This window comes from Epinephelus fuscoguttatus, linkage group LG11 (assembly GCF_011397635.1).
Source record: "Epinephelus fuscoguttatus linkage group LG11, E.fuscoguttatus.final_Chr_v1".
NCBI lineage: Eukaryota > Metazoa > Chordata > Actinopteri > Perciformes > Serranidae > Epinephelus > Epinephelus fuscoguttatus.
Window position 1 is genome coordinate 21,889,238 of NC_064762.1, and position 254,226 is coordinate 22,143,463.

The 254,226-nt window shown below is 41.1% G+C and overlaps 10 protein-coding genes across 21 annotated transcripts; 5 read left to right on the forward strand and 5 right to left on the reverse strand.

Annotated features, from left to right (window-relative positions):
- Positions 1-68,684: 68,684 nt before the first annotated feature.
- On the reverse strand, positions 68,685-82,561 carry dusp10 (dual specificity phosphatase 10). The gene is made up of 4 exons (XM_049589930.1): positions 82,357-82,561; positions 80,449-81,278; positions 74,619-74,987; positions 68,685-73,157 (listed from the first exon to the last, which is right to left on the reverse strand). Exons 2-4 carry the CDS (start codon positions 81,230-81,232, stop codon positions 72,892-72,894), a joined length of 1,419 nt encoding a protein of 472 aa, XP_049445887.1. The 5' UTR covers positions 81,233-81,278; positions 82,357-82,561; the 3' UTR covers positions 68,685-72,891.
- A 34,756-nt stretch (positions 82,562-117,317) lies between these two features.
- Positions 117,318-140,992, reverse strand: taf1a (TATA box binding protein (TBP)-associated factor, RNA polymerase I, A). 3 transcript variants are annotated; one of them, XR_007450367.1, is made up of 11 exons: positions 126,050-126,254; positions 125,101-125,295; positions 124,534-124,697; positions 123,840-123,953; positions 123,551-123,749; positions 123,166-123,287; positions 122,252-122,410; positions 122,006-122,072; positions 121,621-121,757; positions 121,365-121,519; positions 117,318-119,533 (listed from the first exon to the last, which is right to left on the reverse strand). XR_007450367.1 is itself a non-coding variant. In XM_049589935.1 (11 exons), the coding sequence occupies exons 2-11, from the start codon at positions 125,225-125,227 to the stop codon at positions 119,487-119,489; spliced, it is 1,278 nt and encodes a 425-aa protein (XP_049445892.1). In that variant the 5' UTR covers positions 125,228-125,295; positions 139,860-140,992; the 3' UTR covers positions 117,318-119,486. The 3 variants fall into 3 exon arrangements, 2 of the variants coding, with proteins under 2 accessions (XP_049445892.1, XP_049445891.1); XM_049589935.1 differs by lacking the exon at positions 126,050-126,254 and adding an exon at positions 139,860-140,992 and having other exon boundaries at positions 121,634-121,757; XM_049589934.1 differs by having other exon boundaries at positions 121,634-121,757.
- Positions 129,194-149,715, forward strand: mia3 (MIA SH3 domain ER export factor 3). 4 transcript variants are annotated; one of them, XM_049589916.1, is made up of 28 exons: positions 129,194-129,405; positions 131,509-131,642; positions 131,739-131,825; positions 131,985-134,133; positions 135,501-135,827; positions 136,252-136,379; positions 141,012-141,143; positions 141,769-141,790; positions 141,887-141,975; positions 142,074-142,151; positions 142,341-142,451; positions 142,534-142,605; positions 142,698-142,802; positions 142,898-143,020; positions 143,128-143,215; positions 144,509-144,573; positions 144,692-144,782; positions 144,876-145,014; positions 145,211-145,373; positions 145,468-145,503; positions 145,634-145,701; positions 146,097-146,182; positions 146,442-146,555; positions 147,244-147,306; positions 147,393-147,439; positions 147,552-147,620; positions 148,294-148,678; positions 148,926-149,715. In XM_049589916.1, the coding sequence occupies exons 1-28, from the start codon at positions 129,285-129,287 to the stop codon at positions 149,171-149,173; spliced, it is 5,340 nt and encodes a 1,779-aa protein (XP_049445873.1). In that variant the 5' UTR covers positions 129,194-129,284; the 3' UTR covers positions 149,174-149,715. The 4 variants fall into 4 exon arrangements, with proteins under 4 accessions (XP_049445873.1, XP_049445876.1, XP_049445877.1 ...); XM_049589919.1 differs by lacking the exon at positions 146,442-146,555; XM_049589918.1 differs by lacking the exon at positions 147,552-147,620 and having other exon boundaries at positions 129,195-129,405.
- Positions 149,716-149,844: 129 nt separating this feature from the next.
- Positions 149,845-162,014, reverse strand: aida (axin interactor, dorsalization associated). The gene is made up of 10 exons (XM_049589941.1): positions 161,657-162,014; positions 160,860-160,926; positions 160,705-160,758; positions 158,560-158,614; positions 158,404-158,467; positions 158,193-158,296; positions 156,046-156,168; positions 155,810-155,932; positions 153,632-153,749; positions 149,845-153,532 (listed from the first exon to the last, which is right to left on the reverse strand). Exons 1-10 carry the CDS (start codon positions 161,761-161,763, stop codon positions 153,433-153,435), a joined length of 915 nt encoding a protein of 304 aa, XP_049445898.1. The 5' UTR covers positions 161,764-162,014; the 3' UTR covers positions 149,845-153,432.
- Positions 162,015-163,174: 1,160 nt separating this feature from the next.
- On the forward strand, positions 163,175-173,481 carry rnf8 (ring finger protein 8, E3 ubiquitin protein ligase). 5 transcript variants are annotated; one of them, XM_049589923.1, is made up of 10 exons: positions 163,175-163,409; positions 163,633-163,761; positions 165,412-165,860; positions 166,042-166,249; positions 167,472-167,534; positions 167,638-167,727; positions 167,816-167,923; positions 168,048-168,252; positions 168,475-168,510; positions 173,058-173,481. In XM_049589923.1, the coding sequence occupies exons 1-10, from the start codon at positions 163,284-163,286 to the stop codon at positions 173,267-173,269; spliced, it is 1,626 nt and encodes a 541-aa protein (XP_049445880.1). In that variant the 5' UTR covers positions 163,175-163,283; the 3' UTR covers positions 173,270-173,481. The 5 variants fall into 5 exon arrangements, with proteins under 5 accessions (XP_049445880.1, XP_049445881.1, XP_049445885.1 ...); XM_049589924.1 differs by having other exon boundaries at positions 173,061-173,481; XM_049589928.1 differs by having other exon boundaries at positions 168,048-168,259; positions 173,061-173,198.
- Positions 173,482-180,421: 6,940 nt separating this feature from the next.
- Positions 180,422-186,851, forward strand: tcte1 (t-complex-associated-testis-expressed 1). 2 transcript variants are annotated; one of them, XM_049589933.1, is made up of 5 exons: positions 180,422-180,464; positions 180,843-181,027; positions 181,115-181,683; positions 183,517-183,966; positions 186,681-186,851. In XM_049589933.1, exons 2-5 carry the CDS (start codon positions 180,871-180,873, stop codon positions 186,849-186,851), a joined length of 1,347 nt encoding a protein of 448 aa, XP_049445890.1. In that variant the 5' UTR covers positions 180,422-180,464; positions 180,843-180,870. The 2 variants fall into 2 exon arrangements, with proteins under 2 accessions (XP_049445890.1, XP_049445889.1); XM_049589932.1 differs by lacking the exon at positions 180,422-180,464 and having other exon boundaries at positions 180,626-181,027.
- A 9,545-nt stretch (positions 186,852-196,396) lies between these two features.
- tmem151ba (transmembrane protein 151Ba) lies at positions 196,397-203,793 on the reverse strand. Its single transcript, XM_049589929.1, has 2 exons — positions 203,010-203,793; positions 196,397-197,859 (listed from the first exon to the last, which is right to left on the reverse strand). The coding sequence occupies exons 1-2, from the start codon at positions 203,091-203,093 to the stop codon at positions 196,417-196,419; spliced, it is 1,527 nt and encodes a 508-aa protein (XP_049445886.1). The 5' UTR covers positions 203,094-203,793; the 3' UTR covers positions 196,397-196,416.
- A 6,158-nt stretch (positions 203,794-209,951) lies between these two features.
- On the forward strand, positions 209,952-223,343 carry nfkbie (nuclear factor of kappa light polypeptide gene enhancer in B-cells inhibitor, epsilon). Its single transcript, XM_049590242.1, has 6 exons — positions 209,952-210,731; positions 215,713-215,815; positions 218,369-218,579; positions 219,144-219,232; positions 219,965-220,213; positions 222,393-223,343. Exons 1-6 carry the CDS (start codon positions 210,412-210,414, stop codon positions 222,459-222,461), a joined length of 1,041 nt encoding a protein of 346 aa, XP_049446199.1. The 5' UTR covers positions 209,952-210,411; the 3' UTR covers positions 222,462-223,343.
- Positions 223,344-228,439: 5,096 nt separating this feature from the next.
- On the forward strand, positions 228,440-235,623 carry slc35b2 (solute carrier family 35 member B2). The gene is made up of 4 exons (XM_049590569.1): positions 228,440-228,686; positions 231,434-231,621; positions 231,767-231,927; positions 233,585-235,623. Exons 1-4 carry the CDS (start codon positions 228,667-228,669, stop codon positions 234,515-234,517), a joined length of 1,302 nt encoding a protein of 433 aa, XP_049446526.1. The 5' UTR covers positions 228,440-228,666; the 3' UTR covers positions 234,518-235,623.
- An 11,420-nt stretch (positions 235,624-247,043) lies between these two features.
- On the reverse strand, positions 247,044-253,436 carry hsp90ab1 (heat shock protein 90, alpha (cytosolic), class B member 1). 2 transcript variants are annotated; one of them, XM_049590777.1, is made up of 12 exons: positions 253,281-253,436; positions 252,001-252,144; positions 251,614-251,820; positions 251,090-251,249; positions 250,656-250,789; positions 250,258-250,569; positions 249,989-250,154; positions 249,695-249,885; positions 249,018-249,165; positions 248,615-248,883; positions 247,692-248,025; positions 247,044-247,606 (listed from the first exon to the last, which is right to left on the reverse strand). In XM_049590777.1, exons 2-12 carry the CDS (start codon positions 252,142-252,144, stop codon positions 247,488-247,490), a joined length of 2,184 nt encoding a protein of 727 aa, XP_049446734.1. In that variant the 5' UTR covers positions 253,281-253,436; the 3' UTR covers positions 247,044-247,487. The 2 variants fall into 2 exon arrangements, with proteins under 2 accessions (XP_049446734.1, XP_049446735.1); XM_049590778.1 differs by lacking the exon at positions 247,044-247,606 and adding an exon at positions 248,482-248,511 and having other exon boundaries at positions 247,879-248,025.
- Positions 253,437-254,226: the final 790 nt, after the last annotated feature.

The window sequence follows — 254,226 nt, forward strand, 5'->3', positions numbered from 1 at the left end:
TTAACATGAGTGAATACAGTGTCTGCTGTCACAGCAGATTCTGCAACGTAAGATTATAGGATGGTATGTATTCATATCCTACACGTTTGTGAATTCAGGTACATTTTATGAACCCAGAAATATGAGGTTATTGTCTACTGGTGCTCCTCCAGGCTGCCCCTAGGATTTGAAAACAGGTTTGTTGTTCACATGATAGCATTATTGGGCAAAATATTAGGGTAGGTCCCCGGGATGCATACATAGTTAGTTTGCTGCATCCTTTCAGATTTTAATGTGTCAGGGACACAGGACACATACCTACCAACATCACTGTCAACAGTCTTAATAAAGACTAGTGCTGCTATGTTAGAAAGTAGTAACCTGCACAAATATAACTGAAACTGTCTGCATGGCTAGTTGTTAAAGGTATAGTAATAAATTATAATTTACAGGTATGAGTTCTACTAAACAGTTTAAATTAATTATTTATAGATAATAGACCATTTTGTGTATCTGCATTAAATCTAGATTTGAGTGACAGGATTAAAGTTATGTCAGTTGTTATAACACATATGAAGTATCAGACAGTAAAGGGGTCATCTAACAGCCAGTCTGAGGAGACAGTGTGTACATAAGTGTGAGACATGTCAGATAGTCTCTGCAGATGATTTTTTTTTTTTTGGCCCGGCCTCCATTTTACCATCTTCTCCTCCTGCCTTGTAAACCTGCCATGCTGTCATTCCCCCTGTCTGTACAGGCTGTAACTCGCCACCAGCTGCATTCAGAACAATTAAACCTCAATGACTGCGGCGAGGAGACGTCGCCCACCTCAGAGTTCAATACCCACTGAAGACTCCCAGGCCTCCTCTGCTTCCTCCCATTCAAACAGACACGTGCGTCAGCTCTTCCAACCAAATGGGACATCTTATAGAGCAGCTGAACTCTTGTATAAGCCGTCACTTGTAAAGAAATACTCGAGGTTCACTGGATCATAAGCCAGACACTTTTTTTCTCCAGTTCCTCCTGTTGTGGGAGATTTATTGAATGAAATAACACCGGCTTCACTTTACCCCCACTTTTATGAATATATATATTGTTTTAACAGCACTTTAAAATTCCTCCTACACTCCCGTTAGGGTCACGGCTAGGCCTTCATCTCTTTGAGGACTCAACATGATAAAAGATTTCAAACATTATCATAAACTATTTGTCCTGGACAGGCTGCTACATGTTATGCTGAGGTATGGAAATGATATGGGCAGAGAAACACTGATAAGTATGTAAAGTGTAAATTTTAAAGGCTTTTGCTGAGACTGTGAGTTTTGTAAGGAATAGGACTGAAGTCAGATCAGCCTTTTCTTGGTTTAGAATTTTGAACTTCAGTGATATCAAAATCAACTGTATGTACAAGAGGTATACATCTTTGAAAATTCGATTGAACTAAAAGAAGCAGGGCAGGTGATTGATTAATCTTTCGGACATTCATCAGAAAATTAATCCGCGGCTCTTTCAAAATTATAAGCATTTGCTGACTCCTTGTGATTTGTGTGGATTTGCTGCTTTTTTTCCTGTTTATCAGTGTATTATATTATCAGTGTATTAGGGGTGGGCGATTCCACAAAATTTGGTTTCGATACCACAGGGCCAGAATTGGCAATATCGATAGTGATACTGTTTATTATTAAAAGCTGCTTATGACCTTTCAGGGGAGAGCGGTGTGTCATGATTCATGAGGTAAATAATCAGTTTGCTAAAGTAGCAGCTAATGATGACACGTTACAGTTTGAAAATGTAGATCTGATTGTACCAAAAAATAATTTTACAATGTTACTATATACCTAGATATTCCTTGTCTGAGCGTCTTCACCATGGTGGGCTGCATGTGCGAGACAATATGTTGTTAAACTGCCCACAACAGTGGAGACACAGAGGTGCACTACATGTGTTCAAGACAACAGAATGTTGTTTGCACACAGTTTTTCTCAAAGTACAAATGCGTACAACGTGGAAGAAAGAAACTGGTCCCTTTTATGGTATCAATCCTGTTGACGCTAGAATCGATCTCCAAAAAGAAAATGTAGTGTCTGTAGCATTGGTATTTTGGTGTCAATCTGACCACCCCTACAATGTATGCCTTTTAATGTCTTATGTAGCAGTTGCCTTGTAAAGTGAATATCTCTGGAATTTGGATTGTCATCAGAAAAAAAGACATTTAAAGATGTCACTATGTCTCTTTGGGAAATTATGATTGGTATTTTTCCACTATGTTTCTGACATTAAATAGACCAAACTTCCAGTTGACTAATTGAGAAAACTTTAATCAACACTGACAGTTGCAGTCCTAAAATGCAACCATATCAAACGAATACTAGGGTTTGACCCTTAAAAGATTCAAATCGTCAATTGCAGACCCCTCAGTCGACTTAGTTTGCTTCAAGTCCAGCATTTTGTTTTGGTAGTCAGTGGTCAGTGTGCTGTGTTGTGCACTTCTGGGGACATTTTTGACCCCCAGTTTTGCTGTGGAGACAGCAATATTGACTTTCACGCCACTCTTTGGTACAGAAAGCAGCAGACATGATGCAGCGGCACAGAGGAGGAGAAACTTAGCAACATAAGGCCCTGAGATGACATTATCTGCGTTCTTCTGCTTGGAAGTGGTGAATTTACAGCTCATAGATACTTAATTTGACCCAGTCTCTGGCTTTTTTCTCTTTATATATACATATATATATATATATATATATATATATATATATATATATATGTATATGTGTGTGTGTATGTATATATTTATAGTTTTGGCAAAAAATGTTGCACATTTCCAAGCCATCATTATCTTGCAGATCCTTACATTTTTATTAAATCAATCATTAAAACAGAATAATAACACATAACTTTTTTTTTAAAAAAAAAAAGTTTCCCCCTTTGTAATTTCACAGTAATTTGCAGATGTACTTCAAACCTCCTGAGCTGACGTTGAAATTTAGAGCATTTTATAATTTAGTTATGATCGTAGGGAGACTCAGGAAGTGATTTATCATTTACATTCACCTTGTAAAGATTTCAGAAAAGCAGGATCCTAACACCTCAACAGTAGTAAGTGAAAAAATTAAAATGACCCAGAGGAAAAGATCTGACAAAAGCAGTTCTTCAAATGAATAGTAATTAATAGAATCACAGTGAGTGGGGAATAAATTTGCAAGAAGATTTAGGAATTTCCAGCAGCGTACGTACACCACAAGCAGTGATATGGCTTTCACATCTTTCAAGTGAAATATTAGATGGCAGTAGCCAAGCCAAAGAAAAGGTCCTCCTCCAGGGTCCAAATAATTATAACAGTGCCATAACAGATCAAACATTATTTCTTTGACCTTGTCTCCAGCTTGAGGAACAGCTCAGACTTTTTGGCTGAAAGCTCAGGCAGCAAAAATCTCTCTGTCTGCAGGAGCTCTTGCTACACGGACCTGACGTTTACACAGGATTAGAGATTCATTCACCATTAAGTAAATGACCCTCCGCCGGCCAGGAGCAACACTTCTCTGGTTGTTTGGATTCTGTGGTGCAGAATTCACACAGGGATTAGTTTAAAGCATAAATCAGCTGTTTTGGCAAAGTCAGAATAGTGCAAGCCAAAAGAATTCCTGCAAATATGCGTAAGTGTCAACTACCTGAGAAAATGACTTTTTCCACTTAGACGTTCTTTGAAGTGTCAGCTACGTCAGTTCAGTGGACTTGCTTTTCATCCACATTTAGGATGTAGGATATTGCATATTTTAGAAACAATGTGTTTTTCAGCTGCGCAGATGCACCACATCTGAGAAAAACTGATTGTTGTCTCACGTCCATTTTAATTGAATCTAAGGAAGTTAAAGGGAGTTGATGAAAGCCTACATCATGACTTGAGGTTGTATTTTCAGTGCATGACGCAACACTTTGCTTTATAGGAGTAACAATGTCACTTTGAAGTTTAAAATGTTAAACAAAAATGAAATGAAATGAAACAAATGAGCAGGGGTCGCTGGGAGCATAGCCACAGGTCTTTGGTTTTTGTTGAGTCAGTCGCCTCGGGCTTTCCTGTCAGGTGTGACCTCATCGGCTCTAATGCATGTAATGACTTAATTTCAGGAAATGCAGTCTGTTAAGAATGCAAAACACCTAATTGATCCTTCCCTTCTTAGAGAGTTCGCAGTGTGGGAATTGAAAATGAACCCCATAATTCACACTGGTGTACCCCACTTACTCGGTTAACAAGCTGCTGAATTTTCCCATTTGGCCTGCAGGCAATCACACCTTCTGCCGCTTAACTAAAGGCTCTGTTAGACCACAGAGAGAGGCATAAAACTTAACCTGGTCAACTGCTTGCAGCTGGATGAAACACTCCAGATCACTGGGATACGTAGATCCGCCTGTATTTAACCCTTGTGTCTGTTTGAGGATGCACAGCTACAACACCGCGCTAATTCTACCAGCAAATGATGGTCTTATACAATCGAACAGCTGGAGGCAATTTTAAAAGCAATGAGGCAGGACGTGCTGTACATTTAGAAAGAGAAACAGACACAATAAAAGGGTGACATTCTCATTATTTTTAGTGGAGTGTGTTTCCTTCTTTTTTTCAAAAATATGCACAAAAGTTATGTTTACATTCAGTTTTCTCGGTCGACCCATAGTCGTCTTTTAGGGCCATTAGTCAACTCATCGCCAACATGTTTACACCAATAATTTAATTTTGAAGTGATATATTTTGGGCGGGGCAACACAATGGTTTGAGTTGAAGGTGTGAGAAAGAATAGTATCAGTAACATTGTTAACACTGTGCTGCATTACAGAGAAATACAAACCGTACTAATGACCCTTCATTAATATAGGCCTATATTTTATCTACAAGTGCACGTCACACACTGAGCGAGCCGCCTGTTAATGATGCTGTCATGTGGCTAATGGGCATGTAGCTACTGACATGTTTCAGATGATACGTCATGTTTGTAGTCGACCAGTGAAGATGAGTTTACATATCACCTTGGGTTCGTCCTTCACCTTCTCAAAATGATCCCACACTTTGGATTTCCTGCCCGACATGTTATTAACTAGCCTGTGGAATAACCGCAGGTACCAGCCCTGGAAATTAACCTGACTCCTGTCTGACTGCTGAGCGTGGCCACTTCCTGTGTCTGTCCTTTCAAATGAAATTCCCACATGGTCCAGTCATAAAGGTTTTGATTTATTTTGGCATAGTAGATATAATAGAGTTTCAGTTTTTTTTTTAAATTTCCTGCGACTAAGCGACCAAGAAAATTTTGCCGACTAATGACTTTTGTGGTCAACTAAGGTTTGATAGACCATTAGGGGGCAGCCCTACTGATTTTTTTCACCCCTGTTTACTTGCCTTTGTTGGCACATTACCACCACCAGCTGTCAGCAGAATAGTGACAGCAAGATGTATATTGGGCTGCTCACATGCTTTATAAAGATATTGCTCTGTAGTGCTACTAGTGGTCAAAAAACATTATTTGTGCATTGAAAGACTCGATCAATTGACTAATTGTTGCAGTGCTACACCACTGATTTTCACAAACTACAGTATGTTTACCTATAGGCCTGTCACGATCACTACTGTACTATTGTTGGGATGATATATTGTCCCAGAAATAATTGCAGTAAACAGTACAATGTCATTTAAAGACCATTTTATGCTATTGAGTTAACAATATTGACAGCAAAACATGTCTCAGCATGGTGTTTTTTCTCTCGATGTTCATCATGTTGACTAAAATTTTGGTGATATTCTTATTTAGACATACACGTATGCAAACACAACGATAATATTGTAGGGTATATCAACATGACCTCGATAAGTCGATAACGTACCTATTGACCTATGACAGGCCTGTCTAACATACACAAACACCACCACACTTTGAGCAGCATTACACTCAAGGATAATGTTAGCTTGGGAACCAGATGAATCTGCGAGCTCATGTTTGATTTGCTCTGGCAGATATCTCTGGTCTGCCTTCCATTTAGACGGATTTTCAGCTGATCTGGCCCTTGTCATTTAAAAACCAAGATGGCTGCAGCTGCTGTGCAGCACTCATTCACAGACATGTTGATGCTGCACCATCACAACTCATTTCTGCACGCTGTAGTCTGGTTACGTTTGTCTGTCTCTCAGCGCTACATCATGTGTCATTGCTCTGATTGGCTGTAGGTCTATCCAATCGCGACAGGAAGCATTTTGATCTACAGACATTGATTACCAATCTTTGAAATCAAAATTTAGCCAGGAGGTTTCAGACTTACTCACATTTTTGGTTTTGGTCTGGCGATGTCTGGCTAGCATAATGCCATTGTGCTAAAATGAAAAATAAAGAAGACACATTCCCTATATCACGTGCTAGGGTTTCAACGATTAGTCAACTAATCGATGACTAATCAACTATTAAAATAATCGGTGACTATTTTAGTAGTCGACTAATCGGTTTGAGTCATTTTTCATAGAAAAGTACTATAAAAGTACCCCAAAATACTCTTATTGCAGCTTGTTACGTTCAAATATTGGCAACTTTACACACTCTCCCATGACAGTGAACTAAAACCCTTTGGCGTGAGTACGAAACAAGACATTAGATGACATCATTTTGGGGTTTGGGAGAGACAGACCGACATTTTACAACATTTTAACACATTTTTCGATAAAAATGATTAGTCGACTAATGGAAGAAATAATCGACAGATTAGTTGACAATGAAAATAATCGTTAGTGGCAGCCCTATCACGTACTTTTCAAACCTTTAAAAAGTACATTTTTATTAACTGGAAAGACAGAAACAGTTAGCTGTTTGGAATGAAGGAAAAAATGCATTAAGAAACTCAAAACTCTGCAGTACATTTTGTTTTGGCATGCCTGCAGCTCTGTAATGTATATTTGAGTTTATAGATATACTTATAAATATATACTACTATGTTTTTGATTTATAGTAAAAGATCTTAAACATGCAAAAATCCCTCTTGAATCCATAACCATTAGTGCCTTTGACATTAATATAAACTCAAACCATGCGCCATTATAAAGCTGTTCAGTGTACAGTGTCACAATGTTCTGTTTTGCATATGGCTCCCACAACTCCATCATCACTTCAGCCATCTGTCAGCTGAGCACCATCAGCATCTGAACTTGGCTCACAAATAACCCCCCTCACTCACTGGGGATGTGACAGATGCATGCTTTAATGTTGATGCTGATACATAGTTGTCCCATGCAGCCTCGCGCGCCCAGTCAGTGTTCAATACTAACAGCACGAACTCTGGAGCAAAGTCAAGAGAAGCCAGTGGTGTTATGCTGAGTGATTTAGGACGGAGCTCAGGCCTTGCTCTATTTCTTCCCTTTTTTGAAATGAGAGCTTTTTCTTTTGTGCCACCCTTTAGAGTTGGGGTTTAATTGTCAGGAAGGGGATAGATTTATTTCCCCATAAATTACACAAGTTTTCTGTGGTAGGACCCAGAGCATAATGTAATCTACACATGTGCACACATGAGCATTGTGAGGGTGTGGATGATGTTGCTGCTCTATTTCTACGCACTCGATCCAGCATAACTAAGATTTTTGTTTTTAAGTCTCAGTATTACTTTAATTTTACATCACAGTAAGCACAGTAACAAAAAGTTTAAATGTATCTTTATTTAGATACATTTTCTATTTAGTATTAATAATAACAAAAAAGCTAAAAAAAAAAATTATACACGTTTTTCAGTGTTAATTTCTTCACAAATAAGCATGAATTCAGCGCAGTGATCATAGTAAACAAAGCTTTATTTTTCTGAATGTGTACAAGGGATTTACCTCATTGAATGACTCACTCTCTCCTGTTATGAAAGCAGCGTTTATCCTTCAGTGTTTTCAGTGCTCGATTCAGAATCTGCACAAAATTTATAACATTTCCCAGTAATTACAGCAAAGAGAGCAAGAGGCTTGATTGATGCTCCATATGAAACTGAGTTGCGTACGTTTTGCCAGGTTTTTCGGAATATCCTCTCTCTCTTTTTTTTCCCCTGCAAATTGGTTTTCCTCCCTGACCTTACAGAGTCGCCACTCGGCATCATGAGGAAGCTTCTGCAGGGAGCCATAACCGCCGCCAAAGGCCTTTAAATCCTCGATTTGATGGCTTGAGGATTCGGCAGGAGGATTCAAGAAGGATGAAGAGAAAATTGCACATCCTTATGAAAACAAAGAGCATTTGCATCCCTGTGTCAGGATGAAAAAGGGAGAAGAAAAAAAATGGAAATGCATACAAATTCATCATTGGATTTTACGGCTCCTCGATGGTCCATAACTCACTCCGACCATGATTCCCTTTTCCCCTTCATGCTGTCGGATTCACAATCCACTACGCCATGTTTTAATGACCTTATTATAGGCAATTCTACACTGTCCAATAAAAGGTTTACACTTTGAACTGTGATCCATAGTATGACTAACATATTTTATAATATCTCATGAATTACAGAGTAATGGAATAATGGAGAAAAGAGGCATTGAAACGGAGAGAATGAGGAAATCACACACAGCCTGAGTGATGAAATGACTCGACTTGGTGCTCAAATCCCAAAATGATGACTCTGGTCTTCTCAATTGTTCTGTTCCTGTATTAACCCAATGCATGGAGGTTTTACCAGTTTTAATAACGATTCAATGTAGCTGACAGACATGACATATGAGTTAATGCTGTAACCTGTCTCGAGGCAACATTTAAGCACCAATGCCATATGGCAACTCGATTTTGGAAGCGCTGCTTCAGTGGATTCCTGAAAGCTGTCTGGTACTGTCATTGCTCATCCTACAGACAGCAGAGTGTATCTTCCCCGACCTCTTTTTCCTTGTGGACAGTATGGAATTGACTGATTAGAGGGGCAGACCTGCAGATAGATACATAAATGCATACATACATTATATTCATACTCTACCAACAGGCTTCAGTATTTATTTTCAAAAACCTCAGCAAAAGGTTGAATCATAAATCAAAATCTGAAACAATGGTAGCATTTACAACCACTTTCGTAGAGATGAACTTCACTGGCAGTATCCTTTGGAAACTGGAGCCATAAATTTTATTACTATTAAATGTTTCTAAAGGGAGTTGACAAATAGTTGAATGGAGTTGATTTTCCCCTCCTGCTCTTGGCACGGCTGCGGGGAGGAAAATTCCCTGTCTAGCAAAGAAAAAAATGCACTCACATTAGCGCTGCCAATCCATTCATCTTGATGCTGTTTGAGTGTAATTTAAGCCTTTTTAAAACGCCTGCTGAAAATACAATGTGCTTAAGGGCAGTTGCGAGCATTTTATGAGCACAATAAAATTGTCACTGCATATGGATTAGATGGATGTTGATATACGGGCATGACGTTTTTCATGTGCATGGGTGTTTACAGCTGAGTGTTAATATGTCTGCTGCTGAAGGAGTAACTGTGGGCTGAAATTACTCAGATTCAGCCCTCATTGGCATCAATCATAATCTCTGATTTCAAAAACAGCAATAACTATAACATAAATTTGGAGTTAAATATTTCTGTTTAAATCCCAGATGCAGATCTAGAAAGTAAATTGTGAGGGTTAAGATAGTAGCCTAATTGTCTGTCCACTAAACTCCGTCCCAAACATAGATTTACTAATCCTCGTTTAGCCATAACCATTTTTATTACATTCCAAAACCCAAAAAAAACAATAGCTTCAGTGTAATTTCTGCTCTAATTTAAGATGCAAACAGAAGCATGCAGCTAACTAGCATTCTACTTGCAGTGAATTAGTAACCTACCTATTAGTAATAAATATGTTATTATGGCTTTACAGGTTGGATTCCGAAAAATATTACGTATTTCCTGCTTAGATCAGAGTAGAATCAGAGGCTCTGTCCTGCCCTTTATTGGATTTAGTTTAGTTTGCCTGAGACATGAAACGTTAGCTTTAAATTCGATCTTTTACATTTTCTCTTGTAGCTATCGTGTGCACATTTAAGAGCCTCTGACATTGCCCTTGTTTTTTGGTGCTGGCCCTGTAGGTTAAGAAGCCGTTGAGGCACTGGCGGTATCTTCTGAAGCCATTGGCTTAAGTGTATGTGGTCTGATGGCAGCCATCTACCTGGGATCTTCATTTTTAGGTAGAGCAGGTGGAGAAAAATCCTCCTCATAACTTATGAGTTATACTATCCTTGCTAATGATGTCGAGCTTGACACATATGCTAGAACAGCAAAATGGCTGTCATGTGAATGTTGGATTGATGGATTACGTTCTACTATTAACCTTCCCCATTCTCTTAAGAAAAAACATTAACCAATAAACATAAAGTAACACTGGCTGGAGTGAGGCATAAAGGCTAAAACACACCGGCGCTGTACAACGCGTGTCAAAACAGATGCCCCCATTATTCTCTGTTTACAAACCCACACCGGCGGTGAGTCATTGGCGTCGATGTGAGGCGCCACAACACTTCTCGCTATTGTCCAATTTTCTAGCTTCGCTGCCCTTGAAAAAGGGCTTCTTTTTCAGGGAAAAGCCTATTTTGAACTTCCTAGCTCCCGTAGTAGCAGCTCTGTTGAAAAGCAGAGAAGAAGAACTTTGGCGCCATCTGTCATTTGTTTTACTGTTGTTTGGTCTGGTGCGGTTGTTGTGGTCATCCTGCTTTGTGTGTTGTCTTTCTCTTCCTGCGTCCTCTTCCTCGTCTTTTGTTCTAATTGGCAGTTGGCAACCAGCTAGTCACATTACTGCCACCCAGCAGAGTGTAGTGTGCAATAGAATTCCGGTTGATGCCCCGCAGCGAAATGCGTCATTGACTCGCGTCAATGATGCCGCCAGTGTGTTTTGAACTTAATAATAACGATTTTTACATGGATGTATTTATTAGATCTAGATACTGAACCCCAAGATGGCGCCTATGGCCTTCAATGAAAATTGCTTGCCTGGCACGTACAACAATAAAGTTTCTCGTTTAGAGGTTTACTTCCAGTGTGTGCAGCCTGCTAAATATGCACATCAGTGCTTCCCCATAGACTTAACGTTTTGATGACATCACCAATTTTTATTTGCTTTTCTCAGCTCGAGAAAAGTTTTACAAATATAAAATCTCTCATGGATCATATATTCATAATAAAAAGAGTCATAATTGACCTTGTTTGCAGTTGTAGATGTCCTGTCTACAGTTTTACAGACATCTCTTTTATAATGGTGGCCTATGGGGAAAATGCTTTTTGGGCCACAGGGGTTTTTTATATCTACAACACAGCAAGGGGCCAGTGGAAAAAATTTGAGGCAGGGCTGAGTGATGGGGGTCCGGATTTTTCCAGTAGGCAACAACAATGCATCTTAAGGCTGATGCTGGTCAACATGAGAACATTTATGCATATCTTTTCATAGCACAGTCCATCTGTCTTGTCAAACTAATTTCAGTTGCCATTTTCACTAAAAAGCAGTAAAGCTCATTCTGCTCTCTGCAAACATTTGGCAGGCCCTGCTGCCGTGGGTGGAAAAGTTATGACAGTTGTAGCTACTGATGCCAAAAGTGATGTACTGTATTTAAATTCAGATATGCATAGAGGAATGTATCTCCCTGGACGTCCTGTGATAAATCATTCAATCTGTGTCTTCTGTAAATTAAGAAAAATGAGATGTAACATTGTTTTGCCTTGTGAGCACCAATATAATGACACATTTCTAACTCTTCTCTGACAAAATGTGATCTAGAATTACATCCAGTAGTCACTCTCCAAGTCATAAAGAAATCCAGGTGTCTAACAGGTGAATTTGGGTGGAGATGAACAGCTGATATAGCCTCAGCTGGCAGGAAAAAGTGGTCACGCCTACTGTACTTCTGTATAAACTAATGGTTTGCTTGTTTAAAAGATGCATAATTACTTACAAGGTCACTGAAAGGACACGCTCTCATAATTCATACAGACCAAAACATCAGGAATCTGGGAATAGCCTTAACATGGTCCTGCCGTCAGCCCTGTACTCATCCAACCACAAGATGATTTTGTGGAGAGAGACTTTTCCTACCATTGCTTTGGGTCAGTGTGATTTACGCACATGTTTACTGATGTCTTTCAGATGGTCCCTCTCGCTGGTTATTGTCTTCCACTATTAGTTCCCAGATGAATCACCAGTGGACAAATTGGGGGATGTCTCTGTGGATCTGCGATATTTATTGAGGTTACGCATCACTGTGGACCTCTCCATTGGCTTCCCAATGTAACAAGGGAAAAACAGATGGCTTGCGGTCATGGCATGTTTGGACATTGAAACACTTGGGTTTCATGGTGCTTTTTATGCTTTTCTGCACATTTGGTTTATATCTTGTTCAGAGATTATGGCAGGCCTCCTTTTGTCTTTCAGCATGTTAAATATATATTGTCATAGCGTTGTTTTGAACTGTTGTAAGATTTCAGGATCCCCTCTGTTCTCCGAGACCTCTGAATCATGATCTATTGACCCCTGCAAAATCGCTGATATATAACATCTCCCTGAAGATATACGATTTCTTAATACATCACTCTCTGGCCGTGTACTGGAGTTGCTTGCTGTCAGTTGTATTTGGGCTGAAATTCCTCATACCAAAGCAATTCAGAGTTTCTGAGTTTGTACGGCAGTTGTTTTTAATTCCCTGTTCTATTAGCCAGCTGGTAATACTCCAGCATGTTTATTTTAATAGGGTAAAAATAAATGAACCGCAGTGATTAAAGCAGATATGTAAATATTGTGTCATGTAATTCATGGAGCAGGGAGCCCCACTGATTACCTTTAAGTAAAGAATAATGAACTCAGCTCAATGTTAAGATGACAATGAAACTACTCTATTAATGCATCTGTGCACAGGTCCACTTTGCAGCAATCGCTTTATGACTTACAGACTATGCTGTAAGTTTAACTTTGTTTGTTTACATGCCTCTGCAGCAGAGGTTGGACAAAGTCATTGTTTAGCAAGTCATAATTAAGTCTTTGCACTGAAGTCCCAAATTGATTCTCGCAAAACAAAACAAAACAAAACAAAACAAATCAGTCGAAATGTGCTCTTCATCGAATATAATGCCATTTAAATAGCAGAATAATAATGTATTCATTTAGAAAATATTAATGCTTTTTTTTTTTTTTTTAAAAAAATGTAATTCATGTTTGTTCAAAGTTGTTTTGCCTACATCTATAATTTTCGACCTGCATGTTTTGCATACTGTAGTGTGTATTTTGTTGACCATTGAGTAGTTTTTGTATACAAAGAAAATGATCTACTATCATTTTTCCAACTGCTGCTCAGTAACGTAACGTAATGTAAGTTCTTCATGGTTCTCTCCTGCAACTTGATTGGATACTGTCAGATTGGTTGAAACCAACAAATTCTCATACAACAGTTTGCATGATATTCTGTGAAAAATGCATGCACAACTGTTCATATGATGCCCTATGAATTTGCGCCCCCGTATAACGTCATGTCTAAGTAATTAACATAAAGCTACAGAGATTAGGCTTAGGAAAAGAAACATGGTGAGGACATACCTTAAAATAACTCAAAGTTCACACGGATCCGGACACGCAACTCCCGGGGAAAGTCCCGGGCAGAAGTCCAATTTTTTGTTACGTAATTAACATAAGAAAGTTGTGGCGGTTAGGTTTAGGCGAGTAAAGTTACTGAGGTTAGGTTTAGGAAAAGACACATGATGAGGACGTACCTTCAAATGACTCCAAGTTCATACGGATCCGACCATATGACTCGAGGGGAAATTTCTGGGTGAAAGTCTGATTTTTTTTTTTGTAACGTACCTTAGATTGACTCAAAGTTCACATGGATCCAAACACACGACTTTGGGGAAAGTCCCGGGTGAAAGTCAGATTTTTGTTACATAATTAAGATAAAGTTACGGATTATAGGTTTAGGCAAGTGAAGTTACTATGGTTAGGATTAGGAAAAGAAGCATGGTGAGGACATACCTTAAAATAACTCAAAGTTCACATGGATCCGAACTCGCAACTCCAGGGCAAAGTCCCGGGCGAGAGTCTGATTTTTTTTTTTGTGACATACCTTAAACTGCCTCAGAGTTCATGCAGATCCGACCACGTGACTCCAGAGGAACACCCCGGGTGAAAGTCTGATTTTTTTGTGTCCCATCCACCACCCCAACCTGTCTCCTTACAAGCGCTTGGGACTGCTTCCTTATTTACTGCTGTTGGCGCATTGGTGACATTATCTCAGCCTTTCAAAATGCTTGGGATGTGTACAAATTTGGGTGCATTACTTTTCATGGGAAAATATCCAAAAAAAAATGCGAGAACAGCCACTACAAACAAAGTGAATTTAGGGAATTAAGTGATGACCTGCTGAGACTGAATTTGTTACGTTCATGTTAGTTGATTCAGGAAATGAATTGATAAATGTCACAATTATTAAATCCCATAATTTTAAATCTTTCGACACGGGGGCAGTATCAAGTATCAATTCAAAAGGTTCAAGTCTAAGTGGAGTAAAGTCATAAGTCATTGGTGTTAAAGTCCAAGTGAAGTTGCAAGTCTTTTTTGGATTTTGTCAAGTCGAGGCTGAAGTCATCAAATTTGTGACTCTAGTCTGACTCAAGTTGATGTCATGTGACTCGATTCCAGGCCGCTGCTCTGTAGTAAGAAAAGTTTACAAGAGTAAATAAGTTCCCTCCATGTTCAGTCTTCATCACATTAAGTGAGCCTTGTTGGAAATTCCCTGTTAGATCAATAGAGCTTTTCTGAGGCATTTTATTTCCCCAACCTTTATCTATTTATTACTCTGTCAGTTGGATTCTAAGTAGATGACTCCATAAACCACTCACTGATGTTTTGGATACCATCTCCACACAACTACACTAGTATTCATCTTACCGTGACAAGCACTTGGAGCAGAGCAGATGGTGGATGTTTTATCCCCTGAACGGACACGCCCTGATAGTGATTACTAACCTACAGCATGGCTGTCTTAGAAACACAATAACATAGAGATGTGGAAAGAAAGCCCTCAAGATCTGTTAAAAAGCATGGCATATAATTTTTACATGCATGGTTGTCAGTGAGAACATTTATTTCCACATAATTTTTAATTCCATGCTTTTTTTCCAAATGCATGTTTCTCTGCAGCATGCTAAATGGAGGCAGCTTAAAGTGAAAACAAATGTAGGAGAAAAAAAAAGATAAAGCACACCAACTCGCCCGTGTTTTAAATGACGATACCGGAGTTTGGTTCAAATCTTGAAACCATATGGAAACCCCTTTTGAAGCGCACTGGGAGCAGCTGAGGCGGCTGCAGAACTTCTCATTGTTTACCTTTCGACCCCCAACCTCCTTCCTCCAAATAAAAAGGTAAAATGTTAAACCTTACAGGGGTGCACATCGGCTCAGTTCATTATGCCCGGCTAAGTGAAGACTTCCTAATTCACCTACCACCCCCACAACCCCCCAGAGTATCCTCTGTGTGTTTTTACATGTTCCCAGTTACTTTCTCCCAATTAAATGCTCCAAATTGGCCCGAAAACCCAGATATCCCATCACATTGCAAGGTTATCTAAAAAACAGCCAGCAGTCTATAACATGTAATGCAAGTTTTTAATCAAAATGAATTATGTTTTCAAAAGTGAGTAAGTATTATTTCATCGTTATAGCTTCCTCTCTGGCTAAATTTAAACCAAACGCCGGTACCATTATATTGTGCGGCTCGGAGATGACCCTCTGGAGAGAAACACTACGGGCGAGGGGCCTGGATGTATTTATCTTTCAGTTTTTCACCTGTCTTCAGACACCGTTTCCTTTTTAAGTCGAGCAGTAGGGATTTACTGGGCTGCTTCCTTCCGGGACCCAGTGGAATACAACATTAAACTGCAGGGAGGAGAGAAAACCTGTAGCGCACTAAAATAAAGTTATGTCAAAACCATTCTGCTCTTCCTGTAGTCTTTCCTCAACCTTGCAAGTATCCTCCAAGGGCCTGAGAACATTACAAGCCATTCAGTTTATATGAATGGGCACTAACAGACTTTTTCGCCATTTTGATATGTCTAAATTTTGCAGGCATATCCTGTGGTCCATCAGGCACAGCCTTAGTTTCAATTTAGTGTCTCCCGGTGGACCCCTGTCTTCCTATTTCATGTGGAAATTGTATAGAGTTTTTATCCCTGTGCAGTTTCAGCTGCTTCAAAGCTGGGGGATCATTTTTTTTCACCAGGGAGATGTACAAGCTAGCATTTAAATGTTTGGCAAATCATTCACAAACAGCAAGGAAAGGACGCGGAGTGGATGTCCTGACATTGTCTGTCACCTCAGCCAGATCAGTCAAAGAATAAATAAATGATATATCACCGTTAAGCTGTAATTGAACAGAAGTCTGCAAAAGTCTTTGAAAGAGAAAGGACAGCACCTGTATTTTTATTAGGCTTGCCTTATACTACTCTATAAAATTTGGACACTGCCAGGGGAATCATTTCTGATGATCTTTAGAACAGCAGTGCGCCCTACTTCACACAAATTTGGCCCGAAAGGATTGTATCTGGAAGAAATGTTTGAAAATGATGTCGACGAGAAGAATTCAATTGATAGGCCAATTAGGGACAGTTATTTTATTTCATAGAAATTCTCTGCACTGGCCCCATTAATGAAAATAACCCTCAATTTACTTTGAAACGTGTTAACCATAACAAATGTTTTAGCCACTTAGCTGTATCATGTATCAGTGAACATGAACAGATTTCTAAATGCAGGAACTTGTTCCCCTATAATGTGTGGTGTTTTAGCTGATCTAGGCAAACTCTACATATGTTATATATATTCGTCTATAAATGTCATAAAATAGTGAAAAAAGCTAAGGAAATTCCCTGTTTTATCCAAAAAACTGTCCAAAGCCAAAAAACATTAAATTTACCATCACGTAATAAAAATAAAATCAACAAATCATCAAATGTAAGAAGCAGAAACCAGAGAATGTTGGGATTTTCTGCAAGAAAAATCACTGTAATCAATAATTGCTTATCAAAATATTTAGATTAGATCAACTAGTTGATTAATCAGCAAATAGTTTCAGCTTTTCTATAATGCACTTCAGCCTTTTCAGTTGCCTCTTGCTAGTATTTGCACCCTTTTAAATAAAGACAAGACTGTGGAATAACTTTAGCAACGTTATCGAGTGCTGTAGTTAAACAATGTAGTAAAAGAGCCTGGAAACACTGTGATCAGTGTTTTCCATCCATAAATAGTCAGTCATATTGCACATTAACATGTCACCACAGTGACTGTCAATACTGTACTGTAACTACAATGAGGTAGCATTTGAGTCGGTTGATTTCATCAGGCGATATTGAGCAATGACGAATACTTCGGTATCAGTATGGGCAACTTATCCGATATATGCTAACAGGAAGAGGGTTGCATTTTCAAACCTGGGCTGGGGGGCCTTCGGTGTGGAGTTTGCATGTTTTCTCCATGTCAGCATGGGTTTTCTTTGGGTTCTCTGGCATCCTCCCACAGTCCAAAAACATGCAAGTTAGATTAATTGTTGACCCTAAATTGTCCATAGGTGTGAATGTGAGTGTAAATGGTTGTCTCGTTCTACAGCCCCTTTTCCACTGCACAAAAAAACAAACGCTAAAACATGCTAACATCTAGCTTTTTAATGTAATTGGAAAGGTTATGATCGGCATTCACACCCAGGTCAAATGACTCTGCAGTATTTACAGGTATTTATCGGCTCCAGCTCCAATCAGCATTGGTGGAAACACAACACCAGGATGAACATGCCAATTTTAGCCCCATAACCAGCACGATGCAATGACGCTCCACCACAAAATGTCGTCCATCTCCACCTAAGCAGCGTTAAGTCTGCACTGAGTTTGACAGAGAGACTGAATAAGTAAGACATATCTCAAAATGCTGCTTTCTACTGTTTACTAACCTGTTTTCCAGCCGGCAGGCTGATCTTGCCCAATGTCAGCTGGGATCGGCTCTTGCTCCCCACCACTACCCTGTAAAGGGTAAATGTTTACAGATAATGGATGGATAGATATGAAGAATACTGGCCAATATATTGATATCAGAGTTTTTTACTCCCTAGTATTGGTATTGGCATTTGCACAAAAAAATCTGGCACGAGTGGGCCCTGAAAAAAGACGCTAGGTGAAGCACTAGGCTGTCACTTACATTCTCCCCTCAGTGGGAACATTAAAAAAGGACGCTGCCACTGAGAAAAAAAAAATATGTGGACATAGGCGCTGAGATATAAGACAAAAGTTTTCTCATTAGATTTTCAACATGATTCTTTCTGTTAAACAATTTGACTTCACCTAAACCAGGCTGTAAACGCAGTGATGAGTCGGTGGTTCAGAGCCTCAGGCTGGCCTCCAGTTTCTGCCCAGTTGTAGTAATCATATCTGCCACAGCTGCCACTTTATCAGAGATCTCGAGGACAAATAGATTCCTGGAGGTAAAAGGCCGCTGTGCAGCTTTTGTTGAGTGACAATTCTGTCACCCGTGGCACAAAGGAAATCTAGTCAAACGTTGTTTCATTTGAGAAGGATCATATAAAGTAATAAGACAGAATGCATTTAAAGGCCAAAAAAGAGAAACATTAGTCATTTACATGATTAAAATAAGCCTTTAGTTCAGGGTAAACTGAACTGTAGGGTCGCTTTTGGTTAAATTGTGATTTAAGTGAAGTTTTATGTCCTTGTATTGCCTGTGATGTCTTTATAAAACAGATCTACAAGCCACCAAAGACACACAGAATTAGTCCAACAGCTTTTAGAGATGACCTCACATCATCTTATTACATACCGTCGGTGTTTCCCTGCACATCCATGTCAGATCCTTTTCAGCAATTAGCCTTGAACTCCGAAAGACGATCAGCTCCGGTTTCCCATTGCTGCGTCCCTCGTCATCTTGGAGTACTTTGAATCTTTCCCCCTGCGTCCTAATTAAGACCTTAATGCTACCTCCCACGGGGATCTGGATGCCCCGCTCCCACCCACCACATTCCCTCTGTAGCCATCAAAACTGTTATGATAATAGTCAGCTTTGCACAGGTGCAAATTGCTTACATTTAGTCTACATTTGCTCTCAATCACCGGCGATCATCAAAGCTCGGCACTCCCTGACTTAAGCATTTGCTCGCAAGTTGCAAATTTGCTTGGGTGTTATTTGATAGTTCAACTTGTTTACAGTAGAGAAGTTATTTTCATGCATCAAACTGTTAAAAACTGCACGAGAACTTTACCGCCGCCGTGTTCAAGACCACCATCTTTATTCAAACAAACCTATATTTTCTTTCAAAATGGAGCACAGTTGTCATCATGAACCTCAACACTTTCACATGATGGTAATTTACTCAGACCAGGTACAGCAATAAATCCCATTAAACCTCTGCTTGACCTTCTAACTATTGACTTGGACTGGTGCCACATAATGTGTATAAGCTACCCAGGGCAATTACAAAGACCTGGGATTGAAAGAGAGCTGTCATTAGGATGTGCTTTCACATACCAGCCTGCAGAGTTTGGCTGCAGGCCAGGCTGGCAAATGGGACAGGCTCAGCGCAGAGTTGGGGGCCAGGCCAAGGGCCGTGGGGGATAATTAGACAGTTTTATCCCAGCTTGTTGATATAAATGTGGCCGGCTTAGCCCCCTACGCCTCACTGCGTGGTAATGATCATGTCTAACAGGTGGCAGGCAAACAGACGGGGGCATGAAATGGATACCTCGCTTCCTGGCCGCGTCTCCTTTTTTGTTTTGTTTTGTTTTTCCGGTCCAATTGGGGCCGTGTTCCCCTCCATTGCGGTTGCATTCGGGATTGTTGATGCGGGGGAGTGTTGGGGATTTGTCACCATCTCATCTCATTCTAGCTAATCTCAACCTCCCCTGGGAAATTCGCATTGAGGGCCAGCCTCGCAGAGGGTGAAACAAAACACATCAGTGTGTTTAACTCAAGTGGGTTTTAGAGTCTGATGCAAAAGAAAGTTGACACTCCTCTTAGATAGAGACATAGTGTTGTTGAAAATGTTTACATTTTTTCCTCCTCGTGTAGTCTTTGGAACAGCCTGGTCTCGTATTCTACTTTATGACTGACATGTGCATGAGAATACTTTAGTCCAATAGAGAAAACATGTTTATGGAGGCATGGAAAAAAAATCCTTCTACTGCTTTCCTCCCATTTCGCCTCCATTCAGGATCTCCAAGATGTGTTTTGGAGTTACAAGCCTCTGGATTGAGTCATATCTGACATCAGGGGCTGAGCACAGCTTTGCACATCCAAATCTCTTGTATCCTGTGCAGGGGGGGGTTGTGCTGTGGAGGTATGCATATGATGAGGCATCGGAGACCACTCAACTCCAGGCTCCTGATTCACTGTCATATAATGGATCATTTGGGGCAAAAAGAACCAGAAAAAAAACGATGCATGTATTGAAATTTACTACCTTCCCAGAAATGTGTGGAATAGATCCGGGCCAGCAGACGATGCCCCCTTTTTCTCCGACAAATGCCTTTTTAATTTGGACGGCCTGTTGAGCAGAAATGTGTGATTATCTGGATGTCTGTGTGGACAACTGTTCCGCTGATGGTCAGTCCTTTGACCATGAAGAGCATACAGTAAAACATCCACAAGACTCTCAGCGCTCTGGTTTGCGGAGGGTTTTGTCCAGCTGATTGTGGGGGCGAGGCTCTAGATTTAGGAGCTTGATCCTTTCTGGCCAGGCTGCAACCCTGGATTTTGTTATAATTTTCACCTTGCAAGTTGTTTTTAAAGCTTACCCTAACCTTAACTCTAATCTTACTCTCATCGGAGGCTTAAAGCCTAACCCTGGCTTTAAATAGAGTTGAAAAAGCACATTTTATGATTGCAATTTTTCAGAGATATAGCTTTTTTTCCCTTCTTAGTGGTTTGGCGCTGCAAAGTGAAAACCATTTTAGGGTGTTTTGTGGGGGAGTTAGGCTTTTGCTGGGTTGCCTGACGTGATGTCCTCGGACCTTTGGGTCACTCCGCCTGTTGGTGGTGAGGATTTGGTATTTTTGTAAGAATTACCATGTGCTCAAATCTAAGGATTGAATGATATATGCACATAGGGACCTGGTGAAAAACAGCCAGAGGAGGGTGAGGACAGGACAGTACAGTGGAGACATCAACTGGCGGAGGCATCAACTCCTGCTGGCAACACTCGCAGGTCTTAATCCAGCACTCTATATTTGTTTGATTGCCCGCCACAGCTGACAGCAGGTCATCTGCCTCTTTTGAGACAACAAGAGTTGTGACAGAGGCTCTCATTAATAGCCTGCAATTCTGTCCAGTATTTTTAGTGTCGTGCTGTAGTCGTTTACAGAACATTTCTCTCACCTCATTGGGTCTCCAAAACATTTTTCCTTCTCGCTCATGTGTTCTACTTTCTGAAAGGATCTTGGCTCATTTTGTCAGTGGCGGAGCTGGTTCATCGGCTTCAGGTCACGGCGGCGGGAACAGAGCCGCTGTGAAGCTCCATTGCACTGCACATTGGGCGTCCTATCTAACATTTGTGTTTTGAAGCATTGAGCTTAAGTGATGCAAACAGACCCTGGGAGGGTTTTTTGTATGAGATGTAATGAAGCAAATAACTAGTAGTTTTGTGTAATATTTTTTACAAAGCCTTTTACTGCTTTTGTCTGGATTTATTGGTTGTGGGCTACATGAAAGATGTGAGTTCATTCAGGACCAGTTTAATATTTCATAGGATCTCCTCAGTTGCCTCTCCTTGCTCTAACTTTTAGTATTGAAGCAGTTTTTGATCTTGTCTTGTCCAACCAATAGTTTATAACCTCACAGGTGTCTCTATGTTGTTAGACTATCGAGACCAAAGATCAAAAAATCAAAATTTATTGGATTTATGCCCTGTCAACTATCATTTACACGCTCATGTTCTTCTTTTAAAAGATAGAATACATGCTATCAAGTGTGATACAACCAATTTTTTTTAGTACGGCCATATGGTCAAATTTTTTTAAAAAAATGTATAGAATGTGTAATAACAGTAACTAATTTCACGAGTCAAGTCGAGATTCCTCACCTGCAAAAAGCTATCAAGTTTTACTTTCACTTCACTACCATAGCTTGCAGACTGTAGTTTTTGTGTCATTGGAGCGTTTGATGTTTACATAACTCGTTCATTCATTTTCATTCATTCATTTTCCATAACCAACTATCCTGTCAGGGGTCACAAGGGGGCTGTAGCCTATCCTAGCTGTCATTGGGTGAGAGGCAGGGTACTCCCTGAACAGGTCACCTGACTATCAGAGGGCTGACACATAGAGACAGACAACCATTCACACTCACATTCACACCTACGGACAATTTAGAGTCACCAATTAACTTGCATGTCTTTGGACTGTGGGAGGAAGCTGGAGTACCTGGAGAAAACCCATGAGGAACATACAAACATACAAACTCCACACAAAAGGACTTCGCCACCCCAACGTTCGAACTCCCTACCCTGAGTTCGAACCAGGAACTCTGACAGTGCTAACCACTGCACCACCATGTTGCCACACTGCTGATTTCAAGCTAGCAGGATGATTTTAAGGTGCTGTTGTTTCTCCATCATCTCTGAATCTGGCAGCGCCCCTAATGTTTCAAAAAGTGCAGCTGCAGGCTACTGGTAGGCTTTGCTGTGTCGTCATTTAACTGTTGTTTTTTTTGTTTTTCCTTAGGATGTGCACAAGTAGGTGGAGGTAGAGAGAAAAAAAGTCCTGGAAAAGTCCCAGATTAAGAATTGAAATCGTGCCATCCCTAAAACTCCAAATATTCACTTTACTATCATGTATAATAACGAAAATAATCTGATTCTCACATTGGAGAAGCCACAACCAGCAAATTACTTTTTTTCAAGTCTATTCCAAGTTTGGTAAAGTCTGACTCACAAGTTTTCACCATTGATCAACAGCAAGCTGTCTTGGAAATGTTGCCGTTTGAGGCAAGAGAAAGTCCAAACTGGGGGAAGCTATCAAAACTTACTAGTAGAGTTTTATCATATACTTTTATTTAACCTCCTCTAACAGGGCGTAAAACTTATGTCTCAATTTTTTAACACATGAGACATGAGTCGATGATACAAATGTATTTAAAAGACCTGTGATAAAGTCCTTTGTTGAATCAAATGATAGACAGTCCCAAAAACAAAGTGCCGGGGGTGTGTAAATGTCCCAGTACAGAGAAAATAGAAAGAATCGCAGCGACTGTAACTAACGAGCATTCGCATATTCTTGGTTGTCTAGCTTGTTTTATCTATTGTACTTTGTTTGTAAGTGGTAATTTATATAGAACTGTAATTAATATTGATATTCCATAAATGTGTAGCCCAAACACAACTAAACAGACAAAACAGATACAGGCTGAGAACTTTACACAAAAAAAATCTGCTGAGAGCAATAAAATGCGTAAAACTTAAATGTGAAGTGTAAATGTGTTTCCACGTTTTGTTTGACAAAAACGTTAAGCCATTCATACTTCATCATGTAAATATTAACTCGCAGTACATCCAGCTGTTGATGATGTGTCAACCTCAGCCCTCCACATAGAGCTGACCTCCCAAAAATGCATTTTTTCCCACAAGCCCACTGGTGCCTGAACCTGACTTGCGTGCATGCTTTTTTTTTTTTTTTTTTTTTTTAAGTAGCTGAGACAAGCACTCTGTTTCTTCATATGTTTGTGTCTTTTTCCAGCGCTCGTCCGTGTTGACTGAAATATCTCTGACCTGAAGGTGACGAGTATCATTTCCACTCAGGCGACCGAGCATAGGTCTAAATTTGTCTCTTTGTCTTTGTGTCTGAATCCTGTCCAGAAGCTCTGACGTCTTCAGCCTCTAAAGAATATTGCCCTGTCATTGTCTGAAGCTACTGGCAAGATGTTTATTTTTAGCAGACCTCTCCACCTACGCACACACACAAACACGAACATGAACACGGACATTGGTGCCTCTGTCTTTATGAGGGCCATCATGTCACTACATTCATCAACTATCCACTAACACTAAACCATAGTTTTAACCTTGCCTCGCTTGTTTTTTCGTCCCAAAGTCGTCATGAACCTACAGCAGTTTTAATAGTAATTCAATAGTTTCTCAAATTGTGAGGATCTGTCTTATATCATTTGCGTTTTGGACTTTTGGTGATGATTAAGCACTCATGAAAATTATTTTTTGCTGTAGCCATTTGGAAGAAATTCTGCAATGACTCCATCATGACAAGCCTATATTTAAAACATGTCATTTTGATAAATGTTACAAGTCTTGTAGGACCCCTCCAGCCTATTAAGTGACACCATGTGGGGACCTGTGTGGAGTAAATGTTCTCCAAATATAAAAACACAAAGAAATGTGGGATTGCAAAGCACCTATTTAAACTATTGTCATTACAAAATAAGACATGGTGCTAAAATGTGAAATGCAAAGAAAAGTGACTGTTCTGCATGTCATTTGCTTTGCGTTTAAATTTTTTGGGTTTCCATTTCTCATGTTTTTCTTGATGTTTGTATCCCTAAATTCATGTTTGAGAAATTCAATGACTTCAATCTAAACTATACTGTAGAACAACCTTAACTTTACTCTAACCAGAATGACCTCAGTTTGCAAAATGTCCTCAATCTAAAATTATATTCTAAAGCTCAAGACAGGTTCTTCAGTCAAGTCATTCAGCCCTGAGTGATGATAAAGTCTCAAGGCCCCATCAATGCAGCTGCTTAAGAGCCGTCCTCAGCAACACGTCGCCTCATGTATTAATTTAAATCTGTGTTGTGCAGTTGACTCACGTGTGCTTAAAATACAGCACCGCTCCCATTAGCGTGTCTGCGGTGGGAAAGGTCCTTGTGCAGAGGCTCTATTATTACCGCCATTATTATACTTCATCAAAATCCAAAGGCCAAACTGGAGATGTTGTTTCATCCACTCACAGAGAGAATCACCGTGCCTTCAGCCAAAAGGAGGTTAACAAAGACAGGAAGATTAAATAATACATTTATCACGTTCTGAGAGGCCGGGGGCCAAGTTCATGTCAAATCCATAACAAGCAAAGTATCCTCGGCCCAGCTCATTTCCCCACACGCACGTCACACACTGCTGGAAATCTACGTAGAGGATGTATTGATCTTACTGGTACTTCCTTTCTCACAAGCGCACAAACAGAGCCGCCGTATCACAGGCAGCGCCACAAAACAACCCCCCCCCACCCCAGCCTCCCAGCCCCATAAAACAAAATAATAAACTCGCTGCTTGCCAAAATAATCCAAGTACCTTTGTGTGTGCGGACGCTTTTGTATGCGTGCAGCCTGTGCTAATGCACTGTTATTTGTTTCCTTCACTTCAATAGAGGAAAATAGCCTGGGTGTGTGTATGTGCAGTACGTGTGCTGGAGGTGAGACAAGTCCAAAAATGATGTCAGGTGACATTTCACCATCTTTTCTTAGTCGGTAACAGCCAGGTGATCTTCCTCTTTCGATTGATGGGGTTTTTTGTTTGTTGTCAAATGGAAAAGACCCATAAAGGTTATAATTATTCCTTTTTTATTCCTGAATTATTGTTCTTTTATTTCTAGATGTGCAGGACGTTTTGTGATTTTTTTTTTTTACACAACTTACAACCAATACAAAAGTAAATAGCAATAATCTTCATTGTTACACGATCTTATTTTAAAAAAATCTACAAATAAAGTTGTGTTTAAGTGAACACAATTTAAGACTAATAGTTATTTTTACTTGCCTTTTTCAAGGTAACTGTTTCCTAGATTTTAGTATAGTAGAGTAGAGTATTAGCATCTTGCCAGATTTTACAATGTGATTATAATCTCAAATAATCTGTAAAAGTTATGGTCTGAAAAATGTCAGAAAAAGAAACCTAGCATGACGAAGAAAAACAGCAGATTCGTAGGTGATAAATTATCAAATATACTAGTGATTGATATTCTGTCGCTGTTTTAATGAAGTAGCATCAAATTTAGAAGCTGAAGTATTTCCCAAATGTGCCTGAATTTAGCCCTTTGTTGAAATTCTTGTTAATTTCCTGTATTTTCATCTCCCATGTCTTCTGCAGAATCCTTTGTCTTACTGAAGTTTTAAACTCAGTCAGATAAGGAAACTCTGTATAAATGATGTATCATGGTACAACCATCCAGCTGATTCATTTACACCTTATCTGATATTGTTGCACAACATCACTGTCACAATAAGTGACACAGCGAGGGATCTTTTATGAGCCGCAGCACACCCATTGTTGAGCAAATATGTGCCCGCTGTGTAAATTCTCTGTAGTTTCGGTCCATTGTTACGGATTCTGTTTCCTTTGAAGCAGTCTCACTGCCTCCAATGATTATGATTGTCCCCAAACAGGAAAACAGCATGTTGTTTACCGCCCTTGATTATTACCTTGTTTATCCAACCTCCAGCCTGATTAGCCCGACGTCGAGATAATTAACTGAGTGATAACGAACATGCTGTGGGCTCATCAACGACAGGACGGAGGAAGTCAGAGCAATAGGTCATGTTATCAACAGTTGATTCATCAGACAGTAAATGAAGATTTGGCCTAACCTTGTTTAGTGGAAACTTTTACTGTGCAAGAGAAACTGTACACATTTTCCTCTTTCTAATCATCATCATCATCATCATTATTATCTCAATGGTATTGTAGACGCTATCAAAGAGTCCCCAGGACATCAGTATAACAACTGTTAACAGTATAAACTGTATATATATATAGTGTTCTCAAATGTGTATTAATACATTTGATAAGAAAAACTGACTCCTAGTGGATCCAGAAAGTCACTGCATTTGTGAATGAGCCTGTCTTCACAGTGTGTGGGACTGGAAAGAACAAGTTACAAGTGTCCCGCAGATGTACTGTAGCATTTAGAGGAGGCATTAGTATCATGTATCGACAGAAGTACTGCACTTGAGCACAATTTAAGGTACTTTACTTGAGTTTTTACCACTTTGTATTCCACAAAAGTGTCGTTAGTATCACCGAAAGTGAGACCAAGTCATGACCAAGACCGGAGTGTATCAGGACCGAGGCAAGACCAAGACTTTGAGAGGTTGAGACCAAATCAAGACCAGATCAGTGTGACTCCCACACTCTATTACACACTGATGATAAAATGAAGAACATGCAAACCACAAAGATCCACATTCCCATAAAAACACAGAGAAAACAAATGAAGATTTCTTTTCATTCACCCGTTTTTATTGCCACGTGGTAGATGTGCATGTATGACTGTACCATGAGAAATGTCTTCACGAAATTATCAGAGGTGAATTTTATGTGTGGGAATTTTCCTTCGTTGTCTATGAGCAATACATTCAACAGTCACTAAGGAGCTGAAATCAACGTCACCATCTTTATTCGACACTCCCCATTTGCACGGGCAGTTTAATGATATCCCCACAGTTGTGTACTTTGCCGATCATGAAATAAAATCCAGAGTCTACATTTCTGAGACGAGACGCTCCACCACGTGTATTTCACAGCTATAGCTGCTTTTAAAATCATACTTGTTTCTAAAACAGTTGTTGTTCTAGCGATGAATTAGCTCCACCTTGACCAGCTGCAACATTAAAATAATACAAGTTAATGCATCAGTGATAATAAACCATTAATATAGATAATAATTCAACATTATAAAAGGGGGAATTCCGCACAATGAGTACTTTTAGTTCATTGATATTTTATATGCAGGACAGAGTATTTCTTCTTTTTAGTATCACCACTTTTATTTAAGTAAAGGATCTTAATACTATTTTCACCACTATGAGTATATTATTACATATAGAAATTGCAGGTCTGTTACTCCTCTTTATATCCTCATGTATGAAATTAAAAACCTTGCGTAACTAACTGTGGCCTTTATAAAATTCCACACATGACATAGTTGCCGTGTTTGAGGATGTGACAGATCACAGAGAGCTGAGGTCACGTTTCTCGTACGGACGCTTTATGTACAAAATGTCAGGGCCTCCGTGCTGGCATTTTTTTTGAAAAACGCCAGAAATGTAAAAACCCTCTTGATTACAATCGCAGAGAGCTCCTGAAACATGACTCCGGGAGCAACGGAGGGGAAAAGAGAGAGATTTAAAGGGTGAGTAAAAGTGTATGCTGACTGCGTGACTTTTTGCTCTCTCTCTCTTTCTGTGCAGTGCCTCGAGACACCTGACTGCAGCGCTGGCTGGTGCCTTTTAAACTTCACTGCATCAAAAACACTTTGCGTCTCAGGTGTTGGGTGAATTTCACATCCCCCGTGTGCCTCAGCGTGGTGTTTAAAAATATGAGAAATACACCAGGAGTCATTGAGGAATTAAAAAATTCCCTTTTTTTTGCATTCCTGAGAATACAAAAGCATATTTCTGCAGATGCAAATGCTTTTGTGTTTCAACAACATCATTTTGACAGTTTAACAGCAGCCAGCTTCGGCTCTGACTCAACCTTTCCACCTCTTTTCTCCAAGCTCGTCCAAATGTGCTAGTAGCCATCGCCAAGCCGGAGCCCCTCGGCCCTGCAGAAGGTCGAGGCAGCTGTGTGTGGCCCCTCTATCCTTGCTGGGTCTACCAACTGGTTAATTATCCTGCCACATGGGGCGGGAGGCGGGCAGGCAGGGGATCATGGGAAGAGAGGGTTGGGTTAGATGTTGTAAATCAACACAGCTAGTTTTGATGCTGAACTCTGATTGGCTGGGTCATGCTCACAGCCAAAATAAGTGAAAATATAAATCCGGCAACTATGTCTGAGACCCTCCCTTAAATCTTTTTGGCTTCGTCGCTGTCTCGAGGGAATGTCTCTGTCCCTTTGAGAGAGTAGCCTATTTTACAGTGTTTGTTGATTCAGTGCAGCATTTACCTGAGCTACCTGAGTGAAAGCTATTTCATTCACTATTTATTTTCAGCATCTGTACATCTTTTGTGCAGGTTAGGCTACATTAATATAAAACTCTTAAGTGCTTTTTGCTCCTGGGGCTGTCATTTGCACTTTGATGAGTGTGGTTGTCGACGGTTCTGAACAGCTGTCTGTCTCTCCTTCGCCCGCAGATAAACACCATGAACCATAAATGCACGAGAGTTTCACACTAAGCTGAAATGAAACAAGCCCTCATAATTTTGGTAAAAAGAACATACTGCGTTTTGCTGTTGTTATGGCATGTTGTGTTTCTCCCAGGCCGGGCCTCAGCCCTTGCTCTTATATGTACAGGAGCTCAGCTAAGTGGAGAAGAAAAGGGAAGCGGAGAGTTAGAGGCAGCTGCACTGTGTGTGTCTCTGCATGAAAGCTTTGCAGGTAAACACCTGTGTGACAGCTGATGTTAAACAAAGGATCGGATCCTCTTTCTAGCTCAATATACCCGAACCCAGTCAGTTAAAAAATGCCTTGATTGGCCCCAATCCTGATCTTTCTGATTGCATCAGGACATCCTTAATCGCTCACTGTCTTCTTTAGTTTTCTTTATTAAAACAACATAATGCAATGAATCCTTTAGGTCCACAGTTTGTCTGATTGTGACATAAACAGACATGAGTGTATTCCTCTGTTGTACACTGCCTGGCCAAAAAAAAGTCGCCACCTGGATTTAACTAAGCAAATAGGTACGAGCCTCCTATTGGATAATTACTGCATGGGCGATTATCTTTCAGCTGGCAACAAGTTATTTAACCCCAACTGGTGCAATAAGTTGCTTCTCATTTCCTAAACAACCATGTCGAAAGACACGTCCCGTGGTCGTGGAAAAGATGTTAGTGTGTTTGAGAAGGGTCAAATCATTGGCATGCATCAAGCAGAGAAAACATCTAAGAAGACTGTAGAAACTACTAAAATTGGGTTAAGAACTATCCAACGCATTATTAAAAACTGGAAGGATAGTGGGGACCCATCGTCTTCGAGGAAGAAATGTGGCCAGAAAAAAATCCTCAATGATCGTGATCGGCGATCACTTAAACGTTTGGTGAGATCAAATCGAAGAAAAACAACAGTAGAACTCAGGGCTATGTTTAATAGTGAAAGTAAGAGCATTTCAACACGCACAATGCGAAGGGAACTCAAGGGATTGGGACTGAACAGCTGTGTAGCCTTAAGAAAACCACTAATCAGTGAGGCTAACCGGAAAAAAGGCTTCAATTTGCTAGGGAGCATAAAGATTGGACTCTGGAGCAATGGAAGAAGGTCATGTGGTCTGATGAGTCCAGATTTACCCTGTTCCAGAGTGATGGGTGCATCAGGGTAAGAAGAGAGGCAGATGAAGTGATGCACCCATCATGTCTAGTGCCTACTGTACAAGCCTGTGGGGGCAGTGTTATGATCTGGGGTTGCTGCAGTTGGTCAGGTCTAGGTTCAGCAACAGTATGTGCTCAAAGAATGAGGTCAGCTGACTACCTGAATATACTGAATGACCAGGTTATTCCATCAATGGATTTTTTTCTTCCCTGATGGCACGGGCATATTCCAAGATGACAATGCCAGGATTCATCGGGCTCAAATTGTGAAAGACTGGTTCAGGGAGCATGAGACATCATTTTCACACATGGATTGGCCACCACAGAGTCCGGACCTTAACCCCATTGAGAATCTTTGGGATGTGCTGGAGAAGGCTTTGCGCAGCGGTCAGACTCTACCATCATCAATGCAAGATCTTGGTGAAAAATTAATGCAACACTGGATGGAAATAAATCTTGTGACATTGCAGAAGCTTATCGAAACAATGCCACAGCGAATGCGTGCCGTAATCAAAGCTAAAGGCGATCCAATGAAATACTAGAGTGTATGACCTTTTTTTTTTTTGGTGGTGACTTTTTTTTTGGCCAGGCAGTGTATTTTTAGTAGCTGTATGTTTTCTTTCCTTAGTGATGGATAAACTAGGCATTTTGTACAGAATTCTGAGATTTGTATGATCAGCGGTAAACTCAGGTGTCACTAAATCAGTACGGCCCATTCTAATTCCCAGGGTGTCAAATAGTGACACTTTCTCATATGAGTGAGTGTTTTCAGCCAAGAGCTCATTTATGCTTAACATTAGATACGGAGATGGAGTCGGACGGAGCCCTCTGTCCTTACCCTGCATTAATTTTGTCCATATTTATGCACGTTTTCTGAAAGCTTACTGGATGAAATGAAGCAGTACTACCGGAGATTGTGGGGGCAGTGAAGCAAAGTTCAAGGAAGATAAAATCGTGGGAGACAATGAAGAAATTTAAATAATGGTGCAATGGAACAAATTGGATTCGATACAACCTCCTCCACTGTTGCTTGTTTTTTGTAAAAACTTTTGACTCTGCCCTCTAGTGCCATTTATTGGCTTTATCTGTGCTATCATAAAGGATGCATGGAAGTATGAGGGCAGTGACTTTTACAACATTTGAAATGATCACATCTGTTTTCTTACGTAAAGGGAGTATAAATGAGCCTTAACACCAGTGTAAACCCATCGGCAGCAATAGTTGACACTTAGATCAACTAACAAATAAAAAGCGAGAAAGTCTGAATTGGGTGGGTCACAGAAAACAGGACTTTGACCCATGAGACCGCTATTTGTGTCCGGTTTGAAACCAAAAGCCAACATTGTTTTAACATAATGTAATTTCCGTACATTTGTCGTGCAGTGACATCACTCACATGACAGATTGACATTACGGTACATTAAGTAATAAATGTACTTATTTAAACCCAAAACATGATCTTTTTTTTCTAAATCTAAGCCAATATTTTTTTGCCTGAACTGGTTATCGACCATTACACAACATTAATCACGTGTTATAATGTGTTTCAGCTGTGCATCAGATGCTAAAGAGTGTCTGGTGTGCCTGTGTGGAATGCTGAGAGGTGCAACAAACTGTCTGTGTTTGACGACCTGGTACTGAAAAGTGGCTGGTAAGTACTACCAAATGTATGAAAATAAAGTTGTATAAAGCCTTTTGTGACTTCAGAGGGAGCTGCGTGAAGTCTGGCAGTGATGTCACTGGAGTTGATTGGGGCTGAAAACTACAAGTTTGAAAATGAGAAAAATCTGGAGGTGTGGAGTTAGAAAGAAGTGATCTTACCAGACCTCTGTAGCCCATTACTCATCTGTGCTTGAGGCTAGCAGCTCAAGGCTACGTTTGCTGTTAGCATAACACACCTGAATCTCCAACTGATCTGTTGGCAGTTTGAGTTGCATTGTGGGTAATGTAGGCATCCGACTTTGACAAGAAAGACGAAGGTGTGGAATAAGAATTACAGTATCTGGTTCAGCTGTATCGGTTGTGATACTTTGTTCACTGTGAGTGCGACAGTGTTAATAGAAGTCCAGTGGTAAATCACTGGAGTACTCTTTAAAGGATTATAACTTAACAATAATTTTAGCAAGGCCTTTCTCAGGGTTGCTTCGTGCCTAACAACGCCTCATAGCTATTCTAAATCACCGCAAGCCGCAGCCTCGAGTGACTTGTTGCTTAAACGAAAGCGGAGTAGAGAGTTATTTGCTGTCCTAATGAGCTCTAATAAAAAAAACAGGACCCATATAGCACGGATGACCAACACCTCCACCACCCCTCCCTCTCTTATTCTCCACACACACACACATACACACACACACACACACACACATCCTCTGTACTTCACTGCATCTGCTGCAGTAGAATCCCATCGGCTATCCAGTTACGGCCCGCCTGGCCAGGGGCTTGCATTAGTGGCGTAGGAGAGCTGTGAACAGGGAGTATCAGATGCTGTAATATGGAAATTCCTCTGTAATGCAGAGGCTGCGGGATTGTGCGATTACTTAATTCATTTAGCTGAGTAAATGTCACTGATCTGCCAAAGCATGGAGGGGATGGGGGGGGTTAGCGTGTGTGTGGGAGTAGATCTGTCTTATGGAGAGATGGTAGTACTGTTAGCTCGTGTGTGTGAGCATGTAATGGCATGCAAGTGTGGTTATGGGTGCAAGTGCGTGTGTGTTACGGCTAGATGGGAGTACAAATGGGGCCTCAGCAACAACAGGTCGGGTTTAAGGCTCCAGTTTCATGCGTCCAGGGAGCAAACCATTAAGAAAGAGCAGCGAGCCCACCAAGCCCACACCTCCAGTACCCACATGACCTATCCCAGACGCTGATTTGTGGCTCCTGACACTTTAATTCATTGGAAAACACTAGTCAGGACCCAGGAGTTAAGTAAGTCCATTAACACTATGCAGGAGTAATGCTTTCCAGTGCAGTGCCAGCCCTGCCACCCAGCGTGATCAAGCATGGAGACCCAGTTATTTCACAGTGGGTGAATATTTCCTGGAAGTTTTACACTGAGCTCGCTGACAACATAATATAGAGCTATAGTATTTATAGGTGAATTTATTAACAGTAAATAAAAGTATTGTCATGGTGCCTTTTATTCCTATTTGCTGTCATGAGGGACTATTTAAGTAGACTGTGTTACACATAACAGCAGGAAGCTCAGTTACAGTCCGGTGATGCATTTTGAGCAAGAAATTTTCAGATATGTAGATAAATGGTTCCCAGAAATGATACTATAGATATTTCTATCCCTTTTTACCTTTTTGGGCCCCCTTGAAAACGCAATGGTCCATCTCATCTCTAAACTTTGTTGACAGGTTGACACAGAGATCGTGCTTTAGGGCCGCTACAAAGTCCCTTCTTTATGTTGCCTTTGCATTTTTACTAGGGCTGACCCAAAAAATTCGAAGCTTCGAAGCTTCATTCGATGGCACGGGATTCGATTGTGGAAAAAAAATCGAATATTCAGCCTTTTTTTTTCTCCTGTTTTTTGGGGGGACATTGAACGCAACACTGACCCCATTAGGCCGAGTAAAGAAGTCATCTGATCTGATTGTTGCATGAATTGCCTAAAAAAGTTTCACAGTAAATCAGAGAACAGGGATATTATTATTGCCATGGGTTATTTGAAATGGACAAAGGTATTCGTTACTGGTGAGTTAAGGGAGAATAGCATTCATGTAATTAAAAAAGAAAACATCTCTGACAAGGAAATAGAAAGCCCAACATGCAATGAATGGAGACCTATTATCCTGCTTGAACACAGATGACTAAATTCTTTCAACAATGTGACTCAAAATAATGATGAAATAAATTTTATTGATGTAAAATAATATGCTGATGGTGACATTTTCCACCGGTCCACTGCGCTCTGAGTCTGGTGTCAGTGACACATGCTGCTCTGAGTCGCGCATCTGTCTGCTTGCGCTGCAGTGTGCGCCGAGGATTTTAATTTTTTTAGTGTTAAATCAAAAGTTAAACACTACTTATCAGCAACCAGAAGTGTTTTTTTCATTTGTGAATATTTTATCTTAATTCTAGGGTTGCAAGAAACTACCTTTTCGCCATAATTTTTAAGTTATTAACTTTTTTGGACTTTTTTTCCCGCTCAGTTGTTTGTTTGTTTTTCCGGGAGTTACTGCACTGCTATAAACTGAACTGCTGCTACGTCATCTCCTTCTTCTTCTGGGTGAAAGCCCGCAAAAGAAAAATTGGTGCACGCCCAGAACAAAGCCAATAATATGATTTTCTCAAGCTGCATGTCAAAGTACTGACTAACTGCTGGTAGGTTAAATCAGCCAGCGGTGGATCTTACACATAACATGACGTTAAAAAGTCACACCTGTCCCGTCCATGGTCCTGTCCTGCCTGTTGTCCCTTTTACACAGATGTCAATTTAGCTCTGTTGCTACCACCGCTGCCGGCTTAAAAGCGAGACAACTCTGTCTCATTGTTCTACTTTTTATAAAGAACGGCGAGTCGTAAAAACAGCATGACATTCCCACTTTGAACAGGCAGTGTAAAAGGAGCTACTGTGGGACTGGTTAACACTGAAAAGGCCCAGATGTTTGATAATTAGGGCTGAGTATCGGTACTCGATACCTTTAAGATATCCACTGAAATAACCCAGTACCAAGTAGTATCGACACTTCTCCAGTCAAATGATACCTCCTTTCAATCCTTTTTGTACCCAGCTGTAGAAACAAGCAAATATGTATGGTTTTGCTTGCAGCTGACCACTGCAAGGATTTTTTGATTTATGATTTGTGTGTTATTCCCCTATGATCACAGCAGCTACAACCCATACAGTCTGAGGTGTTGTGAAGTTGAGCGCAGCATATTTGAAGCAGTTTGTACAGTTATTTGATAAATATTTTAATCATTTGAACAGTTTCAAAAAGAATTTGTGAGAAAAATCATTTGGAATCATCATTTGGAAAAATCATTTTTTGCTACTGAACGCCCTTGTTCTTATGATGGGTATTAAATGAAGTACTCTCTTAGTACCAGTATCACTTTAAGGGTACTGGTGTTGGTATCATATTTTTGGCCATATTAATTATGTAAACAGAACAAAGAAGTAACATAAAAGATTCTTATTCTATCTGACGTATTTGTGATATTGTGTTTGGAAGTTTTGTATTGTATTGTAGTGTAACAAACACCCAAATGTTAATTTTATTGGTACATACACAGTATATTGCAGATTTATGGAAACGCACAAGAAAACAGGTTATTGTCCAGGAGTTACACCACAATTCAAATTTTGACTGTTATGATAAATTCAAAGTATAAAATGCAGCATTAGAGCCATGCGTCGTTAACAAGAGGATAAAATATAGTGTGCAGGAATTCAGCACTTTCTTTCACTGTGATTATCCTCAACTGAGTAATGAAGACATGATCCTCCACTCCACTCAATCTCTGTCCAGTTTTTCAACACAATATAAAGTCAAAGATGCATTTTATCAGCTGTTGTATCCACTGAATCCATCATTTCCCCACAGGCATCCCTAAAAAAATGATTTCATTGTCCTCTAATCCATTATATGGAGCGGCGATGTCAGCTGAGCTGTAAATGACTCAAAACACAGCTGCTGGGGAATGGAAAACGGGGAGCCAAATTCAACTCAAGCAAAATGGAAAAAGGTGGAGTCGAAAAGCTGTTAAAACTATCTGACAGATTCGATACGCTCTGCAATGTGGAACAGAATTATTAATTTGGGAACTGGGCCTGTTAAATCTATCATTCCATTATTCTAACAGGAATCCAAAGGACATTCGCAGCCTCCAGTTCAGCGGCCAGTGTGCCCGATCTGTTGTTTTAACAGTAAAAAGTCGGTTTATCTTCCATTTTAAGACGAGGAAGTGTTACCGTACTGTACTGTGCAGCTTGTGTGCAGCTGGAAACTTTGCACTGCCACCCCATGGACACTCTGTAAATTCTTTGTGTTAGATTTACATATCATATTTTTATAAAAGCTTTTCAGAGACACAGAATCACAGTTTTAAAGCTTTACAACAGCTCCCAAATACTTTGATCTGAGACGGCATTCTGGGCCCCTTTTCTTTTATTTAACACCTCAGCTTCAGGGTGAGATCACTATTGGCATTTCTCTTTTTCCTGCCACTTCTTCTCCTCTTTTTCCTCTTTATTATCCTCATTTTTAGCAAGCAGTCCCGTCACATTAGCTGTTTTTTCTCCTTATAAATAAAGCAGTTGGAAGGCTGAGTAGAGGACCCAGAGGAGGACCAAGGCTCAATTTATTCACCCATAAAATCACGGACGTTACAGTGCTCCCACCCTAATCGAAGAGAGGAGGGCTCTTATAGGAGTGCAGATATTCTTACTGTATAGTCCTTCATGGCGCTGTGTGTAAGTATATGATAAATTACTAACAACTGGAGTCAAATTGCGCATATACTGAGCCAATAAAGATGTTTCTTATATGTCTTTCTTATTCTTAGAAGCCTTAGTATAAACCCTTTCAGTCCCTGACCAAAAAAAATATATGTTGGCCTTTTTTTCCATTTATCAGCCTCTCACAGTCTCTCGTTAGTGCCAAACATAGACATATTGCACTTTTCTTTATTTTTTTTTCGAATGGCCTGAGCTGTTTAAAAATCAAGATTTTCTTTAAATGTGCATAGAAGACTCGAACACTTGTGATGGATGAAATGTAGAATTAAGATGTCAGATATGAGAGCTTATTACAGAACAGTAACCTCACTAATCATTGTAGTCTGTACATTTTTTGCAAAACTGACTGCATCTATAGATTTACAGATCATTACTGATAATAAAAAAGATGGCAACTTGGTGTTACGCAAGACAAACCATGTCACTAACCTGTCTGTTTTTGGTGTCAGTAGTTTTTGAAAGCATCATTACCTGACACGCAGGGCTGCCACGATGTCAGGTTGCCACTACACAATTATCGTGACCAAAACAGTTTACCATAACTGTATTATTGTGATATTTGTAGAAAATTTGGGGGGAAATACTAATAATAATGATAATGCTGCCAGTCTTTATTTTGCATTTTGTCTTTAGGGCCAATGAACTACACTTAAAATTATAAAAATCAGAGGCACCCATTATCTCATCTAGCAGAAAGGGTTTGTCCTTGCTGCAGCAGCAGTGGGTTCATTTCCAACCTACAGCCCTTTGCTGCATGTCGCTCCCCTCTCTTTTTCCTCCTTTCAACTAACCTTTTCAATTAAATGCAAAAATTTCCTAAAAAATATGAAGAACGTGCAAAAAGAGAAACTACACTAAATGGATAGTGAAAAGGCAACCCAGTGGTACTGGGGGAGGAGACAAAGCGACAGAGTTAAGGAACGGAAATCATTTGAAAGGTACTGGATTATTTACACAATATTATTATATGTGTATAATCAACATGATGTCAATATTTCATTTTTAAATATCACAGTTATTGTCAGTACCGGTATATCACGACCTCCCTATCACCAATAAGTAACAAATGTGATTCTTTAACTTTTGACTGCCTTTTTCCCCATTAAGAAAAATGGGAAACACCACACACGAGAAGGGGTTAAAACTAAGTATGAACAAGCTCATATTGCTCATCAGAGCAATCGGTATGTTGACTGATCAGTTTATACACTCACTTAAATATTAGGCTAAAAGCTAGCATGCCTCTGAGATTGTTGTAGCGTATCATTCTATTCTCAATTCTCTTATAGTATTTTGTCTTTTAAAACTATAATCCTTAAAATGATCATGAAACCATACCCCAAATATTTATCATGGGCATTTTACAGTAATCGTCAATATATTTATATTCTCTAACTACCTCTCTTTACAGTTATTTTATTCTAGTAATAGTGGTGGAGTCCGCCAGAACTGTGGGACCTGTAGTTTTGAACTGGGCTGTTGGAACCAGTAATCAACCAGGACTGAAATCTAAATTTTAGTGTGAAGTTTACCTCTGTCTTCCCTCCATGATCACACTGTAGTCCTCCAGGTCTTGTTCTTGCCATTTTACTGTTATTGGATCTGTTTTAATACCTCATATTAATTACAGTTCCCATTAGTTATTTCCACAGTAGCAACTATTCCTACTGGAGTCCACACGAAAGACAAAACAAGACATTTAAACATCACAGTACGTCGCTCCACCACATCAACAAAACCGAATGAAATATAAATAAGACAAAGTAAGTAATGTCACCACACACCGGTAAATGATTAAAGCAAATAATAGTTAGTAAACTCAGTATATGTAAGTATATACCTGCACAATACACCTACAGTGAAGCATTACCTAGAATCATTGTTAAAGATAACAAAGGTCTTTCTTGTGAGATCTGTTGGGATAAGGAAATAGTTCTCAACAGCATCTTATAAACTCTGGACAATAAAAGAAATTTAAAATACTGTGTGGTTAGTTAAACTTTACAATAGTTGGTCTGTAAAACTCTTTAAAAACTGATGTCAAAGACGGCACTGCCAGCCTAAGCTCCTGAAACTGCCCCTCTAAAGCCGGAGTCCTCCAAGGAGCATGGGCCCGGTGGTATTAGCCTTTAGTCTAGACTTTAAAAAGTCCGGAGTGTCTCCCCTGTGTTGTGGCTCAGGCTGAGAGGTTGTGGGGTCTCACGGCAATGCCAGCGGGAATCACAGAGGGGCACGGGAGCCTTGGAGGTCCTGGTTTTACAGCGCAGCAGTTCACAATGTACACACCGGCCCCTGCTCTGCCACGACTGGAGTTTGTCACTTGCAGATTTATATTCCTCTCTATTAAAGCTCCTTTACAAGCCCACTGAGATTCCTGGAGATGTAGAGAGGCAGAGAGAGTGAGTGGGAAACACATAAGGAGAGGCATGAAATGAAAGAATAAAGCACGTGAGACATGAGGAACAAAGCAGAGTTTAATGGCTGTGAGAGAGTCGGGGAAAGTGTATGTCAATGCCAGTTCACCATAATGTTGAGTCTGAGCCTTACAGATCCGTTTAGTGGCAGTCCAATCACTGTGGGACTAAATCATTGATGTTTAAGGGAGTGTAGCTCTGAATTTACATGTTATTCTTCCCATGAAACTGAAGAACACGCCATGGATTTAGGAGGATCAGCATCTATAAAGTGTCTATTAAGACCTTTTAATGTAACTAAATAACCGTTATAAATGCAACTATAATGCGAGGACAGTATATGTCACCTTTAAACAGGCCAAAGGCTGATCATCACGACTTTTATGTTACTTTTTTCAATTAAAAACTGTCTAAATGGCTTTTTTCACAATAAGGAAAGCATGCACATGAATATTATGAATATTCATAAATAATAACTGCAATCCAAAAACAACTGACCGTACTTTTAACCCATCCACTCAAAAACAGCTCCTTTTATACAGAAAGTCATATATAAGTCGAATGGATCACTGTCCTCAGCCCCTGTCCTTCTGGACGAAACCCAGAATGGGAAATGTTACAAGCGACATTCACTCCCATGACAAATGACTCTGCAGTAGTCACGGGTATTTATCGGCTCTGGCTCCGATCATCTCCGATTTGCAGAAATGGAAATATGACCCCTAGGTAATAGGGGTGGGCAATATGGCCCTAAAATAATCTCATTTTTTGAGTGCTCATTTATTTTTGCGATAACAATATTCCTGACAATATGACAAATTAGTACGTTTTTTAAAATTAATTTAATAAAAAGAGATCATCTGATCTCAAGCAGTTTGCCTGATTAAATAAAGGTTTAAAAAATAAAATAAAATAAAATGGCTACAAACAAAATAAGTGATATAGTTTTACACGTTAACCAGTTTGCCTTCAAATATTCAGTAAAAACTGAACAAAAATTATCTCTCATTTCTTTAGTTTGTAAACAACAACAGTAACTCAGAGTGAGATTCAGATTCTGTATACAATATTAATAGTTCAACAAAATAAAATCTACCACAAATGACACATTTAAACAGCTCCCAAGTACAAAAAAATGTACCCTGGGATCTATATGTATAAATCAACAGGTGATTTCCTTCTTTTAGCAAAATCCTAAATTCTTTTTTTTTCCACCTGGACATTTATGCTCTGCCATTTCTCCTCTAATCATCACGCTGTAGCCTGTGACAGGCTGTTATGATACCACAACTGTTGCACATTCACATATATGTAGGTTTTTGTCAAGCCGGAGGAGTCACGTAGGTTTACATTACCAAAGGTTTATGACAAAATCACTTGACGACACCTGCATTCAGGTTGTTCAGGGGTTATCATCTGTATGGATTTGATAATTTTGTCAGAATTTTGTCCCAGCAAATGAGGGTTCATTTTAAATGGCCAAGGGCCAGTTGCAAAAATCTCGGTGTAGATTCCTGACTAAAATCATATGCACGCACAAAACAGAAACATGTGTTTGCATTCTTTTCATCAGCTTTATAAAGCTGTGCATAACTCAATTTTCTGTTTTATAAATGTCAGTCATTGTGGAGCTAGGTGCACGAGGCTCATTTCCACTCCCACGTTAGCCTTGTGTGGATGTAGGATTGCCCTTAAACATCTGTTTGCATATCAAGTGCAGTTTCACTGACTGTGTGAGGTGCCAGAGCAGCTGTCATTACACATGGCTGTGATTTTTTTGAAGCAACCATATCATTAATTCATCATGTTTCTACAAACTGTCATAGCACTCTTGTGGAAACTAACTTTACAAAATAGGCTACTCTATAATTCAGGATAAGATTAAACAATCACTAACAGGGCATAAATGTAAATGATACAAAAAACACCACTAATAAATCATTTGTTACTAAGTTTATGAATATACCTTTGATTAACATTATACAGAAAACCGTGTAGCTTGCAAAATAATAACATAATTAGGAAGATGGCAAACAGCCTAAAAACAATGTTACTGGTCTCTCAACTTTTATCCAGTCTCCTCCTCATCATATTACCCACAGCTATCTCAGCTAAAACTGTGTGTATGCCTAGTCTGAAGAATGCATGGATGCGGTTAAATACCTTTCATAATCTTTACAATCAGTAGATGTAAATATTACCCAACCCACAGATTTCCCTTATCATCCATTAAAGCTCTAAAAGCTTTCCATGTTTTGTTCTGGATCCAGTAAGACAGCAATTATGAGGAACATATTTTCAGATACAGCTCAGTCTCATCCCCAACAGCCCTGCTGCAGTAAAATAAGTCGTCTTCATGGGAGTCCGACTTTCTGGACGTGTTGAATGTTCAGAGTTCTGATATCCAAATGAAATTTAATTTATGTCGTCTTCTGTGGTAGCCTGAACCCTGAAGTATCCACATCCTCATAAAATCACCCTGGGAGCTTTCACAATCCTGTTTTCCATCCTGTCCAATCATTTCTCAGTGGTCCTATACGTCTCTGTCATGACAGACTGAAGGGAAGGAAAACCTTGTTTCTTCCACAACACAACTGAACTGAATGCTCTCGTTTGGATCACTACATTGACTGTTTCGCTTCATTTAGACTTAAACTTGTAAACCCATGTGGAATGGGCCAAATATTTGGCTCGTTGCTCACAGTCTAACTTGAATAAATAGCTAGCATTTATAAGGAGTAGTGTGACTATAATATAGTACACAGATACAAGGAGTTTTTGTCCTCAAAACTATTTTTATTGGCATTTCCTCTCTTGAGAATAATAGTTTCTAGTAGTTTAGTTTTAAACGTAAGTGCAAAATAGATTGCATATAACATTTTATGAGGACATTTTTAGTTTGTTGATATGCAATATTTGTCAACAATTACAACTTTTTATTATAATGACTGTGTTTTCATTATTAGTATACACACCAGCCCTCACTTATAGGTTACATCCGGAGGAGTTTAAGTCATTGACAAATACATTATTAAACACCTACAGTATGTATGTTTATAACTGCAATATATTTATAAACTATGTATTAAATGTTTATGTATTGCTCATGAATGCTAAATAGGGGGACTTAAAGTAAAGTGGTGCCAATTTTTTTTTTTTTTTTTTAAAAATTACATTCAAGGTAAAACTAAAACGATAATCTTACACGTCCAAGTTTCCCACAGGCCATAAATCGACTTCTATTTACATTCAGAAGGGTGGTGGTAACCTTATTTATTATAAGTGCACACGGTAATTCATATTCCTGTCACATCAGAACCTAAAGGAACAAGATTACAAGGTACTGTTGTGTAGCGTCTGTACTGTAGCATCTGTGCTGTAGTGTCTGTACTGTAGTGTCTGTGCTAAAGTGTTTGTGCTGTAGTGTCTGTACTGTAGCATCTGTGCTGCAGTGTCTGCGCTGTAGTGTCTGTACTGTAGCGTCTGTGCTGTAGTGTCTGTACTGTAGCATCTGTGCTAAAGTGTTTGTGCTGTAGTGTCCGTACTGTAGCGTCTGTGCTGTAGTGTCTGTACTGTAGCGTCTGTACTGCAGTGTCTGCGCTATAGTGTCTGTGCTGTAGTGTCTGTGTTGTAGTGTCTGTGCTGTAGCGTCTGCGCTGTAGTGTCTGTGTTTTAGTGTCTGCCCTGTGGTGTCTACGCTGTAGTGTCTGTGCTGTAGTGTCTGTGCTGTAGTGTCTGCGCTGTAGTGTCTTTGCTGTAGTGTCTGCGTTGTAGTGTCTGTGCTGTAGTGTCTGCGCTGTAGTGTCTGCACTGTAGTGTCTGTGCTGTAGCGTCTGTGCTGCAGTGTCTGCACTGTAGTGTCTGTACTGTAGTGTCTGTGCTAAAGTGTTTGTGCTGTAGTATCTGTACTGTAGCATCTGTGCTGTAATGTCTGTACTGCAGCGTCTGTGCTGCAGTGTCTGTACTGTAGCATCTGTGCTGTAGTGTCTGTACTGTAGCATCTGTGCTGCAGTGTCTGTACTGTAGCGTCTGTACTGTAGTGTCTGTGCTAAAGTGTTTGTGCTGTAGTGTCTGTACTGTAGCGTCTGTGCTGCAGTGTCTGCGCTGTAGTGTCTGCACTGTAGTGTCTGTGCTAAAGTGTTTGTGCTGTATTGTCTGTACTGTAGCATCTGTGCTGCAGTGTCTGCACTGTAGCGTCTGTGCTGTAGTGTCTGTACTGTAGCGTCTGTGCTGTAGTGTCTGTACTGTAGCGTCTGTGCTGCAGTGTCTGCACTGTAGCGTCTGTGCTGTAGTGTCTGTACTGTAGCGTCTGTGCTGCAGTGTCTGTACTGTAGCGTCTGTGCTGTAGTGTCTGCACTGTAGTGTCTGTGCTAAAGTGTTTGTGCTGTAGTGTCTGTACTGTAGCATCTGTGCTGCAGTGTCTGCGCTGTAGTGTCTGTGCTGTAGTGTCTGTGCTGTAGCGTCTGTGTTGTAGCGTCTGTGCTGTAGCGTCTGCGCTGTAGTGTCTGTGTTGTAGTGTCTGCGCTGTAGTGTCTGTGTTGTAGTGTCTGCGCTGTAGTGTCTGTGCTGTAGTGTCTGCGTTGTAGTGTCTGTGTTGTAGTGTCTGCGCTGTAGTGTCTGTGTTGTAGTGTCTGCGTTGTAGTGTCTGTGTTGTAGTGTCTGCGCTATAGTGTCTGTGCTGTAGTGTCTGTGCTGTAGTGTCTGCGCTGTAGTGTCTGTGCTGTAGTGTCTGTGCTGTAGTGTCTGTGCTGTAGTGTCTGCGCTGTAGTGTCTGTACTGTAGTGTCTGTGCTCTATTGTCTGTACTGTAGTGTCTGTGCTCTGGTGTCTGCACTAAAGTGTTTGTGCTGTAGTGTCCGTACTGTAGTGTCTGCGCTGTAATGTCTGCGCTGTAATGTCTGTGCTGTAGTGTCTGTGCTGTAGTGTCTGTGCTGTAGTGTCTGTACTGTAGTGTCTGCGCTGTAGTGTCTGTACTGTAGTGTCTGCGCTGTAGTGCCTGTACTGTAGTGTCTGTGCTCTAGTGTCTGCGCTGTAGTGTCCGTGCTCTAGTGTCTGTGCTCTAGTGTCTGTACTGTAGTGTCTGTGCTGTAGTGTCTGCGCTGTAGTGTCCGTGCTCTAGTGTCTGTGCTCTAGTGTCTGTACTGTAGTGTCTGCGCTGTAGTGTCTGTACTGTAGTGTCTGTGCTCTAGTGTCTGTACTGTAGTGTCTGTGCTGTAGTGTCTGCACTAAAGTGTTTGTGCTGTAGTGTCCGTACTGTAGTGTCTGCGCTGTAGTGTCTGTACTGTAGCGTCTGTGCTGTAGTGTCTGTACTGCAGCGTCAGTGCTGCAGTGTCTGTACTGTAGCATCTGTGCTGTAGTGTCTGTACTGTAGCATCTGTGCTGCAGTGTCTGTACTGTAGCGTCTGTACTGTAGTGTCTGTGCTAAAGTGTTTGTGCTGTAGTGTCTGTACTGTAGCGTCTGTGCTGTAGCGTCTGTGCTGCAGTGTCTGCGCTGTAGTGTCTGTGCTAAAGTGTTTGTGCTGTAGTGTCTGTACTGTAGCATCTGTGCTGCAGTGTCTGCGCTGTAGTGTCTGTACTGTAGCGTCTGTGCTGCAGTGTCTGTACTGTAGCGTCTGTGCTGTAGTGTCTGCACTGTAGTGTCTGTGCTAAAGTGTTTGTGCTGTAATGTCTGTACTGTAGCGTCTGTGCTGTAGTGTCTGTACTGTAGCATCTGTGCTGCAGTGTCTGTGCTGTAGCGTCTGTGCTGTAGCGTCTGTGCTGTAGTGTCTGTGTTGTAGTGTCTGCGCTGTAGTGTCTGTGCTGCAGTGTCTGTGCTGTAGTGTCTGCGCTGTAGTGTCTGTGTTGTAGTGTCTGCGCTGTAGTGTCTGTGCTGCAGTGTCTGCGCTGTAGTGTCTGTGCTGTAGTGTCTGTGCTGTAGTGTCTGCGCTGTAGTGTCTGTGCTCTAGTGTCTGTGCTGTAGTGTCTGTGCTGTAGTGTCTGCGCTGTAGTGTCTGTACTGTAGTGTCTGTGCTCTATTGTCTGTACTGTAGTGTCTGTGCTCTGGTGTCTGCACTAAAGTGTTTGTGCTGTAGTGTCCGTACTGTAGTGTCTGCGCTGTAATGTCTGTGCTGTAGTGTCTGTACTGTAGTGTCTGTGCTGTAGTGTCTGCGCTGTAGTGTCTGTGCTGTAGTGTCTGTACTGTAGTGTCTGTACTGTAGTGTCTGTGCTGTAGTGCCTGTACTGTAGTGTCTGTGCTCTAGTGTCTGTGCTGTAGTGCCTGCACTGTAGTGTCTGTGCTCTAGTGCCTGTACTGTAGTGTCTGTGCTGCAGTGTCTGCGCTGTAGTGTCCGTGCTCTAGTGTCTGTGCTCTAGTGTCTGTACTGTAGTGTCTGTGCTCTAGTGCCTGTACTGTAGTATCTGTGCTGTAGTGTCTGCGCTGTAGTGTCTGTGCTCTAGTGTCTGTGCTCTAGTGTCTGTACTGTAGTGCCTGTACTGTAGTGTCTGTGCTGTAGTGCCTGTACTGTAGTGTCTGTGCTCTAGTGTCTGCACTAAAGTGTTTGTGCTGTAGTGTCTGTCCTGTAGTGTTTGTGCTGTAATGCTTCCTTTGTACACCAGAGGGCGTTGTGTCTCTTCCTACCCTGATCATCAGAGCACAGTTTTCAGCCTCGGGCCCTCTGGCTCTCTCTGAGCAGGAGATTAATGAAAGGTGTATAAATTCACAATGCATCAGTGCCGCCTGTGTGAGGAGAGAAAGAGGTGAACATTAGCTGCATGCATATGGACGGGAGGCAAAGTGAGCATATGGAGGGGAGGTGTCTCAGGGCCTCTTCTTCCTCTACTCCTTTCACTCTCTTGTTCCCTTTGTCCTTCCTTCCTCTTCAAGCCAGCCACCTGCATTATGACAAAAATCTGCATCTGAGCTCAAAGGGCAGACGGGTGCAACTTCAGGAGGGTGGACTTTGGTCTGTTATTAAAAACAAACAAAAAAAGGCAAGTTGTGTGGGAGCAGCCCAAACTGTCACCTGAGTCACATCAGACACCTTTCCCCACATTCATGCAGGCTCTCACTCTAGGTGCTGTCTTGATCTGAGACAGCATGCTGAATCATTGCGTCTAAAGATAGATACTCATTTGCAGCAGCAGCGTGGGTCAAGCAGTGCGAGATAAAAAGGTGAATCAAAAGTCAAGCAGAGGAGGTATAAAGTTCAACAGTCTGTTTTGCAACGCAAAAGAGGCAGGCATATGGCTGTCTTGTCCTCCCACCTCAGCCCTCCTGAGAAATGGTGTTTGTCAGAGTAATAAAGCTGTCCCATAACCCCATAACCTCTGTAATATTCATGATCCAAAGTTTGTGCCTTGCAAGACAGCTTGATAAGTGTTAGGCCCGAATCTGTTCCCAGGCTCAACCATAACAAGTACATTGTCTGCCGGGGTTACCATGGGACGAGCTAGTCCAGACTCCCAACAATCCACTCCGGCTTGTTAAAACACACTGCTCATTGGTGCAGCCCAGGCGCTCGCTGAGAGCTGTCCCGCTCTGTTTACGGGTGTCACAGGCTGGACGGAGCCCATAATAGGCAATGGCTCATCTCAACATTACGAGCTGTTTATGAAGGAGGTGAAAAATGACACTTTTATTGCCCGTCGCTGCGTCCCTCTGTCCTGCTGTGCCCCGGCCTGTCCTACCTTATCCTGTCATATCAATGGAGCACTTCTGGGAGGAAATAAGTCAACAAGGAGACCGAAGAGAGACACACACACACGCAGCAGAGAAACAGAGGGGGGGAGGCTATCTGGACAATGACAACTTTAATGTAGTATCTCATAAACATGCATTAATCAGAGCAGAGGGCTGGTGTTCCTGTTGTGGCATACAAATAAAGACAAAGAGAGGAAGAGACACAGAGACTGGTGGATGGATGACTCACTCTGTGTGCTCTGGTCAACTTGTGTCTTCTCCAAAGTCATCCACTGTGGCCTTGACAACCACATACACAGCCACCGCGGCAACATCATCAGCATCAGTCCATCCACTCTTGAGGAAGGTTACACATTTTTTAATTCAGACTCAGATTATTTTATTGTCCATTAGCTTTGCGTAAAATGCAAATTTGTCTTTGGCAGTGGCAGATAAGACAACACAAACCATACACAACAACACACAACAGCTGTGTATCTTCAAGTGACTAAGTGGCAGTAATAAAAATGTTGGGTGGATTGTTCTTCCACTGGCAGTGAGGTGGATAAAAACATCACAGCAATTTTGAAAATTTATTTTATACTCTTTATTTAAAGCCAACACTGCATTATTACAATTTCATTTCAAATACGTGTACGATATACATAAAAATGTAGTCCAAACTGACACTAAGTGATAACCGTTGGGTGAATGTAACGTTCTTGTGATGGCCTTGTTTGAAACCCTGTGACCATCCCAGACTGAGGTTCCAGTAACCTTTGTCGCATGTCATCATTCCCGCTCTCTCTTTGCATTTTCCTTTTTTTGTCACAAGGCCAAAAATGCCACACAAAAATCTGTTTCCAAAAAGCAAACAAACTGCCACCCTAAATACACGTATATATGTATTACTATATTATTATATTTTTCGTGGTTTTAACAAGAAAGACTCATGTTGTAATGACGACGCACCTTTCATTAGAGCCTCACAGGGTTCCTGATTTGAACCCAGGGTGGGGGAGCCCTTCTGTGCAGAGTTTGCATGTTCTCCCTGTGTCAGCGTGGGTTTTCTCCAGGTACTCCGGCTTCCTCCCACAGTCCAAAGACATGCAGGTTAATTGGTGACTCTAAATTGTCTGTAGGTGTGAATGTGAGTGTGAATGGTTGTCTGTCTCTGTGTGTCAGCCCTGTGATAGTCTGGTGACCTGTCCAGGGTGTACCCTGCCTCTCACTCAGTGTCAGCTGGGAAAGGCTCCAGCTCCATAGGCAAAATATTGTACTTTTTATTCCACTAAAAGCAAAATGAAATACAGACACGTGTCACAGTTAATGTCTGATCCCAGACTGTTTAAACATGAGCAGTAGAATTACTCTGTACCTCAAGGAGACACATGACATACATAAACACATGAAAATAAACTGTTGAAAGTGTGTGTGTGTTTAAGCAGCAGCTGCGATAGTATCAAACTAACTACTAACAAAATCATCAAAATTATCAGTCATATGAGCCCCTCTGTGTGTTTCTGTGGAGTTACATTTGTACTGACAGAGCTGAGACGCTGTCAGTAATCATGTGGAGGACGCTGATGTTAACAACAGTTATGAAACAGTTACACTAACACTAAGATTAAAAATCTGTGGGAATGAAATTCCCTTAAACTCAAATTTCTACCAACATTTATTTTGCAAAAAATACCACAGTGACAGATTCCCTCTCTGTCCACCAGAGTGCAGCATTGAGCTTCCTTTATTTCTGAGCAGTTGGAGTGTGGCTGCAGGGAGCTACAGCAGCCCCACAGAGAAGCTCTGTTATGTTATCACAGTCTGTGCTATTTATAAAAGTCCTGATTCAGCTTCACTGATGTTTCCATTCTGAAAAAAAGAACCTAAAGGAACAAAGCACGCTCAAAGTCACTGGATACTAGATTAGATTAGTTTCTTACACACTTGGAACCACGCACATGGATGATGATCATCATGATGAGGAAATGTTATATTGTTTTATTGAATCCCTGTAGGTGTCACTCAGCTCTGCGCTGTGTGAGCGTTTGCTGTGCTCCTGTTGTGAGGGAGACACAGGGAGGTGAAGAGGGCTCTGACCATGCAGGGCCATGATAGTCTGGAGCGAAACACCTTCTGTTGTTCAGTCTGTTATGATGCCAGTGCCCCCGTCTCTCCCTGCTTGAACCTATTTCAGCTTTATTTAGCGGCTACTACGCATGTTTCTTTTAATGCACATTTTTCTCATAAGTTTTGATGATAATAATTCATAAGGTTTGATTAATGAGCCTCACCATTTTTTCCTTTCTTCTTTGTCAACAGTCTGCCCATCTTGTGCTGAACATTTCATGTTTCCATTAGCTGAATACTGATAGCCCTGGTAGCATCAGAGAACCCCAACATAAATAAGATTCATTTAACTGAAGGCCTTCTCCATATTTGTCACCCCTTTGTCTAAAAACTCTTAAAAACCCATTATTGAGCCACACTGACATGAACTGATGTCTACCTTCATTAGGATGAACTGGCACAGTAGTTTAATTTGATACGCTGCAGCTCCTGCTGCAGTAGATACTCATTAGTGCACCAAATCCACACCAAAGATACTGGTCCCCAACAAGCACACTATATAACAACAGTTGAGTTACATTTGGGAACACTACAGTGCCCAGCTGTTTAAGCCCTTTCTTAATTAATGTATTTTATTTCTGACCCATTTTTAAGATTTAGGTCTCAAGGGCCGTTTTACACCAGTCTGATGGTTGTCAGTTAATGTCAGGCCGTCAGTGAGTGTCTATTGCCCTAATTTTTGTTGTGTGTCCTGCAACATTGGCACTAGTCAGCTTTTGTCGGCTGATTCAGCGTGTTGAATCAGAGTTTGACCCAACAAAACCTGTCAGTGAGAGAAATCACACTGATTGGCAGTTCAGTCACAAGACAAGAAACTGAAGTGAGGAAAGTAAACAATTGGCATAATTCAAGAGGGTGTGAGATTGAAATGAGATTGTTACATTGGGTTAGATTATTTCTTTTAGCCACTGAGCTCTCTAGCAGATACAGTTAGTAACTGTATGTGTCATTGTTCGCTAGCACACAATAAATATACTTTCGTTCTTTTAACATCAGGTTTTGTTGTTAATGTGCTAACTGATTAACTAGCGTCTTAAAATTTGTCCTGTCGGTCTTCCAGCTCCTCTTTTTGAATGACGAATGTAGATGACCACCACCTGCTGGTGTGGAGAGTTATTTTCTCTAATGCAGTTGCAGATTTTGTGTTTTATATTGCTGTTTTTTAGAGCTGTATATTTTTTATTTTTTTATTTTTTTTTCTGTGTTGTCTATCTATAACTTATGTTGCCATCTGTCTTGGCCAGGACACTCTTGAAAAAGAGATCTTTGAGCTCATGAAGTTTTTTTTCTAATAAATAAAGGGTAAATAAAAACAGAAAGAATGAATGAATGAATATACATGCTAGTTGGCCATTGGCTCTTGTCTTTGCAGTAGGGCTGTCAAAATTGCTCAGAAATGACGTTCGAATATTCCTTTTAAAAATAACTCATAGGTTCAAACCATTCAAATTTTTTTTTTCGCATTATGTCCACAAGAGGGCAAACTAATACAAGGAAGAATACTTGTATATGTATTAATACAAGGAAACATAAATACTTGTAGGTATTTTTATTTCAACATAAACGTCTTTGAAAACATTTACATACCTACACATTAAAACACAATTATCTATAACATTACGTTATAAACGACCGCGGACCTCTCGCTCGCCCCCCCTCTTTGACCCGTCATGCAGTGCATTCAGTGCAGCGGCGCAGGCCACTCGCAAAGAGGACAGCTGTGGTGGCAGCAGAGCAAAATGCTTTTACAACACACAGATAACTCACATAACTCGCGGAGGAGCGAAGTGGCGAACAATTTGATTCAATAGCACTCGTATTCACTAACACTCGTATTCACTGATGAGTGACCTATTTAAGTGCAATACAATGAAAACAACCTGCCAGTGCGCCTCCCTACTTTGCAGTGTGTATAAGTGCAATTTTTGGCTGTAACACAGAAGACATGAGGCAATGCAACAGTTGGCCTTCGTGGCCACTAGTTCTTTGGTGTCGGTTTGGTGTGTCTGGGCCCTTCAGTAGGAATGAATGAGCTTGGGGTTGATTCAGGCAGTTGAAAATATTGAGAGATGGACAAACACATTGTTGGATTTGGTCTTTTCATGGTCTTGTTAACTAGCCTCCTCTCCTAGAAATTCCATTCATAGAAAACTAATTTGAAACAGCAAATCAGTTTGACACACATAAATGTACATAAATATAGTTTTTCATTACCTCAAAGAAACATCTTGACCATAATCCAGGCAGGGTTGTGTTTGGAATCCTGTTCTTTTAGTCTCTTGATTGGACATCCACATTTCCCTCCTCTCTCCCAAAAAAATCTTCCTGCTGCATTAGGCATTTTAATCTTTAAAATGTCAGTATGCTACAACCAGAGAAAACCCCCTTGAAAACCTTCTCCCCCACGATTTTCCACTCAGAATTAGGGGAGCCATACCTGACAGTTTTTCTAATGCTCTAAAACTGACATTCTGACATTTACGCCCCCATTTTACACACATTTTATACTCGGCAAGTAGTTTACACAAGAAAGGTTTAAACATCTCTCTCAAGCTCAGTTTCTTCAACAGCTGATGGTCTGAAAGCGTCAGCTGCTATCTCCATATATGAGTGATTATCATGTCTCACCCTTCTATGACGGACAGCTATAAACACTTTTGCCTTCCAATACAGTCAGACAACATTTAATAAAAATGAAGTTTAGAGCATAATGACACCTTTGCATAACATCTATTTTTCTTTACAAGATTCTTTGCCAATTTTCAACCAGCTTTGGATCATAACAATTTGGGTAGTGTGTGTAAATTAACTGTTATGAATTTCCCTCCATCTTAGCAACACCCAGATCTCACTGCTCATTGTACTTCCGCAATTTTTGTGTGCCTGCTGCTATGGATACAGAGTATGGAAACGGATCAAGAGAGTGATCTGCTCCTCTCTCTTTTAAACTCCGATCAAACAGTAAAACTAAGCTGTGTTGATTAAATATAGACCAAGATTCTGTTTCTGTATTACCTATTTTTTCCCTAAAATGTCTTCAGAAACATATTTTGGTGCACTGTTTGGCTGTAATATGAGAATTTGTGAACAAGAAACGGACACTATACTGTTTCTATTTTGTAAATATGGAGGTGGAAAAACTGAGATCAAACCGTAAAACTAAGCAGAGGCCTGTACTACGAAGCAGGGTTTGGAGTTAGCGAGATAATTTCAGGGTTAATTCACAGTTTTCAGTACTACGAAGCTGGTTCTCTTTTTACCGCGATAAATCACCATGGTAACTTATGCTGAACAGTTACTCTGCTCCAGTAGAAGGTTAATTTTAGAGTATCAGATCACAGCCTGTCAACAGCCGACCTCTGACCAATCAGATCACTGAAGAAAAAAGTATCCTGACATGGACAAAAGTCCAGAGTGACAGGTAAAAAAGAGTGGCCTAAATATTGTTATAGGTCAGTAGTAATGGGAGGTCATTTCATTGCTCAGGGCTCTAACAGAGAGATCGTTTACACACTAAACACATCTTTAGCTGTACTTTAACATACGCAAAGTTTATTTTAGTCCGTACTGACAGTGTTGCTAGCTTACATTCTGATTGCATCACTGCAGCTCAGAATAACATGAGACACCTGTGTCATGAGATCGTCATCAGCCAATTAAATAGAAAATAATACTCATGTAGCCTAATTTAAGACTCAGCCAACGGTGTACTTTTGGACAGTATTTTCAATATTACTACATTTCTGTTACAGATTACATAGTATAATTTACATCCCACACTGTTTTATATTGTGTGTCCCTCTTGCGTTGCCGTAGGGCAGAGGCAGAGGCAAGCTTTGGGGTGACATTTTGTTGTTTTAGGGGGCTCATGCATGTGTGAGAGTTTTGGCTGTTACACCGTCTTCCTCCTGATTACTGTTTAATTAATTATTCAATTAGGTGAACACAGGACGCTCGGCTACAATATCATATGAAGCAACTTACTTAATTCATGGTTATGATGATGTCGTTTGTCATTAACTACTCCTCCTATTTCACATGAATGCGCTTGTTGCTGGGTAGGAAAACCCAGAGTTGACTGAACTAGTTGATAACCAGCTTTGTAGTACCGGTTATCCAGATGGCCAGTGTTAGGGTTAGTCAAGGCAGATAACGAAAATATATTGTGGGAACTGGCTTCGTAGTTCAGGCCTCAATGCTGATAAAATCTAAACAAAGATTCTGTTACTCATTTCATACCTCAGACGTTTTCAGACACATATTTTAGCTTACTGTTTAACTGTAATTCAAGATTATTTGTTACCAGTTAGCCACCATATTGGTTCCTGTGTCTAAACAGCCAAGCTTGCATAGCATCACCTGCTAGTGGGAGCATTTATTGGTCTGGTGTGGTGCAGTGCATTCTGGTAGTTGTAGGTTTTCTACCTCAGCCCCTTTCTTCTGTTTTCTCTGGTCAAGCAGCACCATGTTTCCAGCAGTGAAATTCTCCTTTAAGGGTATAATGAAACATTCCCTCTGATGACTTTATAGATCTGATCTGTTTTATTGTTCATTCTCAGATTCACTCAAACACTGTGGGACCAAATCTGAATTTTTCCACTTGTCCCAGTGACACTTCAACTCAGTTCACACTGGTGCCAGTCATTCTTGTGCAAATGAGTTTGGTGGTGGAATAAGTATGAATCTAATCTGCTACATTACTGTCTAACTTTAGTTTTGGAAACACCCTCTGTTTCCTGTCCCTGTCATATTATACTTTCCTTATCGCCCTCCTCATGCCTTCACCACACACTGGAACATATACAGTCACACTTTCACTTGAAATTATTTTCCATTTTCATTTTTCTTTTTTCTCTTTGTGTTGTTTATCTGCTTGCTTTTTCTGTTTGTGATTCCACAGTTAGTGCTCTTTAGGGAGAGCCCTTATAATGCCCTCTCCTACAGTACGCAGCTGTTTTCCTTTTTAATCTTTATATTTATACTTATTTTCCACGCAGATAAATAAAGTAAATAAAGACCTGAGCAGGCACATGTGTGTTGAACCAGTGACTCAAATTCAGTCTAAAAGAAGAGAGTCACTCTTATATCTATTCAAGGACAGAGTTTTGAATGAGGTTCCAGTTACCATGGAAAAAATTCACCTCTGTCCCACAACCAAAAATGAAGCCTGCAGCAACTTAATACAGCGACAGCATGCCTCGATGCCAGGCAACACACCGCATTACAGCTTGTTGTTTCAAAAAACAGGGAAAGCCTCTGATGAAATAATAATGAAACGTTTGACCACGCCGATAAATTCTCCACCTGTACACGTGTCCTTGTATCAGACAGATAGATCGAGGAAGCCATGACAACAAGAAGAGCCCTACTTTCATCATCCCGCTGGTTTTCAGGCTTCATGATATTTTAGCCCCTGTGATTGAGTTGCACGGCTAGTTTATTAAACTCTGCAGCTGTTGTTTGTGAAGGCACCTAGGAAACAGAGGTAATTGATGGACCTATTCGGTTACACTCGCTGCATATGAAACCTCCATGGCTGAGAAAGTCAAGGATACTAATACGAGCTCAACTTTGCACCTCAGCTCACTGTCTACACACAGAACAGTTAGTGACAGGCTGAGTTACTACGAGTTGTTATGAGTTATTGCGTCTATGTGTGTACGCCCTCATGTGCATGTTCCGTACATACATGTACAAACGGACACTCGTGCATGCCTGACTGAAAGGTCAGACTCTATTAATACTCGGATTGTTGAACTTACTGTCTTCAGTTGCTCTCTGAACACTGGATCATTCACAAACTTGAGATTTCCTCACAGCAGCTAGCATGAAAGAGCATAAAGGATTTGACTCCCACCTGGGAAAATTGTGCTGTGCTGTTATGTATAATTTAACACCAAAAGGCTGTGTTTAAAATAACACCACACGGGAGTTAAATACCACTCAGAGTTCATGTATATGTAACTGGTGGAAGCTTCTGATTTAAAGCTCTTTCATTATGATTTCTGCCCTGTTTGTTAATTAAAGAGATGTCAGAGAATCATGTGGTAACACTTTCATGTACCCAAGAACCCATCTACTCCGTTTACTGTTCAATAATAAAAATGACAGTTTGCGGTTTGAGAGTGGGTCACGCCTTGTAACCACACAGTTTTGGTTTGTGTCCATATTTCTGTATAGTATACAGACCACGCTCCCAGTGTTCAACGCAAGGAAATACATCTCATTACTGATGGATAGAAACTTAGATAGAAAAAATCATTTTGATTGTTTTACATCATCCAATCTAGTAAAATATGAGCATGGAGCAGTACAGATACAAAAACAGGACCAATATAAAAAAATGTATTGTGACAAATAAGCGGGGAGCTTGGCCTGTCAGACGAGTAGCCAATTTTGAAAGATTTTGGTGAAAGACGTATGATCCACTATGCATGCACTCTATGTGTTACAAAGCTACAATGCTACCAGTGTTAGCTAGCTAAACATGCCGCAAACTTGTTTGGCAAAATGCATAAATAAAGCTGTATTGCGTTACGTTTTGCACGTAGAAACAAAGATGCCTCATTGGCCGCTGGATCATATGTCAACAGCGTCGCCATATTGGAGAGTCCAAGACTTGACTGTAAACAAATAAGAGTAAACAGAGGAGCTAGGATAATGTTTATTTCTAAAACGATTGCAGTGAGCCGTTTTTAGGTCCATGGGTTTATGATTTACGTGCAGAAGAAAAAAGTTATGTCTCCAGTTTATTATGATCTCAATATGTAGGCTTCAATCTCTGTTGGCCGCTTGATAGAAGAGTGTGTGTCAGGCTTACATGAACTGAATTATGTAACATGGTTTAAGATAATTCCTTGTAAGATAATTTATTGTCATGAGGAATTGTAAAAGACTCATGTCTGTCAAGCATGGATTTGGCTTATTTTCCATAGTTAAATACTTGTGTAGACGTCACTATACAATGTGATTTAATATGGAAGTAGACAACTTATCAGACCTATTGAAACCTTGACACATTTAGCTTGGCTTTTAATTAATGGTGCCTCATCATTTATTGCCTCTGTTTTTAAGCTCGTCTTTGGCATTTTTTGTTTTATTTATATTTTTGTCTTTTAAATGTTATTTATTTTGAATATTTTATCGTTTATTGTTGTGATTTGGTGGGTGGTGAGTAGTGGTTAGAGCACTCGTCTTCCATGCCGAAGGTCTAGGGTTCAAATCCTGCCGGGGTCGCTGTCAGCAAAGGCATGTGGTCGCAAGACATTCCCACTGCCGAATCAAACGGGAGGCTTCAGGATAAGAAGTAACTCCGGCATCTGAGCCAACTCCTCAACAAGAACGTTCCAGACGTAAAAGCGGCTTCATTTGTTGTAGTTTGTAGGTATTCACTTTTTCTGTGTGCTGTTTTACTCCTGCTCTGTGAAGCACTTTCAACTGCAGGATTGTATGAAAGGTGCCCTATAAATAAAGTTTAATTTGAATTGATTTGGCCAAATTGCTAGCGCGCTAGCTAGCTGACGCTGTCTGCTTATTAACTCCTTGGTCATAACAAAATGTCGTAACTTTCACCACTGCTCATTTTACAAAGGCCACCACAAGAAAACGTGTTCTTTATGTATGTTATGAAACATGCATCTAGATTGGCTCCCCCTGTACTCAGGTATGGGAAAATAAAAGACTTGCTAACATTAGCGTGCTAGCTATGTTAGTTAAGGCTGATTGCTGACAGCCTGAAACAAACATGTATGGTCCATTGTCTGTTTGATTATCTAAACAAAACACATATTCTTAAGGTGTCTTTTCTAAAATAAGCAGTGGTGAAAGTTACAATATTCTGTTATAACTCAGGAGTTAATAAGCAGACAGCGTTAGCTAGCTGATAAGTTGTCTTCTTCCACATTAAATCATATTGTATGGTGACGTCTCCACAGGTGTTTAACCAAGGAAAATAAGCCAAATCCATGCTTGACAGAAATTAGGTTTTGCAATTCCTCATGACAAGAAGTTATTTTACACCACAAGTAATTCAGTTCGTGTAAGCCGAACGTACACTCCTCTACTGTGCATCCAGCAGTGATTATAGCCTAAATATCAAGATTATAATTAACTCGAGATATGTATATCATAAACCATGAAATATAAAAATGACTTGTTGCAATTGGTTGAGAAATATAAACATCACAGTGCTTTTTATCCAGAAAAACTGCAGCTCCCCTGTTTGCTTGCATTTGTTTACAGGCAAGTCATGCTCTCTCCAATACGGTGCTGACCTATCGCTGCGATGGGCTGACACAGTCAATGCAGCATTTACGACGTATATGTCTATGGTTTTGTAAACACATAATAGATCATGGAGGTTCTCATAGGAATGAATGGACTTCTGGTCAACTCTCATACCCAGAGTTAAGTGGAAATGGGCCGTTACGTGGTCGTTTAACAGTTTCTTGATGATCAACCTCTGTGCAGCATCTCCATCAGCCTGAACAGTGCACCATTCACAAGCTTAGTGCTCAAAGTTTCCTACTGCAGTGAGCATAAAAGAGCATAAAGGATTTGACTCTGACTTTGGAAAATGTGATGCACTGCTATGTATCTTTTAACACTGAAAGATCGTGTTAAAAATAATTGCGCGCAGGGGTAGAATAATATTCAGACTTCACATGCATGTAAAACACTTCTGGTGAACTTCAACTCTCAACTTCTTCATTTTCCTGACAACTGTTTAAGCATCTCTGTGTAAAAATTAAACAACAATAATGTTGAATTTTGATGGATGAGTGAGTCTCACATTCAGTGTGTGGCTTTGACTACTTGTGTGAGCACTTAGCAGTTAAGTGCTCCAGTAAAATGGGGTCTAAATTATTGTTTGGGTTTGCCCGGCCCCCCCACAGCGCAATATAATCGGTGGGTTGAATGTGTCATGACGACTGTGGTGGGGGGTTTCCCAGGCTAAAAAGAAGATGGAAAGACGAGGAGGAAGCAGGAAGGGGGGGCTGCTTTCTCTCTCTGGTGGTAAGGAGAGAGGAGGGCGGCTGAGCAGGACCAGACAGCGTTCATGATACCTACAGATGGAGGAGGTTCACACATCCTCTGGGTTATTTCAGATGAGCAGTTGCAAAGCAGGAAGTTGCCTGGGGGGCATCTAAAGGGGAGAGAAACTTCAGTATACTGACATTAAAGAGGACCTTTCATGCTCATTTTGAGGTTCATACTTGTGTTTTGGGCTTCTACTAAAACATGTTTACATGCTTTAATGTTAAAAAAAAAAAACAAAACATTTTACTCTGCTGGAACATCTGTATTCAGCCTCTGTCTGAAACTCTCTGTTTTAGCGCTTGTTGCTTTGAACCTTCCTCCTGAAAAAGCCCAGACTGCTTTAATTGGTCAGCGTCTCTGGGTCTTCCACATCTCGCTGTCTCTGCTTCGTCATTGCAGCGAGGGACTGACTGTAACACAGTATAGCAGCACTTTCTACTGTGAAATATCACCTATAAAAGCTTCTATACCAAAATCTTCACAATCAGACATGTTACAGCAGAAATATGATCTGGAATCAGGGAGAAATGAACAACATCGGCAACAAAGATTACTTGTCCTGATGTTAGCTTGTAGCTACATGTAGCAGTGCAAGCTATAATGTAAACACTTGCACGAGTGTGCTTGGAGCAAATCCGTCACAACCTGACGTCACTTGGTCTCAAATGATATAACACTGGAAACAGAGTATTCAGTCTGAAGCCTTTCGCTCCCAGGGATTGCTTTTACATATGTTAAACTCATTATTTAAAATCCATCCATCCATCCATTTTTATATGCTTATCCGGGGCCGGGTTCCGGGGGCAACAGGCCAAGCAAAGCACCCCAGACGTCCCTCTCCCCAGTGACACTTCATTTGGCGTTCCCAGGCCAAATGAAATATGTAAGTGTGTTATGGGTCTGCCCTGGGGCCCCCTACCAGTGGGACGTACCCGGGACATGTTAGGCGCCAAGGAGGCATCTTAATCAGATGTCCGAACCACATCAACTAACCCCTTTCGACGCAAAGGAGCAGCGGCTCTACTCTGAGCTCCCTCCAGATGTCCAAGCTCCTTACCCTGTCTCTAAGGCTGAGTCCAGCCACCCCACAGGGGAAACTCATCTTGGCCGCTTGTATCCGCAATCTCATTCTTTCAGTCACTACCCAGAGCTCATGATCATAGGTGAGGGTTGGGAGGAAGATGGACCAATAAATTGAAAGCTTTGCCTTCCGGCTCAGCTCCCTCTTCACCAGGGCAGTCAGGGGCAGTGCCCACATCACTGCAGACGTCGCACCAAACCGCCCAATCCATCTCACACTCCATTCTACCATCACTCGTGAACAAGACCTGAGATACTTGAACTCCCTCGCTTGAGAATATGTACAGTATGTATGTGTGTAGGGTTGGGTCGGTTCTCGGTAATACCAATTCGGCTCAGTACTCCGTCTTGGACCGGGGTGGGGTTTTTTTTTGAGACTGACCAGACTGCATATGTCATTTTACAGCCTGTACTCGGGTGGAATGTACGCGGAGCGGACTCCGCGGAGGTCCGCCTGGACCAAAAGTGGACGTCCGCAAGTCCTGTGTGCGCAAAGCTCAGATGTTATGGCTGCGCGCACCAGTGTACACAAAAGACTACTCTGCATGTATTTTTCACATCACGAGGATTTTTCACAGGTATTTTTATAGGACACTACAACGCAGAAGTGCGCTCGACTATGGAAGCCCGAAGGACTGTGGACGTTCCTCGTGGAGTCCACTCCGCTTATAGTACGCCCGAGTCTGTGAGCACCTGTGTCTGCCTGTTTGCACTGATTGAGTAAGCTAAACCTGCAAATTTATTTGTAAGGAATAAAAGAAACATGTTACTGTCGCTCTGTTGTATGGTCATTTTGTATTTTAAATGAGTCAATTGCGCCCCCAAATGGCGAAAATCTGGTATTACCGACTTGATGTGGTTTTTTTTGTTGTTGTTGTTTTTTTTTCCACAAAAACCGGACCGCTATTTTTTTTTTTCTCATACCGACCCAACCCTATATGTGTGTATGTATTTATATTGGCCATGTTTAATTTGAACAGCGGACACTGTAAAATTATATACACATAAATAACTGAAAAGCATTAGTGGTCCCCTTGAAAATTGTGAGTTTACTATAAACAGAAAGAATAAACAGCTTGGCTTTCTGGGTTTAAATTGTACTGAAATTACTGAAATTGTAATCGAGGAAGCTGCTTCATGGTATTTCCCCCATGAGGTATAACTATAGATCAGGAAGTCCATGGTTGTGTCACAGTTTTCTGAAAATATTGTCTGGTTTGTATGTAAAGTTCATGTCCTATTTTGTAATCTGGTGAAATGACACAACTCAGAAACCTTCAGTGATTCCCCCTCAGGCTGGTGGTGTGACCAGCCTGAGCCACTATTCTTCGTGTGTGTGTGTGATTTGTGGGGATATAGCAAAAACGAGGCCAGCAATTAAAAGAACTTATCTGGAGCAGAAGAAAGAGAAGAGTAGCAGCGTGGAAATAAGAGACAGCTCAGCTGCACACATCACCCAAATTCACTGGTGTGTCTTCAAATTTGGGGACATGCTCTGCTTTATGCAGCATCAACCGTGACATTGTCGATGCTTGATGTGCGGTATCAATATTTCAAAAACCAACAGAACTTCCACTCTTAGGTTGTATTGTAAAAAAAGAAGAAGAAAACTGGTCTGTAGAGAACACTACAGTCATGTTCTTTGTACAGCTGTAAAATGACATTTAGTGGACATGTCATGGGCTGATTACGGTATATTTTTAGAGTCAGTATATATAAATTTGACTACTTTTAAAGGTTACTTTGGTATTTTTCAACCTGGACCCTATTTTCTAGGTGACTAATGGGAGTAAAAAAAAATTTGACATTAATCCAGTATTGAGCAAGAGGTTCATGATGTTCTCACTGTGAATATATGTCCACTAAAGGTGCCTGTTTTTGTCACTGTCAGGCTCGGATTATTATTTTATGTGCCTAAAATTGGTATGAAAAGGATCCCTACAGACGTAGGCCTTTTTGCTAAAGAGTAAGATCCTTTTTGTTTAGTCAGAAACAGCCTTTAAATCGCTGCCACCAAAGCCACCAGACTCTGTATAATCGTAAAATACACTTTATTCAGTGTCAACAGAAACAAAATAAAACTCACAAAAGCCATCCTGGTTCGTCTTTCCACTGTTCCAACAATCACCATCTCTGGTTTGGCTAAAACCAACCCGTAATTCACCCAGTTAGAAGTGAAAATATGTTGACTCTATACATGCTAAAAATTTCTGTTTATTTAAAAGGAGTCTGGTGGGATTGGTGTTGGCGATTTCAGGACTGTTTCTGGTTAAACAAAAAAGGTTCTTACTCTTTAACAAAAAGGTCTATCTCTGTAGGAATCCTTTCCATAGTGTTGTCAGACACTTATAGTAATGTCCTGAGCCTGTCAGTGACAAAAACTAGCACTTTAGAGGATACAAGTTGACAATGTGCACGTGTCACATTCCATACCAAAGAAAATTCTACATACTTCTTAAGCATTCAATTGGTCGATGGGGGACTCTGCACACAGGGCGTTTTTTCTGGTTGTCGGGAATTGAAAAATATTCAACAGGGGGTAAAACGCTGCACTCCTCACTGTCACTTTTTACCCAGCCGTCCAGTTATGGCAGAGGAGGGATAAATACCACAAAGTCCAACCATCACGTCTTACATGTACAGGCACTGAACATCAACAACAATGGAGGAGACATTAATACTGAGCCCACATAGACTTGCGGGTCCATCCTCTCTCCCTATGTGCTTCAGCCTTCCCTTCTTCCAGAGCAAGGCCCTGGGTAAATACTATGTGCCGACATTTTTATTTCTGCGGATAATCTGTCTCATAGCAACCAGACACAACCAAAGCACCTCAGCTGGGTGTTTTCAGAAGCTGGGAAAATAAAAAAACGCTTTTTTGGACACAAAATCTTATTAAAATAACACGAGCAATTGTTCAACCAATGAGAATTTGGTCGGTCAAAAACATATCAACCAACCAACCGACCAGAAGGTGTCAGCCCTTGAGTCAGGATTGTTTTGTTCAGCTCACATTGACATTTTGACATGTCATAAAAAGACTAGCACAGGTGCATTTAACAACATTAATGATGTCTGCATTCTACGAAGAGGAGCTGAGTCATTTTTAATGCTGCTATTTCCATTTGTGCTTTTCTATACATGCACAAGACTGAAAAAGAATGGCATGACAGAAGTCCATTAGGTCATTACGCTGACATAAATACTGCTCATCTTGAACTCAGGTCGCATGACGCTTACATCTCTTAGTCATATGTGAATGTATTTGATGTGTAATTGGATTTAAGCATATCTTACTTTATGATACAGCTATGCACTATGGGTAAGCTGCTATTTAAATCAGAGCTGAGGTTTCCCATTTAGGTCCATGAATACATTATACCATCATTGTATATGAATCATAAGGCAAATTAGAGCTGTTACAGCACTGTGAATGAGTACAACAATGAACATGTTCTGATAAGGTGAATCTCTCATGGGGGAGGAAGAGCTTTTCTGCAGCTCCACGTAAGTCTTGAGTCACCACACTGAGCCCCGGCCAGTCTCTTGCGCTGTGGTCAGTGTGTGGCTAATGTGTAAGGAGACATGACACTTCAAAAGTCCAACACGTGCCACGAGCGATAACAAACCACCCCTACGCTCACTCTGGGAGCTTGCGGACTCAGCAGCTCCGGATGTTTTTTATCTCGTCCCTGCGCAGAGCCGGCATTTGATATCATTTTGATCTCGCAGAATAAAATGTTTCGTCATTTGTGTCCTCGCTCTCTGAGCTCCTTGTCCTTCCCTGTCCTCGGCTGCTCCGTAGGTGGCATATTTGCATCTGCTTATTTGCAGAGACATCACCATGGCGCCCGTGTCATGCCTAGAGACCTCCTGTAATCTCCTTGGTGTGCTGTGTGAAATGGGCCGTGACCTCTTCTGCTCTCTCTTTCTATCTATCTCGCTCCATCCCTCACCGCTCTGCTTGTTTCTCTCCCTCTCTCTGTGATGCAGGAGGATAATTCATACTCACCAACTAAGAGCTGACTGCACAGAATCTCAGGCTAGAGCTCATTTACTGCAAGAATACATCACAGTGAGTGGGACAGTAGATACTAATCTACATCACAGAAATATATGATGTGTGGCCAAATGTATGTAGACACACAAATGCAACACCCAAATGTGACTGTTGAACATCTCATTCCAAAACTACAGGCGTAAATACACTGTTATAACAGCCTCTGCTTTTCTTTGAAGACTGTCCACAAGATTTTAAAATCTGGCTGCAAGAATTTGCTCCCATTCAGATCGAAGAGCAGTAGTGAGGTCGGGGATCTATTATCTCACCTATGCAAGCTAATGTTGGCCTACTCCATGGTGGAAGAATGCTAATCTAAAAAGCTATATGCATTTAAATATCCTCATAAAAATAAAGCTGTAGTAGACAAGTGTAAACGATGCCATACCTGTGCTGTAGGTTCTGCTGTGGTATGTCCCAAACAAGCATGTTTTCCTATACCTGGAAATGATTTGTAGGCTGGGGCATCTTGGTAGCACCACAAAAATGAATGTATTTGTGATTTGGATATTGCACTCTGGCATATTGTGATTTCGATAATATTTCGATTAATTGTATTGCCTCGTCCAAGCAGCACCATAAAATAGTTCCAAATTAGTCAGCACCAAGTCTAAAAGAGAGACAAAATAAGTAACCGGTATAAAGGAGAAGTTACCACAGTAACATTTTCACTGGCCTCCATGCTGCTTTCTGCTGTTTACTAACCCTCTGACATGTATATGACATTAAACGTGACACACCAGGAAAAAAAACAACAACTCATCAACTGGCAATGGGAAATGAGTCTGTCAACTATTTTCAGTGGGATTTGTTTGAAAGGTGAAAAAAAAAAGCTGAATATAAATATACTCATCCTCTGCATTCTTTCATACTTTAGTTTTCCCATCTTCCTCTCATTGACCTAAATCTGTGTCGTCCTTTGACATATTTTGTTGTGAAGTAAATATGAGAAGCTGTATTTTATGCATGAGTTGTAAGTGCAAAGTGCTGCTGCAGTTTGGCTTAGTGAGGCCTTGGTAGGATGACGTGCGAATACGTCTTCCTGTGACAAAGGCAGCAGCTTTGATGGTAACCAGTGCAGCAGTCCTCGGGCTCAGAGATCCTCTCTGTTTTATTTCACCGCCTCCTCTGACTGGGAGTATGCACACACTTCATTATGTGTGTGTGTGTGTGTGTGTGCGCGCACCTGTTTGTGTGTGTGTATATGTGTGTGTCTGTGTGTGTGGAAAAGGTAGGTGCTCCTCTCAGGCCCGCTTTGCCTAATACGTCCATGCAGGGCTCGCTGGAGAGCGGCGTGCAGCAGCACAAAGATCAGGGCTATTCTGGTTCTGCCAGCCTGCCCAGTGCTGATAGGAAAGGATTAATGAGGCGGGGCACTCATCACTTGTAATTAGAAACAACGCTAAAAACTATTTTTGTGCCTGTTCCTATGGAGAGATCTTGACCCTCAGGCCATCGCCCCCCACACCTCTTCTCCGCTAGCCATGAGGCGGTAGACGCCTGCGAAGTCGGAGTAAATATAGGCCTATAACTCCTGCAGCTATGTGACACATGGTTCAATGGAGGGGAGCACAGATAATTCACAACTCTGGCTGTGTACTCCACTGGATGCTCAAATGTCAAGAGGCTGATAGAGGCTGTCTCTTAAAATACACACTGTAAGGCTTGTTTGTTGTTATTGATCCCAATAATCAGGGAGTCTTTGAGCTTCTGTTGTTTCTTGGCTTCTGTTGTATTGTGGCGCTTTGGTCACATGAAATCTTTATCCCTCCATCTGTTGTGTCTCTTTTAATATCAGGATGTTTTCACACAAATCTTTCCAATGTCTCTTGTATAGCTGAAGCAGTCATTTGATTGGTTGATTAGTCCATTGACTTAATATATTAAGTTATTTTTAAGGCAAAAGTGACAAACATTTGCTGATTCCAGCCTCTCAGATGTGCTGATTTTGTTTTATTTACCTTGCACGGAAGCTGGATTCTCACAGTGTCATGAGATCAAGCGAGCATCACAGGATCATGAGATCACAGGAAAATCCATCTTGCCAGGCTTCAAGTAAAGCCAGGCTTAGGCAACAGGAGCGTTGGGCAGATTCATCCCAGATTCATCCCTTCAGACAACTGGAGGAGAAATCTGATCTGAGACCTTGGTTTGTACTGATGTTCGGCCATGATTATCTGGTAATGGGAGAGGTTTATAGATCCAGTCTTAAGCTTCCTCAACGTCTCACAGGCTCTTCGGGGCAGCCCTGATAATTCAGACATGTTTGATATTTAGTATTCGAGTCTGGATGATTACGGTTATGATTACATCAGTAAGGAGCAGCTGGCAGTGCCAAGCAACGGTAAACATTCTAGCCCAGTTTAGACCAAAGATTCATGACGAGACAAAACCGTTTTAGAACATTGCAGAGAAAAGTTGCAGCGGTGTGAACTGGCTGTCTGAGCTAGACTCAAGCCGGCTGATGGTGTCAACTGTGACTCACCTGTTTTAACAGCCAATCAGCTTGTAGTGAAGTCAGTTGGTAAAGTTACAACGTTGCATAACGATGCATTGCAAGTAGTTGCGCGTCTCAAGTCGTCTCATCGCCTTGGACCGATATTAAAACTGAAGTTAAAATCTCACCTACAGATCTCACTGAGGAATAGATAACCTGTGCTGACCGCGTCTCTCCAACCATTTTGTTATTCAGACTCATTTAGCCTTCTGCTTTTTTTCACTGCAAAGCATTGTTAATGTTACATCAAGTTGTCACACCACGTCAGTCTCCGTTTTGTATGCATCTGCTTCCTCAACACAAAGGCTCCCTTTGGCACAATCATTTTAATAATATCCTGTAATTTGTGATGCGCCACCAAATCTTGTAGCGTGTGCATGTTTGACATTAGAGAGAAGTACATCCATTAAGTTTCTCCTTATGTGCGTGATACAACCCAATTTTAATATTCCTATAGTCTGCACCCGGCTTAATGCATTTGTGTCCTACTAGTGTTTCAGACAAATCAGCATCCTGTCAGGAGCTACTGGTGGCTATGTATGTGATTTAGATGTGGTGACGACACAGAAAGGACGCAGTGTGTTTAAAACAACAATGGCAGCTCCCAAAGAGGTTAGCGTAGATGCTGTACTAGCATCAGTTATGTATTTCCTCATCGAAAGAAGAGCAGTTAACAGCACTGAAGGCTTTTCTTTCTTTCTGGAAAAGATGTTTTCGCTCCTTCCTGACGAGCCTGTGACAGACAGTGATGGACAGATGGTTGATCCAATGACCTGCCAAGTATCTGTTGAAAGTGCCTGCCCTTTTCCAAAAAGTTTCCAGTGATGGCGTCTCAGATGGGTTTTGTTTAACAAACCATCTGGAGTGCAAGGTTACAGCTTCATATCATTATAGGCTGAATATGTTTGGATTTTGGACCACTGGTTGATGTCACCTTTAGCTGTGGAGAATTGAAATTCATTCATCTAACCGCTTCATCCTCTTGAGGGTCGCGGGGGGGGGAGGGGGGGGGGCTGGAGCCTATCCCAGCTGACATCGGGTGAGAGGCAGGGTACACCCTGGACAGGTCGCCAGACTATCACAGGGCTGACACATAGAGACAAACAACCATTCACATTCACACCTATAGACAATTTAGAGTTACCAATTAACCTAGTCCCCAATCTGCATGTCTTTGGACTGTGGGAGGAGAGAACCCGGAGAGAACCCACGCTGACACGGGGGAGAACATGCAAACTCCGCACAGAAGGGTTCCCACGCCCGGGATCGAACCGGCAACCCTCTTGCTGTGAGGCGAGAGTGCTAACCACCACACCACCGTGCCGCCCCAGAATTGAAATGAAAACTTAAAAATATTTTCTCACAAAGTAATTAATTAATTTGAAAAGCCATATTAAAATTGGAAATTACTCAAAAATGACAATGACAACAGGCTGAAAGAGCCTGTGAACACAACACTGACAAAACGTTGCCTATTTGCCATCAGAGACCAACATTATTGTTCATTTAGAGTCTGTTTATACCTCGTATTAGCATGCTTCTTTGGTGATAAGATCACAAGTGGACAGTGCTACGTATCAGTGAAAACAACCATCAAGATACATTACGATCCGATCACTCAAAGTACTTGCCGAGGTGGTCTGGGACGCATTTGACCACATATCTTGTAGTGTAAACACTAATGCGTCCTGACAAGTCCCCAACAAGGACTATGTCCTCAATGCAGGACATGGTGGTTTTGGTGACAGCATACTAACTTGCCCATTTTACGACGAGTTGGACCAAGTGCTGCGTCTCCATCCATCATTTTGCATTATGGAAGAAAACGTGTAGAATTCTGCTGACAGTGAGTTCTTCAGCTGTACCGTCACTGTATGTCACTCGTGAGCCTGCTAGCCAAAGTGTGGAAGTAACAATGCAAGGGGTCCTTTGACATTCTAGCCTAACTGATGTAGGCAGTAACAAAATCTGAACACAAGTGGTGAGAGATGTGTCTCCGCTGTCCACTTATGCATGGTAAAAACAAGTGTTAATGGGCTCTCAGAGTCATGTTTTTTGGGTCCAGTATTCACTCTCCTTATAGCTCTGTTTTTGGTCTCCACCAACTCCTGAGAAAAATATCTGTTTCTTTAGCTGCTAAATGCTCTACTATGTTTATCAGCTAACTTAATCTGCCGTTATAGGCCGTTTCACTGGAAATACATTGCTAGGCAACAGCTTCGGTCCATGTTAGCTTCCCGTCAGCTGATATCATTCATGTACACTGTAAAGCATTCCAAAAAAATACTAATAAAGGACCCATTTAGAACGTTTATGTCTCAAACGGTCTATATAGTATGGTTGTGACATCACAAATTCCCAGAAATCCTGATGGCTCGTTTAAGGCCCAGTTTCTGAATACAGACTGTGCATTTCTTTGTGAACTGAACATTTTTGATACTTTTGCAGTATTTATAACGCACCTGTACCTGCTTTATTTTTAAAAACGCATGCATGGATATCTGACTTTTCACAATATGGGACCTTAATCATTTAGGTACATCATGTGACATCTGACACGTGTTACATTTTTGCTGAGTAAAACATCTTCAGAACATTATTCTCTCAGTGGCCAAAGAAATTAGATCCCTCACAGTGTTGTAGTACTCCAGATTGGTCTTGGTCTTGTCTCGGACCATACTTTTACTCGTCTCACTCTTGTAGAAAGAGGACTTGGATTTTAGTTGTCATGACCACAACTGCCAGTGCATAAAGGAGTGTCGAATGAAGATGTCTATGTTGATTTCAGCTCCTTAGTGTTTATATTTGTTTGCTCATAGAAAATTCACACACATGAAATTCACCTCTACAGTGTCTTTTGATTATTTTATCATGACATTTTTGTGTATCAGAGGTGAATAAAGAGGAATCTTCATTTGTTTTCTGTGGGCGTTTGTGTATGTGGATCGTTCAGATCAATTTTAGGAGTCTTTATGGTTTTCATGATCCACATTTGATCATAAGTGGGTGTCATTCAGTGTGGGACTCGCGCTGGTCTTGGTCATGGCTTTGGCTCTGTTAAACTGGTCTTGACTACAACACTGCCTCCGCGTAGGAAGAAACGGTTAGAAAATAAACCTCCAGGACGCCAAACCAAACTTGAAGCCTCCCTGTTTATTTCAAAGCTCACAAGTAGGGATTACAAAATTACAGTGCTTCAATTGCAACAGTTCAAGGAGTAGTAGGAGAAGAGTAGGAGAGATGACAGACCAGTTGAGGAATCTTGAGCAAGTCATGCAAAAAGGTGTGGGAGAAGGCCTCCGTTATAATAGCACCCTTTGTGGAAAAAAATAAATCCATCTGTCCGTAGGTCAGTGCAAAAATAGTAATGAATATATGCATACAAAGAAAATAGATATATATATATATTTATATATTGTATATACTTGACCGTTGACTACAGACACAAAGAAAGATACAGAGACTTGTAGAGCGAAGCCCGTTTCCACTGGAGCCTCTGAGCCCAAAGCAGAGACTCTTAAACAAGTCTAGTCATAAAGAGTGCACATCAAATATGACAGCTTGATATTGTTCTAATACAGAACCGTGTTTCCAAAGAAAAGGGAACAGACCCAGATGCCTCTTGGAGCTGTCAATCAGGCTATGACCTCTACAGAAAGAGCAGTGTGGGAAAGACAGACAGCACCATAATGTCTGCAAGTGTCCCTCACAGACCAGGAGCACACAGCATGCTTCGTTTTCCAACCAGAGAGTAATGTACAGTACGACGGTTACATTGTTCAGTCAAACAGATCATTACATACAAAAGCCATGTGCCGCTGCGGTTGTAGGAACCGGCAGGTGGGACGAAAAGGTTCATTATTCTTATATAACATTGGCTCAGATGGTAAGCACTCTTTTTTGCAAATGGTAATCACTGAATATAAATGCACAAGCTACAAACGTGTGGTAAATGGATATACCTTTTTTCTTTTATCATATTCAAATATATTGTGGAGCACCAGTAGACACCAATGACAACAGCAACAGAAATACAAAGTGAGGACACGTCGCAACACAAACTTTTTTTTAAACTTCTTCACACGTAGAAAAAAACTCACTTCAATCTGAGGCTACGAACTCTTATTCATGCTCGAAATGTCCGCAGAGACCTCACACAACAGTTCCATGATCGTCGCGTAACCAAACAACCTGTTACAACTTCGTTTGCATAGCATGAATTTTCACATGAGGGATTTTTGAAGCTTATTGTTGTGAATGTTTGGTGCCGTAAAGCCTTACTGAGTGCACTGTGTGTTTGTAATCTATGAAAACGTCTTGCATTCTCCTTCATCAGACACGTGATCACTCTACAGCTGTTTGGGTTCAGATGTACTTTTGAAGATACAATGGTTCACAGAGGGTGTATTGCAAAATATATATATATATATTTTTGGGTGGGGGTGCTTTGACAGTGATATTGTTAGCCCTGTGCTTCTTTGTTTTCATGCAAACAATGGAGAGCTGAACAGAAACAAGAACAGAAACCATCGTTTGTGAGGAAGCTGCTTCACGTCAGCTTGGAAAATATGGGACCAAGCTCGTAGCTGCTTGTTTTTTTTTGGTCTGAATCTGAATCTTTAAACTTCAGTTGAAGTACTACATGCTCTTTTATGTGTGAAACTCTGACAGCCCTTGGGGTTCATGAAATCAAAACTAGTTAGATCACAGATTTGTGGTTTTTAGACTTAAACAAGGCTATATTTTCTGATTCTTCATAATTTAGATCAATATTTTTGCTGTGTTTAAAGGTCCAGTGTGTAGGATTTACGGTAATAAATTGGCAGACAGGGAATAAAATGTAATAAGTATCCTTTCTTTAGTGTAAAATCACCTGAAAATAAGAATCACTGTGTTTTCGTTACCTTAGAATGAGCCGTTTATATCTACATAGGAAGCTGGTCGTCTTCCACGGAGTCCGCCATGTTTCTACAGTAGCCCTGAACTGACAAACTAAACACTGGCTCTAGATAGAGCCATTCGCATTTTTGCATCAGCCACCATAGTTAGCAGCTCCTTCATAATAAGCCAAACAGATTTTTAACGTGAAACTGCTTTATGAAGTGTTTTTAGCAGTTAAAATCACCTGGTCCATTTGTTTTGGCGAGGAAGAGACCTCTGCGGATAACTCTGCTCCCAGTAAAAACCTCTTGAACAATCAACACCGAAGGAATTCTAACCAGGAGAAGTTTCAACTGGTTGCAATCTCTAATCCTCACCACTAGATGCCACTAAATCCTACACACTGTACCTTTAAATGCTCACTTTTTAAATGGTCATGTGCACAGTCATCTCAACAAACCAAGGTATTTATCTTTGTACTGGTGGTTGAAAACACATGCATCCACCTGGGTGCTATAAGAGGACAATCAAATTTGTAAAAACTGTTGTAAAATTTTGATTCTATTCAGCAGCAATACTAAAATCTGCAGTTTGGATCAGAATGAAGGCAAAGCAGCACTACTAAGTTAAGTACTTTATTTTTTAGCTGTTCTCAGTATGTCTATCTACATGTAGTTGTTGTTGTATGAGTCAAAGGTGAATATATTCAGGTGCAACAGGATGAGGGTAAACTTGTGTGCGTGCATATACTTTTTTTTAACCACACTACTGTTTAGTGCAGAGTTGATTTACAATTCACGGTGGTGTTCAGACTCACCTTCAAGTGCCACCACGAGATCAGGGTTACATAATGAGCATTTTCACCTCAAGGCTTTCAATGTCATTTTCTCCAATTCTGCATATTAATCAGGAATATCAGAAATAAATCTGTAGGGTACACAGAGATCAAGAAGGAGCAGGTTGCTTTAGTCTGGGTGTCAAAAAATTCGACCTCGGTGTGTTCTGCATCCGTCTGCACGTGATGGTGTTACCGTGCGCAGGCTCAGTGGTGACACATGAATTAAGGCATTGATAGAGGCACTAGAACAGCACGTGAAAGCAGCGCTCGCCTATGCAAGGCAGAAGAGCTCACTTAACTGTAGCTTAGTGTCAGCGACAGGGGAGTTGCAAAAGATCAGACAAAGGGTCACACTGCTCTACTGTACCACCGCCGTCACACTGCACTGTGACCGCGCGGGAGGAAGTGAATGTTTGAAGTCTGTACCTCAACTCTGCTACCTTACAATGGACACGCTCAAAATGCAGGGCGTTGACACAAACAAATGAAGCTACGTAGGGGACTTAGTGGAGTCGGTTTCAACATGGATGAACGGGAGCAAAGAGAACAGAGGAGACAACAGAAGCAGGCAGTGAAATTCCTCCGTTCTGTTACATTAAACATCACCAGTAGCCCTGTTTTACAATATTTTCTGATTATTTCAAAGTGTTCTTTCCTCTGCCAGCAGCCATGCATAAAAAAAGCTCTTATGGCTGTCTGGTAATATATATATATATTTATATATATTGCTAAAAATATATGCATATGTGGATGCAGGAATGGCAAAAACGAAGAAGCAAACACACGAACTATGAATTTGTGGTTCTGATGACGGACATAAACCCACAAGCTGCGCTCAAAAATAAACCCCCTTCTTTTTTTTCTTCTCTTGTCTGCGCCAAATATTACAGCATAACTGTACGCACCATAAACATAAAGAACTGAACGACAGTAATTACATAAACATCAAAATGGTATTTCAGCAAAGAGCTGGAAATGTAATCATTACCGATATATACACATAAGATCAAGGTCTCAGTTGCATTCCACTCTGAAATTATTGCACAGTAAGCCGCTGTGGGCTCGTCATGGTCACCCCCATAAACCCCTGTATAAAAATAGAACAACAACATTAACACACCAAACAAGTCTTCATCTTTTTTTTTTTACTTTTTTTTTATCTTTTTTTTTTTTTTTTTTGACAGGCACTGCCATGGCCAACCCCGCCTGAGTCTGCAAACAGAAACTGTGTGCCACAGTGTGAGCTTTAAGAGTTTCTCTTGTCAGTAATTGCCCCTAAGCACATAGAATATCTTTTCCAAACCGATTTCCTTTTCCTTCATGTTTGCTCCTCTGGGGTCACAAATGGAAAGCTTCCCACTGACCGCTTCCCCTCTCTATCTCTATCTCTAGCTCGTCTTCTCCTCCGGGACTGCAGCCACGTCCAAACAGTAGGGATTTTTGGCATTTCTCATCACCACTGACCCAGAGCTTTGGCACTCCAGAGAGTCCAAGATGAGCGTGAGGAGATTCAAGAAGAATACAGCCGCCCCCCCACACTCCAAACCGGCTCACAGAGCAGCCGGTCTCTCTTTAAAAAACAGTGAGAGTGAGTCTAAGTGTGAGTCAAGCGGGTCTGTTTTTAGACGACGGTTTCCACACCAATCAGCTTTGGCGTCAGGATTCGTGGCGTTATTCCATTGTTAAGGTCCTCCTCAAACTCCAACAGCTGGCCCATGAAGTTGAGGTTTGGGGAGATGATGGGCCTCCTGGTTTTGACAAACTTGTAGGCGTCTGTCATGGTCATCCAGGTGTGCTTCATCAGGTAGGCGATCACGATGGTGGCTGAACGAGACACGCCTGCCTGGCAGTGGATCAGAAGGCCCATACCTGCTTGATGTGCTTCCTCTGCAGAGAGGAACATGGAAACAATCAGAACACATTATAATAAATGCCTTGTTCCCACGGGGGGGGGGGAGTTCAGTCATCAGTCATGACGAGATATTGAAACTTCCTTTGTGACCAGGCATCTATCTATGTCTGGCTGTTGAACCTCAGTGGGTTTTATTTGGTAACAACTTGAATGAAACACCACTTTACTGTAATGCAGCTTTTTAAAACCAGTAAAAAGACCACGATTACAATAAGATGATATCCATTTGTGCACTGTCAGACTACGTCCACTTTAAGTGTTTTGTTTTTTTTTGCCACTGACAGGCTCAGATTGTTATTTTAAGTGTGTGACAACATTATGGAAAGGATCCCTACAGAGACAGACCTTTATGTTAAAGAGTAAGATCCTTTTTGTTTAACCAGAAACAGTCTCAAAACTGACATCGCCAAACCCACCAGACTTCATTTTAAAAAAAAACAGTAATTTAAGCATGTATTAAATCAGCATAGTTTCACATCTAACTGGGTGAATTAAGAGTTTATTTTACCAAACCAGAGTTGGTGATTGTTAGAACAGCTGAGAGATATACCAAGACGGCTTTGGTGAGTTTTAATTTGTGTCTGTCAACTTCAAATTAAGTGTGTTTTACTGTAATAAAATTACTGTTTATTTAAATGGAGTCTGGTGGGTTTGGTGATAGCAATTTTAGGGCTGTTTCTGGTTAAACAAAAAGGATATTACTCTTAAAAAAGGGCTATCTCTGTAGGGATCCTTTCCATAATTTTGTCAGACACTTAAAATTCTGATTTACGTCTGTCAGAAGCAAAAACAAGCACTTTCAGTGGATGTACATGAACAGTTCACAATTGCCCATTAATGTTGTGTTGCAGCCTGTTACGCCGCTTCTGGTTGCAGCCTTCTCGCTCAGTACTGGACCACTTTAAAAAATTGTTGTTCCCATTAGTCACTTGGACACAAAAACATGGGACAATTCCATCCAAAAATATGCAAAGATACCCTTTAAATCAAAATATATAAAAATATCTCTACCTTATCCAAGTATTTCAGATGATACTGAGCCCTAAAACATCAATTTTCTATCCACTTCTTATTTCTATTCAGCATGTAGTGGCAAAAGCACCCTGAAACCACTGTTTTACAATTCACAGTCAGAGAAACATACACAACAACAACTAAAACTGTACACTACTTTTAGGCGATTTGAAACAAGCAAGCAGCCAACTTAGTTTCAGCACCACAGTGATCTCTGGCCTCGTGTTACCTTGTGAAACAAAAGTTTCCAGCCTCAGGCTACAAAACTTGTTGACATTAAACTCTCAGTGTTTCCGTGGCTGAATCGCTTACAGCTCTAATGTAAACATTACGTCGTCTCAGTGGGTCACAAGACAAAAAAAGTTGAGGAACTACCGCCTTAGCTCACACTTCTGCAATGAAAACAGGTAAAGTTTGTATACCGATGAATTCAAACGCCTCCTCGAAGTACTGCCGCAGGTTCTGCTTGTTGCTGTCTGTGGCGGGCAGGCGCTTGTAGATGAAGAGCCCCGTGTCATAGTGGTAGAGCGGCAGGTGGGTGGTCACGTTCAAGATGTAGCCGATGTTGAAGCGCTGCAGCAGGTGGATGTCCTGAGCGTCGTGCTCGTTCCCCAGGTAGAGGAAGGGCAGGATTGGTGTCAGCTCTGCGTTCTCTATGTCCGGGGTGGAGGGCAGGGAGTGAGGTAGCGGCCCCGTCAGGCCAGCAGCAGCACCAGTGTCCAAGCCCTCGTGAAGGTGCAGCGAGTGCTCGCACAGGTCCTCGTGGCCCTGCCTGAAGCAGCTAAGGCCTCCTGTGAATACAGACAGAGAGATTGTGGGTGAACAGGAAGTCAGATTATTTGAACCTACTTAATTTTCATTTTTTCCCTTCCCACTGTAAATTGGACCTTGTTGGCATAGGCGTAGATTTTGGTGGTAGGGACACTACGGACACACTACCTTCAGTATTTAGAACATGTGGATTTGTCCCCCACCCCAATTAAAACTTGAAAGTAGCCGAGGACTTTTATTTTGACAAACTGTAAGAGCGCAACTCATGCTAGTTGCTTCAGGTAAAGTGGGTTGCAATGTAGAAAGTAGAAGAATCAACTAGCAGGAAGTATCATGACATTTCCACCATAAATTGATGCCTAAAAAAATCACTAGAATACAGAAAATGAAGTGTTTGACACTCAGAGTTTCCTTGGGGAAGACCTTCATACTCCCAGCTTAATATATGTCCACCAAATGTTTAAACCAAACCTATGCCCTTGCTTGTTGGTCTCCTTGGAAAGAGCATGAAGTGAACACTGCCAGGGTTAAGGGTTCAATTCCCACTGGAGCCGTCCATGCTAAAAATACACACACTCATGCTTCTGTGCACCACATGGCGCACGTTACGACTGAGTAGGACAAGTAAGCTTTGCATACACATCTGATAAGAGCAACAACAACTGGCTTTAACAACCTCTGAAGCACTAAAACATGACAGACATTTACAATATTCACACTACGCTGTGACATTTGGTTGTAATTTGAATGTCTTCGTTTGGATATTAAATCAATATGAGGGATCCGAGGAAGTTTGGAAGAAGTTGAACTTCATGAGAAATCCCCGGTCGTTAATCTGCAGGTCAATAGATGTACTAAATGTTTGATGTACTTCTCACTGGACATCTGCACTTCTCCAAATAACTGGTTTGCACCTGTTGCCAGTGATGCCATCAGCCAAAGTTTCCCTTCAGTACTAGAGTTGTGGGGAGGGGTGGAAAGTGTCAGACACACACACACACACACACACACACACACACACACACACACACACACACAGAGTATCAGTTCATGTATTGTTCGCTTTGCAGGAGTTGACATCATGCCATGTGAGGTCATCGCGCAACTTCCCCCCCGGTGACTGGGCAGGTGGATTCAACATAAAACAGCCTGATTGTTAACCAGCACAAAGACATTAACCTGATGTTGTGCTGATAGTGTAACAGGCCTCGCTGTGAGTGCGACGTCATGGTAATAATTACACTACAGTAAATAAAAGAAAGGGAAGTCAGTACAGGCCCTCCGACAACACAGTCAACAGACGTTGAAGGGGATTTCCACTCGTGTTGATATTTTTATTATGTTTCTAAAGAAAGTTCATAAGACAGACAGAGCTATATGAACAAACATTTAAAACCCTCGTCTGTGTTAAACGTAGAATTTTACATATAACACAACATCTTCTGTTAAAAAAAAAAACACTTAAATTAAAGCAGCTATAATTGTTTTTTTGGTACTTACAGGCAGTAAACATTTACACATTAACACCTTGTAAATGTGTTGTTGTGTTGGTAGACATTTGTAGAAGACACAGAGTAACATTTACTCTCCTTTTAGCTCTGTTTTGGTCTCAACCAACTCCTGAAGGAAATACCTGTCTCTTTAGCTGCTAAAAGCTCCAATACGTTCACCTGAAAGTCACTGCCTTTGTTTGTCTTTTGGTGTGCAGTCATTTATCAGAGCTTTTTCACGGAAAATAAGGTTCATGAGAACGATGAGACTCAACCAAAACAATAAACAATTTAAGGACTGTATGAATAAAACAATGAGCTACAGCAGGGCTGATCGATATTACAATTTTTTTTTTTTTTAAAGATATTTTTTGGCCATTTTGCCTTTAATGGACAGGACAGGTAAGTGTGAAAGGGGGAGAGAGAGGGGGGATGACATGCAGCAAAGGGCCACAGGCTGGATTCGAACCCAGGCCGCTGCGGCAACAACCTTGTGCATGGGGCGCCTGCTCTACCACTAAGCCACCGACGCCCCAATATTACAATATTTTATTGATATTGTGATAACTCTACAATATCGGCACAATCTCAAAATTGAGGTATTTTGTCAAAATATTGTGGTATTTGATTTTCTCCATATTGCCAAGCCTTATGCTAACCCAACACCCAATGATGGCAAAACCTGAGGGCCTGACCTGGGTGCTGTATACTGACTCAGTGGTGACGGAGGCAAGGCAGAGACTGTTTGACCTTAGACACTTGAGAAAATTCCAGGTATCCCCTCAAATAGAATTTCTACTCCTGCACCATTAAGAGTGTCCTGATGGGGAACATCACAACCTGGTACGGAAACAGAAAGTACCCTGCAAAGAGTGGTTCGTTTGGCTGAACATATAACTGGTGCTCATCTACCCTGCCTAAAGGATGTTTACACCAGGCGCTGCAAGAATAAGGGCAGGAGAATAATTAAAGATCCGAATCACCCAGATAACAGCCTTTTTTTTCAGCCCTGTTGATGTCGGGAAGACGGTACCGGATACAACAGCACTGAGAGGCTTAGGAAGAGCTTCTACCCTCAGGCCACAAGGACCCTAAATGAGGTCACTGCCTAAGACTGCCTCTTCCTCTCCCATGAAGAGACGGGAACATTCTAATGCTGTGTGAGCAATGTGAGTTTAGAGCGCCAACTGGTTGGTAAACGCCAGTAAATAGTCAGCACCATGATATTCGCAAGCCTGCAAAACACTCACACCGGAGCTGCGTCAACTGTTAGCCGAGTTTTGAGCTGTAACTCGGCAGTAAATAAGCAACCATCTGATTTTTGGAGTTTTTAGTTGCCACAGTGGCCGTTAGCAGCTACCCCTGCTTGTTAGCTGCTGAACTGCAACAGAGCAAGCAGCCGCCGGACTTAATGTCTGTTGATATCCGCAGGACTGTTCTCATAACCAGACTGTCTCTGGAAGGTTTTTTGTTTTGTTTGCGGTTTGACAGACAGGTAGTATAATCAGGTTATGTTAGGGTGCTTTCACACCGGTCCTGTTTGGCTCAGTTCAATCGAATCCAAGTTAATTTGCCCCGAGTGTGGTTCATTTGAGCAGGTGTGAACACAGCAATCGCACCAAAACAACCGGACCGAGACCTTCTCGAAGAGGTGGTCTTGGTCCAGTTACAAAGGAACTCTGGTGCAGTTTGTTTGATCGATCCGAACCAACTGCAGTCACATGACACATTGTTTGGGTTAAATAAACATGAGTTTGTACAGTCCTGGAGGATTGTAAATGTGTGCCTCCTGCTGTACTGCCTTTATATGTGCATTTGGCACATCCAATGCATCAAAACGTTGTTTTCTAGTTTTCTGACCAATCAGGAGCAGCTTTCTCATGCAAGACATTTGATCTGGTCCGCTTGTAAATGCTGCTGTGAGAACATAACCAACTCTAGGCAATTATGCAATGCTGTAACAAAATTAGTCCCTGATTTGGGCCAAAGCAAGACAACTCTAGGTCTGAAAGCACCCTTAGTATTATTCCCTGATAGCATGTGTTGATAGCAAAGTTCTCTTGCAACAGATGGTCCTTGAAAATAAAAATAAGAGCTTGAAAAAGTACTTAAAAGTCCTTGAATTTGACTTGCCTCTCCCTGTATGTAACCGGATTATTCCACTCTTTTAATGTACAAATTAAAGGAACTGATGGGATTAGATTTAACTCAATCTCTACTTCATATGTTTTCATGTGACAAAACATTGACAGGTTGATTTATTTATTTTGGCTAGCATTAACAGTCAGATAGCTCAGCCAGAGACACAGTGAACTTCCTCTTTTTCCAACCGAACCAAAGTCTTTATTTTTAGGTCAAGCTCAGCAGATAAATAACACTTTTCATGGTAAACTGAGAATAACAGAATCTCCAGAAGCAGCACATTGCTGTGAGATGAAATCTGTTGAGTGTGACCGTCTGTCATTAACGTCTGACTAAACTCACAGAGGAAAACATGAAAACTGTCTATCACTTTCAGAAGCCACAGGCTCAATTCCTGCTCAGAAATTACCACGCCTGCTTCGCAGAGGCCTCTCACACCACAGATCTGCTGTTTCCAACGCTTACCCTAAACCTTCCGACACCACTGACATGTTGTTTATGGCAATTCTGATGGATTAAATGTAACCTGTTACTGCTCTTAGCTGCAGCAGGGCAGGGACAGAAGGTTTTGTATTTTCAGAGTAACACGTAACAACAGTGTTACGATAAATCATGACTAAGATGTGCTGGTAACTGAGCAAATAATGGAGTAATTATTCAGCTGCATTCATACAAGCAGGTTCCAAATATGTCACTATTACTAGTGCTTGTAATAAAATCAACCCTGTGTACTTCCCCTAGTTGGAAAGTTCTCATATATTTTAAGGAAATGAAGGATCACCACAAGATTTAAATAAAAGGCACATTAGAGTTGTTATTTATAATGGCATGAAGACTCTTTCAGGGGTGGTTATGTTCAAGTTTGGCTTAAATATCAACCATTAAATCATCTATCCAAAGTATTTGATAATATAGGCTACATTCAGACGTAAATGGGGACACATGGGAGATAGCGGCCATTCCCGCTACGAAAAGGACTTGTAACGTAGATAAAAGTCAGAGTCTGAGCCATTTGATTCCCTTGGCAGAGAGGATGTCTTGCATTTTGCAAGAATCAAACCAGAGGAAGAAAGAGGCAAGACAGTCTGCCTGTTCCTCCCACCGAGACGAGCTTCACACAGACACCGATGCGGGATGAGAGACTGGAGAGGAGCCTCGTCCATCAAAGCGCGCAGGAGGACCAGAGGACGAAGCGAAGAGAAGAAGAAGAAGAGGAGATCAAGGTGCTGTGATCTTACGGCTAGACGTTGACTCGGAGGCATTCAGGAAACACTCACAGCCCAGCCCCCAACACGACACACTGCTCTAGCTTCAAACACACACACACACCAAAGATAGAAAACATGGCAGCGACCCAAGGACTGCTATCTCAATAGGCTGCCTTATTTACTAACAGCTGCTTCTCACTTCCTGCAAAATGCTTAATGAGTGTCATATGGAAAGCCGGTGAAGAGCGTGTGCATATGTTTATGTATGAGGGGGATTTAGACTGAGCCTGCACGGGCTTGATTATACATGAAAGGAGCTGCTGCATGTGGCACAGAGCTCACATGATGATAAAACTACAACCGGTGTTTAAGTCAGCTGACCAGAACAATAAAGGTCAAAGATTAGCAGGCTTAAAACACACACACTGCACATTATTTCGCTACAATAGTTTCATATCAGTTTATATTCCCTCTAAGCTCCTACCACTTCTAAATCGGACATTGCTTTCAGATGTCTAAACCGATTAACTCCCTCCAGAGTCAAACTAAAGCCCGCACTATTCTGCTTTAGATCCCTTTTTATGCGAGACAGCCTTGTTTCGTTCCCCCCCAAAGTCTTGACAAACCCACTTAGGTGTTACCTTTAAGGATGATGGGGTCCTTGCCCTCCCTCCTCAGTGACTCCAGGACCACATGCAGTGGCTGGGAGAACGTCAGCCGGTTGGGGTCCATGGTGCTTTCATCGTAAACCACAATCTCTTTGGAGAAGATGCCCTTATAAGAGTCCTTGCCCTCGCGGCAGGAGATGAGGTCCAGCACAGTGATCTTGCCCTGCTGCAGCCGCCGCCGGCTGATCTTGTCGGAGCAGTTGATGTGCACAGCTCCCCGGATGTGGCTCTTGTTGTACTCCATGAAGGGCCGGCAGTCGATGATGACCGGCACGGGCCCTACGGGGTGTCCCATGGGGCAGCAGGTCATCCGTTTGGCCAGCTCATTGGGATGGATGAGCCTCACGGTGGACAGGGCCTTCGGGGTGCCCGGGGTGAGGCTGGGGGCGCTCAATGCTTCGTGGTTGCTGACCATTGGGGTCGGGGGCCTGGCATAGCTGAGGTCGGGGCTGCTGGCGCTCACCTGGCTGTGGTTGAGGCTCTGGCTGTCCTTCTCATAGGTAGTCACTGAGCAGCAGCTGGCACTGCTGCATCCACACGACAACGAGCGCGTGGAGCCCTTGGATGAGGGCATATACGTTACAAGATTGGCCGTCGCCCGGATCTTCACCACGGTGGTGCTGATGACTGTCTTGTTGCTGCTGCTGGTGGCAATGGAGTCCAGGTAGCTGGTGTCCAGGCGCAATTGGAGTTCCTGAGGTCGGATCGGCCTTGGCAGCGCCACCACAATTCTGTCGTCGAGAGGAGATGGAGGCATGGGGAGGCCGAGGGCTGGACGTTTACGGAGAAGTCAACAAGCCGCTCTGTGGGGACAGAGACAGGACAAAACATGAGGCGAGGAAGAAAACCAGTTTGGTTCGATGGATGCTGTGTCCACTGATCGAGATCAAAGCTGCGAGGGAACGAGCAGGGTGCACAGAGGCCGAACTCCTGTCTGTTTGATCAACATGCAAACTAGAGAGCGGCCGCTGAAGCCAAATATTAGTAGTGTCAACACCTGCAGGGCAACACCCAACTTGGTGGGAAAATTTAGGCGTGACAGACTGGCCACTAATAATAAACAGTGAAATCACCACAGAGTCTCGTGTAACTGAATCACTTTGAGTGTAATTAATATGAATCATCCTCCTGATACTGTACTTGTGAGAGTGTGTGTGTCTCTGTCTCTGTCTGTGTGTGCGTGTGTGTGATGCATTTTTCATCCCAACTATGGTCTGTCTGATCCACAGCTTTTATAACAAGAGAGGGAAAAAAAGAGAAAAAGATAAAATACTGCATCAACGCTACGCCGCAGTTTGGTCTCTCCCCCAACTGGAAAAGTCAGGGTACAAAAAAAAAAATAAGAGGGGTGGCAATTTCTTTTGATCACCAGCCTGAGCATTTTAAAAGCATGTCATATTATGTAAAGACACCCGCCGAGCACTGCCTGTCCCGGCCATCGCCGTCCTTTAAGCACGGTGCAGCTTCAGCAGGAGCAGGAATCATTCATGGCCAAATTCATTGAAGAAACCGGCATGAGAACGTGCCGAGAATGTGATATGGCTCTGAGGACGAGACGAACTGATCAGATGAGCTGAACACTGGAGGAAATTCAATTTCACACGGCCGTATTAAATAAAAAAATAAACCATAAAAATGCGATGGTTGCATTTTGAAGGGAAGGGATTGTAACTTTGTCGCAATGGTGCCATATAGAAAGATAACAGCTGTTATTCTACACTCAGATAATAATAATACACCAATAATCAGCTCAAGATGGTTGCAGCAATTTGATATTCCTCTTCATTAATTATAGAATGAAATCTCTATGACTGTGCATTTCGACACAACAACTTGTGCGTTGGACAGTAATTCCCAAACTTGCCTTGTCTTTGTGCTTACCGGTGTGTGTCGCGGTGCGCTGTAGACGGATTGATGATCTCCGCTCGCTGACAGCGTTGCCTCCATTCAGTCCGTCCCGGTGTTGTGGATCGGCAACATTTTTTAGTACTTTTACCCTGCTCCCCCAGAAATAATATTGAAGGAAGTCTGCCAGCCTACAGAAGTTGCGCAGCGGGATTGACGCGAGCGCGAGCCAATGCGCGGCTTCATTAATATTAAATTTGATCCTTTTTGTACAGTGAGGTCCGGCCCTGTGGTGGGAGGGGCTTGGCTGACATGTCTGCCTCTGTGGCTGGGTGGGGGGGGGGGGGCAGTGGGAGGGTGGAGGGGATGCCGCTTGAACTGCCTTCAGTCCCACGAACGAGCAGCGATGATGTCACTGGCAGCCAATCAAAAGTCTCTCCAGGAGGCTCGGGGAAGAAGACACGGTGCCTTCACGTGCTGCTCGTAAACTCTCAACGTACAGTAAAATGGAGCTCTGATATCAGAATATGACGCTGTGTGCAGAGGGAAGTAAAATCAAATTAGACATGTACATAACGTCATCATCATTAACTATTGTTTATTTAGGGAAAATTAACTGAGCATTCAGCTGTTTTACCAATATATAATTGCAATAAAGTGATGAAAAAATAGTCCATAAAAACAAATACGTTGCAGCAATGTCTATCAAGAATTATAACACCAAAAAAAAAAGTTAGATAATTAAGAATGGATTCTGCCATAAAGGACACATAACAACAACAACAGCAACAATAAAAACTGTATATAGAAGATTATGTCTGTCAGGTAACCAAAGAAGCAACACTGTAAAATATCATCTAGCATACACTTGAAATAATTTACCGATACATACCTGTCCAGTTCAAATACCTCTTGCAACTTGTTCCATTTATGTGGGGCCAAAAAAACTAAAAGCTAATTCACTGATCTGAGGGGTTTTAAGGGATAAAAATTCTTGTGAGTGTGTGTGATGAGAGATTGATTTGATTTTTAAAAGAGAAGTGAGCAAAGCCTCACAAACAAAATGTTTTCCCCTTCTATCAGTGAGAGACAACCACATCACATTCTGATACAGCTCACAGTGATGAGATCTAAAACCATCCCCTGTAATAAAACAGAGAGAACTGTGGTAGACTGCATCAAGGGATTTTAGGTTGGACTGAGCTGCATGCATATACAAAATATCGCCATAATCTAAGATTGACATTATAGTTGATTGAATAATTGTCCTTCTGTTGTCTAAAGAGAAGCATGACCTCAGTCTGTACAATGTACCCAGTTTTATTCTCACTTTCTTTGTGAGCTAAACCACATGTGTTTTAAATGATCTTTAAATGTGCTTAAAGATCAGGCAGTTATTCATAATGTTGACACCAATAATGTTGAGGTCATTGTTTAATCATAGTTTGTTTTCACTTTCGCAAACAATACAAAGTAGTACATGAGCAAGAGAAATTGATTGATTGATTTTTATTTGTGTCATGCACACTCATGTGCGCAACCCTCATGGATTTACAAGACACCATTACAATGATGTTTCAGCAAAAATGGAGCTCTTTTATAAGAATATGATACCGTGTGCAGAGGAAATGAAAGTAAAATCACATTAGACATGTAAATGATGTGTTTAAAGATCAGACTGTTATTTGTAATGCCGACACCAACAATGTAAAGATCATAGTTTAATTTTAGTTCACTTGTTTTCACACACAGAAAATACAAAGTATTACATGAGCAAGAGAAATAAGATAACCCTCAGAGGGTTTTAATCAAGGCACTCTCTAGTGAATACCCTAATCCATTAGTTAAGTAAATTTATTACAAAGATGGATCAATGAGTTTTAAACCATAAACAGACAATGAGCTGTTTTAGGCCATGTTTACATGAAAACAATCCGCTGAAAACTGAATTGTTTCTTGCAATTGAGATGTTCGACAGATAGGAGCCTGAGTTTAGAATTATTTCGCGTACAATAATTGTGAAAGTGATTCGAGTGATGCTGTACGTAAAATGGTCATGACAACATGAGGGAAGGGTAATATCCCAGTATGAGGTTCGAGGCAGCAATGCAGGGTCAGCACTCCTACTTTTTGCTGTCACCTCATATGGATCAACGTTGTTATTAGAAAACAATTTAAGGCCCAGCCACACCAAACGAACTATAGAGAACTAGCGGCAAGGAAAACCTGCTGTTGCGTCAACTCATGTCGCCGTGTCTCGGCTGAAAAGTTGCACATGAGCACATCGCAAAGACTACAGACAGCAGTCAATAATCTTTTACAAGGCCATGACTCATCCATCCGGCCGGACTATATAGGGAATCGCCTTGTTGTTAACAAATACTTCCGGGTATATATATATATATATATATTTTTTTTTTTTTTTATTTTTTTTTTTTCACGTCACTATATCACCGTTTAGACCAATCTGATGTTTGTAAAGTCTATAAACACAATGATTGAACAAAGATTACTATTTCAATAACATGGTTATCGTAGATTAGCTGGGCTAACCATTAGCTGTTAGCCCTGTTAGCCGTTAACAATGTCTGTAATAGGTAATAACTCATTAAACGGTCCGTGAAAAAAATATTTTTTCCAGCAGATGTCTTAGTTACAACATGATTGAGCTAACTGGAGTAGTTTCATGTCGTATCCCACAATGGGAGGCTTTTAACAGATGACGTCCTGATGTTAGCTTTGCTACTAGTGTTAGCTGTCCCTGTCAGCTGCAGCCACTGATGCTTTCTAGACATCGTGATTTCCCAAAACTGAATAAATGCCACACATAGCAACACAAAACTGCTTTGCTAGCTCAATCATGTTGTAACTAAGATATCCGCTGGAAAAAATATTTTTTTCACGGACCGTTTAATGAGTTATTACCTATTACAGACATTGTTAACGGTGAGGATGAGCACACGTTTGATAAAACGGAGTTAAATCTCTCTGCATCCATTTTCAAGCTCTCTGTGTGTTTGTTTCCTCGCGGATGAGAAAAGGGGGAGCGCACATGTCCGGGAGGGCTTGTCCTTTTAAAAAATGCAAGAGGCGTTGCTTTGTTGCCGGTTGTTTTCACTGGTGTGTTAAACACACTTTAGAAAGGAGTGTCCCCAGACTATCAGAAGGCGGAGATCTCTGATTGTCTGGTGGCGAGAGTAGCAGTCAACTAGCTCGTACATTCTGTGCCTGTGTGAGGGGAAATAGCTCTCCACACCAGCAGTAGCCCATATTCGCCATCCAACAAGGGTAACTGGAAGACTGTCTTGATGCTAATTAGCCAGTTAGCACATTAACAACACAATCAAATGTTGAAAGAATAAAGCATAATTACCATGCACCAGTGAACAGTTACACAAACCATCACAAAACGTTCCTGCTGAAGAGCTCAATGGCTGAGAAAAATAATTTTACCTCATGTAACAAGTGTTTTTGGCCTCACGCCCTCTTGACTTTAGGTCTTTGTTTACTTTCCTCACTTCCGTTTCTCTTCTCGTGCACTGAGCTGAACTAGCAAGCATCACTGTCACGGATGCTGATTTAACATGCTAAATTGGCAAAAAAAAAGCCAACGGGGGCTGACCAGGGTTGACAGTGCAGGACACACCGCATCAACGGCCCAACAGCCGACCGTCAGCTTGGTGCGTCAGGGCCTTAAGCCAAATAAAGGCCCCTGGCATCCTTGTTGAGTTTGTCTCAGTGTGGTATCCCCTCTGTTTGCTTGTGTTTCTCCAGTCTGATAGTTTAATAGGTTGGATAACTTATTTACTCGTGTTGTTTACTGTGGCTATACCTTGAAAATGGTGCCTCGGTGACATCACAGACAGTCCACACATGTGACTGACAAAGACTGATTGTGCGTGCTTGCTCACTGTCATGGCTTGGGACACTTGAAAAGAGCAGAGCCATTGTTAGTGGTATTAGTAACACCTGTGCTTTTCCTGCTATGACAAGTCAGATGAAATGACTTCCTTGTTCTTTGGTCAGTGAGTGATAGATAGATATGCTACCCACTAATAGATACAGAAACAGACATTTACACCAACCTCCTTGTAAGAAGAAATATAAATTAAATTAAATCAAATTTCCAGCATATCTGTCCACAATAGGCCTACAAAGATACGTCTCTTTTATTCTGAGATATTTCCATGCCCTTTATCTTTTCGTTACCCGTGTTTTATATTTCCTCACTCATCTTTCTGGTCAGCTTTTTCCAAATGAATCATCTGAAGGCCTGCTGAGCTCGCTCAACGACATCTGCACCTTTATGAACAAACAAACCGCTTCTGCATTTTAATATTCCTTCAGCTGCACTTCTCCTCATATTGCTGCTTGGGGTTCTTTGTCTTTCTAGTTTTCCTCAGGTTACAGTTTCCACTTCAGTCACCTGTGAAGAGTGTACATATATGAACTGAGTGTAGATAATATACATCCTATTTTGGAAGGTTTTACTTTGTTGCTAATGTGTTGGTTTACTCAGTTTTCTAGCAATATGTTGGTATGTTTTACATTGAAAATACCTTAAATGTTAGCAAACCCAGTGCCATACCCAGGGCATTTGGGGCCCTAGGCCAGCCTTCCATGGTGTCCACCCCACCCCCCTGAAATATTATCCTTCATATATATTGCATTTATCACAAAAAAGAGCAATTAGAAATCAACACAAATAAACAACTTAGACAACAAACTAATACTTTTTGGCGCCCCACAAGCAGCTGCCTATGTAACCTGTAGAAAACCCTTCCTCCGCTCAAACCTGTATAACAGCACGATGAAACACACCCAACAATGCCAGTAATCTTTCCCAATAAAATCAGTTAAACCAACAGAGGCAAACTGTATTCAAGGTTAACATAGCACATGCTACAGGACATTACAGCTGACACTTAAGGCAGCTGTGAGTCACTCATGTCTGACAGACTGCAGAAGTCTGTTGCTTCATTTCCTCACTTACTCACTTATAAATTTAAAGACATCAATAGCCCTGACTCTTTCTGCTCTGAGAGGTACACAGTGGCTCTTTGACAGAGTTAAGTGACTGACCTGCTGTAACTGTAACTGTATTACAACATAATGAAAGAACAAAAGCATCAAAATGAAGTTTCTGCTTGTGTAAGGCAACAAAAAGTGACCTGTATGTGAGACTGGGAGGTAACATCATTGGTGGTAATAAGTAGGTGTCTTTGGCAGGAGAGCTGTCAAGCAAGTGCCAAGTTGGCTGACTGCACAGTCCCATATGACAGGGCCCATGTTGCGGTGAAAGGGTCCCGCTGGCTTCAAACTCCAAATATAATCTGAGCTCTCTATTTATCCTCATTGGCAACCTGAAACAATGCAGGGCATGTATTATTACTTCTATTATTAAACTCCTGAACAGTTATTTATACATGGACACAGCTGATCAAAGCCTATTCAGATTGGATTCCCAGCTACTCCTGTTTCACTTGTGATAAAGGGTAAATGAACAAGCACCCCCTGCCTCCAGAGGAGACTCAAAGGTTTGGTGGGATTTGGAGTGTTTCCAATATAACGGGGCTGGGCATAATATTGGTAATATATCAGTATTTTTATATGAGAGATATTGTCTTAGATTTTGGATATTGTGATATCATAAGTCTTGTGTTTGCCTTGTTTTAAAGGCTATGTTACAGTAAAGTGATGTAAGTTTCTGAACTTACCAGACTGTTCTATTACTTATCTTTACCCACTTAGTCATTTTATCCACATTACTGATGATTATTGGTCAAAAATCTAATTGTGTAACCATTTTGTGGTGACAGAGACATGCTTGTTTTTCTTAAGAGGCCACTATGTTTGAATAGTTGTTGTTTTATTGTGGATTTTTGTATTATATGTTGTATTTGTTGCACTTTAAATGTGATTTGATTGGTTGCTACCTTGGCCAGGTCTCTCTTGTAAAGGGATTTTCAGTCTCAGTGGGACTTACAATTTTGTGGAAGCACCAATAGTCAACCCTACAATGTTGTCACAGTATAGATATAGAGGTAATGGGCCAAAAAAATCGCAATATTGGATTGACTCCATATTGCCCAGCCCTAATACTGGACCTTTTTTTTTTTTGATTTGTGATTTTCAGTCTAGTGGCCAAACTACGGATGTAAGCTTCAGTTAATTTTGCATTCAATAGCCTGACAGCTATTAACCCGTAACAAACCAGTTTATTTTTAACAGAAAAAAAACGCAAAGTGACTGAAATACAAGAGGCTTTTCCTTTCAGTCCAACACTCCTTTGACTCAGTGCGTTTTAGCGCCACTTTTCAAAGTGCTGTCCTTTTAGAGGTGGTGAAATTTTAATGTTCTGTGATGTGAACATCTTGCATTTTATTGTATTTATTGGTGGCTTTGCTGAGAGCAGCCTGCTAGCTATGTTAACATGGGGAAGCATAGTGCCCACTGCCTTTGGTCTCTAGTGGTTAGCTAACGCTAGCCTTGGCCGCTTCACACTGTGCACCACCTGGGTCAGGTGGGAGCTAGCTAGCAGCACAGCTCATTTACGAGTACTGCTGGTACCATGGAAAGATGGTGGCCACCCTCTAGTCTCTTTCCAGGTAGCATTGGTACATAGGGGGCTTCATTTTGAGTCTCAAAAACCCCTTTCACATTGTTAACTATCTTAGCACCTCTAGCAGTGCAGACACTGCTAACAGAGCTAACAGTATTTTTACATGGACGAGTAACCTGTTTATGATTGTGTTTTTGGAGTATCTGTTTATGTGTCTGAGCTTGTAAACACCATATTCTGTTTATGAGAAGCCCGAGTATGCCAGCTGGAGTTCTTCAAAGAAACTTGGATGAATATGAGGAATATAAATAACCTGGTTTCTCTGTGCTCAAGTAAACACCATAGCCCAAATGTGATCATAACCAGGAAAGGGTTATTCATGTCCATGTAATCACACTCCATGATAACAATGCTAAAGGAGTTTTTAAGCTCAAAATCGAGTCACTTAATCACCGGGGTGATCTGAGGGGAGACCGGAGGGTGGGCATACTGTTTACTGTTGGGTCATGACGATGCTACTAGCAGTAATCGCAGAATTAATGACGCCGCTAGCTAGTTCCCACTAGACCGGGGTGGTACGCAGTGTAATAAACTGAAGAAGTAAAATTAATCTATAGAACGATGTGTAACTGGCCAAAAATGATCTGGACAGCGAACTGATTACTGGTTAACTGTTGACATCTCGAGGCCATACTGCTTAAAATGTCAGTGTTTATTAATGTAAAAATCCAAAACACATGTAAAAGTGATTCTTTTTAAGAATAAAAAAGGAAACCATAAGAGACAGATCTGTTGAATTGGCCTGTATACAATAAAGACTTGTTGAACAGCACTTCATTGCCTCTCCAAATTTGGCGATTTTAATTTTTTCAGATAAACTGAGGGATAAAGTGTTTCTTTATACAGTGGTGGAAAGTAACTCACCTACTGTACTTCACTTATTTTCACTTTTTGCTGCTTTACTCTATTGCTGTTGAATGTTTTACTCAAAATTTATATGACAGTTGTAGTTATTTTTCAGCTGAAGATATTACACACAAAACATTTGATCAGTTTATAAAACAAACTACATGGTTAAAGACTAAGCCCGAAGAGTAATGGAGTATTTGTAGATTGCTGTATTGGTGCTTTTGAGTTGTGATCTGAGCACTTCTTCTACCACTGACTTTAAAGGTCTGAAAACATTCTCCTATTCTCTCACAAGTCAAAGTATATTTGTGAGAAAAACCCAATAATAACCTTGGTAATAGCTCAGATATTGTTATGCAGTGGTAATGATAGACGTGAGGTGATGAAGAGTGTTTTAAAACGAGAAGCAGATGCTTGGAACAACTTTTAAGAGGTCTGTTGGGAATTCAAACACTGGATGCAGCAGGACCTGAGCTGTTATGTAAATGCAACCAGTTCTTCCTGTGTGGCTGGTTTCATTTGGCCAAATGTTTGTCAAGCTGACATCATAATATTCTCTCTAACCTGCGTCAAAGATTTCAGATCTAATAAGGGGCTTTTTCTTGGGTTTGAGTACAGACTGAATTAATGGCTTTATCAAAGAAGGCAAGAGGTATTACTAAGAACCAAGTCTGCACCATCAGAAGTGAAAATGATTTAAAAAGAGATAGTTGTTTTGATCAGGAACTGCGGTAATCATGATGACATGTTAGTGATGATGATCAGGAACAGTTCAGATGCTAACAGTTTACCTGGAAGTCACGCTGTTTCCTGGAAGCACTCAGTGCGTATTCAACAGTGGATGAAAGATTTCTCAACCAAAACAGCCTTATGTTAACCCCATCTTCTAGAAATTACAGTCTCATACTTCTTATTTGCTTTTCTTAGGATGTGTTAACAGAAACACAGCCTGACTTATGCTCATTGAAAACATTGTGGAATAGAGAGGAAGTGCCATATTTGTGTGTAGCTGGCAAGTGTGTGGACAAGGTTCGGTGGAGATGGTGGGCATACAATGTGTGTCCTTAGCTTCAGGCGACAAAAGCACTTTGGTTAAGATAAGGGACGGATCAGGCTTTTGATTTAATGTTGGTAAAGTAAACTGTTTTGTGCTTCAGGTCATTCAAAATTTATCAAGGACAATGTTTATCTCTGACCTTTGAGTACCTTAGCATACAGCATAAAAGTTTAATCATGCTGTAATTGCTACAAGTGTAGTACTTGTTTGCCTGTTGAGAATTATTAGTATAAAACAGCCCAGTTGACAGAAGATTCGACAGAAGTTTCTAATGTGCTGGGATGTGCTTTGTCACTGGGACGTGGAGGGGATGGTGGATGTTGTGTCACCCAGAGCCCTGTTTCCACCGAGCAGTGTGATACAGTTACATTCACAGGGCTTGACGCTAATTTTTTTCCCAAGGAGCACATGTGCTCCGAAGTTGAAAAAGGAGCACACAAAGAACTTTAGGGGCACAATGTAAATTGATCAAATGTTGTGTTTTCCGTAATAAACGTGATGCAAATAGACATTTACAAGCAAAATTATGTAATGAATTTGTATACGAAATGTACAGAATGGTAAAATCATCAAGTTAATTTTGTCTTTAATGTTATTATCTTATATATATTATCTTTGCAATATGATTATCTTATATAATGTTATTACTATCCTAAAACATTCTCCAGGTCCTCTGAAACTCTGCAGGACTTATTTCCACCCTGCCCAGTAGCGGTACCATGGCAAACGGTCCCTAACTGCAGGGAGAACGGAGCAGGCTTCCCCGGAGGTCCGCCGCTTAACCTGGCCCGTCTCCTCCACACTTTGACTTATTTCCATGCTGCTGACAGTGGGACTTATATTCATTGTGCCGACAGCGGCTTGGAAAACCGCACATAACCGTGTCATACGGGGAAGAGGGAAGAGGAAAGGTGGCTGGAGTTCCTCCAACATTTGCGGTTAGATTATCATATTTTTTTATTGACAAAAATACAGGCTGCTTCGGCTGTTTTTTTTATGCGCACATGTGCCCCTAAATATTTTTTACAGTTTGCACACATCTATTTTTAGTCACAAATGCAAGTGAAACGCTCGCACTGTCGAGCGCTGGTTCAGTATGCTTTTTTTCTGTTTCCACTGTGAAAAGTTGTGGATGGTACCAATAAACCGTTCTGCACCGTCCCCATTTTTGGTCACCCCTCTGTTGAGGTACCTAGCACACAGATCTGGTACTAAAAGGTGGAGCTGTGAACACTGCAGTCTGATTGGTCAGTAGAGAACAGTCACTCTGCTCAGGGTTGAGCTGTGGCTGGTTTTGATGCTCAGGTAACCACTGTTGATAACGTGGAGAGTTTTACATATATTTAACTGTAACTATAAAATGAAAGGATGTTTTACTGCTTCTCACAGCAGCTGGAGTCGGAGAAAAAAATAACGTTCACTGGGCCGACTGCCGGCAACTTTTAAGGTGGAATGTTAACTTGTAATGTTAGAACAACAACCCCACCCACATTTTAGAATACTGTTTGCGGTGGAAACGCTAGGGTCTAGGTACCATGTCTGAAGGGTAACTTTTGATTCCAAAGGCACCATACCAAAAGTGTTTGGTGGAAACTGGGCTTAGATAAGATGCCTGCCAAGCTGTAGACAACTGTTGGAGACCAAGAAACAACAAAACTGGTTGTGTTTTAGTGATGTTTCAGTGGCTTTTTAGCCACCCAGCATGGGTGTTTTTTAGCAATCTGTTGTTGTTTTCCACCATGGATAGTGCAGGGAAGAGCGGTTATTTTTTAACGACACGTCGCTGTGTTTCCTGCTGCAATATCGCTATAAAAAGCAGTTGTTTTTTACCTAGATATCACTTTACTTATTGCTGGGATAGCACCACAAAAAGTGGGTGATTTTTACAAAGACAATGCTGTGTGTGCAGTGAAGACTGTTCCCCCAGAGGCAGGTATTTTAAGCCCAAGTATGATGTTGGTGAAGATTTATCCAGGTCATGGTAATTCTAAGATCTGTAAGCAACTGGACTTGTTTGAGCTTCTTGAAGACGTATCGCCTCTTATCCAAGAGGCTTCTTAAGATCTAACTGACTGGTTGGGAGTCGCAGGCTTTACACCCTGGAAACCCACACAGGGTTTTAAGCCTGCAGTCTTCAAGAAACCAACAGTATAGCACATAGAATTACCAAAGAATGATCTTTTCCTTACCATAACCAAGTGGTTTTTGTGCCTAAACCTACCCACTCATTAACCACAGTGTTATTTAAACATAAAGAAAAGTATCATCTACATAAAAACGTATAAATGTAACATATCTGTGGTTTACAGAAACGTACAATGCCAACATTTGTTCTGGTGTTTGTATTACATAGACGTTTTGGGGGTCAGGGTTGCTCACTAAAGTGAACAACATGCTTAACTTTTTTGTCATCATTTGATTATTAAGTTTGACTAGCCACAATGTCTAACATATATTTTGATATTTTATCCTCTCAAATATCCACTAGGTAAATTATTATCTTATAATTCATACTCAGACTTTGTACAAGGAGCTCTCAGTACATTTTCGGGTGGAAAATAAACAAATATATTTGTTCTGATTATTTTAATGCTTATTTCCTTTTGCTTTAAAAATGGAGCGATGACAGAATAACATTAACACCAGTAATTCATCAGTCCTGTTTTCACAGGAAACTGGGAGCAGGTGGATGTTAAAATGATTAATACTGATGAAAGGTTTATAGATGTTACAAGCATTTTTTTTTATTATTATTATTTTAGTTTGAATGCTCAGCAGGTTGAGAAACCTCAGTTTACAACCATTTGCTCTCTTTTGCGAGATCTTGAACCGGATTGAGCTGACTTTATAAATGTCAGCCAATGGAAAATATGACAGAGTGCGGCTTTGCGTATCTGTTTAGAGATCACACACGATATGAGATAATGTCACACTTTGATGTAAAACACAGTGAAGTGGTTAGCCTTTTTTTTTTTTTTTTTTTTGCTCGGCATGGAAAATATGACTGATCGTGGTGCGGTATTCGCTGGCCCAGATGAAAGACCCAAACCACTTCCTGTCTCCAGCGAGGTGCAGACTCAATGTCACATTTACAGCAGCACAGGAAGATCTCAACCTTATGTAACTTTGGAAACCAGTTGTCATACATACATTCATTTAGCAGAGACCCTGGAGACAGCGTTTGACTCACAAATTAGCCCATTTACTAATTGCTGTTTTTAGTTTTTTAATATGCAAAAGACTGCCCCTCGCTCCCAGTATTTCATCCCATCTGGCCATTAACTTCATCTCTTATTCGATGCTGAGGATTTAAGAAATGGACAAATGTTGCTGCTGATGGTTTCTAAGAGGGAATGGCACAGATGGGCCTACTGCAGACTCAACAGCTTGAAAAGCAACATGTCCAGTGATAGCAAGGAGGGACACTGCCAAAGATTCAACAGCCTGTCGACCTATGCCCCTTTCCTTTCTGCATATTTGTCAGCTTCCAGCCCGCTAGTCTGTAACACAACACAACACACAGCTTCAAACGTGTCTAACCTCTTCAAACGTGCTGGGCTGCTCTTACTGCCATTTTAAATCATTTTCATTAGCTTCATTAGGCAATCTAATTGAACGAGCGGGACCTTAACCGAGGACTGACACAGCTTTCCAAAATAACATTCTGTTCATCATTAATGCTCGGGCTGTGTGACTATCATTGTGCAAACTGTCTGAGCTTTGAGAGCCCGGGAAAAAAAAAAAAAAAAAAAACGGAAAGAAAAAAAAAACTGTCAGCCCAGTCTGTCGATGCATTATGGTGCCTCCCTCTGAAATACTGTCACACCACGACTGCATGTCTTTGTTTATTTTTTGATTTATTGGATGGAAAGTCGATTTCCTGTCTAAACTTTTCTAAGTACTGACAGCATGTAACAAACATAAATTTAAGAGCTGGATGGGTGTTTCAGATTTGAGACATCACACAGGGAGAAAACTCCCTAAAACACTCCGTTATATTAGAAGATCCGATAAGATCAGTTTCGATGCCCGACATGTAAATTGGCTAACACATCTTCGATTTCAGTGCCATACAGAGCAGTTATATTAGTCATCGTTATACCAACATACTGTATGAAACGAGATATAATCATGGGAACAACAACTGGTAAATCTGTGTTTGTTTTTAGACTCTTATGAAAATAACTTGTTGTCATATTTGCTGAAACTGTCACTTTATCCACACAGTCGCACATAACACAGATAATCAGTGAAGAAGTCATGTTGCTCTGCCTCCTCATAGCACCTCTAAAGCTCAGTTCACACCAAAGATTCGTGATGAGACAAGTCGAAACTTGAAACTACTTACAATGCACCGGTCTGCACGTTCCTGCCAGTTGTTTGTCAATGTGGCTAGACGAGACCGTGTGTCGTCTCCATAGTGACTATGTACTAACGTTCTAACTTCCAACTTTTCAGGCTTATTGTGTAGCTGGATATAATTTGTAGTTTCTCAAAATTTGAATGAGTATAGTGATAGTGAAATACTGGCTACAGCTGTATTTAGTAGTGATGAAATGGCAGAAAACATACACCAACAACCTGAGCTTCAGACGGACTGTATTTATAATAAATACACCGTAATAGTTTAAATAACCAGCGCTAATCAGTTCATAAGTTTGTGTGTGACAAGCGCACATAAGGCAAGCCAGAGCAGCGACCCACCGTGAGGATGGTGACTGACGTACGTCAACACCATTGACTGTAAAAGTAATGGATGTAGCTACTGTAACATCACCCTTTGGTTTGACGAGTTCTGTTTTGAATCCTCGAGTTCGGCAATTCAGTCATCGGCATCTTGGTTTTTTGGAGCCAGAAGTGGCCGTATTTGGGCAAGAGGCTGGTGCTCTAGAGGAGCTATAGGTGGATCTGACTGAGAATCTAAGGACACTATCGGCAGACCATCTGTCCCTCAAAGCAGCCACCCTTAATTATGCATAACATTAAGCCTTAATAAACATGTGTTATACAAAAATTCACCCCCGCACAGTTGTCATGAATGTTTAAATGAGCTATAGAGACCAAAACTGTTTTTTGCACCAGGCTGTAAACATGTTAATTTCTGCTGTAAAGTTGGGCATTTTAACATGGGGGTCTATGGGGACTGATGGGTTTCTTCCTCAAGTGGCCATTCAGAAAACTGCAGTTTTGGGCACCTCCGTGTTGGCTTCACTTTTCAGCCTCGGAGGTTGCCACTTGGTCAACACCTGCAGGGATGTAAGTGAGACGAACTTGGACTCAGTGGGGATTTAGGGCTGTTGTCAGGGAATGCCACAGGAGGTGAACACGCCGTCTGCTGACAGTTGACTGGACCGGCTGACTTCACTAGAGGCCAGTTGGCTGTTAAAACAGGTGACGTATCCTACGTTATAAATCCAGCCACTGGTGACTTGACAAGCTAAATCGCAGCCAGCTTGAGTCGAGCTAAGATAAGCCAGTTCACACTGCTGTAAATGTTTTCTCTGTAACGTTCTGGAACAGTTTTGTCTTGTTGCGAATGTTTGGGCTGAACTGGGCTTCTTGGTATTTGCATAAATCCACCATCTGCACAAGAACAACCAATCAGAGCTGAGGAGTCTCTAATGCAGCTATCAATCATGTCAACAAACTGTCAAACTAGACAACGCTAATCAAATATGAATCAAGATTCTGTTACCACATTGCCTGTAACTAACCTCAAATCTTTTAGGAACATATTTTAGTGTACTGTTTAGCTTTAAAATGACAAAAGTTTGTGACCGAGTCGATCCAAAAGAGAGCACTGCCCACCAGCAGGAGCAAACTGTCTCATGTTACAGCTAAACAGTACACTAAAATATGTTTCTGAAAACATTTAAAGCAAAAAATAGGCAATGCAGTGACAGAATCTTGATTCATATTTGATCAGCGCTGCCTACTTTGACAGTCTGACTGCAATTCATGAGCAGTAATTGACATGATTGACAGCTGTGTTAGAGACTCCTCAGCTCTGATTGGTTGTTTTCCTTCAGCCGCGGTGGATTCTTGCCATTAGAAGCACTACGAAGAGGCAGAGGGATATGATTATTTTGGGCACTGTAGTGACAGTTTCAGCAAATATGACAAAAAGTTATTTGTATAAACGTTATCTACCAACTGTAGCTGTAGGCAAAGGAGAGCTTACTTCTCATATTGTGTTAGATGTTTGGATACTGGACCACAGGGCATTACAGGAGGAAATTCCACTGCATGCAAATTTTTACATGTAGTTGGAGAATAGCATCAAATATGTTTCCACATTGGGATACGATGCAGGATTTATTGTATGTTTCATATGTCGTGCATTCGCAGGTGGAATAAGCTTTTATCCTACTAAAACTAAAAATGCAAGTTTTCAAACTTTATAAAAAGTCTCAAAGTCTCGAGGAGTACTCCACAAACTCAGATTTATGTGTCCAATATAGTGCTTATGGCAAAAGGTCAGGCTTCACTTGCCATCGTTAAAGTTAAATGTTTATTTACTACTCACCGAGCATTTTAACGGAGAGCATCTATTATTCAACAGCTGATTCTAAAAAGGTTTAAAATATGCTATTCTATACACCTGGTGTCTGGTAAGATTTTTTTTTTTTCTTGCAAAATCATCCTCTGTCATACAGGAAGTGGAGCGTTTTACATTTCTGACAGCTGCAACAGCTTGTGTAGAATAATGTGGGGGAGCTGAGGAGTTAGCATGAGCTGTATTAGCAACTGTGAAAAGACAAAGGAAAGAAGGCTAAATATAGAAACTCATGCTTAATTCAAAAAGCTTCCTTGGAAACATAAAATCTCGTGCTTGTACATTTAAATAAAGCCAGATAGTGTTTCAGCACGGGGTCATGTGTTTCCTGACTTGCCACACATTGTCTCTTATTAATTGAGAGTATTATTATTGAAGTTATAGCCCATTCCCAAAGCATAGAGGCAGCTGCCAACAGGGGCTAAACCTCATCCCCCTCTGGGACAGCCACGCAGAGCTAAAAGGCCCTGGCTCCCGCACAGCCATGCAGCAGGTGACCCCCTGTCCTAGAAACAGTTGCTATTTGGATGTGATTAGCAGCGGGTGCAGAGAGAGTCATTGTTATTTATATTGTGTCGTCCCTGTGTTTGTTTCAAAGGTTGAGGGCAGCGAGTATTTCCGTTAAGTCACTCCACTCGAGGGTCACAGCAGAGAAGTTTGGTTTATAACCTCTAAGAAGGCGTTTAATAAACAGGCACTCACTGTGGGCGATGGGTATAAATATCAGAAGACATCATCTAATACCCTCAGTCGTGTAAATCCATCCATGTGTATGATATGCTTCCATTCTGGGATAAGGTCAGAATTAAATTGGGCTCCCACTGCAGGGAGAATGACAATATTTGCTATTCTTGAGATCATTATCTCAGATTTCATCAGAGCATGAGGTAAACTAGAATTGCAAGCGCACACACTGTCACTGTACGTACATATCAAGCAAGATCAGTGACGCCTCATCACTGCCTTTATGCACCATAAGCCTGAGAGTATACGTAAGCAAGTGAGAGCGAATGTTTAAATTTTTTGATTGTTAACTAAACAATATTTGGTTGTTGCTAAGTGACCGTGAGGATGATTCAACCTTCCTCAGGCGGAGGGCCATGCCAACTAGAATGAATAATACTGAGCAGACTGGCCCAGCTCAGAAGAAAATACGGTTGTTATGAGTTCAGTGATGTAGCTGTTATTGTTAGGTATAAACTATACTTCTCCCGGTAATGTGTCACAGCCGACGGCCTCCTCGTACAGGCAGCACTTAAAGGAGACACTTGTCCTTTTAGCAGATGATTTTTTTTTTTTTTAGGTTTCTTTTTTTACTGCCTACAATCATCAGCTGATTTTAGTTTTTCTCAGGCCTCAGTCTGAGCTCCCCTCAGGGTTGTGAGGCTGTTTGGGGGAGGTGGGGATCACAAGATGACTTATGAAATGTCTTTGCTAATAATAATGTTTCCTACTTAACACATTGATGTTGTAATACATTGATGACTGGCCTTATTTATTTGTTTTCTGTTATTTAAGACAGCTCTTGGTTTGTTTTAAGGTGTTGTTTAGCTTGTCTTAGAAATAGTATTCTTGAATGTATGATCATTGTCAGACAAGGTGGATAAACAATGTAAAGAACTGGGGCTGAGAGGATTTGAAGTGTCAGTTAAAGTGTGTTCTTGAAAACAGTTAAAATGTCATTTGAAGAGCGAGTAGAAATAATCGAAAACAGTTGATGTTGCAGTAGAAACTTGCCAGGGTCCAGACCTTTGAATCCGCCCACTCCACTGAGTTTGAACTGTATAATTCTGCTCTGGTATTGTGACATAAAACAGAGGTTCTCAGTAGGAATAAAAAACAACCAGTGAGCACTGCAGGGGGGCTAACGATTAACTAATCAGCACTGTAGGTATGACTAATGCTGTTGTAAAGCCATTTTCAAACCTTGTCAACCTGTGCACCGCAACCAGTGGGCTGATCCACACATAGCTAAGGTCTACCGTTTGTTTGTCCATCACTCAGCAGGGCAGGTGAAAGAAGTTTACCTGTTGGAGGTGAGCTGTTTGCAGAGGTGCAGTAAGAGCCTGTTGTCTGCAGCTCTTCATCAACATCTCGCTGTGGCTGTTTCTGATTTTACTCTTTCTCCTTGGGTATTAGTACACTTGTTTTTATTGAGGAAAAGCTGCTGACAAAATCCAAAGACATCTTATTTTCTTTACATTCTTCACAATAAAAGTGTCCCATCATTGTTTTTATGTAAAAGTTTTTATTTTGAATCGGCAAAATAAGGAAATATTGCATTTTCATCAGTGATAACTTAATGACTCCTATACATCTTAAGGCGAACATGAAACAGCAACATAAAGCAGATATCTAAAGTACAAACATGGACACCTGAGAGAATCTAAACTCTAAACTACAGAGATTTAGTTAAAATCTCCAGAAGTACTGAAAGTTGAACACAGAGACTTCAAAAAACACTTCTCTGTTTGGCCTCCTGCACAGACAGGAATTGACTGTTGCAACACATGCTAGTTTGAAGTGGAGATGGGGGCAAGTCTTCTCAATATCGCCCAACATCGTAGTTTGTTTCTTTGCTCCGATCTTAAAACCCCGGCAACTCAGGTATGTTGTCATGGCTACGCATTAGTGTGGACTGGAAATCAACCCCTCCCTTAACCACAGAAATCGGTCACAGTGGACACAACGTCAAACTGAAGTTGGAAACGCAGTGTAACGAGTTGCCAGTTCTGTCTGGTATCAGGCTAAGTAGAAACACGATTACTGAAAGAAGTTGAAGTGGCAGTGGCAATGGCAGTGCTGAATGAAGTTGAAGTGTCATTTGATGCGAAAGTGCAGAAAATGTTAAAGTGTCAGTTGAAGTGAAATCCTGTAAGGAATTAAAGCATGCATATAAACAAAAAGAAGTGTTGAGTAGAGTGTAAACACTAAAAGCAGTATGAGTTTTTTAAATCCTTTTTAAATCCTTGTCAGACCTGAAAGGGTTTAAAGAGGTTAAAGGCCTTAACACACAGGGGTCACGACAAATAAACAACTCAAATATTAGCTTCATACCAGCATCGATGCAAATTTGGAGTTGCAACAGCTCCACCACTTGTGGTGACATCCATTCTCAACCTATTTCATCACTGTATCACCTCGTAAAATTTGCATTCTGTGTGAAACTTAGTGTGTAAGTAACGCCTCTGACTCACATGACCCCATGGAATGTATGTTCCTCCCTTGTAATATGACCCACAGAAGCGCTTCCTAAATAAGTGACAGAACAGCTCGTATATGACTGTTAACATTTGCAGTTTTAAACACATGGGTAATGTTGTGAAACCATGGACTGTATATATAGATTGCTGATGCATCCCACTGTACAAAAATGAAGCCAAAATTTCCCAGTTACAGGTGCTGCCATCTTGCGCTGGTGATGCCATCCTGAGCCAGCGTCTCTCGGTTTTGAGTTTCCATCCATACACATGTCCAGCCATTAGTGAGCCAACCATTGGCACACATAGCTGTCAGTTGCAATGTCAAACCCCCTTTTTACCCTTCAAATAACTCATTAAAACCAAACTTATCAGAAAAAAGAACACTGGAACATATATCAGCATGATAAGAGCGACCAAAAATGACAGAAACCATCTTTAGGAAAAATTTATTTGACCTGTACTTTTGCATTCTTAATTTCTGCTAACATGCAGGGGGCGGGCTTTATGACCTGTCCTGCAGCCAGCCACCAGGGGGTGATCCAGATGTTTTAGCTTCCCTTTTAGGAAGCTTTGTTTGACCCGTCCGGCTCCCCTCCCTCCCGCCCTCAGCAGACTTTGTCGTTCTTCTTCAATGTCTCCTTACTTACTTTTTTTTGTGCCCTTTGTAATTACTACAGTCTACAGAGGTCACCACCTGACAAAAATGTAAATATGGGTCGTAATTTCTCGTTGTACAAACAACATATGTGGTCGTATTTTGGAGTACTCATGACAAACAGTTTCAAAAAGGTGTAAGGGACTTAATGCAGAGGGAAGTGTCAGTTAATTTGTAACCACTGAGAGGAACTGAACCAGCTGAATAGTAAAGTATGAGAGCAGTTGAAATGTCAGCTGTTATTCCTGTTTAGTTCTGATTTTGTCGAGTATTTTGTGTTGTCTGGTTTATGTTTGACAGTAACTTCCTGTCACTACTACTTATTAAGTAAAGGTTAAAACTTATGTCAGATTTTCATCAGTGGTGTAACACCTTGTAAATGTCATTTTATGGTAATTGTGGTTGTTCCTTAATCAGCACTGTGAAAAATAGCTCAGCATGATGACATCAGACTGACCTCATTACAGCTGCTGGACCAGTATGACGAGTCGTTGCTCTTGAGTGCATCTATTATAATCAACTAAAGCTGCTACACTGACCACAGAACACTGCTCAACATTAGTATTACACAGCTGGTCTATTTTTCTGCTCAATGTGCGGCTTTGCGGCCCTCCAACAGGTAAAACCTAAAAAGAACTGAGTAAAACACGAACACGATCTGTTTAAAAATGATTCAAATGAATACCTTGTTGTACCAGAGGCAAAGAGAAGTAGCAGAGCAACCCTGTGGGTGTTTTTACATTTCACATTGAAATAAATCAATCAAATCAACACACTTCCAAACCCTCCATAACCAGCAGCATTATCCCTTGGCAGAACTCAACACACACACAGTGAGGCACTCTATTACATATACACTGTTATGCAAACAGGAAGTGATGTGCAGGACATGACAGCAGTGACAGACTAATGAAACGTAGGCTAAGATTAAAGATACAAGAACACACACACACACCGAAGTGGGCACCAAACATCAGACATCTTACACAGAGATAAACATGAAATGCATTTTTTGGATGATTAATTCACCATCATAATTTTTTTTTTTTTTTAATCGGAAAAGCGATACTTGAATTTCACATCTTTCTAAAAGCTCATTTTTTAAATAATGCATTATTCCAATAATTAAAATTCTAGCCAATAATACTAAGCCAGACTGCTTTCATTGACTTAACAAGGGCAGCATCAACACACCCGACACAGTGGGTGGCGGTACATGTACCTTTAAACTTTGTTTGCGAGCCACCAATAAACACAGAGAAGAACAACAATTGCAGCATGCTGTCTAGAGGGCAAAATTTGATTTGGTTTGGTCAGGGCTATGGGATATTAAGGCCCAATCTCAATACCCCCCTTGCCCACTACCCCTTGGCCCTCAAAATGAAGCAACGAGGGGTAGGGGTAGAAATCTTTCCCTAGGAATTGGAACACCACTGACTACGTCACCACGTTGGTTACGTTCATGCATACCTAACTATTTTAAACAGGAAGCTGCAAGCCATCCACATTTCCAATCGACATCAACAATGGAGTGTCATTCATCCTACTGATCGCATTTGCCGCATTCATCATGCTTCGCTTGATGAACGACAGACGGCAAGGGACTTCTGCTAGCTAACTAACCAGCTAACATTACGAGGCAGCATAGTTATACTACCTGGCATGTTATCGTAATGTGAAAAGTCCGACCATTTTGCAGAACAGGACAGATGACAGACGCCAGATAGTGCGAGCTAGCTAACTAGCTAACAAGCAACCTGATGACGGTAACGTTAGCTATGTATGAACTTTTTTCCCTGTCTCTTGCTCAGTGGTAGCCATGGCGACGTCTACCCCTCGCTGGCAAGTCAGCATCTGAAATCCCTCGCTCCGAAGGGCTAGTTTCATACCCACAACCCCTCGTTATGCCCCCTACCCCTACACGCAAAAAGGAATTGGGACACCCCTACCCCTTGCAGGAACGCGCAAATGTAGGGGTAGGGTAAGGGGGGGTATTGGGACGGGCCCTTAATCATTAATATGTTCTCACTACATCTTCACCTTTCTTTCCCTCAGGTGTACATAAACTACAGATTATACAATTCTTTTTAAAAAACGAAAATGTGAAATTATCGGTTATCGTATCAGTTATCGTATCGGTTATCATATTGGTCATTGGCCATGAAAAGCAGGTAATTATCAGTTATCAGTATTGGTTGAAAAAATACATGTCGTTCTTCCGTTTGTCTATATGTAAATGTTATCAATATGACCATATTTTTGTTATTCTGCTACCTGCAGCCAACATCTGTAACTACTTTAAAAAATCTTGTACTCTATTAACAAATATCCTCCTGAGAGCACGTCATGTGACCCAACAATATTTGTTCTCAGATTTTCTCTGCCTTTATTTGAGTCTCCTTAGAAAACTAATGATGTCCTTTTATGCTCTGCTCCTCCTTGTTCACAGACTGACAGAGTGGAAGTCTCCAATGCAGGAAAGCTGATGAGTATGCAAATGACTGGAGACAAAGAGGGAGAAAGACAAAAGCAGAGAAATGAAAGCAGAGGCAGTAGTGGAGAGTGATATGTGTCATTTGGTGATGTCATGCATCCAAGCGTCCAGGGTGACAGCGGCGGTGGTAACGGCCTGAGTCAGAGGATGACATCAACGCAACAAGCTGTCAGACAGGTTGTGAAAGGGCTTAGTCCCACGCTCCCATTGTCCTCTGGTTTAATGCTGTTATTCAGCCTGCCACCGGCCTTACCATTTGTTAATCTGACCTAACACACAGTTAAACACAGGACAAAGACACACAAACAGCAAATTTAAAGGCCAGCACGGAAAAAAAGGCCAGCGGTGAAATGTCAGCCTGTAATACACCATCACAGCTTTTTGAATACAAAAGAAGAAGCACACAGTTTTGAGTGAGGTCAGGCGATGAAAATTTACAAGCAGACAGATCCAGCAAAGCTTGAATTGATTAGCTCAGTTTTGGGCTTCTGTATCATGTAGACTGAAGTATGAAGTGTAAGAAAGCATAGATTCATTAGAGGATAAGTGTGGCGGTACTGTGTCCTGATAGACTTCCACTGTCATCTAAAAACTATTTAAATCACACATCAAGGAGCCACACTGTCACACCGGCTGACATGTTCCTTCATTACAGTGAACATGGACACTGTAGTTTATTTTGAGTAGCCTAGTACACTGTTCTGCTGCCATACTCACTGTGTATTAATCCACGACTGAAAATAGTGCCTCTTAAATCACTATTTACTCCTGTCTAAATAACATTTACCGAAACCTACAATGACCAGCTGTTGGAGAAAATTAATGATCCTTTCTTAGGGTGCCTTCAGACCTAGAGTTGTCTTGCTTTGGTCCGAATCAGAGACTAATTTTGTTACAAAGTTGTATAATTGCCTAGAGTTGGTTCGCATTCTCACGGCAGCATTTACAAGCAGACCAGATAAAATGCCTTGTGTGAGAAAGCTGCTCTTGATTGGTCAGAATTTCCATGTGGGAAAAATCCAGGAAGTAAACCAAACGTTGAAGAAGAGAACACTTGCAAGATAAATGTGACACTTTCTAATGTCACAATGGAGGGACAACTACGCAGGTTGATTTCAGCGCTGCTCATCGTGGACTATATTGCTGTCAATGTTCATTGTAGTCAAACCATACAGTTTGAAAACGAGGCGCGGCTCCAACTAGAAAACAATGTTTTGATGCATTGGATGTGCTGAATGTGCATATTAAGGCAGTACAGGAGGAGGTGCACATTAATAATCCTCCAGGACTGTAACATGCTCATGTTTAACCCAAACAATGTGTCATGTGACTGCAGTTGGTTCAGAACCAGGTCGGAACACGTTCTCACCACAAACGAACCGCACCAGAGTTCGACTGTACCCAGGCAGAGACCACCTCTTCAAGAAGGTCTCGGTTTGGTTGTTTTGGTGCGCACCTGAGTGTGATTGCTGTGTTCACACCTGCCCAAACATACCACACTCAGGGTGCAAAGAGACTTGAGTTCGATTGAACTGAACCAAACAGGGCAGGTGTGAAAGCACCCTTAAAAATTAAAGTACATATTTGTACAGTGTTTTAAAAGATTTACTTCTTTACTACAAATCAAATACCTTGGGGCTGAGTGCCACAGATATGGTAAGGAAGTCAGAAAGTATTGAGGTATTAACTAACACATTGTTTGTTTTCATCTTTTCATATGAATTGTTGCTAAGAAGAAATATATAGAAGATCATCAACTTTATTCTTTAAGACTAGGACATGATATTATCAGTTATTTTTAGCTAACGCTAACATGCTCACAATCACAATGCTCATATACTGATGTTTAGTATTTCAGTTTAGCATGTCATCATGCATACATTTGCTGATCAGCACTTAACACAAAGTACAGCTGAGTCTTATGGAATGTCATGTGTTTTGCAAAGCAAGGAGCTGACAAACCGCAGTTTTGACCTGGTGATGACGCTAAATGAAAAACCAGTGGCTCACCAAATTGACTATGATTCATCCTGTGGGAGACATGAACGTCTCAGCTAAATGTCATGATGGTAGTTGTTGAGACATTTCTCTTAAAGGTCCAGTGTAGGATTGTGAGGAATATATTAGCAGAAATGAAATGTATATAATATTCATACTATATTTTCTTTAGTGAATAATGCACAAAAAAACAAGAATAGTTTTGTAGTTTTATAAAGAAAAGTTGTACGTGTTCAACCGGATCTTACGTAGAACAAGGGAGAGGTACTTTTCTGAAATTATTGGAAACTGCAGTAACAACTCGTGTGTCTTATTTGCAACAGTGAACAGATTAACAAACCCTCCAGCTCAACTGCCAATGGAACTGATCTCCACATCTAAGTGTAATGACTTTGCAGTATTCTTTTGCGACAAGGTTCAGACCATTAAAAATGCTATCAACTCCACAACACCAATAACAACCCTGCAGCCACCTAGACACTTAGAGCTGACTCATTTTGCACCTGTAACTGACAAAACTGTCCAAGAGATCGTCACCAGTCTGAGTTCGTCTACATGCTGCCTCGATGTGTTACCCACTAGATTTCTAAAGTCTGTGCTGAGCAGTTTGTTACCACCACTCGCTCACATAGTTAACATGTCACTACAATCTGGAACATTCCCAAAGGCCTTGAAAACTGCGGTCATAAAGCCTCTCCTAAAGAAGAGCAGTCTTGATGCCACAGTACTGAACAACTACCGGCCCATTTCAAATCTTTTAGGCAAAGTTTTTAGGCAAAGTCCTTGAGAAAGTTGTTTACCAACAGCTTACTGACTTTCTCCTAATGAACAACTCCTTTGATGTTTTCCAGTCAGGTTTTAGACCCCATCACAGCACTGAGGCCGCTCTTATTAAGGTGACAAATGACATCCGCCTGAACACTGACGCAGGCAAAGTCTCAGTTTTAGTCCTGCTAGATCTGAGTGCTGCTTTTGACACTGTCAATCATGAGATCCTTTCACAGAGACTAGAGGACTGGGTGGGCATCTCTGGCACTGCCCTAAATTAGTTGAAGTCCTATCTAGAAGACAGGAAGTACTTTGTTGAAATTGGTAACTGTGTCTCAGACCACATGGCCTTGACCTGTGGGGTGCCCTAAGGGTCAATCCTGGGACCCCTTCTGTTCAATCTCTACATGCTGCCTTTAGGCCAATTAATACAAAATAATAATGTGTCCTACCACAATTATGCAGACGACACTCAGATCTATGTCTCACTTACAGCAGGTGAATATGGACCAGTGGATTCACTCTGTCACTGCATCCAACAGGTCAGTGTGTGGATGCACAACAACTTTCTCCAGCTAAATTCAGACAAGACTGAAGTCATCGTATTTGGTCCACAGAAACAAAGAGAAAGTGTCAGCAGTCACCTCCTGTCTCTCTCTCTAAAACCTACAAATCAGGCTAGAAATCTCGGGGTAGTAATGGACTCAGACTTGAACTTTAACAGCCACATCAAATCAATAACATCAGCAGCTTTTTACCATCTAAAAACATTGCCAAAATCAAAGGTATAGTGTCTAAGCCTGACTTGGAGAGACTTATCCATGCATTTGTCTCTAGTAGGTTAGACTACTGTAACAGCCTGCTCACTGGCCTCCAAGCGGGCCGTAAGACAGCTGCAGTACATCCAGAATGCTGCTGCTCGGGTCCTGACCAGAACCAGGAAGTACGAGCACATTAGTCCTGTGCTCAGGTCTCTACACTGGCTTCCTGTGGCTCAGAGAATAGACTTTAAAGCAGCTCTGCTTGTGTACAAGTCTCTCCACGGCCTAGCACCAAAGTACATCTCTGACATGTTAGTGCCATATGAACCATCTCAGACTCTGAGGACCTCAGGGACCGGCCTCCTGCTGGTGCCCAGAGTCAGGACTAAACATGGGGAATCAGGATTCCAGTTTTATGCAGCTAAAATCTGGAACAGTCTTTCTGAAGATGTGAGACAGGCCTCTACTCTGACAATGTTCAAATCTAGGCTCAAAACAGCTCTATTTCACTGTGCATATGACTGAAAGGATCTTATCTGCACTCTTCTCTTTTAAAGTTCATTTTATAATGATTATTTATGTTTTTATTTTGTATTGTGATTTTAATGCATTTTCTTGTTCTGTAAAGCACTTTGAATATCTTTGTGTACGAATTGTGCTCTACAAATAAACTTGCCTTGCCTTGCCTTGCCTTGTTTTTATAACATTAGAGCCATTTATATTTACATACAGAGTAATCTTTCTCTGAGTCTGCCGTGTTGTTTCTACAGTAGCCCTGAACGGACTAACCAAACACTGACTCTACATAGGGTCATTTGTGCTTTCGCGTCAGCCACCGTCCTCTTAAATGTTTGGCACACTGAATAAGTTTCAGTTGGTTGCAATTTGCAATCTCACCATTAGGTGTCACCAGAGTTGGGTATAACGTGTTAGAAAGCGTTACAAAGCGTTACAAAGCTTTACAAAGTAACGCCTTAGAGTACTTTGATTAGTTTTTGCAGTAACGAGTAACCTAACGCATTAGTTTGCTGTTTCAGTAATCAAATACTTAAGTATATTTTCATACAAGACATCAGTTACTTCCGTTACTTTTAGAACGCTGGTCCTTCAGCTCCGAAACAGCAACGGCTGTCGTTTGGTTCTAATAACAGAGATAACGTTCAACCTATCAGTCTGAAAGAAGCCACGGAGCTTGTGGCTCGCTACGTGGTCAGAGAAATGCTGCCGTTGTCTAGGGTGGAGTCTAAGTAGGTGGAGGAGGACTCACTGACAGACATACTTCAGACTCAGGACTTGCATTATGCCTGGTACGTGCTACAGGGTGGTACTCACCAATTATCCCCGGTCGTCTTTCACGGCGTGTGTGATGTCATCGGGTTATTCTTGTACTATTTTTATCACTTTTACTATTATTTGTGTCTGTTCATGTGCTAGCAGACATGTTGTTGTAGTCACCTAAAAGCGTCAGCAGATGGCAGGAGCTACATTTGAAGCGCCATACGTAAACTGTCAAGCTACTGTATCTTCCACAGGAAGTTCTGACAAATGTTTCAGAATAAAAGCCTATTTAGAAAATGGAGGGATTATCTCAGCCGAGGTTATAAGGGGCTTTTAATTTGAAACAAGTGTTGAGTTTGAAATGACGGTGCGATATGTTAACTTTACAAAGACAACGGAGCGGATAAAAAGTAAATATATAAACACACAGAGGGATTAATAAATAACGGACCGTCTATAATGTAGTTTGTTTCAAATGAAGCTGGGAGCCTCTGCAGTTGTGGTGAGTAAAAGCCCCGCCCCGCTGACAGTAATGTTAACTCAGCAGGTTGACAAAGTGCCTCTGCTGTTTCACACCATCATTTCCCCCTTTTACTCTGTGTGTTAACATCCCTAGAGGAAATATTAAAAACGCTGTGGTGTTGTTGTCATAGCTACAGTTGTCTTCGGCAGCAGATCGTTCTGTGTTTCTACTGGTCAAAGTGACGGCTGTGATGGGAGAATTGGATCTCAGTGAAGGGCAAGTGGTCCATAACTTTAATTTTAGAGACAAAATAATGTAGGCTTAGCGCCCTGTGGTCCATTGCCCAATAGGAAATGTAGAATACTCAAAAGTACTTTAAAAGTGCTTGAGTTACTTTTCCCAGGGAGTAACGTTGGAAGTACTTTTATAGTAATTGAGTTACTTTGCTCAGGGAGTATCGCAGTAAAGTAACTTTTTTAAAAAGTAACGCAGTAACGTACTTTGATTACTTTTAAAGTAACCCTTACCCAACACTGGGTCTCACTAAATCCTACACACTAGATCTCTAAAACCAAATAAGTCAACCTCATGGTGTTGCTAGTGGTGAATTCAGAGGATTACTACAAGATATATCCTCCAGGGACTACGAATGTCTGTACAATGTTTCACGGCAATGATTTGTGGACTAGCATTTACATCCTTGACCTTATACTTCATTCTAATTAACTAAGACCTGTTGTCCTCGTTCGTGGACACTTTTTTGTGCCTTCTAGTGGAAGTAAGACCATAATACACTAATCCATGTAAAAACAAGATGGCAGCCATCTCTGCCAAATCAGTCTGTGGCCCATCCTGACAGAAAAGTGGACAAGGTCCAAAACCTGATCACATTTGATGGTTGAAACTTGTTTATTTATGATTAATAAAGTTTGCAGTTTGATATGGCAACAAATTTGACCAATTTTAGCAACAGGAACAAGCTAAGACACTGTCAGTTAGGAACTACTATTTAAAGACATAAGGAATTCATTGTTGTCTCTTTTGAGGACACTGGGACTTTATTATTGTTGACATCATTTAGTTTTTATCAGGTCCCACTGATCCCACATAGCTAGAAGAAATTAAAAATGCATACCAAACAAAAGTTTGGGTCTCAGGAGGATATAGCGATAGCGATCCAACCACTCAAAGCGCTTTTACACTGCATCCCACATTCACCTATTCACACACACATTTATACACTGGTGGCCGAAGCTACCGTGCAAGGTGCCACCTGCTGAGGTAACCATTCACAAGCACTGACAACAATTTGGGAGCACTCTTGGGTTCAGTATCTTGCCCAAGGGTGCTTCACCAAGCCGAAGGTGCTAGGGATCGAACCACTGATCTTCCAATTATTGGACGATCCCCTCCACCTCCTGAGAGTCACCCCAGTCCATCCAGTAGCTGTTGAGATGTTTCAGTTTGGACCAAAGTGGTGGATTGACAGACCGACATTGCCATCCCTAGAGCCGTACTGTTAGCATGACTGAGAATATGGATCCAATTACGTGGGGCCTGATCGGCTTTAATCCATTATCTCGTACAGTTTGCGTATAAAGGGTAAAAAGCTTTTTCTCACTAATGCATTTAATAACCTGTCACCCTTTAGGCAATGAATATCCTGATGACGAATTTTATCCGATGTCAAAGTTACATAATACTGAAAAGTTCAACCACATTATCTCCTCTAACAGCCATCCAGACATTCAGGGGGTGAGAGGAAGTGCTGATTGAGAGACGCATGAGTAAAGGCGGAAATGTAGAGACAGACAGACAGACAGGCAGACAGACTATCCAGCTCCCACATTCATTCAGAATGCATCAGGCTTTGTTGTATTTTCCAACCACACAGTCCCCCACCACGGAGACCAGGTGCACTGACGAACGGCTTCTTTGGGGTCAGGTCGAGTTTGTTGTTTGTTCACCGCTCACTGTACTTACACAGAATTACAGATAAGTGGGGACAACATGAGTCAGTGGGCACATATACGCTGTCATGAGTCAGTGCAGCAAACGTAGTTGAAAGGTTGGTTTCAGGAAAACCGTTTCAGAGAATCAACCTACCTGGTATTATACCTGTAGAGTTTCAGAGGATCGCACCAAGTGTGAAACTCATTTGCAGACGGTAGGTTTGATAAGCGAGCGTGTGGGTGTGTCTGTGGATGATATCACCTCCATGATATCACCTCCCAAACGGTATAAACATCCATTATGCTTTCTTTTTTATTTGAAAGAAAAAGCTGAACTGAATAGGAACTGAAAATCTAAGATTACATGTTTACTGAAAACTTGAGTCATTATCCCTCTCTTTGTAGTCAAAACACTCTTTCAGAACAAGAAAAGGGCATAAATTAAAAGATGACATCATGTGAATCCACACAAAAGAGGCCCACATGTTGAATAAAGGCAAACTGTGTCTTTCAGCAACTCTTCAATACAGCACTTCAAATAAAAACCTTCTAAAGCTGAGATAAAGACATTACATCAAATACATGCAGTATGTTGCAGGTGGCTGGAGTGCCCCCTGTAGGAGAGGGCTATAATCACTCAGTTATAATATAGAAAGTATTTCAAAATATTTGAATAAATGTATAAATCAGAGATGAGCATAAGCATGAATTGGGGCAAAGAGGCTTCAATAAAATGTGTTTGAGGAAAAAATACACAACAAAAAGAAAAACATAGGCTTTAAACCTGCAATAATTAACCATTATAAATGCAACAAGTTCCTGGTCACCTGATAAAATTTTAAGTCCAATATTTACTCTATTTCTTAGCTCTAAGTGTCCTCCAACTCCTAAAAATAAACATATCTTGGCCCTGAAGCTACTGTATTCTCCATTCTGTTCACCAGGTAGTCGCTAAATTTGTCATTTGATCATGAGCAGGTAGCACACAGTGGGTTCATCAGAGCTTTTTTCCTTAAAAAACAGCTTCATGTTGCTGCCAAAAAGAAGTTGATGAGAGCAGTATGAGGGAACCAAAACAGCTAAAGAGATACTTTGCCGATTTTCAACCAGCTTTGTATCATAACAATGTGGGTAGTATGTGCTCATGAAATTTGGTAAACTTCCTCCAGCTTACCAGTGCCTAGACAAACCGGTCTCATTCCAAAGGTGTCGAAATGTGGCACTTGGGTAATGACTGCGGCATCAGACACTGATGGACAAAGCCATCCTTTAACATCGGGATGATTCATTGCCGGTCGACATTGTAGTTTATTGGCGCTCGGCAGCATCTGGCAGAAACAAGGCAGGACAAGAACCAAAGTCAAGGCAGCAAAAGTCAGAGTAGGGCAGGCAGTAGGGGTGGTGGATGGGTCCATCGAACACAGACTTTTACCTGGGAGAGCGAGGTTCACGTCTTAAGATTCTAAAGCGAAACCCTGTTCTGTTTTCCTAGACCTAACCACGTCTTTCTGTTGCCTAAACCCAACGAAGTGTGTTTGCTGTTGAAGGGAAAAAAATGTCAATTTGTGGTGTTGTACAGATGTAGTGTGTTTATTTTGAAAGAGACTGAATGTAAATGTGAAAATTTCTGTGAAAACATAAGTGTATTCTGAAAGAAGACAATGCATGTAACAGGCAGAACTTGACAGATAGTGCGTTTCGCATCATCCAGCAGATTTTCGCTGGCTTAAGGGCTTTTGCTGCTGAGGGCCATACTGTTTCCTATATTGTGCAGTCTTGCAGACTTTAAACTTCACTACAAGACATACCCACCGTACTTCAAGCCGACTAACCATATTGTTTTCTGTGACAAAACAGCCAAGCTCGCTCACATAACATGCCGATGAGCTGCTGGGTGATTGGTTGCATGACTATCAAGACTAGACAAGTCTAAAGGACCGAACATACCCGGGCGTACTATTAGCGGAGTGGACTTCGCAAGGAAGGTCTGCAGTCATTCGGGCTTTCATAGTCGAGCGCACTTCCGCGTTGTAGTTTCCTGTAAAAATGTCGGTGAAAAATCCCCACGATGTGAAAAATACATGCCGAGCAGTCACTGGTGCGCAGAGCGGAGTCCGCGCGGTCGTAAAATCTGAGCTTTGCGCGCACAGGGCTTGCGGACGTCCGCTTTGAGTCCGCGCGGACCTCCGTTCCGCATACGTTCCACCCGAGTATGTTCGGGCCTAAAGTCTCCAGGTTTTTATCATACCAGTTAAGGAATCATGACAAAAACGTGGCTGGCGGCCATCAAGAGAGCTCATGTTAAAACAGACAGGGGGGCAAATTTAAAAAAGAAAACATACCTTATTATGTCACCTGTTTACTACACTTTGCTTCCACTTCACACAAAAACACTTCCTTGTCTCTTGGGACAGAAATCAAGCTTTTCCACCAAGCGCTCTCTGGAGGCCGGGGGAAATTTGTTTGTGTTGACTGCAACATTTTTCCGTTGAATTTGTTTCCGGGCTTTGTGGGGTTTTTTTTCTTTGCATAGTGTCAGTATTTGCAGCTTGTTTGCTATTGATGTATTTGTTTGGCTTTCTGCAGCATGTTTCCGTTGTTGTATTTGTTTTGGATTTTCAAATGTGTTTCTGAAGCTGCAGCACATTTCTTCCAATCGTAATGTTTGCCCTTGTCAGCCACCGTACATCTGACCCATCCTTGAATTAAAAAAAAAAAAAAGATTAGCGCAGCATTAATATTTAACACACTCCACAGAGTTTGCTGCTGCCTATTTGATAACCTGGGAGCCAGGACAGCAAAAGCTCGCCGCAAATCTTAAACTCAAGTAGAAATGTCACTTGCCTTTGTTAAAATATTCACTTCTAGCTGCAATTCTGAGTCAAACCACCCCAAATACTGTCAAGCAAACCAACAAAAAAAACTGTATCATCTGTAGATTGTGTCACTGCTGTCATGCTTGTCTTAATAATTGATGCCTGTTGTGCTTCTTTATTCAGACTTCAGATCATTCAAGAGTTTTTTTCCCCACTTGTGCTCCAGTTGGCTGGCCTCCACAGAGCTTGAAGGAAAGTCACAACATTCGGATTGCCACTTATCACACTCAGGCACGCAAGAAATTAAACCTCCATAGCCTCAGGTGAATGCTCTGTTGGCCAGGGCACTTTGCATTTCAGAGTCATTACATTGCTCTTCTGCACTGCTTGTCTTCAGCTCAGAGGGAAGGGGGGATGGGGGGGTTGTGTTTGTCCGTGCAACTGTGTGCATGAGCAACATTTCAGGTCCCGAGTAATTATCAGCGCTGGTCCAGTCCCCGGTGAAGCTATGAGATCAGACGTAAATATATGTAGCAGGATAAGCTGTTTACTCTAAGGCCACGATTTTTATTCCTCCCCGGATAAGTAGAGCAATCTTAGAAGTCAAGAGGATCAGTTTGTGTTCAGCCGCCTGATCTATCCTCACAGTCGGCGCACAGCGGAGAAAGCTCCTGGTCTTGGCACATACACAGAGCCGAGCGCCGTCTCCCCAGAAATCAGCTCACAGTCTTTATTCTCCTAATACATTATTGAAAGCTATTTTTGCAGCTGCACTCCAAGAACAAAGGTATTGCAGTTGTCACTTTCAACTTAACAGACAGAATGGGGAGGATATTTTGGGAATCTTTTTTTTTTATGCTCTTTTTCCTCTCCCTGAAGTTCCCCAAGACTTGACTCCCCTCAAGCAATTTTTGTCTTAGCATCTGCCAGTGTGATGAGTGTGTCGAAAGCCTTTTGTTTCCATGCTGTTCATAAAGGGGCCCTCATAGGTGTGGAATACACCCGTTACACACCGGGCCATATTGCACCAAAGCACATGTAATTATGATATGATTTAAAGCAGACTTCACTCATGAGTCTGATTTTTGATGATTCAGACTTAACGTTGTGCTGTTATATCTCCTTCCTGCGTGTTGCATGCAGCACTGGCGAACACATCAGTATGTTAAGTCCAAATTGCATGGCTGAATTATCACGCCTTCTCCCTCTGCTCTCAAACCACACCAGACTTCAAATGTCTTGCAGAGTTACTGAGATGTTACACTGTCACTGTGCAAGTCTGGATTTTAGGTTACAAATCCTCAGAGCCCAGCGGACCAGCCAAGCGAGACCCTGAGTCACCAACTGCAGTGTGTAAGTGTGTGTGTGTGTTTGTGTGTGTGTGCGAGGAGAGGAGGGAGTGAGACTGTAAGAGAAGGGAAAACTCAATTAATGTCAGCCTCGCACAACAAAGCAACATCCAGGGCCTCTCTACGCCAGGCATAAAATTAAAACATCTCCCCCTACACGATTTGTGTGTTTTCATCGGCGGTAAATAGATTCGGTCTGCGACTTGCGCCCGATGATTAATTACACAACAATTATTATGCCTGTCAGTTCACGGTGGGGTGAGGCCGAAGACGCCGGTAAATTTCTCCCCGAGCTAGAGGAGGTATAAGGGGCCTGTTAGAGTCGTCAGAAGATGAGCCCACAGAGATTTTTACCTGATAGATTTTACAGTACAGTATGTCCCAGCAACCTTGGGGTGCATTCCCAGGTGAACATAAATCATCGCCGCCTTTCCTCTTCGACTGACCAGGCTGGTAGAACCAGTGGGGCTGCTTAGTGGCCAGCAGTACCAGTGGATGCACTCGGCAGCTTGTAAATGTCTAACACTTCCTCCACCTGCTTTTGTCCTCCCACACTGTTAACAGTAAAAACAAGTGTGTTCTCAGTGAACAGCGTAAATAAAGGTTGCATCACATGTAAACATAATGAAGCACCTTGATTTGTCAGGTACGCTATTTGCTGAAATAAAAAAAGAAACATTGCTCTTTAGTTATCTAAAATCTAAAAGCAGATTCTTCAGAAAATGCACTATAACTGAGGATTTTTCCGTGTCGTCCTCTACACCTAGTGTCTTAACCAAGTACACTCAGACACTGAGGACTTGTTAGCAGCCAGGACACCCTGACCCAGACTCCTGCTGCTGCCTCATCGATGATCTCAACGATGATAATAAGCTGATTACAGTTACCTTTGAGGTCGGACCGTTCTCGAGTTTTTCAAGGAAAAATTGAACGCTGAACAAACCAGGTGACAGATTTGGTGAGAGGAGATGATGAGAATCACATAATTCAAACATAAACGTATAGTAATGGAGGAGGTCAGGTCAGCTGGTGACAACCTTTCAGTGGGTCAGAGCTGCGACTCCCATCCAGGGGTACTTCTGCACTTACTAGAGGGTACTTGTAGATATTGTGGTGTACCCCAACTAATTTGATAAATAACAATTTGATGAGAAAATAAAAAGTTATATCCTCATATTGAGTCAACTGTAGCTTGAACACAATTACGAGTGGGTGAACAGTAGGGGTTGGAATCACCAGAGGATCCACGATATGATACAGCACGATACTTAAGTCATGATACAATATTATTGCGATTTCAAATATGTTGCGATATGCTGAGTATTGCGATAAAATATATTGTGATTTATTTCCGGTTTTCAACTGCAATTAAGGTCCCCAAAGGAAAACATCTGTTTTATCTAATAAGATAAAGTTTTCAGTTTGTTCATCTCACTTCAGCCATTTTTTGCAGCAGCAAAATGTATCTAGTGGACTGAAAAAGCAATAATAATAATTGGCTAACTAAAGTTTAATTTGTATTTACAATAATAATTTATATTAAAAATAAATAGATACTTGGGCGGCACGGTGGTGTGGTGGTTAGCACTGTCGCCTCACAGCAAGAGGGTTCCCAGTTTGATCCCGGGTGGGGGAGCCCTTCTGTGCAGAGTTTGCATGTTCTCCCTGTGTCAGCGTGGGTTCCCTCCGGGCACTCCGGCTTCCTCCCACAGTCCAAAGACATGCAGGCTAATTGATAACTCTGAATTGTCCATAGGTGTGAATGTGAGCGTGAATGGTTGTCTGTCTCTATGTGTCAGCCCTGTGACAGTCTGGCGACCTGTCCAGGGTGTACCCTGCCTCTCACCCACTGTCAGCTGGGAAAGGCTCCAGCCCCCCCGTGACCCTCAAGAGGATGAAGCGGTTAGAAGATGGATGGATAAATCGATACTTGGCACTGTGTGACGATACGATATTGCCACACAAAAATTTTAAATCATATAAAGCGTTAACCACACTGTCACTGAGAAACAACCACCACGTCCTGCATTGATGACGCAGTCCTTGTCAAGACGCATCAGGACGCATTAGCATTGACACTACAAAAGACAGGTGGTCAGTGCATCCCAGAGGACCTTGGCAAGTGTATTTAATGATCGAATCACAATGTGTCTCAGTTGTCGTTTACATTTGTAATTAGCACTGTCCACTTGTGATCGGACCAGTCAACATGCATGTTAACACCAGGTGTGAACAGGCTCTGAGAGCACCTAGGAAAATGATCTAAGTATAGACCAGGATCACAGTGTTTATTTACAACTAGTAAGGGAAGGTAATGTAAACTTAATTGTCCACAAGGGGCAATTTGAGATACAGATAGTAGTCAACTTCAAGTAGAAAACACTCGAAACACAAAATAAAACAGCGCTGAGCAGAGGTTGCCTCAATTGATTAGTTTTTAGCTGCCTAAAAAAGGTTTGATGATTGATTGGTTAATACGTAAGGTACAGCAGAGCAAATATTCTTAAATAGCATACGCTTAAGCTGTTATTTTTAAACTATATATCACATGTATAATGTTACAGTTACGGCTGAAAGCGACAACAGATTCCACATATCTCTACCACTGAAATCAACTGCAGTTGCTACCCACAAGTGATTGTTATTGTTAGCACGACGTCATGGTGATTCGGTCCATATGGGTACACTTTCTGATTCAGAGCTGAGAACTCCACAACAGAATAAAGCTCATTTGGCTACAAAAAGGAAAACAAACACTGTGGGTCTTCATAATCAGGCTCCCATTCATTGTCTATGGAGCAGCTCCAGACTATACTTGATGACATCACATGTTCGAGACTATATTCTCTGGTTTCTGGTTTTGAGAGATGTTCACAAATATTGACTGAACTTTCCTAGACCATGGAAATAACATACTGGAATTCTTAATTTAAATGCTGTTACCCTTTATAGAGACGTTGGGAGCCACTGGGTCAGAGTGAAACAGGGCCCGAGACAGGACAGTCTCCATTTTTGACTCCCTGGAAAAAAAAATTAGCTCTAAACTGTCAAGGTGCCCTTGAGGGGGAAAAAAAAAATCCCAAACCCCCCACAGAGCCAGTCCATGACAGTGAGAACAGCACAACGACTGCCTCGACTGTGAGCATCTGTGTAGGTGATTAAAAAATTCAAAGCTTCAAAAAAGGTCACCGCCAGGACACGATCCAAAGCGGTGACCAGCTCCTAACTCCCATCCTCTTCACTGCTCCCCGAGTTTTGAATTTTCTAACGACATGTGTTACGTATTCCCAGATCCCTTCTGCAGCTGCTCCTGTGGTCGGGCAAGTGCTTTGGGCTTTGGTTTATGTAATGACTGCAAAGCAACACACACACATACACACACACACATACAGTACGGCTCACTGAGTTGCTGCATGGCCAACATTGTGGCAAGCCGAAACAGAATCATTACAAACACTTTCACTTATTAAATTGGCCTGCTGCTGGACGCTAGACTTTATTTCATGGTGCGGTCTGAAGGAGAGTAGGCACAGCGTTTGAAGGCCCCGATCCTGTCGTTAGAAACATGCAAATATTTTTACAGATTAAATCAAACTGTATCAACCGCTTTGTGAAAATCAAGATCAACAGCGCTGCATACACTGACTACGTGCAAAATACAACATACACAAGCTGACCACAGGTCAATTATGATCTTCTCACATTCAACCGCTTCCTGTCGACGCCATTACCTAGCAACCACCTGTCAGAGGTCTGCCCCACTTACTTCAACTTACACACATTATGTTGCTGAGAGCTCTGTGTTGGTTATTGTGGCCTGACAAAAGACCTGACAGAGAGAATATCCCTCAGGCTGAGTGCTGTACACACACACACACACTTGTGACCTTAAAGCCCCTCTATGCAGCAGTCAAAGGTCATCTGAGGTCAGTGCGAGACTCTGCTCCCATTAAAATGTTTACAGAAACCACAACATGAACACTGACATTCAGAGCTACACTCAGTTTCTGCCAGAATTAGGTGGACATAGCCTCCAGATACTCGCTGCACAAACACAGGACAAGAGCTCCACACAGTGGGCAGTGTAGCTTGTGCCTCAGTAATGGCACAATTCAGTATCCAGGAACAAGGTTTAAATAAAAAAAAAATATGGAGGTATGTGTGTCAGTGAACCTTGAGCTGGAAATATTTTATCACAAAAAAAGAAATCTTGTCAAAATAAACTTCATGGTGACGTCTTTGCCGGAGTTTTTCAGTTTGTTTCTCCAACAGCATCCCTGCTCTGTTCTTGACTGTGAACCACGAAGACACATTTTAATTGTTTGTTTGAGTTCTTGTCTCTGGTTCACTCTCCATTGGTCACCTGTCCAGCTGCGTACTTGAGCGTTAGGTCTGTAAGAAGAAAGGCACATTAAGTTGTACTGTATATGTATGAAATGGAAATAAGACATCAGCTGTTTTGAGACTGGCTGATCGCCTACACTGGTGCAGGGGAAATAAAACCCTACATAAGTATGCCAATTAAAGGGAAACCTGGACCCTATTTTACCATGTTTTTGTGTCTAAAGCTCTACTCACACAGGATTAGTATTACCTGGGGACCTCATGATTTAGAAATTACCCTAACATCTGTGTCTCATGGGGCGCATTTGCACAGGACGAGTGAAATCTGTATTTTAATTGAAATTACTGACGTTATACCCTGGATATGATGCAAACAGTCATTTGTAACTCCACCACACAGCACTACTAGAGGTGATGTCCAGCGTAAACCTCCTTTTTATCTTTTCAATGCAGGTTGAATTGATTGAAGTGAATTGAAGTGATTCTGCCACACACTATCACACCTCATCAATCTCATCATCTTTCGAGCTTTTGATTGATTTGAGCTCGCCTTTTCTGCAAGAGGTCTCCGTGCTGTGCAGTGAGATGAGCCACCTGCACCCAGACTGCTGTCAAAACTTAATATAGCACCTAAATAAATCACTCTGGTTCTGGTACCAAATCACTCAAATGGCGATTTGCATCATATGACCTCTGTGTTTGGAGAAATATGGTAGGTAATTTGAAGTGGAATTTTTACTTGACAAATTCCAAACATGGCACATTCACACAGGATTAGTATCGCCAATGACCTTCACAACTGTTACAAGGTAACAGTAGTCCCATGCAAACAAGGTTTAAGTTATCAATGGAAACAACCATTATTTAAACTGGTCCAGTATTGAGCGAGAGAGCTGCAGTGGCAAAAAGGCTGCAATGTAACCACTCGGGGCAATAGAGCACCGTCAATGTACGTCCACTACAAGTGCTTGTTTCTGCCACCGACAGGCTCAGATTGTTATTATAACTGCCTGACAAAGACATATAACTTTTTTCTTTACCTTTTGCTTGATTTGGTGTTTGTTGTTGTGTCTAACCAAGTCTCACTCAAGGAGAAGTCTCGTTCTAAAGTCTCGCAAGTTGAGTTGTTGCACGAAGTCAATAACAAACAGACCAGATCAAGCAAAAGGTAAAAATAAATGTTTTATTTCTGTGTAGGGTCCGTTACACAATGTTGGCAGACACTTGCAATAACAATCTGAGCCTGTCAGTGGCAAAAAGAAGCACTTTTAGTGTCGGTAAATTGATAGTGCACTATTGCCTCCAGTGGCTATATTGCAGCCCGTTACGCAGCTGCAGTGTGCAGCGCTCTTGCTCAGTACTGGACTAATCTCAAATGTTGTTTCCATTAATCACACATCACCAACCACGGTGTTAACGTTTTCTCATGAGGAGTCACCGGTAAAATATATACTCAGAAAACCCCAGTGCACATGAGAGACGTGGACTGTTCTTTTTTGCTTCTAACTTCAGAGTGTCTTTGCATTGTAAAATGCCAACTTCTGTCTAGAAATGCAAAGTCAAGTATCCTGCAAGAAGTTTGGCCTTAAAAAGTTTATTTTACACCTTATAAAATATGACTTGGTGGTAACTGTGAAAATGACTGTAACATCAAAGCTCCTACGTGTGGATCATTTATGTGGCGTATCAATCTTTAACTGTAGTCAGAATAAATAAAGATTATTGTAGGCCAGTGAGAGTAATACCTGCCCAGTGTTGTGTCTAAAACGCTGCCTGGTAACACTGGGGACTGACATAACCTCCACACAGTAATGACAGTTAACTGTTACAGTTAACAAAACCTTGACAAGTGACTTTATGCATGTGTACACAAACTTACCTGGGCAAAGAATTTTCATCAGTGATGCCTTCACTTCCATGAGCTCTGGGTTCTCCTCAGAGTCTTTACTAGCGTGGAAGCTTGTGAAGTGCAGCACGGGCCACCAGTCTTTCCTCGCAGCCATTTTTCCAGAGACAACGTCCTTCCAGTCTTCTCTGGTTTAATACACAAATACACAGAAACACAGTCTTTAGCAACAGTTCATTACATATCAATTTAAAAAAACTGCAGTCTCAAAAAAATAGAGCGTCCAAACCTTTAATACGTACTGTGACTGTAGTTTTTGAATAATGGCCTTTAAACTCTTCCACGCGTCCAGGTTGCTCCTCCAGCAGGCAAAGTCCAGCATCTCCAGAGTGACTTCTAAAGCTTTCTGGGTGTCAGTTTTTTTCTCTGAAGGAAGAAAAATAATAATGGATATTGTGGAACAAGGAAAATGATGTTCAGCTACAACAAAGGGAACATATTCTCATTTTTAAAAAGTCATGTTAAGGTATCTTTTCCAAAACCCTATAAAAACTTTTTTTAAAAGAACACACCTCTTGATGTTTACGGTAAATGATCACAATTTATTTAATTCTGTGTATCATTAATTATCAGGTAATATTTGTAATTTAATTTAGGATCAACCCTGGTTTTACCTGACTGAAGCAGCAGAGAAGTATACTCCAACATCAACTCGTGGCTTGGGACTAACACATGGAGGGTCTACAGCACGAGGAAGTAAAGTTTTAACGATGCATTAGACAAAGTTTGTTCTTGTGTGCTTGACTGTACATCTAACAAGTTCTAGTTTAACAAAGTTAATGTCGTAATTTCTCCAGAATTTAACAGGGATCATTATAATATGTTTGCATAAATACAGTGCTTTTAAAATACAGTTATACCTTCAGTACTTTCATCAGTTTCTTCTCTGGAGTATCATGCCGCTTTAAGTACTGGTACAGATAGACATGTGCGTTGGGATTGGGTGGAAAAGTGCTGTCATATGCGTAATCATTCAGGACTTTCAAAGCCTCCTCGTGATCCTCATAGAACTCCAACATCTGCCAAAATAAAACAGGTTACACAAGAATTAGGGACATTTGACTTGACTTAGGCCTAAAACTGAACAGCAGCAAGCCTCACAGGAACAAGACAAAAAGTATACTTCTTAAATCAAGAGCATGATACAGACTAGTAATATCAAAATGTATAATAGGTCTATTCAAGAGCAGTTGATTATAAATGTCTTTGCAAATTAATTCTGTTTTATCTTGTAATATCCCATCCATCAATTTTCAACCGCTCATTCAAAGCCGGGTCACGGGGGCAGCAGGCCGAGCAAAGTAGACATCTCTCTCCCCAGCAACGCTTTCCAGCTCCTCCTGGGGGACCCCAAGGCGTTCCCAGGCCAGATGAGATATGAAATCCCTCCAGCATGTTCTGGGTCCGCCCCGGGGCCTCCTACCAGTGGGACATGCCCAGAACACCTCTAACAGGAAGCGCCCAGGAGGCATCCTGATCAGATGCCGGAACCACCTCAACTGACCCCTTTCGACACATAGGAGCAGCGGCTCTACTTCAAGCTCCCTGTAGATGTCCGAGCCCCTTACCCTATCTCTAAGGCTGAGCCCAGCCACCCCACGGAGGAAACTCATTTACATCGCTTGTATCCGCAATCTCATTCTTTTGGTCACTACCCAGAGCTCATGACCATAAGTGAGGATTGGGACGTAGATGGACCAGTAAATCAAAAGCTTGCGATATGAAAAATATATATTTCTTTCATTAATTCAGGCAGTTGGGAATGATTTCTTACCTCGACGTAGCTCAGTATGAAGGGATCCCAGACGCCAGGATTTTTCAGAATCTCCTTTAGATTCACAGAGGCCTGTCTGAAGTAGTTGTGCGTGTCTTGGTTGTCACCAGAGTGGGAATACTCTGAAACAAAAGGATCAGTTTTCACAAACAATAAAGATATTTTTCAAACAATAAATCCTACTTAAGGGCATTTAGAGGAAAGTTTGTACACACAAATATGTTTCCTACAACTGAATCATCTCTTAAGCTTCTTTTCTACCAGAGTAGTTATGACATCTGACCTGTAGGTGGCAGTGTGACATCACACAAGCTCGCAGAGTGTCTGTGCAATTGAGACATGTAAATAATTGATGTTTTGGGTGTAAAGCTGTGTATCAACTTACCAGTGCGGGAGTGTGTAAACTTTTTGTCACACCAGATGATGTAATCCAGTAAGCTCCTGTAGGCTTGGATCAGTTTAGTCCTCTGTAACTGAGCTGCTGACTCCTTCCCGTACCTCCAACTCTCTGCAGCAGACAGCTGACGCTTTGCATCCTCAATGTGACCACTGAGCAGCAGGTGGAACACATGTTCCAGACAGATCTAGAGACACAAAGGAACAGGTCTTAAATATCTTTCAGTGATGTAAAACATGTGTGAGCACTGTGCAGTCAGGTCTATTAGCTAACATACCATCAGGTAATGTTTTACTCCTGAGTGTTTCATCCGTTCATAGATGATGTTGTAGTCATCTAGCTTTGAGTTGGGGTGATGGTGAAGGATCTCAGCGCTGATCCTCCAGATAAGCTGCAGTGGAAAGTGCAAAAAGAGGGTTAATGTCAAGGATGTGAATTCCTATGTGATGTGTTTTAGCAGATTTTTTTGCGCAACTGATTATTTATTTATGAATATTCATTCATTTTCTATAACCGCTTGTCCTGGTACAGTGTCGCAAGTGTGCTATCAGCTGTCACTGGGCAAAAGGTGGAGTACACACTGGACAGGTCGCCAGACTGTCACAGGGCTGACACATAGAGACATCTTCACATTCACACCCACAGGCAATTAGAGTCACCAATTAACCTAACCTGCATGTCTCTGGACTGTGGGAGGAAACCTGAGCACCTGGAGGAAACCTACACTGACACAGGAAGAACATGCAAACTCCACTCAGAGGGGTCAGATTCAAACCTGGAATCCTCTTGCTGTGCCAGCCACTGCACCACTGTGCTGCCCCTGTTTATGAATATACTCTCAAACTGTTTGCAATCTCTGCAAAAGCTTTTAGAAACCCCAGTCTGTTAATGCTGCATTGAATTATGTGTAATAATTTAAGTCCTTGGGCCCTGACACAAACACATACTAACGCAGACCTAACCAAACCTACCTCCTTACACGGCTGAGCTCTGCCATTGGTTGGGTCTTCCAACATTTGTGTGTAACATGCCATATATTCTGCTGCCTCCTGCCATCTGTGATGAAGCAGGGCTTCTCTCATCTGCTCCAGACAGATTCTGGTACTCTCATGAAACCCAGTTTCACGAGGTGTCTCTTAAGATAAAAAAACAAACACACAAAGATTTTATTTGATATAATCGTAAACATTATGAACTAGTACAAGTTCTATAGTTTAACCAATACTGGATTTTTGCAGCTGATACTAATATTGATATTTGAGAGTGTGTAAAAATCTGCTGATACAGTGGGCAATTTTTTTAAAATCATAAACAAATAAAAAACATTTTCTATACGGGTCCATAAGTTTGTTTTACTTAAGAATTATGACTTAATTGCACAAAGTTGTACTGAGCAGGACATTTTTCAGTGTCTGTTAAAATGTATTTAATGGAGACATTGTTTTTGAATAACATCTAACTGGATACGGAATCTTAAGCATTTCTTTAATGGAGTTTTTTTGTTAGTTGTGTATGGAGATGCATACTGTACAATTCACCTGCACACGTAGAAGTAACCAGAGGGAGCTTTGACTTTTTCCCTGACTTTGAAGAGTTGTCGTCTGAGGAATCGTTGTCATCTTCTAAGTCTTCAAAAGGCACTGACTCTATTTGCGTGTCATCCATAATCAGCACAGCGCTTAGACTCAGCTGCCTTTGATCACTGGCTCTGATGCTCCAGTTATGACTTCCACCTGCAGGGAGAAACATGTTTGTGTTCAGCAGGTGATTTAATCAGAATCAGAATCAGAAATACTTTATTGATCCCCGAGGGGAAATTGTTTAATTGTTTATTTACACAGCATTAAGATTACAAAGTTTCATAAGTGATTATTTTAACCATTGATTAATCTTCTGATTATTTTCTCAATTCACCGATTAATTGGTTGTCATATAAAACAGTGAAAAGTCCAAGTTGACGTCTTTAAATTGCTTTGGTCTAACCAACAATTTAAACCCCCAAAAAATTCAATTTACAGTAATGTAAGACAAGGAAACGCAGCCATTTGTTGTATTTAAGAAGCAGGAAGATGTATTGGCATTTATAATGATTATGAAAATAGGGGCCAATCAATTTTCTGTAGATCAACTGTAAAGTTAATCAACTAATCTTAGTTCTGGAGCTAACTGCTATGTAATAAGGATGAAATAGTAGTGATAGAAAGGTAGTCATTACAGATTAACACACTAATAGACCAGTGCTATTAAGTTATTGTTTGATGACATTAGCAGGCTTCAGTCAGCTTTATTCTGCAGTTGCAAAACAATGTGTCATTGTAATTTGGGGCTTACTCTTAACTAAGTTAGCTTTCTAACATAGTTTAGAATAAATATCACTGTCAACAAAGCTACATCTGTTATTATAAAATAACTATATCATGGTGATATTTCTCAAGTGAAAGGAGACAAGCTTATTATCTTGTAAAACAAAGTTAGCTCAGTTCCTACCTGCACTCTGGTGATAAACAACGTGCCGATGCTAAACTAGCAGCTAAGCTAACCTGCACCGGTGAGCTAACGTTCAAATACAACTTGTGGTACTTAACTAGTTAGAATTTAAATCTGCGTTGTTGTTGAAAAGTTTATGTTATGCGAGTATATTAACGGGACATCCACATGTACACTATTGCTATTCCCCCTCTGTGCTTTCAGTACAGTCGCTAAGGAAGTGAAAAGGGAAGGTGCGCGTTTATTGGCTGCTGTTACCGGAAGGGGCGGGGCAAAAAGTTCCTTCTTCTTCGCTTCTGGTTATTTCTGCTGTCACCTTAACCTGAACCTGAGGTGAACTGATGTTTCAGCAACAGCTCTGATATTATTTCAGACATTGGGCTTTTGTTTACAGTTTTTTCTGCTGTCTTGTTTTGTTTTATATGTTTTTTTCCCAAAGTTTTGTTCCATACTGATATTTTTCAATATTCAAGATGTAGTTTATGTGTATATAATGTCATTTATTTACCTTTCTGTGTGCTTGTGCTGTTTGTTTTGTTTTATATCTATCTATCTGTCTATCTATAAATATATAATGGTGTGTGCAGACATTAAATAGATGATAATGACATGATATTTATTTTATCATTATTTTAAAAAACCCAAATTTGCAAATGGAGTTCATTGTGAGGAAGATATTGCACATATTGAGTTTTTCTTTTCCATATTAGGTCACAGTTTTGTCATGTTTTCCTATTTGCAATAAGCCTATTTACCACTCTTAAAATAACTTGTAAAAACTGCCTTGTTCTCTCTTTTTTTCTGGCTATAGGGTTAAACTATATTTGGAGAGGGTTCTGGGGGAGATTAAATGCAGTGTTGGAGTATGGGTAAGTGCATTTATTCAAGTATTGTACATAAGTATTTTAAGTAAGTAATTTGAGGTATTTTTTTATTTTCCTTGAGTATTTACCTTTTACTCCTACAGTTTTTTGATAACTTTAGTTACTAGTGACAGTACAAATTAATTGCGCATGAACAATTTGAAAATATAGTGCAGCTTAAGGGGGGCGGCAGTAGCTCAGTCCATAGGGACTTGGGTTAGGAACCGGAGGGTCGCCGTTCAAGTCCCCGTCCGGACCAAAATATGGAGCGTGGACTGGTAGCTGGAGAGGTGCCAGTTCATCTCCTGGGCACTGCCGAGGCGCCCCTGAGCAAGGCACCTAAACCCCCAACCGCTCAGAGCGCCTGTCATGGGCAGCCCCCTCTGACATCTCTCCACTTAGTGCATGTATAGGTCCAGTTTGTGCATGTGTGTGTTCGGACCTGTGTGTAATTGACAAACAGAGTGAAAAATTGAATTTCCCCTCGGGGATTAATAAAGTATATAAAATTAAAAAATTAAATTAAATTAAATTAAAAGCAGGCATGTCCAAAGTCTGGCCCCGGGGGCCAATTATGGCCCGCAGACCAATTTTAATCGGCCCTCGGCTTGACTTTCAAAATATACCATATGTGGCCTTTTACACAATAATGGTTAATCGAGCAAGATCACTTCGCATTTTTACCCTTCACTCCCCAATAGGCCCGTTTCCACCGCAGGAACTTCGGGGTAATTTTACAGGGCCGGGGCCGTTGGTGCGTGTCTCCAACGCAGGAACCACCCCCGAAGGACAGAGTTTTACGGGGGCTAAACAAGTCCCTGCCTCAGGGTAGGTACTCAGAACGGCCTGAAAGACTCCTGGCTGGGGCTTGAGGATTACTTGGTGCTGATTGGATACACTCAAGGAGGGATGTGACGACAACAGAAAGCAACAAAATAGCCGGCATTTTTAAAACTCAGCAAACGAGGATTAGCTCGTTCATATAGCTTTCGCCACCATGTAAAAAAAAACTCACTAAATGGCCCGTGAAAAAATTATTCTTTCCAGCGTATATCTTAGTTACAACATGATTGAGCTAGCAAAGCAGTTTTGTGTTGATATGTGTGGTATTTATTCAGTTTTGGGAAATCACGATGTCTAGAAAGCATCAGCTGACAGGGACAGCTAACACAGCAGCAAAGCTAACATCAGGACGTCATCTGTTAAAAGCCTCCCGCTGTCGGATACGATATGAAACTACTCCAGTTAGCTCAGTCATGTTGTAACTAAGACATCCGCTGGAAAAAATATTTTTTTCACGGGCCATTTAGTGAGTTATTACAGACAACGCTAACGGCTAACGGCGTCCCTACGTCGCCCTGGTCAAAATGGTCGCGCAACGATTACGTCACATCCAGAGGCAGCCCGTAACTTTACAGGAACCTTCCTCGTACTCCGCTCTCTCAGTGGAGACACGGCGGTTGAGAGGGCTGAGCGAGAGGACGTTCCTGTAGTAGTTCCTGCCCCCCAAATAGTACCAGGAACTTCTTCAGTGGAAACGGGCCTAATGATAGGACTATCATACAGTTTGTAGACAGGCATCACGTAGTAATAGTTCATTAAAAGATAAAAATGGTTGCGTTGGTCTCACTTTATTTCTTATTTTTTTTAAACCCGAGACTCAGTTGGCCCCCAAAGTATTTTCACGTTGGTTTATCTGGCCCCCATTCAAAAAAGTTTGGACACCCCTGGTTTAAACCAATAGCTGATTGATTATAAAATGGATTGGCAACTATTTTAATAATTGCTTAAGCCATTTTTTCATGTAAATACTTTTCATGGGTCCAACCTTTCAAATGTGAGGACTTTCTGCTTTTCCTTTTAATTATTTGGTTTTATGAAATTGACTTTTATTACTTAAATATAATTTTCTCCTTGTACTCACATACTTTTATTTCAGTAACATTTTCACTGCATGACTTTTTCTGTTGCAGATTATTTTACAGTGTGGTGTTAGTGCTTTTACTTTATTTAAGGATTTGAACACTTCCTCCACCACTGATGACATGGCATTACAGTGCACAACATTCCTTGTTTTCAATCTCTGAAAATCTTTGTGTGTATGTTTCAGATGTCCCTGCTGGTGTACAGGATGATTCCAGAAGAAACTGCACCTACTTATTAATGAGGCTGATATCCAGTGCAGTTTCTCCTTTTACCACTTGCACCTTCTTGGGGTTGTTTCCCACAGACACATGCAGCAGCCTGATCCAAACCTTATATCCTGTGTAAACCTATCCGTGCCTACACCCTGCCGGATCTGATCTGCTGACGTGTCGGCTCCTTCAGCTCCAGCAGCAGCAGAGTCGAGCCAGTCAACAGAAACTGCCAGCATGGCAGCAAAACACTTTTACCGACAGGGCTTTTTATTACTTTTATTTAATTTTATTTCAACAGCAGCCTTGGAAAAAAGGTTCTCCGACTTTAAAAGATGCGCAGACGAGGAATGCAGCAGTAAGTTTTTTCACAGGCTTGTTTTAACTCCTAGCTCATCAGGACTTGAAGGATGCAATCTTCCCACATCCCGATACCGCAGCTAGCCATAAACTGCGCCTTATCTCTGGACCTGTTGCCAGTCGATATTTGCGACCTGGATAACCTCCTGTAGCAGCTTTGATGCTGTGTAGCAGCAGAGCTCATTGAATACAGGGCATGTTAATGTTAACATGAGTTATAAGCTCGGGGATGTTATTCGTTGAGACGTAGCCCGTAGTGTTGGCCGGTTGCCTGGCAGCTCCGGCCTGCCTAGCTAGCTTGGTGGCTAACGTTAGCAGCTAACTAGCCACCGGCCGGCTTTGGGCAAAAGCTTTGTAATGTTCGTAACGTTCAAAAAACAATGCTTAACACTAGCTAACAAAAGACAGCTAGCTTTATTGTTAAGCCACATTAGCTGTGGTTGTTACTTCTTTTTGTGTAGCTAATTTAATTCAACACAGACTAACGTTACTCCACACTGCGTAGCTGAGCTATAACTATTTAAATTAAACGTTAGCTTAATTTGATGTAATTTAAATGAACGTTACTGTTAGCACATTCAGTTTGCAGCGCTAAGTACATGTAAAGCAACATATGTTGAGCCTGGGGGGTAACGTTACAGCTGGCAGCTGCTGTTGTTGACTGAAAATAACACTTAACTGTTCACCACAAAAAAAGATTGGTGTAGGTGATAAGAAACTAGCTTTGAGTCGTAAAACAATAAAGACTAGGCACATAAAACAAAAGGAAGCACAGGGAGATAAGTCACTTTGCTCCTCAGGTGTTTTAAATCAACACTTGAGACTTAAAACAGTGATGTTTTGGTTTTAATACCAACAGTGGTATTTCAGGGAGATAATGCAGATAGTTCATGTCATGTCATGTCCTGTAGTTATATCAGATTAAGTCTCATTTTGTGCTGCATGCTTTATAAAGAATAAAAAAAGAGAAATTTTGTAGAGCTGAAACAAATAGTGGATTCTACTATAATTATACACATAAGATTATTATTTTCACATACATATACTATCATATGTTAATATATATAGTTATTGCTAAAATGTCATTGTAGCTATTGTCATCACTGTTTGCCCTGCATCTCTCTCCGTCTCCCTCTCTCCTTATGTATCATATTGTCATATGTATTACTGTAAATTTATTTTGTTGATCTGTTCTGTACACACGACATCTGTTGTATGTCTACGTGGAAGAGGGATCCCTCCTCAGTCGATATTCCTGAGGTGTCTATCATTTTTTCCCCATTAAAGGGTTAGAGTTTTTCCTTATCGGATGTGAGAGTCCAAGGACAGAGGGATGTCGTATGCTGCCCTCTGAGGCAAATTGTGATTTCTGATAGTGGGCTTTATAAATTAAATTTAAATTGAATTGGACTGACGGAAAAGAACCAGGCAATATTTTTGATCAGCTGTGTAAGTTTTAGGCAAAAAAAGTCCAAATTTAATCAGTTCCAGCTTTTCAAATGTGAATATTTGCTGATTTTGTTAATCTTATGTCACAGTTGTAATTAGCAGCTCTTGGTATTTTCTTACAATACATGGAGCAAATCCTTAACCGATTAATCTAGAATTGAATTCACAATGAAAATAGCTTAATCATTCGTTGCAGGTATTAGTGTTTTGGAAAATACTGATTTATTGATACATATAGATTCTGAATATTTGAAACAGTGTCAGTACTCATTTTCTGCAGTATTGATAACAGCGGTACCATCTGCACTTTCTCACTCTCGATTATTGTTAATGTTTACCACAGTCATCCTGCTGTTCTCCACTACTATCCAAGAAAAGAAGTCATCATGGTCTAACCTTTTTACTTTTATCGTTTAATAAAGAATGTACATTTTATGGTCTCAGTTTTCTCAGCGGTATTGTTAGAAGTTCAAGTACTGTAACAACACTGTATGGTATGATAAGTGCGCCCAAAACAAGGATGTATATTTTCTGTTTGTCTGAATGCATCTTGAAAAGGTTGCTGTGCTGATTGGTACTTTTCATTCTTGAAATAATAAGCTTAATGTACCTTTTTAAATCTATTCTAATGCTTCATATTTTGCTTTCACAGTGCTTTTGTGTCGGGGAAAAGCTATGAAAGATTTCTCAGGACCAGACTGTCGGTTCTTGTCCATCAAGAAATCAGAAACTGTCTATGTATACTACAAACTGTCAGGCAGAAGGAACGACATATGGGCCGGAAGTGTATGTATACTCTGGTTAATATTTAATCAGAACTGGATAACGTCTAGGTTTTGCTGTGTAGTAAAAAACATGTTCTCTTCTTGAATTTGTCCATAGGTTGGGAGTAACTTTGGCTATTTCCCAAATGAGGTCCTTGCAGTTAACCACCTTTATACTGACAAAGAAATTGAAGTTCCAGCAGAGGTATGAAAATATGTTGTTCACTTACTGAATTCATTAGCCAGGTCAAAATGCCACCTAGAATACAATGGAGCTTTCAAACCAGCATTACACACATTAATTCCCTTGCAAATATCCATGCATGTTTTGTAATTTGATACTTTCTTTTTGTCTTCTTTTCAGTCAACAGATTTCGTCTGTTTTGACACTGGATTTGATAAGTTTGATAATTACGACGTAGATTCACTGTTAGGCTCCTCACCTAAGGAGAATGATGGTGAAAATGAGGTAACACCTGACCAAATCCAAGTGGCAGAGAGTGTGCAGAAAGAAACACAGCCGCCAGCAGATGAGGCATCTGAAAATGAAACACAGATTGAGCATCATGATAGCTATGAGGATATTGATGTAGTCCCAGATGATGACAGTGCCTCTTTCCTGGAACCTAACACAGTAACTGAATCACCTCCTACAGAAGTAGAAGCGCCTGATCCAGCAGCTACACCTGATGCTCCCGAAAGAGCAGCAGCGGAAGAGACAGAAGCTGAGCAAAAGAGCACAGCAGAGTCTGTTCTTGAAAATCTTGTGCCAGAAACCAAAGATACACCCCTACCATCTGAAGTGGAATCTGTGCCCAAAGATGATTTAGTTCCTGAAAGCGAACCAGTCTCGATATCTGAAGGAGTGCAAATCCCTGAGCTGAAAACTACCCTCGGAACAACTTTTGATGCTGTCACCACTGATGATGAAATCACCAAGAGTGTATCGCCATATGAAGAGGAGGAAAGCGAATATGAGGAGAATCATCCCGAGGATGACATTGAAGTTGAAGTAGAAACTCCACTGCTGTCCTTCACTAAAGAACCCGTAAACACTCCAGCATCTGATCCCCTCAAAGAGCATGAAAGTCCTCCAACAGTTCATGACGACGAACCAGAGGCAGCAGAGGAGAAGGGCGTGTGGACGTCATTTGGAGATGCTGTTTTTTCAGTCGTCACCGGGGGAGAGAGGACAGACCAAGATTTGAGTTCAGAGGAAGACGACGACGACGTTGACGAAGATGAGGTAGTGGTAGCTGCTTCAGAAAACGCCCCGAGTTTTGAGGAAGCAAAGAAAGCTGTAGAAGAAGTACCGCTATCGGTAGAATCACCAACAGAGCCAGAGAACGTAGAGCCAGAGAACATGGAGCCAGCATCGTTTGATCATAAAGATGAGAGTGATGGAGAAGTGATCGGACCTGCGGACGCTTTGGAGGAAACTTTAAAACCAACCAATGAGCCAGTACACCATCAAAGAGAAGCAAGTACGATATCAGTGGATCCGGTGCCACAACATGATACTACTGCCATTCCTGAGGCTCAAAACTTAGGTATTAAAACAACAGATGAACCAATTGAGCACAAAAAGGAAGAGGTGGAGGCACCCAAAGATGTGGTGGTCAATAATGATAATGACAGTAGCATTACAATAGAACATAGTGAGGATTTGGTCCATGAATTGGACGAAAACAAAACGTTGCCAGATCAAGAATTAGCCAGCACCAAAACTGAAACACGTCAGGACCCGTTCACTGAGGAGATGCTATCAAAGAATTCAGATATTAAAGATGATGAAAAGCCGATAGATGACAGCTTACCTGATCAAAAACATGACCATGTAATGACAGTCTCAGAGAGCGTTAACAGTCAACCACAATTATCTGTGAAGGAACCAGAGAGTCACGAAGAACATCCTACAGAGGAGTCGGAAGATGAAGAAGAGATAGAGATAGAGGAACCCAAAGGCGAGGAGAAAGAAGAATTACTTGAAGATGAAAACGCACTTTCTTTCTCACAATCAGATGACACCGACTCTGACAAACCCTCACCTGAAACAGCTCTGCCCACTGTGTCGACTCCAGACCCAGAGTACAGCGACAGCGTGTTGAGACTGACTCTGCTTCGAGACCACTTCACAGAGGAGGAAATGTTGCGAGTCCAAAAGCTTCTAGGTCTCAAGAATCTTTTCAAAATTGAGTCCATGTTCTTGGACTTGGACACCGAATTGCAGGCTACCCGTCGCACACACACAGGTACCACGCAAGACATTGAAAGTGCACTCGAGAGCATCCTGGAAACCTCTGAGAACACCATCCTGGATGAGATTGAGAAGATGCTGGACAGCCAGGACACAAAAGACAACTATGACCAACTTACTGACACAAGTAGTGTGGATGAGGAGACTGAAATACTGGATGACTTCCAGGAGCTCGCATTCAGCCTACGACAGAAGTATTCAACAGCCAGTGACAGCACGCCTTTGGCTACTGGCACAGCATCAGATACTGACCAAGGTAGGCTTGATTTTTAAATATGACTATCTAGTATAGATAGCAGCTGTATGATTCAGTCCCCTGTGATTTGTAGTCAGGTTTTACCATTGTATATTCTGTTTTAACCTCTGATACAGGTCTTTCACACACACGTACAGTGTATTGCATCAGCTTATGATCTGCAGATAAAGGGAATGTAGAATGTGATAGTGTGGCACTGCAGATATGCAACCCTGAATCGTCCTTTCAGACACCTTTTAGACAAGTATCTTGTTTCCAGATATATCCAGATTGTTTCCTCATTCACTTTGAAAGGATTTCAGTTCAACCTGACATCACACCTCAAGTGACCATATGTGATAGAATTTAACTTTACACTGCACAATACAGTGATTTGCGGCCACTGCTAAAAATACAACATACATATTTGTACTTGGCTGTACAGCTAGAGAAGATGATTGACACCTCACCTTATTTAACTTGAGAAATCTTGTTCCACTTGTTTGGCAAAATCAATTCACTATACTATTCTGATCTTACACATTTTTTCAGGCTATTTGTACTCTGCTATGTTGTATAACTGGTTGTTTAAATGGTTTGGCAGCTAATATGTAGCTACCAAACCAATGAGAAAAATGAGAGAGCGTGACCTGGATGCCCTCTAGAGCCAATACCAAGCACCGCCCACCTGTATGACAATTTCTCTCATTTTACAGCTAAACAGTACACTAAAATATGTGTCAGAGAACATTTGAGGCAATGCAGTAATAGAATCTTGATTCATATTTGATCAGCACTGCTTAGTTTGACAGTTTGGACGCATTTCACAAGCCATGATTCACAGCTGTGTTAGACTCTCCTCAGCTCTGATTGGTTGTTTTCCAACAGCCACCATAGATTCTAGCAAATGCCATTAGAAGCACTATGAGGACATCCACATAGATACAGTGAGAATTTCAGCAAGTATGACAAAAGTTTACTTCAAGGCATTTTGATCCACAGCTACCTTCATCCTCTGTAATTCCCAAGATCTTTCTTTGTTTTACAGATGTCATGTAGTGTACAGCCCAGTACAGATTTAAAAAAGTTAGACTTCAGTTGATGATTGTACCGGCTCTAACTCTGCAGACCTACATAAAAGAGAGCCACACTGACCTCCTACTAAGCAAATACCTTGCCTTTGACAAAGCCATAGACCACACCTGCTGTCATTAGATCAAATAGATGAGATGGATACCAGAGTTGTGAGCAAGTACACACCTCACAGGAAAAAAAATCCTACCTAGGAATACAATCTGTTCTAACCAGCATATCTTCAGACAAACCTAGAAAATGACGCCCTGGAATAATCACTAATGTCCTGATTGCTTTCAATGTTTTTGTCTTAGGTGAACATGAATTAAATGTTCAAGACGACACGCCCCACATTACTGAAGAAGTCAAGGTTGACACCGTCCCAGAGGCTGAGAGTGAAGACAATCTCACAGTAACACATCCTGAGGAAAATCCACCTGAGACTAAAGAGGAGCAGATAGTTGCAGACGTGCACAGTCGACCAGACATCAATGTGGAGGAGGATGGCGGACATTTTAATAAAAACAAAGACAATCAGCCAAGCTTCAGCGCATCGGACGAGATGCAGAAGGTCCCTCAAGCCACCCTGGAAAATCCCTTAGACATGGGCCTTGGTGTGGAGGTCGAGCACTCACCCTCAGGTTGGTAATCTAAAAACTTAACTTCACCATTCACCTTTTATCTTTTTTTTTTTTTTTTTTGAGATTTTAAGATTACTTTTACTTTTTGCCTAGCCCTCAAGCTAAATCTGACATTTCTATTCAAAAATCTGTCATATTTGTGGCATATCATAAAATATAAACCCATTTTTAGCACTTCGGACTTCGGTTGGAATAAAACATGGCACAGTTAAATTCTATTCATTGGGTCAGCAAATCAGCCCACTGCACTGGGATTTTAGTCATAGATGAGTCTTGTTTAGTCCTTGATTCACCTGGTTTTGGGAGAATTGTTTTGCAATCACGTTACTTCAACTATTTTGAATGTGTGCAATGACAAACTGTAAGGAAGGTTTTTCATTTTTACACATATAACCTGACTAATAGGTACATTTTGTCTCACCAGGATCTTTGGACTCGATGGAATCAGTGTCTGAAATTCACGAGGAAGTGGGATTATTCTCAACAGGGATTGTTTACACCGGCTGCATCCTTTCGATGATGAAGAGTAAAATTTCAGAGTGGACTATTGAGGTAAATCTAAAAATTTTAAGCTACTGCGACACTGGCTTGGGGATTCAGTTTTTAAACACCGACTCTCTTTTGACACAGTCACATATGAGCGAAAACATGCAAGTGACCATTGCCTGCTGAGGCAATCCTGTTTGTGACACAAGGCCTCTTGCCTGTTTATGGTCAGGTCTGTGCATCGTCTAACTGTGCATTCACACCAGACACAATGAACGCCACAAGTTTCCATTCAAAATCAATGTAAATGACTTTTCAAGCGACATCGCGTGACGCTGGGCCGCGACATCCAATCAGCGTTCATTTTCATAAAGAAATTATAAGCAACTAACCGGAGACAGATGGACAGGCTGGGACAGCTGGGATGGAGTGCCTGTAGTTGGTGTCCAGGCGGGAGATCCGATACGCGCCAACAGGTTCTCAAACTGGGCCAGCGTCAGCCTGAAGTACCGCTGGAAACGACCGTCATCCAGACGCAGCTCTTGCAGAAGGTGATGATATTCACCCAGCTGTGTGCGTTTCTGGAGGATATTGTGAACCCAGACACGGCGGTGTTTGGGTCTCCGATCCGAATCAGATGTCCACAACAGATAAAGAGCAGCTATGGTAGTTAACTCAGCCATGGTTGACGAGAAAATAGCGGGAGGTGAAGAAAATTGCGGGAGGAGGGTTGCGTCATCGCGATTGAAGCGATGATCAAAAAGGTGACATTTGTGATCAAGCGACACGATACTCGCGTTATGGGCAATGACATCGCGTCCATCGCGTTTGGTGTGAACGCACAGATAGATTCGTTGCACAGACCAACTTGCCAATAGTTTTAAGGCTGGTGTAGACACATGCCCAAAGAGAGCCCACATTTCTGGTCAGAATAAGAAACACACCAATTTTTAAACATTATGAAAGACTTGGATGTTGGATATGTGCAAATATCGTAACACCGACTTTTTCATGAAGGTGGCTGAAAGAAGGGAAGAGGGAGGCTGTGTTCATATGGTCCAACATGTCCACTACCGTTGGGAAAGTTTGCAGAAATTCTATTTTGATGCAATGAAGCAAAATGACAATTGGCTCCAGTTGTTCCACTTCTCTGTGTTTTGTTTTAATAAACAACCTGATAGGTCATGTTAATCTCAGTATGCAGGGCTGCATGTAAATGTCAATATTAATCAAATGATATTTTTTATCAGCCATGTGGACATCTTAGTATGAATATTGTCTTTTTTGGAATAAGGGCAAGAACCAGAATATTTTGTGCATGTGAATGTGGTCAATGTCTCCTCCACACGTACTTGTTTACTATAGGTTGAGACTGTGACTTCATCACTCAAAGCTCACCAACTTTGACCTTTTGAAATTTGCTTTGCCACTGCAAGCAAATGTTTTATTTGCCCCCTCTGCTCACATATAATGGAAGTGAATGGGAAGCAAATATTCACTTATGTTGTCCTTGCTCATGTGTGACTGTACCGTCAATCTGAGACTTCATCTCCCAAACCAGGGACCAGTACCAAGCCACAAAACATTTGCTACAAAGCCATGGAGAAAGAGTATGATTGGTAAAAATAATCAGTAATCATAAGGTTGTGAGTTATACCCTGTAGACGCTGTGGAGTGCCCCTGGAATGAGTCCTAAAACCTGAATATGAATTAGTATTTTTGCACTCCTGGTTCCCTCAAGTCAATGTATTTTTTAATAGGATCTTGGTCATATGCCTGAAATAAGGTCTGTGGTTAACACAAGCTTGAAAGACTTTCATGTTTTGTTCTACAACATAAAATATGTCAGTGAATACCCCACTCAGGAACTTTGAAGCTTCTATGTGTCTTTTAAAAGGTGGTTGCTAATAAGTGGCTAAACGAGACTACAGAAAGTCATCACACCGAGCCATGCCAAACACGGCCTTGCAGTCCTGTTATGGTGGTGACGTTGGGTCATGTGACTGTAGTCTAATTAGTTTATAGCCTGACATTAGCTTTTTGCGTTCAGGCTTTGATAATCACAAAAGTGGTGTTCATTTGTGGAGGTTTTCTAGCTGAACAAAATGTATAAGTGTCACAAATGTTTGTTTGCCAGTGTTTATTTTCTGCAGTAGTCCAAAATCCAATGGAAAAATTGGCATAGGCTTTTTGATGAGGGAACCAGTGTGATGCTAACTTCCACGTCAGCCTACAGAAAAGCATCATCCCAGGGGCACTCTATTTGTGCAGTAATTAATTTGTCTGTAGTTATTTAAGGTGAATTTATCTGTGCTGTCTCCATAATAGGTCTGTAAGAATATTGGCACTGTGAAAACAGTCCTTATTCATTTTAAAAATGGCTGTAGATCCATGAACTATATATCCCAGTATGCCCCCTCAGAGGTTTACACACACACACATTACATAGTTGTTCATCATGTAGTGGTATTATGACGATTATAAAAAAAAAAAAAAAAAAGTTCTGATGTGGTTTGATGATTCCAATTTTGCAAATATTCAGAAATGAACCACAAACATAATCAATGAAACAAAACATGAACCACAAGTTTCAATCCACTCGCCTCTGGCATGCCTCTGCAACAATCAACTTTGAATGTAACACATATCTGTCCTGTTCCTGTTAAAGTATTCTTATCTGCACGATCAAATTCCCGCAAAAGACAGCACGCAGTTCAGTTTAAGTATGAGGTGTCAGTGCTGACAGGATGAACAGTAGAACCCCTGTATCATAAGAAACTCCATTTTCCGATTGCTCCTGAACGCCCCACGGCCCTCCCCTCTGTCTTGTTGACGTCGCGGTGTAGGCTGAAGTTCAACACAGCCGGTGTTGAGCTGGCTATTAGCACAACCGGAGGGCCTTATTTTGGCAAATAATTGTTACAAAAGACAGCACTGAGATGGACTATATGCTGTCGAATTAATTTAGCTCATTTATCGCTTTTTGTACTTTTCTTTCAATCCGTATTTGAACCTCCAGCTCAGCTCCGCTAACGTCTCCTGCTCGTCGGTTGATTATTGATACTGAATGGGATACGACGACTCATCTGTTATTACCGCTAGCCAACTGTTGTTGCCAAGTCCGACCTATCACCTGACTTCACCGACAAACTACCGTCGTCGGTGTTTGTAACGACGTTTTATTTTAAGGCACCGTATTGTCTAACGTTAACGGCTAACGTTAGCTAAACAGTACGGGTTAATTTAATAACAGCTAACGTGCTAGCAAGCTAACACCTGTCAAACTAGCATAGCGATTACTTGTGCTAGTTCCGTTTTTGTGTCAAAGACTAGCATGGAGGGTGATACGTTACCCAAACCCGTAATGGAGCCGGAACATGTTAACGTGTTCTTTCAAAAGGAGCTTCACCATGTAAGTGAACTATTGTAGTTCAGACTGTTTGTTGTGTCGAGTATTGATCATGCTATCCTGGCCTGCTGACGTGTTAATGAGCATATGGCTGATGCACAGTGACTTAAACGTTAACTGCTCCTAAATGTACTCACCAAACTTGATGCACCTGATCCTGCCTTGTTGATGTTGACAGAAGATGTTAAAACTTCCACTTGACTCTTTCACATCTTATTTTCACTGCAGATTAGAGTTTAAATGCCCTGAAAGGTATGGTTGCAGCCCTGCCTGTGTTTATTACTGCATTTAAAAAGTAGATATGAAATGCAGTTGGCTGAACAGAGCATATTAATCCATCCAGGCAATGTGGTGTCTTAATTTTGAATCCCTGCATTTTTATTACAGCCATAGAGTGTTTGCTTGTTCCTGTCTAAACTACCACATGCTCAGTTCAAAGGTTCCTTTGTGATTGGAGCAATACGCCGAGTTCTTCTTGGTATGACTCGACAGTAATGAAAACCAGAGTCATGGTCCATTTTGGTTACTGATATTATTTATAAATACGTCAGCCTTTAGGCAGCAAGCAACCTTTGTATGATGATTAATTTAACGGTAAAATAAACCACATCTGGCTTGTAGTCGTACAATGTCGGTGACTGAATTCGAAAGTAGTTTGTGAATGCAGAAATTAATTTCCTGCCCTACCTTTCATAATACTCTCGATATTACCTTCAAGATTGCAACCCTAAGCGCCCCTTATTGTGCAAAAAATACATGTTCCACACAGGATTAAAGCTGTTTGTAGATGGTTTTAGAGGCAGGAAACTTTTAAAAAGAGTTTAGTTATGCAACCTTACGCCTGTTTTCCTCTGGTGCAGAGTTCAGCAGTCTTTGCTGTGGCAGAAGGACCCTGCTAGGTTTTATTATTGTATGGTAAAGTTCTGATATCTTGATAAGCTTCTCAGTGGTGTGAAAGAGCAACAGATCACTCATTCTCCTTCAGTGCTCATCAGTTCAGTTAATGAATACACAGTATCTCAGTCGAGGAGTTTGGGTAAATATTGCTTTGAGACGTAACCTTCTGTAGACTTGTCGGAGTGTCTCACTGTGCTTTGACAAATACTTACTTGCCATCTGTCTCTATTTTTAGTCTTGTCATATTAATCACATTTGAAACACAGTAAGAAGGGTGACAAGATTTTTTTCCCTCCCTCATTTATTGAGACGTAGGGCTCCTGTCTTTATCTTTATGTCATCATTCCTAATTGTCTTTGTGATCATTCCTCAATATTTCTGTGTGCCATCAGGTGATTTCATTACTGCCAGAGGAGTGGAAGCCAGGGGAAACCTTGTTAGGTTGTCCTTGGCAAGCTGTTGTCATCACTGCTTTAGTTGGAGTAGTGACCTTCCTCCTCTTCTTCTGGAGGACAGTGTTGGCGGTAAGTGTTGTAGCATTGCTGCTCTCATCTCTGCTAAAATTATGTGTTATGATTTGCCAGTAACAAGAAAAATAACTGCAGGAGCTTCGGTTTAATTAGGTTTTGACCCTGATGATGCACACTGCATACAAATGACTTGTATTGTCATCTTTAAAGGTATACTATACAGGATTGGTTACTGTTTGCAAACATGCTCGTCAGGGAAGTAAAAGCCAATGCCTGCTGCTTAAGTTCTGGCATCTGGTCGCTACCTTTGTATAAAGCCCCGACTCCACCAGCGTGTGTCGGTGGTACACACCCATAAACATCCTGAACACAGAAAGGAAAAAGAAAATGAGAGTCTGCAGAAAAATAAACAGCCACACACTTGTAGTGGGTCATACATGATGATTTAGGGGGATTACTTCTGTTTAAATCCATACATTGTTTTTTAGGAAAATCATGCATAGTATATCCTAAACTACCCATGGTTTGAGATTAACATCATATAATATTTTTCTTATCTGGAGCACTACTTATACACTATTTCTGACAAGATGAGACTTCATTACTACATGTTAATGATGATTGTGCTGTGACAAGACATAAAACTGATCTTTACTTCTTGCTTTCCTGAATATTTTAGGTAAAGAAGAAAGAATACCTTGGTAAGTTTGTGTGCTTGTTTGTTTTTGTAACATCACATCACAATATGCGGAAGTGTTTAATCAAACTGATTATGTTCTTTTCCTTTGTGGACACAGTGGATGAAAAAAAATTAACAGAGCAAATTCTGGCGCTCAAGAAAGAGAGGACTGATGCTCTCGCCAAAATGTCTGAACTCCAGAAACAGGTGGGTTACAAATGTGATCGAATATCTATGAGCTACATTTGAAGAAGCTTAATCATCATCTGAAATGTTCTCATTTGTTTTTTCTTCTTTTTTTGAAGACTGAACGTCTGAAAGAAAACCAAAAACAGTCAAGGGAAACAGTTAGTACGACAATGAAAAAGGTTCAAGACCTGGAGGTAAGCACCAAGAAACCAAGGATACTTTTCATCTTTGTGTATTTCCTCATACTATGTTGAGCTATCAAGAATGGGGAAGTGTACTTGCTGCACCTGTAAATGGCTTATGGGTGTTGCATATGATTTGGACAGCAAGTTCTCATTTTTTTAAGAACTGTCAGTGAAGTTTCTCTCATTACCTTTTTGCAGAGTAAAGTTTTGGAAGCAGAAACACAGAATGAACACATGGCCGAGGAAAAGAACAAATATGCAAAACTTTTAGAAGAGGAGAGGTCAAACTCTTTACAAAATGGCACCAGGGTAATTGTTTAATACTTTTAACTTCCTCTTATTTCTTTGGCTGTTGTGTCATTTTCATGATGCCTAGCGGTTTCTTTAACAGATTGAGAAACTGGAGAAGTCAAACGAGAAGCTACAGCTGAGCAGGAAGAAGATTCAGGAGGCTCTCGCTAAGGTACAAGTCCTCACGTTATGTTCTGCACATTGCAAGATCATGTGAAGGTCGTGGTGTCAGCTTCTCTTATCAACTATGTGGGCTTGCTACAGACTACTGTCCTCCTGGACGAGGCCAAGATTCGTGAAGATGCCAGAAACGTCCAGCACAAATGTCTGGAGAAAGATTATGCAGCACTAAAAGAAGAAAATAAAACAGTAAGATTATGTAGATTTGTATTAGAGTTAATTGAAATGGGATTATTTTAGATTCTGTTTTCCTGAACCACTTTCCTTACTTCCTGTTCCTACAGCTCAAAACCACCATTAAGAGCTGGGAGGACAAACACAAAGAGCTGAACGAGAAGATAAAAGTCTATCAGAAGTCTCAGAAAGAGCTGGAGGACTCAGTGGTGCTCAAAGATCACAACGTGGAGGTCAGGATCTTTTTTAACTACGGTCACAATTTTTCTTGGATATTAGCTGTAAATGTTAGTCCTTAACTTGTGTCGACTTACCTCACACAAACATGTCTCCCTGACAGGTGCTGTCTGATCTTCTGGCAGACCTAGACGCTTGTGATTTGCAGAAAGGCGACACCAAAGTTTTAGCCAATGGTGAAGTAGCACCTGGTTAGTCCAACTCTATTATTAATGAATAAAAGAAAGATACACTTGCTAATATAGTCATTGGTTCTTAAAGGGACAGTACACCTCAAATTCAGAAATACATATTTTTCCTCTTACCTGTAGTGCTATTTGTCAGTCTAGATTGTTTTGGTGTGAGTTGCTCAGTCTTGGAGATTATGGCCATAGAAATGTCTGCTGTCTGCCGTCTCCAATATAGGATGCCGTACACATGCCGCATTTTTTGCTCGCTCACGTTCATTGTGTTCAGTGTAGATACGCAGCAGGCACGCTTAAACGACAAAGTGACGCCATCATGGCGAGCACACCTATTTTTCAGGGCGCAACGGCTGTGCCCTGAGATAAACCCAGTTAAACTTTTGGAATGCAGCAGCGCACACCGCATGTCATATGACGAGGACAAACCAATCATAGCCGACAGATATTTTTCCCTTCTTAGGTAAATATCAGTCTGTGATAAATATGGAGAAGTTGATCATTTTGGTGCAGGGCTTTTCATCTGTTCCCCGGACAATGTGCCCACACACTTACAAACAGCACCTGGAGAAAGAAAAGCTCTGCATTCACGATTTCAGGTAAATAGGCTATGATATGGTGCTGGTTAAGATTGTTTGGCAACCTCAGACACAACCTGCCACCGCGCTCTTGACAGCTGGCTCAAAAAAGGCACAAAAGCAGCGCCCAGCACCCGACCTCGTGTTTTCCAAGTGGTTAAAGAAGCAGCATGTGTACAGCCCCTAATTGAACTAGATGGCATTTGGTTCGTGGTGCACAAGGCGCCAAAAAATACATTTGAAAAAAAAAATCTTTCAGAGATCATAACCCAGTTACTCAAGTCAATCCACAGACCTTGTTGTAAGCAGTAAACTTTTTTCTTAATGTCAAACTACACCCACCAATCGAATCACAGCAGAAGGAAGTGTGCATCTACTCATGGATGAGAGGCTCGTGCTTGTGACAGCATGATATGTAAACAAAAATGGCGTCCTCCTCAGCTGTAACATTAGGGGGCTCAGTGATGCTAGATGAGCTCGCAGCACTTCCTTCTGCACGGTGATACGGTTGATGGGTGTAGCTTGGTAGAAAGAAAACACTCCTACATGAAACTCCTGACAAAGAGATCTATGGATTATTCTAAATAACTGGATAATGAAGGCAGACTTCTCCACGGCAGTTTGGATTTTCGGGTGAACTGTCTCTTAAAGTGCCACCATATATTTGTTGTCACAGTGTAAATGATGTGTTCAGTTTCATACTGACTGGTTTGTGGCTTTTCAGTGTCTCTTTCAGACAAGAAGGTAGCTATAAAGAACCGAATCAAACAGATGATGGATGTTTCACGGGTAAGATATCACTAACTATTTTATAAACTGTAACTGCTTGGATGAGGAATGCTGATTCAAACATTCTACAGTAATGTGTTTCTTTTATTTAAAATACCTTCGCATGATGTGTTTCCAGGTCCAGACCACTCTGGCTGTGATCGAAGAAGAGCGTGATCGCTTCATGACCAAACTACTGAATGAAGAAAAGACTAGGAAATCACTGGAAGGTATGTTGGTTGTGGTTCCTTTGAGTTGTGTCACCTTTGAATTTAAGTTTTTTCCCTGCCTCTCTCTGAACATACCATCGTATATTGCACCAGAACAACACCAGGAGCTGGAGCACGCCATCGGATCCCTAAAAAGCGAGAAGAGCCAAGTTGAAAACCAGCTAAAGATGCTCCAGCAGAAAAACGAAATCATGGTCGAGATGTATCAGCAGAAGGAAAACGCTTTGCAGCAGTAAGTGAAGCCATAAAAGTCAGTCATCACTTTATTAACCATGCTAGAAAATCTGCTCCTGATGAATATGAATAAGCAACGCTGTTTGAGCTTAATCCGCTCAGACATCTCATGAATAAAAGCATGTGTCTTTGAAATGGAAAAGATGTGGAGGAACCTTGTGTTGCTGTTATTTGAAGTTTCTGTGGCTTCACAGGAGATTAACCAAGGAGGAGTTGGAGCGACGCAGCAAAGAGAGTCAGCTGTCTGAGGTGGGAGGGAAAGCCGTCGAGGCCGAGGAGCAGGTTAAAGTCTTACGGCAACGCATCAATGAAATGGAGGAGCAGATGAAGAAGACTGAGGAAGTCTACAAAGAGCAGGTTGGTATTAATTTTTGAACGAAGAAGTACAGAGAGGAATCTCACTGAAACCTGAATCTTTACTGAATATGTTCTTCCTTGTTTCTTTTTTCAGATAAAAGAACAAGAAAACAAAACTCACTCCAACTGGGTACGTTGCACAGAGCGGCACAATTTATTCTCATATGCAGATGTGCTAGAAATGGTCATTTAAGCCTGTTTGATAATAAGATGAGGCATAAAGATTTTAGTTGCACACTAATTATCTGTTACGTCTCCAGGTAAATGCTCGTAACGCAGAGCGAGCTCTGAATCAAGAGAAACTTGAATCATCAAAGCTCCGTGAAAAGTAAGTGTTGGCAGAATTAGTAAAAACATTGCTTCATTGTTGTTGTTTACAGTTTAACTGAACAAGTTTTAACTTCCTGTTGGTAGAGCAGATAATTTGACTAATCTAGAGCAGATTATTCATATTATCAACAGAGATTTATGATTATTAGTCATTTTGAAACAAAAATACCCATTCACTGGTTTCAGCTCTTCAGATGTGAGGATTTGCTCTCATTTTTATTATGTGTCATTGTAAATTGAATATTATTTGGCTCTTGACAAAAAGAACAACTTGGTCCTTGAACACTGGGCTTTGGGAAAAACCTCAGCAGATTAATTTATAATGAAAATAATATTTAACCTGTCTGTGGTACTTACTGCATCTAACGGTTTTTGTTTGTCCTTTGGCTGTAGACTGGCTGTACTCACCTCCCAGCTTAATGAACGCCGTGCTCCTCTCTTCAGACCCAACTCTGGACAGCCTGCAGGCCCTCGTCAAGGTAAACACACCACACAACATCTCCTGCTGTTTTCTTCCCATTAGGACAGTTTCCATCCTACAGAGCTTTGAGAGGAGGATCCTGTTTTCTAATGAAATCCTGCATGTCTTTCTTTTTGTGTTTTGTTTGTACTAAATGAGAAAGACGTTGGGCATTTGTCATTTCAAAGAAGCCGGAAAGAGGACTCGTCTTTGCATATATTGTTGTATATCATCAGCTGTTTCTTTTCCTATGGTAAATGATGGTTTGATCGTAACAGGTGATTCATATGGGGCCTCTCCTGTGAGTGGGGGTGCTCCATCCCCTCCAATAATGATTGAGGGTCCCAGGCGCCCTCCTTCTGCCCCTGTAGGGCGAAGAATTGACCCGTATGGTGAGTCCCGGTGGATTATTTCGCCCTCTTTAATCCTCCCTACAGTTGGACCTCATCCCTTCACTCCAACCTTGTTTCCTTAAATCTTTTCTCCTCTGTCACACCTGATTTTCTTATTCTTTTCAGATCTTTTACCTTCCTGAGTTCTCCTTTTTTTATTTCTCCTTAGTTTGTATAACATCCTGATTCCTCCGTCTTCACCTCTCTTTCTCCTGCTCTTGTTTTTTCCCTTTGAAATTTCCATTGAAGTTTTTGTGTTGCTGTTGATTTGTGCTTCACCTTTTGTTCTTTAAAGGCCCTAAAAACATGTTTCTCAATCAGCTTCTGAGTATAAGCAACAGGTTCCTAAACCTAAACAGTCTTGATGAAGCAGATTCACTGAATTTTTTAGGGTAAAAGTCATAATAAATAATACAGGATGGGATTATTTTGTATCTGCGATTGTTGCTATAGTCGTGAATTACAGATAATTCCAGTGGAAACCAAGTTTTCCGAGGCTTTAAAATCATCCAGAATACTTTGTTTCCTTTTAATGTTGTCCTCATGGATTAGAGAAGACCCTGTGCCCTTGTAATAATTTGTTTCTCCTTGTTAGTGTCTTACAACTGTGTCTTCCCTGGAAACGTACAACAGGCAGAGTCTTGAGGGATTTCAATCATCATTGTATCGTCTTTTCTTCTCCCCTCAGGTCCGCGACCTCCATCAGACCCACACGGTCGTTATGCTGATAACAAACACATCTCTGGGATGGGTATGTTGTCTACAGTCTCTTTGTTTCAAAGGGTTCACCTTTGCTTTTAACGTCTGTCCAACACCATGCTGTTTCTTCTCTTTCAGAGATGATGGGCCCCCGGAGCTCGTCACCTGCCAACATGGATGGATCTGTAAGTCTTTTTCTCATCAGATCATTTTTAATTCAATACCTTCCCTCCTTCCATGTGAAGGCCTAGAGCTCCTACCTACATGTCCGTTGTGTCTGTCCCTGCTCTGAAACAGACACAGGCAGTAGATCCACAGATAAAAGCAGAGACACAGGCTGAGACCTCTACAGACAGTCCAGAGCCAGTGAGTATAGAGGCTGTGCAGGTGTAAAGGCGTATGCAAGCACGCTACCCCCACTGCCTTAAAGATCGATTTGGATTTGGGAAGACATTCAAGGCGTTTCACTGGGGCTGACTTAACTTTTTGGGCTGAGTGTGTGGTTTCACCTGTTCTCACAGCACTGAGAGACGCAGAGTCTAAAAAATGTGTGTGTGTAAAAAATATTTGGGTCTGTGAAAGCTGCAAATGTGTGTCAGAGGTCGAGTATTTGTGACAGTGGTCTGGTTTTTCATCCAATAATCATGGTGTGTGGTTACTGGTCATGTGATTTGAGCCCTGGCTAAATGCACTTTTTGTAAATTGTGTGGTTTGTGGATCTTCTCACTGCATGACTAAAACTGTGATCCATCTATACTCAGTAGTGATGGCCAAATGAAGCCTCATAAAGCATTTTCTTCATTTTATGAGCCCACTAGATGGCACTAATTGTTTAACAAAAGGTTGAAAGCAGACTGAAAGGCCATTCTTTGAGCCTCTCTCTTTAAACCATGAGCGCCATCTAGTGGGCTCAGAAAATAAAGAAAATACTTCATGAGGCTTCATTTGGCCATCACTACTTACAGAACCAACTAAAACTCTACAGACTGCGCTCGAACACAACACGTTCCTCTTTTTCACTATCGTCTGTCTTTCTCAGGGACCTGGATCCTTCCTAGCATCTCCAATCAGGGACTCACCGGGCCCCATGGTCCAAGGACCTCCCCCCGGCCCTGGACCCCATGACCAGCTCCCCCCTCCGGGACCCCCCGGCCGCCTGCCACCTCCTGGACCTTACAGACCTCCCCGACCTGGCCTCTACCACCTCCCACCAGGTCCTCATCTTGGACCTCCACTACCAGCCAACGGCCACCCAGGCATGCCCCTGCCTGGACCAATGGGAGGAGAGTTTGGGCCTCGACCTGCCAACGGACATGCATTCCTACCGAGGCCGGGCCCTGGACCTGTGCTTGATCCTCGGGGTCCGCCACCGCCACACTTCCGTCCCCCTCCGCCTCACTTTGGACCGATGCCTCTGCCACCTGGTACGTTCTGCCCTTTGATGATGAATAATAAAACTTAAATTGAAATTTGTTTTTGTGTTTTACTGTGGTATTGAATTGGGTATTGAGAATCATGGAATTTCACTGGTATTGGTATCGACTGGTAAATGTCTGGTATTACCAGCTGCAGAACCTGTAAACGGTGAACTTGACAGAATACCTGAGCTGTTTCTCAGTCTGTCTTCTCCTTCATCACAACATCACATCCCTTCTGTTTTGTTCTCTTTAGGTGTCCGTGGACCTATGGGACCACGTCCACCAGTCCCTCCTGACATGCGCTACATGGGACCGCGTGATCACACCGGCCCACCAATGAACCTGCCTCCCGGCGTCCCTCCCCACCCCGCACACGGCGACGCATTCGGTCATGCTCCACCCGATGCCCTCCACAACTCACACACCGGCCCCAGACAGGACCTGCACGTGAAGCAGGAGGCCCCTCAGGACTCAGCGAGGCCAGCAATGGTCAAGCCTTAAAGACTCCACCGAGCTGTGGCAGAGGACTTGAACTTAACCCCCAAACCCCCATCACATTAACAACCAACAACCCAGATCCTGTCTAAACAAAGGTCATGATTATTTTCATATATCACTTAAAATAAAAAAAAAAAAGCATTGATGTTTATTTAAAAAAAAAAACATGGTCCTTAAATTAAAGCATCAATAATTATGTGTCTGAATCAGTATGAGTTAAGAGGGTTGCCACTTTTTTAAACTGCTTATTGTGCAATAATAATTCATCATATGCCAGAGGATTTTCATTTTTGATCTTTTAAAAAAAATATATATAGCAATGATTTTTAAGGGGCAATTTTTTAAATGTCATTTCCTGTGGAAATTATTTTAAAAAAAAGGAGAGGGAGGAGGGAGTTTAGCTTCTAGCATTTCAGGAATACCATAATTTCCCAAAGCTGTTGCTTTAGAGCCGACTGTAAAGCAAATGTGTAATTTGATGGCCAGATGTATAACTTATTTTACTATGTTGGTAGAACTTTTAATAATAAAGAATGTAAAAGCTGTCGGTGTTGCGTCACTAATCACTCACAGGATGTATATACTTTTCTACGTGTCAAGGCGTTTGCTTTATTTGTAGAAAATAAGACATACATCTGAGCTGCTGCGGAGACAGAAACATGCTGATGCTCTGGATGAAACCACCAACCAAGCTGCTTCATTTGTAGTTTATTAGAAATTAAAAGCATTGTAAATGTTCGATACAATCCCCGTCAGTCTGTCAAACAAAACTCAAAGCGCTCCACAGGCCTCGCTTCACCCCGTCTCGTTGCGCTTCATCATACACACACACAGTTACTGTATACTCAGCAGTTAGTGTATCTTACAGTTAATTTACAGTCCTGAATATTGTGACGTTACAAAAATAAAATCTGAAATCAAACATGTAGATGTTTTTAGTGAACACAAACATCTGCAGAGTCAGACAGGAAACATAAAAACTTACATGCAACTTTAATGAAAATAAAAAAAGCCCTTAATGACAGGGTGGTGTGAGATCTCAGAAGGTAGTAGTGGGCTCAAGGAGAAGACGATTCCTGTCCTTTGCCGGTAAAGATGCATCCTCTATAGATCAAATATATCTGTATACATAACATCTGATCTGCAGATTAACACTTGGTTTAAAAAGAAACGCTCCCGGGGCAGGTGACGAACGTGCAACCTGAACGTTTCTGCTCGCTTAGAAAAAAACATCTGGACCGCAACACTGAATACAGAATCATGCAAACCATGCTGCATCCAATTTAATCTTAATGCATTTATAAAACCGTATGAAACTGTATTTAAATATAGTAAATCCAATACATACTGAAGCAGGAACACTGAACTGAGATGGAGACATTTAACTGCTACTCTTATTAATTCTGGGCTGAAACAGATATTTAGTACAGAAATTATATTTGAGATATGTCCTGACAAAGCCGACACCACGTTTAAAAATGGTCAGTGCATCATAAAATGACATCTACTGTATGTTTCACCCATACCTGCATCAGTTTAACATTGCAGATGCCACTGCTGGATTCAATACTGTCTGTGACTTTTTAAGTGTTTAGGATTACTATTATATATAATTATAAATGTGCTGTTTTCATCTTATGATAGCTTTAATGTAGAGACAACAGAGTGCCAGCTGAAACTTGAAGAACATATTGAACAGCAGGAAGAGCTCTGATTGAACATGCACACGACAGCTGTCCAATCAGAGTATCTGCTGCTTTAAATTAAGGCCGCACTAATCAAACGCATTATACTTTTAACAACTCAAAAAAGTGGAAAGTGTGAATGTTAAAGCACATAAATTCTGAGATGATCCTAAATTAATTTATCTAATAGTCTTTTAAAAATTATTTTTGTGATCCAGATTTTCTCAGACGCATCACTACTGGGAGACAGTCTTTTCATAAAACTAGGCTGTCTATGTGGTAAAAAGACGGAAATACTTTTGAGATTGGTGCCAGAGAAAACAAAAGAAAAGGGCTGTGACGTTTGCTTTTGCTCAAGAGGTAGAAAACCTACAACTACCAGAATGCACTGCACCAGTCCCGCTAGTGGGTGACACAATGCAGCTGGGCCGTTTGGCAAGGAAACTCTAAAAGAAGGAGAGGACATGACGTCAGTTTCACATTGGAGCCAGACTTTGATGTCAGTTCTATTGGAGTTAAAAGGAGCAGACATGGCAGTCACACTATAACCCATCATATCTTTAGTGTTTCAACTCTGACTGAAAAATCCTTCCACCATATTTAAGAAACACACATTATACGATATTTATCTAAATGTGCACATTTGTTTTTCTTGTTACTGGTCTCCAAACAGATCATGGCTCTGTCCGTCAGCTGCATATTCAACTTAAGCCCATGTTAGCTCTGAGCTACATCATGAAATGCAGCCAACCGGGACGGGTCAATTCAATTCAATAGAACATTTGCTATCACTCTCTGACACCGCAGCTGTTTGTTTCTGTTACACCTTCACCAGAGTTATCGCTTAACATTAATGGTTTTATCCCCAAATTAACATAGGGCGTCCGCTGACTATCATAGCTAAACAAAGTCCAACTGCTAACTTAGTTCACTGACGAACAAAGCAACAAGTACCGGTAAGTAATGGAGGTCCACATTTAGCAGCACCTCCTGATTATATTTAGAAACATTATAGAGCTGCCTAACGTTAGCCCTCCTGATTATTAAATATCCTTAACTGTTTGAAGGTTGGTCAGTAATGATATCAAATACATGTAGCCTACAATACTTCCTGCTAGCAGCAGGTAGGTTAGCACAGGGGCAGCTGACGGACAGAGCCGTGATCTATTTGGAAACCAGTAACAAGGAAAACGAACACGCACATTTAGATAAAACACAGTTGACAAAGTTTGTTTGAATCTGGTGGAAGGATTTTTCGGTCAAAGGCGAAACAACAAAGATATAATGGGTTAGAGTGTGATTTGCCCTCCCACTGACTTAAATAGCAGTGGCACCAAAGTCTAGCACACATGCAAAATTCGAACGCTGTCACTGACGTCATGCCTTTTCTGTCTTTTATAGTTTCCTTGCCATTTGGTAAATTGACACAGGAAACAAAATGGCGGCAGGTCTGGTAACAAAGGGTTTCTTAAATTACATTTAAACTGTAAGCTAATACATGTTAATTAAAACATTTTCGGCAAGAAATAGGCAACACAGTAACAGAATCTTGGTTTATATTTCATCAGCGCGGCTTAGTTCCACCGTGTTTTCGGCTTGTAGCGCAGAGATGTGGCCGCTGGTAAGATGGAGGCAAGTTTACCACACTTTATTAACACAGTGGTTCCCACCTGGTCCAGACACTGGGTCCAGATTTATCTTCAGTCATTAGTTCAAGGTCCTCACAGTTTGATATATTCAGCATCATACTTGTGTTTGACCATATGGTTGAGCTAGTTTGCTGTCTCTGTCATGTAGCTGTCCGTTAGTCACTTACTCTACAGCAGGGAACGGCACTTCAAAATAAAAGCTCTGTGCTGGAAATGCATTGAACTTCAAAATAAAGCGTTGTCAACAAACTTGACATGTTCACAAGTCACTCCTGGTCCCACTTTTGGACCAGGACCCACTAGTTGGGAACCACTGCATTAACACAATCGGTAAAGTATCTCTTTTAGCAAGAATAAATAAAACTAAATTATTAATTTGGGGACTTTAATTTTTTTTATGCATTTAATAAATTCATCGAATCAATTAATAATAATTAAACACGATGAAAGTCTAATCGTGGCACACACAAACCATTGTGGACTAACTTTTAATATCTGCAAACACGTTACTGTTTGCATGTTGTGTTATTTATTCAGGGAATGACTTTGCAAACTCCACATAAAACTCAAATGAAGCACCTGCAGTAACTCATGTTGTGTCCCATTTACCAAAAATCAGTGAGCTGAGGAAGACTGGAGATGAGGTGGGTTGACTGTTTCAACATAACCCTGCTGTGATATGAACGCCGTGTGCCTCCACCTGGTCATGGGCAAACATATTTAGAGTGTTTTTGGAGGAGGGATACGCACTTGGCAACAGAATCAAAGAATACAAAACTCTTTACTTTCTTCATATACTCATTGGGAGAAAAAACGACCTTGGTTTAGTATTGCTGGATGTGATGAGGTGGAGCACCGCACTCTGCTGGATGTGGGTGCTGGGAGAGATTAAAAAGAGGGCGGGTCAAAGTTCGAGGCGCGCTGCGACTTAGCTGTCCTTGTGTAATGTCTGATGGAGATGGAGATAGAGTTGTTTCTTTGTTAGAAGCTGCAGTTTCTTCCTCTTGAAGTCTGTGGGCTTCTTGTACCTGAAATCAAAGCAGGTTAAGTTTATACGTCATGTTTCACAAAGGAATCGCTCACATGATTCACAGTGGACACACAGAATGGACTTCACATGGACTCACAGTTCGATGACGATGGGGCCGGGTTTGATCTCGTCCATTTCCATGAAGGCAAAACATTTAGTGCTGGTAAACCTCTTTTTGGGTTTGTAGTGCTTGAATTCGAAGAAGATAGCTGCTCCTGGAAGAACGCACAGCGGGTTTCACAACATTAACTAAAGGGTTAACATACTAAATAATTACTGCACATCTAGACTGGCCTTAGAAGGATAAGACTGGCCTTACTCTATACTTCGTTCGTCTCAGTACGTTTTCATGCACAGTGAAACCGAGCAACAGGTATAGCTCGACTACGCCATTTAATTGGACTACTGTCCTTGTCCCAGGATACAAGCACAGGAGGGGAATCCATTTATTGACAGAAGTATGTCCGACTCTGCTACAATAGGCAGCAATATGCCCCCTTTCAGCTTGTGTTATTGGACCTTTTTCTGGTTGACCTATCTCGTCACAGACCAAACAATCGACAAGTTAGCTACGGTTAGCTAGTGGCAAACTGGTGCCATAATGGACAACTTAACAGCTCTGTACATTTCAGCTCTGGATGGGGATTTCGCCATGTTGTTTCCAGCTTCTTCCTCTGTTATGCCTTTAATGCTATTCGAGTTCCAGGTTGCGAGTTTTTTTTTCCTAGGATGGCGAAGGCAAGACCCGCCCCACTCTGCCCTACCCTAACCAATCTCATTCCTCATGCCTAACCCTAACCAATCCAGCCAAAAAAGGCAATGACTACTAGCCAATCAGAGGGAGAGTAGGGTGAGCCGTGCCTTTGCCATCCTAGGAAAATCAAATTACCTTCCAGATCACAGCCCGGGGCGGAAACTGTGGAGCATGCAGAGTGCCAAGACCAGTTTGGGTCCGATTGACCGCAGACATGCAGGTGTAATTTGCCTCCCGAATGCATTATCTGGGTGTGTTAGTCCTACTTTGAGAACTTCGATTTAATATGATTTTAGTCAGGCTAACATGTTTACATGTATTTTAAAAGTCTGGTTTAAGATGGACCAACACAACAAATCGATTTTCTCTAATATCATGTAAATGTATTGACTCAATACTTTTCGAATGACCTCCCTTGTCTGTGACTTCGTGTGGCCGCGAGCCGGATGAGTGTTGGAGATATCGGCCGTAGAGATTGCTGCCTTCTCTTGAGTATAATGGAACTATAATGGTACTCCTTGTGGTGCTCAAAGCGCCAAAAAAAAAAAACTGACCAGGAGCTATTTTATTTCTACCGAACTGCACCCATTAAGCGAATCACAGTGCAGAAGGAAGTGTGCATCTACTGCTAGCTCACCTAGCACCACTGAGCTAGCTAATGTTACAGCTCAGCCAAGGTAGGCGCCATTAATGATTACTTCTCAAACTGTCACAAACCTCTCTTCGGTGAGTAGATGAACCTTTTCTTTGTAGTTGGCGATGGAGGAAAATAGTTCCTACATGACATTTGAGTGCTATTTCAAAGGCAAACTGGAGTTGCTTGAGTTTCTTGAGGACGTTTCACCTCTCATCCAAGAGGCTTCCTCAGTTCCAACAGACTGGTGCAGAGTCGCAGGCTCTAAACTCTGTGTGGGTGTGAACCCTTACAAAGTCGTTAGAGTCACCTGTGAGCTCTGAGATTCAGAGTCGTTAAGATCACCTATGAGTCGTTGACCCACCCAGCCATCGTGTGTCTAGTTGCCTACTATATAGGACTTCAGATTACCATGACCTGGATGACTGAGAATCTTCACTGACATCCTGCTGACAACAAGGTCTGTGGATTATCTTGAGTAACAGGGTCATGATTTTTGGAAGGAGACTTTGCTGTTGAGTGCAACTGACTTCCGTTATATTGGAGAGAAGGCAGACATCTCTACAGCTGATATCTCCAACACTCCGCAACTCACACCAAAACAACCTAAACTGATGGACAGCACTGCAGGTAAGAGGAAAAGCTTGTATTTTTGATTCTGGGGTGAACTGTCTCTTTAACATACAGTACATTAACAAGCAGTTGTGCCTTCAGTGCCCACTGTCACTGTAGTGACAGATCCTGTGCGACAGTGTGACTCATTCTGTGTCTTTGATAGTGACACAGAGGGACAAGATATATCCATCTTTAGCTACACAGACAGTGGTTGTTAGTGGGATCAGTTCATTGTTGGTTTCGGTCTTTGAAGTGGAAACAGACAACTTTACCTTTTGGTAATCTCTCCACATGTCTCTGGATCTCCACGTCCACGCTGAAGTGAATGTAGGTGTCTTCCTTCCTGGAGGCCACAGGTGTGTCCTGCACTGGGTTCACATCTATGCCGTTCAAATCTGCAGCCAGAGAAACAACAGTGTGATCTTGGTTTTGGCAAATCAAATGTTTTATACTCAGATTTAAAGGTGATGTACGTCAGCAGCATTCTCACAGAGATGTGAACAAGTACCTTTGACACTGATGGTCATGTACGGATCGATGCACTGCCCAGCATCCTTCAACCCGATTTTTTCGATCTTTAGTGTGAGTAGTGTCATCCCAGGCTCTGAGGGTAACCGTGGCAACAAGGTACCTGTAGAGGACAAAGGTTGCAGACAGTTGCCGTAACAACAGAAAGAGATGTCATCTGAGATTAGCCAATAGCAGGCAGTATTTTCAGTGGCATGCTCTTCACCATCAGGTTACACGCTTTAGTGTCTGGGACTGATGAGGCAACATTTGTTTTTGTCAGTGGAGTCTGGCTTTGAAGAGAGCACAGATGAGTTTCACTTTCAGTTTGTCGACTGATGTTCTGGTATAGCTTTGTTGTTGTTTAACACGGCCCCTGATCACTTCAATTTATCAAGAATTTTCTCAGATTTCAGATTCTTTTTTCCCCGGAGGCACGCGAGAACAACATAGCTTTCTTCACAAATTCAACGTAACACAGGGTGAGTACCATAAAGCTTCAATTAAACGCCCAGGCTCTTCTACTAGTCTGGTGCAGCTACACACTTTGACAAATAAAGGCCTGTCGCAATTAGAAGCCTGGTCTGGTTGCCAAGCAGTTCATCTTTTTGAAAGTTCTTTAAATCTATAAAACCCAGTTCAGACCAAAGATTCACAGCGAGACAAATTGAAACATGCAACTTCTCATGTGCATAAGCATAAGCAGCAGCGACCCACCATCCGACACCAGCACACTGTGAGGACGGAAACAGAGGACTCGGCAGGGACGGAGCACCTGCTGCAGCAAGCGAACACGCCATCTGTGGCCATTTTAACTTGACCAGCAGACTTCACTACAAGCTGATTGGCTGTTGAAACATGTTCTAAAACCAGACGCTGGCGATTTCACCAGCTGAGTTGCACGTGACACCATCAGCCGGCGTGAGTCGAGCTCAGACCGGCCAGTTCACACTGCTGCAACTTTTCTCTGTAACGTTCTATAACGGTTTCATCTCGTCATGATTGTTTGTCTGTACTGGACTTAAAAGTGGATTGTTGACTACCTACTTGAGCTAACTTCAGTTAGCTGTTTAGATCGCACATACAAATATAAATGTTTAAACTTTCGTCAATAGGGAGATGCTACACATCGTTAGCTCGGTTCATTTCATTTTACTGAAACCATGAGCACCAGAGAAGACAAGTAGTGACTGTCTACCCTTTGAGGCTGTCATTATGTCAGAATATGTGTCCGTTCATCGATTACACGGTACGTTATTTATATTTCTTTAGACCATAAGGGTCCACCAACCACAAGAATCAAAAGGTGTCGATCCATTTATTTTCATCCGCTTATCCGGGGCAAAGCACCCCAGACGTCCCTCTCCCCAGCAACACCTCTGAGCTCCTCCTGGGGGACCCCAAGGTGTTCCCAGGCCAGATGAGATATGTAATCCCTCCAGAGTGTTCTGGGTCTGCCCCGGGGCCTTCTACCAGTGGGACGTGCCTGGAACACCTCTAACAGGAGGCACCCAGGAGGAATCCTGATCAGATGCCCGAACCACCTCAACTGACCCCTTTTGACGCAAAGGAGCAGCGGCTCTACTCTGAGCTCCCTCCAGATGTCAGAAGGTGTTTCTCATAAAGATTAATCCAACTTCTGAATATTGTTGTAACAGGATAAAGTGGTGTTGTGTCAGTGTGCCGGGTGATGTAAAACAAGTGTCATAACATAACACATAATTGATGTTATTTGAAGCCTAAAGGCCTGTCCCAAATATAGGCCTGTTGAGTTAAGTGATTTAAGCAAATATTAGCCCGGGCTTCTAATTGAAGTTTTATGGTAACTTCTATAAAAATGATCATTTCAGAGTCCCTTCACATTTTTGTCAGTTCAGCAACAGGCCGTGTGTTCCCACTAACAGGCAGTGATAAAAACACGTCGGTCATGCAGCAGAGAACGAGTTCAGACGTTGGTCGATAAAAGCCGTACCTTGTGAAGCTGCGAATGAGGCAGGCAGGAATGAGCGGTGAAGCCATGCACAGCACCGACAGAAGGAAACAAAAAGACACACAGTCAAACAGCCCTCCCAAACAACAGGACAACATGACACAACAAACGTCCCTCAAACAGCAGGTGTGTTTGATTAACTGTAACAGACACAGTACCGGGGGCTCTAGGGGGGAAAGCCTCTATGGATCCTGCTCCTGCTGCGGCGTCCTCCTCCTCCTCCAGCTCCAGGTTCTCCTCTTCACCTGGAGCGAAGATTTTCCTGACAGAGGAACGACAGGTTAGATGACGTCAATGCTCACGCAGGATGTTCTGTAAAATACAGGCTCAAACTCGCAACAGTGTGAGATATAAGTAAAGGATATTTACCTTAGGGGCACTGGCTGCACATCAAAGGGGAATTTTTTGTTGTAGGTCAGAATATTTTGAATTACTGCAGACACAAAAGGAGGAAGATCAGAATACACAATCATGACAGCAGCATTAACAAGGTGACACTTAGTAACTCCCAGTCACTACACTTACTGGTTTCCAGTTTCTTCAGCTCTTCTAACTTGAAGTCCTCTTTTGACTGTGTGCACTGCAGAAGAACAGACATATTTAATACTCTCATATGCAGCAACTGTTCCCATTTAAATAATTTGTAAGTGCACAAAGGTGAGAGTAGGTGGAAGCAATTGAATCACAAATACTGTCAAGTGGAAAGTTTGACATGTTCTTAAAAGTCCTCATCTATGCTGACGATTAATGTATTTATACATGTATATATATATTCTTTTTAAAAAGCAACATTATTGGTGTATTGATTTGTTGCTCATCCTTATTGTTTGGGTGGTCACACCAGACAGGAAGGGAGGATGAGGTAGGATTTAAGTTGCATTTGTACACTAGTTCAATGATTCTCAAATGGTGTGCACACCTGTGGGATTTTGTGATAACCACACATTATTATAGCAATATTCAACTTGGTCTACACAAAAAGTTATGAACTAATTTTTAATTGACTGTATCAGTATGGTGTGCACACCCATTTCCTAATGAAGAGGTAAACTCTGCCTAAAAAATTTAATTTAATTTAGTTTAATTTAAAAACATCTTCACAGGGAACCTACTTTTCGCCGTTCGTGCATGGGAATTATAAGTGTGTCACACATCACATTATCTTACATTATTTCCTGTTTAAATTAATGTGTTATTGGTGATTTGATGTAGTTTCAAAAAGTTTAAAATGAATCCTTGAATTATTTTGTTAAACATTTAATGAGTAATAGCTGGTTGTCGATTGTTATTTGATGTTAGTAAATAAAAACAAACATTTATGTCATGATATGAGTGATAACACAGGTTATACAGTCTATTGTATACAGATATAAATACAGGTGTGCCTTGGGCATAAAACGTTTAAAAACCACTGCACTAGACTGATGTTCACTGATTGTTTTACATACTAAAAATAAATATTGCAAGTCATAAAAAAGAGAATATGCAATTTCTTTGACGACTCAAAGCAACAAACCTTTCTCAAAGTTTTTAAACAGTACCATGAATAATAATTCCCCCTCTGGGAATGTGTGTGACTTTGATGACCCCTCAAGGCAGATCATATGTTCGACACAGAAAGACAGTTTGTAAATTGTCTGTTTCTAGCAAAAATATTAATATTGAGTACAAACGGGGATGCACGATATTGATTTTTTTTGCCGATATCTATTATGCCGATATATAACAACTTACTTGGCCAATAACTGATACAGATATCGATATATCCACTTTTTTTTCTCCCACTTAATTTCAGTGATCATCAAGTCTCTTCTGTAATGGAATTAGGGACATATTATTATGTATGTATACTCTTGTTGTGATGCCCCCAGCAGATGGAGATATTAAATGCAATGATTTTCAGAGTATGTAAAATTTTTTCATTGTGTAAAATAAAACAAAAAAGCATGTTGGCTGATTCTGATGCCGTGCTGATATTATTGTGCATAATAAGAACAACTTCATAAAATCAAGGGATTTAGTTTTTCTTCACCAGAATTTTTTTCCTGACAGTATAATGAAGGCTGTGAATCAGCTTTAGACCATCATACAGTGAGATATGAGGTAAAAAATTACAACAAAAAATTAATAAAATCATTTTAATTAATAAAATATTTATATTGTTTATAAAAAATATTTAAAAATTAAATAAATAAAATAAAGTAAAAATAATTTTAAAAAATAAAATAAAAAAAATAACATAAAAATACATTTAAAAAAATTTAAATGTTAATTTAATTTTAACAAAGTAAACTTTGATAACACTGATTTAACGGCAGTGTTTTAAGCGAAGTACAGATTTTAACCTATCTTGTCTGTGTCAGGGAGGTTGATGAAGCTGAAAACTTAAATTAGGTCTGGTGTACTGTTTGTAACATGTTTTAAATTTTCAGAATATTTTGGTGGCTTGTCAAACATTTCTTAGAGAGTGTGGGGGATCTGAGAAGGTTTGGACTCACGACCTCACTATTTTACCTACTGATCCTCATTCATTTTTGATTGTAATGTTCATCTCTAAAGAACTATGGTCAAAATTTGTTATTTTAAGAGGTGCTCTTTAGATGTCTGTTTCTAAAAAACATATTCCACACACTGTGTTTCATACAGATTAAAGAAAACAATGCCACCCACCTGCAGACTGGCGCTCCTCATCTCCAGGCATGTTGCAATCTTTCCTAAAGTTTTCTAAAAAAAAAAAAAAAAAAGAAAGAAAGAAACCCACTTCTTAGTTAATGTAGAATCCCTAACTTGTCTGTGCAGAGGTTACAGAGACACTTAATGATTACCTTCTGCTCCTCTGTGAAGTCTGATGAGTTTGTAGACTGGACCTCTTTCTGCAGCTGCCTCGCCAAACTAGAGAACACAGAGGTGAGTTAATGCTTTGCAGCAAACTTCTTGTAATGTATGGTGACTTCATCGTGTATACCTGCGCCCCCTTCTGGTCACAAACAGAAGAAGTCATGACTTATATTTCATATTATTAATGCAATTTCATACAAAACAACAATTAGCAGACAGAGCAGATCACATCAGTAAAAAATGTGCAGACAAGATCTTGTGTGTGAACAGGAAATATTACTCAGTGAGCAGATGAAAACCCACCCATAACAATAAGAGGGTGTGGCTGACTATTTCTCAATACTCTGAGGGAATATTGGCCCCGTTTCTGCACTGCATGACACAAAATGAAACACACTGCACACAGCTCTGGATGCTTTCTCCATGACAGGACTCTCCCTGCACTCAGACTGCTGCCTGAATGAGTCTGGGGTGCAACATCCCCTCACACACACACACACACACACACACACACACACACACACACACACACACACACACACACACAAGCGACTGTGCTGCTGCCTCTGCAACTGCCACATCACGTCATGGATGGGTAGGGTTTGTTTACTGCTGTGAGGAGCTGACTGACAGCTCACAGGCTCCAACTTCTTGTGAAGCACCGTGCAGCCACTGTCTCGTACATGCCGTTATCTCCCTGCACATTCAAGGATTCAAACAGAAGCAGAAGCATGGATGAAGCAGCTGTGTGACAGGCAGGACACACATGTTGAATGCAACTTACATTTGGTACTCATCTATAGCCTCCACTAATTGTCCCCACGAGTCAAAGTCTGTGCCTTTCCTAAAACTGGCGTGCCATTTCTGAATAGTCTTGTTGACATCAGACATGTTGGCAGGGCGGGTACTCGCGGCGCTCTCAGGGCAGCATAGCCGGGGAGGAGGCTCATCTACGGGGCTTCAGCGGCACCAAGCAGCGGCGGCGTCGTCAGCCCGGTTCTCTGCTGTCCGGAGCCGCACGGATACACCAGTGACACCCCGACCAAGCCCTTTCTGCCTGCTCACCCTAATATCGCATCCGCAGCAGAGAGGAAGTCCCGCCCGGAGCTCAGGGTGCGCGCGTTTTGGGACGCGGGGTCGCTCGAGTAGACGGCAACAGGATGTGGACGTGTTGGTGGTCGCGAGACACTGCTGCAGGAAATCATTTTTTTAAAGGCGCATTTTTTTTTTTTTTATCACCGTTTAAATCAAAATAAATGAGTAAATTAAATTTTGTTTTTGTTGTAAATAAAAAAATAAATTAAAAATATTTTTGTTGTAAATAAATATATATATATATGTTAATTAATGATACAAAGATTGTTTTTAATAAATATTCATTCCTATAGAAGCAACATTTTATCCAGAGCTGTTAAATAAATGTAGTAAAATATAAAATACAGAATCTGCTTCTAAAATATAATAAGTAGAAAAAGTATAGGCTAATGGGACTACATACAAGTATTAGTAGTACTCAAATGTATTTCCACCATTTCCATTAATTCCTCCACTGTGTAATTTATTTTAGAAAATATACACGTATTTATTTATTGATAAAAGTATTAGAAAACAAAACAAAAAAAAACATTTCATAGTACTTAATTACAGAAATATTTTTTGTCATATTGTAATCTAATCTATTTTTCAACAAAGAAAAAGAGTATAAAAATAATAAGAAGAAAAACAAGAATAATATATTTTATTTGGAGAGTGCTTTTTATGGTACTCAGACACTTTACAAAAGTTAAAAAGGATCATAAAAATATAATACACAATATAATATAATATAAAATATATAGCACACAACATTATTCACACGTAAAAAGCAATTTTGAAAATGTGAGAAAATTAAAGAAAAAGAAAACTATTTGTTATTAAATATCTGTACACATGTAGAATTCTTTTTTGTAAGTTTATAATAATATAAATAACATAAATAATTTATGGTTTATACATGAAATTTGAATATACACTTTGCCCAGTTTTTGTGACTAGCAGGTTACCATGGTGATTTAAGACTCAGTGGCTTAATGTTGCTAATTTCAATATTTATTTAAATAATATTAATATTGATGTCCACCGAGTGAGTGATTAATCTCTCAAGACAGATTCTGCAATTTACATTGTAGAAAAAAGGTTGTTTTTTTTGTTTGTTTGTTTGTTTTGTTTTGTTTTAACCGATGGATTTCCAGATTGGTGAGTGATTGGTTCAACTCAACTGACGCTTTTATTTTGAAAACAAACCATATGTTTTCCGGTTTCGTCGTGTCACTCTCCATCTTGACGCCGTAGTGCAACGTTAGCAATGGAGCAACAACACAGTTAGAGCTGTGTTTTTATGTCACATTAGCCACTGACAGAATGAGCTAAAGATGGACACGTTGACGACAGACTCGTCTGCGGCCGAGGAGGAGGATGAATGTTCAGATTCAGAGGTTTTATGTTTGATGAGAGTCGGGAGAAATTCAGACTGGCTCCGCTTGTACGAAAACACTGAGGTGCAGAATGCTAATGCTAACTAGCTTGCTACACTTGCCATATATTAACACCAAAACTTGCTCAAGTTCACGGTAGATTCAGATTTCTCACATTAAATATATTCCTTATTCTTTGTTGCATGTTTAGTGTTCTTTTATATGTTGTTATAAATGTTTTAATGAGCTAAAGGCTGCACAGTGGAAAGCTAACTGACTGTTGGACATGTTTGTTTTGGCTGTGCAGATCACTGTTGGACGTGGAGTGGATGTAACCCACCAGCTGTTGTCTCCAACATGTCCTCTGATGATCTCCAGGCTGCACTGTATTTTCAAACAAAGGGAAGATGGCCAGTGGACGGTGACAGACAGGAAGGTAGTGTAACAATCTCTATTATAATTTACATTTTTGTGATATTTCTACACAAATAAATAAGTATTCTCTGGTAAGAAACCCATAAAAGACTTAAAACCTGAACACATAAAACAATATAGAGACTTGATAAAGCATGAGAAAGGACCTTGCTCTTATAAATGTTGTCTTATATGATGTCATAGACAGAAGCTTGAGATTTTGCAAACCAGTAACATCAGCATGTGTGGAAAATACTGTTGCTGCACAAACTTAGATTAAAAGAATGCAGCATATACAGGCAAAATTTTCCTCCTAAGACTCTGTACATGTAAGCCACAACATTAAGACCACTGACAGAGGAAGTGAATTGCATCATCCGGTCGTAATACAATGTTCTGCTGGGAAACCACTGGATCCTGCCATTCATATGGATGCCACTTGGCACGCACCACCCACCCAAACACCATTGCAGGCCAAGTACACCCTCTCATGACAATGGCACTTCTCAATGTTAGTGTTCCCCCTAGCAAGACAATGCACCATGCCACACTGTAAAAACTGCTCAGGAAAGGCTCAAGAAACATGACAAAGAGCTCAAGGTGTCAACCTGGCCTCCAAATTCCGCACATGCCAATCAGATTTAGCTTCTGTGGGATGAGACGCTACCCCAGATTTCACAGGTTCATACCTAAACAGGTTGGAGGCCCCACTGTGGATCAGTTTTGGCTCTGACCTGTTGAGGCATGGACACAGGATCTCTGTGGGTGTCCTGTGGTGTTTGGCACCAGGGCATTGGCAACGGATCCTTTGAGTCCTGTTGGTTGCGAGGTGGGGTACTGTCAGGTCCCACGGATGATTGATCAGATTTGGATCTGGGGAATTTAGAAGCCAAGTCAATGCCTTGTGCTTCCATCATACATTTGTACTCTGATTGAACAGAGATCTGACTGTACCTGTAATCTGAGATCAGAAATCAGATTTGGATCTGAGGAATTTAGAGGCCATCCATCCAGATACATCCATCGCAGTCTTTTTAATACCCAAAAAAAAGGTTTACTGGTGCACAAAGTATTCTAGGGCTGTAAATAACAACATTTGCCATCATTAAATAATTGGTAGGTTCTTTTTTTTACTCCTTTAGCTTATAAAATAAGGGTTTTGAGGTGGATCTGGGGAATTTAGATGAACTCCCTTCATACATTTGTACTTTGATTGAACAGAGATCTGACTGTACCTATAGCCTGAGATCTCGAGAGTTAATTTTGTTGTGTGTTCCTAGTGCACGGGCTGAGCTGGGGGAAAAAAGTTTTATGTGCTCTTCTCCTCTCCCTAACCTTCAGAAAGCGTTAAAAGTACATGAATTGTTCTCTCTGCCTGATTTTAAAGCTCTCATAAGTACAGGGATGAATGAATCGGTTGTTTCTTGTCATTTTGCGTAGGTGTTCCAATATTTAGTCACACAGGATCATTGAAATAAAAGCACAGTTAAATTAATAACTGTCTGAGAGTATTATTCAAAGCAACTTTATTTTTTTTTGTAAAGTTAGAATACATGGATGAGCTGTTGTTTGACAGCATTAGATTTTACAGGTGTACCTAATAAAGTGGTTACTGAGTGTATGTTTTTGATAGCTGCAGCTGTAAAAGACAGTGTTGCTTTTTTACCCTCAGAGTCTCAACGGTGTGTGGGTGAATGGAAACCGCATACCTGCTGAAGAGGCCCATCAGCTGAGACTGGGAGACTCCATACAGCTCGGGGTCCCTGTCATTGGAACCAAAGTGGAGTTCGACTACATCCTCGTCCAGCGGCCCCTCAAAGACATTAAACTCTACCTGACAAAGGGACACAAAGAGGGTGCTAAAGCTGCCCACGTTCCCAAGAAGTCTAAGAGGAAGTTGACAGTTGAAGAGGTTGAGCCGTCCACCTCGAAGCCCAAGCTGTACCGCTGCTCCTCTGCAGACAAGTCGTTTGCAAAGCCCTGCCCACTGTCACCGGTGAAACGCCAGCAGAGGCTCAGTCACACCCAGCCAGAGGAGACTGGATCCAGCAGACAAGTCCGGGAAATAGACCGGCCCTCAGATGGCTCTAGTGCTCTGTGTGACCTGGACAACTTGCAGATGTAAGCCCCAGTCTGTGCCCCACATTCACAGAGCCAAGCATCAGGTTTTCAAAAGATACATCCATCGCAGTTTTTTAAATACCCAAAAGGATGTTTGCTGGGTCACAAAGTATTTTACGGCTGTTAATAACCTTTTTTTTTCATCGCTGAACCCCTAAGTTTTATTCACTTGTATTTTTAGGTACAGCCAGAACATCCTGATGCTGAGGGAGCAGGTGGACGACACCCAGAGGCAGGTCGCCTCACTGGGCGGAGAGCCCCAGCAGGCAGACCCGCTCAGAGAGGAGCACGTCAGGGAGCTGCAGGGTCAGCTGGAGGCACTCAGAGCCAAAATGCACCGGATGGAGACCTTAGAGAAGTCGTTTAGTGAAACCAAGAGGCAGCTGGAGGTGAGAGGTTTGCATTGTGCATTGTGTTTAGTAAAGGGATAGTTCAGGATTTTCTGAAGTAGAGTTTTTGGAGGTCCATATCCATAGTTAGTATATTACCTACAGTAAATGTCAGTTAGCAGTTTGGAGAAGCAGGCAGAAGTACTGGCACAGAAGCTAAGCAGTGTACTGCTGTGGATAGTGTTTGCAGCAAAACTTAGTTAAGCCACCTAAAAAAGTCAGTATCAATTTAAGTGTATGGTATATTAAGACTATTTTCATGGATTTATCTTGCCATTAGACAGCTATTTGCGACTCAAGGCTGAAGCGTCACATCCATCTATGCTCTCTTCAAAGCCATCAAACTCCTTTAACAACAGTAGTAATTTTACCGTGCAGAACACGGGAGTTGCTGGTCTACCGCTGCCTCAATTGGTTAGTGTCTTTGTGTTATTGTGTGACTTTGCTAAATCCAAACTAACCCTTTAAAACACTGAAGTCCTACAATAGCACAAACAAGCTAACCTACGGAGGCAGAGGTAGACCAGCAGCTCCTGTGGTCTCTGAGGTGAAATGATGTTTTTGTCAAAGGAGTCTGGTCGCTTTGAAGAGAGCATAGATATCAGGTTCAGTTCCCCATCAGAAAGTGCTGTCCAATAGCCAGGTAAAGCTATAAAAATATTTAGATAGTAGCAGTTTATTTCGAACATGTAAATAGCCAATGAACAAAATAGTCATACAGTCATCCACACATCTTATCCAAAAAATAATCTCATCTTTATATCCTTATCCAATCATGACAGATATGTTTTGCTTGGATAAGGATATAAAGATGAGATTATTTGAATTATATTTGAATAAGGTATAGATATATTATATATGATTGATATATATTCTAAGCATAGCGTACACTTAAATTTATATTAATGGTTTACCTTTTGCTAAGTGGCTAAAATATGTTTAGCTGCTTCCCCCATCCACAGCAGTTCATTGCATAGCTTCTGTGCCAGTACCCCAGTCTGCTTCTCCAAACGGGACGCATGGCGACCACCTTCTGCTGTATGTAATCACTGAGTATGAATATCTATCTCATATAAACCCATATCAAAAATTCTGTCCCTTTAATGACATATAAGCTCACTATTACACACTAGTAAAAGTGGCACTGGTGTCTTTTTTGTAATGTTTGCATGATGATACAAAATACTCTATTTAATAAAAGTGTCACTGTTTGTGTATGTAGGCTGAGAAAACGCAGCAACAAGAGGAGCTTTTAAAGAAACAGTTGGATGAGGCCTTGCATGAGGTACGTAGCATAAAACTGGAGCTTGAATTTATTGTGACACCACTAATACAAGCAACCATTGTTTTTTAATTTGTCAAACTGTTTTGGTTTTTTTTGTTTTTAGCAAAAGAAAGTAATAGATGAACTCGCCCTTTCACGGAAAGGCTTTGAAGAGGTACTCTTGGCCAAAAACAAAGAGCTTGAAGTGACAAAGGTATGACTGTATTTAAGCATGCTTTTCACATAGTTTGGCATGGCTGTTAACAAAGCTTAATATATTTATTATTGGTTTGTTTTTGCAGGAGGAGAAAGAAAAGGCTCGGGCCCAAAAAGAGGAAGTAGTTACACAAGTGACTGAAGTTCTGGAGAACGAGCTTCAGTGCATCATCTGCTCCGAGCTCTTCATTGAGGTAGGATTAGGAGTCAATTTAGACTGTAATTTACAACTTGTGTTTTCTCTTTGAGTTGCTTCAGAAGATTTCACACTTGTATAGTTAAATCAAACTTTTAAATCTGTATCGATATCGTCTACAGGCTGTCATCCTGAACTGCGCCCACAGCTTCTGCAGTTACTGCATCAAGCAGTGGCGCAAAAAGAAAGATGAGTGTCCCATCTGCCGACAGAGCATCCTCTCCCAGACCCGCTGCCTGGCCCTGGACAACTGCATTGACAGCATGGTGGAAAACCTGAGCCTGGACATGAAGTCGAGGCGGCAGACCCTCATCACTGAGAGGAAAGGTGAGAGGTGCGTCACCATCAACAATATCATTAGTATCCATACAGTTAGAGAAGTGTAATTTTTGCTGTTTGTAAAGAGAAACATGAACAAGACATTTAACTGAAGGACAAAAAACAAAGTCAACTGGGCCAAGACATTAAGTAATAGATAATAAGACCCAGTTTTTAAATAATGATTAATGCATAACACACTGAGCTCAAAGTAAGCTTTCTTTGTTTCAGAAAAGCAACCTTGTGATCGTGATGTCATCCGCTCAGGTCAGTGGACAGCCTTGAAATATGTTGGTGGTGTGTTAAAGTGAGAACAGGAATCTGTTATGATGGTGTATTTTAAAGCACAGGTCATGGGACTCATCCATGCAGTGCAGACTGGAAATAATCTTACTGCAGTGTCGCCTCTTACATGTGTTTCTGAGGTTCTTTCAGGTCATATGTTGGGTTAATTGGTATTGCCTCTTCATATCATTATGTTGCACAGAGTTCTCCTTTAAAAAACTACCTTGGTTTACATTTCTTGTGTCTGATAATAAAGTGAAATCCAATCAAGTAAGGAAACTATAACAAGTCAAACGGAACCAAATCTCTCCCAGTTGGAGGTCTAAAATGTGCAAAATGGGATTTTCTGTTGCTAGAATTTTTTCAATCAAAACTATAACAAAAGACAGAGCAATGCTGTCATTGCAGTAATTTCCTACCTTGTAGGATTTCTTTAAAATTCATTGTTGAGGAGGTTTTTACAGGTAGCTGATTTATCCTTAACAGCCTCCTCCTCTCTGAAACAGATAGACCCGGTGACTTAAACCAGTAAAAACACTGAATAAGTTAGTTTCACATTAAAAATCAGTGTTTCTCCAATGCTGCATTGCTCCTCACAGACGGGCTGCGAGCCCAGTTCTTGCTAATGTGTGCTCAGCTTGTTTCTCTGATAACTTAAGATCCAGATGCTGGTAAAAACACTGAATAAAGTAGTTTCACATTAAAAAACATCGTTTCTCCAGTGCTGTTTGGCACGCCAGCGGCTGGGGCCGAGCCACAGCTAATGTTTGCTCAGCTTGTTTCTCTGATAACTTAAGATCCAGACGCTCAAGAGGTTTTTACCAGAAGCCGAATCATCTGTAGAGGTCTCTTACTCTCCAAAACAAACAGACCTGATTATTTAAACCGGTAAAAACACTGAACAAAGCAGTTTCACATTAAAAATCAGCATTTCTTCAATGCTGTTTGGCACGCCACAGGCTAGGACCAAGCTAACATGTGCTCACCTTTTTTCTCTGATAACTTAAGATTCAGATGCTCTTGAGGTTTTTACCAGGAGCTGAATTATCCGTAGAGGTCTTTTCCTCTCCAAAACAAACAGACCCGATGATTCAAACTGGTAAAAACACTGAATAAAGTAGTTTCACATTAAAAATCAGTGTTTCTTCAATGCTGTTAGGCACGACCAAGGGCTGGGGCCGAGCTGCGGCTAACGTTTGCTCAGCTTGTTTCTCTGATTAACTTAAGATCCAGATATCTGATAACTTAAAATCCTTCATCCGTCAAACATATAGTTGAAAAGGATCAAAATCTAAAAGGTGTGTCATAACAATGTGCCTGAAAACTGAATTAAAAAGTCAATTAATGACAGTCCCTGGCAGACAACAATAAGCCTGACGGATGCACAAGGAGTATGATGCCAATGACAGGCGATGCCAATCAAATGACACAGACTCCTTGACACAGTGTCCTTGATTAAATTAACAGATTACTCTGGGTTAGAACATTGTTGGAAATGTTTGGGATAATGTAAGCACACAACTCAACAACACATAAAATTGGTGTTGTCAGGAAATGTGGCTAAATCAGTTTCAATTTCTTTTGCTTTTCTAGTTAATGAAATACTGTTATCACCCCACCTCACCCTCACACCTGCAGCAGTTACATGGACATTATGTTTCTAAGGGTTTGTGATGAATTACATGTTTATCTCCCTCAAATATCCATTACAGAACCACACATCAATCTACAGTACGTGACAGTGACATAGTGCTCACACTCATGCACAAGCTGCCACATGGATGACCCATACAACATTAATATCTGCCTGGCAGCGCACTTACTAGCGACGGTGTGCAGTGCCACATTCATCAGATGAAGTGACTGGAGAGCCTTGGCATGTCTGGGCGAGCTCAGTGACTAATGTACCTCTCGCTCTCAGCAGTAACGGCGGAGGTGTCCTTGAGCAAAGTGCTCGACCCATAGCTGCTGCGTGAAAGAAATGTGGTTCTTCAAGGTGTTTAGAGAGTATTTACACTCACTGCCTCTGCCTGTCTCAGCTTAATAGATGATTTTAAAACGTGCTCGTTGGTGGAGTGTGGGAAGAGAGGGTAGGAGCTGGTGGTGCAGAGTGTGGAGCACAGGGAAGATTTCAAACACAAGGTGGCAGCACCATGAGGCTCATTCACGTCTTGTCTTTCATTTGTGTGATTTTATTTTAGAAATGGTGAAATTACAGGTAAAATAAAACACAATTCAACTTACAAAGCTAAAAGTCAGTATGCAGCATTGGAAAATCAATAAACAAAGAATAAACAAAGATGAAGAAATAACATGCATGTGCAAATATGACAAAGTTACTCATCAGAAGACACAGAATGGTTGAACTGTAAGGAATTAGGTATGTAAACTTTATTTCAATAAATCCTTTCGCAACCATGATTACAACAGTTTTGACAAATATGCATAAAAGAACAATAGCATAAAATGATTACAGGGTCAAACATATAGAATTAAAACTCAATACAAACAATATAAAACAACCAAGGTTTGTAGATTCAGATGGTATGAAAAGCATGTTCGTCTTGAGCCTTGACCCTGGAGCTTTTAACGGAATCTGGTTGCCAGACTTGACATGTCTGGAAACCAAATGTTTGTCCCTACTCTGAATTTCTTTAGAAAGGGAAAACACATTTTGTTTTCTCAACGCTGCAAAACGATTTCTAATCAAAAACAGCAAGCACCGTGGTGTGACTGATCTCAGCCTTGATGCACATGTTGGTCGTTCCTGACTCTCAAAACCTAGCAGGTAATTTTGATTTTAAAGGTCCAGTGTGTTGGATTTAGTGGCATCTAGTGGTGAGGTTGCAGATTGCAACCAACTGAAACTTCTGTGTGTTAAGCATGTAGGAGAGCTATGGTGGCCGACGTGAAAACACAAATAGTCCTATCTAGAGCTAGTGTCAGGTTTGTCCATTTTGGGCTACTGTAGAAACAAGATGGCAGACTCTATGGGAAAGGACCCGCTCTGTATGTAGATATAAATGGCTCATTCTAAGGTAGCTAAAACACAGCGATTCTTAGTTTGATGGGATTATAACATAATAAAAACATAATTAGGATTATTATATTCCATTTCTGCCAATAGATGCCCCTAAATTTTCTACACTGCATCTTTACACTGCACTACACTGCCTACCTGTGTCTTTTAGTATTGATTTTAAGGTTCTCTTACTTGTTTATAAGCTTTAACTGACCTCGCCCATCATTTAATGTTCTAGCCAGATCACTCAGGTTCTCCACTGCTTTACTTTTAAATGTTCCTCATGTGTCCCATAAAAGTACTTGTGAGAGCGCTTTCTGTTTTTACGCCCCTAAATTGTGAAATTTGCTACCTCTGGATCTTCTTAATCTGGCTTTTTATGTGGAGTAACATTACAGCCTTGATTTTTATGCATTTTTAACCATTGGTTTTTACCTACTTTTACCTCTCCTGATCATTTTTATTCTATTTTATTTATTTATTTATTTATTTATTTACTTTTAATATTTTGTTTTAATTATCTGTTTTATTAGTTTGTTCTACAATACACAGATCACAATGACTTTGAGGCTCAGAGATATCATGTGTTTTCCCCCTATAGATTAAAAAAGTGTGATAGAGGTGATATTCTGTGTTTTTCCTTTTGTCATCAAATCCCATAATACAACCAAAACCAACTAACTGATTAGCCAACAGAGCTAACAAAGCCTAGTTTATTTTGTATCGATTCCATTGATTCAATGCTGCTGTAAATCACTAGAGCACCATATGTGTATTCATCCACAGCTGAAAATAGTCCCCAACAAACACACAGGTTACGCCTGTGTGAGTAACTTTTGCTGAAAAGTACAGTGTGCAGCCTCTTTAAAAATTGAAACTCCATTTTTGTGACCCAGTTTTTAAAAATGTATGTCTTCAGTGGGATCAAATGGGTTTTGGGCTGAGAACCACACAGTGTTGGGAAGTCAAAAAAAAAATATTAACAGACAGACTGATGTATTGTTGGTTTTAATCCCTTTGAATTTTGCTGACGATAACAAAAATGTAGAATAATGTTTTGTTTTTTAAGTCATGTAAAGCAGTGGCTCTCAACCAGGGCCTTGTGGACCCACGGACATCCTTGAGGGAGTTACAGGAGGTCCCCTGAAACATGGGGAATAGTTTATTTTCACTTTTTAATTGTCACTACAGAAGTGAGCCAGTGTGAGTAAGAGCTATAAGAGTGACTGTTCTGACCATAGGTTTCACTTCCTCCATGGAAAACTGAAGAATTTTGGTCTGAATCATATCTCACAACCAAAATATTTTTAGATGAAAGTCCCTGGAGTCAGATCACATCAAATGGGTGCCCATGACCTAATCTGTATCCATGTCAGGGCCCTTGACATAAGAAAGGTTGAGAACCACTGATGCAAAAGACTTGAAAGTGGCTCAGAGGGAAGATGGTACTCTTTCAAACATCTGTAAACAGAAACTCTCACAGTTTTTCTTTTTCTGTGTTTTCCAGCAGCTGACTCCGCTCAGGTGATGGTGATCCACGACGACGACAGCAGCAGGAGCAGCAGAAGCAGCAGCGACAGCGACGGCAGCATGGTGTCCATATACAGCACCCTGAGCTCTGTGGTCTCCGTGGACACGGACAGCAGCATCCACTTAGACTCCAGTCCACCCTACAGTGGCTACTCTGATGAAAGTCCTGATGAGTTAGAGGATTATTAGCGCTTCTCTCCCGCAGGCTGTGATGTACATTGGACTTTTTTTGGTGTTAATGTTTGCATTTTCTTCGGATTGTTCCAGGATGGTATGCAAAGTTTGGTCTCATCGTGAGTCCGGTAACCAGATTCAGCGAGGGTTTATGTTTTACTTTTTTGTAAAATGATTAGTTGACTTTCTTTATTTTCAACAAAAGGAATAAAGTTTGTTCCTATGCACTCTCACAGTCACATGTTGACTTTGTCCAAGCAAGTTCCAGAGTAAAAATAGTTGATAATAAGTGTGAATGCTAAGCTAAGGGGTGTTAGCATTTAGCTCCTAGCATTGCTGTACCTAAGTACGGCCTCACGGAGCTGCTAGTAAACGGTAAATGGACAGCACTTATATAGCGGTTTTCTAGTCTTCTGACCACTCAGACGACTATTTCTGCACTATTTTACTCCACGTCATATTCAACAATTCACACATGATCACACCCTGGTGACCAAGGCTACCATACGTGGTGCCACCTGCTACTCAGCAACCATTCACACACACACACACACACACACACACACACACACACACACACTGCTGGGACAGCCACTGGGAGTAATTTAGGGTTCAGCATCTTGCCCAACAAGCAAACTGGAGGAGCTGGGGATCGAATTGCTGATCTTCAGATTAGCAGATGACCGGCTCTACCTCTGAGCCACAGCTGCCCATTATAGCTGTAGGCCAGGGATACTCATTTTCACTTACAGGAAGCCAAGAGCAATAATAATCAGTAAATTAATTTCCTGTTTTCCACCTTTCAACATTTGCAGTCCTTGCTCATCTTTGCCAAGAGGCAAATCCAGTCGCATAGGTCAGGTGTAGGCAGGGGTGTTCCCTGGATTTGGGAACATCTGGGGGTTTGGCCTGAACTTGGAGGTCTTGGGGATCCTTCCTTGACACATAAGCTCTATTTTCATGCTGTTTTATGCATTCTGCCACCTTATTTACACTCAAAGTACAAAAAAAAAAATCCTATTGTAAATCAGCAAATTAGATATGGCCACAAGTTGAGTATCACTGCTGTAGACCACTGGTTCCCAACTGGTCCAGATTTCTCCTTAGTCATTAGTTCAAGGTCCACACAGTTAAATACATTCAGTGACATACTTAGATGTGGACATGTCCTCAAGCTTGTTTGCTGTCTCTGTCAAGTACCTGTCCATAAGTAACTCACTCTAAGACAGGAAAGGCCACTTCAAAATAAATGATGTGTGCTGGAATTTTACTTCACTTTAAAATAAAGTGTGTTTTTTACAAAGCTGACACATTTGCAAGTCACTCATGGTCTATTCACAAAGGACTTGCGACCCACTTTTGGACCACAACCCAGCAGTTGGGAACCACTGCTGTAGACTCTTAGATGCTCATACATTATCACAGAGCATTTTCTTGGCTTTCTGTCAGCCATTTGTTTCATTTCATTTTCAACAGAAATAACCGTATAAACGTAAAACTTGCTCAGGACAGGTCATCCATCACTGCGTACACCAGGTTAATAGTTTTATTATATTAAATAGCTATTATTAGTGTTGTTCATTGTGTGCCTGCCTAACTAAAATATGCCAGAATATTGGCGTGGTGCTCTTATCCATTATTTGTTTGGACTTCTGTTAACCTACAGTAGGAACAACCTGCCAAGTCTCATGTTTAAACATCCCCCTCCTAATGGGGGCGGTGGTGTGTCTTCCTCAAGCTCAGGTCCCTCTACCAGAGGCCTGGGAGTTTGAGGGTTCTGTGCATGATGATTTCTGTTTTTTAAACAGACATCTGTGTGAGACAAAAGAACCATAATGTGAAGACGCTCTAATTCCTGAAACATGGCCAAACACTTTATATTGTTGTTAGTTTATGTTTTATTAAGTGATGCGCTGTTTTCTGTTCATCCACACGCCCATTTGGGAGTTGCCTCTCCTGGAGCACGAGCTCTGCTGAAAGGCTCCTGGGCCGAGCATTAATCACTCCCACTGGCAACACTCCAGAGTTTACCTCATATCTCACTGGTCCTGACTCACATAAACACATAACCAAATGTTTTCACCTCACATCATAATGGGAGAAACTTTACCTAACGTCCACTTGTAAGCAAACATTTTAAGCTTGTTTAGCTTTTATTTTTTATGTAAGTGTCATTACAAATTTAGTAAATGGTATCACTTTTAAAAAAGGGTGTCATTTATGCAATGCTATATAAGTTATGAAATAAAGTCTATGAGGTCATCAGTAACTTCAACACTATCACACATTTAGATCTGCATGTTCACAGTTCTACCAGAGTGGGCGTCACTTTTAAAAATAGATGTTTCATCTTGGAAGGAAACTTTGTTTTGCAAAGTCCTCCCATCTTTTGGTAACTACACGCATGCTGCGCTGCCTAGCAACTAATGCAACAGCTCCTTGGGCGCTGAAAGCAAATGGAAGTGTGATGGCACCGGCCTCAACGGTGAGGTGAAGCACTCAGTCTGCATACTGTGGAGGGAGGAGAGCATCGGTGCTGCCTTTGTCTGTAAATGTTGTGTTTGTGCTCCTGCAGCAGAGGACAGCCGAGTCTGACTGTGCCATAAATAATCAGCGGATGTGTTCAATACTCCAATATCCATATGAAATACCCTGCACTCACTGAGACGTATGAGCCAATATCCTTCTGTCAGGTTATTTAATGGCTCTCTGTTAAAGAGTGCTCTGAATTCACAGTGTCATATTTAAACATTCAATGCTTTTTATTTTGTAATCAGGTCATAGGAGAATTATGAAACAGTAAAAGTCTGAAACAGAGAGTTTAAAGGTTATTTATGTTTATAAGCAGCTGTTTCTTTTTAATCAAAGATGTTACGGTGTCACAGTAGGAGAAGCCCAGCTGTAGAAACTAAAATGAATGATGGATGAATGCTATTTATCTGCTTCAGTTTCAGGGTCCTGGGGCCCCCTGCACAAAACACCTAAAGTTAAGATTTTCCTAAAGTCCTAGTTATGGTTTCCTCAAAATAAAATCAGTTGCACAAAACACCCTTAAGTCTTCTCCTTAAGATGTCCTTAAAATGTTCACTTAGGTATTTAAGGGTTCTCCTGGTCTTGGGTTTATACTTAAGGAGTCCCTAGAACATTGCAAAAAAGACCTTAACTTGTAGTGAAGATGACTATTTTTTCTTTATTTTGACACTTCTTTTCCTCATTTACCTCACTTCCTTTCCTTTAACCTTTTGTTAACTCCTTAACCTGACTGAGTTCACCTGTACCCTGAACACACCATTTCCCTTACTCTTTCTTCATCGTCAAATGGGGCGGCAGTGGTAAGCAGTTTTTCTCTTTAGTTTATCCTGTTTATGATTAGTTTAACTCAGCATAATTTACCCTTATTAAGATGGAGATTTTTTTTAATTTGACTACAGTTGTAATTTTGTATTTGTTTTTTTCAGATTCAAATTCTTCAGTTTGAGATAAATCTTTGTGTGCTAAAGGAAAGTTTCAGTGGTTGTGCATTCTGACCAGTGCCCATGATGGTAGACCTCCACCCCTCGTCCCTCCTCCTTCTTAACACAACCAATGCAAGGTAAAAAAAAAAAAAAAAAAAAAAAAGAAGAAGAAGAAAAAAAACTTAAGGTACCTCTGACTCTATCTTAACTGCAACATGACCGAGTTTATGGTGATAAAATAAAAAAACTACCACACCTTGAGGAGAGTTGCCTGAGGAACATGACAAAAAGCTCAAGGTGTCGACCTGGCCTCCGAATCTCTCACACACCAATCTGATTGAACATCTTGGGACGTGCTGGTGTCCCACCTCACACCTGACAGGTGTCAAATGATCCGAAGCCAACACCTTCCAGAGGTCATGTTCCTTGACATGTCAGAGACGAGTCCGATCCAGGGAGGCCCCACCGTGGACAGCTCCAAGGTACCAGCATGTGTAGCTACTGAAGTCACAGTGCTCATGTCCTTGTTGTTTTTATGTTGTTGTTGTTTTTGTGAGAATGCAGAGATTATATTCTATAATTATAAAACAGGCACATGATTGGTGTTTTTTTAGGCTGATTCCACAATTTTTGACATGTAACCAAGATAAATAACTAACACACTAAGCAAAATGAATAAAGAAAGCCCAAATAAAGGGAAAACGAAACAAAAACACTCATTCACAAACATTCAACAAAGACGCAAATATATCAGAAATAATAAAAAGTGACTAAATACAAACATTTATAAACTATCCAAACCTCTGCACCCTCAAGTCCTTACAATTCAATCCATGTCTACTTCCAACTAAAGTAACTAAATATTATTCACAGGTCCTGCCCCCAAAACTGAGGGCAGAGGTTCATTTAACAGTCACACTTAAATTCCTAAATAAGTCATAATTCATCAACAAATCATCAAAATGATCACGTTAACAATTTGCTTGGAAAGCACGCTGCTGATAGATGAGCTAATACAAAATAAAATTAACAGATAATTAGGAAAAAAAATGCTCCCCCTATTTGGTTGTTGACTCTTACTAATACTAATATCTATTAATCCAATAGCAATTTATTAGCTGTCAGAGTGTCTGCTGTTACTATGCTTTTATTTAGCTGAGGTGCATTATGGCTCTAATCTTATGTTTGTCCCCCATTTTCTATGTAGATCTCCCATTTGACCCACAATGTATGTCCACCTAATTTTAGGATAAATGAAGTGTTCACCAACTGCAATCATTTTGTGGTCCAAATTTCTATTCTTTTATCTTTATACATACAAATATCAGCTACTTTTTTAAAGAAAAAAAAATTCAGGACATATTTCATTTTTTTCCACTCAGTGTTAAATAATGTTTGACAGCTGAATCATGCCGCCTCATGCCAAGACAATGAGTTGCCGAGCTTATCAGTGAACTTGCACACTTCTCGTTTGGTGCAGATTCAGGGACACCCTAACACTGTGATTCATCCCCATACCGACTCTACCCAGAGAGCGCTGCCTGGAACAGCAGCTCACAGAGGGAGTGTGCCTCCTGTACTGTGGATGGCTGATGTCACGCCAGTCCATTAAAGCCAGAGTACGAGGAAAGCGTGTGTCTGTCAGGCCCTATTACATGACGGCGACAGTGATGGACTGCCTCGGGGCTACAGTTGGAGCCTCTCCGTCCAACCCTCCATCTGACTCTTGGAGCAACCTTATGAAGTCAGTAACAGAACATCTCTCTCACAAATATACACACGGGAAACACAGTCAGTTTCTGCTGCATCATGTAGTTACATCCCTAACACAAAGTATTATATCATTAAAGTCTTAACATGAACATCTAAGTGCATTCTCCCATATTCATACAGATATATTGTGGGGCATCTGGTAGCAAAGCAAGGTACAAATCTACGCTACAGCCATGACTCACAATGCAACACATCTTTTAATAAACATACACATTTCCCTCATCACAACCATATGTATGTCTGATTTTCTGCATTATTTGAACAGTCAGGACTCTCTTCAGGTGGTACTGACTGATTTCTACCTATCCATTTTAGCTGTGTACCTGCTTTGTGTTGTTGTTGTTTTTGTTAGAAAGATGGACTCACTCCAGTATGCAACGGCCCAGGGTCCATATCCGTGGTCCATCTGCCAGCTTTGTTGAATCCAAATGTTCCTCACAGCGTGATCAGGCTGAACACTGCAGCAGCTCCAGCACACAGCCTCCTGCAGCACTGATGTCACACAGACCTGAAAACACACTCTCTCAGCACTTATATCAATGTTCTCATTTTGGTCCAACTGTTAAGATATGACTGTAATTGAATACTAATTAGGCAGTTTAATCTTAATTGTGTGGTCTTCCCCAAGAGCCTCTCTTTTATTCCTCTGTTAAATAATTGATAGATAACAGTGCATTTAAGGTGATTTTTTTTTTATCTTGTGTTTATAGTGCCTGTGGGGAAGTTGAGCATTATGGTTATGGCTATGCAAGACATGCCTCTTTACTCTTATATGTTTTCTACAACAATGCACAATTACTGTTTAATGATATGGTAATTTCTTTCATGTAGATAGCACATTATATCATACATACATTGTTATGTGTGGTATATAACATAGACACACTGTTGTGTATACAACAGTGTGTCTATGTTATATACCACACATAGACACACTGTTGTGTATACAAGGGCATAGGTTTTGTTTTAACATTTGGGGGGGGCGGGGGGACTATTAGGAAATGGAGGTCTGGGGGTCCTCCGCCAGAATAATTTGAGCATCAAACACTTAATTTTTTTCCCCACAATATTTTTATTCAAATATTCATGCCATAAAATGCAGCTTTTTACATTTATGTAATATATAATGTAACATGAAACGACTACCTTAATGCACAACCAAGATAAAGAGAGAAAAGGAGACAAAAAACAAACATGAACTAACAAAAATGCTCCTCCTATGTTAATAATTGGTAATCTACACAAAATAAAGTACAGTAAATGCATTAAATACAAACTGTAACCAGTATTTGTAAGAAAAGAAAAAATTAAACAAGCTCAGAAACTGCATTGTCCATTTAAATTATTCATCATTCATTTACTTCATTGTCTAAATCCTTCACAAATGTTATAAAGGAACTCCATTTATTCTCAAATGTGTTGATGACCCTTTAATATGTACAGTGTCCTTTCTAATGGAAGGCTTGATAACATCATACTCTGAATTTTTATGCACCAATTTGTGCCCTTTCTGCATCAAATTATGCATATATGTATATTCATATATGTTTACATTTAATATTGTCAAAATTAAAGTCATCTGCTGCTTTAATGTGTTTATCTGTGGGGCCAATGTGTGTATAACAGACATGGCAGATAGCGTCTTTGGATGCTTGTGTTGCATTCAAATAAGCTTGGAAATTCTACGTTTGTAACAGTGAATTATATACAGAGATACTGTTGACTCACAGTTCCTACAAGGAAACTAACGATTTCTCAACCCTCGTGCTCCGTTATCTGGCGTCTTTTAAACACAGCCGCAACTCACACACAACTTTGCAAATTCTGAAAAACATTAACTAGTTGCATGTTTATCGAAGTAAACTGCTTTTGCCGTAAGGAAACGTTCAGGGCTGAGTAGTCAAATTTCCTGGTGTCTTGAAGTAAGCGCGGAGCGTTCTGTTACCAAGGAGACAGTTGAAGCTCAGAGCAGCGCACTGCAGGTAAGAAGTTAACTTTTGAGGCGTTTATAGCGTTATATTGAGTTTTGTGTATAATTAAATGATATAAAACAAGTTTACAACTTTTTACCTGTGTTTTTTAACCATTCAACATTTAGCCGTAGTAGTAAGCTAGTCACCGTTTAGCTAACATTAGCGTGGAAGGTCTGCTAACGCTTTAGCTTACTTTATACATAGTTTTAGCTAGCAGCAGAATGTGTATGTATATATTTAGACTGTAGTTGCGATGTTTTAGCCCTTAAATGGCATTAAACAAACTATTATCACATACAAAATATTGGGAAATAAGCAGGAATATATCTGCAGTTGTTTGGATGTGTAACTTTAATGTTTAACTTTATGTTTCTTCTTTTTAATCAGAGGATAGTCAAGACAAAACCCTACAGCAATGTCCAGGTCTCTTTATCCTCCAGGAGCCACACACAGTTCAACTGAAGACTTCAGGAGGATGAGGAGGGTCATTGCTGAAGATCCAGACTGGTACCTGAACATAGTGCCTTGTTTATCAGATCTGTGTCTGCAGAGCATTGTGAGAAACTTTGAAGGTATGCTTCTCTTTTAGTGTCATAATTACACACATTTTTATGCACCTGTGATATAAATTGAGCTGTATGTAAACTTACCTGTTACAGAAAAGCCCATGTTTGAAGTCCTCACACCCACCCACAGAGACTTTGTGCTGGAGAGACTGTCTACCTCCCTGCCCCTGCATGTGACAGCCAACTTGATCAGTGATGGTGTCTACTGGAAGCGGTGCTGCGAGGAGCGCTGGGACCTTTGTGATGTCTTTCATTACGGCCACAGCTGGAAACGAATGTTCTTTGAGAGGCACATGGAGAACATCATTGAGCTTTTTATCCCTGATGTAACAGAACCAAAGGTAGTTCTAGACATGGTGCCTCTTTGTAAAGACTATGTCAAGAGGCTGGACATCTCCCAACTCCTGCCACCCATCAAGGAGCCCCAGAAGGAGGAGGAGGAATATGGCTCTGAGTTAGCAAATGAGAATGAGTATGACGGGCCGTCTATGGACCACTTTGACTTTAACATCCTGCTCGACAAGCTGACGAACCTAGAGGAGCTCCATTTGGTGTACAGGGTCAAACAGTGTGGTATGAACTTTGAATGGAAGATGTTTGAGATGACTGACAGAGATTGTGAGTCCCTCGCCAAGGCCCTTAAGTCCTGTAAGACTTTGAAGGTATTGACTCCTACTCACTGGTTTATGGCTTTGTGCCTTTAGTAGCTCCTTGCAAAGTATGTGGCCTGATTGTGTGTTTGATGTAATTCAGCACTTCCGACTTTCTTGCCAGTTACAAAGCATCATTTACAGACATTATACAGTCCCCGATGTCGTGACCACCAAAGCATTATACTCATGATCAATTTACATCAAAGGAAAGACAGCAGAGCCTCTAGCTGCAGCCTAGAAAAGTCACTCTTTGACAAAAAAGTTTTATCACATTAACTTATTACAGCATGAGGACATGTTGTATATCTGCTACTGATCTCTGTGCACGATAAGGGAACTGTACAAGAGATTGTTGGAGTTGATATCAGGGCTGCAACTAATGATTGTTAAATCTGTTAATTATTTGTGCATTAAATAATAATATAGCAGAAGATTGAAAAATACAACTTCCAAGGTGACTATACCAACAGTTTCTTTTGTACAAAACCCAAATATATTTAATATACAACAACATTAAACTGACAAAAAAAAGCTAGAAACAGTGTAGGCATGGCATTTTTGTGTGATAAATTACTTTTGCAACTACTTAAAGTTCCGGTGTGTAGGATTTAGTGGCATCTAGTGGTGAGCTTGCAGATTGTAAGCAACTGAAACTTCTCCAGTGTGCCAAGCATGAAGACGTGAGAGTGAGAATGCGAATGGTCCTATCTAGAGCCTCTTTTTGGTTTCTCCGTCCTGGGCTACTGTAGAAACAAAATGGTGGACTCAGTGAAAGAGGCATAAACAGCTCATTCTAAGGTAACAAAAACACAATGATTCTTAGTAAAACATAGTTATAAAAATTATATTCAATTTCTGCCAATATATCTCCCTAAATTGTGGGACCGCAACCTTTGCTATCAAAAGAGCCATTTTTGGCATGAATCGTTTTTTCAATTTGCCTGGAGCTGCAATACATATTTGTGCTTTATAATAAAGGTAATACAGCCTATTAGGTGTAAATTAACAGTATTACTAATGGTTCTAAGTGAGCATTCATTGATATGTTTTAGTACAAGGTGGCTACTCTGCAGTGGGCTGGTTATAATTCTTCTGTATACATTGCACATACAGTTTCCTGTTTTGCTCTGAGACTTTTTCTTTTTTGGATTTGGAATCAATAGCTAGCCGCCTTGGATCGGCGGTTTGGTGCTGCTTCTGCAGTGATGCGGGCACTGCGCCGGACCGTAGTGGTGAAGAGGGGGCTGCGCCAAAGGGCAAAGCTTTCAATTTACTGGTCCATCTACGTCCCAACTCTCACTTGTGGTCATGAGCTCTGGGTAGTGACAGAAAGAATGAGATCACGAATACAAGTGGCTGAAATGAGTTTCCTCTGTGGGGTGGCTGGGCTCAACCTTAGAGGTAGGGTAAGGAGCTCAGACATCCGGAGGGAGCTCGGAGTAGAGCTGCTGCTCCTTCGGGTTGAAAGGGGTCAGTTGAGGTGATTGAGGATTACATATCTTATCCAGCAGGTTGCCTACCCCTGCCCTAAACCCTACAGACTGGACCTTTAATTTAAAAAAAAAAAAAAGTCATTTGACTAATTTATCAATGAACAAGTTGTTTCACTGCCAGTTGATATTTGTTTGATTGTCTTACTTAATTTTACATTCTATAAAGCAGAGTCTCTCACCCATTTGTGTTGCTCCTGCTGTAAATAGTATTTAAACATGTGGCAAGTTCATACTGTTATTTTAAAGGCCTGTGCCCAATTAAGTCTTGTCTGTGCACATACTGATTAAGTTTTTGTGCTACTCATCACATAATCTTAACAATCTTATTAATAATATCTTGTTTCTGCAGCTTCTAAGGCTCCATCTAAGCCACATTGAGGATAAAAAGTGCCGGCTGCTGGTGAAATACCTCCTGGACCACCCGTCCCTGAGGGAGCTCGACTTCTCACACAACGTGATCGGAGACAAAGGAGCCAGAGCCATCTGCAAACTGCTCACCAGGAGTAAACTGGAGGTTCTGAACATGTGTGACAACAATATCACAGGCCTGGGAGCCAAAGCCATAGCTCACACCTTGTCCAACAACTCCACCCTTTTGTCTCTCAACCTGCGTCTCAACCGTTTAAAAGACGAGGGGGGGCAGGCTATTGGCAAGGCCTTGGTGAACAACAACACCCTGCTTCACCTGCACCTGGGAGCCAATGAGGTAACAGGGCTCACTGCCATGGCACTGTCTGAAGTTCTTGTTCAGAGTAACACCCTGAAGAGCATCAATCTGTCCTGCAACAACCTGGGTGTGGTGAGTAAATTGCTATTCTTAGATTCACGCTAACAGGGGAACAGTAAATATAAAGTTTTATGTGAGCTTGGTGCCAAAGAAGCCCATGTTGTCTCTGATACAAAAAGGGTTCATATTTTTAGTGGCATTTTTGGGACGTTTGTGACTCAGCTTGTCAAGCTTAATTTGGCATAAATTTGATTAGTCACACGTGTTTTGTTAGACCTAATTCTGCATGGAGATCATGTAGGTGTGTGTCTAATTAATAGTAATGAAATAATCATAATTGCACTTTAAGCACTTTGTATGTGGAAGCTACTAAAAAAATACAGGCTTCATTAGCTAATATTACCAGCAGAATTAATTCATGGTTGGTTTTTGTCTTTTATGGGATTTATTGACAATAAGAAAAATATAGAATATCACCTTTATTACAGTGGGACCTTTTTAATTTATAGGGGTAGAATGTGTGATGTCCCTAACCCTCAAAGCCTTTGATTTTTGTGTTTTAACAAACATTAAAGGTCCAGCATGTAGAAGTTAATGGGATATAGTGGCATAAATGGGATATAATATAAGTATCACCACATGAAAATATTAATCGATTTGTTTTCGTTACCTTAGAATGAACCGTTTACATCTACATAGGGAGCGCGCTCTCATCCACGGAGATCGCCATGTTGCACCGCCATGTTTCTACAGTAGCCCGGAAAGTACAAAACCAAACACTTGCTCTGGACAGGGCCATTTGCGTTTTCGTGTTTTCACCTTGGCCACGTAAATAAAAACTCCTCTGTGACAGGAGCGTCAGAAAAACACTGATTTGTAACATGACAGTTTTTCAGTGTTTTTTGCAGTTTACATCACCAGATCCATTTGTTTGGGAGAGGAATAGATCTCTGCAGATAATTTGGCTCCTGTTAAAATCCTCCTGAAGATCTGGGTCATAAGTACAGTGAGCACAGATTAGCAGGGGTTGGAGCAGGTGGGCCATCTCCGAAGTGCTGAACAGCATCAGAGAAACACTGGTTTGTAACGTGAAACTTCTTTATTCAGTATTTTTAGCGGTTTTAATCACCTGGTCTGTTTGTTTTGGAGAGGAGGAGACCTCTGCAGATAATTTGGCTTCCACTAAAAACTTCCTGAACAATGAACACTGAAGGAATTCTAACCAGGAGCAGTTTCAGCTGGTTGAAATCTGCAGCCTCACCACTAGATGCCACTAAATCCCCCTAAATCTTACACACTGGACCTTTTAAGGTTTCATCATTCAATGGGAAATTAATTGGCAACAATGTTGACAATCGTTTAAGAAATACCAAACTTCACTGATGAATGTTTTGGGAGATTTCAGACTGTTGTTCTGAACAAAACAAGCAATTTAAATATGTCAACTTGGGCAACTTTGCAGCATTTTACAGACCAGATTAACCGTGAAAATAACCAGCCAGTTACTCAAATAAAGAGTCCTACATCCAATAGTTGTGTCAAGACGTATAATAAAGAAATGCAAGGCTGTTGCTGCAGCAGCCCGGGTTCGAATCCAGCCTGTGGCCCTTTGCTGCATGTCATCACCTCTCTCTCTCCCCCCTTCACGCTTACCTGTCCTGTCCATTAAAGGCAAAATGGCCCAAAAAATATCTTTAAAAAAAAAATTATAAAATAGCAAATTATACTTGAAAGGTGTTTCGTGCAGTAATTGTCCGGTACCGTTTTCAAACAGTATCTGTGGTGAAAGTGAACGTGAAAAGCAAACCTAATTTTCTTCATTTGGTGTTTTGCCTTGCTATATTTGTGTTTCTTTCGGTGCTGTGTCTGAGATTTTTGTAGCTTACTCTCGGATGCATGCTGCTTAGAGTCTGGCACCTGGTTGCTCACCTGCACATTGTGCCCAGGAACGTCCTGAACAAAGTAAAATAAGATGAAAATAAGAAAGTACAGGCAGAGGGCAGAATCACTGCAGATAAATACACTGCCACTCACTTCTAGTGTATCATAAGTGGGGACTGAGAGGGATTACTCTACATTATTTGTTAGGAAAATCCTATTCAGTATACCTTTTAAAATGTATGTCTTTTACCATAAGAATGCAGCAAGTGGTTCCGCTGAGTCGGGGGAAGCACTTTAAAACCCTGGGTTATTTTGAAACACTGGATTTCCCTCCCAAAGCATGCTCTTGCTTGTATAGACATAGTATGCTGATGGCAACAGACAGAATCTCTTGAAAGTACAAGGCTTTTCAATTATTCATAGATACGTGTGGAAAACATGCAATAATGGAAAGCTAAGTAAGTGTTGCTTCCCTGTGAGAGGTAGATCAGATTTTGCCCCTGTCCTCCTCAACATTTCACTGTAGTGTATATGTCTGACTGGAATAAACTGCGGAAGATCAAAAATCACCCACACAGCAGAAATCCAACGTGCAGAACCATCAATATCTGTGACCTTGGTCGACTGTTCACAAAAATAGAAATGCTTCAGACGTAGCAATAAAACACAGATGACACTCACAATAAGCAGTTTTGAGAGTGTGGGCTTTTTTGGACAGCAAGTTGCCGGGGGTGATTTTTCAAGGTTATCTGGACTGTCTTCAGACCTTTACAGGACGGCATCCTGTGATGTGTTCAACATGGACATGCATCAGTGCCAAGTGTGTTTGTTTGTACTCTCTCCCTACCTCTGTGTGTGTGTGTGTGTGTGTGTGTGTGTGTGTGTGTGTGTGTGTGTGTGTGTAGGATGGAGGTAAAGCTCTGGAGAAGGCGATGTCTCACAACACCAGCATAACAGAATGTGACTTACGTCTGACGGAGGTTGACGAGCAGAGCGCTTCCTTCATCAACCAGGTGGTGTGGAAGAACAAGAGTTTAGAACAAAAGACCCATGCTGGAGAGGATAAAACCAAGTAAACATCAACATCTGCCATTTGAATACGAACCCATCTTTATTGGTGATTAATTCCTGCCTAGCACAGCCACATCAGAGCATGACCACTGTGGCTACGTTCACATTACAGGGCTTATTGCTCAGTTCAGATTATTTCTCCAGATCAAATCTCTCCGCCTAGACTGTTCACATTCATGTTTGAAGGGATCCACATCTGACATCAGTGTAAACAAATCCAATAACGTCACACACGTGCGCTGGAATAACAACAAAAAGCCTCACATTAAAGGCATTTGGGGAAAAAGTGAGGCCACAATGTTGAGGGTTTCACTGAGGAACACATGTCCAGGGCTACATTCTAATGTCTCTGTGGTGTCTCACGACAACACTGTCACAACATGTAGACAAGCTGTCTGCGTCTGGCACTGAGTCGCTATTGGCTGATGACTGGTGCAGCTTGGCACAGCAGCAGTGCAGAGTTGGCAGCCTTTGGTAGTTTAAACAGACTGCTCTGACACTGTATGGTGAATGATCTGCACCCGCCCAGTGAAGTCTCATGTGAGAAAACCATGGCTGTATGGAAAACGCACATGAATTCTGATATGACCGTTCTCACAGCAGTCACATGGCCAGTGATCGGATGCATTGGATTTAGGAGCACATATGAAAGTGGCAGAGATCTAATTGGGAAAAAATGGGTTTCTTTTTCTTTGTGACATTAAAGCAAAGAAATCAGATTTGGGCCACATTTGTTTGTAATGTGAACGTAGCCTATATGCCAACTCTGCATCTCAAACTAAACCAAATATATAGCTATACCTTCAAGAGTAAATGTTGCTGTAAGAGGAAAAATCTATCTACTATTGGATACTTACCTTATTGACATTGTTGTGTCCATTTTGATATTTGATGGCTCATATTTCTGATGTGCATAGATAATTAGCAAAATTTAACTGATGTGATTACACATCAGGATGTGTCTACTATCTTGTCCCTTGTTGCTGCTGAAAACAAATGTGTACAAACTACACGCACATAGACAGTGATTGTCCTCCTGAAACCATGTGTCCTCTTATGAGGGCATCACATTTTGGGTTTCCCTGCACCTTATACTTCATTCTACTTAACTTAGACCTGATAGTCTCATTCGTGGACACTTTTTTGCGTCATCTAGTGGTAGTAAGAGCATAATTCACTAATCCATGTAAAAACAAGATGGCAGCCATCTCTGTCAAGACAGTCTGCAGCCAATCCCGAAACAAAAGCGGACAAGGTCCAAATCCTGATCACATTTTATGGTTGAAAATTGTTTATTTATGATTAATAATGTGTGTAGTTTGATATGGCAACAAATTTGACCAATTTCAGCAACAGTAACAAGCTAAGACACTGGTAATTAGGTAGTACTCGTCTTAGGATATCAAGACTTTATTGTCGTCTCGTTTGAGGACAATGGGACTTTATTATCATCTTGTTTGAGGATGTTGGGACCAATTAGGTGTGACAGACTGTCTCCACAGACAAAAGGACAGTCCTTGCTTGGAGTATGAAAGAAGGACAATTCATCCAGTAACAAAATGATCAAATCACAAGAGATTTAGCTTTGTTGTATCATTTGTAATTTAGTTTTTTAACGTTCAGTCATTGAAATAAATTTTTTTATACTTAATTACACACTGTGACTATTAAAAATAAACCTAACTTTGCCCTATGAGGACATCATTTTTTTTTTCCTAAAACTACTTCCTGTTCAAAGACAGGGTTTTGTTATACTTACCAGGTTCAACTGATCCCAAGCAGCTCAGAAGCTGAGGTCTCAGGAGGCTATGTCTCATCAGCAAATATTAAAACATAGTTTTACACTAAGCATGACATACTGACATTTTCTGGGATGTGGCAACAGTTGTGAAGGAATCTTGTGTTACATCCTTGAGCCTCAGTCAGTGAAGGAAATGTAAAAGAGGCCTCAAGGTCAGGCTGTTTGACCTTTGTTATGAACACACTCCATCTTTGGTCTCCCAGTTGTGGTGGAGGGAGTACAGCTGCCTAGATAAGGGCAGATGAATCAGCTCTGTTGCCATAGCTCCCAAGGCTAAGGGGAAGGGAGATTGCCCTATGCTCGAGAGTCTCTTTTAGATATGTGCATTTTAGGGCTGTCAAGCAATTAAAAAAAAAATCTAATTATTAATCTAAATTAATCACATATACTGTATATCAATTTTTGTTGTAAAACTATTTTTAAAATTTCAATTCAAATGAATTTTGGCAGATGCGTCGTAGTAAAGCAGCCGGATTTTGGACACAATCGTCCCCGTCCTCTGACACCGAAACTGGCCTGCAGTCCATTTTGCAAAAGAGTTAGTTAGCCGGTAACAGGTAGACTTAATCAGTTTGCGTCTGAAGGCCTGGTTGAGCATGGCTTGACGAGGCTGGCTGCTAGCGCTACCATCTGAAGCTGTGCTAGCTCAGACCTCCGCGTTCGCTGCTAAATGCTTTGCGTTGAGGTGACATTTCAGGCTTTAAGTTCTCCAATGGTACGAAAATTCCTTACTGCAGAAATATAAATCTTCCATTCACGGGGCCATGAAGCATCGTCTCGTCTGCCTCCATCATGTGACAAAGCCACTGTGGCCTTCACTGACACACTGGGTCAAAGGGCACCATGGAACACCATTAATCAGCATCACATTTTTGTAATGTGTTATTTTTTCTGTTATTAATTAATCAAAATCAACGTGTTGTTTTGACAGCCCTAGTGCATTTTGTAAGAGACAGTTGAGGTGATTTCAAGCGAGCTAGGTGAGCATGCTTGTTTTTTAAAGTCAGTCACCAACAGAAACCTCACATAGCCATAGATTGGGACAGAATAACCTTATCTGGGAACATGGAGTAACTTGTAAGGGAATACTGTTTGGGTTAAATGCAAGAACTGGGCAACCCTCAGAATCTCTGGATGGCAGACAGTGTTACACTCTCTATGTTGAGCTGCGATTCTCTCCAGTCGAGACTTCATTAAATACTGCATACGATCCATCAAAGTGTCCTGAGGTCTTCTTCAGCTATTAAATCATCAGCTCTGAAAATGTCTGTCTTAAAGTAATTCATGACACATATTTTAGTGAGCATTTCAGTTTATTTAGAAGCCTTTTTTTTCCATGTTGATACACCCATTTGGTATTCAATCCTTATGCAACATCAAGGCAACGTTGTGGTGGTGTTGGAATACATACAGACTTGTGTTTTTTTAACCTACATCTACTGACTAATAATATAGTAGTAACACCTTTGCTAGGCAGCAACAAAACATGTTTGTAATAAATCTTGCAAGATTACTTTTTTTATTTTCTAGAATCACATGAAGAGAGGCAAAGCTGCTCTGTATGTTGATGGCGGACCAGCACATCTACAGATGATACAATACTGATATTCTTGAGATCAGTAATCGGTATCAATAATCACCCAATCATTTTCCTTAGAAATGTGTCTTTGTGTTTATGAGTGTGTGCGCCTGATCCGAAATCAGTCAAATCGTTAATAACGTTACACAAAGGTGTATCAAATGTAATCTAAAAAGTGGGTTTAAAGGGAAACAAACATCATTTAAAACAGTAAATGAGAAGCAGCACAAAGATGCTGTTGGCTGTGTTGCCTGACACATTTTACACCCGATTGTATTGCCGTTTTCAAATCAACAAACTCACCATTTAACATCTTCACATCAAAAACGTCCCTGCTTCAGTCACCTCTACGTTTGTGCGACACATTCAGCTAAGAACAAGATCCACGTCGACAGTCACTCTAACCTCTCGCCTCTATTTTATTTACAGTACAAATCCTTTCTGCCCTACGGTCTTGAAAAACCACAAAAATCATTTAAATATAAAAAGACAAACCCCCCGAGCATTTTTGAGTGAAAGAGTACATATCATAACAACCTAATCTACTTAATACACACGATAAAGGGTTCAGTGCTTTGCATGACAACAGCTTTTATGCTAACAGTCGTCTGTGGAGGAAAAATGTCTAGTTATGAACCTTCCAGTCAGATTTAGAACCTTTTTTTTGGTCGCTGTTGTTATGTAAACATTGCACTGGTAAACACAATTTTCTATTCTTACACATGACTATTTATGGATCACAGTGAAGCCATCTGAGAGGCTTGTTGGCTAATAAGGAATGAGAGAATGTGATGACTTCAGTATAAAACAGTGACTAAAATCCAAAATTGTATCCCATGTGGAGTTTGCATGCTTGTCCTTGTGGTTTACTTACAGTTCTACACTTCACCCCACAGTACACGGACAGTGATTCCCAATGCATGCTGGGATTTAATCCAGCCCTTCATGAGAAACTGAATGAATGAATGAGTTTCAATCCCTGCATCTCATTTGGTTTCCCGTTAAAATGCTATTCATTTTGCTCAAAAAGGTTGTATGGTACATCATCCATTGACCATTAAAGGATACTTTGACTCTTTTTGGGAAACATGCTTATTTGTTTTCTTGCTGAGAGTTAGAGGCGAAGATCAATACCACTCTTGTCTTTGTCTGATAAATATAAAGCCTACTAATGCAACCAAAAGCCTGTTAGCTTTGCTTAGCTTAGACTGGAAGCCTAGCTTAGATTCTACCCTCGTAAAATAACAACTTGTTTTTTTTAACAAAATAAACCATAGAGATAAAAGCCAGCAGCAGTATGCCTGTGCCAAAAACTGCAGTTCCACTAATGACCACTTGAGGGTGGCATCAAGAGTGAGTCAATCCCCATATAGTCTCGCTCACCAGACCTTCCCCAAGAAAAGAAAGGTCTGGTTGGGCCAACTCTCACTTTAAGATTGGAGGAAAAAACACCCCGGCTGCTTGTATTTCTTTCAACCAATCACAATCGTTCTGGGTGGTGCCACAGCGACGGTGCACTTGCAGAAATATTGCTGGGGGGAAACAGGTTTTGGTGTAACACGCCCACAAAAATATCGCCTACAGGACGCGAACCATGGCAGAAAAATGGCTACATCCCCGCAAGATCAAACACCGCAAAAGTTAGTAAAGGATGCGTTGAAAACGGTTGAAAACTGCTACACAACCGGAGGTGGTAGGGCGGGACTTCAGCGGGTGGCTCGTTCTGCCCAATGAGAAGCTGATCTAGGCAGGGAACTTCCGCCCATTCAGACTAATCCCCATATACCCTCATGTTAATAGCCCAACTTTATAACAGACATAAACATGTTTACAGCCTGGTACAAAAAATTGTTTTAGTCTCTGTCGCTAATTTCTCAGTTCTTGACAATAGTATGGGGTTGAATTTTATATAACTCACAATTAAATGTTATTAAGGCTTAAAGTTCTGCATAATTTAGGGTGTGTTGGCTTTGAGTGACAGGTGGTTGCCTTCTCTTGAGGAGTCGCTATCACAGCGACAGCGTTGGTTAGGTAACGTAACCATGGAATAACCCAAGATTCACATAGCCATAGTTGCCCCTACTTCAGTGTGTTTTCAGTTCATGAAAGTTAATTGTAATGTTTTGGTCACCTTAAAAAGTCTTGTTCATGTTCGGTTTTTCTGGAAAGTACATTTTGTTTTAATGGTTTTATGCCCATTTTTTGCTAGTGGAAATTGACATTAGTATTAGCATCAACACAGATACCATCGCTGTAAATGCACTATGCTAACGAAGCTAGCAGCTCATGTTGGGATTATCTCCACCCTCTCATCCAAACATGGTTACTTCTGGCTCCAAAAACGGCCAAAATGCCAAATTCAAGGCTTCAAATTGAGAATCCACAAACCAATGGGTGACGTTTCAGTGGCTATGTCCTTTATTTTACACAGTCTATCGATAAAACATGTTAAATAGTAAGCTTTAGAAGTGCTGATCAGTTGATTTTGTTCAGACCGAGCCAGGCTAGCTGTTTCCCCATGTTTCCAGTCTTTGTGCTATGCTAAGCCAGCTAAGTTGTTGGTGGGAGCTTCATTTTTACTGTACAGACATCAGATTATTTATGTCCTCCTGTAACTCTCTGCATGAAGGCAAATAAGTGTATTCCCAAAATGTCAATGTATAAACTATTTCTTAAACATCGTAAAAGTGATCTAAATAAAGTGTCATGAACACCAGGACTTGAAGTCAGTCGCTCAGCTGTTCATAACTTCATACTTGGCCGTTTTGTAACATAAGTGTTTTCTAAGAGGAGATTTACACATCACACAGTTCAGAAGTAACAGAGGTAATATGGAATGTGGTCAGAATATATGACACTTGATTGAAATGCTGTTCAATAATGATGTATGAATAATAGGCAATCATACTTAAAAAAAAAAAAAAAAAGTACTTCAATTTACAAAATATCCAGTAACTGAAATGACAAAATAACTGTTAGGTTGTAAAGCATTTGGAAGATATGTTACCAATGTTAACCAACACATTTCAAAGGTCTTTGCTCGCTTAGACTTTTTCTTAAGTTGCAATGGTGCAAACTGATTTAGTGAATCAGTAAATTTAAACTTGCAGGCAGTCACTGGTAACTTAGGAAAGACTTAGCAATGGTTTTGCAAATAGCTGGTGCAACCAAAATCCTGGAGAAGAGCAGATCTAAAATGATAGTCTGTCGTATCTGACCTGCTTCTGTACCTTTTGTTATTTGGAATAGGAACATTAGTAACGTTCAGACCCTTCACTTTACAAATGATCCAGTTATTACGCAGCTGAAGCCTTTGAAAAGTAAAATAAAATGTCTGCATAAACCCAAATTTTAGACAAAGGAATGATCACCAGGTTTTGGGATGTTGTTGCAAAGCAGAATTGTTGCCCTGAATACTATCCTGAGTTCTAGGGGCTTGCATAGATGACCTGTTTACACAATGTTTTCATGCTAGACTGTCTGTTGTTGAATCAAATGTGAGGTTTGATGGAGTCTGTGTTTTTGTCATTCCTCACTCCCTTTGAGTATTTTCGGTGTATTCTCTAGTATTGCTATACAGATGGTCCGCAACTCCAAACTTAATATGGAATGTAATGAGTATGGATAATTGGTCACAATTTACAGTACAGGCTCGTATTGTGAAGACAAGTCGTAACAGGAAGCAACATAACATTTTGATTTGGGAGATTATAATGGTTTTTATGGTCTTAAAGGAACAGTGTGTAAGATATAGGGGATTTAGTGCCATCTAGTGGTGAGAATGCAGAGTGCGACCAGGTTTTTTAACTGGGAGCTGAATTATCCACAGAGTTCTCTTCCTCTCTAAAACAAATTGACCCAGTGATTTAAATCGGTAAAAACAATGAAAAAAAAGGTTTCACATAACAAATCAGTGTTTCTCCAATGCTGTTTGGCTTGTTGGAGATGTTCCGCTGGTTCAGCACCTGCTAATGTGTGCTCACCTTTTGTCTCTGATAACTTAAGATCCAGATGTTTAGGAGATTTTAACCAGGAGCTGAATTATCTGCAGAGGTCTCACCTTCTACAAAACAAATGGACACGGTGGTTTAAACTGGTAAAAACACTGAAGAAAGCAGTTTCATGTTACAAATCAGTGTTTTTCTCACCCTTCTTTTTGCAGTGGCCGAGGTGAAAATGCGAGAATGCAAATGGCCATCTAGAGCCAGTGTTTGGTTTGTCTGTTCTGAGCTACTGTAGAAATATGGTGGAGCAACATGGTGATCTCTGTGGACAGGGACCTGCTCCCTATGTAGATATAAACAGCTCATTCTAAGCTAACAAAATTATTTTCAGGTGATTATACACTAAAGAAAACACACCTATTATATTCCATTGCTGCCAATATGTCCCCCGAAATCTTACACGCTGTTCCTTTAATGTTGGAAAATGTTATGGCCATGCCAGTTTTCACTGCAAGTCTTGTGAGATGGAGGCTGGTTTGTACACAAATAACTGTAATAACTGTACAGTTCAAACTAGCTAAACTGTTTCTAACCCCTACGTAATATTTGTTTCAAAAGTTCTGGCATGCCTGATTTTCGTCACTGTTTCCATTAGACATTTATTGTTGTGCATGGTTCGGCTGTTAAATAAATTCGCCATGACTAAGATATTGCATGCACTCATTTGAGAGGAAGTTTTTTTTTTTTAGTTCTTTAAAGTAATCCTGTCATATTATTAAATCTGACACTATCAGTAGTGAATCCAGGCCTCTGCCTATTTCTAGCGTCTTTGATGGCCAGCTCTCTCTGGCTGTCTCTCTGATACGCATCAGCAGCAGCAACAGTTCACGAGAGCTGTGTTATATTATGAGAAAAATCATCTGAAAACATTTAGGGCCTGATTTTTTAAGAACAATGAGATCATGTTTCTTCTGTGTTCTATTACACACTAAGTGCTATCATGAGTGTAAATTCAACGTGTTTTAATGGGAAGATGTTGAGATGAGATGACTTTAATAGCTTATGCTCGTCGGTAACAGTTGATCGCTAGGCACTTAAATAAGGAGGTAGGCTGAATAAAAATATTGCCAAATATTAAATTAAATGCATCTTTGAGGTTTTAAACCAACTGAGTTGACACTGATTTATTACTAGTATGATGAGGTTTATTACTATGTAGTCGCCCATTATAGAAAATGTACAGTTTATAGTAATTAACAGTTTGAAGACGTGTTGTTGATTCAGTTTGATGTTCTCGTGTCCTTTAGCCCTCCTGTGCTAAATTATTCATCCACTGCGCTGCTATATTTAGCAAGCCAGGAAGTATAATGTCATCCCAGCCAAGCTGATTTCAGCTAACTTGACATTTCAGCATCTGCATCAGACGTTTATTTTTATACTATGGTAATGTGTTCTTTGAATATACAGAATTAAATCAGCCAGTATCAAAAGGTTTGACATGCAGCTGTTTAGATTTTAGATTTGGGCCTTACTTAATTTATAAGAGCCATGGGATGTTTTTTGTTTCAGCAAAAGTATTCAGTCATGTTAATTATGTTATGTTTTGACAAGGAGGCTGATATCTTTGCATTTTCCCTCATCATTCACCCATTTCATGTGACTCACATGAACTCATCACTCCTGTGATGTGTGAGTCAATTTCATTTTTCATTCAGACATCCATTAATTGTCATATCCCTTTCATTTCTTGGCAATTTCTTAGGCTACCGCTGAGTCAAAACCCCTGTTAGGCTTCAAATACTAGAAAGTGTTACTCATGTCCTTGTAAATTGTCTGTGACTAACATCCACAAATATGGCATTTACAGTAGGAAGTGACTCCCCTTCGTGTTCCTTGGTTATTTGACTCTTGTCCGTATGGACGCTGTAGGACGGTACGTGACACTTTGGCAATTTGGTCCTTTAGAGCCGCATTGTATTTTTAGCAACAGTCTCATCATTAGCATCAAGTCTGTTTTTCCCTGACTGTACTGTAAGGACTTTCCTACATGTACTGTTTCCTGTTTGTATGAGGCTACAGTACCTTTAGAAACTTGAACAGATCCTTGTATGTGGGAACTTGTAGTTAATTCTGTTGTAAAAAGGAGAAGTAGAAGTCATAGTTAGCCCAACCCTGGTGTAAAGAGGGTTCTCACTCTGTGCCTGTGTCATTATATTCCTTGCTCAGATAAGTCTGGCAGCTGTGGGTCATAGAGAGGTCTCCACACAGGAGCCGTTTCTGTGCAGGGAGCGGTGGTCGTGATTGAGGCAGCCTTCGTTGCGATGCACAATGAGCACTGGAAAGTACAGAGCGTCCTGATAGGCTGGAGGGTTCTCCTCACTGCTCTGTTGGCCTGACAGACAGCGCGTGCTCTCTGTGGGGCAGGACCGCTCGTTCAGGCTCCCGCTGCTCCTCCACAGGCAGCTCCGCCTGGAGCCGTACAGCCGGCCCAGCGAGAAGCGGCTGGCGCTGAAGGGGATGCGGGGGCTCCCCGTGTTGCAGATGCTGAGGGCGCTGCGAGAGAAGATGGAGGAGCTGCTGATGGCGCGGTGGCAGCGTTCGCAGTTCTGCCTGTAGCTACCGTAGCCTCCGCATACGGAGTAGTTGTTACAGCTCCCTGAGAGCTGGGCCAGGTCCATGAGAACTGCCTCTGAGTAGCTGGGCACCAGCTGCTGGTTGGAGCGGATGTGCCACTCCAGCTCCGTGCTGTCGATTGTGTTGACTCGTGGGATGTGTCTGCAATGTGGCCGCTCCTCAGATGGTGTTACTGGCACATAGTCAAAGCCAAACAGCTTCTCTACATGGTAGTGTACACAGGCAGTGCGGTACTCAGTCAGCACCCGCAGAGGCCAGGAGAGGGTGAAAGCAGCTGCCACCCAGAAAGTGGAGTTGGCTGCGTACCAGGGAAGGTGATTGGGGTCAGAAAAGGCAATCATATACTCCTTAAAGTCTACATTCTTCAGGTGCATCCCCTCCCTGGCTTCCATGTAGTCATCCAGGCCCTCGTTCTCTGTGAAGAACCTGGCCCGCTGGGTCAGGTACGAGTTCTCTGACTCCACGTTGGCAAAGCTAAAGCACTTAGTGAACCTCAGCCTGGTGATGGGGAAGTCCTCCAGGCCCAGCAGGTGCTTCGAGATGTCCTTAACCCCACAGTTCCCATAATCAAACTCCGCCTCAGCCACATGGGTGTTGACACGCTCATGGTAGACCTGCGTGGTGGTGTAGGCATCCCCGTTACGGTAGCGCGTCACCTGCCGCGTCCTTCTGATATAATGGTAGCTAATGGCCTTCCACCAGATGCAGGGTGTAGCCTGCTGCATCCTCTGGATGCGCTCCCCCACGCTGTCCACGTCCACCTTGTACTGCAGCTCATTCCTGGTGTAGCAGTGCCAACACTCCACCAGGTAGACCACGTAGAGCATGACCAGGAAGGCCAGAGGGATGTAGATGTAGCCGTTGGAGCAGGGGCTGTCGTGGTACATCATAGACTTTCCCTTGTAGGCGCTGTCGAAGGAGAGGCGTGTGACCTTGGTCACCTGACACCAGGCCATCACGCCGACGCAGCCGTACATCAGAAGAGACAGCAGCAGGCATTTCCAGTGAGTTTCCTGACACAAGGATTTAGTGAGGGACTGTTTCTGGGGCCGCTGCTACAAAGATGAGAAAACAGCAATAAGTCAATGGAACTGTACTGTAGATATATTTTTATTCAACATAGTATTTCAGTATAATCAATACTGTTTAGCTAGGCAGTAATTATTATATATATCTTGGGGGGGTTGTATTGTATCAATACAGGAAAGCCAAGTATTGATTCTTTTATTTTATAGATTATTAAAATTGTGACCAAAAAATAAACTGTGGTGGAATACAACACATTCTCACTCCGATTTCATCACATATATTTACGTTTGGTCACGGACTTTCCACGTCCACATATAACTTGAAAGGTACCCTGGGTGTGTTGGTTGTTTTCACAGGAAATTTAATGTTTACATACAGTCTCTTTCAAAATAAAAGCACTACAGCGGTACAACATCATGAATTTACGTGTTTTTTTTCCTCCAACAACTAAAACATGGTTAGGTTTAGGCAACAAAAGCAAGTGGCTTTAGAATCTTATGGGACGCAAACACCGCACTCTAAAGTGAAAGTCGGTATTTGTTGGACCCATCCACCCCTCCCCCCCCCGCTCCTTTCGGACTTTCGCCGTCTTATCTTTCGTCCTTGTCCCGCCATGCTTCCCTCTGATGCCGCTGGGCGCCATTAAACTGTAACGGCAACCGTCCGCATATTATGCAGACATTAAAGGACGCCTTTTTTCGTTGGTATCTGATGCTGCAAGTCACTGCCCAAGTGCTGGATTTTAACAACCTTGGAGTGAGACTGGGCTCAATGAACAGACTGAAACCTTATTTGATAAAACAAATGTTGACAAACTTTGTTTCTTTTTGGGACACAATTTTCAGTTGAAGAAAGGTATTAAATCGCAATGTACTGCAATATATGTTGCTGTAATACTCCTTGCACAATCGCAGTGATACTGTATCGTAACTTAAGTCTCGTGATAATATCGTATCATGGAGCCTCTGGTGATTCCCACCTCTTGTAGGTACAATCACTGTCAAACACTGTGCTGCCTTTATTTCATTACTTTTATATGTATTTAAAAAGGTGAAAACTACAATGTCATTTGAGTTTTATAAGCCTAAATCACTGTCAATTGTTATAGGTATTGTAAAGTTTTAGCATGTCATAAAAAGGTCATAAAAAGTCATGGTATAGTGTCAGACAAAATTATAGTGTGTTCACTTTTCCTGAATGGCCTCCAATGATACGCTGGCTCCCTAAAATGGCACTCAGTCATCAAACTTTGAGAACCCCTCATCTAATCTTGTTGTTTCAAAATGCTCTAGAATGGTCTATTCAGCTGTTTAGTGTCCACAAACTTCTCCCAGGCTTCTCTCAAGGGTTTGGTTGTAATGCTCACTGGGTGGTTATGGCCCTGCTGTTTAGATTCTTGACTCAAGGTTCATCTGTGTGTATTCAGATAATTCCTCAGAATATAACCTCAAAGCCATAGGGAAGATAAAGGGTTACATTATCTGTAATTACTCACTGCAGTATAAAAGTGTGATTTAATTGATGAACATGACCTAAATTTGTTTTTGGTACAAAGTTAGAAGCAGTTAAAAAGTGGTGGCTCATGCATATAAAATATTCAAGGAAATATTCTGCGTTGTAAGTGCTTTTGCATAGTTTATGCATGAGCTGCGAGCTGACTGCTCATGCCTCGGCCTGCGTGTGTTATAATCAAACGACTCACCCACTCTCATAATCAAATTCAAGATAAATGTCTGCTTAATGCAAAAGAACAATGTTAAGTATATACGTTGATGCCAGTAAGGAGCAGTGTGAATCTGTTTGCTGTGTGGGTGTGCATGTGGCCATGGTGCGTGCCTTTTATATAAATATAATATCTGAGAATATAAAAGAAGTAAAAAGAGCAGAAATATTCTGAGGGGTAGATTACACATTTAATGTCAAGCCAGCCAGAAAAAAGCAGCCGTTTGACTCTGGCAGCATAAAGCTGGTGCCATCCTTTATCACCGCGGGGCACAGCAAGCCCCAGTGCATGCATCAAGAGCTAGTCACGCCTTTTGGGAACACTGCCACACAAACCTGGCAGAGATTCAAAAGCCCCGGGAAGGAAGAATTATAACAAAATCCATTCAAAAAAAATTAGCATAACAGATAATGCACCTTAGCAGAGCTTACTGTGTGTAGACATAAAACATTTGTACTGTAGCAGCAGTGATTCAGTTTGAAAACAAAGGTTATCCCCTCCATCTCTTACATAGGTCATTGCCTGCATACGTGTGACCACAACAACCAGCACCACTGCATTGATGTATTGAATTCAATATGTCAGCTCTGTGCTCTTTGAGTGACAGACAAGCATAAATAATAGATGTTTTTCCTCCATAATTATCCTCCCCACCTTGGCCACATGGTCCCCAGGTCCCTTACCGACCCGAGGCTACACCCCACGGGGTAGAAGGGATTAGCATTGACATTCCCTGTTGAGAATCTGCAGGAGTATTTACTCACTAGCATCCTGCACACGCTCGGCAACTATAATCAATATAACATGACATACTTTGTGGCTCATGTTACACTTTACAGCCTCGGCTCAAGCAGCAGGAACGATGACGAACAGTCGAAACACTTTTATGGTGAGCAAATGTACCTGTACGTGGCTGTGGCTTAAATGAAAAACAAATATAATCTTAAAGCAGCTGTCATAGATAGATATTTGCAGATATGTAAATGAAGGTGTAGCTCACAAAATTTAATCGCACGCCAGTTTCAGCCCTGACTTTAAGAATTATACCAGAGATGAGTAGACGCTTCAGGAACAGTGAGTTGAAGGCTTAGTGTCTTACTTTAAAATGACATTTTAATTAAAAAACTCCCTGCTTAAGATCATCACAGAGCTGTTCATCAGGGCTATGGATCGTAGAGAAGGAAGGAAGTGACTCACCACATGAACACAGTGGTGTTGACATTTTTGATAGGTTAGACAAAGGCATTCCTGTGGCCTGGTTGAGTAGCATGAAAGACCTCATATTAAGCATACTGGGGGGAAAATACCTCAAACGTTTGTCATGCAAAGACAAAAAACACCAGTATTTGTGGTTTTCGGGGTGTAAAATGGTGTAAAAAGCCTCTGAGGTTCACTCAGATGGAGGCTCTGTTATTATATTTGACATTTGTTTGCAGCTGTGTTGCGTGTTTTGTACTGTCCCACACACAAGGAAGTAAAGAAATGTAAAACTAAACATAGAGAACAGAGCACAACTATTATTTTTTAGGATATTCAGCATACCAGCCTGCATGCTGATATCAGTTTTGCCTTTGTGGTTTACACTAAAGTCCATGAACTTTTAGGTTATTGTGACTAATACATTTAACATTATATTGATGCTTTAATATTAAAGGTATTAAAGGTATAATATGCAGCGAAAGTGAAACTAAGGGTGCTTTCAGACCTAGAGTTGTCTTATCAGGGACTAATTTTATTTCAAAGTTGCATAATTGCCTAGAGTTGGTTCATGTTCTCACAACAGCATTTACAAGCGGACCAGATCAAATGTGAGAAAGCTGCTCTTGATTGGTCAGAATTTCCATGTGGGAAAAATCCAGGAAGTAAACAAAACGTTGAAGAAGAGTACACTTGCAAGATAAATGTGACACTTTCTAATGTCACAATGGAGGGACAACTACGCAGGTTGATTTTAGCGCTGCTCATCGTGTAACTGTAACATGCTCATGTTTAACCCAAACAATGTGTCATGTGACTGCAGTTGGTTCGGATCGAGGTCGGAACACTTTCTCACCACAAACAAACTGCACCAGAGTTAGTTTGTAACCGGACTGAGACCACCTCTTCAAGACGGTAATGGTCCGGTTGTTTTGGTGCGCACCTTAGTGTGATTGCTGAGTTCAGATCTGCCAAAACAAACTGCACTTAGGGGGCAAACAAACTTGAGTTCGATTGAACTGAACCAAACAGGCCAGGTGTGAAAGCACCCTAAAAGCCAACCCCAGATTCACTCTCATGCGGCGTTTCACCTCACTATATTTGTGGGGGTTTTTTGTGCTGAGTCTCTTGGATGCCTGCTGCTTACAGTCTGGCAGCTGTTTGCTACCTTTTTATAAAGCCCCGAGGCCAGAGTCTCACACTTAGGAAAACCCCTCATAGTATATCTTTAAATTTCCAAACTAAAAGAGCCTCGAACTGGAATTAAAGTTGTCATCTCTGCAGGGAGAATAAAATCCTCAAACCAGTCTGTTATGAAATGTAATCAATATTTTAGAAAACAAATGTCTCAGTCAGAATTTTCAGGACTGGAGAAGCTTCACAAGTCATGAGACCACGGCGGTGCCTTTAACTAAGTGCCTCTCGTACTCATGGACACTTTTCTCTTGACATAATAAGACCAGCAGGGGTTATATAAAAACCCTCTTGTGTAATGGATATGTAACTTGTCCAACATGTGTGTTTGAAGGGGAAGTCTACACAGTGACAGTGAGGAAATGGGAAAAAAAACACATTGCGTTTCTTATTCAGGCAAAAGATCCCTAATGAGTTTAATTTTTATTTCTCATGCAAAGCGTGCATCTGTCTTTTTTTAATGGTGTCAGTATAATTTAGGGATGTTGGCAGCAAGAGAATATGGTTGGTTATTATAGTATTTTGAGTCTGTCCTCACAGAGAGTTTGGGAGCAGGACTTCTTTGTTATTAAAGTAACAAACCCACATATATTTTGTTCCAGGGAGGAGGTTTCTTAGTGTGAAGAAAACATACATATTCTCTAATTGTACACATGACTGTTTCATTTTCCTGTGGACCAATTTGGACCCTTTCCAGGACCCACAATAGGTCCCAGAACCATATTTTGGAAGCTTGTCTGGAGGGGAGACAAACAGGACTACATACATGCGCGTTCACGCTCTCGGGTGCGCGCTTGGACGCACAGGTTCATATATTACTACATATATGTATGTAAGCCCATTAATAACAGCTGTATTAATGCAACTAATTCCCACATGTGTTCCGTGTGCACTGGCCCCAGTTAGACCTTAATCTCCTAATTCTGGTTATTATAGTGAGATTATTTGGATTTCATTGTGATATCAATGCAATATGTCTCACTAATTAAAGGCTGATTTGCCCCCCCGTGCGTTTGGGTAAGAAAATTGGCCTCCACATTGCAAACAATGATGCGTCCTCACCTCCTCTCTCGGGCTGTCCGGCTCCTCTTCGGGGACGGTGGTGGTGCTGCTCTCACTGGCCGTTGCAGCCGATGCTGGGGACATGATGACAGCGGTACAGAAACCGGGTCATGGATCTCCTGATGGGATGGGGGTTTTCCAAATCAGGGTGAAACATAAAGACATCGAGAACACCTCTGCGCATCATCCAAACAGAAACCCGTCCGGCCGGAGCACAGTTGGAAACAAAACACGCATCATCCCAGCAGCAGCAGCATCTTCCAGGTGGGCAGACGTCGCCGGGTATCGCCTACGGGGATCCGGTCATTGTGCCTCGGAAAATAGACCGAGATTCCTCCCGTGATGCACGGACTGAGATACTGACGGAGACTGCAGCAAGGGATGGATGCAATGTGAGGAAATGGCACAGGCGGCAGTCAGCTCCTCTCCCTGTAGGCAGTGCCCATGGCAGCCAGAGGAGCTGTGAAGCAGGACAAAGACGACGGGCACGTGTGAGCAGCCACCCTGACACTACAATGTAAATAACACACACACACACACATCCCCGGTCAAGTCATTCACAACACAGAGGCGGTGCTGCAGAGAGGAGCCCACCCCCCTGCATCCCATTAGCTGCATTACCTTCTCTGGATGGACCAATTATTTATTATAATATTAACGATATCCCATTTAAAACATAAGGCTACTGTATGAAATATTTTTTCAAAAAAGAGTTGGCTACTGCAGAAATACACAGCTAAACAGACCCATGCTTGGCTTTTTGTATTATTATATTTTATCAATATTCAGCCCATGGAATAAACTCATTACTGAACACCACAGACACACTATACAAGACAAACAGCACGATGCATTTAGTACAACAGCCCATGTGATGTTCATTAAGATAAATTATTAATACATAATTATAGGCATTATCAGTGCCGGACCTAGCACATTTGGAAGCCAAGGACCCCCCCCCCCCCCCCCCCCCCGCTGCTGCATCTGCACTGGTGAGTCTCATTACTGGCCAGCCTAATGTTTTAAGTTTGTTTATCTGGAAACTAAGTCTGTTAAAACAATGGGGAGGTGTGTGATTGTGTTCATGCGGCTTGACTCCTGGCTACATTAGGCATTAGCTTGGAGAAAATAGCCCCTATGAAAGTGTATCGCTGAGAAGAAATAATTTGAATCACTCAGGGATCGGGGTTACGTCGTTCACCGAGTGATTCGTTCACCGAGTGATTCATCACGCGGTAGGCAGTCCTCCTGCACCCTGGCTGCTTGCGACTCGTGAGCGATTCATCGTTCGCACAGACCGAATCTGCAGTTCCACTCCTGACCTGCATGCTCGCTGCTGAACTCAACTGAACTGAGAAATGAACGAATCAGTTCTGGAAGTGATTCAGTTCAGTATGTTCACTCAACAGATTAGTTCTTTTGAACGATTCATTCGTTCGTGAATGGCACAACACTAACAAGAACAAGAGCTTGAGAAAGATAGAACAAATAAACAATTTACTAACTAACGATAAAAAAATTCTGTATTTGCAAATGTCAGTTTCTTGTTTTTGTACTGTGCCCCGAATGCGTTTGCCTTTTCATTTTTCCTTATGCTTTGTTCACACTAGGAGCAACAAAGCAACAGGCTACAAGTCATTTTCAATGGAAGTTGATGACATGAAGCGACAAACTGATACCCGACACTTGTTGCTGGAGCCTGGTCTCACTTTTAAGTCGTTGAAATCCGGGGCTTGGGCATTGACTTTCAGCGTCAGAAACCAACAAAAACGAGGCATCCTTTAATGTCGGCATGATGCGCGGCAGGTTGGTGTTATAATCTAACAGCGCCCAGTGGCGTCAGGGGAAACGCGGCGAGACAAGGACAAAAGTTAAGGCAGTAAAAGTGCAACTGTGGTAAGCGGGTGGGGTAGTGGACGGGTCCAACAAACACAGACTTTTGCCCAAGAGAGCATCCTGTAAGATTCCAAAGCCAAACCCTGTTTTTTTTTCCTAAACCTAACCACATGCATTTGTTGTTGGAGGGAAAAAAAAATGTCGATTTGCGGTGTTCTTCCAACATAGTGCTTTTATTTTGAAAGAGAGTGTATATAAACTTTAAATAATCTGTGTAAACAGAAGTGTATTTTGAAAGAAGGCAATGCATGTAAAAGGCAGAACTTGACACGGCGTCCCAGAATGGCAACAACCAACACACCCAGGGTACCTTGCACCTTGTATCTGGACGTGGAAAGTCCATGACCAAACGTTAATGTGTCGAGGTCGGAGTGACAATGTGTTGGTTGCTGCGAACAGGTGTGACATTGTACAAATAAAAATTGAGCTAGCCTCGACTTTTTTCAGCGCTCCAATGATGCGGTGAAGCACCAACCAATCATATGCTTTTTGATTCTAGCTGTAGTACTGAGTTATTTAGCTTAGTTAGCAAATGCTATGCCAGCTTTTTGTGCATTGCAGTGCACACAGAGATGCAATGTGGGGTGAAATGTGATGCTAAAATGGGGCTCAGACATTGATCAAAAACATAGATAGTTTTTGGACCAATACAGCCTTTAGAAGGCAAGTAACAAACACATGCAAGCCATCACAACGTAACTACGTTAACGAGTGATTGAGCAACACTTCAGCTGCGACTCTTCGATAATGTAGCTGGTCCCACTGTTGCTGTGTCGCTTGTGCAGCTTTCATTCATTTTCTAACCGCTTCTTCCTCTTGAGGGTCACGGGGGGCTGGAGCCTATCCCAGCTACATCGGGCGAGAGGCAGGGTACACCCTGGACAGGTCGCCAGACTATCGCAGGGCTGACACATAGAGACAAACAACCATTCACACTCACATTCACACCTACGGACAATTTAGAGTCACCAATTAACCTAGTCCCCAATCTGCATGTCTTTGGACTGTGGGAGGAAGCCGGAGTGCCCGGAGAGAACCCACGCTGACACGGGGAGAACATGCAAACTCCACACAGAAGGGCTCCCAGGCCCGGGATTGAACCGGCAACCCTCTTGCTGTGAGGCGAGACCGCACCACCGTGCCGCCCGTGAATACAGCTTTACACCACACAAACATTCCCCTTATGTTCAATTTTGGCGCCCTACCTCCCCTAGATGGCACCCTATGGCTTCCTATGCCACCTACAGGAACATCTACCACTGTTTATAATCGTGTCTTGAAATTTAAATGTAGAGAAAATGTCAGAGCTCGACGTCACTTTCAAACTGTATAGTTGAGACCAAACTTGGTTCGAGTGGTTCATGAAGTGGTTTGTGTTTTTCTTGTGGTGATACCTTGTGAGCAGCAGGTGACTGAAGTTCAGTCAGAATTCTATATACCACTACCCATTAGACTTAATTCATATTTATGATTACAGACAGAAAGAAAAAGATGAAGAGCGTTGTATTAAAGAATTCCCCACATTCCTGCCAGCTCTGTTTCTCCTCTGTAAACATAACTATTTACACAGGAGCCCTTTATCTTACAACCCTGGCACACACGTCCCTGTTTATCATAGCCCACAGTATGGACATTGGACTGGACTGCTGGCACAAAATGGATTAAGTAAACATAACAGTAGATGACATGAAAACAGATGGCGGCTCTTGGCAGCAGTAAAGGCTTCTCTCTGACAGTCAGTATTGTTTTATGGACTATATTTATGATGAATCTGGCCCTCAGCAGCAGCTATGTAAGTGAGCCCTCTAACGGCCAAACCACAACAAGCATTTTCATGACAGAAAAGGAAACAAGAAATGATAGCTGGGTTATTCCTGAACTTTTGGGAGGTCAGAAATGGCAGCTTTAAACCTGTGCTTATGTGCATTATCTTCTCCTGTATACAAGCTCAACCCAGTGCGTAAAATACGGGAACAAATGGAACATTTTCCCCCTCTAGATTCAGATAAATGAAGTTATTGTGTGATTGTATCAATGGAAAAATACTGGAGTATGTAGAGCAAGCATGCATGCTGTGAAGTTATATAATACTGTATGTCCAAGTGCAGATTGACATTACAGTTGCTCCTCCACGAGCTTATTTTCGACCTGCAGCACTGACAATCGTTCCGTGTCAATGGCAAATTAAATTGGACAAGATTATGAAAACCTGTTTGTTCAGGTTTTGTAACTTCTCAGGAAAAGGTCTAAAATCCCTTGAATAATAAAGTGTGGTTTCATGCTGCAACCAGTGACAAGCCCGCTACCGTACAGATAAGGACTTCCGGTTATGGCTTTAGAAAATAAAACTTATGTGTGTGGTTGAAGAATACAGCTTACTCAAGGGAAGTTCAAGGGAGAAAGTATTTGTTGTGTTATTTCGGTACTTGAATCAGAGCCAGTTATGAAAATGAGGACTTGTACGAACATGGCTTCTGTGACAGACTTGACTTACTTGAGACGTGACAACAACAACAGTCTTAAGTTTTGACAGACGCTAACTTTGCCTGGCACAGCTGCACAGGTTCAGCATTTGATTTTAAGTTAATGTATTTATGGAACTATATGACCCTAAAGGCTTAAAGGATCCCGTAAGCGTGTTTGCAAGTTTTAGCTCTTTCACTAAACCATGAACATGTAAACTTAATATTTTTGCTGATCATTTTGACCACACGTTTTGTCAGTGCTACATTATTGTTGCATGGGAATGTATTTTAAGCACACACTGATTTGAGAGGTCTGAATTCTGTGACCTCAGGGGTGGATTATGAGACAGTGACCCCTGGGCATAGATATGCAAAAGGCCGCACCACCTCCCTCTCCTGCATAGGAGCAAGACACACAGACTTTGCTGTAGTTTCACCTCTTTTGTGGCTGTTGTTGCTGCACGTTTCTTAATCAGTAGGCATCTTTATGTCATTTTGTGTCTCTTTGTGGTCTTTCTGTGTCTCTTCCTGGTCCACACGTGTTAATTTGTCATTTTGAAAGTGAAGGCCAGGGGCCACTGACACTTTCGGTCTCTGGTTCTGTGCCAGTCATCCATCCAACCTCATAACAATAATGCAACTTTGACAAACATTAAAGCAGACTTGATGTTCACTATGATGGATTATCTTAAAAATGCTGATCATTCATGGTATCTAATTGTTTGATTTTTTATTTTTTTTTAATTTTATTGTATTGAAATATATGTTGTACAACTTTTATTTCCCAGCATGAAGATCTGTGTGTTGTTTCAAAGCTTTTAATACACTGTCTGGAAAAGTACATAATCCACTTATTAATATGTTCTGATCTCCTGTCTATTCCAATGGACACCGCTTTTCTAGGATGTTTAGATCTATGATTACTGTCACCTGACTCCACCCAAATGCACAGACTTATTTGTTGGAATGTCTATAAGCCAATTACAGTGTTCCACCTCATCTAAAGTGGACTGCAGTAGAGCCCCCTTTTTTAACAAGCATGAACAACTGTGAGGCAATTAGGAAGTCCGAGGCATGTTTCAGTCTTTAAATCATATTGTGAAAATACATAACTTGTGTTTAAGCTGTGTTTAAAGTAAACATGAGATGTTACATTAATAACACGTGTCAAAATATCAGGTGAAAGATTTCCAGCTTTCACTCAGGAATTTTTCAAAAATATCTGTCTATTGGAGTGGATGGTGGGTCTGAATGTCACCTGATGATAAGTAGGGAAGTACTGTTTAAATGGGGAAATACTGCTCTAAATTTATATCAGTAATAATATAATCAGCTTATATTGTATTCTGTTGATTATGTACAAAAAAATATTAATCAGGTGGTTTTCAATATACTGTTGTCTGGGAATACTACATAAATCAAGTGTATTTTGAGTCGTGATAACACAGATACAGTTCAAAATATAGAGGCAATGTGTTTTAAAGCATCACTTTATTGAAAAACAGTTATCATAAGACCATTTATTGCCATTTTACTATTGGGGGATTTCTGCATTAAGTCTCGACATCCATAGAGTGCCCCTGGAATGAGTCCCAAAACCCAGAAATGAGTTAGCATTTTACCCCTCACGGGTCCCTCGTCTCAAAGTCAGTGCCTTTTTTTTTAACAGGTTTTTGGTTAGATGCCTGAAATAATGACAGACTTATGTCAGTATATACCCCACTTGCGAACTTTGGCGCTTCTATTTAGCTTGAAAAAGGCGGTTGCTAATAAGAAGCTAAATCAGACCAGAGAATGTAACGCTGAGCCACGCCAAACACGCTTGTAAACCTTGTTATGGTGGTGACTTAGGTCAAAAGACTATAGTGTAGTTTGTTTATAGCCTAACGTTAGTGTTGTACTTCTAGCAATTGCATTTAGACATCAATAATCATGAAAGTAAAGATTATCTTACTGAACAAAACATGTAAGTGTCATTAATGTTGGGGTGTCGGTAGCTTAGTGGTAGAGCAGACGCCCCATGTACAAGGCTGTTGCAGCAGCGGCCCGGGTTCGACTCCAGCCTGTGGCCCCTTGCTGCATGTCTCTCCCTCTCCCTCTCCCCCCTCACACTTCACTATCCTATCAATTAAAGGCAAAAAATGCCCATAAAAATATCTTAACAAAAAAAACTATCATTAATGTTTGCCATAGAGTTTATTTTCGGAAATTATCCAAAATCCAATGGAAAAATCCCATAGGCTTTTTGAGAAGGGAACCAGTGCGATGCTAACTTTGCATCAGCCTATAGAAAAACGTCTTCCCTGGGGCACTTTATTGGATAACACAGAATAAATTATCCTATTTTTATTTAATTTTATTCTATTTTTATTTGATTTAATTTAATTGTATTTAATTTTATTTTGTTAATGATTTATGATTCTGAAGGGTTAAGGTACTTTCAAATACACTTTTATTTTGAAAATCACCCCGCTTCCGCCGTTACTGTGACTGTCGGTTGGACCTTGACGCTCCTCCAATTGAAGTTTGTGTGTGTGCGCGCGCGCGTGGTGTATGTATATGGGTGTGTGTGTTTGCTCACGCGCACTGGGGATTCCCCCGCGTGACAAAAACAGCTTCGCCTTTCACATGTCAGCTTATCGCCTTTCATTGCTCATATGCTCTCCGCCTGGAGCTCATGCTGTTACCGGATATCTAGACGACGGGCGGCCGCTTCGCCTCTTCTCGCTCGTTTCCAACCCGTTTTCACGAAGTTTGTAATGACCGTACCGAAGTTTGAAACTTTTCTAAAATCTATAATCGATAAAAAGTGACCGAGGGTAATGTATTATCAGTTAGTGGCATGAAACGAAGCGGCTCATTCCTCTGGTTTCACAAAGGAGCGGTGGTTTCCTCAGGTGTCAGGCGGCTATCCTCGGAGTCCGGTCACATCACCGAGCACCGGGCGGCGACAACACCCGCTAAGTAGCCTTTACTCGGGGAAGGAGGGAAGGGGGAAACCCAGCGAGGCCACCAGCACCATCAGCAGCACCACCTTCACCATGGCGAGCGACGACTGTAGGAAAGAAGACTTGCTGGAGGATAGCCGCACAGACTCGGGCATTGACTCGTACCGCTCCATGCTGAAGTCAGAGGAGCCCCGGGAGCCGAGCGCCGACTTCAGCGGGCCGAGGGACAAACTCTCTACCGGGGAGGAGCGCCTGGACTCGGCGTATGGCTCCTCGTCCATCACGGTGGAGAGTCTGTCAGAGATAGTGGGGGGCTGCACGCTCTCCAGCGCCAAGGAGGAGCAAGCACAGAGCTCTGAACTCTCTGAACAGGAGGAGAACTTGCTCACGACTATCACTGAAGATGGAGACACGTATGTTTTTATTCATTTTTATCAGTTTTTTACTTAAAAATGAATATTTTCTGAGCTTTGCTGAAAGGCCCTGTGCTGCTGGGTGAAGGCTAAAACATGGTGCCTTGCATTTTATCCTCCAGTTAGCAGAGTTTTAACCAACTTTTTCACCAGTATAAGATATCTTACATGAAATACTTTTGCAGTATGAGACAAAACTGCGTTGTGTTTTTTTTACTAGCTTTCTTGATTTTATTTTCAAATTGTCCATTACTGTATTGTATTTAACCCCCATTTTCTGCTGCTTTCTTCTAACATCAGTAGCTCTAATGGTTAGGACTGCAACTACTAATTATTTTTAATCATCATTTAATCTGTTTTATCTATAAAATGACATTAAATAATGAAAAATGCCCCCTCACAAGTTCCAAAAATCCAAAGATATGTCATTTACAATGATATACATAGGTCTAGATTTCAAAATTTAAAACATGTGCATCCTACCACCCAAATGAAAAACAGAAAAGCAGCATAAGACTTTAATTTTGACAGAATTAAAGACATTCACACTGCAAACTGATGCAGAAAGGAGCCAAAATGGTGCATAAATAATCACCAGAATGCAGGAAATCAAGTGTTTGACCCTGGTAGAGTGCTCCCAATCCCCCCCAAAAATAAAAACCTACACATTTGACGGTATAAAACTGAGAAAAAAGCAGTGAATCCTTACATTTGAGAAGTCTGAGGAGAATATTTGCGTGAAAAATGACCTTAAATGACAGAGATCCACTGGAGATGATGAACTTAAAACACCTTTAAGTGGAAGTTAATGTAAATGACATTGAATGTGAGGCCCAGTTCTTCCTGTGATACTGGTTTTGAAGGGGATTTCATAGCGGTGTGATACTGCAGCCTTCTTTTTTTTTTTTTTTTTTTTTTTTTTTCTTTTTTTTATACATGAACTTTGTCCTTGTCATGAATGTGGACGGACTCCTGTGAGGCGTCTCTCAGTGAGAAAACAGAAGTGAAACAGATAGGCCTGGACTTCCCCATGCAGCTCAGACAAAGCACATGCTGTGAGGCGGCAGCAGCAGCAGCAGCAGCAGCACTGTGGATGACTTTTGATCCAAGAAACTTGTTGATCAGGATGGGACAGTGTGTGCATGTTTTTATTGGTGGATCCCACACTTCGCTAGCTGCTGTCTTACTTTCTTTCTTTCTTTCTTTCTTTCTCTTTTTCCCCATCACACCAGACATCTATAAATGTCAGTTGCTGTCGCAGTGGCTGTTTGCTGCTGCTCATTTCTCAGTTTGAGTCAATGAAACTGCAGCTTTTTTGCACACAGTCCACACACACTTATCAGCCCGTGTTTCTTCTGTGACCCACTCATCTTTTGTTGCCGTGTCATCAGTCTGTTTTGACGTGAAAGCAGGCCCGCTAATGACTCCTGCAGCCTCTGGTGTGTAATCCAGCGATTGATGTTGTCCCAGCATTGTAGAAGTGTTATTGTGTCTCTGACCTCTTTTCATTTCCGCTTGCTGGTCGTTGGGGCCACATGGTTTCATTCTCACACCCTAACTATAGATACCTGGGAGGGGGAGAAAAAAAACACCTGAAACACACCACACACTGTGTGCTGCTTAGGCTGAGAGAGAATCATACAAACATTGTTTTTTTTTTCCCCCCGTGGGATTTTTTAGTTCTTATTCATTCAAGTCTTACTCAAACCAGGAAGTCTCTTTCACACTAAGAGGGTTGCTCATACAGGGCTGACGAGTTGGCAGGGCAGATCCATCAGTCTGCAGACATTTAAATCAGTTGACGGTGACATTGAACTGATTCAACGACTTTTTCTGATACTTTCTCGTGAGAAACATCATCAGTGAACTCAATCATCAGTTGATGGATTACAGATATTTTAACTTAGCTTTCCTTCAGTTCAGCTTTTTCCAGGTGTATAGGTGTTTAAAATTTCAGTAAAAGCACAAGTGTGAGTGTAGAAGTTTCTCTGTGCTTGGTGCACACTGGTTCAGTTAGGCTATATTAAGGACTGCCACTAGGGTTGTGCACTGTGAGTCGACTAGTCATTTTAACATTGATACCCTCACTAGCCAGTAGGGGTGGGAATCACCAGAGGATCCACAGTACAATATTATCACAATACTTAAGTCACGATACAATATTACTGTGATTTTAAACATGTTGCAATATGCTTAGTATTGCAATAAAACATATGGTGATATACTGCGATTCATTACCTTTTTTCAATGTCCATGAAAAAAAGACTTTGTCAACATCTGTTTTACCTAATAAGATAGAGTTTTCAGTCTGTTCATCTCACTTCAGTCATTTTTTTGCAGCAGCAAAATGTATCTAGTGGACTGCAAAAGCAATTGATTATTATATTCCAGTAGGTAAGTTTAATTTATATTTATCATATTAATGATTTATGTCATAAAAAAAAATGATACTTGGCACTTTTTGACGATACGATAATGCCCCACAAAAATATTGCGATACTGTGCTGTATCGATTTTTTTCCCCCCACCACCCTTACTAGTTTGCACTAGAAATTGCGTTATTATCACAATTCTTTAATCACGATACAAAATTTTCCATTTTTAAATGTTTTGCAATGTGCTGAGTGTTGTGATAACATAAACTGTGATGTTTTGCAATTAATTGCCTTTTTTATTATTTCCCCAAAGAAAACTTTGTCAAAATCTGTTTTATCTAATAAGATAGAGTTGTAAGAAAAACATTCTCACTTTAATATTTGTTTTGAAGAAAATTGTATCGAGTGGACTGAAAAAACGATTGATTTTATTATTCTAGAAGGCTACCAAAAGTTTAATTTGTATTTGCATTTTGCAAAAATTGATACTTGGCATCCATTTTCAATACAACATTGCTACACAAAGTACGGCAATGCTATTCTATATAATTTTTTCCCCCACCCCAACCAGAAATACTAGTCAGTTAAACTTATTATCAAAATTATACTTACTTTATACCATTGCGTTCACTCAGTGAAAATGCCTTTGCAGTTTTCAGGCACAGTTCCAAAAGGAGTAGTTTCCTTAAGAATATTTGTTTTCAATAAATTGTGTTTGATAACTCTTATTTAGTGAGTTGTTGTCATGTTTTGTAGGATAATGTGCAAAGTGGCACACATTTCAGCGGCATTTAACAAACAATTTGGGTTCTGGAAAATTTGATTAACGATTTTAAATGGCTTTTGTAATATATGTTATTTTCAGATGTTTAATAACCTTATAGATTAAATTGCGCTAAATTTTGACTGTTGTCTGCGTGTTTTTTTTAGACTAGTCGACTAGTCTGAGTTTAAAACACAAGTTGTTAATGTGGTGGCGAAAAGGCCCAAAAATGTTAGACAGTTAAGGTCAAGAAGTTGTAAGCTGTGTCTTCAGTAAAATATCCTGCAAGGCTGCGATTGACAAAAAAAAGCAACTGAACAATTATTCAGCTGTAGTTATATTTAGAGACTCACTGCATACATAACCTCTGCACACATGACCAGTTCCTGCTTATTAGAAAATATTCAGTTGTGTCAGAGCAGTGTTTCATAACCATTTACACAGAATTGGTGATGTTGGTGTCGTCGTGGTTTACTCGCAATAATTGCAAAAAAAAGAAAGAAAAAGAAAGTAGAATGATGTTTATCTTGACAGAATTTTAAGCTTTGTCACCATATCCTGGTTGTGTCACATCGTGAGTAACTGCTGATGTACTTTTTGTGTCCAAGTGACACATTTTGAATGATTAACAATAGCTGATTTTATTCAGCTTAAAAGAAGAAGTTATTCTTGTAAATGCAAACATGGCTATTTTCAGATTAAACTGGTTGTTTTTTATTTTCATTTCTTCAAAAAACATCCAGAGAATTGGGTGTGAAAAATTCAAAGCAAGTGTGATGCAAGATAAGTCAAGTAAATTTTATTGAGCATGCAGTGAACAGTCACAAGTATTATGCCCTCCATTTCACTGTGATTGTAACAATACACAGACAACACACTGTTATATATAATCTTTCAGTGATGATGGGTGAATTGAATAGTTGCATTCAGTGGCTTCTCTGTACTGCAGACTTAAATGCTTACAAAATACCATCATCACAACAAACCACTCATGTCACTTAAGTTCTTTTTAATTCACAGATAAAACGAATGTGTATTATTTAACATGAGAATTCTAGTTTTGTCATTGACTGGATGAAATGTCTGCATAGCGAGACGTTGTGGCAGCGTTTGATCCCACACTGTCTGTCTCTGAATAGTTCGATGACATTTAAACTCATTGCTGATCTTTAACAGAGCACAGTAGCTGCAGTAACATGCGTTTCACAGCACACTAATAAAGGAACATCCTCCTGCTGGTTCTGTGATCAGAAATCAGTTTCAGCTTTGATATAAAGCCTCTGACATTTGAGCAGTTTGACGCAACATGAAGCTCAACTTTCACTTTAATTTGTTAAAATCCTTTCACAGTCGAGGCCCTGTTTGTGTTGTTGTACTTAAGTCTAAATTAAGCACTAATGCTCGGAGCCATTTCCTGCTCTTTGCACACATTTGTTTGCTACAACTTCCCACTCAAGTTTTGAGGTTAGTGTGTTTTTGTTATGTCAACTAAAGCCTCCAAGGATGCACCTACTGATACATGGTTTCAATGTGCCACTGTACTTGAACAGCTCGCTATACAATGTAATCTAAAAAAATCTTGAATTGCTCAACCCCCCCCCCGATCACTAAATCTTGCCATTCAGCCCACTAGATGTTAAATTTCGAGGTAGCTGCTTGAGATAAATACCAAGGAAAATTCTGAGGCAACATTTACTGTCTCCTGTTGAAATGCAGCCTTTTTTTCATCACTACTCTACTACTGCTTTTGTGGGTGGATTGCTCAATGTGAGATAAAGTAAGCTTGCAAGTTTTTGCAAGCATAATGGATAAAAATGTTTATTTTTCTGTGCCACTCCTGCAGAATCCTGCATTTAGCAATAATCCATGAAGAGGAATTCATCGCCCAACAGTTGATACAGCTATTCCCAAAAGAAGTCCTGGACATCCAGAACAATCTATACCAGGTGAGCGCAACGTGACACTTTCCTCAAACACACACCACAGCTTGTACTGGAATTTTTTAATCTAAAGTGACTTCCTCATAGTCGGTATCTTGATTGTGGAAACAGTGGCATTATTTATATCTCAGCACTTCCAGGGAGCTGTTGTTCCTCTTTATTGGCAGTCCGTCCTCTCTCAGGGACGTCACTGTGGGTGGTTCCTGTGTTAGCTCATGAGGGACTTTGAATGGAAACTCCCCTCCTCTTACCTCCTGTAGAAATTGAACCACAGGGAGCTGTGGAGTGTATCCTTGTGTGGATGTGGGTGGAGGAATTGTTCCAGTCCTTTTGAGATGTCAGTTGCTGGTGTAGAAACCCAAGTGAAGACAGAGCAAAGGGACTGAACTGTCAAAAGGAAACATCTGAAGCTACGACTCAGCACTTCATGCAGTGACTCAGTTAGCCTGAGCCATTTTGGTTGCCTAATTTCCTCTGAGTAGTCATTCTAGGACCTCGCAGAGGAATTCTTCTGTACCCCTTCAGGGTTTTAAAACAAAATCCCCCCGTCAGACATTTACATACTGATTAAGAAAACAGGCAGTGATGATGCATTTTGTGCAGTTTGCTGTGTGGTGCACAGATGTTTTTCAGTCTTACTGATGGTAAGTGATATTCAAATATTAAAGCCATCATATATCTCAGATTCAAAACCCACAGTAACTTCGAGATCAGATGACAGTGCAACCACAACCACTTGTTTGTTTTGGACAAAAAGTGCAAGTCTCAATGTCTCAGGGGAAACATTTCTCTGGTGGTCTCATTCATACGTAACCAACAGCTGAATGCAACAGGCTTGTGCTCTCTGGGTTGTTTAGAGGCATTCTGGGAAATGCAGTGTGGGGTTAATGCTTCATTTCCACATGGCTTTGTGTACATATGTAAGTCCATTCATTCCCACGAGAACCTCCATGATCTCAGATGTGTTTGCAAAACTCTTCCCTCCATTTATTTTTTGCCTGGTCAGAAATTTGCTTTGAGTTCACTGAAAAAGTGAAGCCTTTACAGTGGATTTCGGATAGAGTTTCTAAATGGAAAGTTTGATGTCATGTGTAGCTAGCTGTAGCATGCTAGCTGTGTAACATATAGAGTGCACGCATAGTGGACACACCTGACAGACCAACCTCGTCACGAATTTGTCACCATGACTTATTGGTCCTGTTTTGGTCTCTGTACTGCTGCGTGTGCATATTCAACAACACAGGATGATGAAAAACACTCAAAATGTACTTTTCTGCTATTTCTGTGGTGGCTTCTCTATCAACCATAAAGAGATGCATTCCATTGTGTTGAACACTGAGGGCGTGCTCTGTATACAGTGGTAAATATGGACACATTGGCTATATAAAAAAAAATGTAATAAGGACTGCAACTCTGTCTTTTATGTTTTTTAGTGTGTGGTCGTTTGGCTGTAACTTTTTGCATGCTGCTGTCTGGGCCAGGTCTGCCCAGAAGAGAGATTGTTGATCTCAATGGGACTTACCTGGTTAAATATAAGTTGAATAAATAAATAAATAAAAATAAATAAATAACTGTCACTGTCATTATAGAACAATAAATTAAACATTGTTTGATTTATCGCTTTGTGGATAAAATGTCATAGAATAGTGAAAATGTCTTTTTCACTACAGAAAATTGTTTGTTTTGTTCAAGTCAGCAGTCCAAAAATCCAGATATTAAATTTGCAGAGTCACAAATCAGAAGAAAACAGCAAGTCCTAACATATAAGCAGCTAGAACCAGAAAACTGTTTATTGACAAGTAGTTTCTCACATAGAACAAATTTGCCTTGGAGTATAAATGGTGCATAACACAAACATATATAGAGAAAATGAAAGTAACAATGAAAACAAGTATTGCAAAAATCAAGAGATATTAATATAGAAAAACACTATAGTAACAAAAATACTATAAAAAAATATGCACAAACAACATTCACATCCCTTTAATCTCAGACCTATCCCTGACAGACTAAGTAAAGATGATACCTGTCTACTAAAGATCTTGCTGGCAGCAAGTAAACAGGTTACAAAACAGCTGTTACAAAAGACTTGCTCCAGAAAAACTGACCCACTCGCCTTTTTGTTCATACTATTTAATGCTTACGTCTGCTGGAACAAATTACCTATTACATATGACTTAAGAAAGAATCAGGAGAAAAAAGGTGGAGAAAACTGTGTGTTTGTTGAGCCAATGAGAGTAGGAAATTTTGCTTTAACTTCTTAAACATCCCACAACCTCATATTTGTCTCTTTTTTCCCGTATGTACTGCTTTTCATGTTTCTTTTTTTCACTTTTTTTTTTTAGTTTGTTTCTGCACTTACTGAATGTAAATAAGGATTCATAAATAAAAAGTATTAAAAAATACATATTTTATTAAATATATATTTTTAGAAGTGGTAGCTTTGGGCAGAAATGTGCAAAAGTTCACAGTATAAAGTATAAAAAGAATGTGTGCGATGTTATATATTTGGTATTTTTGCTTGATAACTGACCTAAAAGATTCTTTGTTGATCCTCAGAGCCCTTTGCACCTGGCCACCTACCTGAACCTCACAAATGTGGTGAAGGACCTGGTGGACAAAGGGGCCAGTCTGGAGCTGCAGGACCAGGAGGGCAACACAGCGCTTCATGTGGCCTGCCAACACGGGCAGACGGAGTGCGCCACCGAAATGACCAGAGAGGTCTCGCCCAGCAAGCTGGCACCGGTCCTCGAGACCCAGAACTGGAGAGGTGAGAAAAAAGACCAACTAACTGCAGCAGGGCCTCGTCAGCCAATAATTTACTGCTGTTATTTAAGGGCATATTTTTGATGTGTTTGCATCATCTGTGTGACTGTTTGTCTGTGGGTAGCTGAAGCTGAACTTCCCAGATTGTGCAACTTAGATTTTTTAGTGTGTCCAAATGTGACATGGCCTTCTGGTGCATTTAAGACTTGTCTTTAATGCTGTCCGCTCTTTAAAGGAAATAATTAACTTGGTTGTTATTGCTTAACCAATATAGCACTAAAGGAAACACCGAAGGTGAAATGAATCTGTTAATGTTGAGTAGTGTAGCTCGTCTAGCTTCAGCAGTCCGGGACAAATCACATGGGAGTGTGAGGCTGTATTTTCTGGTCTCACAGCGCTGTTTAGATGCAGCAGCAGTTTCAATGGTTGAATTTCTTCATGGTCTTAGATTGATGCTAGAATTTGAAAAAAAAAAAAAAAAAAAAACTTTTTAAAATAAATTTTTCAGTCTCTTTTGACCTGAAATGGACCTCGTGTTCTGCATTTCAAACAAGGTGTGTACTTGCAGGTCTCGCCTGTCTTCACTTGGCTGCACTGAACAGGCAACATCACATTATCAAGCTCCTGGTGAACAAGGGAGCAGACCTGAATATCCAGGTTAGTCTGTGACATGACTCCTTACTTCACTGCATCATATGGGTTATTATAGTTATTAATAACAATGCGCTACTTTACGAGTATTAGAGTTTTGTTTAGTGCTTCAAATTGCCCCTGATGACAAACCTCCACCTGCAGCTCGTCACATTTAAGCAACACATCATAAACCGTCTCTCTGAACATATGTTTTGAAGAGGAAGAGTGGAGGAGAGGATGAAAACATTACAGTTTGTTTAATTAGCATCTGGGTCGGGTTTCCCTCCAGTATCCTTCATACGATCCAGCAATGTGCCAGTATTTATAATCACTCTTATCCCTTTCAAACTGTGTTTACTGCGCCTGGCCTTATGTTGTGTTCTTGTCTATAAATCTGCTGCACCTGTGCTATGCTGATAGTGATATGAGCTGAGCTCAGAGCGTCCTGCAGGATTCATGGAGACATAATTAGATTTGAGATATGATTAGGCCGGGGCTGGCCAGTCTCTCTTAACTTTCTATTGATGGAAGGGGACATGGCAGTCGGTCCCGAAACTACCCCAGACATTCCTCTCGGTTTAAATCATTGACCTAACATATCACTGTGCCTCACATCCTCTTTATTATTATCATTATTATTATTACTAGTTTTATTATGTGGCTTACTGTGTCATTTCTGTCAAGCTTGCAGATGCAAATTTAAAAGAAATGTGTGTAGCTCCTCTTATGTCTGTTTTCCATCTCCACCCTTCGCAGGAAGGAACCAGTGGCAAAACAGCTCTTCATCTCGCCGCTGAGCTGCATGACATCACATCGGTGAAGCTGCTGCTCAGCAGAGGCGCCAACGTGGATGCCGCCATGTTCAACGGCTGCACGCCCCTGCATCTCGCGGTGGGCAGACAGGACGCCGACATCGCCAACCTCCTCTGCCAGTCTGGCGCGGACACAATGCTGCGAAACATGGAGGATGAAACAGCGCTGGATCTGGCCGACGGCAACGATGATGTAAGTTTTTGTGATTGACAGCTAAAGGTACATCAGTGGAAATGGCACAGATGGACCACCACATACATATTTATTCCTTTGTGCCACAGAGACGCATCAGTGAGGCTGGCATGTTCCCTTATAACAATATACACACAGCCACTGCAGTTTATTTGAGTCCGTCCTACACCCACTATTCTGTTTCCAGAAATACTTACAAATGTGTATTAATACATAGTAGATGCAAAAAATGCATGTAAAGTGTGAAGGATGGACTAACACTCTCTTCTCATGAGATTTGTTTCACACAAAGTGGGTTTTCGTGGATGCTTAAAAAGTCTTAAAAGGCACTGAATTAATCTAAAAATAAGGCCCTTATTAGTAAAACAATGTCTTAAACCAATCTTTTACAAGTCTTACAAATGTTTTGACATGGGAAGTACGATTTTATGAATCAGGATCTTTATTTTTTTCTGACACTGCATTGTAAAATCTTTAAAATCAGATAAGGACAGCAGAACCCCGGATGTTCCCTGGATGACACAGGGATGAGCAAATTCAATGAGAATGGGCTATTTAACCAAGATCTTTCTGCGTGACTGAATCTGGTACAAGATTTTGCACACAAGTCTTTTATGCTACAAGTTTTTCCAAATTCGCCCATAAACCTACCAACAAAATCATATTTTATGTTACAATAAACATTTGTGCAAAACTGTCCCTAACCCTAAGTAACTGATGTCAGTTCATGTTTTATTTTTTTAGTTTTGGTTTTGTGAAATTTGTCTTAAATTTTATTTCAAGTGGCAATAAAAAAGTCTTAAATCTACCCTGCCTTAAATCAAAGTCAAAATCAAGTTATATAGCAGATTTAAAAAGAAGCGCAGCTGACCAAAGTGCGGTGACAAAGATTACATACGTAAAAAAGATTAGAAAATACTAAAATATTAAAATCACTACAAACAACCAACGGCCATTGAAACTCATGTACATTTTAAGATGTGTCTTAAAAGTATCAGTTTGGGGCGTCTGTGGCTTAGTGGTAGAGCAGGTGCCCCATGTACAAGGCTGTTGCCGCAGCGGCCCGGGTTCGACTCCAGCCTGTGGCCCTTTGCTGTATGTCTCTCCCTCTCTCTCTCTCTCTCTCTCTCTCTCTCTCCCTCCCTTTCACACTTCATTGTCCTATCAATTAAAGGCAAAAAATGCCCATAAAAGTATCTTAAAAAAAAAGTATCAGTTTAAGGATGTTCCAAAGCTTTGGAGCAGCTACTACAAAGGCACAATCTTCCTTAAGTGGGATTTATACTCATGCAGCAGACCTTATGCCGTAGCCTACGCACATTGCCTACACCTTTTGTGAGCTTTGTGCAGTGGTGTGTCTGTGTCACTCTGCAGTGACACATCCACAACACTAGTTGGCGGCGAAGGTTTCTGTGAAGTGCTGTAAAGTTCACTTGATTCAAAACACACATTAAACACACATTAAACATGGCATAATTGCGACAGTTTCAAACACAAGTGCACAAATCAGCTTCACTATAACTCGCAGCATTCACAGACAAACACCTGTCTTTATTCGGACACATTTTCCCCACAAATACAACATGCTAACGTTGTTAGCACAAGCCTGTGGCATTTTACATTGTATAAATTAGCCCAGCAGCTAGCGGTCTTTTCCTCTTCTCATATAAAACCAGGGACAACAGCAACATTTAACAAAGGTAATGGTACATAATTTGGCTCCATTACAGCTCACAGCACTCACCGACAAAACAACTGTCATACTAAAGATGTTTTCCAAACAAATACAACATGCTAACACTATTAGCACAAGCCTGTGGCATTTTACATTGTATAAATTGGCCTAGCAATGAGTGGCGATTTCCTCAGCTCATATGAAGCCAGGATAAATCCCGAAGTATAATCCCTGAAGAATAAATCACACACAAGACTTAAAATGCTATTTTTGTGGAGGCTTATTTGTAAGTTTCCACTCTTCATAATATCTGAGTGCTGTGAGCTGGAGGGATGAGAGTTAAACTGCATTCATTTTCAAGTTACCTTTACTTCCTTGACTTTAACTGTAATACTTAATACTGTGTGTCAGATATTTTGCTTTTCCCATCATCTGGTGGGGAAAGCCATGAACAGTTAGGGAAGGTATCAGCAGAATCTGACTTTCTGTTTCCTTGTCTTTCAGATCCTGGCACTATTTCCCTTTGATGACATCCAGATCTTGGGGAGGTCGGTGGTCAGTGTGAAGTTCTGAGCTGAATCGTAGGCTTAACAACAGTGTTGTAATTGTCTGAAGCTTCACTGCGGCTGGAACATTTTGATTTAAAACAAACAAAAAAAAGCTGTATTTGAGCTGAAGTTCTTGTTGAATAGTGCCTTAATTTGTACTATATTCTGATTCGTCCTGTATTTATCCATTATCTAGACAAATATGCACACCATATAGAGTTTACTTTCCTGATTCTTGATTCTGTGCCTGATATAAAAAAAAATCTATGTCTCTGAGTCATTGGTTCAGTAATTCTGCTTCTTTCCGCATGCCTCTGGAGGGGTTGGGACAAACACCACCTCTATGAGAGTGCCAAACTTTTCTCTCAACATGTTCAATATCCATAAATAATTCTACCTCTCTGTCACATGAACCTGGTTTTGTGGGCGAAGAATTGAACATTCAAATTGCTTTGTTTCACGGTTTCTCAAACTTTATCTGTGCGATGATTGTATTTGTATTGTAATATGTTTTTGTTATTTTTTTTAATGCATGTGGCCTTTAATTATAGCCACAGAAAAACTTTTTGATGCAATCAGGCAGATTAAAATTAATATTCAATTTACTAAATGTAAACTGTGTCCCAAAGAGACCTCCAATTGTACAGAGACAAACTAATCACATCCCTTTTATTTGTTAGAAAACTGATAGCCCATATAAAAATGTAATATATAACACAAACTGCAGCTTTATCCTTTTGATTTCTGAGGTTTGCTTCTTCATGTCGTGAAGCAGTTTTCTCTATTTATCTCCTCCTATCCTTCATCTGCTGTAAACTGTTCCTCTACTCCTGAACTGTAATTACACAGCCCTGTCTAGTTAATATGAGCAGTTTGTTTATTTTGTAATAAAATGGGAGAAAACTAACTGGACAGTGCACTCTTTTCATTTTAATCTGTGTTCAAGAGCATCAGTGATCTGTGTGACACCTGAACGCACCACACAAGATGATGAACGTTATCCATGGTTTGCTCTGCACTGTTAGCTCACGTTTTCCAAAAAGCATTAAAGATTTTCAGACGTGCAAACAGACAGAAGAAGCAATATTAATTTTATCAGGGTGTCTACAGGTCCTTAAAAAGTCTTAAAATGTCTTAAATTGTGTTTCCTTGGTATAAGGCCTTAAAAAGTCTTAAAATGTCTGAAATTAAGTTCTCTTAATATAAGGCCTTAAGAAATCTTAAAATGTGTTAATATAAAGCCTTAAAGGGTCTTAAATTGTCTTCTTAATATAAGGCCTTAAAAGGTCTTAAATTGTCTTCAATACAGTTTTGTTAGTATAAAGCCTTAAAATGTCTTAAATTAAGTTTTCTTAGTGTTAGGCCTTAAAAAGCCTTCAGTTGTCTTTAAGTTTCTTAGTATAAGCCTTAAAAAGTCTTAAATTGTCTTTAATTAAGTTTGCTTAGTGTAAGGCCTTAAAAAGTCTTAAAATGTCCTCAATACAGTTTTCTCAGTATAAGGCCTTAAAAAGTCTTAAATTAAGTTTTCTTAATATAAGGCCTTAAAAAGTCTTAAATTGTCTTTAATTGAGTTTGCTTAGTGTAAGGCCTTAAAAAGTCTTAGAATATCTGAAATTAAGTTTTTTTTAGAAGTCTTGAATTGTCCTTAATTAAGTTTTCTTAGTATAAGGCCTTAAAAAGTCGTAAAATGTCTTACACATTTATGATGTCACAAATCTTTAAACCTGCCACTGAACCTAATACTGTCTTTCTACTTTCTACTTGCACTTACCTGTTGGCAAAATGCAGATTAACCTAACTCCCTCTCATGACCATATTCCTATATAAAAGCTACCTCTGCATGGAGCTACATATATACTTAGCTTAACACTTCAATTCCTTGAATAAGAAAATGATTTTTACTAAAGTCAGTCTCGAATTTGGTTAAAAATGACCTTGAAAAAAGCCTTTAAAAGCCTTTAAGCGTCTGATACCTGTAGAAGTAGAGGTTAAGTGATTTAATGAGCCCTTTTCAGCTCACCTGTAAAAATATGTTGCTTTAAATCTAAATAACTAATGATTTGTTTGCAGCTCACACATCCTATCATAAATCCATGCGGTAAACAAATGTGTGCACCTCATGACAGAGCTCTTACATGAAAACACCTGAGTTCTTGTCGTTGTTTCCTGTCAGCTTCTTTTGTTAGGTGTATCTTTTGTTTTCCTGTAAGTGGGTTCTTCCTCATGGCTCCTTTAAACACAATGGCCGTGGAGCGGCTGGAAATTCCACTCAGCTGCATCTCTTTTATAAGCACATACCGGCGGCGGAGCAGGTTGAATAATAAACTAACAAAATGTCATGTGGGACTATTGGCCATGATAATCCTCAGTATTAATTACTTAACTTAATACGTGCCAGTCATTACGTGCCTCCATACCATCCATGATCTGTCGGCTCAGGTGAGCGGTGCTGTGGGGGTTTGACAGTGGCAGATTCATGTGCACAAACAGTGCTTATAGTGGTGACAGCTTGTGCACAGACAACCAGCCCTGTGTGGTAAACATCTAGAACAGAGAGTTGTGAAACTATACCTACTTCCCCATTGAGCCTATGCACCAAAGCTATTTGTGTTATATACTGTACAGTGTACTGCAGGTCACACTGGTGTTGCCCTGGGCTGCGCTAAAACAGAAAGATGTTGTGGAAAAAGTTAGATAAGCCAGTTTCACTTATCATCAAGCACCACATATTTTCCCTTTCTAAATGAGTCAGGTACTGTTTTAATAAGGCATCATTAAACCTGTAATGTCTGGTGTCTGTGAGCCTTAGTTAGTGTCGAACACAGGTGGCAGGTTGTCTTTTTGTTGCATTATAGTGCATCATTTGTAATCATCTGTAAAGTAGAAAACCCCAAAACATTTAATCACTTTCTTATTTTACATCTGCCATGCAGATTAAATACTGCTTTCATTAATTAACGCTTCATGGTTGCAAAGATGCAACATGGTGATTGAGAGTCAACAATTAATGGCAAAGCACCTTACAGTTTCAAATATATATAAAGTGCTTTGTTATTCTTTGGCATCCTGTAGTGTTGCTTCAACATGTGGGCCCAGCTGATGCATGTTTCCAACACTTTTTCTCAAGTAATTCTGATTAAAAGCACTGTAGGGCAAGACTAATTATAGACTATTTATAATAAGAAAGCACTTGTGGAAGCAGATCCTAAATAAAGCAGAAATACTGCAGTGTTCAAATTGAAAGTCCTGCAGACTTCTGTCGAAGTGTCGTAGCAGGAAAAAAGGGCACAGGTGTAACTAATAATGCATTCCTTTTAGATGTGTCAGATAGTTCCTGCTCACTCGCTGGGTATGCCGACTTTAATACTAAGCAAACAGAGCCGTCGTTAACAGAATTAGCTCCACCTGGGTTTTCCCTGTTCTGTCTGCTGCTGTGAAAAAAAGCATAGGGCTGTTCAAAAAGTACTTATGTCAGGGAGAACAGGTTTGGTGTCACATTCCTTAGATTTGATTCCCTAGAGGGTGCTGTGAAAAAATGTTGCACTATAGGGCCGCTATGAAGTCTCTTCTTTACACCGCTTTTGCATTTTTACACAGAAGCAAACAACGGCAGCATCATGATGCTCCAGTGTGCCCCGTTTCCACCAAACACTTTCAGTATGGTACCTTTGGAACCAAAAGTAACCCTGTACCTAGACCCTAGCGTTTCCACCACAAACAGTACTCTTAAATGTGGGTGGGGTTGTTGTCACTCACTGCTTCGTCCAGCACTCACTGTGTTTCCTCATTATCCGTGAGAGAGGGAAGTCTGCACCTCGTTTATCGTCCACAGAACGAGGCTGCACACCGACATTTTCAGAACGAAATAAAACAGGCTGCAGTGAGAGTCTCTCTCCATGGGATATTTAGAAATAGCAGGTTTGTGCATTTAGTCCTTCTCAGGCAAGCTCAGGGGTTTAGTGTTGCTGGAGCTCACAGGAACTACGCTCCATGATGCTTTCTTTTTCTCTGAGTGAGGATTGGAATATATGCAGTTCATGTAATCCATCTGAAATTAATAGACATAAAAACTTGAAGATCCACTCATTACTAAAAGTGCAGGTTATATAAAAATTAAAGTGATGGTCAAACTTGTCACAGTGAAATTTAAGGTGTATTGATGGATTCATGTCGTCAACTCATGCATTGAGTAACATTACAAGTTAACGTTCCACCTTAAAAGTCGCTGGCAGTCAGCCCTACGAATTAAGTCATTTTTTTTACTCCCATTCCAGCTGCTGTGAGAGGCAGCAAAACATCCTTTCATTTTATAGTTGCAGTCTCCTAATAAAACTCTCCACTATATGAACAGTGGTTACAGCCACAACTCGGCCCTGAGCAGAGAGACTGTCTGCTATTGACCAATCAACAGACTGCAGACAACAGGTCCGGTAACAAAGCCCCACCACCTCCACATAGGAGCAAGACACAGACTTTGTGTTGAAGTAATTTTGTTTCTTTTTTGGTTGATTTGTGTCTCTTTAATGTTGTTTTGCCCCTGTTCAAAGCAATTTTGTGTCTCTGAGGCAATTTTATGTCTCTTTTTGATCATTTTGTGTCTCTTTGTGGTTGTGTTCCTTTTGTTTGTAGTTAGTTTGTGTCTCTTTAAAGTAATTTTGTGGGTGTTTTTGTGTCTCTGTAGTTGTTTTGTATCTTTTTTGGTCCTTTTTCCTTTTTTGGTCATTTTTTTGTCTCTTTGTTGTTGTTTTGCTGCCTTTTGGGGTTGTTTTGTGTCTGTTTGTGGTCAGATTGTGTCTCTTTGAGGTCATGTTATACCTTATTTGATCATTTTATGTCTCTTTATAGTTGTTTTGGCCCTTTTAGTAGTAGTTTTGTGTCTCTTCAAAGTAATTTTGTGGGTGTTTTGTGTTTCTCTGTGGTTGTTTTGTCTTTTTTTGGTCCCTTTGTCTAATTCTATGTTAATTTTGTGTCTTTTTTTAAAAACAAAAACATTTTGTGTCTCTTTGTGGTTGTTGTCCGCCTGTTTGTAGCAAGTTTGTGTATTTTTAAAGTAATTTTGTGGAGTTCTTTTTTTGGGGTTATGTGTCTCTTTGTGGTTGTTTTGTCTCTTTGGTCCCTTTGACTCTTTTTGGCTGTTTAGTGTCTCTTTGGGGTTGTTTTGCTGCCTTTTGTGGTAATTTTGTGTCTTTTTTTGATGATTTTGTGTCTCTTTGTGGTTGTTTTCCCCTTGTTTGGAGCAATTTTGTGTCTTTAAAGTAATTTTGTGGATATTTTTTGGTTGTTGGTGTGTGTCTTTGTGGTTGTTTTGTCTCTTTTTGGTCCTTCTGACACTTGTGTTTAGTGTCTCTTAGGAGTTGTTTTGCTGCCTTTTGTGGTAATTTGGTGTGTTTTTGGTCATTTTGTGTCTCTGAGGCAACTGTGTGTCTTTTTGTAGCCAATTTGTGTATCTGAAGTAATTTTGTGTCTTTTTTGGCCACTTAATGTATCTTTGAGGTTGTTTTGTTGCGTTTTTTTGGTATTTCTGTGTCTTTTTTTTTATCATTTTGTGTCTGGTTGTTTTCCCCCTTTTGTAGTTATTTTGTGTCTCTTTAATGTTGTGTTTTGCAGTTCCTTCCCTTTGCTGTCTTTTGTGTCTCTTCGTATCATTTTGAGTCTCCTTCTGGTCGGTGCCTGTTACTTTGAGTGACATTTTGCAGGTGGACAGGGGGGCCCAATCCATCCCAGCAGCAATCATCAATATCCACCTTGTGTCTTACCTATCTAGTACTTATTTCTCTGATTTTTTTTTTGTTAAATCTAATTTATTTAAATGTCTTTACATGCTTTTATGCTGTATTTCATTTCTAATGTATTAGTACATCACGTGCAGCAGTTTGAGTTGCTGTTCTGTATGAAATCCGCTCTACAAATAAATCTGCTCTACCTTGCAGTTCCTCCTCCAAACCGACAGGGGGCAGTGTCGCAATGAGGGCGCTGTTCTCCGTCTCCGGCATCCTCTGGTGTCGAGCAAAGAGGGGGGGGCTTTTCCTGCTCAAGTGAACACATCGGCCATTGAGGATAAGTTGAAGACACCACAGCTAAAGGCGGCTAGTCCGAAAGAAGACAGTCCCTAAATATTAAAATAACACTACCTGCCGGACTCGCGCGGCTTCATGCTCTGCTACAGCGGAGACGTTTGAGTGTGTCGGCGTGTGTGCTGCACCAGGAGTCGGGCCACAGAGTGTGGGAAAATGCCATCTTTTTCATGGAGGTAATGTTGGAGACCAAGAGTAACGTTAGCTAACTGGAAAATATGTCATGCTAGGGATGAGTTTTCGGTGTGGACAGGCTCGGCTGACCGTTGACTCATGTTTTTGTCAGCGTGGCAGTGGAGTCAGTTAATGGTTAATTTCCGTTATTCTTAATTCCGGTGACTGTCGATGTGTTTTTGAAGTGTGGAGACAACCTGCTGGCTAAAGTGATGAACCGGTGTTACAGTGAAGTCTGTGACGTGAATAGGAATTTCACCAAGGCTAATCTAGCTTTATATTTCCACTACATTTTTGTATATACTGTACTTTGACAGGTGTCAACCAAAATGGTGTCCACGTAGGTTCACCAAAAGCTGCTCACTAAAACTTGTTACCCTGTAGCATTCAGATATTAGACACAGAGACAGTCATGCACTTTGATAGCTGTAAACCTGACGTGTGGAGCACTAACACCTCTATATAACAGTGACTATGGAGGAGTCATATTAGGTTCCTCTTATCAAAATGCAGTGTGTGACATTAATAAAAACACTGCAGCAGCGACATGGCTGAAAGTCCTGCACAGGTCATAAAATCTGATGGGGCACAGAATTTGCTGCAACACTGCCACCAGTCAGGGTTTTTCCCTCCACACTGATGTGTTTACTGTGAATATATTAATTTATCCAGACCACACCCTCCAGCAGTTGTTTTGATGGACTGGGTCATCTTCTTTCACTCCTTATTATCTGCTGTCATGTATTCACACAAGACACACACTCATGCCCTCCCCAGGTACATGTTGGCAGCTCTCTGTCTCTGCCTGCAGTCTGTGTTGGCGGCCCAGCCAGCGCAGTGCATTCCTCCATGTAATAAGTTGCTTGTTCAGAGCCCAGGTCTCTCTGCAGTGGGCTTCTGGCTGGCCAGGCCACAGCCGAGTACCACACAAAGAGGCTCTGTGTGAGTCAGGCTCACAAGCCCCCCTGGGAGGAGGCCCAGCCTCACTTTGAATGGGATACACACTCGCAGTGCCACGACAGCAAGGAGCACACCTTTTTTCATGGGAAGCTAGGGTTTCATCACAGGTGTGTGCGTGAGTTATCAGTGTTAGGGAAGATGTTTGCGGGGGTGGGTTATGAGGCTCATCTGGCTGCTTTATAGCTAGCTTAACAGGTTATGGTTGTTTTACGTGCCTCCATACCATCCATACCGTCCCTCTGGCCAGCCTATGTTGTGCATAAAGGCCGCTAAATGCGCACTACTTAGTTTGTGGAAACCAAGCCTGAGGGGACAGAGCTGTGATGTGAAGAGATTTCGGTTAAGTGGCGGAACAGGATATACCCAAAAAGCATTTTCCCATACACAATCCTTGGTCCATGGAGGCATATTTTGGCTTACGCTTCCAGTAAACATCTTTCATAGAACTGAATGGGGCGCCAGCTTTCAGTGCAGCATCAATATATACTTATATATATATACTTACTTATATACTTTCATACCAACAGTTGTGTAGTGTGCTTTGTGGCTCTGGAGGAAGTTTTCTGAGAACCAGTTTTCATCAGTGTTAGTCGGCTACAGCTTAGAGACTTGAATAATTTTTAACAGGAAGTTTGCATTTCAGACTGGGGGAAGTAAGAATGACAGGCATTTGCTAGACAGGAAGACGAGTCTCATGAAAGATGATAACAAGTTGCATTGTGGGAAGTGTAGGATCCAGTGGACTCAACTCACAAGGGACAAACTGTTTTAGCAACTGCAGCACCACTTTTCTTTTTTGAATCTGTCTCCTGAACAAGATACTCAGCTTGCTTTGCCTGGGGGCCACTTTTGCAGAATGACAGGAGTCTCGGGGCCCGTTTTTAGGAATTGAGGAAATTCTGTGCTCTGTTGAAGGGTAGGGTGATCCTGCCTAGGCACTTTTTTTTTTGATAAAGGAGCTTTATTTTGATGCTTTTTATGCACTGTGACACTTATTTTACATAAGAAATACAAGAAAAAAGGAACAGTTTGAATCAATTTCTTTTACTTGTGATTGAGATAATGGTCAGCTGGCTGCAAGTTGAGTGTCAGTGCTCTGGAAAGTTTGCTTAACTTTATAAATTCAATACTGAATTGCCAGAGTAGCGGTTTGACTCTTCCCATCATTATTGATCTCATTTCAAAATGTCTGTCCAGGGCAGCACCTTTCAGTTGCCTCTGCTTCAGACCTTTATTTATTAGATAGGACAGTCTAAGCATGAAGGGGACGACATGCAGCAAAGGGCCACAGGCTAGAATCGAACCCACGGCCATATATTGGACACCTGCCCTTTCTGCTAAGCCACCGGATGCCCCTTTGTTTCCCTTATTGATTGCGAATTAAATGTTGTTGTCATTGTCACAATAAATTGATTCCAGAGGATTCAGTGTGATTCTTTCGATTCAGTTTGAAGAGGGAAGAAATATCATGAGATGGAGCTGAAATGCTAACAAATGGACTTTAAAGCTTTTATACTGGCCACTGGCCTGTTTATGCTTTTATTATAAGTTCAGGTGAGTTTAAGAAAGTAGTAAACAGACATAAAAATTGTGTTTTAATGTCGTTATCCAGTAATACTTATCATCAGTGCTGTTATGACGGGTAGTAATGTCTTGTCTTGATGTCCCGATATGATTAGCTGTGTATTACAGAGAGAATTCAGTTTGCTAAGTTTGCTAAATATTGTGTAGTTTTGTCTATAATGTTCTGTACAATATCCCCTGATATACCGTGTTGTGTTCCCTGTAGGGTTTGGCCTGCACTTGTGTTGCTTCTTTTCCCTTCCACCGTGGCTGCCGAGGAGTCGTCACTACTGGAAGGCTGGCACGATGTCTGGCTCTTCCGCTTCCTCGTCAACATGCTGGGATACTCCTCCATCATCATCCCAGGCTACTTCCTCATTAGCTACTTCAAGCGCACCAATTACTTAGAAACAGGTTCGGGCTTGTGAGATACTGACATGTAATTTGGAAATGTGTGCCACTTAAAAGCACTCAGAGTTGCTGTTCTGGTTCCTTCCTGATCCACCTTGATATCAAGTTTATTCATTATGTTTTATGTATGTTTCTTCTTGTCTTTCAGGTAGTGGGATTTGCTTCCCTGTCATAAAGACCTGTGTGTTTGGCAGCGAAGCCAAAACAGGTCTGTTAGATGACGTGTCAGTAGCACCCAGGAACGAGGGTGATTCGGGGTCGTCACTCAAACAGGTCATCAAATTAATCTTTTGTGCAGCCGGACTTCAGGTGAGGATCCTCCTACAGACATTGTAGTCTAATCTTTAAAATTACATATAATGTTTTCTTTTGTTTGTGCAGCTGTAGAGGGAGTTGTTTTCTGTTTGTTTTACAGTTTGAGCTTCTCTCATCTCATTGCTGTTTAAAAAGACGCTTAAGTGAAGTTTGTATAGAGGGAGGTGCTGGTTAACAGACACTGGTGCAAGCCAGTTACTTTACAATCTATGAACTCAAGCTCTACAGTAAAGGATAGGCCCATCCTAAAGCTACACTAATCAATGTTTTCATATTAACAGTGAACCCAATGACTACATCCAGTGATAAAGTGGTCGCTCATAGCAACAAACCCACACAGAATTATTGCCCAGGTTTGCAGACAACCTCAGCTATATGGGCCCCTTTTACACTACCTGTTCAAGGCGGGAAGTTGCGCGGTTATTCTTCCTCACTGTTTTGTATAAAAGGTACATTCATAGGATGGGGGACAGAGATCTCTCGCTTTTTTTTTTATTTATTTATTTATTTTTTTTTTATTGGCTTTTTGCCTTTATTGACAGGACAGAGGGTGAAATGGGGAGACAGTGAGAGAGTGGGGGCTGATATGCAGCAAAGGGCCACGAGCCGGATTCGAACCCGCGGCCGCTGCAGCGAGGCAATGCCTCTGTACATGGGGCGCCAGCACTATCCACTACACTACCGACGCCCCGAGAGATCTCTTGCTTTTAAGCCGTCAATGGAGGCAGTAACAGTGTCAAATTGAAGTTTGTGTAAAGGGATAGCTGGCAGTTTGGACGGCGTGTTATGTTCAAAAGCTCACCACTGGGAGACTTAAAAAGGTAGTAGCAGTGAGCAGCTAACTCAAAGAAGAAAAATGGCAACCGAAAATGTCAAAATCAGAAATTCAGGGACCAATTTACACCACGATAGCTAATCAGCATTGAGATCCTCCAGTGACGTATGATGCCAAGGAGATACTGGCGGAAGTTCAGTCATTGATTCAGTGATTTTTACGCACATGATGTGATTTATTCACATGTATGAAGTGAGTCAACACAAAATATTCTAGTGTTCAAACTCACGTGAGTAACGCGAAATTCGCATCACATTTGGTGTGAACACAACATAAGAAGGACTTAAGATAAGCATTAACATTTAGTGTCTAAGGAGCCAGACAGGAGGTGGTGGAGACCCAAACAGAGCTTCAGGCCACAAACACAAATACAAATGTGTTTCTAAATTTGGCTGTTTAATTTAAAGTCAGCGAAATCAAGTGGGTATCCTCAAAAGCCTTTTTAGTACAACACTCCATCTTTGTGTTTCCCTGGAGAGTGTTGACTTGCAGAGCTGTGGCAGAAGGATACATCCTGGTAGTTACATATAGGTTTGTTGTCAGAGCACCACACCCTTAACAGACATGCAACATGCAACTAACAGGATGAAGACACCGTCTTGATTACAGTGTAGTTGTGTTTACTTCACAGCCAGTATGGAGGGGAGAAAGGATGACTGTGATCATTGTGTGAGAGCAGACATCACTAAATTCAAATCTTCTGTTTGCCTCAAGTTCATAGTGACACAAATACCCAGAAGAAAGCTGAACCATCCAGCACCATGTTGTGTGAAGTCTGCTTTTAAAAAAGCTAAAGCATTTTTTTGTTATTCTTAGGCATCGTACCTGACATGGGGAGTCCTGCAGGAGAGGGTGATGACACGTTCATACGGCGCCACGACCCCAGAAGACGAGGGTGAGAAGTTCAAGGACTCTCAGTTCTTGGTCTTCATGAACCGTATCCTGGCTCTGACCGTGTCGGGCCTGTGGTGCATCCTGTTCAAGCAGCCTCGCCATGGAGCACCCATGTACAAGTACTCCTTCGCCTCGCTCTCCAACATCATGAGCAGCTGGTGCCAGTACGAAGCCCTCAAGTACATCAGCTTCCCCACTCAAGTCCTGGCCAAGGCCTCGAAGGTCATTCCCGTCATGCTCATGGGTAAGATCGTCTCCCACAAGAGCTACGAATATTGGGAGTACTTCACCGCCGTGCTGATCTCAGTGGGTGTGAGCATGTTCCTGTTGTCCAGCGCGCCCAGCAAGCACCCGTCCACCGTCACCACCTTCAGCGGGATCGTCATCCTGATCGGCTACATCGTCTTCGACAGCTTCACCTCCAACTGGCAGGACAACCTGTTCAAGTACAAGATGTCGTCAGTGCAGATGATGTTCGGGGTAAACCTGTTCTCCTGCCTCTTCACAGTCGGCTCGCTGCTGGAGCAGGGTGCCTTCTTCGACTCGCTGGCCTTCATGACACGCCACTCCGAGTTTGCCTTCCATGCCGTCTTGCTGTCCGTGTGCTCGGCATGCGGCCAGCTCTTCATCTTCTACACCATCAGCCAGTTTGGTGCTGCAGTCTTCACCATCATTATGACCCTGCGACAGGCCATCGCCATCCTCCTCTCTTGTTTCCTCTACGGTCACGCCGTCACCTTAGTAGGTGGATTTGGTGTTGCGGTAGTTTTCTTGGCACTTTTCTTACGGGTGTACGCACGTAGTCGCATGAAGGCAGGCCGGCGGTCAGCGCAGCCGCTTGCACAGAAGGTGTAGCACTCCGAAGTTGCGCCAAACTGGGAACTGAAACCACGTTTTCTGTGGTGCTTTTTTGTCTATTCGTGTGTTATCTTTTGTTTTTTTTTTTTACTGTTCTTTTCCATTGGTTTTATTTTTCTTAGCAACGGTACACAAAGGGATTCTGCAGTTTTGACTCTTACACCAAGATGCCCCCACGGGGTCCATGTGATTCGTCAAGTCAGCAGTCACAGAAGTTTTTGAGTGCCTGTAAGATTGTCTAAGACACAAGTCCCAAACTATAAACTTTGCAGACTGCCTCTTCACCTCTTTGACAATTAACACTAGTATATCTTTCTTGAACGTGGCTTTTGCAGCCGATACAGATGACTGTGACCCTGGAAAACGTATGTGTATGGTGAAGCATTAATTTTCAAGCGTTAATGACATTGCCCCTTACTTACCTTTATGCCAGATATTTGAACAAGAAGGTCACCTTCTGTAACGACAACACATTGTTATCTTTCAGTCACAATAGCCAGACGCTTATCACACAGTCCTCCATGTTGGAGAGCAGGGGCCTTTACATGTCTTAATGTGGGAGTTTATCTCGTAACGCTGTAAACATAGCCTGAAAACATGGTGCACACATATTTGTTTAAGTTAAGGTAAAAACAGTTTGCGTAGAGAAGAGCGCACTCCTTACAAGTTGTATCATTTTACCCCGACATCAGAGAACTAGATGCTGCTGTGGGTACTTTTTGCACGGCATTATTTTAAGATTTTTTTGTTGTGTTTCAACACAGATTTTACTTAATGTTTTAACTTCGGGCTAAAAAGTCTTGTAAATATATCTCTTAGTCATTGTTTATTTCCAACTTGTCTGTTGTGTACTTTTGTAAAAGGACTGCTTCATGTGTTTTCACCGTTACATGTGAATGTTTGGAAGAATACTGAGCGGATGATGATGAAGATGATGATGTTCATTGCTGTCATAAGGATGTAAAGATACTGTAAGCCCAGTGGGGAGTTTGCAGATCAGAATACATACAAGGGAAATGCAATGTTACTGGTACCTTGTTTTTATCATTCTACTATTTCCTCTGGTAACTGGATTAATAATAAAACATATTAAATTAACTTAACACTATAAAGTGAAGAGATTTGATTTCACCGGTCCACATTGCTTGTGCTGCAGGGTTTGCCTCATGGTCCATGCTGTTTGCTTTTCAGATAATACAGTAACAATGATAATAAACCTTATTTATGTAGCAAATTTTTAAATTGCTTTTAATTGGGTTTAGGAGCTAAAATAACAGTTCTTGTTTGTATTTGAAGAATATTAATTATTATTTAGTCATGATTCACTGATATTGATTGACAGCTTGGCCACTGATTGTCAAATAGGCTGCACCTGTAGTAGTTGGGGGTGTGGTATAACTAACAAAGGGAAGTTGCAGGAAAACATGCAGAAATATAAAGAGTTTAGTTGTTTTTTTGTTTTTTTTTTTAATCTCATTGGACAAGAATATATTAGTAACATCTTTCTCACACACATAACCTACATTTGAATTTGGCATTGTTAATTGCATTGGACTGCAATGTTTTGGGAGGATACCTGGGGTTACCTACTTTCAAGCGACAAGTCCCATGGTGCCTGGATCTTCAACAAAGGTGCATTAAGACTCATTCTGTTACTGTAATTGTGAAACGGAATAGCCAGTATATTAGGAATAATGATTGTAAACAAAATTAAAAACAATTTTAACATCAGTTGAACTTAAATACAGCCACAAAAAAATGAAGTAATGCAAAGACTTAGCAGAAGTTTGCCTACTTTAAAAAGAAGGCTTTAGAGTCTTTAGCCTTGCTAGCAGCTCTGGCTGGTAGATCCATTGTCAACAAAAATGTTAGATAAACTAGGGATGTTCCTAACAACTTTTTTCTCTGATTTAAATGAAAGTTTAAACTTAGACAAGTCTTTAAGTAAGAAAACACCCAGAAAACAGTCAAAAATGAGCACAATTCAGTCTAAGGTTCATAAACTTTAACTGAAAAAGATAGTGTGTGTATGATAAAAGCCTTTTAAAATCATTATTTACATTTACATGTTGAAGAAACCAGTTTGAGATGATCTGAGCTCTATGACCACAGTTTACCCATCTTCTGATGGCTACTTCCAGCAGGATAACGCACCATGTCACAAAGGGATGGACACGGTCAGCAACAATACTCAGGTAGGCTGTGGTGTTTAAACCATGCTCAGTTGGTACTAAGGGGCCCAAAGTGTGCCAAGAAAATATCCCCCACACCATTACACCACCACCACCAGCCGGAACATTTGATACAAGGCAGGATGGATCCATGCTTTCATGTTGTTTACACCAAATTCTGACCCTACCATCTGAATGTTGCAGCAGAAATCGAGACTCATCAGACCAGGTAACGTGTTTCCAATCTTCTATTGTCCAGTTTTTGTGAGTCTGTGTGAACTGTAGCCTCAGTTTCTTGTTCTTAGCTGACAGGAGTGGCACCTGGTGTGGCCTTCTGCTGCTGTAGCCCATCTGCTTTAAGGTTCAACGTGTTGTTGGTTCGGAGATGATGGGGCGGAGCTGTGTGGAGATAGAGAGGAGAGATGCACACTGGCATGGCCTTTTGGAAGAACAGCGTTCTGTAATGCAACTTGGCCCTATATCAATATTAACAGTATTGTCTAAATCTATATCTTGCTTAAAAATGAATCGATATATCGTACATAGTCCTAGCTTAAAGACCTGTAAACAGTGCACTGATGAGCCTACTAGTAGTAACAAGCATGCAGAAGCTTGCAGGTCTGATCTTGGCAGTGATGTTTCATTAACAGGTTTTTGTTGTAGTTATGTTTTCTTACATGTGGCTAGAAAATTAAATCAGTCAGACTTCTTGCCTGAGGTGTAATGTGCTGAGATGATGTAATAAATTATACACACAGTTTCCCTCTTTGCTGACTTGGATCAATATTTAGAATCTCATTTAGAGGAAATTTTCTGTTATCCACAAATTGATGCAGTTTTCAAGGTGGTAAAGGTGAACAAGATGAACTGTTACACAGAGTTGGGTGTCATCTGCAAATAGGTTTTAGTGGTTATAGGTTTTCCTCTCTGCCATCTGTCCATATTCCTTCCACCCTCTCCTCTCTTATCAAGAAAAGACAGCGTATGATACAGTATTTTCGAAACAAACATGTCTGTGCTGCTCTTTGCATTTTGCACTGATTATTAAAACCAGACCACTATTATGATTCACTGAACAGCAAACTAAAGGCCGTGTTTGACTGTGAGGTGAGAGAAAACATTTCCCCCTGGTTTATCAATCTCACAGCTGCTCATTGGGGGAATTTCCCCTCACCTCTCATTTCAAAACGGCCTACACCCCATCTGGTTTAGAGTAGTGCGTCATGATGTCAGCATCTCCAGTCCTCCTTTCAATAATGCAAATGACAACCAGGAGGTGGGGGTTTGAGTGAGGACGCAGACATGCAGACCTCTTGTTTCAGCCCCCAACAACCAGTCACTCTGGGCTCTCGCTCTGACTGCAGGGATGAATGTTTTTATTGTAATTTTTATTAGCCAGCATGAGGATCTGACTGTTATGGCACTGCCCGGCACGACTCCAGAGTTTCCCGAAACAATCTCTGTATTCTGATCCTCAAAGAGCAGCTTAACTGCAGGAGGATTCATAGCTTTGTCAAAGTCTAGAAAAGTTAGACATTTTAATCAAGAATATTAACATTTTAATATCTGTATGAAAAAATTAAGCTACCTCAGGGTTCAACATCATTCATTCATTCATTCATCTTCTAACCGCTTCATCCTCTTGACGGTCGCGGGGGGGCTGGAGCCTATCCCAGCTACATCGGGCGAGAGGCAGGGTACACCCTGGACAGGTCACCAGACTATCGCAGGGCTGACACATAGAGACAAACAACCATTCACGCTCACATTCACACCTACGGCCAATTTAGAGTTACCAATTAACCTAGTCCCCAATCTGCATGTCTTTGGACTGTGGGAGGAAGCCGGAGTGCCCGGAGAGAACCCACACTGACACAGGGAGAACATGCAAACTCCGCACAGAAGGGCTCCCACGCCCGGGATTGAACCGGCAACCCTCTTGCTGTGAGGCGAGAATGCTAACCACCACACCACTGTGCCGCCCGGTTCAACATCATTATTATTATTTTTTCACTTGCCTGGTCAAGCAAGCAGGTCAGAAATCTACCTACCCTTAGTAAATTGCAGTGTGCCAACTGTTTTAATCTTCTTTTGTATGCACTGTTGTCGGCTCAGCACCTGCCCGTTTTTTGGTTTGGATGTGCGTGTGGACTTCTTTGTATGTGTTAAACTGTGCAATACATACATGGAGTTTTGCCCACATCCTCTAACACCACCCACCAGAACTGCTGTTTCCAGGGTAATTAAAAATGCTCACTTGTGCTTTAGCTCATAAACGTAGTCTTTACCCACCGTCATTTTCTTGCAAATGCCAAAACAGTAGGCTACTGCACGTGTGCACCTCTCAAATAGGATAAGAAGTAAGCAAGATGGCTCACTCTGTAACTACCTCCATCATCAGCTCTGGAAAAAACAATGGGTTTAATTCTTTTTTACCACTTGTCCGATTAGGCAAGTGAGTTGCTATATTACTAGCCCGACAGTAATTTACCTGCCCCAGGCAATCGGGCAGTCCCTATTATTAAATCCTGTACCTGTTGTTAGCCACCTTAGCTTTGCACAAAGACTGAAAACCAAGCCCACGGCGCCAAGCTTTGAGGCTAATTTCACACAGTGGCCAAATATGGAATCACAATGTCTGGGTCCATCATGTGATGTTGGGCCTCAAAAAGACTGCCCCATAGACTTACATTGTTAAAGAGACATATGTAAGTCAGTGGTTACATTTTTTTGAGTGTCACAACCTCCACAAAATGACGTGTTTCACTATCGGGATTTGATTCATTTGCCCTTAAGGATCTAGAAGATGCATGATTTAATCAGTTTATCCCCATTCAAGTCAGCGAAGTGCTGGGGCGCCTAGTAGCTCACCTGGTAGAGCAGGCGCCTCATGTACAAAGGCTCTGTCCTTGCCGCAGGGGCTGAAGGTTGGATTGCGACCCACAGCCCTTTGCTGCATGTCGACCCCTCTCTCTCTGCCTTTCATGCTAACACTACCCTGTTGATTAAAGGCAAAAAGCCCCTAAAAAATAAAAAATTAGCCGAGTGCTGTAACAGAAGCCGCTTGACCGGCTGAAGTGAGCTGCGCAGTCTCTAATGCAGTTGCTCTATGGCCCCCCCCCCCACGACTTCACAGCATAGACATAAAGCCTTTTTTCGACTTCCTGCATGGATGTATAAAGAAAACTGGAAACAGTATTGGAGGCAGGGCCCTGTTTATTTCTTTGAAAGTTGCTCTCGCAGTGCATGAAGCCAAAATCATTCAACTGCCACATATGATATTACCTGGATGATCTGCACTGCTTCTGCACTGTGTGACCCATATGCCAAGCACATTAGAGACTTCCTTGACTACACCGAATACTGCAGATTTGGCGCCCTGTTAACTTGAATGGGGATAAAATGATTCAATTGCATGGCTCTTCTAGACTTTACAATTGTTATCGAACCAAATAGATCAAACCCAGACAGAGAAACTTTCATTTAGTGGGGTTTGTGACGCTCAAAAAAATGTATCCACTGATTTACAGATGCCTCTTTCACAATATAAGTCTATGGGAAAAGTCTTTTTGAGGCCCAATGACATCGCAAGACGGACCCAGACGTTGTAATTCCACGTTTGGCCACTGTGTGAAATTGGCCTCAAAGCTCGGCACTGTGGGCTTGGTTCCCAGTCTTTGTGCTAAGCTAAGGTAGCTAGCGGATTGCCCAATTGCCCGGGGCAAGTAAAATACTATGTCGGGCTAACTTGAATGGGGGTGAAATGATTCAATCGTGCAGCCCTTCTAGACTTTCCGATTGTTAACAGTCCGAATGTGACACTCAGAGAAAATGTTATCCATTCATTTACATCTCCTTCGCCATGTATGTCAATAGGAAAAAAGTATTTGGTGGCGTAATTACACTGTTTGGCTACTACGAAAAGTGGCTTTAAAGTCTTTATACATCTATAGCCAGGGCCTGTAACTTCCTGGGTCCTCTGCTGGTTGCCCGGTAACAAGTCCCAACCAAGAAATAGTCTGGTACTTAACCCTCTGTGATATGCAGTTTGTCTTTTTTACACTTTTAGTATGGATTAAACCACTGATTCCCAAATGGTCCAGCCACAGGGTCCAGATTTCTCCTCAGTCACTAGTTCAAGGTTCACACAGTTTAATACATTTGGCGTCATTTTTGCGTTTGGCCATTTGGTCTAGCTAGCAGGAAACTACACTTCAAAATAAAAGCTTGACAAACTTGTTTGTATGTCACTTGCGACCCACTTTTGGACTGCGACCCACCAACTAGGAACCACTAGATAGACCTTTTTCACAGCAGACATTTTGACTAGTCATCGGAGGAAAAGCACAGGTGAAACTGATAGCATTAACAGTGGCTGAGTTCCAATTAGTGTCCCAGTAAGCTATTCCAGTGTGCCAGCATGCACAATGTCAAAGCCTGTCATGAGTGGAATGCAGCCATCATTGATGCCATTTAATACACCTGTGCTTTTCCTACAATGACGAGGCAAAATGTCTGCTGTGAAAAAGGTCTATTAAACAAACATAGCATAGAGTGTCAGTTACTGAGCTGTATATATGCTGGTAGGTGCATTTTGTTACTTTTGGCGTGGACCAGGCTAGCTGTTTCCCTCTGTTTCTAGTCTTTGTGCTAAGCTAAGTTAGCCAGCTGCTGGTGGAGCTTTGTATTTATCGTACAAACATGAGAGAAATATCAATCTTCTCATCTAATCATCGGCAGGAAGAACAAAGAAGCAGATTTCCCTAAATGTTGAACTTCTCCTTTAAATATTTTTTGGGGGTCTGAACAAGCAGCATTGATATCACAAGGCAGCCTCTCTAACCTTTAGGCCACTGCCACGCACTCCTTTACTGTACGTGTGGAACACAAACAGTGTGACAAACCACATGCAGCTCTTACACCTAGTTATAAAGGTTATAGCTTTTGTGGGTTGTGTAATTCATACTTCGTGGTAGAAAGCTTTTATTTCTCTTCATCTTGCTTCCTTCCTACTCAGTGTGGGCGTTAATCTTGTTCCTGTCTCTAGTATTTACCAAGTGTGTCAGATATGAGAAGTAACACGATGCCTGCAACAAAGTTCTTTCAGATCATGATTAGTGATTAAGTTTTTTTCTCTGACATCTTGCATTGTACATATCATGGAAACTTAATTATCCCACTGTTGCACACTGGCCTACAAGACAGTGTGGTTGCAGCACTGTAATGCCAAGCTACACCTTTTTATTTATCTCATGTCATCTGCGCATCTTTGGTGATACAAAAACCGCACGTCTCAATGGTGGTCTGTTATCCTTGCTGAGTAACTAACACACTAAGATATCTATTCAATAAATCAAATATGCAGAGACTCGGAGATGCGGTGTGACTGAATCGTGACTCTTTTGTAAGTAGGACATGTGGTCTTCCAGTAAACACACTTAAAGCTCATTTCTTGGCATCACTGCGCAGAGACGCACGATACAGAGAGATGAGAGGATACAAAGGTCACAAGAACTGCGACAGCACAAGCAAATGTTACACACCGGCCCACTGAAACACCAGGAACCCCCTCCTCCAATGAATACACTCAGCATTCGTGGGTTGAGAGCAGATTTACACACGAGAGTCAAATGTTTCCACAGGAAGTCTTGTATTTCGAAACAAGGGCAAGTTAGACCAGATTTATCTTTCAACTTTATGAGGGAAACCTGCGCTGACTCTTTATGAACTCAATCAGGAAATTTCCACCAGCTGAACCAGACAGAGACCTTACAGCTCGCCCAGGCAGCTCTTTAAAGTCACCAACCAGGATATTTCCTGTGTTTTATTTGCCTTTAATGTTTTTTTAGCATTCCTGAAAACATCCACCTTCTCCACAATTTGCTGCAAGTAACATTTGTTATATTTTCATGAGTCAAAAGATGAGAAAAAAAAGTCTGTTACACTTAAATCCAGTCTCAGAGGGATTGTCAATATTCAGACACTTTCATTGTGTGACCTTTCACCTCCAGACATCAGCATCCTGCTACTCAGCTATCAAGACTGTATTAGTGCATCATTCCTAAAAGGCATAGTCTTGTTAATGTTCCAAGTTAATATGTGGAGTTAAGTTTTGTGTGTGTTTGTTTAGGTGAAAGGAGCATTGCCTAGATTTAGTGATACCTAGTGGTGAGGATTGCAGATTGCAGCCAGATGAAATTTCTCTTCCTTGCCAAGAGTGAACTCCCGGTTAGGATTAGGTTTTTACTGGGAGCCAAATTATCCCCAGAGGTCTCGTCTCTAAAACAAACAGAAACTGGTAACAAATAATGAATAAAGCAGTTTCACGTGACTAATTGTTTCTTGAACACACTAAAAATCTTTTTATAAGGAATAAATGGATAACAGCAATGGAGAATTACAAGTGCCATTCCCTTTTTTTTTAATAAACAGACCAGGAATAATAAAAAAAACCAAATTGTCTCTGCATTGAAAAAAAAGCCATAAATTACACGAATACTATTAAGTACTTTTCAAAAAAAGACAGTACAATGAAATATGTTTATAGTCCGGTTGTAAGTAGAACCCAAAGTTAGCTTCGTTAAAGAGAAAGAAGGAAAAGTAGATAGATAGAATAATAGAATTTAAAAAATAAATAAATAAATTCAAAACAAACTGATTAATAAAAATAACCATATAAAATTAAAATAAAATAAATTTAAAAAATAATAGGAATTAAAAGTAGTTTATAAAATAATTCCATTTCTGAGTGAACGTAGCATTGGAGCCTTTCACTGTTAAACTTAAATAACATCCTTAAGCGACAGCAATATAGATAGAGGTTAGAGGAGATTTCTACAGGAATAAAATGCGACATCTCGCAAAAAGGGAAGTACAGGCTAAAATTTCTGACTGTGAGTAATTTGGATTTGTTCAGATGATACCCTGAACATACCAATAAAAGGAACCATATTTATATGAACTCCTAAAACCTTTATTAAAACCATTAAAAAAAGTCAGTTGAGAATTTATGTAGTCTGGGGCAAAAGAAGAACACATGACTGTTTAGGACTTGGTGATTTAAACCGGTACAAACACTGAATAAAGCCGTTTCACTTTAAAATCAATGTTTTTCTGACGCCATTTGTCGCTGAGGGGCTGCTAGCTACGGTGGCTGACGTGAAATCGGGAAATGGCCCCATCTAGAGGCAGTGATCGGTTTGTCTGTTCTGGTCTACTGTAGAAACATGACAGTGTAACATAGCGATCTCTGCGGACAAGGAGCGACCTTTTATTAAACGGCTCATTCTTTTTTTTTTTAAAGATATTTTTTGGGGCATTTTTAGCCTTTAATGGACAGGACAGACAAGTGTGAAAGGGGGAGAGAGAGAGAGGGAGTGACATGCAGCAAAGGGCCACAGGCTGGAGTCGAACCCGGGCCGGTGCGGCAACAGCCTTGTACATGGGGCACCTGCTCTACCACTAAGCCACCGAGGTAACGAAAACACAACGATATACTAAATGTTATATTGTATATTGTATCTTTGTCATACCGGCCCCCTAAATCCTACACACTGGACCTTTAATCAGGAGATGACATCTGTCTGATTGTTATGGAAATGTGGATGTTAAAAGTTTTGCCTTTTTCTGAGCACTTGTCAAAATGTCGTTTTTTATCTCCAAGTACATTCCTGTCATTTGTGGTTTCCGCAGTCAAGACTTAGTGTAAACGAGTGGAAAACGTCTTTACTAAACAAAGCAACATGTTATTTTTACATTCATATCCATAATGTAGTGAGTAGTCATAAATGGATATAATTTGTTTTGCAAATTATTTGTAGACGCAGCAAAGGGTGGTCAAGTTAAGAAGGCATCAGAGGTGTCACAAAAACATAGTTTTCGGCATGTTTCTGAATGACACAGCTGAAGTTTCCTGCTCTCACTTTGACTGGAGAGAGAATGAGTTGTGTGTTCAGGAGGGACAGACACCTACACTCCACTGTTTTTAATGATGAAAGCAGAAAGGCTGCGGCCACCCCCTCAAAGCAGTACGAAACACATGACTTCCAGGAAAACTACATACTACACATTTCCCCCAAAGAGTTCAGCTGATGATGCCTCACGCTTTGAAGAAACTCACGTCTTCAGTTTATGGCTGTCCTCGTGCTTCTGTGATGCCACGTTCATTCACAAATTTGAGCTTATAGCTGTTATTTCTGCAAACACTTATTTGTTCTGCATTTTGTGGAAGTTAGAATGACTAATAACATGTTTGAAGGAACTGTGTGACATTGGTGTGACACAGTTTGCATGATGCCATTTTGCTGATGTCACATATTAAGCAATTTCATGTCATATCAGGTTAAACTGCCTGTCACGCGGGTGGGGATACACGGTGCAGGTGAGTAACTGCTCTGTTTGGCCAAGAGAAGGTTTCTAGCAAAATTCGAAGGTAAGTTAAGTCAGTGTTAGTCATCTGTCAGGCTTATTATAGAATAGCCCAGAGTGATGAGTTACAACAGTATTTACTATCTGCACCAGAGCTGCAACTTATGATTATTTTCATTATGTTTATTTTCTTGATGAAACGTTTTGTCAATAAAATGTCAGAAAATAGTGAAACATGCCCTGTGTAATTTCCCAGAGCCCAAGGTGATGTCCTCAAATGGTATGTTTTATCCGACCAGCAGTTGAAAAATCCAAAGCTATTCAGTTAATCATCGTGTATGACCATGGATGGTTTACTGAATGAGCCTACTGAGTACAGGCCCAGAGGCCCAAAGTGGCGGGGCCTCCCCTACCTTCAACTGCAAAATATTACCCAAATAAACAGAAGAGACTGAAAAGGACCACAGAGAGTTTCAAAGGAACTGCAATGAGACACAAAGTGGTCATGAAAAAGACAGAATGGCCCTAAGGAGACACAAAACACCACAGAAAAGGACAAAATGACTTCAAGGAGACACAAAATTACCTCAGTGATACCAAATGACCATAAAAACACAAAATAAACTCAGACATAAGACATGATCAAAAAAAGAAAAAATGACCTCAAGGAGACACAAAATGGCCTTAAAAGACAAAATGACCTCAAAGAGACACAAAATGGCCTCAGAGATGCACATTGTGACCTCAAGGAGACATAAAACGATCACAGAAAAGGACAAAATTACCTCAGAGAGACACAAAATGGCCTCAGAGATGCACATTGTGACCTCAAGAAGACATAAAACGACCACAAAAAAAGGACATAATAACCTCATTAGAGACACAAAATGGTCATGAAAAAGACACAGTGGCCCTAAGGAGACACAAAATGACCACAGAAAAGGACAAAATAACCTCAAGAAGACACAAACGGCCTCAGAGATGCACAGTGACCTCAAGAAGCCACAAAATGACCACATACAAGGATAAAATAACCTCAGAGACACAAAATGGTCATGAAAAAGACAGCATGGCCTTAAGGAGACACAAAATGACCTCAAAGAGACACAAAATTACCTGTGATACAAAACGACCAAAAAAAACCCACAAAATGACCTCAGAGGTACTGATTTAAAAAAAAGAAAAGACATAAGAAACGACCAAAAAAAAAAAAAAGAAAAAGAAATGACAAACACAACTACAGAGATGCCAAAAGAGCCAAAGCCACCATGTCTAACTTGCCCCTGTGTAGATGAGGTTTTGGGGCCTTTTGCATACCTGTACCCAGGGGTCCATCTCATGATCTGTCCTTGTGTGTATGACAAAAAAAGAGCATCAAATTCTCATGTTTAAGAAGCATGAGAAAGAAGCTCATTTGGCTATGACAAAAAAAAGACAATTCTATCATCAAGGTAGCTGTCTGTCAGTGCAGCTGTAATCAGCACCATACCTCCACAGCAGTAATGACCAAGTATTAGGTTATTTCAAGGAGCTGTTGAGGCAGATTTAGGATTTTGGGCTCTGAAAAGTGACAGTTTGGCATTGTGAGATTGCATTTACAATCATCTTGTGAACAAACTGAACACTTAGCAAATTTAAGCATGTACAGTAAGGGAGGTGTTAAAATGTCAAGGGACAGGCCATTACATTTTTAGTTCTACACTATTGCTGTGTCCAAATTTCACACTAGCTCCACAGGGTATGTATTGTAAAGTAATCTGTAGATGTATGGGAAATTTCTGTAAAGACTGCCCCTAAAACTGTTACTTGTAATTTATGGAGCATGTCTCCACCTAGTGGTCACCTGGAGTAACTGCCCAAAGTATTTTTACACTCACATGCTGATGCCCCCTTTTCAAAATTTATATTAAGATGATGCAGATTAAAATGGTATAAATCTGTTTTCTCCCTTTTGTTGAGGGCATAAAAAGAACCACGACAGAACATAAGGTATTACATCTTTAATTTTTTGCAAAACAAGACTTGGAATACAGACAAGCCTGGACTCAGGCAAAGGAATCATACAGTCCTCTCTCCATGCAGCGTGCAGTGTTGCACATGAGCAGACCCTCCCCACACCCTCCACCAGACCTGATCCGATAATGGAATGTACCATTCCCATGTTCACACATTTTTTCCACTCCAACATTTAAAACTCAGTGCAACAGGGTACTCGTTAAAACATATGTGTTGTCACCATGAACTTGAACAGCGAAAACCAAAACTGCTTTTCTTTAAAAGGTCTTGCAGAGTAATGCTCTGGCCGCAAGAGCAACACTGGTCCACCACACAACATGAATGACTATTTGTTTTGCAGTTACTGCAGTTTTAAGGATGAACAATTGAAAAGTGAGGCTAAAGTGTTAGAAATCTGGGGCGGGAGGGTTGGTTTAATCGACCTCTTCCATGCGGGAAGCGTCGTCTTCACCCTCGCCTTCTAGGGGAGGAATCTCATCTGGGACGGATGTGGATGTGGCCTCCTCTGCGGGGACATCGTCGTCATCGACACCTGCAGGTACAAAGATTATATTAGAGATCGATACTTGTAACAGACACGTACAAACTACCAACACTGATCTGCTGCGTGTCCTTACCCAGTCCAAGTTTGATCATTCTGTAGATGCGGTTGGAGTGGGTCTGTGGGTCGTCCAGGGAGAAGCCTGAGGACAGCAGGGCGGTTTCGAACAGCAGGATTACGAGGTCCTTCACAGCCTTGTCGTTCTTGTCGGCATCTGCCTTCTGCCTGAGAGTCTCCACGATGGGGTGGTCGGGGTTGATCTCCAGGTGCTTCTTGGCCATCATGTAGCCCATGGTGGAGTTGTCCCTGAGCGCCTGGGCCTTCATGATCCTCTCCATGTTGGCCGTCCAGCCGTACGTGCTCGTCACAATACAGCAGGGTGAGGAAACCAGTCTGTTGGACACTGTCACCTGGGAGAGACAGCCGAACAGAGGACATTAAGACCTAAAGCCTGACATCCGTATCGTCTCAACAGCAGGCTGATGCATTACAAAAATTTGAAGTTAATAAAAAAGCATGCTAAAAAGTCGTGTTAGAAATAAATGCTCAACACACCAACATGTCCAAGGCAACTTCTTACCCTTAACACCACACTTGAAAACTAAGTCTACGACAATCAATTTTATACACACGCAAACAGTCTGACCAGTAAAATACTTAGACAACTTTGTTAAACTTCAGTTCATCTTACAATTCTACATTCTGTTAAACCAAATGAAGGCAACTGAAACAGGCATTTGTTAGATCACACTCTGAAGTTAAGTTTTCAAAGAGGTTCGTGACTTCGGAACCAATCATCTGTCAATCAAAAACTCATTCAAGGCACAAAGAGTTTGAGGCGCCTCTTTGCAGCTGTATAAACTCACCAGAATACAAATCAGAACCAGTTAGGGCACCTGTTGCCAAACAAACATCAACTGTGGTTGTAATCTCAACACAACATGAATCCTACAGTGTGAAGGGAAATTAAGGTCAACGTGGCTCATTACGATCACTGACCTTCTCCACTTTCTTGTCAAGGATCTCTTTCATGAGCTTGCAGAGGCTCTCGAATTTAGCCTTGTCCTCCTCCATCTTTTTCTTCTCCTCCTCGTCCTCCGGCAGCTCCAGGCCCTCCTTGGTGACAGAGACCAGGCTCTTGCCATCAAACTCCTTCAGCTGCTGGACACAGTACTCGTCGATGGGCTCTGTCATGTACAGGACCTCGAAGCCACGCTTGCGGACGCGCTCGACGAAGGCGGAGTTGGCCACCTGATCCTTGCTTTCACCTTGAGAAGTAAATAACGATCAGCATTACCCTGACAGATTTAATACCATTGGCTTAGCAATACACTGCAAAAATTTACGATTGTCTAAAATTTTTCAAAGCTACTTCAGGTTAATGTAAACAGCTTTAACTCACCAGTGATGTAGTAGATGGACTTCTGGTTCTCTTTCATGCGGGTCAAGTACTCTGTGAGGGAGGTTGTCTCGTCTCCTGACTGGGAGCTGTGGTAGCGAAGCAGCTCAGACAGCTTCTTGCGGTTTTGAGAGTCCTCGTGGATACCCAGCTACAGAGCGACAACAAAATTATTACATGCTCATATAGAACGATCCCATACACCAGTAGCATTAATCACAATGCAAGTTAGTTAGCCATGTTTTGGAAGCAACTCAATACTCACGTTGCACGTGATTGTCTTGCAAATACAAACTGTCTCTTCCAGATGAATTACTGATCATGTAGCAGTACTACAGCACTAAATGACTAGTCTACTGCACATAAGCACAGTATGAACAGTTACGTACTCTTAACTAAATGATGCACCACTGAATTAGCTTATCTAAATGCTTGACAAATAGACCAAATAGACAGATACTACAACTATTAGTCAGCTATGTAGGGTCTTCAAAATGTCTGACCATGACTAGGCTGCCTCAGAAAGCTAAAGGGTACAGCTAGATTAAAGAATAAAAGTTAACCTTATGAATCCATGGAGATGCACTGAAGACATAAGGAGTGCGTTATTAAAGAGGAACTTCAATTAAAAAAAAAAGTAACGTATATATTTTAAATCGATGCGTGTTTATTTCAGATACCTTGATGTTCTTGGAGAACCCTTCGTAGAACTTCTTGTAGTTCTCCTTGTCCTCAGCCAGTTCGGCAAAGAGCTCCAGACACTTCTTGACAATGTTCTTGCGAATGACCTTGAGGATCTTGCTCTGCTGCAGCATTTCTCTGGAGATGTTGAGGGGCAGGTCCTCGGAGTCGACCACACCACGGACAAAGTCTGGAAGTTAACAAAATGTGGCTTATTGGAACCCGTCTGAGCATTTCATCCATCTATCAAAACTGCTTTGTGAAGCAGATGAAAGCAATTTAAGTCGACTTACTCAGGTACTCTGGGATGAGCTCTTCACAGTTGTCCATGATAAAGACTCTCCTGACGTACAGCTTGATGTTATTCTTCTTTTTCTTGTTCTCAAAGAGGTCAAAAGGTGCACGGCGGGGGACAAAGAGCAGGGCCCTGAACTCGAGCTGGCCTTCCACTGAGAAGTGCTGCAAAGAGGTTAATAATTCACTTTAGTTTCTCTTTATTTTTAAGCCAGTGTTGGCAAATACATATGAACTATACAAGAGCTAGTTAAGTGTTGCAATTTACCTTGACAGCCAGGTGATCCTCCCAGTCATTGGTCAGACTCTTGTAGAACTCGCCATACTCCTCATTTGTGATGTCGTCAGGGTTCCTGGTCCAGATGGGCTTGGTCTTGTTCAGCTCCTCTTGGTCGATGTACTTCTCCTTGATCTTCTTTTTCTTCTTCTTGTCCTTGTCTTTTGAGTCCTCCTCGCCATCTGAGCCCACGTCCTCGATCTTTGGCTTCTCCTTATCCTCACCCTCCTCTTTCTCCTCCTTCTCTGCCTTTTCCTCCTCTGCCTCGTCGTCACTGATCTCCTTGTCGCGCTCCTTCTCCACCTGCAAATCAAAAATAAAAAAGGTTTAATGTCACTGGTGTGCAAAAAGTTTTAAGTAGCCAAGACTAAGAAAAATTCAATACTTACAAACAGGGTGATGGGGTAGCCAATGAACTGAGAGTGCTTCTTGACAATTTCCTTGATCCTCTTCTCCTCAATATACTCTGTCTGGTCCTCCTTCAGGTGCAGGATGATCTTTGTTCCACGGCCAATGGGCTCACCTGTGAACACAATTGTACAGCCATGAGCACACAGAAAGTTTAACCAAAGAAGACACATTCTACTGGATGTCAAGTCCCAAAAAGGTTTTTTATTCATCATCCAGTGACACTATAAATAACCCCTTTTTCTGCCATCATTACTGAATGCCAGAAGTTAATCTAAGCCAGGTGTGATTTTTTTAGCACTACAATATCACAATCCTATGTAAACTGGCACAATCAGTAGTTGTCAATAGCTACCACAGTCAAAACACTGCCATCCCAACTGCTTTGATTCTGTAATTGTGCTAGGACACATACCGTTGTCGACTCTGACTGTGAAGGAACCTCCGGCAGAGGACTCCCAGGCGTACTGCTCATCATCATTGTGTTTAGTGATGACGACCACCCTCTCAGCAGTAAGGTAGGCAGAGTAGAAACCCACACCAAACTGACCGATCATGGAAATGTCAGCTCCAGCCTAAAAAAGCAACACAGTTGGTAACTTCAGGATATAGCAGTCAAATTAGTCTTAACTTTTGAACCAGGACTTACAGTATTTTGATCACACAGCTTAATGAAAAAACTAAGATGTACCAAATTAAGATGCCTACAGCTGCCATTTCAATATGCAAGATATGCGTTTAATCAACATTTAGGCGCATACGAGCATGACATCTGACCGGTATCACAGCACAAAGGAACAGCTCTCCCATTCTCACTGCTCTTTATATTTCAGTTTAGGACCAACTAAGTTTACAGTTACAAGAAAGTGTTTGTCATGTGCCATTTGCCCTCTTTTTCCCCCCACATGCTGCAATCTAGATTACGTTCCACTGTAGTACCTGCAGGGCCTCCATGAAGGCCTTGGTGCCAGACTTGGCGATGGTACCCAGGTTGTTGATGAGGTCGGCTTTGGTCATGCCAATTCCAGTGTCGATGATGGTCAAGGTGCGCTCTAACTGGTTGGGGATGATGTCAATTTTCAGATCCTTGCCGCTGTCCAGCTTGGAGGGGTCAGTCAAGCTTTCATAGCGAATTTTGTCCAAAGCCTTCAAACAAACATTAACAAAATACATCAAGACTAAAGTTGACATTTTGAAAGCATGTCATCTTATAACTTCATAGCATAATCATAATTATGATGAGTATAACTACGTTTCAATATAGGTATGTGAAAGTAAACAGTGAGCGTAGCATCTGAAAACGATGCCAAGCTCAAGCTGACTTACATCAGAGGCATTGGAGATCAACTCCCTGAGGAAGATCTCTTTGTTGGAATAAAAGGTGTTGATGATCAGGGACATCAGCTGAGCGATCTCTGCCTGGAAGGCAAAGGTCTCAGCCTCCTCCTCTTGGTGCATTTCTTCAGGCATCTGCACAAAGAGGACATCATGTAATGTTTTAGCAAACCGAGTTGAACATGGCATAAATGGCAGATGTACAACATTTTAAAGGGATAATTAACAAGGCATAATGACCAACAGAACACAAAATGGCCGTTTGTTAATGCGAGCTTAATTCCACTTGATAGCTTTAATTTTTTTCAGTTTCATTAGGCATAAAAAATGAGATCATGTTCACAAGCCGGTTTCGTAAAACTGGCCGGCAGCCAAAGTGAGCGGTGGAAGTGGCCGTTAACCAACATGGCGTCGACTGACAGACAATGGATTCCGCAAACACGTGCTGGTGAACGGCTACAGACAAAAATAACGATACCAAACGGAAACACAGCAGTTAACGTTTACATGTAATTAAAACGTTATTACGGTTAGTATAACATTAAAATCCAGTGGATGGCGACAACAAAGCTGACGTTACTGTAACGTTAATGCAGCCTTATCCCCATGTACCCAAGAAATACCCGGAACAACGCTGTTTTAGATGGCATACAGTATAAATCAGGAGCTACACGCATGTCAACCATGTTAGTTGTATTAGTTAGCATTACGCAACAATCATCGATGTTAAAGCTAACTGACTAACACCTGAAATCAAACGTGAGCAACACATTGATACCTTCACACTTGGTTGACGTTAAATGTTTTCATGTGAATGGATGTGGATTAAACTGAGGGTCCTTTAAATGTGATGTAGCCCAGTGTGTGTGTGTGTTCTTATCACGGCTCCGTTAAATAAAACGAGTCAGCGTTGTCATCTTCACCACACCTGCCTCATTGAAACCCAAGCCTGGCCTAATAGTGCGGCACAGTGCCGCATTTACATCTCAAACACACGCCGCTCAACATCAAATTATCCAAGAAGACACAAAAAAATTCCACCGTGCGAGGATTAAACATTATGTAACATAACATGCAAACAGACAGGCGTGCAGATTAGTATGCTAGCTGTAACGTTAGCCCACGAGACAGTTATGAAGCTAAGGTTATCGTCGTGACTCATGAGCTCGCATCGTGGTTACATCCAAGGTTAAGTCGGTGACCGCTTCGCAAACACACATTATGAAGAGCGTAATGACTTACACCTGTAAGCGAAATACTGGTGTACGTACCTTGTTTATTCCGTTGACTTATCTTGAATTAAATGCTACCAATATTGTCCCTTCTGCTCTCTGACGCAGGGAAATGGAAAGGGACTTCCTTTTAATAGACCGGAATCTTTATACACAGTCGCCTCAGTGTGCGGCTGTATCAATCCGCGGTGCACCATACACTACAAGCACTATACTGTGGGTGAGACGGGCAGTAAAATAGCATATTTGTTGTTATTTATTTAGCCACACTATTTAATATACTGACTAAAAGAAGTGTTGACATGATCGTGTAAAAAAGTGATACAAATATTGAATAACAATGGACTGTTTTAAATGTCGGAGTCTATAGCCGCCGCCATGTTACTATGGAGGCAAATGTAAATGTATTCAGTTAAATTAACAGGTAACTTACATCGTTTATTTAGTGGCAGAAAGTATAGGTCTTTTTAATGTCACGGAGGAATATGTGAAACCGGTTGGGTGTGCTTCGTTTCTTCTAGCACTTTCCAGAAAAAAAAACCCGCCTAACGTGACGTCACGGCCTAATATCACGCTTGTCAGATGCAGCCCTCGCGACACAGCTGCTGTGAGCTAGTGCCTACAACAGAGACACCATGGTAACCGACCACCTTAATGTTTAGTTAGGTTAATTTACCAATAAATAAATTATAGCGCCACGTGGACAGATGATGTGATTATTCCCACAATAGGGTCATTGAATAGGATACATTTTTCAAGTAATAGATGTCACAATTAAACTTCTCCACTGATTACTTACAGTAAAACAGTTATTTTTTGTGGTATTATAAGCTTTCTGAGATGTTATCTTTACATAGCCTAAGCAAATGAGGCATTATCTGATTAAATGTGCATTAATCTGCATACATTTCTCGATCGGAAATCCGCAGCAAGGTTCAAACTCATTGTTTCATTTTGTTGATATATTAAGAGTCAAACTTCTACA

Coding starts and splice junctions, on each gene's coding strand:
- dusp10 (XM_049589930.1), bottom strand. CDS start 81,232: ATGCCTCCATCTCCTCTCGACGACAGAATTGTGGTGGCGCTGCCAAGG. Junction 74,988..80,448: donor GGACCCCATCATCCTTAAAG/GTAACACCTAAG, acceptor CTGTATTCACAG/GAGGCCTTAGCTGCTTCAGG. Junction 73,158..74,618: donor GGAGGCGTTTGAATTCATCG/GTATACAAACTT, acceptor TCCTCTCTGCAG/AGGAAGCACATCAAGCAGGT.
- tcte1 (XM_049589933.1), top strand. CDS start 180,871: ATGTCCAGGTCTCTTTATCCTCCAGGAGCCACACACAGTTCAACTGAA. Junction 181,028..181,114: donor CATTGTGAGAAACTTTGAAG/GTATGCTTCTCT, acceptor TACCTGTTACAG/AAAAGCCCATGTTTGAAGTC. Junction 181,684..183,516: donor AGTCCTGTAAGACTTTGAAG/GTATTGACTCCT, acceptor TTGTTTCTGCAG/CTTCTAAGGCTCCATCTAAG.
- rnf8 (XM_049589923.1), top strand. CDS start 163,284: ATGGACACGTTGACGACAGACTCGTCTGCGGCCGAGGAGGAGGATGAA. Junction 163,762..165,411: donor GGACGGTGACAGACAGGAAG/GTAGTGTAACAA, acceptor TTTTACCCTCAG/AGTCTCAACGGTGTGTGGGT. Junction 165,861..166,041: donor GACCTGGACAACTTGCAGAT/GTAAGCCCCAGT, acceptor TTGTATTTTTAG/GTACAGCCAGAACATCCTGA.
- mia3 (XM_049589916.1), top strand. CDS start 129,285: ATGGCAGCAAAACACTTTTACCGACAGGGCTTTTTATTACTTTTATTT. Junction 131,826..131,984: donor AAATTGAAGTTCCAGCAGAG/GTATGAAAATAT, acceptor TCTTCTTTTCAG/TCAACAGATTTCGTCTGTTT. Junction 142,803..142,897: donor TAAAAGAAGAAAATAAAACA/GTAAGATTATGT, acceptor CTGTTCCTACAG/CTCAAAACCACCATTAAGAG.
- nfkbie (XM_049590242.1), top strand. CDS start 210,412: ATGGCGAGCGACGACTGTAGGAAAGAAGACTTGCTGGAGGATAGCCGC. Junction 219,233..219,964: donor GAGCAGACCTGAATATCCAG/GTTAGTCTGTGA, acceptor CACCCTTCGCAG/GAAGGAACCAGTGGCAAAAC. Junction 220,214..222,392: donor TGGCCGACGGCAACGATGAT/GTAAGTTTTTGT, acceptor CTTGTCTTTCAG/ATCCTGGCACTATTTCCCTT.
- aida (XM_049589941.1), bottom strand. CDS start 161,763: ATGTCTGATGTCAACAAGACTATTCAGAAATGGCACGCCAGTTTTAGG. Junction 160,759..160,859: donor ACTTCACAGAGGAGCAGAAG/GTAATCATTAAG, acceptor TTTTTTTTTTAG/AAAACTTTAGGAAAGATTGC. Junction 153,750..155,809: donor TGTGGAGAGATTACCAAAAG/GTAAAGTTGTCT, acceptor GCGTTCTTCCAG/GAGCAGCTATCTTCTTCGAA.
- tmem151ba (XM_049589929.1), bottom strand. CDS start 203,093: ATGTCCCCAGCATCGGCTGCAACGGCCAGTGAGAGCAGCACCACCACC. Junction 197,860..203,009: donor CGGACAGCCCGAGAGAGGAG/GTGAGGACGCAT, acceptor TCATCTTTGTAG/CAGCGGCCCCAGAAACAGTC.
- hsp90ab1 (XM_049590777.1), bottom strand. CDS start 252,144: ATGCCTGAAGAAATGCACCAAGAGGAGGAGGCTGAGACCTTTGCCTTC. Junction 248,884..249,017: donor GTCCATCTACTACATCACTG/GTGAGTTAAAGC, acceptor TTACTTCTCAAG/GTGAAAGCAAGGATCAGGTG. Junction 248,026..248,614: donor TTGACAAGAAAGTGGAGAAG/GTCAGTGATCGT, acceptor TGTCTCTCCCAG/GTGACAGTGTCCAACAGACT.
- taf1a (XM_049589935.1), bottom strand. CDS start 125,227: ATGGATGACACGCAAATAGAGTCAGTGCCTTTTGAAGACTTAGAAGAT. Junction 123,954..124,533: donor GAGCTCAGCCGTGTAAGGAG/GTAGGTTTGGTT, acceptor TTTCCACTGCAG/CTTATCTGGAGGATCAGCGC. Junction 123,288..123,550: donor GTTTACACACTCCCGCACTG/GTAAGTTGATAC, acceptor CTTTTGTTTCAG/AGTATTCCCACTCTGGTGAC.
- slc35b2 (XM_049590569.1), top strand. CDS start 228,667: ATGCCATCTTTTTCATGGAG. Junction 228,687..231,433: donor ATGCCATCTTTTTCATGGAG/GTAATGTTGGAG, acceptor TGTTCCCTGTAG/GGTTTGGCCTGCACTTGTGT. Junction 231,928..233,584: donor TTTGTGCAGCCGGACTTCAG/GTGAGGATCCTC, acceptor TGTTATTCTTAG/GCATCGTACCTGACATGGGG.